Genomic DNA, 288,358 nt, shown 5'->3' with positions numbered 1-288,358 from the left:
GGACGATCTAATCTCCCACAGTGCCCGGGGGAAAGGCTACAAGTTATGAACTTTACCCATTGTTTACATATAGCCTAGCATTGGTTATTTGAAAGTATACAGACGTTTTCAGGGGGATTTTTCCTAGTGAGGGGGGGGGGAAGTTCATGGGGAGAAACTTACGTGGGAAGACCTTTCCATTGTGGCATTTTTGCCACAACAATGGGGAAAGAGAATTTCCATGAAGGGGCCACTGGATTCCCCAGCATTATCTAAAAACAATCAGAAATTAAATTAAAAAAAAACGAGTTTTTTCAACTGAAAGTAAGGAGCAACATTAGAACTTAAAACAAACAGAAATTATTAGGCATATGAGAGGGTTTATACCCTCGTCAATGCCACGCTCTTGACGCTAAAGTATTTTTAGTAATTTCAAAAGAGCTACTTATTCTAATTAAACAGCCTTTGTGATTCAGGGTTCATTCTTAAAGATTTGGAACAAAATTTGACCTTTAGCGTAAAGAATGAGGTATCGACGAGGAGGGGGGGACCCGTCATATTAAATATATGAGGAAGTTTGCCCCCTCGTTAATCCCTTCCTCTTTACGCATACCTTACAGAATTCGTTCGGCAAATATAGCTATACGTGGGAGAATCTTTCCATGGAGAAATCTGTAGTGGGGGAAGGGAATTTTCCATGGAGAGGGAGCTGGGTTGCCTCTCCTCAATAGCTCGCTCTTAAGCTAAAGTTTTTTTAACTTTTAAAAGAGGTTATTTTTCTAATTAAACAACCTTTGTGATTCAGGAGTCATTCTTAAACAACTAGAACAAAAATCTAACTTAGGTTATTATAAGGTTATTATTAGTAAAAAAAAAGAAGTGAAATTAAAATGCAAATTTTGTTTTAATTATTCATGTTCGGTGACCAAAAACCTGAAATAATTCAAAAACATTCAGAAATTAAATTGAAAAAACAAGTTTTTTTTAGCTGAAACTAAGGAACGACATCAAAACTTAAAACGAACAGAAATTATTTCGTATATGAAAGGGACTGTCCCCTCCTCAACGCCCCGCTCTTTAAGCTAAAGTTCTTTTATTGTTTTATAAAGTAGAGTTGTGAGGAAAAGTCAAATTTTAGTGTAGAGAGCGGGGCGTTGAGGAGGGGACAGCCCCTTTCATATACGGAAATAATTTCTGCTCAAAGAGCAATTTCTGTTGTAGTGGCGTGTTCAAAAACTTAGGGGAAGTAGTGAGGCCCCGCTTGTCCCAGTTAAAATTAGGAACTGGACCTCAGTTATCCATAAAGAAAGCATTAAAGAGATGGGCAGAACACCTTGAGAAAGGGTTAAATGGTGATAAACTTGTATTAAATAACGTGAACAATATATCCGACAATTTGGAAGCGAAAGATGATTTATTTTGGAAGAAAGGGCTAGAGATGTTACTGTATATACAACACAGATTGAAAAATAATAAAGTCTCAGGTGATGATCGCATGGTAAATGAGAGAAATTACTTAAGATTATGAATATCATTTTCGTCAAAGGGAAATACCTAGTGATTTTAGAAATTTTTAAATTGAATTCCTGAATAAGAACTAATATAAGAGTAACTGCAGTATCAGCAGAGACAATAGATTCATTTCTATAAGAAACAAATTACTACGCATTTTAGGTTTGTTTGTTAACGATATATATGCAACAACGAAAAAAACCAGGAATTGACATTCCTTTACAATGGACTCCACGTCCCGAAAAACAAGGAGCAAGGAAGAAAAAAGGAAAAGAAAAAAAAAAGCCCAACAATAAAAAAGAAAACAAGGAACAGGATTTAAACTCAAATCCGGCTGTAAGGGACTCCAGAGACCTGATAAACAACACAGATAAAAGAGAGAAAGGTAACACCATCCTCTTACCACCAAATTAAATTAAAACGTATAACACTACACTTTTACAATCAACTCAAAATTATACCTGATTTCGAAAGATCAACGTTTATAAATGTAAAGAAAAGAAAAGAATAATACTATAATAAGTAAAATTATCAATCGATATTTATATATTTAATTTATCCTTTAAAAAATTATAAACCACCAGACATTAGAAGGAGCCAAAGGAATGACAGCCCCATGCCACATCTGAAAGTGTATCCCATACTCTTGAAGATACCACCCGAAGGTTAAAGTCAGACTAAATGCAAGGTAAAGCAAGGTAATGCAAAGTAAATGCAAGGACCCTTATGTTGTAGGAAACCAGAAGGTAATACGACAAAGTGCCAGATACAAAAGCAGGAGACTAGAAGACAATTACAAGTTCCTCGTTCAGCCGTGCAAAAGTAAATAAGCACATCCAAGAACATAAACTAATCTTATATTTAAAAGGGTTTAACAGCAGATGAAATTGCAAAGCTGACGATTAATCTTGCCTTGTCATGAAGAGATACTATGCTTCGTAAGTTGACTCGAAAGTAGGAAACCACAGGGTAGAACAGTAACAAATATATGATCAGAGAAAAGGTAAAGAGAAAAAACCGCAACACAGATCCCAGGAATGTGTGCTTCAATTTACGCATGATGCCTATATTCCTAGCAATTTTAACTTTTATTAAGTTAACGTGAAATTTGTACGACCTGCATCTACAAGACAGGAGTGACATAAATGGCAAAAAAACTTCGGAATGTACATTTTACGGCATAAAAGAGACCATTAACATAATCAAAAGTGTTGGACCCAGGGTAAAACCTTAGGGAACTCCAAATTCAACTCAAAGTTATTTAGAGGTTTCTAGCCAACAAGAATCTCCCGACGCAAAAGATACTAATGGAAATAAGAGTGAGTAGTTACATGCACTCTGACGAGGTTAAAACGAGGTTCCACAAAGAATGTTGTGTTTGAATAAATCGAATCCCTTCTTTACATCTGAAACAAAACAGGTGGGATTAGCCTAAAATCTAAGACTAAATAACCGACGAATGTCCAGCTCGAAACCCAAACTGATTTTCATGAAGGAACATGACTGCATCATGAAAACATGTGAACCTTAATAGCACGAGATTTTGAAAAATTCGGTGATGGTAGCCTAATCAATAAACTAGGATATAATATCATAAACTCCCTGCTAAAACAGCAGCAGAAAAAAAAAACATTTGGTGAAATTTTCAAAAGATATATCAAGCATATACTGAATAAAACATTTTTTTCAGTCAGAAAAAAGACTTCTTAAAGAACCTGTGGGCAATCAGAGAATTTTGGGCATTTTACAGCGGATGACTGAAGAAACTTTGCTGAGGACTTGACTACTGTCTTTTAATCGCCAACCTTCTTACAATTTTAATTCATGTAATTACAGACCATTGTTCCGTAAACTCAATTTTTTTTTTAATATTTTCCAAGTCATATTGCGTTTCTTACAGCTTGTGCTAAAAGTTGGTTTAATCAATCAAAATGCCCTTTTTCAGTTTAATTGCTTGATAAATTCGTTCATTCATTCATTATTACAATATAACCAAATAAAACTATAGCCAACAGTATGTTCTATATAACGTTCCGCAGTTGTTTCTTCTATGGTTTGTTACTAATTTGGCAAATATATAAAAAAAAAATATTCTAAAAAATCTGAACATACCACTTCCCCAGCAGCAGCTGCAATCATATGGGAAAATGCTTGTGTCGTAATAAATCGATTCCCAGACATTGCACTCTTAACACCTTCATATGTGCAAAAAAATGCGCCAGCTAAAAAAAATAGACAATTTTTAATACTAATACTTTGTTTTTTCGTACTACAGTATTTTCAAAGATATTTGATTGAGCAAAGTTTAAAAATTATTCAAAGATTAACGATATCTATTAAGCTTCAGGCTTTTGGTTTTCTTTTTTAAGGTTTTTGAATTGCTGCAATCCCTTTTTAAAATGCATACAAATGTTTTACGATTACCAGCCGCAGGGCCCGTGCTCTCGGCACGCGGCAGGCTTCTATATATGGATTCTACCACATACAATTTGTGTCTTTTCAGTGATATTTAATTATTGAAGCAAGTCCGATTTTTCAATATATACAAATATTCCCGCAATTACCAGTTTTTTGATCCTTACGAAATTTAATGTATTTTCATACCGTGTCTTTCCAAAGATATCTGATTACTAAAGCAAGTCCAATTTCTACTAAGCTTCAAACTTTTGGTTTCATTTTTTAAGGTTTCTGAAAAGTTGTAATCCCTTGTAAAAATATATACAAATATTTTTGAAATTATCAGTTTTTCGCTCTTTCCGTAATTTAATGTCTTTTCATACTGCAAATAAAAAATAAACTATTTTTTTAATTTTCAGGCATTTTTCAAATTTGAATTAAAACATTAAAATTATTGCTGAGACACCGTAAATATTTTTGTAGTTTACATAATAACTTTAGCGATTCTGAACTGAACTTAAAAATTTCAACTTTTTCATGTCTTAAAAAGACATTGCTTATACTTAAAAGAAAAGAAATTTGGTAATGATACTTTTCATTTTTGACGCCTTTTGGGATTTCAATTACTTCAGACAATTTGGCATAGGATGTTTTCGCATTACTAAAATAGCCCTCAAAAATAGAAGGATCCGAAAAAGTAACAAAGAAAGATACAAGTCTAATTTAACTAAAAGCATAACTTGTTCAATCGATTCATGTCATAAGAGTAGGGCTGCCACATCAGTTTTGAGCAAAATAAATAAGCAGCTTTGGAAACTTATGATAAGAAAAAAAATAGCAAACAAAATTGACGACAGTGTTCGAAGAATCTGAAAGTTTCAAAAATTTGAAAGAAAAGAAGTGCTTATTAACGCATACGTTAAGTTCTATATGGAATTAATTCTAAGAAATTATTTTTGTTTCTATCCTACAAACTAGATTATCACTTTGAATCCTTGGACTATTTCTGTTAAAACAAGATACGACGTGCCTACCTTATTTCTAGAATTTTAACAGTGCGAGGGGGAAGGTGATATTTAAGGAGCCAGGGCTCACTTCGGTCCTCTAATCACATATTTTCAATTCGTGTATGATTCCAGTTCATAAAAGACGCAACACGCTCAGCTTTTCTAGGAACCTGGTAAAAAGAGGGGGGCGCGGCTAAGGGAAATCTTCAAAGAATTCTCATTCTTATATTACAGCTACTACTGCTAACAACTCATTGAAGTACCAAGACGCCGGGGGCCAACACAGCTGTGTACACTTCACCTCCACCCCATGAATCGACAAGCATCATTTTTTATCCTCCCTTCCTCCCATGAAATAGCGATTTCCCTTTATTTCTTTTATTATGAACTCTTCATCCCATTTGGGGCAACTTGGTTTTAGTTTAGCCCCAGACAGATGGCCAAAAAGCACAATTTTTGGCAATCTGCCGCAATTCATTCATGAAACCAGACCAAGCCAGACTAATTCTGTTTATCATTGTAGTGCTAGAAAGTGGGAGCTAACCATAATTTTTGTACAGTTTATCTAATACTTTTCTTCAGTAATTCCCCTTGAAATGTAAAAAATCTTTCTAGCCTTTTGAACCTCACGTTTTTCAAAATCACACTTGACCAGTCTTTTCCATGGCTTCCAACATTGTAGTCTTAGTTAATAGACTTACTTTTTACATCTTCATCGCATCCAACATCTTTACTAATAATTAATTATGAAACAACTTCCCGAAAAAGGCATTTTTCAAAAAAAAAAAAAAAACTAAAAAGCCAGAAAAATAAAGTCCTGCAATAGTTTAAACTCAAAACGACCAGAAATTAATATCAAAGAATAAACGTTCGTCAAAAAAAAAAAAAAACAGTGTGATTTAATTTTTCGAAATGATGGCAGAAAAACACAATTTTTGGCAATCTGCCGCCCTTCATCCATAAAATATTTTCATTGTAGTGCCAGAAGGTGGGAGCTATTCACAACTTTTGGACAGCTTATCTAAAACTTCCCTTCAAAAATCGCTCTTGAAGGCCTTTTGAAGTGCCTATTTCTCTAAAACATACTTGACCAGAGCCATTACCATGGCTTCCAATATTTCAATCTTAGTTCATAGACTTACTTTTCACAAAAACTTCCCAAATAAGAATTTGTCAAATAAAAGTTAAAAGCCATATTAAACTAAGACCATTAGAAATGAAGTACTACAATATTTCAAACTCAAAATGAACATAAATTACTATCAAAGAATACACGAAACCCAAAACGAAAAGAAATTAAAATAAATGATCATGTCAAACATGAAGAAAGCAGAGACTGTTACTGATGAATAGATAGAACTTAAAATGCGTAAAAATTAAATGAATAGTCGCTGTCACAAATAGTCACAGTTGTAGTCATAGTAGTAGTAATACTGGTCCTGAAAGTTTCAAGTTAATGCCCTTAGCCGCTCCTAACATATAACATATACATTCTTTTGACAGCTTGGGTGCACCTAGCGTCTTTTAATTTAGTTTAACGTCCTCTTCAACATTCCCTGAAGTTTCACCTTAACACCCTTAGAGTTTGCTGATAGCCTCAGGTTCAAACAATGCCCCCTTCCCGATGATAAGTAATGTATGTACAGAATGGGTAGATTGAATAATCTACCACTCGTCCACCAGTTGGTTTTAGGGGCATGGCAACCCAGAAGACATAGTTATTGGACCTTTTCACTAATTTGAACAAAGTTTTTATTTTGAACAAAGTTTTTAGGGCAGTCTTGATCAGTTTTTAGGCCAGGGGACATCTTAAAAGGACAAGGGAGCCCTTTGCCGTCCAAACACTTTTCAACATTTCCTGAAAGTTTCAACTTATCACCCTCGGCAATTCCTGAGATATTGCCGTTGCTGCCTTTTGACAACCAGCATGCACATAGTTTACTTCGATTTTGTTTTTATCATACCCTCAAAATTTTCTGAAATTAGTGGTTGTCACAGTCATAAGTTGTCGCAGTAGTAGTAGCAGCATTGAAAGATTGAAGTTAATACCCTTGGCCATTGCTAAGATTTTACAGATTCCACCTTTTGGTAGCCAGGATGCACACTGTGTCTTTTGATTTAGTTCAACATTGAAGTTGAACTTCACCTTAACACTCTTAGTTTTTTCAGGCACACCTAGGAGTATCACTATTTCCCAGTGACAAATCCTGTATGTGAATAATCGCGAACTGCATAATTTACAACCCTTGCCCTGATGGCTGTGGGGGGGGGGGCTTGACATCCCAGAGGCATAGTTATTAGACATTTTGAACGAAACACATTTCTTTAAATCCCGATCAGCGTTAGGGAAGGAAATCAAGACGTGGCAGGTGGAGGAGGGACTGGCTGCCCTCCAATCACATTCAAACATCACCTGAACATGTCCTGAGAGTTTCAACTTAATACCCTCAGCTCTCCCTGATATATGGCTGATGCGCCTTTTTGACCACCAGCATAAACAGAGCGTGTTATGATTTTGTCGAATATTCCCTACAAAATTTCCAGAAAGTAGTTGCACTTGTATATAATCACAGTCACAAGTAGTTGGAGTCATATTCTTAAGCAGTCACAGCTGCAAGTAATGTTTCTCTACTATAGGAGTATCCAGACTAAATATAATAAATTTGACATGAACCTTTTATAGGTATTAGTTTTCTATTTTATTATAAATTATACATTAAATAATATTAAACACACTAATAAGTCTCATTAAGCAATGTAAACTTTAAATAAATATATTTTCAATTTTTTGAATAATTTATATTTTATCCCATATTGTAAAAAACAATTTGCTTTAGATTAATTTATTTTCTTGTTAACTTTGATGGGCCCATTCGCTCAATCACCCTTTATCCAACACTGTTCAAAATGAATTGAGGATGCACATAGAGATATCAGAGCATGGATATTTGAAAATATCAAGGAAATAGGAGCAAATTCAGCCCAGAAAGTTTCTTTTTAATACCATCTTGTAAGTGCTCAGTAATTTCTTCTAAAATGTAGAGGTAAAACGAAGAAGTCTAGCATGAACTACAATGAAACAATGCGCTTAATCAATATTTTTTTTTTCAAATTGGTTGTTGTTGATTAGATGAATCTGTTATTAAACAGGTAAACATTTGCATTGGACTCAGGCACTTGTGTATAAACTAGGCCTATTTAAAATGATAGAAACAATAAGAAAAAGCTTATTTTTTTACCATGGAGACTAGAGTTTGTTGAATTAGGATTTACAATAATTTAGCAAATTACCTCCTGGTGCAGACCCTAAAAATGCAGGTCCAATACCAGAATAAATCCCTTTAAAACCACCTGACTTTGCGAAGCCTTCAGGGCTTTGGAGTCGTGTTTTTAATGTGTCCAAGGGGAATAAAACGACATCAACCGCAATTCCAGCCAAACCACCAGCCTTGAAAAAAAAACAAAAGAGAAAATTACAAAAGGACCCTTTGGGAAAAAAGCTCCCAAATAAAGACAGTTCTGAATGACCGAGACAAGCTTATTGTCGGGTGTTTTATGACACCAAATGAATGATCAGAAAAACTTCCACTCTTTTTTCTTAAATTTCTTAAATATGATTACATGACAAACTACTCTCTATTGCAGTGATGAGTCATGGCTCTTACCTAACCCTAGCTGTAGGCTATAATCACGAATAATCCTCAGTTTGCTTTTTGGTAGTTAATTGATTTTGCCCCATTTTTATTGGACAGCCCCCATTATTATGCTGCCATTGGTAACCTTGTTAGGGTACCTTAAAGTATCTGCCTGCAGAAAGATGAGGATTCACTTTTTGTTAACGCTGTTCTTGAATTTGAGCTAGAAGAAATTAGCAGTCCTTTTGTGTTTTCTGTGTACTTTTTACAACTTTTCCTTCTAGAGAGACAAATACTATGAAGCTTAGGGTTGATACATAGCTCAGGAAAGTCTAGTCCCTCGTTATAGTATTCTTTGGCAGGAAGGTTGTCAAGAGGTAGAAAACCAGGGTTCAGTAAATTTCATCTCCAGCAATAATTTCGGTTATACCCATGTTTTGTGCTTTACTGCTCCAGCCTGACTGCATAACGTATTTAGTCAAGGGTAGTTTTTATACCCAAACCCTGCAAGTTTTGAAGTTATACCAAAATGAAGCGTTAAATTGAAAGTGTTCAATTTGATTTTTTTTTCTCCTCTGGAAGAATATACTGCTTAGCAGTGGGGATTCCCCTGTTTCCTCAGACTAGAAAGTTTCAGGCTATATCTATTAGCCTATATTTCTTTACACTTGGAAGTGTAACAATTTGTCTCTTCAAGCATATACTTGAAAAACCCAGGTTACAAAACCTGAAGTAATGCAATCACAAGCAAAGTACAAGCAATGCATAACGGAAAGCATGAGCAAAAGCCTAAGCAATATATAACAGCACACATACACAAGATGCAAGTGGCCAAGTAAGGAATATTAATAATAATTTTTTCTTACCCACAAAGACTATAAAAGTATTAATATGTGGAACAAAAACAATTAAATACACACAGAAAATGCTAAACATACAAAAAACGAAAAATAAAACTATCGAATTTTTTTGCATTAAATAAATACAAAAAAATAAATAAACACACACACACACAAAATAACAAACTATAGAAAAAAAAATCAACATTAAATACACATATCTCCCTTCTTTTCAGAACAGTTTGTCAATTATTTATTCTTGACGGTGGATTGACTTGTCGAAAACTCTTTGTAGTAGCAGAACTTCTAAGACTGTTGTCGACTTTGGCCATGGAAGGCAGGGAGACCACATTGTTTTCCTGGGCCATAGCGACTGGCGATTCTGGCTTGGCGAAAGTGCACGTCCTCTATTTGGGGCAAGTTCGGAGAGAGATGCCATGAATCGTGTACCGACGAGCTACTGGCATTTGAATCAAAATTCTTTTCATCTACAGTCCCGACTTTCAAGTGCTTTTAAATCCAGCGATATTTTTTGTTTTCTTTCGTCTGTACTACATACGATCACGGCGTATCTGCTTCTCTGAGGAGGGTTGCAGGTTGCCAGGTTTGATCGTTGGAGTACACTCGAACCTGTTGACCCATCTGCAGTGGATTAAGGTTTTTGACATGTTGATCATAGTAGCATTTTTGTCTTTCCCTTTCTTTATTCCTTGCGGATATAAATTCCTGTATAGGTAGGCCTACAATTTTTGAAGACAAGTACTCAATGGTGCAGGGCACTAAGGATTTGGACTAGATTTGCTTTGTTGTATTCCCCACTGTCTCATGAAATCCTTGAACATTCCTGAAGTGAATTGTAGGCCATAATCAGATGTAATAATCAAGGGTATCTCAAATCCAGATCAGTGAGATTTTAGCTCTGGATTATAAGGTTCATGTAAGTTCTGCTCCCAGCTCGTTAGCTTCAAAAAATCGACTGTAATAATCCACTATAATCATGTAATATCTTCTGGATATGTAAAGCAGATCAATGCCATAGGCCCCCATGAGTACCAGGGATGATGCAAAGGTTCTCTTGCATTTGCTGTAGAATAAGTGGAGCATGCATCACACTTTTTCACAAAACCTTCTATTGCCTGACTCATCTCAGACCAGAAAATGACTGATCTGGCTCTGCTTTTCATCTTCTCAGTACCAAGGTGTGAAGCATCGATGCTTTTCTATGCAGCAATTTGCTTGCTGCATGGGATGACAAGACAGTCATCTTTTAAATGATGTCATCAACAACACTGAGACTACTTTTTACTAACCAGAATTCAGTCACGGATGACGGAACTATTGGTTTTTTTGGGCCAACCTTCTTCTACCATTTTTCACAGAACCCTCATTTGTGGATATTTGAGCGTTTCTTGTTTCAAGTCAGATAGCTTTTCTTGGCTGATTGGTAGTAGTATCATAACATAGTGTACATAGTGTTCAGTTCTCTGTGAAATGGTTCTTTGGTTTCTATGTGAGGAGGGAGAGAGTATCTGAGATCGATATTTCAGTGCCTCCTCGACATTTTATATTGAAATTGTAGGGTTCTAGATGTAACAGCATTCTTTGAAATCTTGACGACGACTAATTGATTGATAATTTCTGAAGGTCCAATGATACTTTTAAGAAAAGTCAAAGGGGTGAACAGACTAATTGGTTGTTCATATACCCTGTATAAAAAATTTTGGAACTGGAACTGATTGGGCGACTGAGGATTGTTTCCAGGGGTTTATGTTCACTGATAACTTGGAAATGACTGCCATATGGATACCGATCAAAATGGCGACATCCAAAACAATGGCATATAGATCCTTTTCGATTTGCAAGTATCTTTGCTCTGTTTCATTTAGTGATTTAGACGCTAATGAAATAATTTTATTCTCTTGAAGCAGAAGCACCAAGTCATGATTTAGAAGCATTGACTTGGGTCTTTATCTGACTTTTTTTAGGGTCAAAGATCATACTTGTTGTTATGGTCAACGCTTTAGTTTCCATGAGTATGGCTTCATGTTAACTCGCCCAGTTGAATTGCTTCTGTTTAGCTAAGGTCCAAAGAGGTTAATTTAGGCTTGACAAATTTGGGATATACCATGAAAGGTTTAATATGTCAAGGCCTGTTTGTAGTCCTTCCTGGGATTTGGGTGATAGCATTTCCTCTGTTACTTAGATTTTCCTGGGGCCTGGATGAATTCCGTTTTCGGAAATGTTGTGTCCAAAGCAAGGTATTGAAGTTGATTTGAAGATACGCTTGTCTTTGTCAAGCCTGACTTCTTTTTCTCTAGCTCTTAAATGGGTTTTTTGAAAGTTTCTGTCATGATCCTCTTCAGATACATCAGAAATGAAGATGTCATCCGATATTACTGAGAATCTCTTGAGGTTACTGAATACCTCGTCAATGTGGCGTTGGAACTCATCTTTTGCATGCTTGAGTCCAACGGGCATACGTCTAAATTTGCACTGCCTATGTGGATTTGAGAATGTAGTTAGTTTGGAAGATTTGTCATCAAGACATAAGTTCCAATATCCTGTCTAGGCATCTAGCTTGATGAAGTACTTAGCACCTAAATGCTTTTGCACAGCTTCCTCAAGAGTTGGCAAGGGATGGTGGGGTCTCTTTATGGCTTTGTTGAGATTCCAAAGATTTAAACAGACTCTCAAGGTTCCATCTGGTATCTCAAAACCACAGTTGAATTCAGCCAATCAGTTGGATGGGTCATATTCTCAATGACTCCTAGGTTCTTCATACAATCTAGTTTATTCTTGAATTTGGACTAAAGACTCAAGAGGATTCATCTTGTGGGCTAAATGGATGGCTTTGCATCTTCCTTAAGGATTGTTTTACATTCACCATCCAGTTTCTAATCTCCCTTAGATAGGGCACAAAATGTGGTGAGTATATTATTGGCGCTGAGCTGTCCAGACTGAAGCCTAAGTATCAGCTTTACCAGGTTCAGCTGACAACTCGAACTAAAGCCAAGGATAGGCGGATGTGCTGACTGTATTGCAAATAATAGGAGGATGTGTTGGCTATCATTTTCTTTGTAGACACAGCCAATCTTAAATATTGCCATGATAGGAATGTCCTGGCCACAAAACTTGTTAAAATGTGGTTTGTAGGGTGAATTGCAGGTTTTTGATTATGTCTTTCCACTGTCTGTCTGGCTATGATGCTGGCTTGTGCCCCTGCGTCAATCTTGGATTTCATACTGAACTGTTGGACATTCTTAGTTAGGCATATGGCTGGTCATCAGTTTTATCCATCATTACTTGATGGATGAATAGTTTGTCAGTTGGTTGAGCTCCAGAACTGATGATGTTCACAGTCTTTTTGGTACTGCAAAAGACAGGTGGAAAATGGTTGGGTTTTCCACAGTTACTCCAGATCTTCCCTTTTGCAGGGCACTGGTGATTCTGTGAATACTCTCCGCCACAGAAGTAACAAACATGGTTTTTCAATTCAGTCGCAATTAGGTTTCCACAGTCTATTTTCATTCTTCTTGATGTTATTAACTTCTTGTTTTCCATGACTAGTTGATTCTGTTGACATTGTCTTCTGGGTTTCTGTGTAAGTTATAACAACTCTAATAGCATCTGAGAAGGTCAATTCATATCCTGACAGCAGAAGTCTTTCATGAATCTTCTGGGAAGATGTTCTAAAGGCGAGGTAATCTTGGGCCATTCCATCAATAATTGCAGCTCTATATGAGCAGTCTTTAACTCTGATTTTCAGTTCAGTTGCATATTACTCTATAGGCTCAAGCTCCAATTGGTCACGTTTGTGAAATGTATATAAGGAGAATATGGAGTTTGATTGCGGACTAATGTAGTCATCAAATTTGGCAAGGTATGTGCTAATTTTGTCTTTTTCTATCAGCTGCTCAATCAATCAACTGCAGACAATCGGAGCATGTCTCTCGAAAATCAGATCAGTTCTTTCTCCCTCTTCTTTCTGGGTTGGGTCGATAATATCCCAGTTTTTGAATTATTCTTATTTTCTAACAATGAATAACTCCTTCTTCTTGGGACAACTCACTTGCAGCTGGATGAGATGTTGCATTAATATGTAGTTTCCCTAGTCGCAAAAACGCGGTACTATAATGGTAAACGGCGTTGTTGTAGACGCTGCTTATGAATATTCAAGATATGGATGAATATGTAAACAAGTGTCCAAGGGCTGGACACATCTTGTCCTTTTTCTCCAAGTCACATTAGCAGATATGCACACATGTTTTTCTCATTTTTTCCACTCAAAGGGCCATCAAACATTAGAGTAGCAAAACTTTTGAATCTGGTCCACACCTCTTTTAGACTGTCTGATTCCCAGTTCAGCTCAGGATATAGGACAGTTATATCCGTCTTCTATTCTGACACTTGAGAGACAAAACAGCATGGCTTCTGTCCATCTTACTCCTGCTCAGACCTTATATATGTCCTGTGCATGTTGATTGAGGAACACAAAGAATGGAGGCAAAAGATGTACCTTGTCTTTGTGGATTTCGAAAAAGTCTTTGACTCAATACACCAAGAGTTGCTGTGGAAAATCCTCCGCCACTATGGCCTTCCAGAAAAACTGGTATCCCTGATCATTGCACTCTACAAAAACACGGAGTGCTGCGTTCAGACCCATGAAGGAAATACATGATATTTCAGTATCATTTCTGGGGTCAAACAGGGATGTGTCCTCTCCCCCCTGCTTTTTGTCCTTGTTATTGATTATGCACTTCGAGATTGCACAAGGTTTGGGATCCAAATATGCGATAATAAACAACTGGCAGATATTGATTTTGCCAACAACATCCCCCAATTGAGGCAAACAAGGAAAGGCTCCAGGAGCTTCTCAATGTCATATGAGAGAAAGCAAGTCTTTTCGGACTGAAGATTAGTTTAGACAAGACAAAAAGCAAGGCAACGAGTGACTCACCACTTGGCATAAAGTGCAGGGACAATTCATTAGAGCAGGCAGTGGAATCCACTGCCAAAAAAATCATTTCAAAAAAAGTATCATTTTTTGCTTGCTGTGAAACTTGTGCCAAAAGCACAAATCCTATGGGATGATGAATTTACACTTTAAAATCTTTAGACGTTTAAAAGATTCTTATTTTAAAACTTTCTAAAGTGAACAAATGAGGAATTTGGTTCTGAGTTTTGTAGGGGGGAGGGGGGTTGGTGGTCCATATGTCACATATCCCCTTTCCTGCTGTAGATTGACGCCCTTGTCAATCAGATCATTGCCTTTCCTTAAATTTTACCTTTCTTAAAAAATGTTTTTATTGTCAAATAAATATTTTTATTTTAATTCTTTTACCTCAAAATGTTTATTTAAAGAAAATTTTGATTTATATATTATTTAAAGAAAATCTTGATTTATATATTCCTACACCTTGTATTGAACCTACACCTTACACTTAAATTACATTGATACATAACTTGACATAAACAAGGTTTACACGTGAATACCTGATTCCAATTGTTTGTTTTTTATTTGAATTTTTATCTATTGTATTTAGTTTTCAATTGATCCCAGGTATTCTAACATTAAGGCATACAAATACATTAAAATTATATTATAAAGATCACACTGACACAATTACTTGATTTAAATTTCAATTTAATATTGGGATTTTCTTGTATTGTTCATCACTAATTGTTAGAATGCTAGTTTCACACCTATTCACAATTCTTATATTTTTGCCCATTTCACTAGTTGAACTAATGTCTAAGGATAATGTCATTTTTCAGTCTTTCACCTCAAAGCATATTTATTGCTTGAGACTTTAGCATTGTTGAAGTTTATTTTAATTTTATGCATTCTGACAAAATGGGAAGTGCGGGACCCAGTGCAAGGGCATTGTGCCCCTGGTGCAAGGGCCCGGTGCATGGCAAAGCCATCTGGGACCAAACAAAAAGCAGGTTACATAGTCATCAAATGTGGCAGGAGGAAGTCATAAGAAAAGATTTAAGGCAAATTGGAACTTCTTGAGAGGATGTAAAGAGGAAGATGAATAGCATGTGTACTTGAGGTAGTGTTGGACAGCTTGGTTCTACAGTGAGTTGCTAGTATCAGTATTTCTCTGATTTTTCAGTGATATCTTAGCTGATAAGATTCTAGTTTAGTGGCTTGTTGCTATCTTTGAAAGTAGTCAACTAGGTGAACAAAACTTTCAGGAATAAGTTCAAAGACTGAAACATAACCTGGGAAGGTATTTATTTCAAAACTTTTTACTTTTAGTTTTGTCTGGTATCCCTCAAATTTGTTGCAGTTACTGGTTATTAGCTGAATTTACACATCAGAGAAAAACTAAGGCCTATACTGGATCTGTTTTGAGAACAGAGAAAATTTTGTTACTGTCTTAGTGTCTGGTGACATGCCATAACAGAAGTTTGCTGGAAAGATGAAATTTAAGCCAACTCAGTAATGGTGACCACAAGGTAGGTTTGGCCTAAGATGACCATTCTCAAATAGTTTCAAGACAATACCACCAAACAGAGTAAAATTAGGCATAGTGTGTGAGAGGGTTTGACATAAATAAGGAGCATCAGCTTCATAGAAAGATACTTATATGATGAAGTTTGGTATCAGTGGGAAGTTGAAAAGGACATACAGTCTTGCCTTTTACTCTATTCCTTGTCATGTCTAGACATGAAAGATGTAGCTGTGGGTGCAATCATCATTTCAGCTAGAACTTATTCTAATTGTTGACAATTTATAGGTAAAGAGGGGGCCAATTGTATATGCATTATACTAGTAGGTCAGTATCATATCACTTCAGAGGCATATAAAAACAGTCATTGGCAGCTGTAAGCACTCTTGTCTCTTGTTGTAAGGAAAATCTTGTAGGCCAGCTATACCACCTTGCAGCACATCTCTGAAGTCTTTGGATTAGGATAGTATCATTTTTATAGGAAAGGGAGCTAAAGAGCATGAATTTGTTGGCATAGAAGATCTGTTATGATTGTGTATCCTACTTCTTGAGAAGATAGGTTGTAACTAATCCCCCTAGCTGAAATCCATGCTGGTGAGGGGACAGTACATTATTGGCAAGGAGACATATTGGAATTTCAGCATTTAGAATCTGCTGAGGGGTTTTGGTACCACAGGTCTAATAGCCTATTGATGAGCCTGTTGCTTTTCACTTTGGTATGTTAACCTTTCCAGCTTGTTAGTCAATTTCCTTTGTAGGCTTTTTAAGTAGCCTAGGGCTAGTCTTGGATGTAAGTTATCTGGAGGGAGATACTTATTGATGTCTAGCACTTCAGTTTTCTTTTTGACAGCTGGAGAGGGAGATTTGAATATGTGATATCAAATGAGGGATGTTGCAGGATTGACTACAGTGAAGAGGACCAACTAGTTTACTGGTAAAAACCAATGCAAATTACTTAATGAGTTCAACAATATTCTTCAAGCTACATACTTCTCTTGCAACATCTGTATGGAGTGTTTTGCTGACCATCTCTGCAAATTGTAGAGGATAGAAAGGGGTCAATGTTGGTATTACTGGAACAATATTTTTGGGTCATGAAACTATTGTTAATAGATGTATCTTGACTTTTTGAACATCTTTTCTCTCTTGCAAAACTACTGCAAACTAACCATAATGGATTTATTCCAGCCAAAATATTCTTGTAGGCTATTTATACATATAGAATTTGCAATCATTTCTGTTTTTATTGATTGGAAATATGAAATTGGTAACGTTTTAAGACTGAAAATTACTCTGTGGCTTTTAGAGACAATTTTTTGTTAGGTTAGGTATGTGGTAGTTTTGCAAGAGAGAAAAGATATTAAAAAAGTCAAAATGCATCTATTAACAATAGTTTCATGACCCAAAAAAATTATTCTGGTAATACAAACATTGACCTAGAAAAGAACTAGAAGTATCCTGAAAATCCAGTAGGCTAGTATTATAGGCTAACAAAGTCCCTGAACCTAATGAGGGAAGAATTCTGTTAATAACATTCAGTTTAAATGAGGTTATAGCCTATATAATACTGTTCTTATTTACTTTAACATTTCTCTAGTCAAAATCCAAAGGTTAATAGACTAACCTACCCAAAGGCCTTAAAAATAGGCCTAATTAGCAAGCCTAGGCTACAAAATTAAACTTTCAGTGCTGTAATAAAGATTTGAAACTAAGAAATTCCAATTTTCAGATCTTTTTCTTTCAGGAATATGATTTTTTCAAGTCACGTAAAAGGCATAAAATAGACACTAACAAATAGGCTATTTAAGTGATCCATATACACAGAAAAACAACGTTTTCTTTATTTAAAATATTTGCTTAATTCTTTGCTTGGAATGCCTTAATTAAAATCGAAGGCTACCTTGAATCCTCTAAAAATTCAGATTAAAATTCTTCTTGATTCTAATAATACTTATAAACGTTCATAAAATTACAAGAGTCTTAAAGAAAGATGTTTTTCAATATATAATCTATAAATTTTCAGGGATAAAACTTATCGCTTTAAATTTAGTGCAACAGCAGCAACTTACAAGTCAAACTTATTGTTAATTATTGCTGTTAGGCTTCAGAATAGGGTACGTCTAATCAAGGTTACTTTGGTAAGCTCTAAATAAGTAGACTCATTCTGGATATTTTCCCTTACATTTGCCATTGTGGTGTTCTTAAATAGGAGACCTTATGGCTAGAGAATAGCCTATTAGAGGCAGGGCTGACTTAGAAATCATTAATTATGACATATTGTGCTTAGGCTACTATAATAATTTCTGATGTATGTAAAGTTGTATTCAAAAGGATTCTGTCATCTTAAAAAGTTGGCTGGTCTAGTTAGGCTGGCCTATAGGCTATAAAGCTTTCAAGAATGAATCCAGGGCCTTAAACATAGGCTATCCTGGGAAGGTATTAACAAGCTATTGTCTCTGCATTTCCATTATTTCTAGGGCTTAGAAGATTTTATTGAAGAGAGGTGGTTAAATATATACATCTTCACATAATTTGTAGCTTGGCCAGGAAGAAAAGTAAATAGCCTATTTAGGCCTACATTTTCATGTAGCCTAAAATAGCCAAGGAAATATAGGTTACCCTATGGATAATGTCCATAAAAAATTTCTGTAGAATATGAAAATAACATCTAACCATATTTAAGTTAGCATAGATTATCCAACTAGTTAGCTATTTGAGAAGCTCTATTAAGCTAACAAAACATTAGCCAACTATAAAAAAAAAAAGATCAAAATTTAGATTGATGGGCTGGATGGGATTTAGAGAGATGGGCCATTAAGTTTTAAAGTTTGACAGTGGATCACCAAACCAAGAAAATGTCACCTGTATGGGCACACAATCAAATTCCACAGAAGTGCTGATATAGTCTGTGGCAAATGCACATCAAAAGATCATGACTCTCTGAATTGCCAAAAAGATGAAATTAGATACAGAAACTGCTTCAGCAATGAACATTTTAGCAGAGACAAAAATGTCTAAAATTCCAGGAAATTTTTCAAATCAACAAAATTAGTTTAAAAAAAGAGATCCATGGAAAGTTGCAAAAGAAAGCTATCTGGAAATAGCCAAGAAAGTTCATCAAAAACCTTTAATTTTTGAAAATAAAACTTGACAACTGGAAATGAACAGAATTTCATCAAAGACAGAAACCCTGTCACCTGAAAAATTTCTCAAATTAATGATAAATGTGCTTGAATTAGCTTCAGAAAATACAAAAACACAAGAGGAGAAAATTGAAGTTATTAAATGTCTGATTGACAACATTTACTATTTAGAAAAAAAAGTGAGTAAGATAAATGAGATGCAATATGAAACTGAAAGTATTGTAGTTGATTTATTTGATGATGCAAATACATAATAACAATATGGTGATGATGATGACAGTACAAACACAATGAAAATAGCAAAACTTTGGCAACTTAACTGTAATAGCTTGAATCAAACAAAACTGAAACTGTTTTTAATCAAACAAAACTGGTGATGTTGAAGCTGTGATAGTAAAGTCCCTTAGAAAAGACTAGAAATATCATTCTTTTGTCAACATTTACAATAATAAAGGAAGTAATCCTATTAAAGATAATTTTGACCTTATCTACACTAAAATGAATAGACTGAAATTTTTTTGGGGGACCATACCTTTGGGAAACTAGTGCCACACTTAATAGAGCAGGTATAAACCAAACTGACATTCTAAATGATAATGTAGATATTTCAATATTAACCCCAGCAAATACCCAACCTATGGTAATATGATTGTAGCTTACTCAAGTGCAATTGATCTAACTTTTGTATCAAATCAGATATTCCAAGATTCAGATTACAATTTAAGAGATGATGTAGAAATCAGTACACCTCATAAATAAATTGGAATAAATTTTGGCTATACAAGGAGGCCACCTGAAAGCTCAAAAATAAAAGCAAGGGAGCCAAAACAAGCTGATCTAAAATTAATGAACAGATATATTGATAATAATACCCCAATGAGACAGGGGGCCCAGATTTGAATGCACTTTCAATTTTAGCTGTTTTTGAAAATGCATATGATAACATTAGTAAAAGTTGCTATCAAAGTAGGAAAAGAATTAGGCACTTATATGGTTGGAATGAACATGTAGAAGAGATGGTAAAAGATCAAGAGACTTAAAAGGAAACTTTTCAACAGAACTCTTAATTAGATACAGAAGTACTGAGGCCAAAGTCAAACATGCCATCCTGCAATTAAACAGAAAAACATGGAGATTACATTGTGAAAATAAGCTGAATAGGTTTACCCCTATCAAACTTGTTTAGAATACTTTAAGTGCAATCTCAGGTAAATTTAGAAAAAATAAAGACTACATACTGCAAGATGAAAATAATTATTTATTATGGGATCCTTTGGATAAAGCCAATCTATTTGCAAAGAAATGCTTGGCAAAAACAGAGAACTTGCCAGATCTCACTCCAGCAGAAAAAGAGATAATCCAATGTAAAATAACAAACTTAATGATGGAAAGAGATCCAAATTATACCAAATTCACTGAGGAAGAGTTAGAAAGGGCTATTCAATCATTACCATCCAATATATTACCTGAGATGGAGGGTGTTACTTATGACATAAGCAAGATCCTTGGACCAACATCCAGAGAGTTCCTCCTATGATTATACAATACTTGCTTGAATACTGGTAAAGTGCCCACTGCTTGGAGCACAAATGTAATAATCCAAATTTTAAAACAAGGAAAGCCTTCCCTAAATCCAGATAACTACCAACCAATATCACTAACCAGCAGCTTTATAAAAATAATGGAGCATATGATAAAAAATAAAATTGAATCAATGTTTGATAAAACTTTAATGAATGGAGAAGTTGGTGTCAGAAAAAGAAGATGTACATTGGATGTCACCTTGGAGAATGATATATAGACTGCAATTGGGAGCAAGAGCTGTGTGGCAGCCATATTCTTTTATCTTAGTTCAGCCTTTGATTCAATTACTTGGGATGGGATTATGACTAAAGTTTCTGATTCAGTTAAGGGAAACATGTTAAGACTTCTATATGCATCTCCAAGAACGGAAAAAGAATATGTCAAATCTTGTCATAAATTTTCAAAAAGCTTTCATTTCAATCAAGGTGTCTCACAAGGAGGTGTTCTGAGCCCAATACTATTTAATCTTTGCATTAGTTATTTCCCTTTAGATAATGTAAAGGGGAAAATATTTGCTGATGATGTTGCAGTTTGTGCCTCATGTAATCATTCATCAAAATAAAAAAAAAGCAGTTGCTGTAAAATGGTCTTCAGAAAAGAACTACAATTTTTAAGTAAAACAGTAGGTGTTATTTTTTCTCCATATAGAAGTCAACACCAAAGTGTTTTAACCATCCATGTAGACAATTTAATTGCATCATTTGTCAATCAAACAAAGTATTTAGATGGTCTACTAGATTCTTTGTTCAATTTGAATAACCACACAGAAAATATTATGAGATCAGCTAATCAAGCAATAAAAATTACGAAATGTCTGGCAGGTAAAGACTGGAGTGCTGATAGAAAGATTCTGAGATTATTCTATGCTGCAGCTGTCAGATTGAGAATTGAATATTTTTTCCTAGTCTTAATGGGAATTTCAGCAAAGAACTTTAAAAAACTTGAAGTTTTGCAAAATCAAGCCTTAAGAATAATGGCTGGAGCCATGAAATCTACCTGTATTCCTGCAATAAGAATTGAGACTGGAATTATGTCAATCAAGTCTAGAGTTCACCATTTAGCTCCTAAGTACATATTAAAGGTAATAAAAATTTCTAATCATCCAAATCAGCAATTAATAGAGATAAGTAAAGGTTATATAGAAAGAACAAGTAATTGGGAAAATGAACCTCCTATAATACCAAAACTGATAAATATGATTGAGGGCTTTGGACTGAATTTAATCTTCCTGGAAGCAAAAAAAGCAACCTCAAATCAGCAAGCTGAAAATTTAAGAATCAAACTCAAAATAGAACCAAAATGCTCCAGATCAGATTTAACTCCCCTTAAAAAACTGCGTTTATTACAAACTCTGGATTCCTGTTATAGTAACCATTTCTTTTATTATACTGATGGCTCAAAAATAGGAATAAAAGTTGGTTTTGCTATCTGGTCAGAGGAAACAAATGAAATATTACAAGAATGTCTTTATGAATTGGCATCTGTTTTTGCAGCTGAAATACTAGCCATCAAAAAAGCTCTGATGCAAATTGAATTAGAATATACCAATGGAGAAAATGCAGTGATTCTTTCAGACAGTAAATCAGCAATAACTGCCATCCATAGTAGAAAAATTTTAGATGTAAATTATTTATGAAAGTAGCATCCATAAAGGATGATAGTTGTGCCCTTTCATGCGATATGTGTGATGCATGGTTGTGCATTGAATGCATTGAAATGGGCAAGTCAGAGTATGATTTGTTTAACAAGATGACACGTTGTCTTGGGTCACTCTGGCATTGTCCTATTTGCAAGCAAAAGGGCTCTGGAACTCAAGGAATAACACCCAGTGAGATCAAAGACATAATAAAGAGTCAAATTGGGTGTTCATTTTCAACAATCGAAACTAAGCTTCAAGATAAATTTGAAAAACTACTGAAACCAATAAGTAATCGATTAACACAGATAGAAAAAGAGGTATCTGCCAAATGTTCTGTTGAGGATGTAAAGAAGCACGCCACTACATTGCTCAAAGTCAAATTTGATAACCTTAGTGAAAAATTGAAAAATGAAATAAAAAGCAAAGAAACAGCCAATGATATTGTAGAAGATTTAGTCATGAAGCAAAAAAATTTAGTTGTATTTGGACTTCAAGTGGATCCAAACTGTAGTACTAGGAAGAGTCAAAATGAGGTTGATTTAAAGCTCCTGAATCAAGTAATTTTGCAGAATTGCCCTGTCAAATGTTCATTTACTGTTTGTTTGGGAAGACTAAATAATGGAAAATGTCGTCTGATCAAACTGTTTTTCTGTAGCCCCATAGAACATGATGCTGCTGCTTCTTTCTTCTTGAGTGGTAACCTGAACACCATAAAATCCTCATACCCAACTTTTAACTTTTCTCATGATTGCACAAAACTGGAACTTGCTCAAAAGAAAAGGTATATCACTCTGAAAGATGAACTTAACCAAAAAGTGACAGCAGGAGAATCAGGTTGGAAAATTAAAAATGGAAATGGTGGTCTAGAACTTGTAAAGATAAGCTCTTTTCGAGGTGAAAATAGCTCGCAAATCCCTAGGGAAGCAGTTATGGAACAATAATTTCCTTGTGCTCTACACCAACACAGATACTTTATCAAATAAAGTTGAGGAATTACAGTCATTGATGTCAGTGCAAAAGCCTCATGTTGTTGTTATTACTGAATCTTTGCCTAAGAATTGTGCACATCCAGAAGCATATTTTCAACAGTTTGAAGGTTATATTTTATTAGTGAATACTAACTATAAATGTGGAATTTTCGTTTATGTTCATTTGTTGCTTAAGTACACAGAAGTAAATGATCATTTAGTACTGAGTATTAGTGAATGTTTGGTGGTTGATGTAAAATTTCCTAGGTCTACAAATAGTATTAGAATTGTTGCAGTGTATAGAAGTCCTAGTGTTAATGAGCTATCTCCAAATAATAAAGCAAATTTATTACAGTATCTTCACAATGTTTCAACAGTTAGTTCAAGGGTATTAGTGGTGGGTGACTTTAACCTATCTTCCATTGATTGGAAAAATCAAATACCCTCGCTTTCTAATCAACCATTTGAGCATCATTTCCTTCAAAAGTTGCAGGACACGTACCTATGCCAACACGTTCAGGAGCCTACACAATTTCGGGATGATTCGAATCCTTCTGTCCTTGACTTGGTAATAACAAAATCTCCTGACGATGTTAGAAATATTGAAATTCTACCTCCATTAGGAAAAAGTGACCACACCGTTCTTAAACTGTCATTAAAATCTTCAGGTGATGATTCTACTCCTCAAAAACAGACTCTTAAATATAATTACACTAAAGGTGATTATGAGTCTTTCCGAAATTTCATTTTCTCACTATGTATCACAGAACAGTTGAGGGAAAATAAATACAATGTTAATGAGGTATTTGAGCTGATTCATGAGGCTTTGGTAGTGGGTCAAAACAAATTTATTCCGACTATAGTTTATAGTCAGCTCTATAAAAATAGGCAAACTCTTCCTTGAGAAATTCTACAAGCTATTAACAAAATAAATTATCGGTGGCGTGAGTATATTAAAATAAGAAGCACTGAGTCATGGATAAGATATAAAAGAGCAAGAAATAGAGCAACTAGGCTTCTTCGGTCAAATCATGAGGCACTTGAATCATCTATCATTGCATCAGCTCAAAGTTGCCCAAAAAGGCTTTGGAAATATCTAAGAAAAAACCAAATTTCACAGTCCCCATCCTCAACTTCATTCACTGACCCTGAAACACAGACAAATATAGATGATGATAATGAAAAAGCTGAACATTTTAATAAACTTTTCTCATCTGTTTTTACACGACCTCAGAGTGAAACTCCTATTGATCCTAATTTTTCTACCAATTTCACAATAGATTTTGATGATTCTGACTTCGATGATCAACAAGTTTTTGAGGTCTTGAAGCATCTTGACACAAATAAATCACCAGACATTCATGAATTTTCAAACCATATGATCCAAGAGCTTGCAACAGTACTCACTGAACCACTGACACATTTGTATAATCTGTGTCTGGCATCTGGTACTTGCCCTTTGGCATGGAAAAAAGCAATAATTAAACCCCTGTATAAAAGTGGCACAAAAACGCAATTTAAAAACTATAGACCAATATCAAACACTTCAATTTTTTCCAGAGTTATGGAAAAACTAATTGTCAAGAGAATACAAAATTATTTTGAATCAAATCTTCTTTGGCATCCATCTCAACATGGATTCCGTAAAAAACATTCATGTAATACACAGCTTTTGGAAGTAATTACTGATTTCCCTAGGATGGCAGATGAAGGTCTCAGGTTTGATTGCATCTATATAGATTTTTCTAAGGTGTTTGATAAAATTTCCATTCCGCTTTTACTTCAAAAGTATGAGGTATATCACCTTGGTGCCAGAACATTGAATTGGATTGGTGATTATCTAACAGGCAGGACGCAGAAAGTGATTGTAGGTGATGCTTTGTCCTCTGCTGAGATAGTTTTAAGTGGCATTCTACAAGGTAGTTGCCTTGGTCCAGTACTTTTCTGCCTTTTCATCAATGACTTGCCTCTTGTTGTCCACCATTCCACAATTAAAATGTTTGCAGATGATGTAAAGCTCTACCGCTCCTTGACAAATTCAGATGAAGCTTTGTTGCTTCAAAAAGACTTGGATGCAGTGCACAATTGGTGTAATGCTAACTCCATGTTTGTCAACGAAAATAAGTTTAGGGTTGTCCATTACTTCGGCAAAGTAGAACAAAGTTGCCAATACCATCTTGCTGGACATTCAATCTTACCTGTTGAAAATGTCCGTGACCTTGGTGTTCATTTTGATTCTAGTCTTAGGTTTGCAAGCATGTCTTTGAAGTAAATCATAAGGCAAACTATCAGCTATTATGTCTTAGACGGAATTTCCGTAAGTTTAATCTCTGTTCATTCATTGCCATTTATAAATCAACAGTTTGACCAATACTTGAATACAATTCGTCAGTATGGTATCCATTGAATAAAAATGACAGAGCAAGGGTTGAAAAAATACAGCAAAGAGCAACTAAGCTTGTACCTTATTTGAAACATTTGCCATATGAAAATAGACTGCACAGGCTAGGATTGTCAAGTCTTCAATTCCGAAGGGATAGGGCAGACATTATTAACACATTCCGTATAATCAAAGGCATTGATAATATAAGTCTATCACAGTTCTTCACGTTTAATGACACTAACAGGACCCGTTATCACCCACATAAATTGTACCCCTCACTCTCAAAAAGGAAAATAGGACAACATTCATTTTACAGGAGGGTGTGGAAGCCATGGAATGACCTTCCACCTAAAACATTTCTAACAGATGACATAAACAGATTCAAAATAAGACTAGCAGAAACAAATTTTCAAAGTAAATCATTTTTAAATAATTTATAGTATTATTTGTCAGTGTTTGTTGTAGTCGTTATTTTCATTGATTTGTATGTGTGTATTATGTTGTCAGTATTGTCATAACTTCTATTTATTATGTTTATTGTGACAAGTTTGAAGCTTACCATATTTGGTATTAATAAATAAATAAAAATAAAACTCCAAGAATATAGGGGTGGCTATTCAATGGTACCTAAGCCATTGTGATATATGGGGTAATAACACAGTGGATTTGATGGCAAAGGTGCAGCTTTTTGGACCACTGAAAACAGAATACAGGTCTTATTTAAGTAACTTGAACAGTAAAGTGGGAAACTAAAAGAAGAGGAATAATATATAACAATGAGTATTCATCAATAGATATGTTCAATATTTTAAAGGTAAACCCCCGAATAAATCGTCAATACTTAAAAAAAGAATAGGTGCAAATATGCTATTCAGATTAAGGACTGGACATGCTATATCAAATAAACACCTCAAAAGATTGAATTTAGTGAGCAGTCAAAATTGTGATTGTTCTAATGAACCTTGCTCTATCAAACACTTACTGGAATGGTGCCAAAATATGATTGACCTGAGAAAATCCCTTAACCAATTTGACCAGGAGTAGGAGAGAAAGCAGTGGAGATTCCACTGGCAGTCATCAACCCAAGAGCACTACAGGTCTGGAAAACCTTCAAGCTCTTAGATAGATTAAGGTAAGGCGGTGTGATAATGACCTATAAGCTACTCAAGTTTGATGACTAAGATACGTTTAGACCTGCTTGGTTGTCAATTACCAGAGGTCATTCTGTAAAGCTGTTCTGCAAGCATGCCAAGACAAGAAAAAGAAGCAGTTTCTTCCATAATCCAATTGTAAGTCTGGGGCAACAGCATCAGCAAGAAGGCAGTAGGATCTACAACAATTAATGGTTTCAAACTAAATCTCAACAAGGACATGGTGACAAAACCATGGCTCACTAAATGGGATGCAGCAGATGTACTGCAGCTCAAGTATCACTAACTGGTGTAAACTGGATTTGTCCATATTGCTAGCAAGTGTGATTTAAGGTAGTTTAAGGTAATTACTTCTCTTAGCTGTTCTAGAATGTTTAATATTGCTTGCAGATTTTTCACTTTATACTCTATTCCCTGAAAGGAACCAAATAAATAAAAAACAAGTTTTATTTAAGTGAAAGTAAGGAGCAACATTAACACTCAAAACAAATAGATATCATCCTGTATATTAAGGGGGTTGCCCCACTCTTCAATACCTGGGTCTTTATGCTAAAGCTTTAAACACTTTAAAAAGCTCCATATTCTAATCAAATGGCCCTTGTGTTTCAGGAACTGTTCTTAAAAAAAATTGGGACAAACTTTAGTATAAACAGCAAGGTACTCAGGAGGGGGCAATCCCTGCATATACTGAATAATTTTTGTTTGTTTTGAATTATAATGTTGCTCCTTACTCTCAGTTAAAAAAAAATTGTTTTTGTTCATATTTAATTATGATTGTTGTTCAAATGATGCTGGCAGCCTAAATCTGGCTCACATGCCATGAAGAATACCTTCCCCTCTGGAGAAACTCCTCTATGGAAATTCTCTCATCCAAATACAGCCCAATAAAGTTCCCTTTAGACAATTCTATTCTTGCTGAAAATCCCCACCCCTTAAAATGTATTATAGACAATTCAGCCTGAAATGTTCTCCTTAGCCTACTTTCATTTGAAAAGACCTTAACCACTTCAATCAATCCAGAAATTCCCCCATCCATGGAATTTTTTTCCTAGAAATCCAAACTTGCTGAAAATAACCCCCAGATAATTCCCCCAGAACATCTCTACCTGCAAAATTGAGTTGACAATGAAAAAGTAAGACAAATAAAAATAATTTTGAATTGGAATTCTGTCATTTCCCCCAGTTTATAATTTTCCTTCGAAAGTTAATCCCCAAAATTTTCCTCCCTGTGAAAAAATCTCTTTGGAAACCCACCCCCCCCCCCCCTTCCAAAAAAAAATTATTTTCTTCCCAACAACAATTACTATACATAAACAGTGGGCAAATTTTATAACATGCATGCTTGGGGTCATGCTGCTCCTAAAGACATAGTTATTGGATCTTTTAACTATGCTGAACAAAATGACTATTCCAAATTTTTTTTTTCAGATAGCTTTGAGGCAAAAGGGACATAAGAAGGGACTAATTATTCTCTGAAAACTTTTTGCCACTTGAAAAGGGCACTAGAACTTATAATTTCCATTTGAATGCAACCTATCCTAATCTTCTAAGACTATTATTTTGATATGATCCCCCGTTGGAAAAAACAGCAAATAAACATACATCATCTGTGGTCTTTCTTCTGGCGAAAAATGCAAAATTCTACATTTTTGTACATAGCAGCTTGAAACTTCTTTAATAGCTCAGTTACAATGAATCTTGTGATGTGATTATAATTAAGATGCTGAGTTAGAAACAGCATAATAAGCTGATTCTTTTGATGTATCTATTGATATCAAAAGACTAATGGTTACTTTTGAGCTAACTTGCTCCTTACTTACAATTCATTACCATGAACAGTTTGGTAACCAGGTTCAGTCATTCCAAGTAAGTTAATTTGAAAGTTTTATGACAGTTTGTCCATAACTGTTAAAATAAGTCTGAACCAAATTTTTAAATTCAAATTTATCCATGGGTAAACCAAATTGAGATAATTTAATAGCTGTTTGTTTCACCAAGCTCTTTCTCTTCACTTAGCACTGTCATCCCTGAGGGCCTAAGAGGGCGAGACTAGGTTAGTTTTTTTTTTTTTTTTTTTTTTTTTTTTTTTTTTTTTTTTTTTTTTTTTTTTTTTTTTTTTAAGTACTTCTGGGTGGTTGAATGTTTTCTCTGCCTCACTTTCTGTCACTTGATCACTTCTGACAGCTAATAGAGCATCTTGTAATTTTATCTACTAACATCCCTGTGTCCTCAGGCTGTCTATGTATGTTTGTGGCATCTTCTCATTTGTTTGGCACTTGAATAATAAGCGAGTGTCCACAGATCATGGAAAACAGTAGTAAAATCTCCTTCTGGTCAAGATTGCCCCATATTCTCAATTGTTGGTCTAGTTTCTGGAAAATTAGATTTGGACCTGTTCTTTGGTAGCATTTGGAAACAGTTTGAAATGACATTATAATGTTTATTGATCACCCCATGTATCTTAAAAAAAACTTTGAATATTTTACCAAGCACTTATTACCCGAAAAATTTTCAGGGAGTTAAAAACTGCAGGAAAGTCCTATGTGTATATATTTATTTTTAAGAAGCTTCACTAGGCTATTATTCAATGTGTAAGCTTTTTTTGAAAAATGAGGGTATGATTTGTTGCCTGTGATGCATGATTATTCTGTAGGCTAAATCTTTTCCCATTTTTGGGCTCAAGTCACCCATGAGGAAGGTCACACAAGGCAAGGTTATCGCCAAAGTAACACAAGGCAATTGTTGTGAAGGAGGGGAATTTTGTTTAACTGGGCTTGGAAGTAAAGGTAGCTTTTGTTTAAGTTAAAATGTTGGAAAAAGAAAAAAAAATTCTAGGTTGTAGTCAGCCAGTCATGAATAGTCCAGTCTTAACAAATCATATAAACAAATACTTAATTTGTTTTAGATCCATCACCTGTGTATTGGTCACTTTATAGACACAAAGTATAATCAAACAGTTCATGGTAACAAACTGTATGTAAGAAGCAATAGGGTGCAATAGTACCCAAAACTCTAATAACAGTAGATACATCAAGAGAATCAAATTTTGATACTTATTCAAAATATGTAAAGTTCATCAAGTTACCATATAGAAGGGGAGTTGCCATCTCCTCAATGCCTCACTCTTTATGCTAAAGTTTTTTTTTGAAATTTTGAAAAAACTTATTATTCTAATTAACAGCCCTTGTGTTTCAGGAGTCATTCTTAAATAATTGAAACAAAAAGTTATCGCACTTTAGCATAAAGAGTGAGGTATTGAGGAGGGGGAAGCCCCCTTACATGTGTAAATAATGTCTGTTCATCTAAGTTTTAATGTTGCTCAACTTTCAGATGAAATTACTTTTTCTTTTATTCAATAAACTTCAAATACCTAATACCTGATTCAGTTTTATAGACATGAACAGGGTCAGATATAGGATTAACATGTAGGGTGGAGAAGCACCAATGAAACTTGGGCTCCCCCATTGGCATTTTGCCCTAGTAGCTTGTGGAACTTTCAACCTCCAAAGCGGGCATATGTCCCTAAACCCTTTCTGGATTTACTTCTGGCAGTAGACTTATGTTACAGAAAGAATTTGACATTTTTTTTTATATAAGAAATCTTAAATAATTAGGATTTGCAGAAGAGTTTTGCTAATTCAGAAAATTGCTATTGCTATACCAAGTGAATGAAGCTGTCTAGACTGCATATACAGCAAAAATGGCTAAGGTTGCTTATAGGAGAAAAACAGGTAGAAAATAAGAAATATACTATTAGATTTTCAATTCAATGTTCTATCCAAACATAGTAGCCATTGTAACTGCATCCCAGTACAATTTTTGCCTAACTTTGGTTTGAGACCTACAGCTTATTGACTTTTATTTTTAAAAATGTAATTCCAGTGATTTAGGTTGGATTTTAAGCTGTATTAGAATTATTATAATTTTTTTTTTTATTTGAAGCAGATACTTTTAAATTCTTTAAAACAAGGTAAATCAGGATTTAGTGAAGCTCCTAACTCAACTTAATCCCAGGGTAGCAACAAACCCTTCATTTGGAATCTCACCAATGATGGTAAACCCACAAAATCAGCAAACTTTTTTTTTATATAGATTAAGCCATATCTGGACTCATCAGGGGGGGGGGTGTAACCTTAGTAGCAGTGATCATTATTATTTAGAAAGAGCACTGAATGGAAAAATCTAATGGTGTATTTTTTTTTATCCAATCTAATTTCTGTCTTATAGGTAACCTTAACTGCAGACATTTTTTTAGGAAGATATTTTCAGGTTCTTAGGCCTGGATCACTGACCCTCTCAGACAAGCACTTTTCTGTATTGAAATGTATAGTCTTGTTGCAAGATCCCCTTCTAAACTAGCTACAATTACAATTAAATTCTTGCTCTATTCTTATCAGAGAATCCTTATTTTCATAGTTGCTTTCATTTTAATTGTACTTCCCCCACTCCCTCCTTTTTACCTGGACAAATCCCTTGGATAAACTCTAATTTTGCTGGCTTTGCAGGCTTGTGTCTTGACACAGAATCAGGTTGGCTACCACAACAGACATCATTTTAAAAAGAGATTGTTGTAAAAAATAACCTACTTTATAAATCTTGGGTGAGCTTCCTCAGGGTTATGGTGTCAAGGCTCCTTTGGTTTTTGTTTGCATTTTCTTGTCTAGTTTTTAATTATACTATTATTTTCATCACTTGCACTTAATTCTCATTCTCTTTTTCTGAGGATGGCCATTGGTTTTATAGCTGCAATATTGATATGTGTTAATCTGCAGCTAACTTAGGTAAAATGTAGTTATATTATATTAATATGTACACGATATATTAGTTATATTTTTGCCAGGTTATCCTGAAACATAATGGTCCTTATAGCAGCTTCACTGGTCACTAAAAATGGGAAAGTTTTGGTTTCCCGTCACTTTGTTGAGATATCCAAATCTAGAATAGAAGGCTTGTTGGCATCATTCCCTAAGTTGATTACATCAGGAAAAGCCTCACAACAGCAACATACACTAGTAGAAACTGATGCTGTAAGGTAAGTTCACCTTTTATTTTGGTAAATATGACAGTCATTTTGTCTTATAGTTCTCTTCTAATGCCGAAATTGAATCAAATCTGAGATTGTGAATTTTAATCTCAAAAATGGACTTACCCAAAATTTCAGTCTTACATCATTCATCTCTTCTTTTTTTAACAATTGTTTACCGGACTATATTTTAACTATATTTGTTTACTTATATTGTGATAATTATGGTTGCAAAGGGTACCAAAACTGCCATTGTCCCTGAACACAGAAAACCCTAGCTACACTTCTGGCCAATGGGAAAATTAGGCATGACATAATCCATTTTCTTGTTAACATTGTTCCAGAAGATCCTCTCCTTGGAAGTATTTCTGAAAACTTCTCTATATGATAGATAGCATGGGCATTCCATGATGGCTGCTATAACCTCGTAAAGTGCAACCCCTAGTATTCAAAATTGAAATAAATAAACGTGTAAAATGATATTTCCAATGTATAATAATTGCCATGTCATTTAGTCAAGAATGGGTAACTATTATCCATGTTGAGCTTCAAAATAAATTGTAGTGATGAAAAAAAAATTTAATGGGATTTCGAAGACGAGTCTGAAATCCCTCCTTAATAGTGGATTGAAATAAAATACCATTGGAATTGCCATCATCTAAAACCCTTAACCTGAGGTTCTTTTCCCTGCATCTCAAAAATGGAAGAAAGTCACATTTTAGCTTGGGTAGTTACAGTTAAGGACAGTGATGTATTCTTTTTTTTCTGTTTCTTTAGTGGTCATTGTTAGTGGAGCATTATAGATAACAGCTTATTTGAAAGCTATTGCTTATATCTAAAAACTTCTTGTTAATTTTTCTTCATAGTAGTGAACCAATTTTCGGAAAAATTAAAGCATAAAACCCATCTCCATAGGTCTTACCTTTTTATTGCCTTCCTGTCACTGGATATTTTTGTAAGGTTGAATTTATTAAATATTTTTGGAGAGATAATCATTAGCCATGGTAAGACATTTAAAACAGATGTTGAAACGGCATCAGCATATCCGAGATTTTAAATAAAAGATACTACACATTTAGATTCTGTAGTAGAAAATGTAGTAGATTTTGTTGCTTTTTTTCAAAAATATTCCAGTGTGAGGTCTAAGTCATTTGAATGTAAGTATGACTGATCCTATATATCTTTTCTTACATATAATAAAAAAGATAACTGGAGGCAGGGATAAGAATCACCTAGAATTTACATTGGGTTAGGATAACCTGTAACTGTAGGCTGAAAGAACTAAGCTACCTTCTTCATTTTTTTTTTTTTTTTTTTTGCCTCTTCTTAATTAACCACCTATTAGTAGGCTGCAATTTCCCTGCATTAAGGTTAATAGGTAACCTAAATATTGAGTGGTTGACCTTTTCTGAATCAATAAACCTAAAAAATAAATAAGAACCACTAGATTACGTATTTTACGCTCTTTTCAAACAACATGGTCATTTTTCTGACAGATCATCCCCTTTTCCCTGAGGGTCCTCGACAAAGCCCTAGTAGTAAATTTCTCTACTAATTGAAGCTCATGATTTGTAGTAGGCTCATTGTTAAAATAAATTTTTTCAGTCTTGACTGAATGAAATTTAGTTTCACCTATATTTGGTTCCAATTGTATTTGATAAAATATATATTATTTGATATGATTTAAAAAAGTGGATAACGATAGAATAAAAATGATTAAAAGGCATAATTTGAGCAGTAGATTTTACTCTTGGCCAAGTGTTGTAAAGATGTAATGGCCTCATGTGGTGAATGTCCTGAGGACGGGAATTTAAGAGTCCTGTCCTCCCACAAAGATCGAATCGTAGACAAACTTTCAAAGGGTTCAATTCAATACCTAGTTTTACTTCCTATCTAGTTCTTTGGACATGCGGCAAGAATCTGTTTTGAATATGTCCTAATGACAAAATTTAGGGACAGGTCCGATTTCGCGTGGATTCTAGAAGGCATAACTGGGACGCTCATTCTTACTTCTGAACAAGTTTGGCTGATGACTTGGTTGACCAATGAATCAGATTGCAACTGCGATTGTTTCAGTCTGCTTCTGAGCCCATGTCTGGTATGTGCATTAGAATACATAAAAATCAATCGAAATAAATAAAAACTGAAAAAATTTACAAAAATACACAAAAATTTGTCCCATATTTAATACGCTTATTGCCATTGATTTTTGTAAATTTTTTTCGTTGAATAGGCAACTGAAATTGTTTTGGCACCAAAATGTTCTAAAAATTCACTTAATAACGTATCCAAATTCGGCCGTGTAGAAATACCTCCTTTTTCCCCTAAAAGAGGGGGAATCTCGAACTTAAACTCCTGAAATGTGTTCTGGAATGAAAAACTGTTTCCTATGAATTTAATTCCAGAGAGGGTGAAAATGAAGTGAGGATGAGAAAATTACATAATTTATTGCCCAATTTCCATCCTAAGCGAGGTCAGAGGGGTATGAAAATTCAAATTTTAATTTGCGCAATACTTGGTGGATTGAAAAGTCGTTTCCTATCAATTCGAGTCTGGGAAGACCGAAAATAGCATCATAATTGAAAAATTCCATCACTTACCTCATTTCCACCCTTGGCGAGGTCAGGAGGGGTAAAAACATAATTTCTGGTATCATGATAATATAATATATAATTGAAAGGTCGTTTCCTATTAATTCAAGTCCGGGGGGGGGTCGAACATGACACTAGGGTTGGAAAATTCTATAATTTAGTACCCCATTTTCACCCTAAGCGTGATCAGAGGGGAATGAAAAATTGGCATCATAATTTGTGCAATATTTGATGGATTGAAAGATCGTCTCCTATTCATTCGAGTCTGGGTAGACCGAAAATGGCCTAAGAATTTAAAAACATCCGTCATTAGTGCACTATTTCCACCCTAAACGAGGTCAGGGGAGAGGTTGAGAAATTAGAATCGTAATTTATGCAGTATCCGTGCACTTACGAATTCCAAAATGTTCAGAACAAAATCTTAATAGCGAATTCCAAAACGCTCGAAACCGCCCTTGCAGAGATGTCCCTTTGTCAGGGAAAAGAGGTTGAAAGGAGGGGGATCTTTAATTTAAATCTTTGTAATATTTTCTGGATTGATCGTTTCCTTATTAATAAGTCCGTGGAGACCGAAAGTGACATAGAATCGAAGAGTTCTTTTATTTAGTACCTCATTTTAACCCTAAGCGGGGTCAGAGGTGGATACAAAATTCGGATTGTTAATTTGTGTAGTACCTGCACACAAATGCACACCAAAATGTTCAGAAATTCAATTAACAAAATATAAAGAATCGCTTGAAATCCGGACCTGGAAACGTGTCCGCCTGAAAGCTGGAATTTTCCAATTCTTGTGTCATTTTTAGTCCCGCTGGACTTGAGTTAATAGGAAACGATCTTTCAATCCAGAATTTGAGATTTGATCCTGTTGTCCCTGAAGTATGGGGTGTTCCTGCGCAGCCGATTTTGCATATGTCATTAAGCAAATTTTTCTGAACATTTTGAAAAAAATTCTGTTGCTCAAATGCTGGATCAAAACCGTATTTTAACTGGTCTGCATATGATATGCTAATGAAAGCAAAATTCACAAAAATTACTGAAAACTTTTTCTGTTTCACGATCCCCTTACTTGAAAATATCCTTGAATTTGCATGTATTATCTTTACCGTGCCAAGTTTTATACCACTGATCACCTTAAAACAAAACAAGAACTATAAAAGTAGTAGTATTTCTCCCAGCACAAAAAATAGCGATGTTACTCTGCAATACGAAAAACAGTTGTGTTATTCTGCAGGAAAGTTACTTTAAATTAGGAAATGCAACCTAAAACAAACAAAGTTTTAACGGAAAATAAAGCCAAACTTGCAATATTCAAAATACGACAATTAAGGTCAGAACTGCTGCATATGGAACCTTACTTTGGGTAAGGTTGGATGGCATGCACCGTACTTTGAACTACAGTTATCGCAATTTGGACTTCACTGAAAACACCAGTGCTAGTCCGAGGCCTCCTAGAAAATCCTCCCCCTTCGCGGAATGCTCCCCCACATGCAAAATTTAGCAGGCAACTAGAAAGTATGACATAAAAATAATGAAGAAAAGAAAAGTTTTTTAACATTCCGTCTATATTCCAAAATATATGCATTATGTATGGTGTAGAATATCTTACAGTATTTATTTTTACATTTTAATTTATTTCAATTATTTCTTCATGTTTTGGGGGTCTGTTTATCACAGCTGGGTAAGCTAAAGATTAAACAAAAGAATTTAAAATATAAAATTAGTGGCAGCTGTAGAAGACTGCCCTATAATGGAATGGCACAGGCTGGGATTTCGAAGTGCGATTAATTACTTCCCGTGGACTTACGTCACATATTTCCATCAGCTGATTTGCTACCCCCCCCCCAAAAAAAAATTGAGGTAATAAAATGCAGATGCTTCGCGCCACTATTTTACCAACTCAAATTGAAAAAAAATACATTGAGTATCGTCTACTAGGTGTACATCCCAAGGTTAGCTCGTCTGAAGTACCTTTACTTGTATGACCTACGTGGTATTTCAGGTAGAAATGGGCAACCGTGTGGGATTACATCCTCCGCAACTGGGAAGCTGGGTTTTTGATACTTATGAGTTAATTGGGTATCATCATTTTCATTGATGTCGACTTGGTCCTCCATGGGGTAAAATCGTAGTTTTGTGCCACAAAATGGCAGAAAACGCCACTTTCCCGCGGCACATTTTTTTTTTTATCAATTTGAAAGAGCTTTATAACCAATAAAGTTCAACATTTTTATGTATAAATTAGCTTGAAACCTCCGCAGTAGGGTTCTGTAATATGCTTAATAATGATGTGATTTTCATTAATATCACCTACGTTTTTCTGGGCGTTTCCCCCCTTTTTTGAAAATCGGGCAATTTTTCTAAGGCTCGTAGCATGTGAGGGGTAACCTTAAACTTAATAAATATGGTATATTTGGAACCAGCATAAAAAACCAACTGTTTTAATATATGGGTTGTTATTGATATTCCATATTTTTAGAATTTTGGTTACTATTAGCCCAATTTGTTCCTTACTTACAGTTAGTTACCACCAAGTGTTTGATACTACACTATATGTTCTGCATATATATTGGAATTTAGGTAGAATTTTCCAGAATCCTTTCTTTTTTTCATTATTTTTATTTGTCTTAATTTTACATTTGGGGAGAATATGCCGGTGGAGAATACGCATGACCCCGGAAACATCTTTTGTTGTATATAGAGTCTTTTTTTTCACTCCGACACTAAAACCTTAAACACTGCTTAGACTTGCAGAAAATAATTTTTCTCGAAATTGGCATGTCTAGAACCATCAATTTACTTATATTAGTGTAATATGTAATAAATCGTCATCGGTATTTCAGGGATCTCCCGCAGTCCTTTTTTTGACTTTTTGTCACTTTTTTAGGATGTGTCACTTTTTCATTGAATTTGTCACTAAAGTCGCTTCTTGTTCATATTTTGTGCTTTTTTTCAGCAATTTAGTGAACTAACGTAAGGTTGGACATTCAAATCCCTAGAAAAGGTAAGTTCACTCTTGATAAATAATCCTTACGTAGCTGCTTCACTGAGCATCCATCCATCCAATGACAGGCATCTATTCACTGAGCATCCATCCAAACTGGCTGCTTAGAAGATGGACATTTTGGCCCAGATTCTTAAGTTATGTTTCCAGTATCTCCTCCTGTTTTTGTATTTGACTGATTCCTTTAGAGGGTACAAATGAAGACCTATAAGATTAAGGGACGTTAAAACGTAAGAAGGAATAAGCGTGTTTCATTGGTTTAATGAGTTTATACTTGTTTGCATAAATATGTGGATTGGTGTAAAGGCTTTCTAAATCAATTCTAACACCTGTTATTTTTTCAGGTCACTCAGTGATGGGTAAGACGAAATTTTCGGAAAACTGGTTTGGTAGGAAAGACGGTACTGGACACATAGTCCAAGAGTGGTGTGCCTTGCCAAAAAGTGTTTCAAGCTCTTCTTCAATATGCCGTCAAAAAAGAACACAAGATGAACCTGTCTACTCTACTAAACCCATGTCAACTCAGACTCACTGGATCAACTTCAACCTAAAACAAGTCACAAGCTGGAAATGCTGTACCAGAGAAGAAGCTTGAGATGTTCTGTGTGAGAGATGCGGCTTCAAAGGCAGAAATAACATGGGTTTTAAAGGTCATAGCCAGTTTTTGCGGCATCTTCGTGTGATGGTGTTGCCGATGTCTTTTGAACTGTGTTCCCGGGTGCTGTCCCGGAAGGATTGTCATTAAATACCAAAAAAATGACCTACTTGTTGACAGAGGCAATTTATCCTTATTTTAGGAGAATTCTGGTTGAAGACATCCAGATGTTTGACTTTGTACTAGAATATGATGAGACCACAAATAATTCTGGGGTGAAAGCTTCAAGTAAGGGTCTGGTACTGGTTGAAGGAGCAAAAACGAGTTATAAATAACGACTGCTTGTTCGGACGATTTTAGCCAGCGGCAGCTAAAAGTTAATGCTCCGTGACTTAAGTTCGTAAAGCATGTCTCCACTAGGTGGCTTGCCATAGGAGAAGCTGTAGACCGCTTGACCGAGCAATGGTTTGCTCTAATATAATATTTTCTGGAATTTGTGCCAAAGAAAAAGAGCTTAAAGCACTGTTTCAGATTCGAAGCATCTGAAAATTGTCAGTTGACTAAGAAAACCAACAATGAAAGCTGAAATCGAGTTTCAGCGTTCATTTACTACTTTTACTGGAGTGTTTCAACGACAAGAGCCGTTCGATTCGTGCTCTGAATTTTGAGTTGTGTCGCTTATACACAGTTCTTCTCGAACAAATTGTACGTCCCGTGGTGTCAACCATCACCTCGCCGTTGGGTTTGAAAGCGTAGACAGGGACGAAGAAGTGTATTTAGAGCAACCTTTGTGTAACGAACGGATCCTGGCACCTACAGCTTCTTCGAAAGTGACTAAGAAAGACAGGAAGCTTTTTTCCTATGAGTTATGAAGCACATCAAAGCTGCTGTAAAGTATTTGCTGGTAAAATGCCCTATGATCAATGAGTATTTCCGAAGCTTCAACTGTCTCAGCCTTCTTAAGCCAAATTCCCGTCCGATGGGTTGCAGTGATGTTCTCTACGTCGCAAGAGAATTTTTGTTTGAGACGAACATAGAGAAAGTCAAGGGAGAATGGTTACTATTAGAGTCGGACACTGTGTCACCACCCACGAACAGTACAGGAATCGATACCTATTGTCAAAAGATCCTAGAACTGAAGGTACCAGGTGGTGATGTGAAATATCATGCCTTAGGTCGAGTAGTTAGACCAGCTCTTTTGCTCTGCCATGTAAATGCAGACGTGGAGCGAGAATTTTCTCGTCAGCTCAATTGGTGACTAACATCCAAGCCCATACAGAGGAGCAGACCTTAAACGCTAAAGCTTTCGTTGCTCATGCTCTGTGCAACTATGAGAACAATCCCTAGCTCGTGCTGATCACAAAAAAGCTGCTTAGTCTGGGCAGATCAGCTAGAGCTATGAACTTTACTTTATTGAACGAAAAAAAGATGAATAAAAGAAAGGCTTGAAGCTGAAAAAAAGATGCTGAATTGGAAGTCCAAGACCTGCTCAAGAGGAAGCAGAAAATAGCGGAGCTAGAGTCACGACATTTTACAGAAAAAAGAGATGGTTAAACACAAGTAAAACGAATCAGTGATACTTTTCTGAAAGAGGCAGGAAAACGTCTGAAGAAAGCAGTAGAAGAGAATGATTTTTTGAACATTGGTCTGGCATACTGGAAGGTCAATAATTGCTCGTTCCGAAGAAAGGGAAAGGCCAGAAGATGCTGAATCTGTGGAAGTATTTGGTTTGAAGAGGAAATCTGAACTGATCGATCGCTTTTCAAAAAAGCCTGGGAAGTGATGACGCTAATTACGTTATGTTTAATTCTACCAGAGATTTGTTACACTTACTTATGTTCATGAATCCTACGATTTATTCCTGTTCGCAAACATCCAAAAATTCTCTTTTGCTATTGTTATATGTTCCTTGTATCTTAATCGCAGTTGTGCTATCATTAAAGTTTTCTTTTTGTATGAGCAAATAAATTAATTAAAGATAAAACAAGAATTCCAGCCTTCTTTTTCGTAACCTCGCGGGCTTTCAGATGGATGTGATGATCATAAGTCGTTCCTCTGCCTGCTCTGAGTGACTCTTGGTAGTCCCTTTTTCTCACTTGTTTTTGTTGTAAAATAGTCACTTATTTCGGGAGGCTCGTTTCGACCGACCCCTTTTGCTTTCTTCTTTTAACAGTAAATCCATTCCTTCATAATATATTGATCTCCCACTAGCCTTTTGCATTTTTATGGCACTTGGCCGTCGGCCAACTGCCATATAGCGACCAATATTTCTGTCTGTCGGTCCCGGTTTCGCTAGCTCGGGCACTTCCAGATAAGCTAGGACGATGAAAGTTGGCAGGCGTATCAGGGACCAGATCAGATTAAATTAGAAATAGTCGCTCCCCCGATTCGACCATCTGGGGGGGGGTAGTAGAGGGACGGTTAATTAGGAAAAATTAGATTAAATGAGGTATTTTTAACTAACGAACAGATGATCGGCTTAATGAAATTTGATATTTAAAAAGACCTCATGTCTCAGAGCTCTTATTTTAAATCTTGGAAAACGCTTAGAGTGGAGAGATCGGGCTAAAACTTGGTGGGAAGAATAAACTTAAAGTCTAGATACGTGATTGACGTAACTGGACCGGATTCGCTTTCTTTGGGGGAGTTGGGGGGGGGGGGGGTTTCAGTGCTTTGGTGAATTCGGTGCTTCTGGACTTGCTAAGGCGATGAAAATTTGTAGGCGTGTCAGGGATCCGCACAAATTGACTTGATAACAATCGTTTCCCTGATTCGACCATATGGGGGGGGGCTGGAGGGAGGGGAAATCGTGAAAATTGAGGTATGTTTATCTTTCGAATGGGTGATTGGATCTTAATGAAACTTGATATATAGTAAGACCTTAGATGCTCGATTTTGAGTTCAGATCAGATCTGGGGACACTGGGGGGTGGAGGGGAGAACCGCAAATCTAGGAAACCGGAAATCTTGGGAAACCCTTCGAGTGGAGAGGTCGTGATAAAACTTGATGGGGAGAATAAACACAAGTTGTAGATACGTGATTGACATAACTGGACTGGATCTGATCTATTTGGGGGAGTTGGAGGGATTTCTAGTGCTTTGGCGAGTTCGAGAATAAGCACAAGTTCTAGATAGGTGATCGACATAACTGGACCGGATCCGATCTCTTTGGGGGAGTTGGAGGGATTTCTAGTGCTTTGGTGAGTTCGGTGCTTCTTGACGTCCTAGGACGATGAAAATTGGCAGGTGTGTCAGGGGCCTGCACAGATTGACGTGAAAACAGTCGTTGCCCCGATCTGACCATATGGGGGGCTGGAGGGAGAGAAATTCGTGAAAATTGATGTATATTTATTTTACAAATGAGTGATCGGATCTTACTGAAACTGTATGTACAGAAAGATTTCGTGTCTTAGACGCCCCATTTTCAATTCGGCTCTAATGATTATCACCTTACCTGTTTAAAAATGTTTTGTTTGTCTCTTAATTTAATCCCCCTCCCCCACTTCTAAATGTAGGCCACAAGATCTACGAACTCGACGTTACTCTTGAGCACCGAGTCTAATTTTAGGTTCCGACCTTGTTACAAGTGCCACATGAGCTCTTGTTCTTGTTTTTTAGTGCTATAGAACTACATTTACCTTTCTTGGATCGTGAGTTATTCAGGGACCTAAGTGATCAGACACCAGTCAGAAGTGCTACAGTTTACAAGAAAATTCTTAAAACTAGTTGAAAGAGTATATAAAACTAATAAAACTTCCTTATAGGTACGTTTATCAGCCGTTGGAAAAACTTTATGTTGTTTTGATCACCACAAAGGCGTCAAACATTTTAGAAGATTTGGAATCTTTAAGACTATTTGCAAAAATTGTTCAAGAGTATTGTTTAACGATTGATGAAGCATGTGTCCTGGATAATTCTTTTCAGCTAACATTTGCTTTTGATGAGGTAGTCGCTCTTGGATACCGAGAGAGTGTTAATCTGTCACAAATTAGAACGTTTACTGAAATGGATTCTCATGATGAAAAGGTAGGACTGAAGGAGTTAGTTTGAATTTTCAAAAAAAAAGTCACCAGGATGCCATATTAACATTATACTTGTACAAATGTTTAGAAAGTATAATTTAAGGCAGGTTATTAAAAAGAATATAGATAAAAAAAAATTATTCAAGTAAGTATTAGAGACCAAATTTAGATTATTGAGGAAATAAAAGTCGGGTTCTTATGAACAGAGAACAATATATATATATATATATATATATATATATATATATATATATATATATATATATATATATATATACTAGCTTGGTCCCGGCGGCTTCGCTGCCGAGCCCCAGCACGGCACGCGGCAGGCTTCTATATATGGATTCTCATTGGCCCTTGTGTTCTATTGCGGTATTTTCAAAGATATTTTAATTCCTCGACGCCAGGTTTCGCGTTGTTTTTGTAATACATCGAAACACTTTCTTTTGGTAATTTCTCTCTGAGCCGCAAGCCTAACCCCCCCCCTCCCTTAAAGCAACACGTATGCAAGGTGCTAATTTTTAACTGCGTAAAACTTGTGGATATACAACATTCTTCGCTATCCCATTGTCTGTGCATATAAATAGATTGTCCGGTTTACCGACCCTCGAACATGCAACATGTAATTGTTCATGGGAAAAACAATCTGTATCAAGATCTATACCGTATTTTTCTAATGATTGCCCTTGAGCTTTGTTGATGGTCATTGCAAATGTTAATCGAATTGGGAATTGCAATCTTTTAAATTGAAAAGGTAGATCCGTTGAAATCATGGGAATGCGAGGAATAAGAACATCCTCACCCTTGGAAGACCCTGTCAGGATTTTTGCCTCTATTACGTTTTCCTTTGTTTTGTTTTTTTACGGCAAGTCGTGTGCCATTGCAAAGTTTTGGTTGGGTTAATATTTTGCAACAGTATTATTGGTACACCTATTTTTAGTTGTAGCACGTGTGGTGGAAACCCTGGGAGATCCAGGGAATTTAAAAATTCTGATGGATAATTAACCGCTTCATTTGATTCCAGAACTGTGCCGACTGACTTGTAAATAACTTCCTGGTCTCGAATCTTGGTCAGAATAATATTGTTGATTTTGTGGACGTCTTTGTTCTTGGCTGCCAGAATCGCTCGTTCACTTAGCCATTTATGATTTTTATAATTGGTTAGAATATTCGGAAATACCTTTTCAACCAAATCATTTTTTGACGTCGCTAAATTACAGAATTCAGGAGTCAGTTGTATATGTCCTGAAATTGAGTCAACTGGGAATATTCTGTTTCCAATTGTTAGCAATTGATCTGAAAATGTTTCACCAGAGTGATCGTTTTGCAATCGGACGCTCATATTTATAGTTAATTTTAATGTATTTACGTGTGCCCACAAATAAGTATTTTTCAGGCAAGCATTTATTTCATCAGCAGGTGTAGATCTAGCAATAATAGATAATGTTTGCCTGAAATCTCCCGCAAGCAAATATTAATGTGCTGCCAAAGGGTTTAGAATTTCCTCGCAATGATCGCTCGAGAGTCTTGAGCGATTTTTTGTGCGCCATTATGCACTCGTCCCAAACAATAAGTTTGCATTGCTGCAATACTTTGCCCATCCCACATGATTTGGAAATATTGCACATGGGAGTTTCTGTGGATTCCATATTCAGAGGTAATCTCAAAACGGAATGAGCAGTTCTCCCACCAGGCAGCAACGTTGCGGCTATTCCGGACGACGCAAGGGCCAACGCTATCTCATTTTTGGATCGAATTGATGTCAGAAGCAGTCTAATTAGAAACGTTTTACCAGTACCTCCTGGCGCATCCAAGAAGAAGATTTTTCCAGCTTGGTTATCGACACAATACATTATCTGATCATAAATGCCTTTTTGTGCAGAAGTTAACGTAGAAATATGTTTTTGTACATACGACAATAGATCAATCCTTTTGTAACTTTGTTCACGATCCAATTCTACACATGTAGAAATAGCAGCAGTACGATTAGGTGAAGGCATTCCCAAATGCTTGAGAGGTTTGTTTGCCATAGATAAGCACAAATCTTCAATTATAACTAAAGTACAGTTAAACTTCTGTTGTAAAGTCCAAGGTCATATCTGACCTCTCTAGCCGTATTTGGTGGAGTATATTCTCGGCCATTTGCAATTTGTATTTCTCCCATAACTCTGTAGGAGATGAAGGAGAGCAAGTTGTCAATATGATTCCAAATAATGCACGAATTTGACTTGGGTTGACGTTTCACATGCGTCATTGATACAATTATCCCAGTGTTGATCGTTTTCCAATAAATTCAGAGCTTGGCATGCACTACGGTAGGTGTCATGTATAGTCCCGTTTACAGTTTCCAAAAGCTTTTGGAGTTGACGTTTGCTTTGAAATGCTTTTGACTTTGAGTTGCCGTTTCGCATGCGTCATTGATGTAATTATCCCAGTGTTGGTCGTTTTCCAATAAATTCAGAGCTTGACATGCACTACGGTAGGTGTCATGTATAATCCCGTTTGCAGTTCCCAAAATTCTCAAAAGACGTTGGGCCGGGTACATTAACCAAAAGCAGGCGGAGAAAGAAGCATTCATCTTGAATGGTGTAGATTCTTCCTATCGTGGTTTCTTTGAAGATGTTAGTTTGGCCGTCAACTGACTCACCCCGTTTTCGACGTTCAAATGATTTCTTATTAGCATTCCACGTGTAATACGTAGGCACTTCAAAATACAGCAGTTTTTTTGCAAAAGAATCATTTTGACATAACGAAAAGAAAGCAGTTAATGTTGTATCCGGTGGATTCAGGGCTCTTTGTTATATATTTATATATGCATATACCAACCTTCCTAGGTTGGAAAAATTATAAAACTTCAAACTTTGTCTTGGTAAAAAAAAAGGGGGGGGAACTAATCCTAAAACTAAAATTTGAAAAATTGACATGGAAGCGGTTTAGGCATGTAAGCTTGGGGAGGCCTCTGGAATCCCTAGAATAATTCTTATATACGTGCTTGATGTACATAAAAATTGAAAACGTGTTTAATCACAACAGTAATGATGAAACTTGATTTAAGAAGAGGTTTTATGCTGCGAATTTGATCTAAAAAGGTAAAGAAAAAGTATTTTTCTTCAGTTGGTCCACAAATTGAAACTAAGGATCTTCACGGTTCTGATAATTTGCTATTAATCCATATTCTAATTTTTTGTTTTTGTTAAACAAAATTATGCATAATCAATTGCTTGAAAGTGTCTTTGAACTAACTGCGACTCCTTACTCATGCAAGCTGGCGGTTCCGTATCCACTGGGCCCAGATCCCCTTCCCGACTGTGTAGTAGCTAATATATTATATTTTTTTTACGTACCGAGTGCTTCCACAAAGTAATGAGGACGAGAGAGCAGATACATCGCCGCATTCTACGTTCTTTTGGGCAAAATTGCTTCAAAAACTTATATCTTGACTAAGCAAGCCTAACGAAACAATGCCACGTTGAAAGCCCAGGTTTTTTGTTGGCATGAGGTCTTTTGTCGAGTTCTTCATATCAGAACGTGTCGAAAGCTAAAGAACTCTTGGATTTCAACCATTGGTTCAATCTGCAATTAGAGCGAAAAAATTAAATTTGTACAAGTCTTTGGTATACAACATTGTATCCGAGAACCTCAAGGTGCGAAAAGTTTGTTCAAATTTGTGCCATCATTGCCAAGTTGGAAATAAAATAACGATTTGACTTGTGCCATGAAATGGTAAAGTTTGTGGCAGGTAAAGCAGACTTTTCCGATGTCGTAGTAAGAGGTGACGGAGCATGGACTTCCAATAAGACTATGAAACCAAACGACAGAGTTCCAAGTCGCACACGAAGGGGCTCTGCACCTGAAGAAGGCAAGAACGGTGAAGTTCATGGTGAAGACCATGTTCATTGTGTTTATTATTATTATTTTGACCACAAGGAGGGGGGGGGGCGAAATACCGAAATTTTGTCTCAAGGATATTTCACAAACGCTACTTTTTACAAGTATGTCCATGAGTGACTGAACTGGCTCTTACAACAGAGTCGATCAGAGATTCCCGATCGATTATAATCTTTATATGTGTGTGAGGAAGTGTCTTGGACCTCGGCACTTTGATTATGATAAAGAATTGAAAAAATTGGTCACAAGCTAGGGCAAGGCAAAGGTAGAAGATATTTAGGATGGAAATTTCTAAATTAGTACAATATGAGACGTGTTTGAATATGCTAGTGCAGAGATATGACAAGGGGTTAAATGTGTATTGTAATTATGTTGAGAAGTAGTGTAAAGAATTAGTTTCCACGCGTTTATGATGTAGTGTTTTTATTTATTTTTGTGTTATTTTTTTTTATAACAAGAAATCAGACGTTACTTTCCAAACAGCCCTCGTATATATTAGTGATGGGACAATGCCGATATGTTTTCTAATCCTAATTTCATCTCGATCCTGATTCCAAGAATTCTTATCATTTTATTTGGTTTTTGTTTAGTTTTCTTTTTTTCTCTCTCTTTGCCATCAGTAACAATCTCTAGACTTTAGTTCATCATATTATAAAAATCAGGTTCCGTATTAGTTTTAATTGTCAAGAAATAAGCATTTTTGCCATTTAAGATAGGACATCGAAGCAAAGAGATTCAAGGTAAAGAATACGACATTGGATTTAACAATTCCCACCGGCGGTGCTGATCTCCGTTTCACGGCACTAACGGTCAGGAAGTTCAATGGGGGGCTGGGGGAAATGATTAAGTCTAGAAAAACAATTAAAGAATGCATTTATTATATTTTATTGCACTGGGAGGTACTTTTAATATTTCATTTCGTTAAAGTTTATATCGCACATCAAATTTTGACAGATTTATATATATTTATTTTCCATGGTTAGTACTTCACATTAAAACGTACAAAGGTATTTTGAAGAGAAACAATTAGAGTGAACATCTAAGCGACAAGATTTAAGGCTAGGGAAATATTTAAGGGATGAATTCATTATATTTACCGCACTGGGTAGCACTTTTTCAAGATTATTCTGTGACAGATACAAGTTTTGACACTTCGTTAGGTAATGTGCTAATCATTTTTTTCTTTTTTTTCGCTTAGAGTTTTGTATAATAATTTTAAAAATCATTTGTGATGGTATTTCTCGGTATTTTAGCTGTTTAGGAAATAATTATTGAAGAAACTTTGTGCTAAATTCCAAAATATATTATATTGTTTATAGTGTTCACAATTTTTGTGATTTTTTTTAATTAATTTTTATGGAATTCTTGCGATTCTAGTGTCAGTACCAACAATTTTTGTACATATTTTTGTCTTGGATGTAGAGCAAAATATGTACTAAAATTGTTGGTGTAAAAAAAAATTGACTGTATGTTTTTCTTGTATTTTTTTGATTGTATAATTTTCTTGAGAGTTACTACAATTTTGAAAAATCACCATGCCCAAAACCAAAGGGCATGTATACCTTGTTTTCTTGCTGTTATACAATTGTGAGTTATGTCAGATATGCTCTTTAACCTTGTGTACGACGAGAAATATTTGTTTCCTAGTTTCAACTATTATTGCTCATATTTAGATTCACAAGAGTATTATGGAGACCCAAATGAAAGAAGCCAAGAAGAAGGCACGAGATGTAGCACTTGAATTTAGGCGTGCCCAAGCGGAAGGGAGGAAAAAGTCCTACGGTAGACCCATTTCGTCTGTGTAAGTTTATTTTTCTCTGCACCTCTCGTCATCTACATTTATTAATTCTACTAAATAATTCGAACGCTCTCAACTGAAACCCAAATTTATGTAGGAATATGAACATGGAACGTTTTTGGTATCAAAGAAGACGCTAAATTATGAGGTTTTTATTGAGGAAAAAAGTCTTCTCGGTTGAAAAAAAAAAACATTCGAATAATGACCTATTCTCAATGAAATTCTACTAATTTTTTTTTTTTTTCGAAAATACCTCTACCTAAATCCCTGTATTAGTAAAATCTCAATGTGAATAAGTCTTAAGATAGGTTTATCTTCACCCAAGATTTGTTAAAATAATAGCAGGTAAGGCTTTTTTAATTGAGATATGTTGTTTTAATTATCTATTCAGTATTAACAAAGAAAGCCTAACAATGCCAAAGGAGACTTTTGTAGGAGTTCTACATATAAATGAATGCAAGAACGAGCAGGATCTACTAAATAAAATGTATATGTTTGATATATTTGTCAGGCATGTACGTCGTAAGAGGTTGTTTTGAGGGTTCGTTCAATAATAAAAAAAGATTATTGAAAATATAAACGCTCTTTAGATTTTCTGATTGCGTTGGGGGAATTATGAGCGCAAAGCTTACGTTCTCCCCGCCTATTTTGCTGTATTTCTTATCCGAAGCTACCTAAGGATTTATATCCAAAGCTATCTTTGATTATTACGTATTTTATTACTAACGTATGGTTCTTCCAACTCCATTCTTTTGATTTAATGATAAATTGTGATGAGTGAAAATTAATATTTTCTTCAGGAGGTTGATGATGCAACTAACATAGATTTGCTTGTCCTCTTAGTAACCGGCTTGAGCCTTGGTAAGCACCTCTTTTCAATATATATTGGACGATCTTGCAAAAAAAAAGCATTTTACTTTGTCGTTATGTTTTAATACTTTTAAAGGAACTAGATATAGCAGTTTCCTTTGAAATGAGCCTTTAAACATCTCTCTATGGTGTTTCAGCGCCCCATTAGTGGTGACAAAAAAAGCAGTTTAAAAAAGGAGTCACGTCACTGCTTCTCATGCGAAAAAGTGATTTTTCTTGTTGGTCAAGTGAGAGGACTGTAGTTCTGATTAATTGGGTTTTCGGCTATGATTATTCCAGAGTTGCAGTTTTCATTTTGATCGGGCATCTTTTTGTAGGGCTTAAGGCTATTTTTTTAATGTACTTCAAATTAGTTTTCGCAACGAATTTTTACCGTTAAGATTAATTGAAACAATAGCTACAGTTCGACCAGCAAATTGTGATTCTTCTCCACTTGACAGTTTTCTTTTTCAAAATGTGTTTTTAAATTTTCGGCTACTATGGGCTAGGGCTCGTTCTTTCCAAGGTTTCCTCCTCAGGGGTCAACCATGATCTATGATGATATAGTATAGAATACTTTTAGATAAACAAAAGCGCAATGGCGAGGTCACGGTAATAAGCGTAATGTAGTTTAACCAAACCATAGCTTTAAAACATACAAGAAATAGTATTTTTAACTTAAAACTTCCTTGCTTCACAAATAGTTTTATACCGAGACACCAAAGGTGATCTCGGTATATGATCACAAATGAGTGATGTCACTGTTCCCAGTGACATCAGCAAGTAATGGTGGTTGCAGTTGTTTGCCATCCTGCTGCCATATGCAAAATTGATTTTATGCTCTCGAATAGTTCAAAGTGGTTGCTTTTTTTTTTTTTTTTTTTTTTGAAGTCGCTAATTAGAATATTTTGTGAGTGGTCGATTACTGTATAAAGGAGTTTAGTTAGTGATGGACTGACTATTGGTGACCTTAGATGTTTTTTTATTATAATAAGTAAGGCTAAAGTTATTTTCCTCGTAGGAGCAGTATAGCACCTATTATTTCGGGAGAAACCACTTCATATCCGGTTTCTAGACCAGTAACGCAGACAAAAGCATTGCGTCTTCTAACTAAGTCTAAAGATGTCGATGCTTTCATAGACCAACTGAAATCTGAAGGTGAAACTGTTATTTCACCCACTATGAAGGCCAATTCTATTGCCGCAAATGTGCCCGTCGTACCTTCAGCGCCCGTTAGGATTCGCATCGAAGAAGAAATGATTCTCACTGCCAGAAGAGACGGTGGTCTTGAGGCAATGGAGGTGAACGGCTCTGTTAAGCTAGATATATTTGAAGAGCGTTATGGGAAGATCCGAATCCAGTTTGAAAATCTGGATACAAAGGGAATAAAGATGCAAGTATGTAATTTTTTCCTAAATATAATTTTTTCTTTTACTCACTTCATTAGGAGTCTCTCCCCTTTTTTGTTAATGGCATGAAAGATTTGATAAGGATTAACCATTGGTGGTAGTAATATTAATCTAAAGGATATTTTGCTCTGCTGAAAATTCTTATATTGTATACCAAATGGACGATTTTGCTTGAATTTGCACTAACACGAAGAAATAAGTTGTAAACTCTGAAAAATGTGCATTGTGAAATTAAACAAACACGGAAATTTAGAAATAAGAAATTGTAGGAAAACACACTTTGTGTAAGCTGTCGGCCATGGGGGGAGACCCTCTGGGGATCAAAGACTCGAAGAAGCTGAGGGAAGTGATAGTCATTCAAGCCCCGTGTATTGCTAGCTAAAGAGCCAACGAACAAGCTCAAGTACCGCCCAAGCCAAGCAAGGGCCTATTCTTGGAGACCAGAACCGCGAGCTGCTGACTAGGTAGTGTAGGAGGGCAACGTAAGTCTTTATTTAAAACTAAATACTTCCTTCTGATAAAAATACACCAGGCTTCGCTCTGAAGAGTATTTAAGTGCTGTTAGTGACTAAACAGAAGCCTTTGTGGGAGGGACTGGATGAGCAGCTTGAAAAACAATCAGTGGAATCAAACGCAATAAGAAGGTATAGTAAGGAGTATTAAATTTGTTATGCATTGTTTTATCTGTCAGTGGAATGAGAATACACTAAGTATAGAAATAAACAATTTTTATGGGCAATTTTTGTCTAGAAGTAAACAATTAGGCTATGTAGATTTTGTGAAAGGATTGGCGTTAGTCAGGTTTTAATCGGTGGCTGCACAGAAATGCCATTTAACTCCTAAACAAAGATAGCGCACTATGTGCTTTTAGAATTTTCTGAAAGAAAAAGGCGCAAATGTGTCGCCTTTTTCTGCATATCCTATTAAATCAGAAGACTCAGCTTAACTAAAGGGTCTTAGTTGAATGATTATTTATTTTCTTTTTTTTTGGGGGGGGGGGTGACGGCTCTGTGTTGCATGGCTGAAATATGCGTACATGTTATTTAGCCAAACACTCCACTAGTTGAAAAGAGCCCTCAATTTTATCTTTATTTTGTTCTTGTATGATAGAAAGGCAATGCGGTCTCATAGTTACTAGTATCTCTGGAATATTTATGTTCTATGCCGCGTTTATAAATGAATTGACAAGTCTTAAAGGCGATGCGATACCATAAAGAATCTGTCTATCTCGTCTGTTATAAACTTATTTAGTTTGTGTGGCCAAACTATTTAGAAGTGATTGGGCGGTCTTGCCATAACTTGATGGGCTTAGATATGCGACCTGAATAAACGGCGGAAAACTAAAAGCCTACATCTACTTTCCCTGAAATTTTAGTTAAACATTATAACTTCTTGTTTTGTTCCGGAGATTGAGATATTTAGTTTTACGGAAACTTACATCATTGGGAAGTGTAAATTCTGCTTTTTTGATCAAACGGAGTAGAATTTTTTTGAAAATCAACGAAAGGGTTGGCCCTAAAAACGTTCTGGTATACCTGCTACGAAAGTTAAAATTACCTCAAAAGAAATGTCATTTGATTAATTTTACATCTTTTCGAATTTTTTATAGTTCAATCCGCTCTGATTGAAAACTTTGCCGCCACAATTCCATTGTCTTTTTGCTCAAATTTCATAATCAAATCACAAATTCTCAACAGGTTTTAATGATAAGTAGTCCACTGGGAGAATTCGCTAATGGACCCTTTGCCTTTGAGATAGTTAGGCGACGTTGAGGCTCACAAATGATGGTTAAGGTATCGAATCCTCTTGAAGAAAAAGAACCATCTTGTAACATTTTTGAAATGTTGATTAATATATGAAGCCATAGTTTGGTCTGTTTGTTTTATCATTTCGGTTAAATAATTAATTCTTGGTAAAATTTGCTTTTTGATATTAATATAATTTGCGATATTCGTTAGTTTTGCTTGTTCAATTTAAAAATGAATTGAACCATATACTTTAGATTATTTAATCATGTTATATTTTAATATAGTATGATACTTAACATAAAATTATAATTTAAATCGTGATAGTTTAAGTGCTTCCTTAATTTTATGTCTATTCCTGTCAATTGTATATAGGAGCTGAATATCGACTAAATAAAACGTTCAGTTTAAGGAATCCATTTAATTTTTTTTAAGTTCCAGAAAAAACAATAATTCCACACTTATTATGGTAATTTCTGCTCATTTTAAGATTCAGCTCTTTATTTGGTGTAATATCTGGTAGTTGTTTTTTTAGGTCAATCCTTTGTTAATCGAAATTTTTACTAGCTATAAGATTAAATTGCTTTTGCAATTTGTTTTGTCCGTTTTCTGTCGATTATATCTTACTGTGACGAGAATAAGGTGTATTCATTTCCTATTTTTTGATTTCATATTATAATGAGAAAGTGATAAGGGTCTAACCCCGTGATTCGCACATGGGATGCAGGCCCCACCGGTGGGGCATGGCAATATTTGGATGGGTCATGGGCAGGACGTGTATGCTTCGGTTGACTATACTTTAGAGCCTTAATTTTGAAAAAATGCATGTGAATGGCGTCACACTCAAATGCCTTTAAAGAGCAAAAAAGATACATGTTTGTATTACAATGATCAGACAATATTTTTCATTAGTATAAGATATGCCTGGAGGACGACCCAAAAGAGATACCAAGTTAATTGTCTTTCAAGCTTCCTTAATGTGAATACATGTAAACATTTGAATAATAAAATTTAAATATCGTGAGGGGGGATCTTGATTTTAGAAATGTCTAGGTGGGGCATTGCCAAAAGTTGCTTGGAACCACTAGTCTAACCCCTTTAGCTTTTACGGAAACTGTTGACCTCAGGTCAGACCGATCATGACAGTGTATGAGCTAGATTAAATAGTCTCTCGAAGTTTTATTAGTATGTATTAGTTGATTTTTATTTTTAGACCAGTCCTAGAAGCGTAGATAAAGAGATGTTTAGATCTAGATGTCTAGTTGTTCCGAAGAACCCCGACACTGGATTTGCACACCAAGCAGACTCAGAAATCATTAGATGGAAATTTCAAGCAAAAGATGACTCCTTTATTCCGCTTACTATCAACTGCTGGCCCACTGAAAACGGTCGTGGAGGATGCGATGTCAACATTGAGTACGAACTGCAAGATACATCACTAGAGCTGGAAAATGTGTCCATTATCATTCCATTAGCCCCGGGATCCGGAACACCCGTTATTACTGGTGGGTTTATGCTTAATTTTCTACTTGATAAAGACTACAAACAAGATGTCCCAAAATTCCACACAGAAACTAAGGATGTGATGATTAACTGGGATTGAAAAATTGGGGAGGGTCTGACTAGGATTCGAACTAACAAAATATCCTGGATTCTGGAAATAATTAGATAGATAGATAGATAGATAGATTTTCCATATAACAATACACTACTAACACTACAATCTACAAATCCCCACAAAGGCTCCATGGCCTGTAAGAGGTGTATCATGAAACGAATCTTATAACATTAAACTATTAAATATTTAAACACTTAACATGTAAAGCATTTGCTTCATAAAAATGGAGAAATTAAAAAAAAAGTAAAATAAGGAAAGAGCTTTATATTAAACTTACACGACTTACATTACTTGAGCATAAAATAAGCTTTATCAAACTGTAATTAATTACAAAGTCTATAATTATGATAATAATAATAATATAAATGGATAACACTGTATACGTCAAGAAAAATTAATCATATGGAAACAAAAAATATATTTTACGTGTCTTTTGAAGGTGCCAAACGAGTGGCATTCTCGAGCCAAATGTGGAAGGGTGTTCCATATCAAATTACACGCAACGAAAGGACTAAAATTGGATATTATTGTTGGTGTTTGCGGAATTAGAATGTTTAGTGAATTACGGATCTGATAATTTGACCGATCAGACACAAAAGGAGACGTAAATCTTAAGGGGCATAGAAATATCACCATGAAGCTAAAAAAAAGCGAAAGACGCACAGGAGAGAATATAAAGTTTTTCAATACCAAGCAACGGCTTATTTGTCGAACGATTTACTTGCTGGATAAAATTTATAGCTTTATTGTAAGTGTTCGAAAGCGGTTTGAGAAACGAAGGAAATTAGACATCCATATGACTTGACAATAAGAAACATAATAATGATTTAAGCTGTAAAATGGGGTTCTTAAAATATTTTAAGTTTTCTTAGAATACCGAGGTTTCTGCATAATTTCATTTTTAATCAAGTCAATGTGGTATTTAAAAGATAAGTTTTATTTAGGAGGATACCTAGGAATCGGACATGGCCATCCTTTGGTCTACTTACAAAGCCTTTTGATATATGAATTTTAGACAGTTGAGAACAAGCTTGAGATATACGAGAAAAAAATTACTAAAGAACTAGATTTAGAAACATTGAGGGTAAGAGAGTTAGCATCACATTTAAACTCTCTCGAATAGGTCCATTAACTTTGTATGAACCTCATCCTTTGTTCTCCCAGAAGTAATAAGGGTGGTATCATCGGCAAAAGTAACAAGAGAATCCGAGGTATGCAAACAATGGTTATGGGTACGGAATTAGGTCATTTACACATTTTAAGAACAATACTGGCTCTAAAATTGACCCTTCAGGGACCCCCTTTGAATACATGATGGTGACCGAAACAGCGGATCTGCAGAATTATTCTACCAGACATGAAAGACTTGAACCAAAGAAATGCACTACCTCTTAAGCCAAAAAGAGAAAGTTTAGAAAGAAGAACACGATGGGTTAAAGAATCAAAAGCTTTATGGACATCGATAAACACGGCAACAGGAGTCAAAAGGGAGTTTAGGGCAAAACGAAGATAATTAAATAAAACTGCACAAACAGGCTCAGTTGAAAGATTTTCTCGAAAACCAAATCGAAAATTGTAAAAAAAAAATCTTTAGAAGTAAAAAAAATTATTAAGACGAGAAAGCATCACCTCAAATATTTTGGTTAAGACAGACAAGAAAGAAATTTGCCGCTAATTGGCTTGGATCGTTTTGTGTCCCCCCCCCCCTCTTATATAATATGACTCGAGTACACTTGAGACTATTAGGGAAAATACCGTGGGGAAAGGAAAGGTTGAAAAGTTTCGTTAAGGGAGGAATAATGGAAGGGCCAGACAACGAGGAATTTTTTAATCCCATAACAATTTTAGTAATTTCTATATCAGTCATTGGCTCTAAGAACGTTAATTTAATACATGGTTGTTGATTTAATACCAGGTGGCCCAAAATTATACCTGAAGTTGGATCGCGAAGGAGAAGAATTAACAGCAGAAGTGGTCCTTTTACCAATATTCGCAAAATATGAAGTAATGCATCTTGAACATTCAGTTCACCCTTGATAATTTTGCCATCGAGATAAAAAAAAGAGAAGGGGCTGATGAAGACTGAAAAAAGGGCCTAAGCACAAAATTTATAACCTGCCAAGTTTTTCTAATACCTTTACCGCAATCTGAAAAACAATTAAAATAATAATAGGACTTGGCCTTTCGACACGCAGAATTACAAATATTGTAAATTTTGTATTTGTAATTGTAAATTTTAGATCGCTGAAAGCGAATAGGTTTCATTGAGGGGCTAGCAGACTTACAAGCCCCTAAAGATTTTTTTTTCCACAACTCCTAAGGAGACCAGGGGTCGTCCAAGGATTTAGAGGAAAGGCTCTCTCAGATTTAGAATTTGACAGTGAAACAGAACAAATATCCAGAACAGTGTCTGTAGTAGATCCATAAAAAGTGTCAAATAAATTACACAAATCAGAATCACTCTCAAAATTACTCCGAGGAATTTCTATCAAGCTTGATCTAAGGAGTATTAATTCCACTTCAGCAAATCTAGAAGGCCTTTTGCCAGACTCACTAGTCCTCTTAATAGTCAGTTTATCAAAACAGTATCTAGAATAAACAGAGAAATGATCAGAAATGTCACTTACTAAAACATAATTTTGGATGAAGGTAGCCGTACAGAAAATATTTTCAGTGAGAGATGATGTACTCTCTGATGTGCGAGATAGGATACATACAGAAGGTAAAGTACCTGCAGCAAGCATTGACGAAAGAAAATCCAAAGATAATGAAGACCTTACATCCATCAAATTTATATTAAAATACCCCATAAAAATTAACTCAGTCGACTGTTTGAGGATGGCATCCAGCGATCTAAATTTTAGATCGCTGAAAGCGAATAGGTTTCATTGAGGGGCTAGCAGACTTACAAGCCCCTAAAGATTTTTTTTTTCACAACTCCACAGAAAATCCAATCAAATTTATATTAAAATACCCCATAAAAATTAACTCAGTCGACTGTTTGAGGATGGCATCCAGTAGATCATTAAGGATGCTTAGAAAGAGAGGAATAGAGCCACTAGGAGATCGATAGATAATACCAACAATGAATCCTTAATACCACATTTAATATCGATGAATAGTAGATTCGAAGACACCTTCGCTATTTCTGGGTAAATCCACTCTAAGAGAATATGGGAGATTAATAGGTCTATACAAGGCAAGACAACCCTTGGCCATCTTTCGACAATTTGGTTGCTCCATCTAGTATCCATGCAAACCCCAAAGCGTATCATTCTTAGAAAAAAAAAATAAAAGGGTTTCACAAACAGTAAAAACGTCACGTGAAGTGAAGCTAGTAAAAAACGAGTTCATTATGAGCACTTTGTAAACATTGAGCATTTAACTTTAGAATGCTTAGAGAAATTTTGCTGTGGCCAATATCACTGAGCAGCTACTAACCATTCGTAGAAAATCACTTGCGGCAAGTCTTTTACTCTAGATAGGTCACCTTCACTGCCAATTGTTCTCCTTAATATGGTATCTAGTTTCAACTTGGAATCTAGAAATCCTTGTAAACGTTCTATTTCAGATGCAAATTAGGACTATGTAACTAATCATTGTTCAAGAGGAAGGTCGGGTCTCTAAACTGCAAATTTCAGCAACATCAGTAATCGTTCTACAAGGTATATTGTGTGAACCATTTCTCGCATTTGTAACACGTCTAAGCGCCCGCACAATTTTCGCATCAAACTTCATTGACAAAATGATGGCCAAAAAGGCCATCATTGACAAAAATCTGGGAACCTTTCAGGTTCTTACAGTTTCGCAAATTTCAATCGACAAAGCTTCAAAAGTAAGGGCAAGTTCAATTGGAGCATTAGTTAGATCAGCAGATCCAGGACGTCTAGCTTTCTTAATTACACATCTGTCAAAACGCGAAGGCCTATAATAGTGTTTAAGCGATCAATAACTTTTTATCCACGGTTGGTTAAATTACAAGCAGAAGTGTCAATACCGGAAATAATTAAATAATAAAAAAAAACAAGTTTTTTTTAATGAAAGTAAGGAGCGGCAATAAAACTTAAAACGAACAGAAATTATTCCGTATATTAAATAAAAAAACAAGTTTTTTAAATGAAAGCAAGGAGCGACATTAAAACTTACTCCGAAATTACTCCGTATATGAAAAAGAATACGAACAGAAATTACTCCGTATATGAAAGGGGCTTTTCCTTCTCAACGCCCCGCTCTTTACGCTAAAGTTTGACTCTTTCTCTTAACTCTACATTTTAAAACAGTAAAAAACTTTAGTTGAAAGAGCGGGGCGTTGAGAAGGAAAAGACCCTTTCCTATACGGAGTAATTTCTGTTCGTTTTAAGTTTTAATGTCGCTCCTTACTTTCATCTAAAAAACTTGTTTTTTTAATTTAATTTCTGAACGTTTTGAATCAATGCATGTTTTGATTTTGGCTCTCCGCAGAGGAATAATTAAAACGAAATTTGTATATTTATTTTTTTTTTGGCTAAATGGCTTTCTCATAATTTTGATCGAATGATTTTGAGAAAAAAAGAGCGAGGGAGGAAGCCTAGTTGCCTTCCGATTTTCGGTTAATTAAAAAAGCAACTAGAACTTTCAATTTTTTACGAATCTTTTTATAAGTAAAAGATATACGTAACTTATAAATTAGCTTACGTAAAGAACTTTTGTATTCTCATGTTTTTATTACATATATGAGGGGGTTTGCCCCCTCGTCAGTACCTCGCTCTTTACACTAAAGCTTAAATTTTGTCCCAATTCATTAAGAATGACCCCTGAATCACAAAAGCCGCAGAATAAATAGTTGAAATTTCAAAAATACTTTAGCGTAAAGAGCGAGTTATTAGGAGGAGGTGAGCCCCTCATATGGGTAATAATTTCTGTTCGTTATAAGTTTTAATGCTGCTGCTTACTTCCAGCTGAAAAAAAAACTTTTTCATATTTATTTTTTCACTGTTTTTTTAAGTAATGCTAGTAAATCCTGCGCTCCCTTCATGGGAATTTTCTTCCCCCATGACCAATTCCTCGATGGAAAGTTTCCCCAGCATATCCCCCTCTTCTCAACCCCTGCCTCCGACCAAAAAATCCTCCTGAAAACGCCTGTACACTTCCCAATAACCATTACTATATGTAAGCGCTGGTCAAAGTTTTGAACTTGTAACCCCTCCCACGGGGACTGTGGGGGAGTAAGTTGTCCCCAAGGTTTTTCGACTACGCTGAATAAAATGGCTATCTCAGAATTTTGATCCGTTGACTTTGGGAAAATAATTAGCGTGGGAGGGGGCCTAGGTGCCCTCCAATTTTTTTGGTCACTTAAAAAGGGCACTGGAACTTTGAATTCCCGTTAGAATAAGCCCTTTCGCGACATTCTAGGACCAATGAGTCGATACGATCACCCCTGGGGATTCTGGATGTTTCTGGGTGTTTTTCCGCTAATCCAGGTTCGAATTTGTTCACCGTCCATGAAAAATTAGAACGAAATTTGTATATTAATTTTGACAGATCTATTCCATACATAAGGGGTTGCCTCCTCAATACCTTGCTCTTTATGTTAAAGCTGATTGTACTTTCAAATAAGCTTCCTATTCTAATTAAACGACCTCCGTGTTGAAGTAGACGCTCCTAAAAGATTGGGACAAATAGTCAACCTTTAGCGTAAAGAGTAAGGTATTGAGGAGGGGTGACCCTTCATATACGGAATAATTTTTGTTCGTTTTTCAAATAATGCCAGTAAATCTGGCTTACCCTCTACGAAAAATACCCCTCTCCTCATGGAAAACTCCTGCATGGAAATCCCATCCAACTTAAAGTAGACCCCCCCCCCTCAAATTCCCTCCAGACATTTCCATCCTCGCTGAGACCCCCTCCCTGTAAAATTGCTTGCGGACGATTCAGCCCGAATCGGTTTCTCTATCACTCCAGAAATGCCCGCTTCGGTGAAAATTATTTCTCGGAAATGAACCGTGCATGAAAAACTAAAGCAAAATTTGCAAATTAATTTTGGCAGACTTATTCCGTATATCAACGATTGCCCTCCTCAATACCTTGCTCTTTATGCAAGGACCTTCCTATTATTTCTAAAAAAAAGAAGCTTCCTATTCTAACTAAACGGCCCCCGTGTTTCAGTAAACGCTCTTAAAAAGTTTGGACAAACAGTTAGACTTTAGTGTAAATAGTCAAATAATGATGGTAAAGCCGGTTCACCCTCTGTAAAATATACCTAGTATATAAAATATACAGTTTTGAACTAACATTCATTCAGTGAACATCTGTATTTGCACTATACAATTTTCAGCCGGATTAACTCTGACAAGTAAATTCTTTGATATTTTTTCAATGAATTCGGAGTAAGAGCATCATTTTTGCGAGCGCTGTACAAAATTGGATGTGAATTATCTTGGGCGTTCGTTTATCTATTTTTTGAAAATTATAAACATTGTTGAATATAAATATGGTTAAGAAAAGCGGGAAGCGATCAAGACAAAGTGATTTAGAGGATTCAAGAGGATCCATGGAGTCGACTAATAATATTTCAAAGTTAGATAAAATCCTTGAAATAATTGAAGCAACAAAAAATGATGTCTTAGAAATAAAAATGGAAATCGTTGACATTAAATCTGGTTTAGAGTCCCTAAAATCTCGCGTGGAAGATGTAGAATTAGCAAGAACGCCCCAAGAAAATTAATTATCTAGTATCAAGCAGGAAATATCGGCATTACGAAACCAAATTGAAAAGGAGGCTGGTTTGGGTGAATTAGCATCTGTAGTCCTTGTGTTAGAAAACATGAATAGACGAAGGAATGTTATTATATGGAACATTAAAAGTGAATGTAAATCAAGGGCTAAAGACCATGTTGATACCTTACTTTCCCACCTTGGATTTAATATCCGATTTGAGCTACTTGAGATTACAAATAGAATTAGATAAGACTATTTTTATGTACCCTATCTAGTTCGTGGAATTTCAAAAAGCTGTTACTAGTTTGAAAGACGGATTTTCGATAGGATGTGGCGGTATGTCGACTTCTCTGTTTAAATAATTAGCAAAAGTACTTCTTAGTCAGCCGCTTTTATTTATTCTCAATTCTTGCATGAAAAATGTTTTTTTCCAGTTTGTCTTAAAGTAGCTAAGGTTTTACCTTTGTTTAAAAAAGGCGATAAAGATAATTCAAATAATTACAAGCCTATTGCTATTTTATCACCTGTTTCTAAAGTTTTTGAAAAAATAATAAAAAGTAGGTTTAATTCATTTCTGGTAAAGAATAATCTTAAGTTACTTTAATAAAAAAGTTCCTTTTTTTTAATATACATAAATGACCTTCCAAAATGCATTCCTTCGGACGATGAATTACCAATATTGTTTGCAGATGACACATATAATTTGCAGATTAGTTTGAAGGCTGGTAATGAAAAGGACCTACGAATGGCCCTCGAAACTGTTGCTTTTAATGTAAATTTTTGGTTTCATGCTAATCGACTAATACCTAACCTAGGGAAGTTGGAGTTTGTGGTTTTTGGGAGAAGTTTGAGAACAGTGAAGCGTGTGTCATTTAAAACTATTAGTATTGGAACTTCCTCTATAAAAAGAGTGGATTTATTTCGATATTTAGGTATCTACATTGACTCAACCCTGTCTTTCAAGGCGCATATTAATAAACTCGAGGCAACAGTGTCCAGGAATCTTTGCTGTTTTAGAGTAAAGTTCTTGTTTCCTTACAAAAGAATGAGAAAATTATATAATCATTAGTTGAATGCTATTTTCAATATTGCCCGACCGTTTGGATGTTGACATTCCATTCACATTTACGAAGACTCTATATTGTCCAAAACAAGGCAATAAGAGTCCTGGACCTTTTTTTAACACACCCTAGGAAGAAAAAGGAATTATCTGAAACTAAAACATCATTTTTATTTCTTGATATTCTTCATTTAGGCTACAACAAATTTTTCACCTTAATATTGGCATATGGTTTTAGAAATCCAACGTAGGGATAACTTTTTCAATAAAATGAAACTCTTGGTTGAAAATAAACATAGCAATTTATGAAGAGCACGAAATAAGTCTTTTTCCTTTTATTAAAAATGAGAGATCAAGACTAAGTTTAAGATATCAACTTCCTGAGATTGCCAATAAATATAAACTACTTGATTTAATAAGTGAGTCACCATCACTATACATATAAAAAGAAATTGAAAGAGATAGCTCTTTCTGCCTATAGTTGCGGGGTCTGAATGTAAAGTGATTTACTTATAAATTAGTTTATAAGTCTCATCCGTGTCTCCATGAGTCGATTTTTTTCTGCTTCTTCTTTCTTTATTTCTCTCTCTCTCTCTCTCTCTCTCTCTCTCTCTCTCTCTCTCTCTCTCTCTCTCTCTCTCTCTCTCTCTCTCTCTCTCTCTCTCTCTCTCTCTCTCTCTATGTACTCCGTGTGAGTTATTGAGGTGTAATTCCTTCTTCTTTTTTCTCTCTCTATTGTTAAAGGAGACAAAACGAGTTGCCTCCCTGTGTCCTTTGTATAAGATTTATGTATATCGTTTCATGTTTAATAAAGTCAAGTCCCCTTCATGGAAAACTCCTCCGTGGAAATTTCATCCAACATAAAGTGCACGCCTCTCTCGCCAAACCCCCTCCAGACAGTTCCATCCTCTCTGAGAACCCCCCTTCCCGTAAAATTGTTTGAGAACGATTCAGTCTGAAAAATCCTTCTCGCGCATTCATTCACTTGAATAAGACTTTAATCTCTAATCAGTTTCTCGATCACTCCAGAGATGCTCCCTTTGATGGAAATTATTACCCGGAAATCAAAAGACGCGGAAAAAAGCCCCTGGATAATTCCCCCGGAACATCTTCACATGACAAATTTGGCAAAGAGAATATAAGACAATTAAAAAGAATTTCGTATAGTAATTCAGTCAAATTCCCCCCAATGTAACATTTCCCCTGGAATATTCACCCTCCAGAAATTTCCCTCCCATCCCAGGAAAGATTGTTCATATAGAAATCCACTCTAAGTACGCCCCCTTGACCCCACAAAAAATTCTGTGTGCTTCCCAATAACAAATACAATATATAAATAATGGACGAATTCCATAATTTACAGGCATCTTCCCATGGACTGTGAGGGGTCATTTTACACCCAAAGACATAATTATTTGATGTTTCCACTATACTGAATAAAATGGCGCTCTTAAAATTTGGATCAGATAATTTTGGAGAAAAAATGTTCGCCTAAACAAGCTCGCTTCCAGGATCCCAATTATTATTGGTGTTATGTTTTTATTTTATTTTTGTAATTGAATGAATCTAATTGAATAGAGGGGGCTCAGTTGCCCTTCAATCCTTTTGTTCACCTAAAAAGGGCACTATAACTTTTATTTTCCGTTCGAGTGCACCCTCTGCCGATATTCTAGGACCATTATTTCGATGCAATTACCTTCGGAAAAAAATAAACACGTACCCGTGATCTGTCTTCTGGCAAAAATAGCAAAATTCTACATTTTTGCAGATAGGAGATTGAAACTTATGCAGTAGGGTTCTCTGGTACGTTGTTTGTGATGGTGTGACTTTCATTAAGATTCCTTTAATTTTAGAGAGTGTTTTTCCCCTTTTTCCAAAATCGGGCAAATTTTCTCAGGCTTCTAACCAATGATGGGTTAACTTCAGTGTGAACTAAACTTGATAAACCTTATATATTTGGAATCAGTATAGTAAGCTGATTTTTTAATATATCTATTAATATTAAAATTCCGTTTCTTAGAATTTCGGTTTCTAATGAGCTGAGTCGCTCCTTACTTGCAGTTCGTTACCACGAACTGTTTGATAAATTTATCCAGAAGAGTACCTTGATGCATATTTTCCAGTTTAGTATCAAGCTTCAACAATTTACAGCTATCCTGGATTATTTTTGATCATAGGTCGTTCAGACATTTCTCCGTCACATCGAAGCATGGCTGGAACTGCAAATCGATGGCTTCGTTCGGGGACCGAGTTATAGTGCCTAATAAATTATCTTTAAACTGTGTAGGAGATGCACTTGCGATTCGGGAATGCTTATCCTTAACCTTTTTCCTGATCTCATCCTCAATCCCACCTCGCAGGCTACTTAATTCACTCTATTCTGGTGTAATCGAAGCAGACAGATCAGGGAATCCGTCTATATCATCCACACATAATTTGACCGCCATCGGTACATTTTTCGTGCCATCCCCAAAGGCATCGATATGTTTTTCCGCATAAGGCCAAATATTTCTGTTGTCACGACCTTAATTTCATAAGTGCCGTAACAATGAAATTCAGAGGTATAATTACCAACCCTAATAGGTATCACTCTCATTATTTTGCAATGTTGCTCCTTACTTTCATTATAAAAACTTGCTTAATTGTTGAATTTCTGATCGTTTTTTCAAGTCATTCTCAGACTTAAACAAGGTATGATGTGGGCTACCTGCCCCATCCCCGTTTCCGCTGCTGTTTTAGTCATCTTTGAAACTAATTTGGACATTGTATTGGTAAAGTTGCTGCATTAACGATTGAGAAAAAGTTTTCCATGGCTGTCATGTCAGTGTTTTCATCTTCATAAATTGATTTTTTCCATTTACTGAATTTAGATAATAGCTGATAAAATACCGACCTTTCGATTTAACCAATTCGATTTTGGTACAGGCTCATCGACAATGCTACCTCTATCCCCGCTCATGCGCAGCTCCTCAAAATTAGCAGCATACATGTACGTGAGGTCTGGGTAGTGAGACAGTAAAAATTGAAAAAATTTGACGTAGAGTTTTTTTTTGTATTTTGTTTCTCTATTTTTTTAGGACGATAATCATCATGACCATGTTCAGTGATATTCAGAAACTGTTGTAATTTTATATGAAGTGAGATAATGTATTTGTTTTGATGGACTACTCAGAGAAATGTTTACTGAAAATGTTTCTTTTTCTTTTTTCAGAATGTGAGGGAGAATATACGATCGGTCACTCATCCCTTCAATGGGATATACCAGTTATCAATTCCAATGAGGACACTGGTTTATTGGGGTTCAGTGCCTCAGGAATTCCTGGCGACTTTTTTCCAATCAAAGTCTCGTTTTCTGCCGCACAATCCTTCGCGAATCTTCGAGTTTTAGATGTTGTCGATATGGAAACTAATGAATCAGTGAAGTTTACGGCTGAGTCGCTACTTTCTACAAAACAGTATGAAATTGTATAGATGTGAATGGGAACACTGGAGATAGGTGTCATAAATAGTTGCTTTTTTCCAATTTTTGAAGTACTTTATATCTTAAAAGTGGATAGGTCATGTAATGTAGTCAGCCGCCTTACTCTACATATTGGCATTTCAAATCAAAGCATATTATAAATAAATAACTAGAAACTGCTGTTACAAGTTACGTGGAAAATCATGGTACATGCTGAATTGAAGCAAATAGATAAGAGGTTTCTACCATTTTTCTACCAAAAAAGGGGTTTTTTACCATTCGATGTTGCAAGTTCCATGGCGCCAGATTATATAGTATATCCAAGTATAAGCTGCAAAAAGTGTATATAATGCATTTAATTTTGACTGCTAACATCTGTTGCGTTTGGTAAAAGTATTCAAGGCTAAATATTTTTCGTTAATAGAACAAAGAAATCAGCTGAGACTGCTTGAGGGTTTGGTAGACTCCTTCCCGCTAATAAAATTATTTAACAGCGTACAATTTGTCATTTAACATTCAGATAATTCTCTTTTTGTGGTTTGTATATTTTCTGTCCGAAAAGAAATAAAGAATAAGTTTAGACATTGATGCCTGCCATGAGATAAACGTGTCATGAAAGTTGGATTGATCTATGGGATTTAGGGATTTATGGGATTGTTTAAAAATCTGAAATAGTTAATGTTGAGATACAATTTTGTTCGAATTAGCTTTACAAATAAGCATAGGGTGAAAAGAGTCCAAATTTTAAGAAGTTAATTAAAATATTCTTTTTAGGGGGTGTGATGACTAGAATGAACAGTTTTTATATTTTCTGAAGGTCGACAATCTTGGTGAACATAAGATATATTGCAAAATGTAGGTAGGACTAAATGTAATACACCATTTAGGTCCTTGGTTTTTTTTTCTTTTTTTTACGCGAAAATATAACCTTTCGTAGAAAAAATTGAATTTGATTACTAATCTTATCAGTAAAGTTTGGTTTTAAGAAAATAGAATTTTCGCTTAACCTAGTCTTGGTATGTCTATTCGCGCATTCCACATTGATGTCGTTTTATTTGGCAGTTTAGCCATCGAATGATAGAGTTTGTAACTGATAGGATTCACGTCCATTTATAAGTTCTGTCTGTAGCTCAGTTCGTCTGTTTCCTTTATTTGACGTGTCTTTTTAATGATAATGAAGGTATGACAAGGGAAGCAAAGTTCTGTGAGTAGACTGGGACTGAAGGAAAAAACATGCTACAAACAAAAGAAGAACGGCGCACCAGTATGATTTTCACTAGCCTCGCACCCAGCTCCAAAAATAAGAAAGGGGATCACCCACAGATCCTTAGACTTGATCATTAACTCATAAACATACTGCAGTGCTGTTGCACATCTCAACTTTTTTGTCAAAACCATCAAACTAATGTTCATCTTTGGAAAGCCCTACTTTTTTTTTTTTTTTTGTCCGATCCCAAATCGGACTTTTTCTGGTCTAAACGATCTAAATGAGTAGACTAGAAATTTAATTAACAATAAAAACAGTACATCAGAAAATCGCAAAACAAATATCACCTGTAAAAATTCTAAAAAGCTCAAGGAAAATACGGTAAGGTACAACTCCCGATTTTAGCAAAATTGTTAGGATAATGCCATAGAACAGCTTTCTAGGACAACTGACTTTAAAAAAATGAAGACTGGAATGAAGAAATTTATTGCTCAACAATGAGCTTAATTGTTATTAAGTGTTCGACGATCTGTTCAATGTATTTTTTTACCATCTAGTAATTTAGCCGTTTGGAGAATAACTTACGGTGCATGGCATGTGGAAATTGTTTTTATAATGACATCTTGTAGCTCCTTGAAATATTTGACTTTTATGGAGAAAGTTTCCTATAACTTGTTATGAATTAAGGGGGTACTGTGTGTAACTAACTAACCTAAAAAGTAGAATATAATGATTATTAAGAATTATTTTAAATGCTATTTTACGATTATCTTTTGTTGCTGTTACAGCTTTAATGCTAGAAAGAGTTATAAAGCTATTTTCAAAACTTCCATCGATTTAGTAAGAAAAATTAGGTATATGTGGGATTGAGGCTTCTTTTTTACCTAAGTAGGATTTAAATAACGATGAACATATATTTCTAAATTAAAGAAAGAACAAAATAATCATTGTACTAATTGAATTTTTGAAATATACATTTACTTGGTCGTGGCTAGAATTGTATTTGCATGAACTCTTTTGTAGTAGCCGTGGTTTTTACTCAAATCAATGAGTATGTATCAATTTCAGAAAATTTTATGGTTTTTTTTACAACTTGATGTAACTTGATGTATCCTAAAATACCTCGTGAATAGCATTCTAGATGGTTAGCTGGGAATAAAAGGTAGTTTCGTAGTGCCTGGAGATCAGTTTATCCACTTTGATGACATCTGTTAATGCTAAGAAAAAACAACAACAAAATTTAACAAGTTAGAGTGTTTTTAAATCTGTATCCGCTCCATAACCACTGGTTCCCACTGCTGCGTCAATCTCGACACGATTTTTTTCTGGCGGAACAGACATACGACAGAATCGGATGGAGGTTCGCAAAGAAACGCAGTCTTTAGCATCATTGTGACAAACTCTAGAAGAATCCTAACAGCCAAAATTGGTTCTACTGAAGAATCCTAACAGGATTCTTTTTTTTTTTGAATTAGAACAAAGCATGCGATTTGTAGTAAGAGTTGAAATTATTCAACACATCCGACATTGCAGCAAAACGGACGGTTTTGCCTCGTTTGTCTCACGGTTTTGCGTCGTTTGTCGGATGTCACAGGATTTTTCGCGAAATCGCAGCAGTGGGAACCAGAGGTAAGAAGTAAAGTCAACTCAAGATGTCAGGAATGATGCCACTAGCCTGTGTTCTGTGAAGCCGCTTTTTCGCAACGTCCTTTGTCTGACTAAGTATAAAATTTTTGACCAGCTCCTTCATTTCTGAATTGACATCGCTGTCTTATATTTGGTGAGTTTTGTCCTAATAAATTGGTAAAGACACAAATCCGCTATGTATATTTAGGGAATTTTCCCTTGAGGCGACTTCATTCTTCGTTCCCAAAGAAATTCCTCTTAGCTGCTAAGAAAATTTTAATTTGTTGCATCCAAAAGAAAATGTCCATCTTTTTTTTTCATTGTGTTGTCGAAGGGCGGATTTACGAACTGTCCCAAGCCTAGAATAGTAATATCTCTATAAGTATAGTATATACGTCAATAATTTTGTCTTATTTGGCACATAGTACATAAAATTATGTTTCGTGGTCATTTTTTAGCTAGAGATGCTGTTCCATTTAGCATGGTTTTATCTACCCCCTGGAGGTTATATATACCTCTGCAAATGTGACTTGCTAATAAAACCCTCTAGACGAATCTCCCACGTTCCAGCTTATTTTGCGAAAATACTGTACGATATACTTTATTTAAGGTTATGTTTGGTTTTCTATATGCATTTCATTCTTTGCCATACTTTTGACATAATTGAAAAGTGCTGGTATCTTTTATACAAAACTGTCGCATTTGGTTCTTGACTCATTTTGGGTCACAACTATGCAGATAAAAAATGACAAAAGCCCCTGATGTGGGTCTGTCTGCTCACAATTTCCTTCTTGCTCTTTTAATCTTCTCCTTGTGTCTCACCTGACATAAGAATTTTACATAGGCACAGTTAAGATATCCAGGGACTTCACATTCCCCGTTGGTCGTAAAATAATTTAAATTGTATTTTAACTACTTCAGATATTTGTGAGTCTCGGTCTTTTCTTAAAATTAATTTTGTTTCTCTACCATTACTACACTATAGTTAGGATAATACCTTTCCCCCTTCTTCCTTAAATATGTCATTACTAACTGTGCCCATTCTATTATTGTTGGTTGTTTAAGTGCGTGTTACTGTCAAAATCTTATGCCGCTTTTTTCTTTGCCTTTTTTAAATATTTGCAAAAATTTCTATCTATTATTTTGGGGCTTGGAAATTTTCTGTCATCCCTTTATTCTCTAGTTTTAGAGATTGTTATTTTTTCAGTATGATTGTTTTAATGTTTGGAAGATATAAATAAATTTGTTAATGAATCATGTTGTTTTAGATTAGTAAGAATTTGAGTGTAGTCTCTGGATTGGATTAACCAATAAGTATAGTAAGTGTATGTCTAGGGTATCAAAGGAAGCTTCCTTAGAAACATCGAACAGTCTGATTTTTTAACAGCATATATAAGCTTGCTTATAAAAACAGTATATACGAAGCTTTTAAGTTGCATTGGATGGTAATAGTGAAAACTGATGTGCCATGGATTTGGCAATATCATCGCTTTAACTTGTGATAGAATTTATCTTTTTAGTTTGATGCTGATATTTTTATGCTTCTATACACTTTAAAAATATGTTAAAGTTTTTTAGTAGAATTTTGAAAATTTTTGAAATGGGAGGGGGGGGAATTCAAAAACATTCCCATGACATAATTTATTTCACCTGGAAATTTTGGACTTAAAACATAAATATAGCTACACATTAATCAAGCAAGGACTTCAACGATTCACATGTTAAAGTTACTACTGCCAAAATTATTTTGTTTTATTTTACTATGACCAGAGACTATCAGAATAAGTCGCATTAGAACATCCCATCCCGAAGGAAAATTTTGTTGCATTGTAAATGTATGTAACCATAGACAACATTTCATAGAAATAAAAAAAAATTCAAATAATTAGAATTGCACCCATAGAATATTTAACCAAGGGAAGATAATATCCATAAAAAAAACTTCAACCAGAACAGGCACCATTTAAGATTCGTAACAAAAACGAAAACTTTTTTGCAATTATGTAGGAATATGATTATTACTTTTATGTGCCATTATTTTCTCTTTCAGTGTAAATACGATTGCTATTTTTATACTATTACTCTTTCAATTGATGTCGTTCACTGTACCCCTCCCTCCTCTTTCGGGGGGTAGTGTTCATTACACCACAGCTTATTGTTGAAAGTATTTTTCTTAGAACACCCACCTTAATCAAATTGGATCTCTCCGCATACTGCTGCTTCATAACCTTTTATTGTTGATGGCGCAAGGTTTTGACTAGTTTCTAGATGCATAATGAATTCCGCTACTTTCCTGAATATTGACTTTGGGCTGATTAATCTTCCTTTCACTGCACCAACCCACGTGCACTTGCCACTTTCCATTATACAGTTCGATGGTAGATCATCACTGGGGCCAGGCAATTGCATGGGCTGATTCCTTAGAAAAGTCTTTGTTTTCGATTCCACGCACAATGTCTTCCATTTTAAGTGACCAAAAAGACTGGATGGTAACTAGGCCCCCACCTACGCTTTTTTTTCTCAAATTTATCCAGTCAAAATTTTGAGATAGCTATTTTGTTCAACATAGTCGAAAGACCGAATAACTATGCCTTTAGAGATAACATGACCCCCATAGCCCCCGGAGAAGGGTCTTTAAGTTGTAAAATGTGCCCATTGTTTGCGAATAGTATTTGTTATTGGGAAGTATGCATACATTTCTCGGTTGGGGAAGACGAATTTTCCGCTGGGGCAATTTTTCGGGAGAAGAAATTTCTATAAGGAAGGAATTTTCCAAAGGGTGAATTTTTCAGGGTAAATGTTGCATTGGGGAATTTCGCAAAATTACTGTACAAAATTTTTCTTATATATATTAATTTCTCTTTGCCGACGAAATTTTTAATCTTCATTAGGATTGAAGTGTCTTGAGGATATATCCGTGAGGAGGAGGTCTTTTTCCATGGACATGGAGCCAGATTTCCTGACATTATTTAAAAAACGATCAGAAATTATATTAAAAAAAAATTTTCAACTGAAAGTAAGGAGTAACATTAAAATTTAAAACGGACAGAAGATTTTACGTATATAAGAGGGGCTGCCCCTCTTCAGCACCTCGCTCTTTTCGCTACAGTTTGAATGTCGTCCCAATTCTTTAAGAACGACTTCTGAAAGACAAGGTTTGTTTAATTAGGTCAATAAGAAGCTTTTTAAAAAACTTTAGCGTAAAGCGCGAGGTGTTGAGAAGGGGGCGACCCCTTGCATATACGTAATGATTTCTCTTCGTTTTAAGTTTTAATGTTGCTCCTTTCTTTCAGCTAAATAAAACCGTGTTTTTCTATATAATTCACTAAATAAAAAGGAAGGTTTTTAAGGACAGTAATACAAAATAATGAATTTCTTAGTTTGTTGAATAGCTTAAAATTTCATGTTTGGTTTTATATTCATCCAAAATTCTCCTTTAATTCCCAGTTTTAACACTACTTTTAAAGAAATTAGACTGAACCCTATGGGCGCGAAACTCAATCCTATTCGGTTGAAATTTCCGTTGCACGAAAAGTATGTTTTGCTAACACATGTGAAACTTATGATTAGACTTACTTGCTTAGAACATCCCACGCCGTTCGGCGTATAAGGAGGCAACGATGACCTCTCCAATGAACATTCCTAGCGAATAATATAGAGCTGAATATTGCCGATCGTTGGCAATATTCGGTAAAAAAAAAGGGGGGAAAACTAAGTTTTTGTTATACTATTCACTGTCAAGCTACAACCGCAAGCAAAGAAGAATTCATAAAAAGAGCAAAAATGCACCAAAAGTTACAACTGAAATATTAATGATGTCTTTGACCATCAATCTGCCACTATAGACGACAACTGATGAAATAGAAGTGTATATGCAGTTTGTCTTACTCCTTTAGTAAACCTCCTGGTAACTTCAGTTTTAGAAATTCTGTGGGGATGATTGTGTAGCACCTTCAGTTGGGAGATAAACAATACCTTCCACTGTCTGTAATCCAACCATCAGATCATATTAAAGATTCTGGGAGATCAGTTTAAAGGAATCTTCATACCCTTTTCAGCAGGGGGTCGACAAGCGAAGTTAAGCCTACAGACAGCATTTGCAGAAGACTTCCACATCATTTGAGGCAGGGAGAAAGAAAAGTAAACGAATAAAAGATGTCTGGGACTAGTATTTGTGCTAAAAACTCCATCAATTGCACGTAATTTATATTAAATTGAAATTACGTTATTCAACTATGTAACTTAGTTCTTACAGCTTCTATTAGGACATTTCAGTGTACACAGACAATTGAGTGTATTTTAAAATCCAACTTTCACCTTAAAAAAATTTGAAAACATTAGGTCCTGATGACCTAAACACCTGCTTGCTATGATTAAATTACAAGTTTTACATCATTTGTGAAGAAGGTGCTAAGGGCCCAAACGGTGTGTTGAACATTAACTTTTTGAAAACTATTGTATATTATTTTTCTATCCTACTGAAAATTCTTGTATGTTTCAGAGTACAAGATTGTACATAGAACATATGTTTTACCATATAAGAGGGAAAAGAGTTTTTACCTCTTATATGCAGTAGCAACTAAAACACATATAATTAAAACTGCGATACTTAAATCTAAAATCAAACCAAGTTATATAGCCTGTATATTAAAATCAATCCTTTCATTTGCATCAAAATTGCTTTTTAAGCACTTAAACCTTGCTTGTTACATGTTTGATGGTAACGTACTAATATTGCTTTTTGAATTAAAAACAAAAAGGAGTACGTACCATACTTATTTCACAAAGTGAAAGATTTCTTCCAAAGTAGGTATTAGCTATTATTATTCACAAATGTTATCAGCCAGAAATAACATTATTAATAGATATAAAGCTGTGTCGTTGAAAAATGAAAAAAAGACAACAGACATCAATTAAAAATAAAAATTTTATGTAAAGTGATTAACAAACTTACACCTTAAAACAGACTCTGTTTTAAATCATAGAATATATTCTACTTATTAAAATATTTTATATTTATGTTATTAAGTATATTTTGATATAAATGCATTTGATGTAATAATAAAGAAGTTATAAAATAAAACAAAAACAGTTATAAAATGTAACATAAACAGTGAAGCAATAAGTTCCTAAATATTTCGCCTGTTTTTTATCTGCTACTACAGTCTTTTCAGCAGCTAAAGGCAGTTTATGTATCTAATCGGATTTCACTCAGCTTATTCTAGATTTACAAGGTCGTTACGCAAATCAATAGGGATATTAAATCGTCTACATATGCCTGGCTTTACCTGGATTGCTATTTTAAGAAATTTTACATGCTATTCATGACTAAGTTACACATGTATGGCAAACCTACATCCTTATCCCCTGAGGACATCCGATCTGAAAAGTTTTTGATTTCCTGATCCTTTTAGCTGTACGACTACTATTCACTTGCTGAGCATATGGGAATTTCTTTTCTGTACAAATTTGTCTAGTCATACTTCCTCTATGGCCAGTTCTATGGATTCAAAGGTGGAGCTAATAAACGTTACTTATATGTCAAGAAATAGGTCAAAGGCGTATTATTTGTATCCTACGACCTGCTGTACGCTTAAGATGAACAAAGGCAACATCCTACCCTTAGGATACTCCTCCATTTCCGATCTGTGTAAATCTTGAGTCTTTATAAATATAATTCTTGCTGTTTTAAATATAAACCTTACTTTTTGTTTTTTAACCTTTCTCCCTTTCTCCCAATGACTGACTGAGTTATATATGGTTATTCAAAAGACCAACCGTATCTCATGTCATATCTAAAATAATACGTGGAAGACACATTACTTCTTCACTAAACTGAGGCTACTACGTTTAGTCTACTAAGGTAGTTTACCTGGGATTACTCTGGGTTGCTCTTCATCGAGTAATCCGAGATTCAGAAGCGCTTTTACCTCATATAAAGCAAGGGAAACTAGCCATTATTGACACAAAACCGATTTAATGCGTCCACCTCAGAAATGTTTGACATAATTGGCAATATGGATGCAGAAGTAGCTTTCTAGAATGACGAATGACGTCATTTTTGGAGTAAATGTAACGCAATCCCTCATTTCATGTTAGTAGTTGAAAAAAGTTAATCAACACGACAATGATTGCTAAAAGTCTTTTCACTTTTACTTCTGTTGGGTTTGCTGGGATATCAATTTGGTGGGCTCTTAGAAAATACAGAAAATTCAGTACAGATCAAAAAGAAGATGGGAACTCTCCTTCTAACAGCGAAAATGAGCTCAAATCTGTTAATGATGATAATATTTCGACTGCTCTTGCCTCTAAAGACCATGTTCAAATTGAGCAAGATTTCAAACTTGCCATTGTTACTCCAATGCAGTCAGACATTGAAAAAAATCCACAAGCTGTAGAAAGTAGCGATATACACCCGAACCCACCTTACAATTGTGACAATGAATCTTCACTTATTCACACAGCAAAAGTAATCTCCAAATGGCTGGGAGAATCTCCTCTTGCTGATGTTCCCGCAAGCGTGGAGCATCCGTTAGGGCCAGTTGAGCCCGCTCCAGAACAGTCAATTCTTATAGAAGGTGTCAAAGAAGAACTAATGGTGCCAAAAAAGAAATTAAAAGAAAAATTAGTTCAAGACATCGAAACAGAAGAGGTCAGTCCGATGTATGTCACTATAACATCGCCTGTAGCAGAGAAGGAAGAAATTATTGAATTAGCTAAACTATCTTCTAGCCTACTATTAGACTCACAAACTCCGTATAATTCGGCTAAACCTGTCGATACCATCATTGGACCTATGCCTACTATTGTCGTTGAGCCTTTATGGGACGTTGAACCAGATGTAGGAGAAAAGGAAAAATCTAATTTCCTAGAAATGCCAAGTCTTGTAGCTGGTCCCATCATGGAACCGATGGTGCCAGAAAAGCAATTAGAAGAAACACCAGTTCCAGACAATGAAATAGAAGAGCCTAGTCAGGTATCTGTCACCGTTCTATCGCCTGTAGCAGAAAATGAAGAAAATATTAAAGTGGCTAAAAACTCTTCTAGCCCAGTATTACACTCAAAAATTCCGTATAAGCCGGTTACACCCGTTGATCCCATTGTCGGACCTGTACCTACTATTGTCATTGAGTCCCTTCAACACCCTGAAACATCTGTTGCTTCACCGGAGGCATCAAAAACCAAACAACAAATTACTAATGTTGAACCCTGTATAGAAGAAAAGGAAAAATCCAATGTCTTAGAGCAACTAAGTCTGGTAAATGATGTAACAGAAGAAATAATGGTGACAGAAAAGCAATTTGAAGAAAAACCAGTTCCACAGATTGAAATTGGAAATCTCAGTCCGGAATACATTGTTACATTGCCTATTGCAGGAAATGACGAAATTATTGAAGTGGCGGAAGTATCTTGTAGCCCAGTATTAGAACCAGAAATCCTGTCTAATACGGTTATGCCCGTCGATCCCACTGTTGTACCTCTTCCTACTATTGTCGTTGAGCCCCCTCCTGTCCCTGAAACATCTGTTGTTACACCAGATATGCCAACTACCAAACTACAAAGTGCTAACGTTGAACCAGATTTAGAAGAAAAGAAAAAATCTAATTTCCTAGAAGAGCCAAGTCTTGTAACTGGTCCCATAAAGGAACCAATGGTGCCAGAAAAGCAATTAGAGGAAAAATCAGTTCCAGACGTTGAAATAGAAGAGCCCAGTCTGGTGTCTGCCACCGTTTTATCATCTGTTGTGGAAAATGAAGAAATTATTATTAATATGGCTGAAGAATCTTCTAGCCAAGTATTAGACTCAGAATTTCTGTCGGATCCGGTTACCCCTATCGATCACATTGTGTTACCTCTTCCTACTGTTGTCGTTGACCCCACTCCAGTCCCTGAAACATCTGTTGCTGCACCAGAGGTTTCAAATGCCAAAATAAAAAGTACTTACGTTGAAGCAGATGTAGAAGAAAAGAACAAATCCACTAGCCCAGTATTAGACTCAGAAATTCGGTCTAATCCGATTATGCTCGCCAATTCCATTAATGTACCTCTGCCTACTATTGTCGTTGAGCCCCCTCCCTTCCCTGAAACATCTGTTGCTGCACCAGAGGTTTCAGTTACCAAAATTAAAAGTACTGACGTTGAAGCAGATGTAGAAGAAAAGAACAAATCCACTAGCCCAGTATTAGACTCAGAAATTCGGTCTAATCCAATAATGCTCACCGATTCCATTGTTGTACCTCTGCCTACTATTGTCGTTGAGCCCCCTCCCTTCCCTAAAATATCTGTTGCTGCACCAAAGATGTTAATTACCAAGCCACAAAGTACTAATGTTGAACCAGATTCGGAAGAAAAGAAAAAATCTAATTTCCTTGAAGAGCCAAGTCTTGTAACTGGTCCCATAAAGGATCCGATGGTGCCAGAAAAGCAATTAGAAGAAAAACCAGTTCCAGATGTTGAAATAGAAGAGCCCAGTCTGGTGTCTTCCCCTGATCTATCTGCTGTATTGGAAAATGAAGAAATTATTGAAGTGGCTGAAGAATCTTCTAGCCAAGTATTAGACTCAGAATTTCTGTCTGATCCAGTTTTCCCTGTCGATGACATTGTTGCACCTCTTCCTACTATCGTCGTTGAGCCCAGTCCAGTCCCTGAAACATATGTTGCTGCACCAGAGGCGTCAATTACCAAAATAAAAACTACTGACGTTGATGCAGATGTAGAAGAAAAGAAAAAATCCACTAGCCCAGTATTAGATTCAGAAATTCAGTCTAATGCGGTTATGCTCGCCGATTCCATTGCTGCACATCTGCCTACTATCGTTGCCGAGCCCTTTCTATCCCCTAAAACATCTATTGCTTCACCAGAAGTATCAAATCTGGGTGTCACAAAGGACGGGTCTGGAAGCTTGCTGCAAGCAATGTATTCTGGACAAAGAGGTGATGGTAGCAGAAAATTATCATCTGAGTCAAATTTGGAAGCCTGGAATCCACTTTATAGGATATTCACGGAATCAAATAAGGGGGAGGCAATCAGCTTCGGTGGACCAATTCTCAGATTTTTCGAGTCCCTTCCAGCCGTTGAGACCTTTCCGGTGCCTGAAACATCTGTTGCTCCACCAGAGGTATCAAGTTTGGCTAATGTTAGTAAAAAGAATTCTTCTAAATCAAATTTGGACACTTGGGATCTACTTTATAGGATGGTCAAGGAAGAAACAATTTGCTTTGGAGGACCTATGCTTCCATTTTTCGAGTCCGCTCTAAATGTCGAAACCTTTCCAGTGCCTGAAACATCTGTTGCTGTACCAAAGGTATCAAATCCAACACTACAAAGTGCTAACGTTGAACCAGATAAACAAGAAGATAAGTGCCAGATAAACCGGCAGACCTGGTTTGCAGTCCCTGAAACATCTGTTGCTGTACCGGAAGTACCAATTCCAACACCACAAAGTTCTAAGGTTCAACCAGATAAACCAGAAGACATGCACCAGAAGTACTGGCAGAACTTGCTTCCAGTCCCTAAAACATCTGTTGTTGCACCAGAGGTATCACATTTGGCTAATGCTACTAAAATAAATTCGTATAAATCAATTTTGTATCCCAAGAATAAACTTTATAGGATATTCACGGAATCAAATACGGAGAAGGCAATCTGCTTTGGAGGACCGATGCTTCGATTTTTTGAGTCTCTATCAGCTGTCGAGACCTTTCCTGTGACTGAAAAATCTGTTGCTGCACCGAAGGTATCAAATTTGTCTAATGTTAGTAAAAATAAATCTTCTAAATTAATTTTGGATGCCCAGAATCCACTTTATAGGGTGCTCACGGAGTCAAATAAGGCAATTTGCTTCGGAGGATCGACGCTTCGATTTTCTTATTCCCTTTCAGCCGTTGAGACCATTAAAGTGCCTGGAACATCTGTTGCTGCACCAGAGGTATCAAATTCGGCTAATGTTAGTAAACCACAAACTGCTAACATTGAACCAGATAAACAAGAATATAAGTGCCAGATAAACTGGGAGAACTGGTTTTCAGTCCCTGAAACATCTGTTGCTGTACCGGAAGCACCAATTCCAACACCAAAAAGTGCTAATGTTGAACCAGATAAACCACAAGATATGCACCTGATGTACAGGCAGAACTGGCTTCCAGTCCCCGAAACATCTCTTATTGCACCAGGGGTATCACATTTGGCTAATACTACTAAAATAAATTTGTATAAATAAATTTTGTATCCCAAGAATAAACTATATAGGATGTTCACGGAATCAAATATGGAGAAGGCAATCAGCTTTGGAGGACCGATGCTTCATTTTTTAAGTCTCTTCAATCTTAATCAATTTTGGATGCCTGGAATCCACTTTATAGGGTGCTCACGGAGTCAAATAAGGCAATTTGCTTCGGAGGACCGATGCTTCAATTTTTTGATACTCTTCCAGCCGTTGACACCTTTAAAGTGCCTGAAACATATGTTGCTGCACCAGAAGTATCAAATTTGGCCAATAGTAGTAAATAAATCTTCTACATCAATTTTGGATGCCTTGAATCTACTTTATAGGATGGTCATGGAATCAAATACGGAGGAGATAATCTCCTTTGGAGGAACGACGCTTCCATTTTTCAAGTCCCTTCTAACCGTTGAGACCTTTCTAGTACCTTAAACGTATGTTGCTGTACTAGAGGTATCAATTCCAAGACTACAAAGTATTAATATTGAGCCAGATAAACTAACAGAAGTGGTTTGCAGTCCCTAAAACATCTATTGTGCCAGAGGTATCTATTCCAACACCACAAAGTGCTAACAATGACGAATATAAAGACGAATATATAAAGACATATAAAGACGAATATATGCGCCAGATTTCTGACCTGAAGCTTCCATAAGCTTTGGAATAAAAAATTGTCGTTTCTTTTCGTTTCATTTATTCTTTAATAGTAATTTCTGATAGTTTTAATTTGAGTTATTGTATTTTCTGTTTCTTCTAATCTGAAACTTCCATAAGTTTTAAAATAAAATATCGTTAATAAGTTATTCTTTCAGAGGGGTTGGAGTTTGGACTTACTGTGAACTATTTTAAAAACTCTCATATAAAACCTCATACATCCTCAAGACATAATTTATAACACTTGCCCAAGGGCTCTCGGGGGTTGTATTGACCCTGGATTTTTTGTTATCTGCTTTTTGAACTTATTTTAACAAAATGGCTTTCTAAAAAACTCATTTGAACGGATTCGGGGAAAAGAGAGCAGGGGGTGGGTATTTGCCCTTCAGTCCCAGAACTATGGTTTCCAGCTCCCCAGAACTAGAACTTTCAATTTCCAACTGCTGGAGCCCCCCCCCCGAAGTTTATAGGATCGACACTTCCATGAGAATCCATATGTACTCCGACGACACAAGTTAAACCCTTTCTCCCAGGTTCTGGGGGGTTATGTTGACCCAGAAGTATTGTTATCTAATCGTTTTCACTTTGAAGAAAATGGCTATCTCAAAATTTTGGCCACATGTGTTTAGGAAAAATAGGGTGAGGGGGGTGTTAAATACCTCTGATCACTTCTGACTCCTAAAAAGGAACTAGAACTTTCAATTTCGAATAAAATGAGCCCGTCAACCCCAAAATTTTCATTATCTGATGTATGAACTATTTTTAACAAGATAGTTATCTAAAAATTTCCATCGGATATTTTGGGGGAAAAAAGATGTGGGGGTAGTTACCCTCTGATCTCTTTAGCTCTTAAAAAACTTATGAGCACCACTTCCATAAGAACGATATATATAGGGCATAACTTACAACCCCTGCCCCCGGGCTCTGGGGGGGGGTATGTTGACCTTTGAGTGTTTGTTTTCATATATTTGAACTATTTATAAAACAATAGCAAAAAAACCTCAAATGTCCATAGGGCATATAACACTTGCCCCGGGGCTCTTGGGGGTTGTGTTGTTCCTAGAGTTTTTGTTGTTTGATTTTTGAACTTATTTTAACAAAGCAACTTTCTAAGCAATTCGATCAGATTGATTTAAGGAAGAGAGCTAGGGGGTCTAGATGCTCACGAGTCCCTCTTGACTCTTAAAAAGGAAACTAGAACTTTTAATTTCTAACCAAAGGAGCCCCCTACGAAGTTTATACAACCAAGACTTCCATATAAACCTTAAATGAACCCAGAACATAAGTTACATTCTTCTCCTGGTTTCTGGGGGGGGGGTATTTGGACCCTCAAGCTTTTGTTATCTGATCTTTGAACTACTTTGAACAAAATGGCTATCACAAATCTCTGATCGGATTTCTTTGGGGGTAAAGCGGGTAGGTGGAGGGGTATATGCCTTCCGATCTCTTTTGACCCCTAGATGAACTAGAACTTTTAATTTCCAATCAAATGAGCCCCCTCTATAGTTTATATGACCACTCTTACATAAAAACCTTATCCCCCGGGGTATACCGGCTCCACCACCTACCCCTAGGATCTTGGGGTTTCTATTGACCCCGAAGTTTTTGTTACCTGGTATATGAACTATTTTTAACAAAAAGTTTTTCCAAATTTTTGATCGGGTGTGTTTGGGGACAAAGGGCGTGGGGGGCTAATTGCCATTTGATCTCTTTCGACTCTTAAGAATTTAATTAGAAGCTTCAATTTCCAATCAAATGAGCCCCCTCTGAAGCTTATACGAGCAGTGCCTCCATGAGAAAAATATATGACCCCAGGGCAAAACTTAAAACGCCTGCACCCAGGCTCAGGGGGGTTCTGTCGACCTCGGAGTTTTTGGTACCTATTATTTGAACTTTTTCAAAATCCTCACGTAAAACCTTGTATGCCCTTAGGGCATAACTTGTAACACTTGCGCCGGGGCTCTTTGGAGCTCTGTTGAACCGGAGTTATCGTTATCTAATTTCTTTAACTTATCGTAACAAAACAATAGTCTAAAAAATTCAATCAGATGGATTTGAAAAAAAAGAGATCAGGGGGGTCTAGCTGCCCTCCAATCCCTTTTGACTCTTAAAAAGAGAACTAGAACTTTCAATTTCCGATCGTAATAGCCCTCCCCCTCCAAGTTTATACGACCAACACCTCTGTAAAAACCTTATATATCTCCTGGAAATAAGTTAAAACCCTTTGTCGGGCTCTTAGGGTTCGTATTGACCCCTAAGTTTTTGTTATCTCATCCTTGGACTACTTTGAAAACATTGCTATCTCAAAATTTTGATCGGATGTTTTTAGGGAAAATAGGGTGGGTGGAGTATAGATGCCCTCCGATTCCTTTTAACTTTTAAAAAGGAACTAGAACTTTTAATTTCTAATTGATCGTACCCTACTACTTCTTCCATAAAAACCTCACATGCCCTCGGGGTATAGCTTATAACACCTGCTCCTAAAACCTGGGAGGTTGTGTCAACCCGGGAATTGTTGTTATCTGATACATGAGCTATGTTTAACAAAATGGCTATATCAAAATTTTGATCGAATTTTTTTGGAGGAAAAGGTTGTGGGAGGGGGGGCTAGTTGCCTTATAATCTCTTTTGACCCTTAAAAAATTAACTACAACTTTCAATTTCCATTAAAATGACCACCCTCTGAAGTTTTTATGACCACCACTTCCATTCGAGCAATATATGCCCCCAGAGTATAAGTTACAACACCTGCCCCCAGGCTCTGAGGGGTTGTGTCAATCCTGAATGTCTTGGTATATGATCTTTGCACCATTTTAAAAACCCTCGCATAAAACCCTTTAGTCATCTGTGCATACACCTGCCCCAGGGCTCTTATGGATTGTATTGACCCCAGAGTTTTTGTTATCTGGTTTTTGAACTTATTTAACAAAATGTCTATCTAAAAAATTCGATCGAATGGATTTGGGGAAAAGAGGGCAGGGGGCTAGTTACCCTCCAGTCCTATTTGACTCTTAAAGATGGAGCTGGAATTTTCAATTTCCAACTAAAGAAGCCCCTCTGAAGTTTAAACGACCAACACTTCCATAAAAACCTTATATGCCTCCCCTGGACATAAGTTACAACCCCTCATCGGGTTTTTGGGGCTATGTTGACCATGATTTTTTTGTTATCTTACGTTGGACTATTATGAACAAATGGCTACCTCAAAATTCTTATCAGATGTATTTGGGGAAAAGAAGATGGGAGGCGGGAGGGGGTACATTCCTACTGATCACATTTGACTCTTAAAAAAGGAATTAGAACTACAATTTCCAGTCAAAGGAACCCCCTCTGAAGTTTATATGACAAGCCCTTCCATAAAAGCCATACATGCCCTCGGGGTAGACCTTACAACACCTGCCCCTGGGATCTAGTGGGTTGTGTCAACTCCAGAATTTTCGTTTTTTGATATATAATCAATTTTTACCAAATTACTATCTCAAAATTTTAATCTGATGCCATTGCGGAAAAAGGGTGTAAGGCACTAGTTGACCTTTTATCCACTTTGACTCTTAAAAAGTTAACTAGAAGTTTTAATTTACAATCAAATGAGCCCTTTCTGAAGTTTTCACGAGTGCCGCTTCCATAAGAACAGTATATGCCTCCAGGGCAGAACGTCCAATACCTGCGCCAGCCCCAGGGGGGTTGTGTTGACCTCAGAGGTTTTGGTATATGACCTTTGACCTATTTTAAAAACCATCACATAAAATCTTATATGCTCTTGGTGAATAACTTATAACACTCTCCCCCAGATTCTTGAGATTTGTGTTGACCCCAGGGTTTTTTTAAATCTGATTTATCAAATTGTTTTAACAAAATGGCTATCTAAGAAATTCGATTGGATGGAATGGATGGATCCCCTCCAGTCCCTTTCAACTCTTAAAAAGGGAGCAGATATTCCTACGAAACTTTAGGAAGAAAGCAGATCAAAGAGTGTCAACCCAGGCTATGGCATTCCTGGCAAGCTATGCGTTGAATTATTTAACGGCGTCTCCTTCGATAAATGGGCGAGCTGGACACCTCTTGAAACGAAGACAATCCCTTACAATAGGGTGCTGGAACATTTGTTCGATGAAATGTTTGGCGACCCAGACTTTCATAGCTGGTGAAATACATTTTCTAGGCCTCGAAATCCTCTGACAAGAATAAATCAGAGACAAGAATAAATGACTTTATATATTTAAAAAAAAGTAACATTTTTGAATTCATGCATGTTTTGATTTTGGCTCTCCGCACATGAATACTTAGAACAAAATTTGTATTTTTTTTTTTTTTTTTGTTTTTTTTGGCTAAATCTGCTTTTTCTTAGTTTTGATCGAACAATTTTGAGAAAGAAGGAGTGGGGGAAGAGGCTTAGTTGCCCTTCAATCTTTTGTTTACTTAAAAAGGCAACTAGAACTTTTTAATTTTTTACGAAAGTTTTTATTAATAACAAATATACGTAACTTTCGTAACGAATTTTTATATTCGTATATTTTTATTACATATATGAGGGGCTTCGTCCACTCTTTATTACCTTGCTCTTTACACTAAAGCTTAAATTTTGTCCCAATTCTTTAAGAATGACCCCTGAATCAGAAAGACCGTAAAATGAATAGTTGAAATTACTAAAAATACTTTAGCATAAAGAGTGAGGTATTCAGGAGGAGAAGAACCCCTCATATGTGTAATAATCTCTGCTCGTTTTAAGTTTTAATGCTACTCCTTACTTTCAATTGAAAAAACTTTTTCATGTTTATTTTTTCATTGTTTTTTTGTATAGTAATGCTAGAAAATATGGCGCCCTTTTCATTGAATTTCTCTTCCCCCATGACAAATTCCTTCAAGGAAAGATCCCCCCACATATCCCCCTCCCTTCAACCCCCTCCCCCCAAACCAAAAAAAATACCCCTGAAAACGTCTGTACACTTCCCAATAACCATTATTGTATGCAAACACTGGTCAAAGTTTTTAACTTGCAGCCCCTCCCCCAGGAACTTTGGGGGAGTAAGTTATCCCCAAAGACATAGTTATTATGGCTTTTGACAATGTTGAATAAAATGGATATCTCAAAATTTTGATCTGTTGACTTTTGGAAAAAAATAGCGTGGGAGGGGGCCTAGGTGCCCTCCAACTTTTTTAGTCACTTAAAAGGGCACTAGAACTTTTTGATTGCGTTAGAATGAGCCTTCTTACGACATTCTAGGACCACCTGGCGGATACAATGACCCCTGGGGAAAAGAAAAAAAAATAATAAACACGCACCCGTGATCTGTCTTCTGGCAAAAAGTACGAAATTCCACATTTTTGTAGATAGGAGCTTGAAATTTTTACTGTAGTCTCTGATACGCTGAATACAATGGTGTGATTTTCGTTAAGATTCTATGACTTTTAGGGGATGTTTCCCCCTATTTCCCAAAATGAGGCAAATTTTCTCAGGCTCGTAACTTTTGATGACACAGACTAAATTTTATGAAACTTATATATTTAAAATCAGCATGAAAATCCAATTCTTTTTATGTATCTTTTAGCATCAAAACTCCGTTTTTTAGAGTTGTGTTTACTATTGAGCCGGGTCACTCCTTTCTACAGTTCGTTACCGGGTTACTCCACGTTCGTTACCACGAACTGTTTGCTGGACTATTTTTTTAATACAAGGACGCATCGCGAACCATACAAAACCATCGGGAACGGGGCAAATTCAATCGTAAATATGACATTTTCTCAGCTATAAAACCTGGAACTATTGATGGCCTGGAGATATTGTCTGTAATTTATAATTTTAAAATGTAATGATAAGCTATAACTCTGAATTTAAATCTGCTGAAAGCTTGCGAGAGTTATAGTATGAAAAAGACCTTGAGTTTGCATGTTAGAGTGTACATAGGTGCACGCTCGTCCAACTGTTAGGTTGTAGTGGATCGAAAAGAATTTTCTAGAGAGGGAGAGGGGTTGAGATGCGAAAAGGAGTATTTTTAGACTACTTTTTTGTGACATTCATGGTGTGGGGGAATCAGAGGGCTTGAGACTTTGAACCATTGCTACGCGGAGGGATCCTTCCTCCCCTTTTGTGTTCCATGCTTTTTTTTTCTGGTCCTAAAATGAGGGAAAGTAGCTTTAGGAGAAACTTATCGGCAAAATGGGCATTTCTTGCTAGGTTGTAAACACTTGGTGATGTATTTCACAGACAATTATGAGCTGAGGAATGTGGATATTAAGGATGTTCATAGGTTTTTTTTTTTCTCACACTTATATTCTATATGAATATGAGCTTATATTCTTAGCTTAGCTGGTGGTTCTTCTTCATCATGTGGTATATAAGCCGAACAAAACACTACACGTCTATGACTCATTAGGTTTTTCAAAATTATTGTGACTACATTTATTGAACATTACTTGTATAATTTTTAAGTGTTAGTCCGGGCACCAAGTGTTGAAATCGGAAACATACCACGACGGAATGGGGTAAGTACGAGAATTAGCCCCCTTCCCCTGTTAAAGCGACTATGCTGACTTGAAAAATGTCAACGTCACTTGCTTGTGATGGGTGGAACACTCCAAAACTTGACTTTTATATTTTTTTTGGTGTTTAATGCAAGAAAATACATTTTCCACAAGGTTTGAGGTTCAGTTTTCCACTCAAATACGAGATAGAAATGCGTAGAGGTCATAGAATGTCTTCATAGCAAACTAACATGATTAGTTAGAAAAAATGACGGCAATGACGCTGGTAAAGAAATTAAACAAAGTCAGAACTAACACTATTTATTTAATGCTATCTTTCCCAAAATCATTATGTTTTATCCTAGTATCCCCCCATTTCAAGTCAAGCACATTTATTACTTGTCTGAATCAGCCTCGGCCTCGCAGCACTTCCCGCATCTAGAGCATAAAATATCGCAGCTTCTATCTGTACATGGATATTTTTGTCCACAAGGTTTACGCCTGCCAAATGGTGAAGTTTTCTGAATAGTGGATGGCCAAGTAGGAAGAGTTAATTTAGTTGGTGCTATCCATCTTTCCCTCATCTTCCATCCAAAATTAAGCAGAGAAAGATACGAGGGACGAGGCATAAGGACCTGCAGCATAATGGACCACTGGTAAATTCACCTTTTCGCATGTAAGGCAAAGGAGTCGATTGATTTGAAGTAGGCTCTTCAGCATTTTTTGGTGAGGGAACAAGCGAAAGTGGAGGTCACTCAAACACGAAAATCCCTTTGGTTTTCTGTATGAAGCGATCAAAATCTCACAACGCAGCTTCATAATATCTTCCTCAAGCTCACTTAATCGGTTGATTTTTTTCCAAAACATGTTAAGCAAGGGCAGATATTTGAGGTAACCGCGGTACAGCTGCTTTAAGGATCGTCTTCCTTTCTTTGGAGAAAATGAAGCTCACCATATTACAACCGCTGAAACAGTACAATAACGCAATTGAATTCACTAGAGACGGTGGGAGACTATTTGCAAGTTTCGTGATCGAAATGACTTTGTCCTGCACGGCTTTATTTTTCAATCGTCTTAAAGGATCCGTCCTGGCACCGAAACCCATGTGAAGAGCGACACAGATGTCCGATTCTTCGTGTATACTACTCTATTCATTGGCAAATCTCTCGTAGTTTACAGTTTGGTTACCTAGAAGCAGCTGAACTAATTCAGTTCTATCTGCAAATCCTCCTGATAGGTACACTGAAAAACCAAGGACTTTGCGGTCAGTACCGGTCCAAAGGTCAAATATGCGTTCTATAATTTTTGGTTTAGTTTGATTAATTTACCTTAACTTTAATTTCAACTTTACTTTTAATTAATTTTCAATTTGAATTTTAATTCAGTTTTAACTTTACTTACTTTAATTTTTAGTTACTATAATTACTTTAATTTTACATTACTGTAACTACTTTGTTTTACTTTAAACCTTTGCTTCAATTACCCATAATTGCATTTGTCAATAATATGTCTGCTCGCAATTTTATAAATTTGAAATTTAGGACACTCATGAGATAGCTAAGAAATAAATATATCATTCCATTCAGAATTCAATACTGTATCTAAATATAACAGTTATTTCCTTTTGAAATTCCTTGAAGAAATTTAGGATAAAGTTAGAGATTATTAGTTGTCCCTGTAGTAAAATATGCGAGGCCGTACTAATACAGTCCGAAGATACAGTAAAAGTATCTTATAATCTACTAGACAGTATCTGATTTTTGGCTGAATGATTATTGCCCAATTGAAGGAATAATATACAATTAAAATAATTTGTTTTTATCAGGGAGAACTAAGCTTAACCTGTACCAAATTTAGAAGATATTTCACTGGTTAGACTCTATACATCCTGTAGATTCTATTAATCAGGATTTTTGGGGAGATGAAGTGATTTGGGACCAGGCTACTGGGCTGTGGATGGGGCGGCTTATATCTCAAATTCCGAGAAAATTGAAAATTTGAACGAAATCAGGCTTTCCAAATTCTGGTAACTGAAATTCTAAAATTTTCTAAATAATGTGAAACAATTCAGATAGATAATTAAATTATGAATCACATGGTCTGTTTATTTCATATCTCTCTCATTATGGCCTGACTGGATGTAATCCATGCAGCGGATAGGCAAATCTTTTCCACAAAGATTCATGGCCAACTTTGTGTCAGATCCGATGCCTGGTAAGCAAGTGCCAAAAATACAGCTATTAGTTTGCCAATCAAAATGGTTTGGACATGGATCAAGAGAGCAAAAGCAAACAGACACGATATGGGCCTTAAACATCGAGAATTCAAATATAAGCTTCTGAGGAATACTCTTTCATTCAAGACTTTTTGGTTAATCTGAAGTTCAGATTTAAATTTAATAGACTCACTCCCTTGCTATATAGGAAAGTTTTTTATTTTAGATATCAGCGTTTTTGGCTTGCCAATATTCCAATCTTTCGGCATGTATACTGGCATTATTATAAAATATGGTTTGTTTTTGAATGTCTCACTTTGTTCTTCCCGGAGGGTGAGTGGTATTTCGAAGTCCCCTCAAAGATGTTTTAACATTGTCAAAACCTCATTCCAACTGGGAGACGGTAGTCCCGCTCCTGTATTTTCCCAGTTAGATCTTCATCAGTTGCCATATATTGTTTGAATTGTTGTCCTTCTTTAATATGAGTCTTTCTTAGGCCAAATATCTCTTTGAGAAATGAAACTGATTTCAAGCCACCAACAGCCTAAATAGCTTCTCCAGTAATCTCACCTTTTCATATTGAATGGAGAATTTTTTCCGTAAGGTTCTGTATCCTAGGGCTAGAGCTAAGCATCTCACTCTTGGGCTATTCACCACCTCCTTGACCCACAATGCCATCTTTGAATCTTTCCTGTGTTATGCTGCCCTCTATTTACACCAAGACAGTACCAGGAGAACAATTCAGATTGTCTTCCATTATTTTTGGCTCCATAAGAAGAACAATATCTTCATCCATGGGGGCTGGTCAACCACTTTAGCTTACCCATATGGTGATCAATTTTACGAAATCAGTAATATATCACTTTCTATTTGGTGCTCTAAGAGGCTTTTTTCAATGTCTACTATAAATCACTGCTTTGCTGAAGCACTCTTTAGGGTTACTTTTTATACGTAGTTAGCACTATCGCTTTTTTCCCTTTTAGCTGAGTCAGGTTGTCAGTGGCTGATCCTTGCCTGCAAGTCGCCCCTGGGATCCCCTCTCCCAGGAGTATCAGTATGAGCTTGCCCCCTTCCGGCCTCTCTTCTTCTATGACCTCAATGGCTCTGCATAACGTTCAATAAAATCAGATAAAGACAAGGAAGAAATAATTATAAATAATTCTGAGTGCTGAGGATTTCCTTTACGAAACATTGACTCTGTCAATTCGGCTAAAAATCGCCAGTGTTTAGTTTTGTTAATTGTTTCGCTTTTTTCCCTTTTACCTGAGTCAGGTTGTCAGTGGCTGATCCTTGCCTGCAAGTCGCCCCTGGGATCCCCTCTCCCAGGAGTATCAGTATGAGCTTGCCCCCTTCCGGCCTCTCTTCTTCTATGACCTCAATGGCTCTGCATAACGTTCAATAAAATCAGATAAAGACAAGGAAGAAATAATTATAAATAATTCTGAGTGCTGAGGATTTCCTTTTTGAAACATTGACTCTGTCAATTTGGCTAAAAATCGCCAGTGTTTAGTTTTGTTAATTGTTTTTATATTTTCTTTTTTTGTTTTTATCCATTTTGCTGAATGTTCAAATTGACTTCTTCACAAAACGTAGTTATTGAAAAGATGTAACAATTCAAGGTGAAAGAATTTTAGTTGAAAGGACTTCTTCACAAAACGTAGTTATTGAAAAGATGTAACAATTCAAGGTGAAAGAATTTTAGTTGAAAGGAAACTATGGCATGATTTTGGATTTCAAGAAATCAAATGGCATGTTTAATAAGTGTCGGTTTCTTTTGTAATGTATGTTTTGTGACATAACAAGGTCTGAAGTCTTTATTAATAGATTGATCAAATGCATTACTCAGATGGGCTGGAAATAAAGCCCTGCGTTCTTATTTGCCCTGGGATCATTCTAATTAGGGTCCAACTGTGAGATGCTCAGGTATGAGAGCCACCTCAAAAGGACTCTGTAAAGCTGATGTTCAACCCTCTGCCCCCAAAAACAACAATATTAAAAGGGCTCTGTAAATTAGTAAACATTTTCTATCGGTATGTTCAAATTTTATGAAGTCTGGATGATAAGGATCAATTCGGGCCCATTTACTGGGATTCTTTTTTCTGGATAGGGTAGGGGGGGCTACCCTTAGTAGAGCAAAAACTATAGAACTATATGTAAATTATTTCCATATTGTAATGTCTTCAAATCCCATGTTGGAATGTATAAGTTAAACTGCATCTTATGCAATATCTTAGACCAATTACTTGCATTAGAGTGAATCAGGGGGAAGGAAGTCAAGTAAGAAAAATTTTTAAATAGTGCAGTTAAAGGCGAAATGTTCGAAATAATGGTACCAACTATTTCAATTTCGGCTGGGATGGACCTGGATCCTCTTCCCGCATTTTCTGCGTACATATTTACCAGGGATAATGACTGGAAAACACGAAATTAATTATTCTAAATTTTACTGTATCCTCACTTCTTCTGCGCTCTTTTCATGGTCCTGTGTATGTTTAGCACTATAAATGGGTATACGTATGAGACAAAGAATGGAGGAAATAAGAATTTTTATTCTTTTTTTCCAGTAGGGATCCCAGAGAAGTGAATTATTGTGTATTTTTTTCAAATGCTTAGGAATAGAAAATTTTCTCTACCCCTCTAAATGTTTTCGAGAAACATTTTAAAACCGAAACCACCAGAGATAAATGCGTATTATAATTCAAACATAAGATAAACAGAAATTAACCCAAATAAGAGAAGGGCCACTGCATCCGTAAATGCTCTTAAGGTTAGATCGTTATTTGTGCTGTACTAAAAACGACTTTCATTTCTATCTGTGTGTTTTTATTTGTTAGTGCATCATAACAACAGCAAAAAACTATACCACAAGGCTAATTAATAAGATTTACACCCAGCCTTTCCGAACCATTTACTTATATTTCCCAAGTACTACAATAAAAAGCCAAACTAATTTTGAAGAACTTTATCGCCATTTAAGTAACTTTAACCTCCATTAGCTTTTGCTTCATAAAATGGTACCTAGAATTTTCCATTTTTATTCAAATGACCCACTTTCGAAGTTTTTACGACCTTCCTCTCCGTAAAAACCCCATACTTCTCCAGAAAATAGCTCAAAACACTTGTCCCCGGGCTCTGGGGGATTGTATCGAGCCCGGAGTTTTTAATATCTGATATTTGAACCGTTTTAAAAATTTCTATCTCAAAATTTGTATCGGATGAATTCGGGGGGAAAAGGGATAGAGGGGCAAGTTGCACTCGGATGTCTTTTAACTCTTAAAAAGTGGATTAGAACTTTCAATTTCTATTAAATGAGCCACCTTCGAAGGTTATATGACCACCCCTTACATGAAACCTTATACGTCTCTTGGGCGTTGTTCGTGTGGGCTTGGGGAGAAAAGGGCTAGGGGGTAGCTGCCCTCGGATCACTTTTTCTATTCTATAAAAGTAGACGAGGACTTTCAATTTGCAATCAAATGAGCCCTCTTCGCAGTTTATACAAGCATCCTTTCCATAAGATCCATATATGCCCCCAGAGCATAACTTACCACGCCTGTTCCCAGGCCCCTGGCCCTCGTGATTCCTTTTCTTGTGGGCTTTGTCAATAGAAATAAAGTGAATAAGTCCTGTGTACATAAGGCGTTTCTCTTTCTTTCTAATATCTCACGAGCATGAAGAGCAAAGAATTCTGTAGACACCATAAATATTAACTTTAAGGACGGGATCTTTACTCTGACAAATTTGCGATCAAACAGTTAATTCGGGTATATAGTAAGTGAGACAATTATGTGAGTTTAATATATGCTGTAGCTTCGTCTAAAACCCTACTATGTAAGGGACACTGAAATAAATTGATTTTTCCTATAGATCTGTGTTATCTGTATCTTTTTTTGTTACCTTTTTATGTGCTTTTCAATTATTGAATTTATTAAGATGATCGGATACACTGTTTCCCAAGAAAATATCTCTCAAGAGGTCAAGCTCCGGGTCAAAGACACGTGGTGAACATACACATATTGCTTTATCGACGGGAGAAGTAATTATCCCTCTGTTTACATCAAGAGAATGATTAAAAGAATAATTCAAGTGCCTGTGACTATGTATGTGTTTTCTATAACCCTTCAAACACGAAATATGCATCATTCCGGTGTACCAGGACATCTAAAAATGGCATGCACCTGTTCTACACCAATCGTTCACTAATTTTACTTTCATTTCCATGGGGTAAACAAACCAAAAAATGATTTTAAAGATTCTCCTTCTATGTTCCCGCAAATAAAACTGTCATCTTCGAAACAGCCCCAGAATTTAGGCTAATCAAAACTGCCAAAAAACTGTTTTTCAAGGTTTACTTTTACGAGATCAGTCTCTGTTGTTGAACAAAAGCACCCATTGAACGCCATTATTTTTTTTTCAAAGAAACTACCACTATAATAAAATGAAAAGAAGTTTGTTTCAGAATTACAAAATTCTGTAACAAAGAATTTTGAGTGAAAGAAAAGTCACTCAAAAGTTTGAATGAAAGAATTTTGAGAGAAAAAAGTTGAGTGAAAGAGTGTGTAGATTTTTTGCAGACAAATTGGTTAGCAGTAGACTTCTACCCCAGAATGATTTTGGCCTTTTGGGGTGATTATTACAATCGTTAATAGTCTGACTCAAAACATTAAAACAGATAGGTTATTTAAACTGACATTCATTATGTCATATGTCAAACTAACAGGGAATAATACTTGTATTATACCCTTTTGAAAATCCGCATACACATAAAATGTTTTGACTTAGTTCATCACTTCCTTCAATGTTCTCTGAAGCGCTCAGTTAAGTGCCTTTTGTCGTTTTGGAAAGTCAAGTTCAAACTTACATACCTTTCTCAATAACAAATACTATTGGTAAATAATGAACAAATTGCCTAACTTACAGCCTTTTGTTCCGAGGACTGTTAGGATGTTGACATCCTCAAAGATATAGTTAATGGACGCTTCAACTCTGTGGAACAAAAAAGCTCTCTTAAAATTGTAATCGGATGTGTTTTGAAGAACGATAAGATTAGGGGGGTTGATTGCCCTCCGTCCAATTTTGACTCTTAAAAAGGATACTAAAACTTTCGACTTCCAATCAAATGAGCCCCATCTGATCCGAAGATTATATGATACCCGTTCCATAAGATTGTTTTATGCCCCAGGGCATAACTTACAGCCCTTGCTCATGAGCTCTGACGGATTGTGTCCATCCTAAAGACATTGTTATATGATTTTTGGGCTATTGATAACAAAATGGCTATCTCGCAATTTCATTGAATGCGTTTCGGAAAAAAAGAAGTCAGGAAGGGGGGGAGGTTAATTGCTCTCTATTATTTTGACTCTTAAAAGGGAACTAGAAGTATTTATTTCCGATCAAGGGAGCATCTTCTAGAATACACAAGACAACCCCTTTCATAAAAACATTATGACCCTGGGGCATAACTTACAATCTTTGCTAATGGGCTCTGGGGGATTGTGTCCACCTTAAAATGTTAAAAATAACATTGTTATATAATTTTTGGACTATTGGTAATAAAATGACTATCTCACAACTTCAATTGAATGCGTTTTGGAAAAAGAGGGTGCCAGGGGACGGGGGTAGTTGCTCTATAGTATCTTCATCTCCTAAAAGGGATCTAAAATTATTCATTTACAATCAAATGAGCCTCTTCTAAATTTTCACGACCACCCCTTCCCAAAATAACTTATATACCCCTGGAGCATAACATACAACCTTTTCCCCTAGACTCTGGGGGATTATGTCAAACCCATGGGCCACGTTATATAACCTGTGAACTATTTTTGAACAGATAGCTGTCTCAAAGTTGCTATCGGATACATTTGGGAAAAAAACGATAGGGGGGGGGGGGTCCCGTCGATCATTTTGACTCTCAGAAAGGGCACTAGAACATCTGATCTCCAGTTCAATGAGTCCACATAGAATTCCTACAACCACCCTTTTTTATATAAACCTTGTGCGCTCTTTGGGTATAACTTACAACCCTTGCGCTGAGGAATGTAGGGAGGGGGGCGTCATCCTAAAAAAACATAATTTTCAGACATTTCAACTGGGCTAAACAAAATAGCAAAATTGAAATTTTTATTAGATGTGTTAAGGGAATTGATGGGCCTAGGGTGGGCTTGTTTCCCTCCAGTCATTTTCGACTATTAAAAATTGGCACTAGCCTTTCGATTCCCTATTGAATGAGCTCTTTTCGAAGTTACTATGAAAACAAATAGCAATCTCAAATTTTCCATCTGATACATTTTGGAAAAATACGACGTGTGTGTGGAGGGGGGATATCCACCCTCCGATCACTTAGGATCTTAAAAAGGGCACTAGAATTTCTGATTACCAATCCCATGTTCTTCCTCCAAAGTTCATACGGCCATCCTTCCTATAAAAGCCTTATATGTCAGGAAGATATAACTTACAACCCTTTTCCTAAGGGCTAAGGGGGGGAGCTTTCATCCTCAAATACATAATTTTCTGACCTTTTAGCTACGCTGAATAAAATGGGTATCTCAAATTTTTTATATGATGTTTATGGGAAAATGGTGGGCGTTGGAGGGGTTTGGCTGCCCAGCAATCACTTTCAACTATTAAAAAAAGCACTAGCCCTTTCAATTTCCAATCGAATGAGTCCTACTTGAGATTTCTACAAAAAAAAATGACCAATGAAAAATTTATATCAAATACATTTCGGGAAAATCCAAGGTGTGGGGTGGGTCATCCGTCCTCTGATTACTTTGAATCTTAAGAAGGGCACTAGAACTTCTGATTACCAATTCAGTGGGCCCCCTCCTAAGTTTCTGTGACCACCATTTGTATTTAAACCTTAAATGCTCCCAAGGCATAACTGACAACCTTTGCCTTGAGGGTTCTTGGAGGGGGGGTGTCAACCTCAAAGAAATTATTCCAGGCCTTTCAAATACACTGAACAAAATAGTTATCTCAAAATTTGGATTGGAGGTGTTTAGGAAAACGGTGGGCGTGGGAGGGGGGCTAGTTGCCCTCCAGTCACTTTCGACTATTAAAAAGGAAACTAGCCCTGTCAATTTCCAATCCAATTAATCCTTTTCCAAGTTCTTACGACAACTCTTTCAATACGAAGCGCCCTGGTCTAAGACAAAACAAAAAATAAACAAAAGTATATGAAAAAAAAAACACATTTTGCCTAGATTGCTCTCTATTTAGGCAGTGCTAATGCACTGTCTATGATTCTGTCACCGAAAAGCGTGGCAGACTTTACCTTACCAGATCAGTTAAATTAAAGATTATAATACCTCCTGGCTCAAACATTACTTAATTAGTCAAGTGTCTTCTAGTAGAGATTATAAATGTCTCTAAAATTTATCAAAACCCTTCAGCGGTGACAATCAACCGTGACAGGAACAATCTCCTTGCATAATTGTTATGCACACACATATACATCAATTGATTCTGATGGAAACTATTGGGTTGAAATTTATTCAATACCAGGAAATTGAGCATTCCTTTCTTTTTTTTATCTATTTATGAAATTCAACATTAAAACCAAGTTTTCACCGGATTAGAGCATAGATTCAAGCCTCACCACCTCAGTTACAAGCTCTACCATTATTTGATTGTCTCCTCAAGAACCGTTGGTAATCAATTTTATGAATAGAAATCGGTATGTAATCGTTTTAGTAATGCAGGCTACCCAAAGTCTACTTAAGGCAGCAACCAGACTCACATTCTGGTCCTGAAAAGAGAGCAACCATAAAACTGGTGGCAGCGGTCACTGAGCGTTATGGATCCTGGAACTCGAAAAAAAGGGAATTTCTACAATAGTCAACACTGTCAAAATTACTATTGAACTCAAATCAAACTATTTCAAACCTTTTCGACACTGTTACGCCTGAGACAACCACAAGACAACTTGAACACGTATATTTCTAGGAGAGAAAGAACTAAATTTAAGCGAAAATAAAATAATTATTCATCCTCCCCCACTGAAATGGAAGCTCAGTGAATTTCGATTTGATTTCGATTGCCTCAATCGAAATCAAAAGAAACTTAAATAATAATACATCCCTAAATAGAGACTTGGGTGAATACACACTCAACCCTATGTACACAAAATTAATTATAGAAAATAATCTAATTCAAAATAAAACAAAAATAGGAATGAACAAAAACAAGCCCAATATCAAAAGAACTATCAGATTAGCTGCAGAGAAGGCAAATATCGCAATAAGAAATCATTCCAATTTTTAATAAATACAGTTAGTGAAATGAATGAACCTTTTTATCTTGTAAAATGTTAGCTTTTATCAGACAGTCTTGGCTGAACTTTTCGTTAAGAAGTAATGATGCCAAGGCTATTTTAAAATAAAAAATGGATTTTTAACTGAGAACTTTTATTGTGAGTGTTTTATTGTTTTTTATTTTTTCTTTGCTGAAGACGGCCCTTAGATATAGGGCCGAAATATTCAAATAAGTTTTGTTGGTTCACTGTCTTGGGAAAAAAAAGTCCTCATTATTCTGGCTTTGACTTTGGAAAAATGTACTGCCAGGTTGAAGAGGCAGTAAAGAATTATGACTTTTTTTTTATAAGGAATAAAGTTAGTGCTATTTACCCTGCTCTTCGAGAAAATATTTTCCTTTGTAACTTTGAAAATTGCAACTTTGCGTGAATGATGACCAATATATCATTGTTGCTGTTGATCATTTAAGTAAATATACAGAAGTAGCAATATCTAACGACCCTTTTTGAGATTAAGAGTGCATTACGCATAGGATTTAGAATTTCTGTCAACAACACGCGAAACGGGTTACTGGAATTATATGAAGCAACTCCTTGTAGTGTGGCCGAACAACAACTCAAACTAGTAGTTATATGTGAGTTTTCCGTCCCAAACAAACAAGATGATTTCAGAACGTTCAAAATTTTCAACATTCTGCTTTCGGTACTCTGTACCTCGTATTTTTTTCAAATAGAAAATGAGCCCAAATTTTTCGGACTCATGAAAGATCAAACTAAATATTTCCTAGGAGACTACACTTTAGACAAAGAACGTAACTTGGAAAGTATACCAATACTATGCAATCCACAATTTCTTACAAGAAGTACATAAATGACTTTATTTAGCCAAGCAAACCTCATGTGAAATGGTGCCTTAGTAAATAAATTAAAGCATACGGCGAAAACATTCTAATGGAGATTACGTCTTCTAATATTTCGATAACAGGTTTAAAGGGGAATCTTTCCCTTGCAGGAATAACTGATGATCGGGAAGAAGAGCTTGAAAACCTGGTAAGATGGCCTAGAAGTACGGTTCATTCAGCCCATAAGGCATGGCACACGAGTCCGGTGATCTGGAATTCAGTAATTATTATTATCACATTTTTCTATTGTTATTTATGTGTATTTATTTGAGTGATCATTTCGTTAGTTGTATAATCTAGTAAATGTGTAATGGTTGTGTTTTTCAACCATATTTCTGCTTTGTATGTAACTGGTCGTCAAGCCGGCTCGAATTATTTTTGGTAAAGTATCCCTTAAATCCCCTTTTTGGATACACTAGGAGAAATGATTGGCGTAGGGGGGAGGTGTTGCCCTCCAATCACTTTTGAGTGTTAGAAATGACACTAGACGTTGCAACTCCCAATTGAATTAGCCCCTTTCTAAGTTTCTACGACAACTTCTTCTATACGAAGTGCCTTTGTCTAAAACCAAAAAAGACAAAGGGCGGGCAGTTGCCCTTCGATCACTTTTATCTCTTCAAGAGAGCACTTGCTATTTCAATTTCAAATGAGCCCCTTCTGAAGTTTCTAAGAAAATTCCATCTATACGAAGTGCCTTGGTCAGAAGATGCAAAAAAAAGAAAGAAATAATTCATTGTGCCAACTTCGTTATTTGTTAAGGCAATGATATTGCACTGCTTTTGATATTACTCTTCTTTTCTTTGACTTTTTCTGAGAAATTCGTTAGTACCCCGATTTTAGGTTATTCCTAGAAAGTGGTAAGGGTCTAACCTCTGAGGTTTTACGGAAAGTGTGGACCTTAGGCCAGATTGATGAATATGACTTTGCATTTTGGAAAGCTTGGTAGAGCCCTAGGGCCAAAATGATGGTTTTTGCTTTTCCTTGAGCCAGAGCCTATAGTGTATGAAGTAACTTGGAGTTTTATAGCCTATGTCAGAGAGAACTATCTGAACTTATGCAGTCAAGCTTTCGTTTCATCAAACATTGTGTCTGCTTTCGAGTGGAAAGCTCCGTTCTAGCAAGCAAGCAGGCAGGGATCAGTTTTAAATTGAAGATGGACTAAAATCTATAAGTGTTAAATATATGCAGCAGTTGCCCGGTCCCACAGCCAATGTATCTTCTTTGAGTTATAAATAGAAAAAATTACAGAAATAAAAAAGTGGGGAGCGAAAGTACTACCATCTATTGTTTCTAGCCATTTTTGTTCGTGATTTCAGCTGAATTTATCATTCGGTTTTTTGCAATTGGGATTGCAACAGAGAAATGGTATCAGATGTACCTCTTAAACCTTAAAAATTCTCACATTGGTAAAGAAATAGGAGTTTATCCTTTGCTCCTTTCTAAGTGATAACGTTAAAAACTTGGCCTACGGCAAAAAAGTCAACATTTGAACTAAGACAGATGGATTTTTTTCGACGGCACTCGATATCTCTCGATGAGCTGATCAAAGTATATATCATCCATTCTTTGGTCTTTCATTAGATATACCAGTTTGAAAGTTTAAACGGGTTGACAACTTCAATAGTAAGGCACAAATTAAAACCAAAAACAGACCGGTACAGAAATAGCATTAAATGTGCCTTTTAAACTTTAAAATGTTTCCCATTGCTAAGGAAATTAGAGTTTATCATTTGCTCGTTTCTAGGTGATGACGTTAGAGACTTTGCCTACGGCAAAAAAGTCAATTTTTAAAGACAGATAGTTTTTTTTCGACTGCAGTCGATAGCTCTTGATGAGCTTATTAAAGTATGTCATCCATTTTTTGGTAGAAAAATTCCTTTATGAGATATACCAGTTTCAAAGTTTAAAGGGGTTGACAACTTCAGCAGCAAGGTACACACTGAAACCAAAAATAGGCCGATACCAATTGTGAGGCATATAGGGGAGTTTTAAGCAACAGCTGGCTGTTAGCTTACAATCATCTTCCAAAATGAGGGGCTCGCAACTTTTGCTAGTTAGTGTACCTAATATTTGTTTCCGGTGTATTTGATGGTTAAACCAATTTGGTTCCAGCAGTAATACATGCAGGGAACTTGTAAGTAATAATCGGTTGTTAGGCTACAATCATCTTCAGCGATGAGGGGTTTACAACTTTTGCAAGTCGGTGTACCTAGTATTTATTTTAAGATCCTTTCGGATTAACCACTTCAGCATTTAATCTAAGCGAGGAAACAAAACCAAAGTGTTGCTCTCGCAACACTCTACTCGGTGAAGCCGGAAAAAGGTTGCTGCACCACCTCACGTTGCATATGCAACGTAGATCTAGTTAACTTTCATAAGAAAGACCTACCATGGGTATTCCAACAAACATTAATTAAAGGTATCTTGTAACCAACTCCCTGTTCTCTGGCCCTTTCATTAAAATATTTCTATCTATCGATGTTTAATTTCCAATGGTTATCTGAAACCCGATAAAAGCAAAGGGAATTTATGCTCAGCTTGGTAATACAGGGCCTGGAGATTTATCCCCGTTGACGGAAAGTTGGAAGCCAGACTTCCAACCAATTTCCGTAAAAAAGACTTCACAACTCAAATGACTCTTTCATTCCCAACGTGCCATCAACAGATCTAGAGGATGCTTTGTCCTTTATCCTAGCAAAAAATCCGCTGCAAACTAAGTTGGTAATCACTTCTTTGGTTTCTCAGTCTTCCATCTCATTGACTAAACACTCAGGTGACCATTCTTCAAAGAAATTTGGATTTGGTAAGTACTTAATTAGAACAATCCTTGCAAATAGCATTGAAGAGAAGCTCCACCACATTCTCAGACATGTTGGGATTAAGGAGAATATTACTCCTGGCGAAACAGGCAAAAAATATTTAACCCTTTGCTTCTATCCTCTGAACTAATCTTTAAACTTCAAAGATGATTGAAGAACTCCGCTTGTTTTCAGCCTGTGGGTTCCGAAACAAGACTCCACCCAGCCCCACATTACTCGTTTTCAGAACACCAAGTTTAACACGAATATATTACAAACAGTTTTCAGCTACTGTTTTTTTTTTGTGTTTAACCCAACCTCATATAATCTATAGCCCACTGATATACTGAATTGAAATTTACGGTTCCAAAGTTATTTGTGGCAACATTGAAAAATTAATAAAAAGGATGAGAAAATGATAAAAACTAAAATTAATGAAGCCTGAAGTTTCATATACTAACAGATGTGTGCAGGATTTAGTCCAGTTTTCATAGTCTTATAACAGAGCCTGCAGTATAGTCTAGTTCTTTTATTTCTTTAGAAACAAAAAAGCTTCAATTTTTCAATTCTAAAATTTGTATTCTCCTAATAAACCTGGAATAAGGAGTTTTTGACAAAAATCCCGTTTTTTGGAGATTATGTTTTCCTGTTTTATCCTGTGAAAAGTTTTGTTGCGCAGAACAATACCAATTTCAAACTCATTGTTTCAGTTGGTACCAGATTGATTAAATCTTGGTTGAACGCATAAGAGAACATGGTTACTGAAAATGGTTTGCAGCATATTTGTGTTTGAGCATGGAGCTCTGAAAACTCGTAAAGCAAAGTGCTTGTCAACGCATAACAACTCAATGCATATGGCTTCTTGTGGTGTCAAACTACCAAATCGGCACCGATTTGCAAAATAAATGACGTTTATTTAAACTTAAAATGTTTTTTTAGTTTTAGGTGCTGACAAAAACAACGCCAAATTTTATCGTGACCATAAAAAATATCATCAAGTGTGTCCTTCTCTTCAGCAGGAAAATCAAAAGAACAAAATAATAATAAGATAAATAAATATTTAATAATAAAAGACTTTTATAGTTTAATAACGATAGAATTTAAAATTTATTTGAATTTATGAGTCTAATAGAAATCTAAAAAGATGAAAATTTAATTATAAATGAACTTAATAGAAATAATTAAAGAATTAAATAATAAGTTGAGATCAATCATGCAACTATTTAAAACATGCAGTTGAATACTGTTGTTACGATGGCTTTCCGACTGAGTTGCTGAAATCGGTCCCGAAAAAGCCTTTTCGTTTCAGGGCCTATACTAGAATCTGATACCTGAAAAGTAGGGGGATGAATAGAGAGAGCAGTTAAACTGTTTGACAATCTCAAGCAAAGAGTATTATCATATTACCACTATCGTTTGCCCGCTCAGCTGCTGAAGTCAGTACCCAAAAAAAGCTATGTGTGTCGGACCCCAAAATATGGCACTCCAACCGAAAAAGAAAAATTCTGTATGAATTGGTAAACCTCAAAATTTGGTCGAAGAAAAGTAAGATTCACAACATTTCAACTAAAAATTTTACAAGTTAATGCTTTTAAACAGCCCTGATTGGTCAACATGATAACTCTTTAGGCTAGTCAGAGACAGCACTCTAGAATGCAGGGTTAGTGGTTTACCCCCTCAGAAGAAAGAAAACTTCATAATATGCAGAAAAATCAGTAACTTAGTAGCCAACGAGGTGTACACTTAGGCTCCTTGCTATATATAAGGGAACAATACATACTTCAGAACCAGCTTTTCTATCACATCATTTGTGTCCAAACTCTAAGTCTCAAAAAATATTTAGGCCTATAAACAAATACCATCCAACCTAACCTAATTTATCACTATTTTTCTATTGGCATATTTCTTTGAGAAATAATTAGATGACACTGGTGGTGTTTAGTTAGATATGTAGAGTATTTAAAAACAGAAAAAGGCATTCAAGAAATTTATTAAAGATTTTCTAGGCCTACAACAATGAAAGAAGTGAAGACAAAGTTTCTCCTCCTTCAAAATGTGTTAATTAGGATTACTCTGCGTATTATGAAGTAAGTAGGCCTACTACTTTCTTAGCATGTTTTCGTATGTATAGCTAGGGTCCTAGGCTTATAGCCTACTGCCAACAACATAACCTAGCTAGGATGAATACTTCACTTGATGCCTCTTTTATGCTCTTTCAATGGCCTAATTCAACAAATATGTAATGTGGAAATTATATTTTGAGCCCTTGAAGGGCTAAAAAGGTTCAAAACAACCTATTGGCTTAATTACTAATATTTTAAAAATGTTTTTGAAAAAATGGATATTAAGAAAAATTAAAATTTGTAGATGATTCAGAAAAGGTAAATAGGCCTCCACTAGTCTCAATAGTCAGTAAATGTTTAGTTTCATCACATGGTGTCTAAACTTGAAACTGTGCTGGGTAAATGTTTACTTTTGTTCCAAGTGCTCTAAATTGTGTAGGCTATTACTGTATATAGCAAGATTCTGATGATCACATATTGTTTCTTTGTCATTATTAGAGAAGCACATTGATTTTTTAGATTTCTAAAATCCCTCTCTAATAAGACTAAAAATGCATAAAGTAGGCTTGCTACAGATAACATTACCTACAGAGCAAAGTTTATTAGTCCATGATCCCTGTGGGCAGCAGGGTAAGGTCTGTATTCTATATTTATTCAACAAAGACTAATAAAACGAAAAAAAAAAAAATCAAACAAGGTTTACCAAGTAAATATAGAATACAGACCTGGTCCTGCTGTCTGGAGGGCTCATGGACCAATATGCTTTGCTCTATAGGTAATGTTACCTGTAAGCAAGCCTACTTTATGCATTTTCAGTTTGCCCTGTGGAAGAAGAGGGTCAACCAGAAATGGATGGGCTTTTCTAACAGTGACAAAGAAACACTATGCTATCATTAGAATCTTTCTATATGTAGTAATACACACTTTAAAGCACTTGGAACAAAATTAAATGTTTACCCTATGCTGCAAAGCAGCTTGGTTTCAAGTTTAGAGTACTTTAAAATGCTAATTCTAGAAGTGCATCCATTTTTTAGCTTTCTAATATCCCTCTTCAACAAACTAAAAATGTGTAAAATGGGCAGAGTTTTGAAGCCAAGGGAAATGTTGGGGTTTTACTATATGAATGAAATTATATTTTAAATACTATTTCCAGTTGTCACTGGTAATTTTTCTGTAGTAGTAAGTCAAAAGATAATTAAAAAACATATGTATCCATTAATGCATCAATGGGTTTTTTCTATCTTTAAGAAATGTATTTGCAGATCTTTGAAATCTCATCAATTGGGATTGAGTATACTTGTGAAGCTAAAAACACTACTTCATTTAAGCTTGATCTGTTTTGCAAGGATTCACTTTCATCGCACAGATTTTGAAAGGTCATCAAAAGTCACTGTATTCTAGAGGGAGAAGGATTAGAGGTAGGTGCTTCTGTTATGGGGGGGGGGTATTAATAATGATAATATGGGGGGGGGTTGTTAATATAAATATGGTCATACTAAATATTATAGGGGGTTTGACTTAAAGTGATAATGTTATGGGAGCTAAATGGGTGAAAGATTTTGATAGGGGTATATGATTGATAATGTCCAATATTGTCTGCAATAGAATCATCTTAGGGGTGGATGGGTCTTACTTTATGACATAAAGTCCCTAGAGAGCATTCCTAAGACAACAAGAATACTACCTGGTGTCTGGATTCATATGCAAAGATGGTTAATAGACAATATTTTTATTTCAGTACTTACATACAAATTGTCCAGTAAAAGCACTTGTACAAATTGGGTATTAAAACTCACATAAACTTAGGTTTAGGGACAAGTCAGTATTGCTTCAAAATTCTCTTAAAATTATCTCTTGACTAACACTCTTCTAAAACTCCATTGTCCATCCTAGAACTTGACTGAGTTACAAAAGGTTTTTATCCTGCCCTTTTGCAATGTTTGACCTCTCCCCAATATGATATCATGCCTTTGCAGTAATTGAATCTTGATAAGATGCTAATCCTTTATAGAATTAAGAAGCTAACTCCATTTGCTATTTTTTACTCCAAGTCATGACTTTGCCCTTCATTGTGATAAGAGGTTTTTTTCTTATGAAATGTTGAAGTGATAGCCATGAGAGAAAAATTTTCAAGTAAGTCAACCTGCATGTGTTCCCCAGCGAGAACCTCCAACAGGTACGACTCTAGTTCGGCATTTGTGAAGGGACACACATGCACGGAAAGGTGTAGCATAAATGGGAGACAGTAACAACAGCAATCAAAGGGATAAAATTAACCCTTGACTGGGCTGCCCACTTAATTCAACAATCTGTCTTGGCTTTTTTCTACAATTGGCCATGACTTTGACTTTTCCCACAACTATCCCCTCTTTTTTAAATTCAAAAATCAACGGAATTTTGAATTTAAAAAAGAGGGAATAGTTGTGGGAAAAGTCAAAGTCATGGCCAATTGTAGAAAAAAGCCAAGACAGATTGTTGAATTAAGTGGGCAGCCCAGTCAAGGGTTAATTTTATCCCTTTGATTGCTGTTGTTACTGTCTCCCATTTATGCTAAAAAGTCACAAAAAGCTGATTTACTCTATAAGACTAGGTTTTTGTATCAAATTCATTGGCTAGTGTATTGAATACTTCAAGAAAAAATGTTTTTCTACTATTTTGAAATCAGATTGCAAAAGTGATATAATTCAAAACTTCAGATTTTATATGGGAAATTATATGGCTGTATTTGACACATCAAAATACCTTCTTGGGATATACTTTTGTCTGTCAACCCACCCCTCAAAGTTTCATTCTCCTAACCTATCCTCTTTCCAAGATAGCAAAAAGTAGCTAAACTTAGATTTCACCAGAAATTTTTTAAAGAGCTAAAAACCCCTCAAAAATGATGTCAATTTTCTGTGATGTCATTTTTGAACTTAAGACTGTTTTTGAAAATTCCTGAAAATTTGTTTTCAAAATAACATTTTACTATATTAAAGTAATAATTATCATCCCTGAATCAGCTACAAATGGCAATTTTTCCTCACCAGCCAGTTTTTTTTTTAGATTGTCATTTTCCCTAGAAGCAATTATTGACTTATGAAAGAGTATAAAAAAAAGGTATGAAGTAATGTATTCAGTTTTGTCTTAGCTAATTGATGTTTTAAGATAAAAGTTTACCAACAAATTTTAGTCAACACATTTTCCAGCTTTTTCACCTTTTATGGACTTGTTTTCAGAGATGTCCTTGTTTCTAAGATTGCATGCCTTTGGATCTGAAAATCTCAGGATAAGAATAGCATTGGTGTTTGAGAATTCCTGAATATTTTCATTGAAACAAAATGCCATTTGTAACATGCTTATAGTATGCAGGTAAATTATGGCTAGGCTATAGCATACTAAGAATAGATTTGGAAATTAAACATTAGTATAATTTCAAATTAAATTGGGTTTGGGCCTAGGCTACTTAATTATTTAAATATGCTAATGAATAAAGATTAGTTAGATATTGAGTAAAGCTAAATAATAAAATGAAATAGGATACATTACAGTTTAAAACAGAATCCTTTAAATACCACTATGATTATTTGTTTTTATGGCACTTGGTATTAACCAAGTGACATATAGCAATGGCAAATTCTGTTGGTCTGTCTGTCTGTTGGTCCTGGTTTTGCTACTTTAGGCACTTCCAGGTAAGCTTGGACAATGAAATTTGGCAGGCGTATCAGGGACTGGACCAGATTAAATTAAAAATAGTCATTTTCCCGACTTGACCATCTGGGGGGGGGAGTGGGGGCCCATTAATTTGGAAAAAATAGAAAAATAGAAGTATTTTTAACTTATAAACAGTTGATCAGATCTTAATGAAATTTGATGTTTGGAAGGATATCGTGTCTCAGAGCTGTTATTTTAAATCCTGACCGGATCTGTTGACATTGGGGGGGGGGAGTTGGGAGGGGGAAACCTAAAATCTTGGAAAACACTTAGAGTGGAGGGATTGGGATGAAACTTAATGGGAAAAATAATCACAAGTCCTAGATACATGATTAACATAACCGGAATGGATCTGCTCTCTTTGGGGTAGTTGGGGGGGGGGGGGTAATTCTGAAAAATTAGAAAAATGTGGTATTTTAACTTACAAACGGGTGATTTGATCTCAATGAAATTTGATATTTAGAAGGATATCGTGCCTCAAAGCTCTAATTTTAAATCCCGACCGGATCTGGTGACATTGGGGGGAGTTTGCAGTAGGGGAACCTAAAATCACAGAAAACGCTTAGATTGGAGGGATCGAGATGAAACTTAGTGGGAAAAATAAGCAGAAGTCTTAGATACGTGATTTACATAATTGGAACGGATCTGCTCTATTGGGGGGGGGGGGGTTAATTCTGAAAAATTAGAAAAAATGACGTTTTTTAACTTATGAAGGAGTGATTGGATCTTCATGAAACTTCATATTTAGAAGGACCTCTAACTCGGATCTCTTATTTCAAATCTCAACCGGATCCAGCGTCATTGGGGGGAGGGGGCATTTGGGGGGGGTGTGTGGAAATCTTAGAAAATACTTAAAGTGGAGAGATCAGGATGAAACTGGATGGGAAGAATAAAAACCTGTCTAAGATACATGACTGACATAACCGAACCGGACCTGCCCTCTTTGGTGGAGTTGGGGGGGGGGGTAATTTTGAAAATTGAGGTATTTGTAACTTAGAAAGGGTGACCAGATCTTAATGAAATTTGATATTTAGAAGGATCTTGTGCTTTAAAGCTCTAATTTTAAATTCCGACCAGATCCTTTGACATTGGGGGGAGTTGGAGGGGGAAACTGGAATTCTTGGAAAACGTGAAAATTGGGGTATTTTTATCTTACGAATAGGTGATTGGATCTTAATGAAATTTGACATTTAGAAGGAATTTGTGTCTCAGAGCTCTTATTTCAAATCCCGATCAGATCTTTTGACATTGAGGGGAGTTTGAGGGGGAAATCTTGGGAAACACTTGGAGTGGAGGAAATTGGAATGAAGCTTGGTGGATAGAATAAGCAAATGTCCTTGATACGTGATTGACGTAACCGTATTGGATTCACTCTCTTTGGGGGAGTTGGGGGGAGGGGTTCAGTGATGTGGCGAGTTTGGTGCTTCTGGACCTGCTAGGATGATGAAAATTGGTAGGCGTGTCAGGGAGCTGCACAAATTGACTTGATAAAGTCGTTTTCCCAGTTTCGACCATCTGGGGGGCTAAAGAGAGAGGGAAAATTAGAAAAAAAATTAGGTATTTATAACTTACGAGTGGGTGACCGGATCTTAATGAATTTTGATATTTAGAAGGACATTGTGACTCAGAGCTCTTATTTTAAATCCTGACCGGCATTAAGCTTCTGATTTTCTTTTTAAATCAATCTATTGATTCTTAGAATTTTGTTAGAGCTCATACCATATGAGCTCTTGGCTCTTAGCTCTTCTTGCCTTGTCACAAGTGCCATATGAGCTCTTAGCTCTTGTTATGTTATAAGAATGCTATAAATATTATTTTGTTTCAAAGAAAATCTTTAGAATTCTAAAATAAAACAGGCATTCTTACTGCAAATTTTTCAATTCCAATGGCATGCAATTTTATGATAAAGGAAAATCAATACCTTTGTAAGAAAAAAGTAGATTAAAAGTGAATAAAATTGAAAGTGCCTAAAATATATTTTTTATGTAGGCTATATAGCCTAACCATAATTTTTTTTATATTTTGAAGTAAGAATTCTTTTCTTACTTTTTTTCCTTCTGAGGGACCACTGAATAATAACCCACTGTAGTTCTGCTTAAGTAATGCCTTCCATGTATTTTTTTTTTATGTTTTTTAATTGCTCTAATGCATGACCAATTCTAAAGAAAGTCCTTTAAATTTCAGAAAACTACTTTAAAGAATTTTAGAATATTTAAGTAGGGTGTATATCATTCCTAAAGGTAAACTACCTTAAAGCATTTTAGAATACTTAAGTAGTGCATATATCATTCCTAAAGGTTGCTTTTGATTCGTGTAGTCAACACCTTGGTCACTACACTGAAGATTTTAGTGAATAAAATAGCTTGTTATTAAAATTGATTTGTGTTTCAGCAGTTGTTCTTATTTAAGAAAAAAATATTGTTTGTACAAATTGAAATTTTGAGTGACTTTTCATCTTCCATGTGGTTGAAGCCATTACAACCTCTATAATGGGTTCTGTTATGCCTAAATACTTTATATATGTATTTTTGAACATATTGAATCACTGTATTTAAATACCAAAAGAGAAATATTAATATTTAAGATAGCTGAAAACAAAACGCCTGGTAGAATTTGTCACTCCCCAGGAAGTTTTCTGACAAGGCTCTTGATACCCTGTCTTGCTTGTTCCATTATTGTTATGATAATGGAACATTGCTCATAGAAAAAGACTGTTGTAATAGGGGGAGCACTATAACCTCTTCCCTTCCTAGAACTAATAATAAAGGCACAGGATAAAGGTACTGATGATTCAACAGTTTTTGTAAAACACCTCTTTTTCTATATCAGGAGCTTAATTTAAAGACATTTGGTTTAAAAAGGGTTCCAGTATGTAAAAGAAACATCTACTGATCTAACTGTTTGATTAGAAGTTCGAAGTCTTATCAGAAAAGAGTACAAAACTTCGATTTTCTTAAGTTTGAGCATTTTCATGTATAAATTTGACAGAACAAAAAGTTACCCAATTTTGACATAAGTTGGAACCCAATTGGACATGTGTTGAAATACTTGTGGGCAGATCCTGGTTCTTGTGACATGCCTATTCTTTTTACTTTATTTCTTTGTTTCTCTCCAACCTTTGTTAATGTGTAAATGTATAAAACTTTCAAGATAGTAGAAGCAAAAAAGTTGAACATCTTGAGGTCAATAACATCCTCTCCGCATCACAACATGGATTCAGATCTGGTAGATCTGTGGACACTAACCTCATCCAAACATACGAATTAGTTACTACACTGCTTGACAAGGGTCTTCCTGTCGAAAAGATTCTTCTTGATCTGTCCAAAGCATTCCACAAGGTTTGTTATGAATTGTTCGTAATCAAACTGAAGGCTGCAGGTGTCAATGAAAGTGTTGCACAGTCGATTATGGACTTCCTTTCTGAAAGATCACAGACTGTCAGAGTTTTTGATTCACAAGGAAAAATGTGACCATATTATGGGGCCTCAGATGATGGAAAAATCTAGCATCAAATCAGTAAAACTACAATTAAAAAAAAAAGTTTTTTTATGTGAAACATTATTACAAATAATAATCATTAAAATCTCATGTTGCTGAGGAATTGCCTATAAATTCGACAACTATGTTTTTGTCAGAGGACCCTTGAATTTTGACACCAATTGTTCTCATCTGTTTTACATGTTCAGTGAAGTTTCAACAGAGTCAAATTTTTCGACAGGGCCTGTTGCTGTCCTTCAAAAATCTCAACAAGGTCACTACAATATATTCTCAAAAGAAATGAATCTCATAATAGAAGCCAATATCTACATTTGAATTTGGCTGAAGGAACATTTTTAGTTGTCTGGTATTCCACTATATTAGACAAGAATTTTCAATAATTGGAATATATTTATGTCAACATAAAATTAGCTGTCATTTCAATTTAATTTTATCAAGAAAAAGTCAATATGGCTATATTTTACAGAAAATAATATGTATCTTGATGTATTGGTGCTGATCCCAACTCTTTTTTACAAAAAATAATCAAGTGATGACAGTTTGAACATTATACAGCTAGAAAATTGTCAGTAGCTCATTTTTGCTGAAAACAGGAAACTTATTTGATTGAATATTTTTCTTATCTGGGTATATCAGATATAGTGCCCACATTTCACATTGCTTTGAAGAAAAATTTCAACAGAGGTTCAAAAATTGCTCTGTCAAATCGTTGGTGCCCTTACCCTAGACAAGAAATATTTCTCGAAACTAAGAGGGACTAGATATTAATTTCTATCACCCTTCCTTCCCTAAAACTCATTCCATATAAATATTATGAGAGTTAGGCAGTTGTCTTGTTTTTTCCAATATTTTTGTTGGCTTTATAAAAACCACAATCTTAATTTTCTCTTATATTTTTAATTTATTTGTTGTCATTTTTTCCACATTGTTAGATATTTTAATTCGTTCAATTGGTGATTTTGTTTCTCTTTGCTTTCTACGCTGTCTCTTTTTGTTGTTTTATTTTTAGCCAGATTGTTTTGTTTGCATTTTCTTACTCATAGAGTTTGCACAGTTATCCTTTAGACTTTTTCCTATAGTGTTGAAGAATTGAAGTAGTATTCCTATCCAAATATTTAACTTGTTCTGTCAAGTATTTTCTTTGAACTTATAAAAACCCATACTCAATCTTGTTTTCTTTGGTTATTTATTCTTTGTCTACTTAAACAATTTCTTGCTTATTTGGAATTAAGAGTTCTGTCAATTTTAAATTTGCTTGGTCCTGACTTAAAATTTGACTCCAGTTAATCAAATTAAATTAAAATATAGTAGTATGGCGTAGTTAGGTTTTACAAATAGCAGTGTTTCCCCCTTCTTATTTTCATGATATCCCAATCAGCTTACAGGAAATGGTAGACATACATAGTGTCTTTTAACTTACTCAGCTACATATGTCTTTTTTGAGAACAGACTTAGCAAAATAGCATAAAATGGTAGTTTAAAAGGCATGGCAGATAAGCCAGCTTGACTCAAATTTGAATCAAGACAAGATTTCTAGAACTTTCAATTTCTAGTTGAATCAGCCCCCTCCCAAGCTTCTATGACTAATCCTTCCTTCAAAGTGTCTGGAAGAAAAAATAGGAAGGAAAGAAGAAATAACAGTTGGATGGCACATTGCTCTTTACTATGATAAAACAAGATCATTGCTTCAGATGTGATAGAATGTGTTCTGAATTATTTGCATATGTAAAAATAATTTTTTTTTCAAGGTGGTTCTTAGATCAGTGTCACCTTTCTTCTTTCTTTTTTTTCTTTTTTTTTGTCTATGTGATACTCCATGTTGATTGATTTGAGCCAAATGATGACAGTAAGTGGGATTGAATTTTCCTCTTCTTCTTTTTGATTGTTTACTTTAAATTGCAACTTGGAGTAATCTAAGGATTTTTCGCTATTAAGCTCTAGAGCTGAAGATTGAAGATGTTTTCTTCGTTGTTTAGTGACCAGGTGCAGTTGGATGATCAATAGCTTCCCAGTCGAGATTACACTCCCTTGAGGACCAATCAGCATCCAGCCTTCATTTGAAAATTTGAATGGTTTCAGCAGGAACTGTGTCTTCATAGAGTTTATTCCAATCGTTGACAGTTCTTGAGGAAAGAATTGAGTGTAGACTCTGGTTAGGGCAGACTGTCTTAACAAGTTTCAACCAATGACCTGTGGTTCTTAAATTAGGACCAACAATAGGAAATAATGTTGGGAGCGTGTTGGCCTTCATTAACTTGTAGGTTATAATAGAATAATCTCTATTTCTTCTGTATAGAATATTCTATATTATGTATAGAAATAGTCTTACAGGGTAAGGAAGTTCATGAATCAAGATATTATTTTGGTGGCACATCTCTTCACGTCTTCCAAAACTTCTATATCTTTTGTAAAATATGTGGAGGCTAGATACATTCAAATGAGCTTGGGTCGAACTAGTTGTCTTTACAGACTAATGATTTTGGGGGAGCAAGTGGAAAGGGTATGCTTGACCTGTCCCAGATTTGAACTAGCATCAGTTGCAGACTTCTTAGTATCAGTACTGAATTTTAATTTGTTATCAATGGTGACTCCAAGATCTTGCTCATCATTTACAGAGGAGATTGTTTGCTATGAGAGAAAACAAGAGGAACAAGATTTTTTTTGTTGAAGTGAATAATATGACTCTTGCCAACACTGAATTCAAGAACTTAGGCCTCAGCACATTGACCATGTAGTTCAAGATCATCTTGTTGAAGGGTATGATCTTCACAAGACAATCTTGGTCTGAGAAGCTTCGAGTCATCAGCTTAGTGTTATTTCCTGCTGATAGTAGAAGGAGCATCATTAATAAAGATGTTAAATTGTGTAGGACCCTACGGAACACCACTCAAAACTTCTTTAGAAGAAAGAATACGGCTACTAGTGCCATCAATCAGCCGAAACACTAAAATCACTGGTGAAGAGAAGCAAGGATCCAGAGCAGGTAATTCTCTTTGAGCTTGTCTGCACATAGCTTGATTGCAAGGTACTTGTGAGAAATTTTGTCCAAAGCTGTAGAAGTCACGCAGGATCAGGTCAGCAGGTACCTCAGTATCAAGTAACTTAGTGAAGTGACCATATGATTCAAGGAGATTGGAATCAACAGATCTTCCAGTACAAAAGCTCTGCTAGAGATTACTTGCTTTAAGGTGCCAGATAACTGCAGAATTCACTTATTTTTTTAAGAACCTTGACAACCACTGATCATGTGCTTACAGGTAAATTATTTTGAGCAATTCCTTTCTACCTTTCTTAAGTATTGGAATAATATGGGCAGTGTTCCAGTCTAATGGTAGTTTGTAAGACCCAATGATAAGCTAAATAGTAAGGAAAGTGGTTGAGACAAGACTGTTTGACATTCATGCATGATATGAGGATGAACATAGTCAGGACCAGTAGACTTATTAGTTTTAAGTGACTTTAAAACTATTGTATCAGTAATTAAAATTGTTCCCATCTCAATAAATCATATATGGGAAGAGAGGGGGAAACGGTACTAGAACTAGGGGAAAAACATATGTGAATTCTTGGTTGAAAATTTTAACTTTCAGCTCAGGTTCTGCAACTGGTTGACTATTAGGCATGTTAATAGGGACTGTATGTCTACTGCGACATTTTTGAGAAGCAAAGCACCAGCAAATCTTCTTGAAAACTCCTTGATTTGGTTAGTTATGGTACCTGGTAACTAAAAGTTTTGAAGACTTGGTGATTTTCCAAGGTTTTATTTTTTCTATAATGATTCTATGCTTTATGCTTTCTGTTAATTATCATACTAATCTCAATAGTTAAAAAGCAGTTTTTGACTACAATTTCAGTAGTTGTTTGATTTTTTTTTAATTTTCTTTCCTATTACTCAGGCCATGGGGCCTATTAGGGGGGTGAGGTGTCTCTTATTGTGCTGAAAGTTGTGGTGAACTGAAAGGACGCTGTTTCTCTGCACATGGATTTAATCCATTCTGGCTGAATTCTTTATTGAGTGGTTATGATGTTTGTTTTTTTTAAGTACGGGGGAGTTTCTTAAGTTAAGGGGGATGAGGAGATAGAACAGGTTAATGATTTTGTGTCTTTTACATCCAGTTAGGTTCTGAATATTTAAAATATTTTTTTTTTGAGGGGGGCATGAACATGTGTCTCTTTAATTAAATTAACAGAGCTGATAAAATAGGATAACTGAGTCAAAACGGAGTCATAGACTAGCCATGTCCAAAGAAGCGAATAGAATCCATACCCAATCAAGTCTTTGAATGGTTATGTTCATATAAATGTTTTTTTGTTTTGTTTTTTTTTTCAGTCACCATTTGGCTTTCAATTTATAAAATACCTTGTTTTTCCTCTGTTTTTTCTTGTTCTAAGTTTTATGTGCCTTTATTTATTGACTTCTTTTGGGTGGTTAGCTGTTTCTATTATTATCACCAACAATATCTTGATGGAGACCCTTGCTGAAATATGTGTTTCTTATTTTGCTGTATTGCTGCACTGGCTGAACATCTTGCTTGTTTGAATCTTGTTTTGTTCTCCCGGCTTTTCATCTAGTATATTTAATACAGTTACCCATGCATTTTGTTTTGTGAAACGTATGTAACTGCTATAACAAAATTCTTTTCTTTTAAGTTATGGCTCAAGACTCTGTAGAAACAGATCAAGCAACTATTACTGAAACTTTCGACAAAAACAGTAGTGACTTAGAAAATAAAACAGATTTAAAAGAAGATATACAAGAGGAATCAGGACCAGCCAAGGATTGCACAGATGAAGCTTCTGATATTGAATCTGTAAACAAAGAAATGGATGAAATATTATCTGTACCTGACCCTGGAATAGTTGAAAGTAATGTGGAAAAAGCAAGCGGTGATCAAACCGTCAATGAAGTTGAAACTGAAGGAAGCATGATAGAAGGAGCATGGGCTGATATACTTGGTAGTGGACAACTCAAGAAAAAGGTATTAGTCTACCTTTTTAGTTAAAAATAGTGGAAAATGCAATGCCTTACAATTCTTAATAGAGAGCGGGAATTGTGAATGCTTAATTGCTGTAGTCTTGCCAGAATCTTGGTCAAAATATTAAATTGTCTACAACTCCCCGTATGTGTAAAAACCAAATACCACGAAACCAAGCTCTGGTAATGACAAGCTTATGAAGCCATCTACCACATTCACTTTTGATATAATGCTCATCTGATTAGCATCCATAGCTGTTTTCTAAATGACGTGTTACTCAATGATAAGGAATAAGGATATATGACTGTCTAGTGCTTCCTAGATATAAATTAAAGCTTAGGTACTCCCTTTTGTCTTAGTATTGCAGCTCACATTTAGAGAAACATACTCATAAGCTTGTTTTTTTCAAAGGGTAGTGGTATTTTTACAGAGTATTTGGATGCAAGGATATATAGGGGCAAACTCCTGGGCTGGGAGGTTCAGCTGCATCATGATATTCTTCTTTTTGTTGGGGGGGGGGAGTGAGCTTCATATGAAAAGTTTGAAAGTGCTCTTGAGATTCATAAATATTAGTTCAGTGTATCTGCTTTGGGTCGAATTTGACATCGCAAGGCCTTTCTCATAGAAAAAGTAATATTGGTCCAGTGAGGTTGCACCTGAAACTTGCAATTTGCAATGCTGTCACTGCGGCTACTTCTGCTGTAAATATAGTCCATGTTAAAGTAACGCTGAGTGTCAGATTTTTTTTTCCTTTGAATTAGGCATTGTCAGCTGTTCAGTGTACTTGTCATAATTTTAAATGAAAGCAAACATGAAAGGTCTGCCTAAGCTCTTGCGGTATTTTTATATATTTATGTTGGCATTGTTGGGTTGAAACAAAAAAAAAACATAAATTGTAGCTAAGTAGCTTGAGTTCAATTTCATGCATAGTAGATGTTATTATGTTCAAAAGTCATTTAAGATGGGGGTTCTGAATATTTTTTTTTTCTATTTTTCTTGCACATCTTGTTTTTTTTTATTAAGTATTAAATAAAAAAAAACTATTTTTTTTAAACTGGAAATAAGGAGCCACATTAAAACTAACAGAAATTATTCCAATATGAAAGGGGCTGTATTTTTGAATTTTTCATCATTCACAAAGAGTGACTTGTTAGCAATAATTGTAAAGTTAGTTCATCTTCAGGAACGCGGTTTAAGGTTGTTTATTAGTTTACCTTTTTTATTGCCGTTGGTACGTTTTAGTGCAGGAAAATTTGTCCTCATGAAAATGGTTACGTGACGATTGTAAATGATAATTTAACGCAGCGGTTTAGTTTGAAAAATTACTAGTAAGGTGTTTATGGGGCGTCACTTGGTGATAGAAATAAAATCACGTTGTTTTCACCATAATTTGTATTTATTTTTGTCCCGTTTTTTTTTAGACTCTAAGAAAAGGCAAGTCAAAGCAACGTCCCAGCAGTGGAGATGTGTGCAAAATAAGATATACAGGAAAGCTATCGGATGGATTGATGATTGATACTAACGACGATTTTGAATTTGTCCTTGGGGATTCTGAGGTATTGTAATCTCTTGTGCGTTTCATTAAATTTCCTGTAATACTGCAGACGGACCTTCACTCTAAACTTAAAACTGATTTGATGATCTACCCAAGAATTTTCCGAAAGACACAAAAAAATGTGTATACGCAACGTTTCCCTTTCATCTGGGGACTTAATCTGATCCCACATCCAATATTGCACTTGTTGCATCAATCAGGTAACAAAGCTGGACTTCTATTTGGGATGAGAGTAGATAATTTGTTCGAAACGATTAAAGGATTGTGATAAATATGGAACTATAAAGAAGTTGTCGGAATAACCTTAAAACTAAGAGATATCTGCAGGCGGGTGAAGAGAAGCATCTTGATGGGCACGTGTCTAGCACCTAAGACCTGTGTCATAGCTTTAAATCAACCCATATACCATTCATTCAGTTGTGCAAAGTTGCAAAAGTACTGAAAAAAGCAAAAAGAACGAAAGTTAAGAAAGAAAGTACTCTAAGATAGAGAAGAAAAAATAATTCACGAATAGGTGAGTAATAAATGTAAAAAAAAAGAAAAAGTAGATTTTGGAAATAAAATGGCAATAATAAAACCTAAACGAGCATAAATCCTTTGGTAAACCCGTTTTTAAGACAGTTGATCGTATCTCATATCTAGGCCTCCTTATCGGCACCTCTATTCCTCATGTTTGGAATTTTTTGATCGCTTGCATTTCTCGCCGAATATCTGCTTTCTATGCTCCAATTTTTTCCGAGAAAGTTTATTTAAGCCGTTACAACTCGCCAACTTTTACAAAGCTTTTGTGCTACCTTGTGTTCTGCATTTTCATGATCCATGTGTATTATATGTATCGTCTTGTGGCTAAACAAACTATAGTTTTGACGAAAATCATGATTTGTTTTAGTGGTTTCAAGACAAATTTATAAAAGTTCGTATTATTTAACAATCGTTTGAGGTTTCTCTACTACCTTGGGCTAGCCTTCTAACTTCGTCGGTCAAATAAAAGAAAATTGGGGCAGATCTCTGCTAAACAAGACCTCGAATTGATAGGTTTTTTTTTTTACCATGGTGATTCTAATGATACATTTTGATTTTGAGTCGCTGCTATTTTGGGGAGCTTCAAGTTTTTGTCAAATTCTCGAAAATTGTTTTTGTAGTAAAATGGAAAAAAAAATATCTCATTTGAAAGCGTTTTTTTTTTTTTCAAAGCACGTTTTTAAATCTTCAGGAACTGTGCGCTGTAGATCAACTCACAATGATTAAAGCTTTGTGCAAGATTTTCTTTAAGACTGAATAAGAAAAAAAAAAATCGATCCGCCTTTTTCTTTCTCGTTAAATACTTGCTCTACATGCCACCATGGATACAAATCAAGATTGTTTATTAGATATAGCATAAAAGACTCAGACATCGCAGTTTCAAAACTTTGTGAAAGCACAAAAAGAAAATAGCTGGTCATCCATATTTTAGCGGTCTTTTTTTATTATATTTGAGTTAGTTTTTTTGGCTCGTATTAGGCTACACTAACATACTGTTTTCCTTTTGTTTTTTCTTTTTTCAATTAATGCTCTGTCCTTTTGAAATTTTTATTGACGGGTTTTCAAATAGATTAAATTAAACGAAAGGATTGCTATGATACTTAGCCAGCTTCTCGAATTCTCTATGTTTGCTTGTCATTTTTCTTCGATTTTGTTTTCCTTTATATTTTTTCTATAACTCTCATAAATAGCCTGTTTATAACAAAACTGGCTATTTATGTATTGGGTTTTCAGACAGGAGAAATCTACTTGTATGATTTACCGAGATAGATCAGAATACTTTCTGAGTACTACTGTTATTTAGAATACTTTTCGTGGGAGCTACCAGCTTTGGCTATAGATGTACATTAACTATTAACAGAAAAGTTGCATATGTTTAAAACATTACTCTAGTTTCTTTTTTCTCTCTATTTTCTCCTCTTTCATGTAAGAGGCGCGAGTTTCAGTTAAGTGCATTGGCTTGCTTTGAATAACCCCAACAACATCCAACTTATTGCTTGAAAGACAAGAAAATGAAAAGGCTTGCGGAAAAAGGTATAAACTATACCCAACTTAAAGCTAAATTTTTAAAGAATAATAAAAAGGGCAAAAACAAAAAGGTATAAACTATACCCAACTTAAAGCTAGGTTTTTAAAGAATAATAAAAAGGGCATTATGGTACTTTTTCCTCAGAGGGTTTGACTGGGTGGTAATCTTGGAGCCACGCCATGCTTTTTGGGCAACAACCGCCGGAAGATTAAAAAAAATGTTAAAAATTGAATCTTTTCAAAAAGAATGGTAGCTTAAAAGTCAGTGCAATATTGCTTCATTAAGCTGAAAGAGTGTATCTACATGTATTAAATGTTAGTATATGTATTGTCTTAAAGGTAATCCATGCCTTTGATCTAATCGTTGCTTTGATGGAATTGGGCGAAATATGTCAAGTTGAAACATCTCCTCGATTTGCCTATGGTGAAATAGGAGTACCACCAAAGATTCCCCCGAATGCTACGATAGTTTATGAAATTGAGCTGATTGATTCTAAACCAGAAAAAGCACCTGATGAGCTTTCACTGGGAGAAAGGCGCAAAACCGGGTAAGTGCCTATGCAAAAAATAAACCTCTCTTGTTTTCCTTTCTTCTTGTATACTACATGACTTAATTAGTATTTTTATTCTAACAACACTAAGAATACTTCAAGTAATTATAAAGTATTAGTTTACCAAGTAAAAACAAAAAATATTGTGGGAACTCCGAATGTGAAATTCAAATTTTAATGAAAAAATTCTCAAATATTGATAGGAATATATTAATCAAGCATACTTTTCGCAATGATACTGTCAAGCAAAAAATTTACCAGACTCTTCCCCAGAAATTAGCCCAAAAGCTATCCCTCGTCCCAAGAGTTAAATTATTGCAGTTAAAGCTTTTGTTATTGGTTAGAGTTTCTTGAGTTCATTAAATGAGATAGACTCCTGCTATTTTAAAATTATCTTGCTCTATCTAGTCTTTTTTTTAATAAATTTTGCTATTTCTATCAAATTAAAATAAAAACGTAAAAATAGTTGAAATATCGTGTCTCAAAAATATAAAAACAATCATAAAAGTTAAGATTCTTGGGGTTGCTATTTTTGACAGTGTTTTGTCTGTTCGTTTTGCACTTGCATCCTCTGCTGAGCTTAATAATTTTTCAATAATTGTTGTCGACAATTGTGAGAGATTCATAGATGGTATTGTGTAAACCTGCGTCACGGCTATGCTTCAAAATATTTATAAGAATAATCTGCAATAATAATTTACAATTATTGATACCAAGATCTCTTTTTGGTGCTATGAAAGCCAACGTTGAGTCTGTGCTCTCGCCAAATTCATGGATGATCCGTACTGTTCAAAATGCGTTTTAAAGTGTAGAATTTAGAAAATCTTTTTCTTGCAGTTTAAAAAAAATTGAAGTGAGTAAAAAATTCAGTATGCTACTTTTGGACAATTTTTTTTTTGTTTGTGTGTTATGAGACATATTTTTTTCTTTTTATGGCACTTGGTATTTACCAATTTGGAAAAATTAGAAAAACTGAGGTATTTTTAACTTACGAACGGTCGATCAGATCTTAATGAAATTTAATATTTAGAAGGATATCGTGTCTCAGAGCTCTTATTATAAATTCCGACCGGATCTGGTGACATTGGGGGGAGTTGGAGGGGGAAACCTAAAATCTTAGATAACGCTTAGAGTGGAGGGATCGGGATGAAACTTGGTGGGAAAAATAAGCACAAGTCCTAGATACGTGATTGACATAACCGGAACGGATCCGCTCTCTTTGGGGGAGTTGTGCGGGGGGGGGGGGTTAATTCTGAAAAATTAGAAAAATGAGGTATTTTTAACTTACGAACGGGCGATCAGATCTTAATGAAATTTGATATTTAGAAGGACATCGTAACTCAGATCTCTTATTTTAAATCTCGACCGGATCCAATGTTATTGGGATAGTTGGGGGGACCGGAAATCTTGGAAAACGCTTAGAGTGGAGAGATCAGGATGAAACTTGGTGGGAAATATAAGCACCAGCCCAAGATACGTGACTGACATAACCAGCCCGGATCAGCTCTCCTTGGGGGATTTGGGTGGGGGAACTCGGAAAAATCAGGAAAAATGAGGTATTTGTAGCTTACGAACAGGTAATCAGATCTTAATGAAATATGATATATAGAAGGGTCTTGCGCTTCAGACCTCTTATTTAAAATCCAACCAGATTTGGTGACTTCGGGGGGAGTTAGTGGAGGAAACCGGAAATCTTGGAAAACGTGAAAATTCAGGTGTTTTTATCTTAAGAATGGGTGATCGGATCTTAATGAAACTTGATATATAGAGAGATCATATGTCTCAGGAGCTCCGTTTTCAATTCGAATCGGATCCGGGGACATAGGGGCTGAGGGAGGAAACAGGAATCTTGGAAACCGAAAATCTTAGAAAACACTTATAGTGGAGAGATCGGGATGAAACTTGATGGGAAGAATAAGCACAAGTTCTAGATACGTGATTGACGTAATTTGAATGGATCCACTCTCTTTGGGGGTGTTGGGGGGGGGGATAATTCGGAAAAAATAGAAAAATTAAGGTATTTTTAACTTAAGAACGGGTGACCGGATCTTAATGAAATTTAATGTTTAGAAGGAACTCATGTCTCAGAGCTCTTATTTTAAACCACGACCAGATCTGGTGACACTGGGGGGAGTTAGAAGGGGAAACTGGAAATCTTGGAAAACACTTAGAGTGGAGAGATCGGGATGAAACTTGTTGGGTAGCATAAGCAAATGTTGTAGATACGTGATTGACGTAACCGGACTGGATCTGATCTCTTTGGGGGAGTTAGGGGGGGGGGGTCCAGTGCTTTGGCGAGTTTGGTGCTTCTGGACGTGCTAGGACGATGAAAATTGGTAGGCGTATCAGGGACCTGCACAGATTGACTTGATAAAGTCGTTTTCCCTGATTTGACCATCTGGGGGGCTGAAGGGAGAGGAAAAATTAGAAAAAATGAGGTATTTTTAACTTACGAGTGGGTGATCGGATCTTACTGAATTTTGATATTTAGAAGGACCTCGTGTCTCAGAGCTTTTATTTTAAATCCCAACCGGCATTAAGCCTCTGATTTTCCTTTTAAATCAATCTATTGAGTCTTAGAATTTTGCTAGAGCTCATGCCATATGATCTCTTGGCTCTTCCGACCTCGTCACAAGTGCCATATGAGCTCTTTGCTCTTGTTTAAGAATCGTGAAGGCATTTTAAAGTTTATGCTAGTGAAGTAGATGAGGAGATAAGATAAGATAATATTTATTTGCAAAAGACTATCACAAGCTCTATAGAGCCGAATTCGCTTTATATGTCAAGTAAAAGCTAAAAAAAAAAAAAAAAAAAAAAAAAAATCAAAACAGTACATTAAGTACTGTTCACAGTACTGCAAGTACAGCAAGACTCTTCACAGAAATAGAAAATAAATTGCCAAAATACAGCATCTAAAGCAATAAAACTGATAATGATAGGAAACGGCCCTTTATATCAAGGGTTGGTCGCCACTACCCCCTATTTTTAAATAGATTTAAATGTGTATATTTGTCATTCTCCATTGTCTTCTTGTTTACATAAGGGAAGGGGGTTGTCCCTATTCCTGCCCTTCTCCTTCTGCTGGCTTCCATGATCTAACATCAGAGGGATTATATTAAATTTGCTAAGAGAATAGTTTTTTTGTCTTTATAAATTTTTTCATATGTGCACCAAACTTCAAATAGAAGCAGGAAAAGAACCACGTGCGTACAAGACGTATGCAGCGTTTGTTCCACTTTTTTTTCTTTTTTTTTTAATGGCTATTTTCGCAGTTACTCTTCTTGATATTGTTTACGTTAATCTATTAAATAGCAAGGGATCTGTAGACAACAGGCAAAAATCGTCTGACTGAACGCTCGTCCTGTGTATATTTGTCATTTTTTTTTGCGGTATCTGTTGTTGCCTTTCTACAATAGGAAAGGCAGCAATACAAGGCTCCTCTTAGAAGTAGAAGTGATGCCTAAAACAACGTCTAAAACCAAAGAAGCAAAATCAAATAATAGAAACGATGTAGAGCAAGGATGACAAAATTCTTGAAGTTTTTAAAGGAACACTGAAGAAATGCATCCAAAATTAAGTCTACCAAATGGGAATTGATGCGAGAGGGATAAAAGGATCCAAAATAGAAATCAAAATGTTACCGCAAAAACTCTACAGCTAACTCCATGATCTCTTTTTTGTTTCCTTAGAATGGGCTTGGTTTAAATCCTCCCAAATAGAAGCTATATATATATATATATATATATATATATATATATATATATATATATATATATATATATATATATATATATATATATATATATATATATATATATATATATATATATATATATATATATATATATATATATATATATATATATATATATATATATATATATATATATATATATATATATATATATATATATATATATATATATATATATATATATATATATATATATATATATATATATATATATATATATATCACAGGTGGGACATAGGGACACAACCACAATGGCGCGTAACTAATATGGCGCGTAACGACTTACGCGCGCGGGGGGGCTTGGGGGGGGAGGGGGCGCGAAGCGCCCCCACCAACTAGGTTTTGAGGTGTCGCGAAGCGCCACCCCAACAGCTAGTATATATATATATATATATATATATATATATATATATATATATATATATATCTATATATATAAAAATAAGTTGTCTGTCTGTGGATCTGTGGATCAGGTGACGTCATGTTTCTGTGTCGGCTGACGTCATGAAATTAGTTGTCAGGTGACGTCATGTTTCTGTGTCGGCTGACGTCATGAAATTAGTTGTCGTCATTTTGCTTTGACGGTGACGTCATTCAAGTTATATAAGACATATGTTCACGTAGAAATCTATTAATGTTTAAGTTTACAATGACTGATGAAGATGCTCAAAGAGTCTATGCCAAAAAACTTGCTGCTGATAGTTCCTCGGCACGCTTTCTTTTCTGACTTTCTCTATCCTTAATTTGACCTGAATGAATTCTACATATTTTGTATTTAGGGAAAAGCCGTAATAAGTCGATTGTTTTGAGGTATGCGTCATAGTTGCAGCGATATAGTAAAGAGTGAAGCCCATAGTGACCAAAAACTTAAAAAATGAATTTTTAAATAAGTTTTTAAGTGTGAAGGAATTACTCGATGATGCTGATTTAGCATTGCTAACTATTATATTATGCTTTAAAGTTTAACAAAAATTAATGATAACAGCAATATTATGAGACAGTGACAATTTGTCTCCCTTCTCTAGATTTTGAAGAATGTATATGACAACCTGCATACATTACTATATAACTTAAAACAAGTCTACATCATCCTTTACATTTTTTTTTTATCAAAAGTATGTGAACAGTCTATTCTAAAAATCAACATATAAGGTACCTTGTGATAGCGCTGTGGGTTAGGCCACGGCTCCAAATGATGGGGTTAAGGTTCAATCCTGCCTGTCGCAAGGACCAATGTATGTAAGAGCCAATTCTATGTAAGAACCAATAATTTTTTTCTTATGTTTGAATCAATTTGTTATATCGTTTCCATCTAACTTGAGACAATTTTTATCATGTGAATAAATAAAATACATATTTTTGTCTTCTAAATTTTTAACTTGTCAATTTTATTTTCTTCACATTTGGCCAAAGATATAAGACGTAAATTGGCCCAAAAGACACAAGAGCTTTGTTTCACAAAGAAAGTGAGACATCTTTTCAAATACCGAGATTGGCGTTATTATGTATCTGTTTTAAAAGGAATATGGTTGTGTACTTTTAAATTCTAATAAGTTTCTTCACTTTCTATTTTGTTTTATCAAACAGTTCGTGTTAACGAACTGTAGTAAGGAGCAACCCGGCTCAATAGTAATCAAACCTCTAAGAAAAGGAATTATGATATCAATAGCTACATCGAAAGTATTGTATTTTAATGCTGATTCTAAATATATAAGTTTCATCAAATTTAGTCTTATCCATCAAAAGTTACGAGCCTGAGAAAATTTGCCTTATTTAAGAACAGAGGGGGAAACACCCCCTACAAGGCATAGAAGCTTAACGAAAATCACACCATCAGATTCAACGCATCAGAGAACCCTACTGTAGAAGTTTCAAGCTCTTATCTACAAAAATGTGGAATTTTGTATTTTTTGCCAGAAGGCAGATCAAGGATGCGTGTTTATTTGTTTGTTTGTTTTTTTGTTTTTAGTTTTTTTTCCCCATGGGTGATCGTATCGACCCAGTTGTCCTAGAATGTTGCAAGAGGGCTCATTCTAACGGAAATAAAGTGTTCTAGTGCCCTTTTTAAGTGACTAAAAAAATTAAAGGGCACCTAGGCCCCCTCCCACGCTAATTATTTTCCCAAAGTCAGCGGATCAAAATACTGAGATAACTATTTTGTTCAGCGTAGTCGAAAAACCTTATAACTATGTCTTTAGTGACGACTTACTCCCCCACTGTCCCCGTGGGAGGAGCTACAAGTTACAAACTAGTGCTTACATATAGTAATGGTTATTTGGAAGTGTACAGACGTTTTCAGGGGGATTTGTTGGTTGGGAGAGTGGTTGAGAAGAGGGGATATGTTGGGGGAACTTTCCTTGGAGGAATTTGTCATGGGGGAAGAAAATTTCCATGAACGAAGCTCAGGATTTCCTAGCATTATTAAAAAGAAACAATGAAAGAATAAATATGAAAAAGTTTTTTTTTCAACTGGAAGTAAGGAGCAGCATTAAAACTTAAAACGAACAGGAATTATTACGCATATGAGGTTCTCACCTCCTCCTAGTACCTCGCTCTTTACGCTGAAGTATTTTTACTAATTTCAACTATTTATTCTACGTCTTTAGTGATTCAGGGGTCATTCTTAATGCATTGGGACAATATTTAAACTTTAGTGTAAAGAGCGAGGTACTAACGAGGGGTTCAACCCCCTCATATCTATCTATATGAAAATAAGTTGCATGTATATCTGTTACACTATCTTCTATAAAAAAGGAAAAAAAACTGAAAAAAATAAGAGAAATAAAAGAAAACTAAAACAAGAAATAAACTAAAAAAAACTAAAGAAAAAAAAACGAAGAAAACAAAAAAAATAAAAGAAAACTAACAAAAAGGACAAAAACTAAAAAAAAAAAAACAAGAAAAAAATAAAAAAATAAGAAAATCTAAAGGAAAACTAAAAAAGAACTAAAGAGAAAAAAAAACTAAAAAAGAACTAAAAAGAAAAAAGAAAGACTAAAAACAACTAAAAAAATAAAAAAATACAAAAAATCAAAGAAAGAAAAAGACGAAACTAAAAAAAGAAAAAATTAAAAATGGAAAAAAACTAAAAACAAAAAAAAATGAAAAAACGAAAAACTAAAAAAGAAAGGACTAAAAAAAGAAAAAAAAGACGAAAACTAAAGAAAATAAAAAATCAAAAGAAAAAAAGAAAAAAAAAGTAAAAAAACTGAAAAAGAAAAATTAAAAAAGAAAAACTAAAAAACGAAAAAATTGAAAAAAGGAAAAAAATAAAAATGAGGAAAAAAAAGAAAAACTAAGCTCAATGACAATTGAGCTTAGGCAATTCAATGGCAATTGCCTCAATGGCGAACTGTTTGATTCCATCTTTATAAATAAATGAAAAAAAAGAAAAAACTAAAAAAAAGAAAAAAATATAAACCAAAAGAAAAAAAAAGAAAAACTAAATCTATTAACAAAAGAAAAAAAGAAAAAAACTAACAAAAAAGAAATGTAGAAAAATAAAAAAGAAAAAAAGGAAAAAACTAAAAAAGGAAAAAAAATAGAAGAAGAAAAGAAAAACTAAATCTACTAACCAAAAAAAATATATCCATCTATCTATCTATATATAAAAAAAAAATGTAGTGTCGGTCCGGCCGTCTGTTACACTATCTTTACCGTTACACCGTTACCCCTTATTATTGTTATAAAAGAAAAAAACACTAAAAAAACTAAAAAAGGTAAAAAACTAAAAAAAAAAAACTAAAAAGAAAAACAAAAAAAACTGAAAATCTTAAAAAAAAGTATAAAGAAGAAAAAAACTAAAAAAGAAAAAATAACCAAAAAAGAAAAGTAAAAAGATAAGAAACTAAAAAAAGAAAAAAACTAAAAACTAAAAAAGAAAAAAAGAAAAAGAAAGGAGAGAAAAACTAAAAAATAAAGAAGAAAAGAAAACTAAACTGGGAAAAATTGAAAAAAAAAATCTACACAAAACAAGCGAAAAATGTATAGCAATAAAACGTGAAAAAACACAAAAACTGATTATTTAAGAAAATCATCACGATGGTTCATACCTGCCCGGAGGACTTTTCCGATATTATTTACATTTAAGTAGCACCAGATTTTTAAAATTTAAAGAATATATTTAATTTAATATTATAAAATTTAATTTTATAACACCTACTTTTCATAGATAAGGAATCCATGACACATGTCTCTTATAATAATCTAAGAAATTGTTTGATTTTCCAGAAATCCCTTCACTGATGTGCTTTCGTAGTAGGCTGTGCTTATTAAATTAACAACTTTAAATTAAATTAAATTAATATTAACAACAATTAGGCGCACCCTGATTTAAATTTGTCACATGGCCGCAAAGCATCATTCTCCTCAGTTTTTACCAAAGCCAGGTTTCAGGTTGTTTATATAAGCTATAAAAAACGATATTTTTTCCAAGCTTATAGTTTTTTTTTTCAAATTTTCATCCAATTGCTATACTCTTTTTGTTAACATAATTTTTGTTTCTGTTACCAAACTTTTTAAATAATTTACAAACTTAATGATTTTGTCGCCAACACTTCTGTTAGCGACAAAATCATTTGTCGCCTGACAGGAAAATGTCAGCAAGTATCCTTAAACACTTTTTGGGAAAAAATCTAGTAATAACGTTGTAGTCAAAAGAATAATAAACTATTGACAACAAAATATGGTGAAAAGTGGAGCAATTGCGGCTTTGACAAAAAATTAGTCTTTGATGCAAATCAGAAATTCTGACTTCCAAGCTTGAGAGTTTCTTTTTTCAACTTTTTATCCAATTATTATGCTTTTTTTTAATTTGTTAACACAATTTTTGTTTCTATCACCATTTTTTTTTAATATTTTACGAATATAATTATTTTTGTTGCCAAAACTTTTGTTTTTACGAACTAACAGGAAAATGTCAGCAAGTATCCTTAGTAAACATTTTTTGGGGAAAAATCTAGTAATAAACTTGTAGTCAAAAGAATAACAAACCCTTAACTACAAATTATGGTGAAAAGTGGAGCCATTGCGGCTTTGACAAAAAATTAGACTTTGATGCAAATGAGAATTTCTAACTGCTGCGGAGTTGTGGGTGGCGATGGAAGAATTGTGGGGCTAAAGAGTTTAGGGCTAAGGAGTTGTGGGTGCAGATTTGCGTATGTTAAAATTTGTTTGGTAAAGAGTAATGTGGTCACCGTCATAATTTTAGTTCCTCCAAATCTACGTTTATAGGTGACTCTAGTGAACAAAAAGTAGTGCTAAAGAATTGATAGAAAATGTTCATTTTGTTTACTAAAAAGTAGAGAAGCTGAAAAGTCAATTCAGCACTATAAAAATACCATCAAACTGTAAAAATCTAATTTGAAATAAATCTTCATCGCCTACATATACTTTCGCGGTTTGGCTTCCTTTGGCACTAGGACCCTTTTTTCTGTTTTTGGTCTGTGATGGTTTATTTTTCTTATTTTTAATATCTTAATTCTACTTTAATTTTTTCCCCTATTTTTGAATCTCTCGTTTTGCTGATTGCTCAATGTATCACATATGTACAATATTTATGTACAATACTATGTACAATATTTATGTATTCAATATTTATGTATGTTTAATCACTATGCACAATATTTAACAGATTTTTCTTTTAAATTCTCTATTTTATAGTTGAACTTCAAATTCCTTTGTTTTTTCATGCTCAGTCACTTTGTCATTAAATCTTTCCTAAGAATAATCCAAAAACAAAGTTTCAATAATGAAGGTGATCACAGAGGCCAAAATAAACTTAAAAACATTCAGTGGAAAAGACTTGCTAATTTATATTCTAATAAACAGTGAAAAATTCGTAAATATGATAACCAGCCGAAAAATAGAGGCTGTTAAAATAGTAGCCCTCAATTAGCATTGAGGGCTCAATTAGTAAAATCTGCCTAAACATTCCTGCCTAAACAGTCTGTGATTTCTCTTTGAGTGTCCCGGGCTTCATTTATATTCCTTGTGTCCCGGTGTCCTGGTCGTCATTTATATCCCCTTGTGCCCCCCGGCGTCCCCGTTGTAGTTGTGTCCCTGTGTCCCGGTCGCCATTTATATTCCCTGTGTCCCGGTCGTCATTTGTATCCCGGTGTCCCGGTCTGTATATACATTCGTTTTTGAAATGGTATATGATGAAATAAATTTTTGTATTTTTCCCCTTTTTTTCTTTTTATTTTTTTTTTTTTGGTTTTTACTTTTTTTTAGTTTTTTTAGTTTTTTTAGTTTTTTTTCTTTTTAGTTTTTTTTTATTTTTATTTTTTTTTAGTTTTGTTTTTCTCCTTTATTTTTCATTTTTTTTCCCTTTTTTCTTTTTTTTTCTTTTCTAGTTTTTTTAGTTTTTTAGCTTTTTTAGTTTTTTTTTATTAGTTTTTAGTTTTTTTTTCTTTTTAGTTTTTTTGTAGTTTTTACCTTTGTTTTAGATTTTTTAGTTTTTTTTACTTATGTCCTGGTCGTCATTTATACTCCCTGTGTCCCGGTCGTCATTTGTGTCCCGGTGCTTTGTTGATGGTGATTGCTAATCGAACATTCCTTGTGTCCCGGTCACTTTCTCTTTGAGTGTCCCGGTCGTCATTTATATTACCTACTAGCTGTTGGGGTGGCGCTTCGCGCCACCCCAACACCTAGTTGGTGGGGGCGCTTCGCGCCCCCTAAGCCCCCCCGCGCGCGTAAGTCGTTACGCGCCATATTAGTTACGCGCCATTGTTGTTGTGTCCCTATGTCCCACCTGTGAATATAGATATATATATATATATATATATATATATATATATATATATATATATATATATATATATATATATGTTTTTAACTACGTAAAACTTGCCAATATACAACATTCTTTGCTGTCCCATTGTCTGTGCATATAAATAGATTGTCAGGTTTACCGACTCTTGAACATGCAACATATAATGGTCCATGGGAAAACAATCCGTATTCAGATCTATACCTCATGATTCTAATGATTGCCCTTGAGCTTTGTTGATGGTGATTGCTAACCGACCATTCCCTGAGTCGCCATCGTCATTTATATATCCCCCTGTGCACCCCGGCGTCCCCTTTGTAGTTATGTCCCTGTGTCCCGGTCGTCGTCATTTATACTCCCTGTGCCCCGGTGCTTTGTTGATTGCTAATCGAACATTCCTTTTGTCCCGGTCGCTTTCTCTTTGAGTGTCGTCATTTATTTAGATTGTCAGGTCTACCGACTCTTGAACATGCAACATATAATTGTCCATGGGAAAAACAATCCATATTCAGATCTATACCTCATGATTCTAATGATTGCCCTTGAGCTTTGTTGATGGTGATTGCTAATTAAACATTCCCTGTGTCCCGGTCGTCATTTATATTCCCAGTATCCCGGTGGTCATTTGTGTCCCAGTGTTCCCCCTTTAGTTTTTTTTATTGGTTTTGACCTTTTTTTAGGTTTTGTAGTTTTTTTCTTTTTTCTTTTTAGTTTTTTTTGAAGTTTTTATCTTTTTCGTTTTTTTATTTTTATTTATATTTTTTTAGTTTTCTTTTTCTCCTTTATTTTTCAGTTTTCTTCCTTTTTTTAGTTTTTTTTTTTCTTTTTTAGTTCTTTTAGTTTTTACCTTTTTTAGTTTTTTTTAGTTTTTTAGATGAAATTTTTTTTTAGTTTTTTTCTTTTTAGTTTTTTATTGGTTTTTACCTTTTTTTTTAGCTTTTTTAGTTTTTTTTCGTTTTTTCTTTTTACTTTTTTTTTAGTTTTTATCTTTTTTATTTTTTTATTTTTATTCTTAATTTTATTAGTTTTCTTTTTCTCTTCTATTTTTCAGTTTTTCCCTTTTTTTTAAGTTTTTTTTTAGTTTATAGTTTCAGGCTTGAGGCTGATAGAGAAAGAAAGAACAGAAAGCGTGCCGAGGAACTACCAGAGCAACGCGGAAGCAGACTTGCTGCTAAAAGAGAAAGTGAAAAAAGAAGGCGTGCCGAGGAATTACAAGAACAGCAAGAAATCAGGCTTGCTGCTGATAGAGAAAGTAAGAAAAGAAAGCGTGCCGAGGAATCACAAGAACAGCAAGAAATCAGGCTTGCTGCTGATAGAGAAAGTAAGAAAAGAAAGCGTGCCGAGGAATCAGAGCAACCTGAAAGTTATCGCCTGGCATTCAGGTACAACCCAGTCGATGATTATAGCTTGAGTAGATGTGTTCAAATCGGGACAATGTCTAAAATTTGTCCCTATTGCAAGGCCTTGAAATTCAATGGTGAAACAATGGGAATGTGTTGCGCCTCAGGAAAAGTTAAACTTCCTCTATTGGCTGCACCACCAGAGCCATTGAAGACTTTCCTTACTGGAACTACGTCAGAATCTGGATCCGGTCAAGTTATGTCAGTCACATATCTTAGACAGTTTTCTATTCTTCCCATCCAGTTTCATCCTGATCTCACCGCTTTAAGTATTTTCTAAGATTTCCGGTCCCCCCCCCCCAACTGCCCCCCCCCCAATTACGCATGATCCGGTTGAGATTTAAAATAAGATATCGGAGTTACGAGGTCCTTCTAAATATGAAGTTTCATGAAGATCCGATCACTCCTTCGTAAGTTAAAAATACGTCATTTTTCTAATTTTTCAGAATTCCCCCCCCCCCGCAATTGAGCGGATCCGTTCCAATTATGTAAATTACGTATGCAAGACTTCTGCTTATTTTTCCAACCAAGTTTCATCCCAATCCCTCCAATCTAAGCGTTTCCCATCATTTTAGGTCACCCCACTCCAAACTTCCCCCAATGTCACCAGATCCGGTCAGGATTTAAAATAAGAGCTTTGAGACACGATATCCTTCTAAAAATCAAATTTCATGGAGATCCAATCACCCGTTCGTAAGTTAAAAATACCTCATTTTTCCTAATTTTTCAGAATTAACCCCCCCCCCCCCAACTACCCCAAAGAGAGCGGATCCGTTCTGGTTATGTCAATCATGTATCTAGGACTCGTTTTTTTTTCCACCAAGTTTCATCCCGATCCCTCCACTCTAAGTGTTTTCCAATTTTTAGGTTTCTCCCTCTCAACTCCCCCCCCCCCTAATGTCACCAGATCCGGTCGGATTTAAAATAAGAGCTCTGAGCCACGATATCCATCTAAATATCAAATTTCATTGAGATCCGATCACCCGTTCGTAAGTTAAAAAAACCTTTTTTTTCAGAAATACCCCCCCCCCAACTACCCAAAAGAGAGCGGATCCGTTCCGTTTATGTCAATCATCTATCTAGGACTTGTGTTTATTTTTCCCACCATGTTTCATCCCGATCCCTCCTCTCTAAGTGTTTTCCAAGTTTTAGGTTTCCCCCTCCCAACTCCCCGCCCCCATCACCAGATCCGGTCGGGATTTAAAATAAGAGCTCTAAGACACGATATCCTTCTAAACATCAAATTTCATTGAGATCCGATCACCCGTTCGTAAGTTGAAAATACCTCATTTTTCTAATTTTTAAGACTTACTCCCCCCCCCCCCCCCAACTACCCCAAAGAGAGCAAGTCAGTTCCAATTATGTCAATCATGTATCTGGGACTTGCGCTTATTTTGTCCATCAAGTTTCATCCCGATCCCTCTACTCTAAGTGTTTTCCAAGATTTTAGGTTTCCCCCCTCCAACTCCCCCCAATGTCATCAGACCCAGTCGGGATTTAAAACAAGAGCTCTGAGACACAATATCATTCCAAACATCAAATTTCATTAAGATCCAATCACTCACTCATAAGTTAAAAATACTTCATTTTTTCTATTTTTCCGAATTAACCGACCCCCCCCCCAGATGGTCAAATCGGGAAAACAACTATTTCTAATTTAATCTGATCCGGTCCCTGATACGCTTGCCAAATTTCATCGTCCTAGCTTACCTGGAAGTGCCTAAAGTAGAAAAACCGGGACTTTAGATTTTCCCCCTCCAACTCCCCCCAATGTCATCAGATCCGGTCGGGATTTAAAATAAGAGCTCTGAGACACAATATCATTCCAAACATCAAATTTCATTAAGATCCAATCACCCGCTGATAAGTTAAAAATACTTCATTTTTTCTATTTTTTGCGAATTAACCGGGCCCCCACTCCCCCCCCCCAGATGGTCAAATCGGGAAAACGACTATTTCTAATTTAATCTGGTCCGGTCCCTGATACGCTTGCCAAATTTCATCGTCCTAGCTTACCTGGAAGTGCCTAAAGTAGCAAAACCAGGACCGACAGACCGACAGAATTGGCGACTGCTATATGTCACTTGGTTAATACCAAGTGCCATAAAAAAGGTAAAAAACTAAAAACTAAACAAAAGACCAATTCAAAAACGAATGTATATACAGACCGGGACACCGGGACACAAATGACGACCGGGACACCGGGACACAAGGAATAAAAATGACGCCGGGAACACTCAAAGAGAAATCACAGACTGGGACACCGGGACACAAATGACGACCGGGACACAGGGAATATAAATGACGACCGGGACACAGGGACACAACTACAATGGGGACGCCGGGGGGCACAGGGGGACATATAAATGACGACGGCAACAAAGGGAATGGTCGATTAGCAATCACCATCAACAAAGCTCAAGGGCAATCATTAGAATCATGAGGTATAGATCTGAATACGGATTGTTTTCCCATGGACCATTATATATTGCATGTTCAAGAGTCGGTAAACCTGACAGTCTATTTATATGCACAGACAATGGGACTGCAAAGAATGTTGTATATTCGCAAGTTTTACGTACTTAAAAACATATATATATATATATATATATATATATATATATATATATATATATATATATATATATATATAAATATATATATATATATATATATATATATATATATATATATATATATATATATAAAAATAAAATAAGAGGTACCTGTCATCAAGGGTAAATAATATATTCTGTTAATTTATCTCTAAACGAGATAGGATGTTCAGATTTTTAAATTTATTATTGAATTTTAGTTTATTTTCTGTTTATTATTGACTGATAAAAAGAAGCTATTACAAATTTTTAAACTAATTCTATTTTCCTGGAATTAATAACAATCAATTAAAATTAATTAAGTTATGAATGTGTCTACTACTTAATTAATTAATAACTAATTAAAATTATTTATGGTGTTCAGAATAACATTATTTTTTTTTTTTACCAACAAACATGCTTGTTCTTCTTCCTCGAAGACCTTCTCCCTCGAGGAGTGGCGAGCCTTCTTGTAAAAAATAAATAATACATGGGGTACACAATGATCCCTTACTAAGTCAACGCTACTTCGCTCATTATTAACTTTTTGGTATGGCTTCAGCCATTTTATTTATGTTTTTTTTTTTAATACGGATGGATAAATACAATTTGGAGCTCGAAGTCTGTTTAAGACTCAAACTGACAATTTTCAAGTCAAACATCGTTGATCTTGCCAACATTCATCAATCACATCCTTTTCTTTTTTTTTGGGGGGGGGGGGTTACGGTTTTGTAAAAAAAAAATAATCGAAGAGACGCTAGCGATTTTTCGTTTACTAAACATCATTCAACATTAAAACTCAAAATAAACAAAAACTGTACTTTATCTTAAGAGGGTGTTGCCCCGTAGCCCCCTTTGAAAATATATATAAATATCCACATTGAAATGTGGATATTTCTCTATTCTTATAGTCCTTTTTAAATGTCTCCTTCTTTCCCAGGGGAGCGTCCCCTATTCCTTCTCCCCTCCCCCTCCTTGCGTCCAGAATTTGAGATGATTAACTCTATTACGTATGCTAAGGTAGTCCATATAATTTTTTCATCATATGTGTAAAAAGGAGCAGGAAAAGAACCGCGTATGTACAAGACTTATTTGAGTGTTTTGTTCCTCAGTTTTTTTCTTTTAAATATTTATTTCCACAGTTACTGTTTTTGGTATAGTTTACGGTAATCTATCAAATAGCAAAGGATTTTTACACCAAAGACAACAGTCGTCTGACTGCACGCGCGTCTTGTGTATCTGTTATGTCTTAGTGCTCTGCGTCTTAGTCGTTTCTATTCACCAAAAAAATTTGGTGTGTAAAACCCCATTAAATGAGAGCTTATTAATTGGAAGTTGAGGCTGGAATTCCAGTCCTATCTGGCTGGGATTAGAACGTCTCTTATGTTTTTATCTTATATGTTGTGGATTTTTAATTTAGGAAACTTTGGCTTTAAAGGATTAGGTCTGCCTGAATTTCCTGTTGAATTGTTTTTCTTTCTGTTGCTTAGGAACAAGAAAAGGGAGCGAGGAAATTGGTGGTATGCCAGAAGTGAATACTCGAAGGCCATCATATGCTACCGAAGAGCATTAGATTTTCTGGACTCCGAAAATGAAGGCGTTTCAGTAAGTAGCTAGATAGTACAACTTGGAACGTTGTTATGTTTATGTATTTCGATGGCTAAAATTTTGAGCTATCAACTGTAGCATGTACATACCACTCGAGTGGTATGTACATCAACTATACATACCACTCGAGACCTTTTTTATGCTCTTTTAAAATATAACCGTCATTATAGTCAGAAATTAAATGGACCGTTAAGATGATACATTATTCTCTTATTTTCTGCAATTTAGCGTGAGTGATTTTCTTTTACTCTAGGTTTTGAGCATAATATGATAATCTTAAATACATACTTATTGAATGCATGATAGATTAAATGGTACTCATGTATTATACCGCCGTTACCCTTTTTGCCCGGCATCTTCGCCATTTAAAAATATGGTGAACTTTGCTTTTAAAAATTAAATATTAATCTAAAAATTAAGTACTTTTCTTTTTTCCTTGATAATTTTGTTATGCATATAACCTTTTATCTTCAAATGTATTCCACTCCTCCTCTTCTACATACTATTGCTATTCTGGTGCCCTCCACCCTGCAATATTTTGACGGGCGTCCATGCTTTATTAAGTGGTTCAACTGCAGTTTAAGATCTTTTTATACGGTCTAGGAAAGTTGTTAAGTAAGTGAATGAAATTTTACGGAATAGATATTCTGCTAAAATTAGGGCAATCTAAATTTGTTTAAATACCTAGGCTTACCTTCACAACTTCTAATGCTTGGGCAACTATTAACCCTCTATGAAGGCTAATCCTGAGATAATTAAATAAAAAAAAAAACTAGTTTTTTTAACTGAAAGTAAGGAGCGACATTAAAACTTGAAACGAACAGAAATTACTCCGTATATGAAATGGGTTGTTCCCTCCGCAATCCCTCGCTCTTTATGCTAAAGTTTTTAATTGTTTAAAAAAGTAGAATTGTGGCAAAGAGTCAACTAACCTAGCGTTAGTTATAAGCATGATAAAAGCTTCAGAGCGAAGGAATATCATCATTAAGCTCTGTATTAGAAAATATCAAACCTAGTGGTTGTAATGGTTCCAAAGCTTTGGTGATATTGACACATAGTACCAAACGAGGACAAGATTTCAGACTTGTAGACAAGCAGTTTAAGTTTCTAAATTTTGATGAAGAGACTTAGCTTTGGACACAGTGTTTTACCTGAACCAACATTAATCCAATCACTTACAGTTTTTCACTTGGAACTAAAATTACCGACTCAAATCAGCCTAGGGAGTTCTGAAATCTCAAGACGAAAATAGTCCAGCATCTAGAATCGTCAGCTCATTAGCAAAGTTTTCTAGATGGCGCTGCTAAAAAGTCCAAAGTGGATCAACCTTTGTGTAGCAACAATAGAACGGGGTTGATCTGTAGTCTGAATGCTTATCGACAGCTTAAAGGGGTCATGGTTTCCAGCTTCAATACAAAGGCAATATAACTTTGATAGTTTGAAAGGCCTTCCTATAGGTGAAATGAACCACAGTTGCATGTTTGTCGTAAATCTTCCTCCAATTGTTGCCAAAATTATTGACTCCTAACTGCAAAGATACCTTAGTACAAATCTAACCGTTACTAAATAACCACCACCATAAACTATTATTACCGACAAAATGACACCTAATAGGTGAACTTTCCAGATTGTTGGCATTGCTTCTTTTTTTACTGGACGCCCTGATTCTGTCGTTGTGGACTTGCAAGTCGTTAGTGGGTGTTGAGGATTATACATCACACACGCTCTGCTTGAAGTTTTGAAGTGTCACTCTCTGACGGTAGAAGATATCAAGCAGCAGCTTCTAGGTGGTGCAATAGATGGACCCTATTTTATGGAACATATGTGCCCACTCATCTATTGACGCTTATTGGTCTCTGTGATTCTCCCTGGTATAAATTTAACTGGGATCTAGCACATCACGTTGAATTGGCTGAAGGAGATCCCCGAAACTCGTCAGAGTTGTTTTCAGGTCTTTTTGATTTTGTATCCACCGCTAACAAAAAAGTAAAAGTTTAGGGTATAGAAAAAGTTTTGAAGCAATGATAACCCTTGCCGAGATACAAGGTGTCCATTTCAAGAACCAATCGTGCTTTTCCTCCGCTAGGTTTGCCACATACTCAGCACGAATTATCAAAACTTTCAAGGACAACTATCCGCTGGTGTTGTCCTTACTCAGCGGCAATCAAGATGATTATTTGAATGAGATCTCACATGCCTATTTCGTACTTAGTTTAGATGGGATTATTGATATCTATCCTTTCCTTTTCACTCTAAAAAGTGGAGGTCCTACCATGGAAAATTACGAATATACCGAACACATACCTCGCCAAAATAATGTTGCAACTGTCAACAGATGATCCAGTTGATTCTCAGCTACTTCCTTGCTTCCCGAAAGTGGCGTCTTCCTTAGTGACAGATTTTTTATATGATGAGGTTCCCGTAGTTTTAACCAGAAACCCTTGTGTCACGAGGGACATGTTCGGAGATTGATAACGATGTGTTTTCTGAGTTGGCAGATTCTGCAGGAATGACTAGAGAGGCGGTAGCTGCAACTTCCCTGAAAATTTGTAGCTTCCTAGACAAACTATTGAATGACCTCAATTCACCTTTTTCGTTGCCACTAATAGGTACAACCCAGTTGACAAATGAACTTTCATTACGGGCACATATTTGATATCAGTTCGGTTAAATTGACGATCGGGAAATCTGGTCAACTTGGACACTTGGTTGGTCTTGCAAATTCAAAGGGTTTCATAATTTGCCACGAATTGCAGTTCTGGACCAGCACAAAACATGGCTAGATTGTGCTTCTAGCGTAAATCCAGATCCTAAGCATTCCTCTCATAGTTTCTACAAACGTTTCACTTATTTTTGAACAGCCAGCACTGTATGATGTTATTCCCGAATTTCTTCACCTCTTATTATTCTGTATGTGCAAGACGTCATGCGAATCTGTTGTCGAGAGTATGGGCAGTATTGTGGACGCATATACTTATGGCCATAGTGTTAGTTCTGAAACTCTTCGCAGTGAGGTAGTTATCCAGTGGCAGGGCCCCCCTATTAATGAAAGATGTAAACCATTCACTGAAGCGGCCTTGGGGGTTCTCTTCGGTGCACAGAAGACGTGGCATTTCTTCCCCACAACCGATCGTGCTGAAAAACCGAAATTTTATTCCATTACTCAAGTAGTTGACTGAATTGGCTCCGAAAAGGCCGTGTTCCACTTGATTTGTCAATACCGTTATTTCCAATATTCTCATTAAAACTATTATGCAATCTTGATCCTTAATTATATTGGTTTTAATCCTGATATTGGTAGTCCTAAAGATTAGTATCAAATTCAATATTACGTAGGAATGACTTTAGCACGCATTGACAGAAGTAACGTACTATTTCGCTTTGTGAGTGAGCTCTGACGCTGCTGGTTTTCAAAACTTGCTCAAACTAAAAGCTCATTGAGTTTTAATGTCGCTATGTGAAAATTTACTTTTAAATCGTTGTTATCCTTTGTCCTTGTGAACAAGTTTTATTCTTGCTCCACTTCTCTTCAACTGAAAGTAAATATTTGTCCAAGTCTAAAAATTTGTCAAAAGAAATGGTACATATAAAATTATGGAGTATGATATTTTGGTCAGTATATGGCTTCCCATAGAATTAGTTAACATTGTTAATTGTGATTGAGAAAGATATTGATGTTTCTAAATGCAAGCTATACTAAGTTACATTTGTTACTTTTCTGCAATTTTTACGTGTAAAAACACTTTGCTCAAAGCCAAGCTGTCAAAATACAAGTTGCATGCTGCTAAAGTGACGTCACCTTTTGGAATTCAGCTACTGGCAGCTTTGAAACATTTACACACCTGGGTGCCTTGATTAGTGATGAAGAATTGTTGATTAAGAGAGTTGATTAAAGCATCTAGAATAGGATGTGTTAAGCCTTGATATATTTGTAGAAAATGAATAGAAAGGAATAAAAAAAATTTGACAATTTGGAAGTGAAGAAATATTTATATTGTGAGGGTGAGTTAGAGACAGAACTAAAAACACTGGGAAAAAAGCAAGTTCTCTGGTGCTGATAGCGTGGTAAATGAGTTTTTGAAATATGGTTATTGCGAAGTAATGGATAAATAGCTGAAGATTACGAATAGGAATTTTGAAAGAAAAAAAGTACATAGTGATTTTAGGAAAACTTTAAATAAACCCTTTATCAAAAAGGGATAAGAGTGAGTAAGGTAATTATAGACGCATGATTTAACTAAGAAGCCACTTGTTTTGCACGATCATACTTGTTACACTAAGCGATACAGTAGATAATGTTTAAAAAAAGAACAGTGTGGTTTTAGAAACAAGAGTGAATGTGTTGACCAACTTTTCGCTCTTACGTCAATAGCTCAGAAGCGTCTGAATCACCAGACTCCTTTAGTCCTCAGTTTTATAAATTATGAAGATGCATTAAATTCCGCTGATGTAATAGCTTCAGGTCCTGTCTTCGTATGACATACCAGATAAGTTTTTAACTTTGTTATATCCAAGATTCGTGTTGCTGTGATTAAGCTAGGAATCGAAGCTAATAGTTGGTTCGATATGGAATCGGGAGTTGGTGGTGTCTCCGTCCCTGCTTAGAAGGCATATTTTGTTTCACTTTGTACTAAAGAGCACAACAAAGGGTATGAGAGAACATGGTGTTAAATCGGAAGATAAAGCTCTCATACGCAATGGATTTCAGTTCTCTAGATAGAAATTATTGAGAAATGAATTTCACTAGGTTTTTAGAGTTCAGGGTGAAAGAAATGTTAGAAAATTAATGTTAAGTTTAACAAGCGGCTTGTATAAATAAGGGCGATGACGTGATGTTCGGTAACGAGAAAATGGATCAAGTGCATAGCATTACTTATCTGGTTGGCATTATCAGAAAAGAGGGTGGATGCACTGAAGACGCAAAAAGCAGATTAGGCGTGGAACTGGGTACTTTTTTGCAGTAGAAAAAACTTTGGAAGAATAGGAAGATAAGTCTGCATATTAGAATCAGAATATTTTAGCCATGGAAGTGACAGGGGTCAACCATGGCTCTAAAAAGTGGGTGCTAAAAATAAGGCTGAAGAAGATTTGTTAAATATTTTCCAGAGAAATCATCGAAGAATACTCTTTAATATTCGTTTGACTGACCTTATGCTAATCAATAAGCCATTTGAGAAATGTATTTTGATCCCGCTTTCTTGGGCTACTGTGAAAGAAACGTTATGGTGGCTACTCCATGTTTGCGGATGAAGGATGACAAATTGCCAAAAATTATGCTTTTTGGCAATCCATCAGGAACCAAGAAAAATTAGGTCATTTCCAAACAGGGTGGGAGGAGGTCTTGACTTAAGATTTAAATGGAATTACAACTTCATGGGATGGGTAAAGAGGGAAACTTATAATATATTAGGGGGAAGGAGGAGCGTGTGTAGCTGTATTGGCCGCAGGTCACTTTTTCTTCTAGTGAATTTTTAGTAGTAGTATTAGTTGTTGTATTTAAATACGTGTGTCGCTGTAGGTATGCGTGTTCTTGTACATTTGATATGTATGCTCAGTTTCGAGAAGTAAGCGGGCAGTAGCTTAAGCTCATTAAAGCTAATCTCTTATTACAAGAAAAAGAACAAATCGCCTGCTTAATAATGAATATAAGTGTTAAGGTCACATGTTCTAATCGAAATCACATTTGCAGGAGCCACCCGAAAAACTACAAGAGATACTTGAAGACCGGTTGAAAGTCTACAATAATATGGCAGCTGCCCAGATCAAGTCAGAAGCCCTAGATGCCGCCATTAAGTCATTGGATGTCGTTCTCAAGTGCCAGCCAAACAACGTTAAGGCTTTATATAGAAAAGGGAAAGTAAGCATCTGAAGTCTGGTGTTCTATTGCTACTATCTAAACTTTCAAACCCCTATGTGGACTCCCCTGCCAAGTCAAGCTTGTTTTTTACAACATTCCGAATCTGTGGTCCTTCCGTTAATAAAAAATAGTATTTGAGGAAGGAGAAAAAGGAGCTGATTTTGCTCCTTGCTCCTTGCTGATTTGCTCCTTTTGATTTTGCTGATTTGATTATGGCCATAAACTGTACTGAGTCATCTACAAATTACCACACTTGGTCTATGCTCAACAAAAAGAAAATTTACAAAAGAAAAAAGGACTAGATTTCACCTTTTTAATTGAATATCCTCCTTCCAGAAGTGTGTAGTATATTATTTTCTTTGGTAAAGGGAGGGGGGTGGGGCTGCTCATTATATGTTATTAATAATTTTCAATGCATCTTCCCCATAAAGAAGTCATAGCTACGACTCAATGAAATACAAGTAATACTGAGGTGTAAAAGACGGTCAACAGCATGTTGGGAACTTAAATACCTGTGAACATGCCTTGTGAGCATACCTGCACTGAGTGTGTGGATGATAGAACGAAATTCCTGCACTTTAAGATAGTTTTTAAGATCCTCCTCTCTAGTCTTCTTAGTACAAATTGTTATTATTATTGGATATAAAATGATACTCGCTCGAATAATACCATCTTCCCTTCCCCTCATCTAACGGCAATATCTCTGTGCATATATGATTTTGATCATGTAGTAATCTTCTGTCCAAATCCTACGCGATTGTGAAGTTTACGTGCCTAAACTAGGTGCATATGTAGGCCCCTATACCTAAAATCGCATGATTTTTATGGTGTTGTCGCTTATGCTCTCTTTAAACAGTGAAACTATGTTTTATGGTTATCTTTACCTGTTTTTGACTTGGCTGAATAAACCCGTCACATCCTAAATAGCATAATCTATGTAGCGATGTTTTACTATAATCTACATGATTGTTCCGTTTTGACGAATTTGTGTCGTACTGCTTATATTTGGACGTCCCTGACACAAACTCCTGCGTTTTCTCCTTAGTAACGAACTCAAAATTTTAGTTATTTTTCAATTAGCTAAAACAGTTTTCGTTTTTTAAATGTAAATAAGTGTTGAGATAGTTAGAGTTATGAATCAGAGTAGTTTTCAGACTGAAGAACTGCTAGATTAAAAAAAAATTAGGTAATAGCAAAGATAAAGTAAAAGTGTTCCCGCAAAACTCAACCCACGCATATTTCAATGTAGCACAATACCATTTATTTTTATCCCTTTTTTCTCTCATGCATTTTTGAGTCAATGAATCACGTTGTGATTTAGCTTCCTTACTTTTTATCCATTCCATAAAATATATTATATATACTTTTGCAACACAAAACCGTTCAAAAAAAAGAACTAAACTCTCTATTCCCATTTGCAACAAAATAGGTATCAAAATCCCTTAGAAAAAAACACATTTTTTTTATATGAGGAAAAACACATGTCGGAAAAACATGTTCCTGTCTATATCCTATCCTTCCAACGAATTTTTACATTCCTTATTCCCTAGTTTCATGTTTCGTATTCTTAATTAATGAGTCTCGAGAATTTCTAGCAAAACTAGTTCACAACATCTTAAATTTATCCGTCAAAATATCAGTAAGATAGTTTTCTTGAATGCCGTAACGCTCTTTGTCACTATTTGCGTATTATTGAAATCATTGAAATTGTTATGGCCTCCTGGAAATTGTTATCGTCATATATTCATGTCTGCAAATATTATAGTACGCTGGGGACGCGGCCCTTCCTAGCTGCCTCCCCGTAGTAGCATAATATTTGTAGGCATGAATATATAATGAGTCGGAGGTAATAGGCTTGGGACTGTCTGTGCAGGATTTCGACTCTTGTTGATAGAAGAGCATCGCCAAGTGCTGAAAACCATGTTGTGACCAAGATGGGCCCAGGATTGCACAAAGCCTCCAACTTACTGGAGGTCCCAGGGACTTCTTGCTGTCCGGTTCTAAGCCGGCTTAAGCGCTTCGGTGTAGACTTGAGAAGATATGTTGGTCCCCATCCTGCACTGGTATCCGGGATCACTGCTTTTCTTGAGGCCAAAATAATTTCAAAGATTTAAAGAACATGAAAATTGGAACTTGGAATGTTACGACGTTAAAAAATGACTATCGCATCGACATTTTGACTGACGAATTCAGACGGTTTGAACTGGATTTATTAGGAGTTTCAGAAACTCATATCCCAGGGGTAGGAAGCATGAAATTAGGTGACATAGAATTTGTTTACTCAGGAAGGAAGGATGGGGTACATAGACAGGGAGTAGGGCTCATGATGAATAAGGAAGCTGCTAAGTCTTGTTTAGGCTGGGAAGGTATTAATAATAGAATACTAATTGCTCATTTTATGACTAAAAAGTTTAGGGTATCAGTTATAGTAGTATATCCCCCCATTGAACCAACTGATGGAGATACTAGTGACTCAGATGAATTTTACTTACAGTTACAGGAGCAAATAGACAGGGTACCAGGTAGAAATATGGTGTTTTTGCTAGGAGATTTTAATGCCCAGGTTGGTAGAAATAGGGATAGATGGTATCCTAGCCTAGGTAATTTTGGTGTAGGAAAAGAAAACAGTAATGGCTATAGGCTTTTGCAATTTTGTAGGTATAACAACCTAGTTATAACCAATACGGTGTTTGGTCACAAAATGGCCCATAAGTTGACATGGTATTCACGTGATGGTAAGACAGCAAACCTTATTGATTATGTTATTGTAAACAGAAGACTAGCAGGATCAATACAAGATACTAGGGTGTATAGGAGTGCCGTTATTGATGTTAAAAGTAAAGATCACCATCTAGTAGTGTCTAAGGTTAATTTAAAGCTGAAATTTCGGAAGAGTAACTCCCTCCCGGAAAGTTATGATGTTGGTAGACTTCAGGATGAAAATTTAAGAAAAAAATTCCAGGAACAGCTGAGTACTAAACTTGAGGGTTTAAAATTTGACAATGTGGAAGATGGATGGAATAATTTCAGAAAAGCAATTTGTGAAGTTGCTGATGGTGTCCTAGGGAAGAGTGCTAAGACAGCAACTAGGAATATTAGTGAAAAAGCTTTAGGTTTAATAGAGAGTAGAAGGGGTTTGTATAAGAATTATCTGAGCGATAGGTCGTATGAAAACAAAAGGAATGTAAAGAAAGTGGAGAAAGCATTAAAATATGAACTAAGGAGATGTGAAATGGAGGCGATGGATAAAATTGCTGAGGATCTGGAAGATGCGGCTAGACGGCATAATAGTAAAATATTATACTGGCATGTTAATAAATTGAAAGGGAGTAGCCGATCCGGACTAGTCCCAGTTAAAGATAGAAATGGGGTCACAATTAGTGATAAGGAAAAAGTTAAAGAAAGATGGGTGGAACATTTTGAAAATGTGCTAAACCGAGATACAGTTGCAGGAAAAGATATAGATGAAAATGAAAAAGTTTGTGATACCTTGGATGTGAAGGAAGATTTGTTTAGTGAGGAAGAATTAGCGACAGTACTAGAAGGATTAAAAAATAATAAGGCCCCAGGTGCTGATAGTATGATTAATGAGTTCCTTAAATTTGGTGGCTCTGACGTTAGGAATAAGCTGCTGAAGATTATGAACATGATTTTTGAAAAAGGGGAAGTACCCAATGATTTTAGGAAAACCTTAATTAAACCACTGTATAAGAAAGGTGACAAGAGTGAATGTCGGAATTATCGAGGCATTAGTCTGGTCTCTGTAGGTAGCAAATTACTGAGTAATATGATACTTTTTAGACTGAGACATGCGGTAGACAAAGTTTTAAGCGAAGAACAATGCGGTTTTAGAAAAGGTAGAGGATGTGTCGACCATGTTTTCACTCTTAGGTTAATAATTGAGAAGTCCCTTCGTTGTCAAACACCTTTGGTCCTTAGTTTTATCGATTATGAGCAAGCTTTCGATTCTGTTGATAGAACAGCGTTAACAAAGGTCTTATCGTTATATGGTATACCAGAAAAATACATTAAAGTGATTTGCGCTATGTACGAGAATAATACTGCTGCGGTTAAGGTAGGAAATGAGGTTAGCAACTGGTTTTGTATTAAATCAGGAGTTAAGCAGGGTTGTGTTCTATCCCCCTTTATATGGATCATTTTGATGGACTTCGTCTTAAGGAGCACAGGAAAGGCAATTGGAGACCATGGAATCAAATGGGGAGGAAGAACGCTCCTGGACTTAGATTATGCTGATGATTTAAGCATATTAGATGAAAGTGTGAGCAAAATGAATGAATTTTTAGAGGTTTTACGAGTTCAGGGTGCTAAAATAGGCTTGAAAATTAATGTTAAGAAGACTAAGTCACTAAGGTTAGGAATAAGTGAAGATGAACAGGTGACCTTAGGTAACGAAAAGATTGATCAGGTTGGGAGCTTCAGTTACCTTGGTAGTATTATTAGTAAAGATGGTGGGAGCAGTGAAGATGTTAAAAGTAGAATAGCTAAAGCTCAGGGTGTTTTTTCACAGTTAAAAAAAGTTTGGAAGAATAGAAAGATAAGCCTACAAACCAAGATTAGAATATTGGAAGCTACAGTGATGACAGTGGTCAAATATGGCTCTGAAGCATGGACACTCCGAAAAGCAGATGAAAATTTACTAGATGTTTTCCAGAGAAATTGCCTACGGATTGTTCTGGGTACCCGGCTGACTGACCGTATTTCAAACAGTAGGTTGTACGAAAAGTGTGGTTCAATCCCGCTTTCTGGGGCTATAATGAAAGAAAGGTTGAGATGGCTAGGCCACGTTCTACGGATGAAGGATGACAGATTACCGAAGATTGTCCTTTTTGGCCAACCGTCTGGGGCTACACGGAAAGCAGGTCGTCCTTGTCTGGGTTGGGAGGATGTCATAAATAAGGATTTAAAGGAAATGGGAACTTCCTGGGAGGGTGTAAAGAGGGAGGCTTTAAATAGATTAGGTTGGAGGAGGAGCGTGCGTAGCTGTGTTGGCCTCAGGCGGCTTGGTGCTGCAGTGAGTTATTAGTAGTAGTAGTATTTTTTCGCTCTCCTTCGGTTTTAATATATCAACGAGCAACCATAATTTTGCTGCCATTCTATAGTTGAAACCTGGAAATGTGCCGACTAACATTTGTGAAATTTGGTGACTGTATTTTTTTTTGGTTGAAAATACGCTGAATATTACTTGAAAACTGTGAACTTTAATTGAAATTGTTGATAAAAGAACAATTTTCCTATTTTTTGAGCAAGTTTAGATCCTTGTCCGAGAAAAAGTACAATTAAATTCGTTATTCTGACTCGGTGAATGGATAAAGCTGAGACTGTTAAATCCAATTACATAAATATTTTATCCATTTGATCCAAGTCATGGCTGCAGTCTTGCTGCAAAATCGCCTGTTTCAGAAGAAACATGTTCGTTTAAAGGCTATAATTTTTTCGAGGGCCACCTTGCAGTGCTGTTTGTGGTTATGTTTTTAGCTAGACATACTCGTGAACGGTCCACCACCACTATGACGCTCCGCTGGTAGGTTTCCCATACCGGGGGGCAGGGACGGAGGAACGAATTTTAGACAGAGTAGAGACCCCTGACCATCTCTTAATAGTTGAACAGTTTTAGCCTTTTACACCCTGCCTATCCGCATTAAGGTAATTGACAGGTTGGAAAAAGACTGTATCGTGATCTACTAAAAAGTAATTCAACACGTCAAGGGAAAAAAGGTGACATTTCACTATGCTTGAAAACTACTGGATCCGTAATCGAAAAATAAAATAAAGGACAAGGTCTAGAGGAAGTAGCGACACTTTAATAAAACATGTTGAAATATTACAAAAATACAGAACTTGGATGGTATTGTCGATAGCTCCGAGATCCTGCTTTGGTATTGATTGAGAGATAAAAAAAAAGCTTTTGGATGATCCGTGCACATGCCAGAAATTACTCTTTTAAAAGGAGGATTTAAATATGCTGCTTCCAGATATTCTTTAACCTACGAATACTATTTAATTGAACAAACAGGGCTCCACTTAGTGCTTTTATATATGAATTTTTTGTGTATTTCTTATCAGTTTTATTTTTGTGTTCTAGCATTTTGGCTTTGGAAGGACTTATCTATCTTATCTATCCATTTAATTATAATCTCGAATTTAGTGGTGCTTTTAATAATTTATTCTTGCTAATATTTGTGCTTTACATCCCAGGTTTTGGCCGAGCAAGGTAGCACATCAGATGCAATTATTTTATTTAAAAAAGCTCTAAGCACTGAACCCGAAGAAAAATCCATTAAATCCGACTTACTACGCCTTGAAACAAAGCAAAAAAATGACTTGAAGAAAGAATCGTCGCTCTATAAGAAAATGCTTGGAAATGTGCCGAAGAAACCTGTTGAAAAATCTGGGTATGAAAAAGTTAGATTACCGGTAAGTAGTGGTGGTTGGAATTCTCTTAATCCCTTTTAGATGTATTATTAAAAAAAAAAAACGGTCAATTTTCACCTTAATATGGGGAGAAAGGAAGTAGGTTCAACGAAACCAACTGTAAAAAAAAACGAATATATAAGCTGCCATACTTTTTGTCAAAAACCATTGATGGACCCTGACTAATTGCAATCTTAAGAGGCCAGGTCTTAAATTGTAACTACCCTTTTACTTCATCTATTCAGTTTTCCAATATTGTATGTTCAAGTTCTGTAAGAGAATGGTGAAAAATAAACTTGATAGTCAATACTCCTAAACTATGATACACAACAGGCTTATATGTACTTGGTAAACAGTAGCAACGAGTGTACTATGTAAATATTTCGTTCATTTATACACATAAGCCTGGATAGTAGTAAAAGGTTTAATACCATAAAAATAAGGTGAATATTAGGCGAGATTTTGGCAGCCAGCATATATTTTTTTCAGCAGTAAATTTTTAGTATATGTTTAATATTTTAATAAAACAATGAAACTGACATATATATATATATATATATATATATATATATATATATATATATATATATATATATATATATATATATATATATATATATATATATATATATACTACTGCTACTAATAACTACTAATAATAAATCCTCCTTCGTTTTTTGGAGTGTCCATGCTTCAGAACCATGCTTGAGCACTGTCACCACTTTAGCTTCCAATATTCTAATCTCGATTCGCAGATTTATCTTCCTATTCTTTCAGATTTTTTTCTAGTGTTGTCACTAATTCTTCCTTAGAAAATGAATTTTCATTCACATCCAAAGTATCACAAACTTTTCCATTCTCCTCTATATCTTTTCTTGTAACTATATCCCAGTTTAACGCACTCTCAATATCTTCTATCCCTCTCTCTTCAACTCTTTCCTTATCAGTAGTTGTGGCCTCTTTCCTATCTTTAACTAGGACAAGTTTAGAGTGACCACTCCCTCTTAATCTAGGACATGCCAGTATAATATTATTCTCTTATGCGTCAAGCTGCATCTTCTAGATCTTCGACAATTTTATCCATGGCCTCCACTTCACATATATTTTTAGAAATATCAATGAATTCCTAACAATTTAAAAGCAAAATATCATCTAAATATCTTTGATATTTGACAAAACATGTTTTAAATTATTTGGATTATTCTTATCCATCATATAATTTTATTCGATTGACTTAAAAACAAGTCAGCTATAAATGGGCTGGCATTCCCCCCCCCCCCCATGAGAATTCCCACGATTTGCTTGTACAAATTACCATTAAATCTTATATAAGTATTATTAAAACAAATTCTAATAAATCAAAAATCATATCTAAGCTGTAACATCTCAAGTTAACTGTAGTCTTAAAGCAGTTTGTCCATATAGCTTTTTTTATTATAAGTGTCTATTTTTAAGAACCTCTTACTAGATAAGAGGAAAGATTTCTTGATAACCGTTTTTATATTATCTAACACTACATTAAGTGATAAATTAGTATTCATTGTCGCAAAATCGAAAGACTCAATTCTTTTAGCTGAAACCATTGTTAAAGAATCTATCACCTGCAGTGAATTATTAACACTCCAATATGGATTAAAATTCGAAAATTTTGTAATACCAGAGCAAAAGTTTTAAGTTTACTTATAATTTCCTTTAAAATTAAAGAGAGGTCAGTAACAGCAATGCGGGTTTGACATTTAGCTGCTCCAGCAATAAACCGTGGTTTAGGGGGATTCCATTTCAATTTGTACTATCCAGCTACTTACTTAAACGACTTCATTTTCAGAATCCAGAAAACGTAATGCTCTTCGGTACCATATGGTGGCCTTCCAGTATTCACTTCTGGCATACCACCAATTTCCTCGCTCCCTTTTCTTGTTCCTAAGCAACAAAAAGAAAAAGAATAATTCAATATGAAATGCGGGATAAATACATAAAAGACGTTCTAATCACAGCGAAACAGGACTTGAATTCCAGTCCAAACTTCCAATTAATAAGCTCTCATTTAATGGAGTTATACACACTAATTTTTTTGGTGAATAAAGACACAAAGCACTATGAAATGAAATATACACAACACAAGTGTGCAGTTAGACGATTGTTGTTTGTGGTGTACAAATCCCTTACTATTGTGATCGATCAACGTGAACTATATCAAGAAGAGCAACTATGGAAACAAACTTTTTTAAAAACGAGGAATAAAACGCTGAAAAGGTCTTGTAGATACGCTTTTCTTTTCCTGCTCCTATTTGCGGTTCGGTACGCTTATGATGAAAAACTATAAAGATTGAAAAACGAAAATAAAGACTGGAAAAGACAGGAATAGTAGAAGCTCCCCTAGGAAAGAAGGAAATGGGGTTAAAAAAAAAATAAGTAACATCTGAAAGTGAAAATCATTAAGGAAAAAAGGACATGCTCATAGCAAGTTCTGTGGGTCGGGCTTCATCTTCTATAACCACGTCTATTTTATTTGTTTACTAGCTGTTGGGGTGGTGCTTCGCGCCACCCCAACACCTAGTTGGTGGGGGCGCTTCGTGCCCCCCCCCCCAAGCCCCCCGTGCGCGTAAGTCGTTACGCGCCATTGTAGTTGTGTCCCTATTTCCCACCTGTGAATATAGATATATATATATATATATATATATATATATATATATATGTTTTTAACTACGTAAAACTTGCGAATATACAACATTCTTTGCTGTCCCATTGTCTGTGCATATAAATAGATTGTCAGGTTTACCGACTCTTGAACATGCAACATATAATGGTCCATGGGAAAACAATCCGTATTCAGATCTATACCTCATGATTCTAATGATTGCCCTTGAGCTTTGTTGATGGTGATTGCTAATCGACCATTCCCTGTGTTGCCGTCGTCATTTATATATCCCCCTGTGCCCCCCCCCCGCGTCCCCTTTGTAGTTGTGTCCCTGTGTCCCGGGCGTCATTTGTATTCCTTGTGTCCTGGTGTCCCGGTCGTTATTTGTGTCCCGGTGTCCCGGTCTGTATATGCATTCGTTTTTGAATTGGTCTTTTTTTAGTTTTTAGTTTTTTACCTTTTTTTAGTTTTTTTAGTTATACCTCATGATTCTAATGATTGCCCTTGAGCTTTGTTGATGGTGATTGCTAATCGAACATTCCATGTGTCCCCGTCGTCATTTATACATCCCCCTGTGCCCCCCGGCGTCCCCGTTGTAGTTGTGTTCCTGTGTCCTGGTCGTCATTTATATTCCCTGTGTCCCGGTCGTCATTTGTATCCCAGTGTCCCGGTCTGTATATACATTCGTTTTTTTAGTTTTGTTTTTCTCCTTTATTTTTAATTTTTTTTTCCTTTTTTCTTTTTTTTTTCTTTTTTAGTTTTTTTAGTTTTTTAGCTTTTTTAGTTTTTTTATTAGTTTTTAGTTTTTTCTTCCTTTTTTATTTTTTTGTAGTTTTTACCTTTTTTTTTAGTTTTTATAGTTTTTTTTACTTATGTCCTGGTCGTCATTTATACTCCCTGTGTCCCGGTCGTCATTTGTGTCCCGGTGCTTTGTTGATGGTGGTTGCTAATCGAACATTCCTTGTGTTCCAGTCGCTTTCTCTTTGAGTGTCGTCATTTATATTCCCTATGTGCCGGTGTCCTAGTCGTCATTTGTGTCCCGATGTCCCGGTCTGTAATTTCGTCAGTCAAAAACATGACGTCAGTCGACACACAAACATGACGTCACTCGACAGACACACACACACAGACAACTTATTTTTATATATATAGATATCGTAGTGTAATTCTGTTTTTTATTTCTATTTCACTTTTGTATGTTATTAATTTGAATAATTAATTGTTTACAAAACCTCTATAATGCTTCAGAATAGTGTATTGAAAAATTAGTTTGAAATAGACAAAATTCATTTTTGATGTCTACGAAGTATTAGTAACCATGCCCAAATAGCTAATACTGGATACATTTTTATATTTATTCATTAATGAATTAAATTACTATCCATACATTAGCCAAGATATTTCAGAGTTGCAAACATGCTCTTAAAGTATTTAATAACAAAATATTATTAAAGTGTTTAATAATTTCTTGCTTGTCGAATAACCTTTCTAAAACTATCTATTTTTGACTTTGTCTTGTGAAAAATTTCAGTTGAATATAAACTAGAGGGTTTTAAAAAATATTTATATGTGAATGTGCAGGGTAACTTGGCTCACATAAAGAGATACGTATGGGACGTCTAGATTTCAAAAGTAGCAAATATTGCAATATATTTTCAGCGCTGTATATTCATCTTTAAAATATTATAATGCTATATGCTGGCATATGTTATAATGTTATTGGTCATAAAACATTAGTGAAAAACCATCATTGGTGTTGGCGATATATTGTTTTTAATTTTCAGTGATTCCTTACTTATTCTGGGTTCGTCTATAACTTTCACATTTAAATTTGTCAAATTTTAATCCTCGAAAATCATCAGGTTATGCATATAAAATCTCTATACTCAGAAGGGGTTAGTGTTTGGTGCATATTTTTGGTCAACGGTATTCTTGTTTCTTCTTTTTTTTCTATGTTGGAAATGGTGTAATGGCAATGGTGAGTATACCAATAATTTTGACTGACTTCTATGGCAAGACTAATGAATGTATTTGACGTCCCACAACTGATTGAAAACTATTGTCTTGGCGATTTAAGTCTCATTAGTAAACTTAAACAAAATGGAGATCTTTCTTGGCCTAAAATATTTGAAGTTTCATTGATAAACCAAATTCAATCCAATTATTTTGATTTGACAACTTGGAACATTCGACGAATTACTTTTGTATTCTTTCGAAAAAAAAAATAGATTGATTTTAATATTGATTAATACATCACAGTATTGTTGTTGCACTGTCCGCGTAGTTTTGAAAAGTCAAACTTACTTATTAGTTGTAGATTTCTTGATTCCTTTGTGTCTCAAAATATTAGTCGTCTTGTGTGAAAATTTTGAAGGTTTTTATTCTAAGATGGAAATTTAGGATTAGTACCATAGGTTACACTCGTTTCACAAATTCTCTATCTTGGTTTGGCAAATAACTACACAGCTGTTAGTTACTGTGCATCTATCTGGAGAAAAAGAATTAGCATTCTTAAGTTCTGTTAGAAATAAAAAAAAAGAGTTCTTTTTGCCGTCTCTAAGTCATTTTTCTAACACCTTAGGAATGACATTGTAGGGCTTAGCTTTGTAATGATGAAGCAAATAGAGCTTCTTTTTTTTTTCTTTGTTTATTGATGCACACACAGTCTGTGAATACTTACTTGGTGTGCTTATATACTTACTTGACAAATAAAAAAAAATACTCGTAAAGCCATTGTAAATCACGAAGCCAATACTAAATTTTCATCCTCTAAAAGCATAGATTTTCGGCTTCCTAAATATAGTACTTGACCAAAATTTTCTAAAAAAAAAAAAAAAAAAAAAAAAAAAAAAAAAAAAAAAAAAAAAAAAAAAAACAACTACTTGGTTATTTACGATGTCACAGTTTTTTCCAATCCATATTATGAATGGTCAAACAACATTTAATGAATGGTCGAACTTATAATACTAACTACGCTACACGGGGATGGAAAAAGGAAACCTTGAGGAGACCAACAGGACACTTTATACATCCAATAATATAGGACGGAAATTCTTGCGTGATTTTGCTTCTGACAAGGTTTAGCCTTCCTGCCTCTGCAAAATTTGGCATGGGATCGGGATAGGAAGGGGGAGGTTCAAGGACTCCCCTTATGTTCCAAATCATACAAGTCGAACATTCTTTTATGATTCCGGTTCAAACAAGATACAATGGTTCCATCTTTCTACTAAAAATCTGTGGGTGGCACAGGGGGGAGGGGGTTGCTGGCTTATCTTATCCTCGAATCTTTTATATTGAAAATTTTTGCATAAATCACGGTTCATACAAGGTACTCCTTTTCTATTGTGTAAAAATCTGCAGTTAGAGGAGTGGATTGACATTGAATGGTTGTTCTTCCTTTTTTCTCTAGTCATATCTGTCGAAAAGCCTTGATAATTCCGCTTCAAACAATGCACAAGATACATGCTTTTCTATAAAAGAAAAAAAAAATTAAAGAGTGGCGAGAGAGGGCCACAGGTCTAATTGGTGCCTTTAAGAATGTTGACTGAAAATACAAGGTACAACTTTCCTACCATTTTTCCAAATATTTAGTGTTGGAAGGAGTGAGGGGGGGGGGGGTTAAGGTTTATGCAGTAAAGGCTGCTGGCCAACTTTGGTTCTCCAGTACTATAAATTAAAAATCCTTATGCTTTTCTGACTTAATAGGGTGCAGTATGCCTATTTTTCTGTTAAAAAGTTGAAGGGGGTGTTTGGGGAATCACGGGCTCACTCCCTGTTTCCAGCTTGTTTTTGCACGGATTCGTGACTTGGTTCGTTTTTGCACCGAACCTGCACTATGTTTGTTTCTACATAAAGTCAATATACGATTTTTTTTAATTTTTTTTTTTTTAATGCATTGGAAGGGGTGAGTGAGGAATATAAATCTTTGTGTTATTCTGGTTTATATAGTGGGCAACGTGTCTATTTTTCTGTTAAAAGTTGAAGATGGAGGGTATTTAGGGGTTGAGGGGTCACCGTGCCTTCAGCTTGTTTTTGCACCAATTCATGACTTCTTTCGTTTTTGCACTGAATGTAGACTAAGTTTATTCATTGCATAAAGTCATAGTATATTTTTTTCTTTTAAATTTATACCACAACAAAGAAATTTTCAGCTCCTGAAAATTTTCAAAAGGGTGTCAGGTCTTTAAGGGGCGAACGGTGTCCACGCACAACAAGCATACAATACGGCTTTGATAATAGTTGGACTCGGAAATGAACGGGTTTTAAAAGGAATGACGAACATCTATTGAGGCAGCGTTTTCATGTCTCCTTGTTATGGGTCGCTACTTCGCTGATTAATTTCTGAGCTACCGATTCTGAATTTTTTTTTTCCCAGAAAATTCAAAGCATAGAGATTACATAATCTAGTGGTAAGAACCTGTAACATTTTAGCAGGAAACTAACAATTAGCAGACTCTTACAAGTGACTAGTTGTCATGAAGAATTTGTGGTTTGATTAGTAAGAAGGGAGTAAGAATTGGTTGAAGGTATCAAATGAATGTATTGGAGCAAATTTTTCTATGCGACATGCCTTGTACCTTGACGGAGGAAAACAAAAAGAATGATTCAGAGGTTAATTTAAATAAACCGGTAATTTTGCACAATGATGTTATTTTGATCGAGAAAAATTTTATACACGGGGAGTATTTTTATGAGGGGGATCAGTCTGAGGAGGGAACTTACTGACAAATTAAATACTTGAGCAGCTAAAACAAACTTTTGTTAAAACCTAATTCGAAACTTTATTTTTCATTGGATTTACCCTTCTCGTTCAAAAATGAAATATGACTGAAAACGAATTGAAGAGGGGTGGGGGCAGAAATCAACTGAAATTTATTTACATAAACAACTAAAATAAATTTAAATTTTTGGGAAAGTTTGAAGAAAACTATAAATCTATAAATTCATTCAGGTTAGACAGTTTATACTTTTACATGCGTGGAATATATAAATATTAATGTTGAAATGCATTTTCTTAGAAGCAAGGTCATATCCAGAGGTGGTTTAATCTCCCTGAAATTTTTGTCAGACTCGTAAAAACACAATAAAAATGTATATAAACAAAATTTTGATGGGTGTTTTTTGTAACCCCTCCACCCCCAAAAGAAACAGACACTTCCTTGCTTAGCAGTCATGCAAACAATTTATTTGCCCCTCGATCAGTTAAAAAATTGCTCGCAGATTGTTATAATATGTGGTACTTGTAATCACCACAATGGCTTTCATAGCCTTGACTAAGTCCGGGGCTGTATTTTCTTCTTTCATGACAGAAGTAATTATACTCCTTACGAAATCGTGCTTCTTTTTTATGCATTAAGGGCTTAGAAATTTTATACACATGAGACTCTCCTTTTCGGTCCATACTGACCTTTAAAATAAAAGGGAATTTTTGTTAATTTTGAAGAAAATTCTACCATGGTTTTAGCATAATCTAGACGTTAAAATATCAATGACAAAGACTGCTAAAAAACGTAAATTTATATCCAATACATAGTAATAACATGCATGTGTATAAATGCATTTGTTTTCAGCATTTTTACTTTTTTCAGACTTTTTTTTAGTGCATGCTTACCTTATATAAACACTAATGCTGAAATACATTATTTATGTAATGAATGTAAAGCATTTTTATTTACCCGTCTACTCGTTTAGAAACGGCTCACAGATTGCCACATTGTGTGGTCTTTTTCCGTCCAGAATTTAGGGTGATAAATATTCCATATATAATTTTGATATAACTCCTATACTACCATTGATGAAACATAAAACACAAAATTCGTATTCAAGAAGTCGTCAAACCGCAAATAAATAAAAAAAAAAAATTCATTTGCCTGCCTCCATGGTAGGCCCACTCTATTTCCGTGGGTAAATTCTTAGACCTTGTAATATCTAACATTTAAATTTTCTTGATATGGAAATAAACAAATTTTTAATTGATGGCAAAAGAGGGGAGGGGCTTGGTCAAGATAAAAAATCATACTTTTTGTGTGATCGCACAAAAGAAGTGAATCCTTATCATCAACAATTCTGTTTAAACTTTGGATCAAATGTATTGCAGTTTGGGAGTCAGTTAAAGAGAGAATACTTTCAGACTCTAAACAACAATCTATTAAACATCTTGGGCAAGATGTATGGTACACAATTCAATAGACAAAACAGAGGATCCCAATGGAAAGAGAGAATAAAGATTAAGGTCCAGGGATGGAATACATGTACCTGCTCCCTCTTACCATGGACAGATTAATCTGCATAAATTTGTTTCTGATTAGGGTAATTTTTCGAAATTTGTTTTGCAAAAATAATTTTCGCTACAAGATAATATGGAATCAGGTTTTTATTGATAGGAATAAGATCAGATTGACAAAATGGCCAGCCCATCTCCTCTTCAGGGGGTAGCAGCACATAAGGCTAATTAATAAATACTTTACCAGTTTATCTTGAAGAAACTCATTCAAATAGCTCAACCGATTAAAAAAGGCTTATTATTCAGGTCTTCCGAACTGGAAAAAAGTCATGAAGAAATATTGTTTCAAAATATTACAATTTATTGCATGAAAAAAAAAATCTTCTTGAACACAAAAATCAATGATTAAAAATACAAATAAAAACAAGTGCAGAATCTAGAAAAGTGAGTCTTTGTCCAAAAAAAAAACGCACACAAAAATCAAGCAATTGCATAAAAATTTGGAGCGATATTGATAGCACAATATTGCAACCACCTAAGGGAATATTCAGTTTACCTGTCCAGTAGGAGTCTGATGGATATCTTGTGTCACGACTTTAAAAAGACATACTAAAAAACTACTATTTAAAAAAAGGTCAAAACACTATTTTTTCTCATTAAAAGGAACGGATCTAATTATGAAATAATACAAATTATACTAGCACATTAGATTGATTAATACAAATCGTAACAGCTTTCTGTGAAACATCCCATTATGAAGCACAACTCATTTTTACATTTTTGCCATAAAACGATTTTACTTATTTATGACATACGATTCGTTACGCATATACATCAGATTTACTAATACAAATTGCAACAGTTTTTCATAAAGCGTATAATTATTAAGCTGTTGTTCACCTAACATAAACGATGAAAAAAGGCTAATTGTTCAAGCCTCGTGAACCGAAATAAGTCATTTAAAAATGTTGTTCCATAATATAAAAAGTTCTTACGGATCTTCTACGAACACAAAAATGTAGCTTGCATTGGACGTAAAATACAGCTAAAAAGGATTGTACGAACTTCAACAATTCGTCTGTATTACCAAAAAAGACAATGACCCCGAATGACCCTTGCATAAGAAAGATGCAATTAAGTTAATACTCAGTCTAGCCTCTACCCAACAAAATTTAGTTTTATTAAATCAACGATCAAATCGGAATCCGAAGAAATTTTTTTTGGAATTCTCTTTGAAATGTCATAGAAAAAAGGTTAAAACACCATGAATTCCGCCACAAATTAACTACACAAACTTATTTTGTAAGATTTTAATGCTAGATAGAAATTTCAAAGCTTATTTATAAATTTTTCTCTAATTTAAGCTTGAATCAAATAGTTCGTGGTAGCGAACTGTAAGTTAGGAACGACGAGGCTCAATAGTAACTAAAACCCTAAAAAACGGAATTTTTTTGTCAAAAGTTATACCAAAAGAATCAGCTTATTATACTGATAGTCAGTGTTACCCCTCTGCCACGCCCCTTTTTCCCTAAATCGTTCGATCAAAATTTTGAGATATAATGCGTTAACCATGGAGAGAATATGACCCCCCCACAGCCCCTGGGGATACGTTTTTAAGTTATAAAATTTGCCCATTGTTTATTTATAGTATTTATTATTGCGAAGTTTGCGTAGATTTTTTGGGTGAGGGAGGGGTGGTGAATTTTCCGGGGAGGGAGGACTTTTCAGAGGAAATTTTAATTGATTTTTGGATTAATTGAATTAAAATCGAATAGTTGTAGCCATCAAGCCATGGCCAATTGTAGAAAAAGCCAAGACAGATAGTCCGAGAGGGTGAGAGGCAAATCTAGCATTGACCCCCTAATAAGGGTTATATCAAAATGATGTTAGCTCATTTGTTAATGGATAAGTATATCTGTTATCCGTCCATGCTTCATTCCTAGGGTAGAAGAACTAAGGTAGATTGTCATAGAGCTAAGATAGTTATAGAACCTATAGTTTTCCAAGCGTAAACGGTGGGAGTAAGTATGCCTAACTTATCGTGCAAATACTTGTTTGTTATCTTTTAGCAAATCATGCCCGCCTAGAGTTTCGGGCAGGTTGACCAAGAATTTAAAATTGACATAGGACCATTAAATTTCGTGGAATGAGAAGTAAGCAAGACACGCTTACCTATGGTCTTAGGCAGACTGAACAAAGAATTAAGAATTGATACAGGACCGTTAATGTGCATGGAATGAGAGGCAAACAAGTTTCTAAACTCAAATTGGGCCCATCTGTAATGAGTGTCAGGTCTTATTTATATCAAATATTATTTCTGCTGATGACGGTCACTGTACATGTAACAGAAATATCCAGTTCTTTTTTGGATTATCATTGTCTATTGAAAGGATTTATTCCTATTTGAACTTTTATTTATCGTTATGGAAAGGCAAAGTAGTCTTTGAAATTATCTACTAGTTTTGTTTTTTTTAAATTTAATTCGTATAGTAACTATTATGTTTCTGTCTTGAGTCTCGATACTGTTCAAACTCTTATATAAAAACGGCTCTCGTATTTCCATATTTCTTGGTAATCTTACGTCGACTATTTCTGGTAATATTACTTCAAGATAAAACTTTTGTAAGTTTGGTAGCATTTTATTCTGCCAGAATTATTTGTCACGATTGATTCTCTGAATGAATGGATCGCCTTTGCCGAAAAAAAAATAACAAAACAGACAGAATCTATGCTACAATACTAATTGCATTTGCATTTGGTAAAAATAATATGTGGTCTTTTAAGCTGTAATGGGCCATTCAAGACAATTTCAATTTCAAGACAATTTTTTTTTGGATATAGCCTCCATTTTTCTATATTTAAATTTTTGGCCCTTAAAGGACATTTTACTTCCAAAACCGCCATCTCAGCAGATAAAAAAGTGGTGACTCCATCAAGTTTGGCCTCAAAATATCCGTATTTAATATCAATAAAAAGTCCTGGAGGATTCGCATTGCAGTCCATCTTTTTCTCAAAAGCTGGCATAGCGATTTGTTCGTACATTTGCCCAGGTTTCATTGCTTTAGTCTGGCAATTTTCGGGATAAAGCAGTTGGCACACTAACGGTGCAACAGTCTTTATCCGTCCTTTACAAATTGTTCCAACTATTGACGCAGTTGTCCTATTTTTTCTGTATTCTTGCCATCTGTCAATACAATTTCCCTGTAGTTGCGTTGCTTCTTCTATTTGGTGAATCTCAAAGCCAGTACACTGTACATGGTTCAAAAAATCACTTTTTGTGTCTTCAAGAGAATCAGGATCTAAATTTGGAACACATGCGTTCGGGCCGTAGTTTTTGTCGGGTTTCGAAACTTGCTTCGTAGATTGTTTTCCAAACAGACGTCTTTTAGCTTTCCACGTCTACTTGTTTATGGCACTTCTGGCCCGCTGCTCAGCAAGTCGCTTCAACAAACTGCTTGGTGTAGATTTTAAGCTTCTGTGAATACATGCAAATGGGCAGAATGTCCCTTGGAATATTTTATGGCCGTAGCGGTAATACGCGTTGTGTATCGGGCTCTTTTTGCCGCCATTATGTTTTTCCCCGATAAGTTTAGTAACTATGCTCATAAAATACTCTGCAAGGTTACTAGCACTGTTTCCGATGAAAAATCGAGTTCTTCTGGCTAAAGTGTCAAAGGCTGAATACACATTACTAAGTAAAATATTGCTTAGGGCACCTTCTTCGCTGAATTCAACAATTTTTCCTGCAAATTTACAGCATTCTCGGAATTGTTTATGATCACCGCGGAAGAAATATAATGGTATCGTTTGCAGCTTATTTACAAGGCCTTTGACACTTTTCCCTTCTTTGGTTGTAGGTGCAATTGCGCTTCATGCAAGTTTGCACATTTTCTTTGGTCCCTGTCAGTTTATAAAACACATATGGCTGCGAAGCAAAATATTTTCACTCCTGCGATGCTTCATACAAATGCAGCAGTATTTATTTCTAATCCCAACATGTAGAAGCTTTTTTGAATGACTACCAATAACGACGGCAATCAGACAACGCAGAATACTTATTGCCATAGCTTTTAGTGCACCCGCCACCATCAACTATATAACACAAGTAACCTGAAAGAAGTCATTGGATAACAATTTGGCATTGGGGGGGGGGGTTAAGTAACACCAGCCATAATCTTTCTCCCTATACTGTTTTTATGGCACTTAGTATTTACCAAGTGACATATAGCGATCGCAAATTATGTCGGTCTGTCAGTCTGTCTGTCCCGGCTTTGCTAGTTTAGGCACTTCCAGATGAGCTAGGACGATGAAATTTGGCAGGCGTATCAGGGATCAGACCAGATTAAATTAGAAATAGTCGTTTACTTCCCCGATTCGACCATCTGGGCGGGAGTAGGGGGACGGTTAATTCGAAAAAATTAGGTATTCTTAACTTACGAACGGGTGATTGGATCTTAATAAAATTTGATATTTAGAAGGATATCGTGTCTCAGAGCTCTTATTTTAAATCCCAACCGAATCCGGTGACTTGGGGAGGAGTTGGAGGGGGAAACCTAGAGTCTTGGAAAACGCTTAGAGTGGAGGGATCGGGACGAAACTTGGTGGGAAAAATAAACACAAGTCCTAGATACGTGACGGACATAACTGGAACGGATCCTCTCTCTTTGGGGGAGTTGGGGGGAGGGTTAGTTCTGAAAAATAGAAAAATTGAGGTATTTTTAACTTACGAAGGAGTGATCGGATCCTAATAAAATTTCATATTTAGAAGGACCTCGTTACTCAGATCTCATATTTTAAATCCCGACCGGATTCAGTTTCATTGGACGGAGTTGGTGGAAGGAGGAATCGGAAATCTTGGAAGAAAACGCTTAGAGTGGAGGGATCAGGATGAAACTTGGTGGGAAAATAAGCACAAGTCAAAGATGCGTGACTTACATAACCAGATGCGCTCTCTTTGGGGGAGTTGGGGGGGGGGGTAATTTGAAAAATTGGAAAAAATGAGGTATTTGTAACTTACGAACGGTTGATTAGATCTTAATGAAATTCAATATTTAGAAGGATCTGTTGCTTCAGAACTTTATTTTAAATCCCGACCAGATCCGGTGACATTGGGGGGAGTTGGAGGGGGAAACCGGAAATCCTGGAAAACGTGAAAATTGAGGTATCTTTATCTTACGAGTGGTTGATCGGATCTTGATGAAACTTGATATTTAAAAATATCTTATGTTTTAGATGTTCTATTTTCAATTCGAATCGGATCCGGGGACAAAGGGGATGTAGGGGGGAAACAGAAATCTTAGAAAACTCTTAGAGTGGAGAGATCGGGATGAAACTTGATGCTAAGAATAAACACACGTTCTAGATGCCTGATTGACATAATTGGAACGGATCCGCTCTCTTTGGGGGGGGGGGGGCAGAAACCAAGAAGTATTACGTGAATCCTTTGGTTTCGTATGGATAACTATCCCTTTGTCAAGATTCATCTTGGTCACCCTTAGTTCAAATACGTGAATATCCCAAATGTTTACTTCTAATCCATGTTACATATTGGGATTTCACCTAAAAATCAATCAAATTTACTGCCGCAAATCAAAGCATCCGTGATTGCATGTCTTTATTTCTGTATTTTACTCCAATCCACATCAAACTTAAATCCAACAATGAATAAATAGATAAAAACAAATTGCACTCAAATGCAGGGCTACCAATTTTTGAAAACTTTGAAAAGGCCGAGAACTCCTTGTTTAATAAAAAAAATTAATATACCCGCAGTCATTTTTTTTTCAAGATTTAAGAGAATTTTGGTACTTGTAATATATAGCCCCGACCACTCAAGTTGTTCATCCATTGACGCTTAGCGTGAGACAAGAAAGAGAGAAGTGACAGAATAGATGGGAGATGTATATTCTGGGCTATATATTTGCACATTAAGGGGGGTGGGTGGGGTAAAGTATTTGGACAGTGTGAAGTTAGAAAACAATTCATACTTCATAATATGCTGAATAATTGTACCTAACACATTAGGCATTCACACCCGCTATTGTGCAAATATATAGCCCAAATTTGTTCTAAAGTATTATATTTCTATCACACTTAGAATATTTTATTAGGATTGAGCGTCAGAGAAACAGGTTCTACTTAGATGAAGAATCTTAGGTCGAGACTATATCATACAAGTACGATTTTTTTTTTCTCAGTAAAAAATACTTAAAAAACAGTAGTTTCAAATCTAGGAAGGGAAATTCTCCCAAAATGTTTAATCCAGGTTTAGTGGTATCAAGTGCAAGACACAATGCCTTGTAATTGAAATACTAACCCGAAAATTAAATAACCCATGTTCAGCTTGAGGGTTCTGTAACTCCAAATCGATTGCAGCGAAAAAAAAACAAAGAATAAAAAAGGCCTTTAATTGAGTAAAATCAACATGGTGTCAAAACAAATAGTTCGGCTTAAAAACATTTAAAATCTAGTATGAATTTTATTAAAGTTGTTAATATAGTTTTCTTGAACAAGGCCAAGAGAATTTTTGTATAAAAAAAACATTTAAAAATAGAGAGAGCATAACAAAAAAAAGTGAATCTAACTAAATGAGAGCCATTAGTCTCCCGAACCGAGTGAACCACAATTTAAGTTTTATAATATTCCTGTTACTTTAAACAAAGAAGATTTCTTTAATATTGACGAGATAATCAAGTGACTTAGACAGCGTTCACCCCTTAAGGATCGTTGATCACCTCTCTAAGTTCAAAAGTTGATTTTCTTGCCGTGTGTCACCTTCCAAATATCTCTACTAAGGAAGTAGCAAAAAGAAACGTGACATGTAGGATGAATACATTATAACCGTCCTTTGTCTTGTTCCACAAGTAATTGCAGGATATCATGTAACAAAGTCAAGAAAATTCACCAACAGAAACTTGTTGGAAAAGTAAGGAACAACCCTTGACAACCTACCAGATTTTTTTTTTATTATTATTTTAAGAAAACCTGTAGGCAATGAGGCCAGGGAAGCCGTTGCATATTTTGGTACTCGATTTTTAGCAAATTATCGTAGAAGTAAGCTGAAAAGGACAAAGGAGAAATGTGTCACTAAATTTATGAAATCGTTTACTATCCCTTTTTATTCTTACACATCGAAAAATGGAAGTTCTACCTTAGGTTTGTTGTATGTTTGTTTTACATGGCCTTTGTTTAAAGAAATTTTTGGTGACATTAAGCAGCGAAAAATTTATATGCATGGAACTATGTACACTATCTAGCTATAGCATGAAATATTTTAATGCTTATATACATTTTTAAGCCTGATTACAATCTATTTTTCAGGTGCCCTGGACATTGATTGCTGGTAGTATTTTCGCTTTTGGTGCTAGCTACTTGGCCTACAAATATCGTTTTGCATAGTTGCTGTAGTTGTTTTCATTGGATTTTTTTTTTTTTCGATAACTAAAATTAAGGGCTTTTGAAGACCTTTTTTACCTTGAGTTGGAATTTGATTAGACTTTCTTTTATCTCCGTTAATTTTTGCTTAATAATTTTGTTTTTGAAACTTTGATGTTTTGGATTTGAAGAACAAGAGTGTTTTATTGTTACATTAAGTTTATCCATTATCCAGTTCATTTTCTAACGTTCTTAGTCTTTGCAATAATTATTTATTTTGTTTTTTGGCAAATAGCAAAACTTCAGCTATAAAAAAACTTAAAAATAATTATCAAAACTAAGACCCTAGAAAAACTCCAAGTACAGTCTTGAATTATACATTAAGACCATCATTAGGAAACTTTAAAATCCAAAACGCTTTTTTTCCATTAAAAAAAAATGCCCCTAAAAGCTATTCGCAAAAATTATTGGTGATTAGAGAATTGTAATTACCTGTTTGGATTCAGTGTAAAAATTATGCACGAGAAAAAAAATGATTTGTTTCAACAAAATACATGGTCCCCATTGTAAATACTTCCTTCGGGTATATCATAAGTTTGGTGATTGTCTTTTGTACTTTTTTGCTAGTCGATTGTTTTGTTGTTATGCTGAAGATTGCAATACATTCAATGTTTCGAATGTGCTTTGTTCTCGTCTATAATAAGAATAAATTATGTAGTCTAGCTTAGAATAGAAGGAGGAAAGGTGGCATGACAACGAAATCTCTTTTGTTCATAATCGTTCTTAAATCATTGTATGCTTGAAAGGATGCACCCCTACTTCTTGCAATTCAACATTTTTATTTTAAGAGTCTCTGATACTGAATTATCACAATGTATACTTCCCTCTTACCATTATTAGTTTTCATGGTGATTATATTTTAATAGAAACATCATGAATAATATTATAAGATATTATTTTCATCGAATACTCCGTTGAAGAAGTGTGAAGTGATCACTCACCTTGGTGGCAACCAAAATTAAAACACGCGACACGTATTTTTTGTCAGTGCATGAAGGAGTAAGACGGCCAGTTGAAAACGAAGAAAGGAGCTATTTCTTTTGTGAACACCATTGGAGAAGTAGAGCAAGGTAGGAAAGAAATGAAGGGGCTGCATGTATGTGTTTAGCGCAAACGGGATCTATATCTCTTGAGTGAGGCTTCTTGATTTTGCGGTTTATATTATAAACGACAGATGCGGTGAACATTGATCTGACCTCTTTCGAAAGTATCTGTTCAAGTGTGACTTTGAAAGGACTTTCTGTTACTGGGTCAGGCTTTTACAGCTCTCTCGAGAAGTGTTGTTACCATAATTCTAGAGGGATGTGAGATGACCCATTGAGTTTTTTTGTTAATTTGTTAAATTTTTTTCACAAAAGTTCTGGGTTAATAATAATCTTTTCAGAAAAATTGAAACTATTATTAGCTTTATGTTTCTCCAGATCTTTTGAGAAACGGCGTTTTGTGGACAAACAGAGCGGATTTACAACATCAGTTTTGGGACAACCACAGCCTATCCAGATACTTAGCGTAAATTTGGCCTTATTATAATTCTCAATAATTCCAACCCGTACTTCAGTGCGAGGGACAAACTGTTTTTCTGCTTGTAATAAGGCTTGTGAAATAAGTGACAGATAAATATTCAATTTAAGACAAGTTTCATCAATTGGAGACGGAACTAAATTCTGGAATAGCTCAAATGGTATCCCTATTTTTGGGAGAAGATTATGAATACCTTATTGGAACTAGAGTACATCAACCTTATTCCATTCCATAATAGAACGCTACTTAAATTCTTGGACTACCCGTGCACGGTTAAATGGAGCCGCAGCACTAAAAGACAAAGGCAAATGATCAGATACTACAAAATCATTAAGTATGGTTGCACTTACTGCATGACTGGCAATACTACCCGGAAACAAGCACATGATCAAGGTTAGATACTTATCCCAAGGTGTGTATATAGGTAAAAGGAGCATATTTGGGTAGAGAAGCACTTTCATTTGGAATCAGGGTAAGAAGCAGAGCTGTACGTGGATTATCACTTTTCAACAAGTCGCAGTTAAAGTCCCCCAAACAGAACCCAATGGAGGTAAATTTATTGAAACATTTACCCAATTTTCTACATGCTCAAGCACACTTCGATTCAGAGCTATCGTTACTCTAGTCTTTTGGTAGGTAGGCCTGTACATTCGCAATAACAGTATCACCCACTCTCATTGCAAGGAATGATCAGATTTGATAAACAGTTCGGAGTTACTATGCCTAATTTTTATTATAGCAAGTCCACCTTAGGGACGTCCCCTCTTTCTGGGCTTTTTTTGCAGCTACAAAGTGGAGCACATGTGATGGCACTATATCGAGCAGTTTCTTATTGTCGACTAACGAGAAAATGTTCTCCAGTAAGGCAAAATTGTTCTATCACGGCGGATTTTGCCGTGAAATTATCCTATGCCCCCAGGGCTGACAAAACCCCCCAGAGCCCAGTGACAAGGGTTATAAGCTATATACCGGGGGTATGTAAGGTTTTTATGAAACGGGTGTTCGTACAAACTTCGGAGGGGTTAATTCGATTGAAAATTAAAAGATCTACTGCCCTTTTTAAGAGTAAAAAGTATTGGAGGGTAACTAGCCCCCTCTCATGCAATCTTCTCCCTAAAAACGTCCGACCGAAAGTTTTAGACAACCATTTTGTTTAAAATACTCCTAACATCATATAGCAAGGCCTTCGGGGTTGAGACTCCTCCCCACTCACAGAACCTTGGGGGAAGGGTTTTAGGTTATGCCTCGGGGGCATACAAGGTTTTCATGGAATGGTGGTTGTTTGAGCTTCGGAAGAGATTCACCTGATTGGAAATTAAAATTATACCACCCTTATAAGATTCAAAAGTAATCGGAGGACAACTTGGCTCCCCACGCCCTCTTTTCCCAAAATGCAGCCAATCGAAATTTTGATATAGTAATTTGGTTCAAAATAGTCCAAAGGTCAAATAACCATGCGTTCTGGGTTGGCAAAACCCACTCACCTCCACCAGGGTCATGGCTGTAAGCTATGCAAGTTGCCCATTGTAAGCCTATAAGGTTTTTATGGAAGGAGTGGTCGTGTAAACTTGGGAAGGGGCTCATTCGACTATGAATCGAAAGTTCTAGTGCCCGTTTTACGAGTCAAAAGTGATCGGAGGATATCCAATCCCCCGCCCCCTCCCCCCCCCCCCCCCCTATTTCACCGTGTGAATTTGGCCAAAATTTTTGGTAGACAGCCATTTCATTCAAATTAGTCCGAAAATCAAATAATTATAACTCGGGGGTTGACAAATCCTCACAGCCGCTGGAGCAAGTTCTGTGACTTGTGCAAGTTGCATAATATTTACATATTGGAGAGTTTTTGTGGAGGGATTGATCGTATAAACTTTGGAGAGGTTTCATTTGATTGGAAATTTTAAGTTCTAGTTCCTTTTTTAAGGGTCAAAAGTGATTGGAGGGCAACCATCCCCATCCTTCCCTTGCCAATCAGTTTTCCAGACATTCCAATCAAAATTTTGAGATAGCTATTGTGTTCAGCGTAGTTGGAAGGCTCAGCAAATTTTGTCTTTTGGGTTATCCACCCCCACAGCCTTTGGGCTCTGAGTTATGCAATTCGCCCCTTGTTTATTCATAGAATTTCCTATTGAGAAAAGTCAGCATGTTTGAAATATAGTATCCAAAAAGACAAAGGGTATTCAGGCCATCATTGCAGAGAATATTGCGTGGAGTGTTGAACTAACTCAAAACGTCTTATGTATGTATGGGCTGACGAAAGGGTGTAACTCGGGAATGATTGAGTGTATTAATTTAGGACTTTCAAGAAATGGTAAGGGGGATAATCAATTGACCAAAATGGAATTATTTGCACAATAATACCACTACTACTGCTATTACTACTAAAACTACCACTGCTGCTACCACTACAATTATTGCTTTTGCAGCAAATACCATCAAGGCTGAGGGTAGTGAAGCGAAAATGTGAAGAAATTTTGAGGGGAACGTTAAACTGAATCAAAACGCACTAGTACATACAGATTGTGAAAAAGACGTATCAGCAATGTCGTAAGAACAGCTAATCGTATGAAACAGAAACTTCCAGAGAATAGTTGAATTAAATTTTTTTATGACCCGTTGTAAACACAATAACAAACGGAGTGTAGGAGAAGAAACAACGAAAAGAGAAAGACAGAAATTGAAAAATAAAATCAAAATTCACAAAATAAGCACAGAAGCACAATTATCACTCAAAAAATTACACAACCATAATACACATAGTAAACACAATAATTACACGTACAGAAAAAAGCGATACGTTTACTGTTTTAAAAGGTAACACCATGGGTGTCCACTGATTACTTTAATATAAGCTTCAATGCATCTGTCGATAACAGCATTAGGGTCTGTAATGCCGTATCTGCTATTGGCCCAAGAAATACTTGCCCAGGGTCAGAGGCGAAAGAGATATTTAGTAATCGGTAATAACTTTGCTGGAGTTGTTTTATTTCCATTGCCGAGAAGGTACGCCAAAAAGATACAATGTACAAGAAAAATTGGAAGCGTTATGACTTATTCAATTTAGCTAGCAGATGGAGATTAAAACGAAATTTCATAGATACTATTTTATCAATCAATCAGCCTGTGTGGACAGAGTGTGTTTCGATTTAGTTTCATTTAGTTACTATACATCCCAAAATTTTCACCTTAATATCCTTAGCTTTAATATAAGTAGAAGTAAAACGAAATTTAATAGATACTATGCTGCCGCAGGCCCTGGACGGACCTTTAATATAAGTAGAAGTAGTATTAGCAGTATAATTTATTGTAGTTGCCTAAGCTTTAATGGCAGTAGTAGCAATAAAAGTAGTAATAATAGTAACAGTAGTAGTAGTATGAGTAGAAGCCCTGTTAACAAGAAGCCAACAAGCCCTGTTAGTTTAAGTTCACACACCAAACTGTTCCTAAGATAATTGCTGGTACACCCATTTGCGACCTGCATACAAACGACATTTTGTGATTCAGTTCACCTCTCCACTCAAAATTTATTTAAAATTTCACCTTCATGCCTATAAGCATAGTTTTAATAGTAGTCCTACTATTATCACAATTTCAATTGAATGTGTTTTGAGAAAAGAAAATGTCAGGGAGGGGGATTAGTTGCTCTCCACCATGCATGACTCTTAAAAGGGAACTATAACTATATATTTCAAATTAAATGAGCCTCTTCTAAAGTTCACAGACCACTCCTTTCGTAAAAACCTGACATGCCCCTGGGGCATAAATTTACAACCCTTACCCCGAGACTCCGGAGGATTATATCCACCCCAAAAGACTTATTATACGATCTTGGCGATTTTTAAACAAATGGCTATTTAAAATATTTTATTGGATGCTTTTATCGAAAAGAAGACGTAGGTGGAGGGGCGGCTGCCTCCAATCACTTTGACTCATAAAAAAGGAACTTGAAAATCTGATTTTCACTCCAATTAGCACTGTCAGGAGTTTAAACGACCACCCTTTTAATAAACACCTTCTATGCCATCGGGGCAAAACGTGCAACCCTTGTGCTGTGGGTTTTGAAGAGGGGGGCGTCATTCCGAAAGACGTAATTTTCTGACATTTCAACTACGCAAACAAAATGGCTATCTAAGTCTTAGATTATATGTGTTCTGGGAATTGAAAGGCGTTGGGGGAGGCGCTTGCTGCCCTCCAATCACTCTTGAATAACAAAAAAAGGAACTAGTCCTTTCAATTTTCATTCGAATTTGCCTTCTTTGAAGTTTTTACGACAACTCCTTCAATAAAAGTACCGTGGTAAAAAAAAAAAAAAAAATAATACATTGTGCCCACATCGCTCTTTACTTAGGCAGCGTTACTGAGCTGCTTATTATTAAACTTAAAAAATGAGTTGTTTCAATTGAAATTAAGAAGGAATATCAAAACTTAAAACGGACAGAAATTATTTCGTACATGCCAGGTGATTCCCCATCCTCAATCGTTTTAAGTTTTTATATTGCTCCTTATTTTCAGTTGAATTCTTTTAACTCAATTTCTGATCATTTTTAAATAAAATCAAGAAATCCAGCTCCCCCTTTATGAAAATGTTTCCCTACACCACGGAAAATAACTCCATGGGAAGTTCTTTCCATTTAAAATACGCCCCCCGTAACTAAAATTTGATTTAATTTCAAAACGAATTTTGGTATAAGCCAGGACCGCTTTATTGCCATGTCCGTTTCAAAGATTGGCTTTAAGTTTGAAAGAACCGGGCATAAAAAAACTAAACAAGTGACCTAAAACTAGTCCAATTACACTTAGCAGGCCATGCGCATTTCCCGGTGCAAGCCGTCAGGTACACAATTTTTTTTTTGACTGTAGCACTGAAATTTTTTTTTGAAAAAGACAATTCTTGCAACTTTAGCAATTTAGGAACTGACTATATTGGCGAAATTGGTTTTCAAAGGCTGTGGCGAATTTTCGGTGTGCTTTTCAAAGAGTCTGGCGTATTTTAATAATGGCAGCATTGGAATAATCTATAATTCTCAGAGAAGAAGCGGTAATAAATTAAGGGTAACTTTGAATTTGAAGTGGCAGTGGCAGCTCAACTCCCAATAGTTGGCATCATAGGATTTATTTTTGGCAGGAGACTGAGGGACCTATAGCATAAAAAAGTATAAAACTATTATATCTGTAACCTGTATATTTTGAGGAAATGTAGGCTAGTTTATTGTTGTGTAGCCAAGAATCTCATGGTAGGATTAGCCCTGCATTCAACAGAGCTAGGCTTATTTGGAATAGCTTGCTTAATAAGTGTAATTTTTAAACTTGCTTAGCTAAACTCATTCTAAAGGATACATGCTAAGAAAAGTAGTACAATTAGGTTCCTTATTTTACATCCTTTCAAAATATTCTGGTTGCTTTTCTTACAATGCACCCAACTCAGTAAAACTGGTGCAAATAGTATTACTGGCTTTCAAAGTAAATATACCACTCGATGCCTTTTTTATGCTCTTTACAAATATAATAATCGCTTCTAGCCTACCGCAAATTCAGATTTAAGTACTTTTTGACCTCTTAAAGCACATTTTGCCCTCTTAAAAATGACCTATGTATGGGGTCATTACAAATCTGTAATAGTTTAGAAACAAATTTGGGCTATATATTTGCAAATCAGGGGGGTGGGGGTAAAGCATAGTATATATTAAATATGTAAACTAACCATGGCTGTTTTTTTTTTTTTTTAATGTGTTTGTGCACATCAAATTTTAATGAGAACAGAAATCACCAGTGCAACAGCACAAACACATAAAAAAAAATACAGCAATGGTTACTTTATGTATTTAATATATACTATGCTTTACCCCCACCCCCTGATGTACAAATATATAGCCCAAATTTGTTTCTAAACTATTAAAAATTTGTAATGACCCCATATATAGGTCATTTTTAACAGGTCAAAAAGTGCTTAAGTCTGAATTTGCTGTAGAAGCAATTATTATATTGCACCAGTTTTACCCCCAGCTCTTCTCCTGATGGTCTGAGATTGATAAATATTTACATAGGCCTATTCACTTATTTTAAGTAGATAGTAGAATTAGAATTATTTAATTTATTTAAATTAAATAATTAAAATTAATTTTTAGTAATAAAATTAATAAGATTCATTAAATTATTAAGATATAATTATTAATTTAATTAGATAATTATTTATTATAATAAGATTAAATTATTACTTACAATTATTTTAAGTAAGTAAAATTAGAAAATAATTAAGCTTTATGTGTTTCAATAAGCACTTTTGAATGTAGTTCAATAATTGCAATTGTCTACTGAATGGCAAAAAATGACAAAATCAATTGCAATACATATATTGAAAAAAATGGAAGGGTACCCTTCTAAACTAGTTACAATGATTAAAAAACACTTACTTTATTTTGCAATATACAGGATAGGGGTCTTTTAGCTATCTTGGAAAATAGTTGGGATAGGTGAATGAAACTTTTAGGAATGAATTCAGTGTTCAAATTATGACCTGGGAAGGTCTTTTAACCTAAAAAAAGCATACTTTTGAATATAGTCTATGATTATGCCTAGGTATTGGAGAGGAAACAAGAGTGGTGGTTACTAGGATGCAATTTAGCTAGAAGGAATTTTGATAATCATGCATAGAAAATTTCTGGATATAGTGAAGCTCAAATTTTGTTATTGTGTTGTTTGTTTTAGAATAGGGATAAAATAGGATGCCACCTTTTTTGTATTTATTTCTCATGAATATCAAATCATAGCCTAGGCTAGGCCTAACACCAGTTTGAAAAAATAAACATAACATAACCAGAAATATTGGATTTATAGCCTGTGGTTATATTCTGGCAGTATATGGGGGGTGGAGGGTACAGTGGGAAAGTAGATAAACAGAAACAATCTCAAAAATCTAGTAGAACTTCTAAAACTATCCAAAGGTACTTGGTTAAAAAATATTTGATTTATAGCCTGTGGTTATATTCCAGCAGTATATGTGGGGGGGGGGGGGTAAAGCTGGAAAGTAAGGAAAGCTGGAGGTCTCCAGGTGGTGCTGGAGGTCTCTGAAAGGGCACAAACTTTTGGTGGACTTGTAAAACATGGGGTTATAAAAATGAGGTATTTAGGAATAGATCTCCAGCACACATAAGGCTCAAGGAAACTCTTTTGAGGCACATGTCATCTCTAAATCCTGAATTGTAAGTTTTTAAAGAACTGGCAAGATTGTGCCTCAAATTTGAAAAGAAAGACCCTATTGGGGCTTGAAATCCTAGCTAAATTATCAGAATTATGGATTATGTGCTGACTTAAACCAAAATTAAGGTTGATGTTAGATTTTTGTTGTAGTGATTTGTATGCTACATACAATAGTAACTTCAAGCTACAAAGAGTGCCATAAGTGGTAGATGTTGATACCCTACAAACAATATTAACTTCAAGCTACAAAGGATGCCATAAATTCTACCAAAAAACCACACTGTTTTATCATTTTGATTACTTACTTAGCTTTCTGGAAAAAAAAATCCTCCAAAATTGATAATCATTTTCAAATTCATATTTGTGTACTTGTCTCTAGATGAAACAAGCCTTACTTGCAAATCTGCATATTTGACTTGATTGGATCTATTCATATAACTTAACAGGACTGATTTCCAATTAATAGAAAATCCATTTTCGCTACTTTAACTCAAAAAGTTTCTAATTTTGTAAAAATCATGAGGTTTTTTTTTAGGAAGCCCAAATATGGATTATTAGATTACTTTGGACTGTCTTCTGTGCAATTTTTTTAGTCTCAGAAATAGAAAGAGTAGATGTAGGAGCTTGAAAACTTTCTTAGGGTATGATTTAGGTTCTGAATTCATTGCTGAAAATTTCATTCTCCTAATGCAACTATTTTCCAAGACAGCAAAAAGCTCCTCATCTAGAATTTTATTAAAAAGTCATCTTGTTGATATACTGTTTAGTTCAGAAAAGAGAATGAACTTCCTTGCTATCACATTCACTGGTGAATGTCCAAAACACTTTTTTTTTCTCCTCTGATTTAGTCAGTGTTGCCAGTCAACTTTTTTAGTTTAATGCAAGGTTTGATGATGACACAAGGTTTGTTTGCATGCTGGAGGAGAATAGCGCATCCAGTGGCTAGTATTTCTGAAGAAGAAGTCAAAGAGGTGAAATGACTTGTTGTTAGTTCATATACCTCCCTACAATTTTTGGAACTGGTTGACAGGTTAGGTTTGGTGAGGCTGGGTTAGCTCAGGTTTATAACCCATTTCTGATATTTAGAACCTAATCCAACCTAAACTCACAGAATCTAACCTAACTCAGCTTTACCTTTTACCATTATGGCTTGCATAACACTGAAAAAGCTGACTTGCAAAGCTAATTGAATCCAAATAGAAGAAGAGGAATTTTGGACATCCACCAGTGAATGTTGACACTAACCAGATTTTGGACATTCACAGTAACAGATACACTTAATGTCTTTGCCCTTTCAGTATGACTTGGGTTATATTTATTTTACGTTTTTTGTTCAACTGTGTTATAGTTAAATTATAACATATTTTCAACTTTTATTTTGTGTTATAGAATCCATGTCTGGAGCAATTGTTGAAAATTTAAGTGGCCGAAAACTTGCTGTATTAACAGGATTCCTATTAGCATGCCTGATTAGTTGTTTTCTACTGGGCGGACTTGTAGGTAAGTATGATTTCCTAGTGGAATAGAATATGCAATGTATAGAGAGGTTAGGATTAAGTTTCTTTTCAGCCCATGAGCAACAAAATTACAGGATTCTCCTATATTAAACCAAATTTTTATGGGTAAGAGTCTTCTGAGGGGAATTAAGCTCATCTGATGATTTCTTCAGACAAAGGTTCATTAATTTTATGTACACCACAAGAGTAAATTAGGAAAAAATGGTAGTATATCAATCATTGTGCATGTGCCTGGCACTGCAAATTATGTAGCTAAAAAGTGTGACAAGCTTGAATAAAAATTGTAGAGAAAATCTGTTAAGGAGTGATTACAACTTGTTTTTATATATTTCTTTATTCATTTCTCTGTTTGAAATTAATTCCCATAATTTAGAAAAGTTCCTTGTACCTTGGAAAAACATTTCTTATATGATTGTAGGGGGCCGGGGGCATCAGAAAAGTATCTTTGCTTGAGGGTTGGCACAGTAGTGCAACCAAAACTAAAAACTTTAGGCTAAGTTCTTTTATTTGATATTGCATGACATTTCTTCTGTACTTAAGGGTACATTTTTAAGGAACCCTATAGCTAAGCAGGCCCACTGCTTGTGAAGACAATTATAATGCCCTTTTATTTACTTTCAATCCAGTAACTAATATTGTCTGACAGGGCTAAATACTAAATAGCACAGGGATATTCGAAAATTGGATGACTAAAGGATGTAATTTTTGGGGGAGTAGTTGGGTGGATTAAACTTTGAAAGTTGTTGGGTAATAAAACATTCGATCGTCTATTTCAATCAGCTATTGCATTGAATAGTAAATAGCAATATGCAAGGGTTGGTATTTTTTTAACCTCCAATAGGCGTAAATGAAAGACAAGCTCACGTAAAAAAATAATTTTGTTACCAGAAGACTGGGACAGTTACAGTTACTTTTCGATGTAATTACCAAAAAGATTGAGTCATTTTTCATATCTGTGGACAAGCCTTTCAACTCCCTCTTCAAGGAATATTGCTGCCAACAAATTCAAATGATTCTTGACATTGGGTTGAATGTCCTCATTGGTTTGAAAGTGCTTCCTAGCTATGTTTGCAGTTCAGGAAAAAGATAAAGTTGTGGGGTGCTAAGTCAGGACTATACAGCAGCTGATGCAAAATCTTCCATTGGAATTCTTCAAGAAGCCATTGAGTTGCACCAGCAGTGTGTGGACGAGCATTGTCACAGATCAGAATAATTTCAGCAGTCAGCTTTTCTGTTCATTTGTTTCTAATGGCTCATCACAAAGGACGCAAAGTTTCACAATCAGCAGCTAGAGTGATTGCTGCACAATTGTTTGCTGTACAACTCCACGGTCATTGCGGTATTAAAATGAGCATTAAAGTCTCTACCTTAAGTCAGTTTGTTACCTGAGAGTGTTTGTTTCTACCTCTGTCATTTTCCTTTTTAAATTTCAAAATATATTATTGTTCTTTGATTGCTTCTTATTTAAATTCCCATATAATTCTAATATCGAAATAATTTTTGACTCATATAAAGTGACGTTTATTGGGGGAAGGGCTTTGCCACGCCTAAACTTTGCCTTTCCTAGATTCTACCTTTTTTGATATTTTCATTGAAAAAAAAAACTGGAAAAAACAAAAAGTTTTTTTTCCACAGAAATTGAAAAATAAATCACCTTCCTAAATTTTCTTGAATTGACGCCATGGATAAAACCACCATACGTCTGTCAAAATAAGCAGAAACAATAAATGGTGATCTTTAATCAACCATCAAACCTTAAAAATGCATCAGAAACTGAAGCTAATATGTTGATTTCGAAATGTATTAACTTGAAAACTAATAAAAAAGTATAAACTATGATTATTATTATTATTTTATTTATAAGCCACTGAACAAAAATGTAAATTGCTGAGTAAAACATATATCCAAAAAAGAAAACAGAAAAAGCACTAACTATGAATACATATATATATATATATATATATATATATATATATATATATATATATATATATATATATATAGAAAAATAAGTTGTCTGTGTGTGTGTGTGTCTGCCGAGTGACGTCATGTTTGTGTGTTGACTGACGTCATGTTTTCGACTGACAAAATTACAGACCGGGACATCGGGACACAAATGACGACCGGGACACCAGCACATCTTCTATCTATCTATATATATAAAAATAAGTTGTCTGTGTGTGTGTGTGTGTGTGTGTGTCAAGTGACGTCATGTTTGTGTGTCGACTGACGTCATGTTTTCGACTGACGAAATTACAGACCGGGACATCGGGACACAAATGACGACCGGGACACCGGCACATAGGGAATATAAATGACGACCAGGACACTCAAAGAGAAAGCGACCGGGACACAAGGAATGTTCGATTAGCAATCACCATCAACAAAGCACCGGGACACAAATGACGACCGGGACACAGGGAGTAAAGTGACGACCAGAACATCAGTAAAAAAAAACTAAAAAAACTAAAAAAAAGGTAAAAACTTCAAAAAAACTAAAAAGAAAAAAAAGAACTAAAAACTAATAAAAAAACTAAAAAAGCTAAAAAACTAAAAAAGAAAAAAAATAAAAAAAAGGAAAAAAAATGAAAAATAAAGGAGAAAAACAAAACTAAAAAAAATAAAAATAAAAAAAACTAAAAAGAAAAAAAGGGGAAAAATACAAAAATTTATTTCATCATAGACACAGGGAATATAAATGACGACCGGGACACAGGGACACAACTACAACGGGGACGCCGGGGGGCACAGGGACACCGGGACACAAGGAATATAAATGACGCCCGGGACACTCAAAGATAAATCACAGACTGGGACACCGGGACACAAATGACGACCGGGACATTGGGAATATAAATGACGACCGGGACACAGGGAATATAAATGACGACCGGGACACAACTACAACGGGGACGCCGGGGGGCACAGGGGGATATATAAATGACGACGGCGACACAGGGAATGGTCGATTAGCAATCACCATCAACAAAGCTCAAGGACAATCATTAGAATCATGAGGTATAGATCTGAATACGAATTGTTTTCCCATGGACCATTATATGTTGCATGTTCAAGAGTCGGTAAACCTGACAATCTATTTATATGCACAGAAAACGGGACAGCAAAGAATGTTGTATATTCGCAAGTTTTACGTAGTTAAAAACATATATATATATATATATATATATATATATATATATATATATATATATATATATATATATATATATATATATATATATATATATATATTCACAGGTGGGACATAGGGACACAACTACAATGGCGCGTAACGACTTACGCGCGCGGGGGCTTGGGGGGGGGGGTGGGCGCGAAGCGCCACCCCAACAGCTAGTATATACATATATATATATATATATATATATATATATATATATATATATATATATATTTATATATATATATATAACCTATAAAACTATATATATATATATATAATACATGTATATATATATATATATATATATATATATATATATATATATATATATATAAATATATATATATATATAATATATATATATATATATATATATATATATATATAATATATATATATATATATATTATATTATATATATGTATATATATATATATATCTTGTATTATGAACACAAATCTTGGTACCACTTTTATGAAAGTCTCTGTAGAGTTTGTGGCCGCCTTTTGGTTTTCTGGCCTTCTAGAGGAACTTCCATCTGTTAAGTCTAAAAATCTTGGTTTTCAATCAATTATTAAATATTGATAATTTCAAATAAATATAGGGTTAGTAGATAGTATCACAGTTGAGTCATCTTGGAATTCTGAGTTTTATTTACGGAAGTGAATATTAAAAATTATTTTTTGACCTTTATTGGTAGGACATTAGATTGTTGTTTTTGTCGTTAGTTTGTGCTTGCTTCCTGATGATGAGGCACTATTCTGTCCCTCACTTGCCCAGCATTTTTTTTTTAGTGTTTTGTTATTCTTCGTTTCTCTCTTTTTTTGATTTGAAGTTTTGATTAGGCAAAAATTTGTTCCTTTACTCCCAAGTATACGAGATCAACTTGGGGCTTATTATTTTGCTGGATACGGTTAATTAAAGCAAATTTATGAAAATGTAAAGGGTCGCAGCCAGTGCATATTTCTTCAGGTTTTTGTTTAAATCTGTCATGTTTCAAAGAAGTTTACCAGTGAGAATTTAGTATACAAATGAATGAGGTCTATACAGTTTACATTTCAAATTTCCGAAGTTCAATAACCAAAATTGAATTCTCATCTTTTGGTTGTTTTTTATAGGACTTTCTACATTTTCCTTATTATAGCCCCTGCACCATCCAATGTACAAGTTGCGCTTGGTGTCAAGTGTCTTGATCCAACATTTAACAAGTCCGGTTGGTTTTACTCTAGAGGAAAAGGAGCATGCCAGAGTATTGAAGATTTTACTGACCCGCTTGTATTGCAGCGATCACTGACTGCTAATAACATCGTTTTTAGTTTCCAGGTAATTCCTAGTTCTTTCCTAGAATATAAATGCCAGGTATGGTGAACACAGATACATAATTTTTTTTTCTGTGGACTGTCAGTGATGTATGGGGAAATTATGAGCCACCTAAATTACATAGATGTTCACTGTTGGATGTAGAGTACGAGGGAATTTTTAGGGGTAACCCGTTTTAAAAAAGAACCAGAATTCATCATTTAATGGGCACTATTTATTCAATCATTACCGTTTGTGTCGGAGTATGGTTTTTAAGATATAATTTATATATTTTAGCTTTTTTTGTGACGAAAAGATAGTTTTCTTATTTTTTTTGTTCTGTGAAGAATTTACATTTCTTCTTGAAGGTCCTAAAGTGGAGAATTCTCTTCATTTAACAATGAACTACAAAACAAAATCTATCCTTTAAATTTGGCTATAGACTCATATGTGTCACACTGTCAGAGCTATAAATCTAGAAAAAAGGTAATAATGGTGACTGCGATGGTGCTTTCAGCTCACAAACTAAAACATCTCCCATTTCCTTGTAAAGATACCTTGATGCAATGTTTATAGAACTCCTCATGAATGGATTCCAAAGCGAAAATTTTAGTATTATAGTACAGAATATTCTCCAAATATTAGAACGGGTTAATCTAACTATTGCTGTGCCCATCCAATGTTCAAGGTCTGCCTATTAAGAGATTCTGAAACCGAACATTGGTACCAAGGTCTCAAACGTTTATTATTTAGGTCAATGGTTTGCATTTCAAGCGAAAAATGATACTCCTTTCCAGAGTAAAAATGGGAATTTTTTGAAGCTCGTAGAACACGTTGCAAAGTTCTATGGTTTTATGGCCGGACATGTCAGAAAGATTTCTTCTAAAGAAACGAATATTCACTACATGAGCAAAAATGTACAGAATGAATATGTTTATATCCTTTCGAAAAAGATCCAAGACCATATTTTAGAGCTTCTGCGGCATGCAAATTACTATTCTATATAATTTTAGCCTGCACTCCCGATATCAGCTACACAGAGCAAGTGACATTGGTGGTAAGATTTGTCAAAATTGTGGCGGATGTGTTCATTAGGGAACATTTTTTAGGCTTTGTTCCTATTGCCAATTCTTCTGGCAAAGGCCTCACAGAAGTATTACTTAAAGAGTGGCAAACACGAGGCATTCCTTTAAATAGCATGAGAGGTCAGGGATATGATAATGGTTCTGCAATGACAGGAAAGTATGTTGGAGTTCAGAAGATGATTTGTGATTTAAATCCTCCTCCTTTTAACTTACCGTGTGGAAACCACGCACTGAACCTTGTAATTAACGACCCTGCTCTCTCTTGCAATGCTGCAGTAGACTGTTTCAGCACAGTTCAAGAAATTCTTTTTTTTCAAGTTCTACTCACAGATGGAGTATTTTGCTTAAGAACGTTTCAGATCTTAAAGTAAAACCGCTCTGTAACACACGATGGGAGAGTAGGATTGAGACCTTGTTGCCTTTGTGATACCACATTGAAGAAGCATATGATCCCCTATATGAAGCTTCTCAAGACCAGAAACTATGCATTTGGTAGGAACTCCGCCTTGGGACTTGCTAAGAAACTACAAAGCTCCAAGTTTCTGTATTGTTTAGTAACATAGCACGAGATCCTACACAAAACAAATATGGTGAGTAAGTCGTTGCAAAAAGTCACAAACGATTTGCAAAGTTCAATGGATATAATAAAAAGCGTGTAATTATTTCTAATCAAAATGAGATCTGATGAAGGAGTAAACAACGTGATCACCGATGCCAGGGAACTTGCAGAAAAAATCGTTATTGTTCCTGAGTTTGAAAAGAAACCACAGTCCGCCGAAAGTAAAAAAACAACAATTTCTTATGAGGGTTAATATAAAACTGTAAATTCTGGAGAACAATCATTTAAGTTCAGTTCCTTCTTTGTCATGCTAGACACTGCAATATCCTCACTAAAGGAGAGTTTTGAGATGATGGAAAACCATGGTGAAAGTTATAAGTTTCTTTATGACATTCAAAGCTTGCAGAATTTCGCGGATAAAGAGGAATTGAAGAAAGCCTGTAAACATCTTCAAATCGTTTTGAGGGAAGGAAAAGACTGCGATGTGAACGGCGACGAGTGGTTTGAGGAGATACGAATTTTCACAGAAATGCTGCCTTCTAAGAGGCCTCCAGTTCAAGCTTTGTCGTATATAACAAAACATGGTTATATGGGCACATTCCCAGAAGTTTTTATTGTACTGAGAAATCTATTAAAGTTTCCAGCATTAGTTGTAAGTGGCGAAATTATTTAAAGTATATAAAAAATTGCTTAAGTCTACGTCGAGTCAAGTTTGACTGAGTGAGCTTGCATCCATGGCCATTGAAAATGACGTGCTAAGTGATTTTAATACGGACAGACTGCTCAATGAGTTTTCAAACATGAAAGCTAGGAAAATTTGTTTTTCATTATAAAAAGTTGTTTGTTGAGTTTTTCATAAGTAATGTATTTAACTGATAAATTGTGAATCGTATTTTAATTCCCCATGTTTAATAAATCACCTTGTTGTTTATTGACATATTCCATTTTAACATTTAAGTTAAAATTATACTACACAATAAAAGTTCGTCTATATTTATTGTTACACTTTTTACTAGAAAACCCTGCACACCTTACTTTAAGGGCAAATAATTATATTTCGGTCTACCAGGGGGAGGGTGAAGAATAGTCCGCTTACCCCAAAAAACGTCTATGGCCGCCCCTGGGTGGAGATGTTCCGGGGGAATTATCCATCGCTTATTTTTCGCGTGTTTTGATATCCGGGAAATAATATCCACGGAAGGAAGTGATCGAGAAACCGATTAGAGATTAAAGTCTTATTCAGATGAAATAATGCTAAGGAGAATTTTTCAGACTGACTTGTCCACAAGCATTTTTAATGGGAGGGGAATTTTCAGTGAGGGTGGAACTGTCTGAAGGGAATTTGACAGGGGGGGCTGTACTTTCCGTTCGATGACATTTCCACGGAGGAGTTTCCCGTGAGGGAGGTGTGTATAGAGGGTGAGTCAGATTTACTGGCATTGTTTGAAAAACGGTCAGAAATTAAATAAAAATAATTAACTGAGAGTAAGGAGCAGCATTAAAACTTAAAACAAATAGAAGTTTTTCCGTATGTGAAGGGTTGCCCCGTCCTCAATACAACATATAACACAACACGCTAATAGCCTACAGAGCAAGGTATTGAGGGGGTGACAACCCTTCATATACGGAATAAATCTGCCAAAATTAATATACACATTTTCTTTTAATTTTTATGAATGTGTGCCAAATTCGAACCTGCATTAGTTGAAAAACGTTCTGAAATTAAATAAAAAAACGAGTTTTTTTTTACTGAATGAAAGGAGCGAAATTAAAATTTAAAACGAGCAGAAATTATTTCGTATGTTAAAGAGGCTTTCCCCTCCACATCGCCTTGCTCTTAACGCTAAAGTTTGGCTCTTTCTCACAACTCTATTAATAAAAAAAAACAGCACAAATAGCTGGGCGTTGAGGAGGGGAAAGCCCCTTTCGTATACGGAATAATTTCTGTTCGTTTTAAGTTTTAATGTCGCTCCTTACTTTCAGTTAAAAAAAAAAGATATTTAATTTTGTATAAGACACACTCCGTACTAACCAACTGCTTTTAGTCTGTAATTACCTAGTAAGAAAAACTTTAGCAAATACATTGACTGTTCCATTGGAGAAGTTTTTTCTTTAGGTGGGGGAGGGTACTTTTCAAAGACATTTATTATTATTATAAAGGAAATAATTTCAGTTAAGTATCCAAGTGGTCATGGCATGTAAAATGCAAGAAAAAGGTCTAAATACAAACACAGCATAATGCCCGGAAGGAGAGAAGGAGATAGGTTGATAAAAAAGGAATATTAGGAAGTAGACATTTCTTTAAACAATTTGAAAAGATAACAAATAAGTTTTGGTAGACTATTTTATTTTAGAATTTCAGAATTATATCATGAAAAGAGAAATCACCAATGCAACAGCACAAACACACACACACAAAAAAAAAAAAAAAAAAAAAAAAAAAAAAAAAAAAAAAAAAAAAAAAAAAAGAGACAGAAGGAGAAAAGGAAGACTGTTTTCCTAAATTAGTGATTAATATAGACCAGTACTTGAATGAGGCCTTAACCCTACTCATCCATACAATCACATAGGTCAAACAGCATAGCCACACACAATCAACCATAAAGAATAATCCATGGACAGGCAGTCATGTCGTCAATAAGTATAAGTCGTCATTTACCAAACAATAGAAAAAATAATATAGACAAATAATTCAGAGGCAACACCCAACATAAGGGCTCATCAGGAGAATACACTGGCCTATATAGGGTTTCGCCACTTTAAATTCTCTACCCAGCACAGTGTTGTGGCTACCACAGAATATCCATGGCATCCCCAAGTCAGGTATCACCCCCAAAATACATGCCTATGAAAAAAAAAAACAGCAAATGTAAAACAACCAAGTAAAACCAAAACAAGCTTATCCTGTTAATATATCCCTCCCTTTAGCAACAATAGGTAAACTAAACATTATAAATTTTACCAAATCACAAATATTAACACATTGCAAAAAACCTGAATGAACTAAACAATTATAGAATTCATCTTTACCATGTGGCTAATTTTTAAGAAAATCCGCTCAATTAGTGCTTAACTAATTTGAAACCAGTGTCCAAACAAGGCTGATTTTCTTTCCTTAAATTTGGGCTATTGTTAGTATTCCTAGGTTCCTCAGACACTCGATGAAACTGTTTATCTCTAAGTCCTTTTGAGCTAAAAACGTTAGTTCTGGTATTATATTACGATCCCTCCCCTCTGCTTTGTGTTTAATTTTTTTAATTTTTGCACGCATTTTGGACATTCATTATGTTACCATTAGATTCTATTTTTTGTTTAAGTAAAATAAGTTAAGCAGTTTGGTTGTCGGAGTTGTTTTAAAATAGGCTCGATCCTACTTTATTAACAGCTTCTTTCTGCGTAATTTTATAGGAAATCTGCATTTTTCACACTGGAAATTCAGTTTGGTAACGTGGCTGTGATGGTAAATATAGACCTTACCAAGAGCTGGTGTCGCGGTGCTTTTTGAACTTACTTCTATGGTGAAAAGCTATCGTTTCTTATTCTAATCTTTGAATTCGATCGACAATTTTTAATGCGTGAATTTTAAAGTTATCAAGTTTTACTGCTCTCTAAGTTTGAATTAGATGAATGCACTAACCCTTGGTAAAAATTGCCTCTCTTTTTTTCTACTGAAAGCCACCTTCTATAGAGGGTCGAGTTTTATACAACATGGGGCGATTCTAATCCTCTGTCTTTTCAGAACGTGAGAAGGAGACTTCAAGTGTCATTGTACAAGCGCTTTTGAAGTTAGGGCTTCTGAAATATTATTGATAGCTAAATAAATTATCCGAAAAGAACATAAAAAAAATGGATGGTAGACGATTGAAATCAGGATAGGTGTTAGCGATTGTTTGTTTAAAGAAAGAAACGGTACATCACATTTTAAATGAAAGTACGGATATCAGATAAATACCAGCGGGGTAGGTATACCTTGGCTGAACCATGAATAATGCAATTGTTTGATGCTGAAAAAATGCTTGGCTCTCTGAAAGTTTAGATGGCAATGATCTAGTGATGGTTTGATTTGGTAGACCAGACAAGTATCCCGTAACGAAATCTATTCATCGAATCGAAGGATTTTTTGGCAGAATCATTGCCCAAAAAAAAAGGATAAACACGAATGAACACATATCGTGCTGATTATAATGAAAGTACCTACTAAGAAGGAATTGAAACATTGATACTGCTAATGCATTAGTTGATCAGGAGCTTTTATGGAGAAACAGCATGAATTTGTCCCCTTATTATTAATACTGTCGTATGAGGCTGGACAATTACCATCCATATTTTTACTTTGCTAATGGGGAAAATGCTGCAAATGTCTTTAAAAGATATTTTATTTAAATGTCTCTAATTATTTGTATTCTTTCCTAGTATCCCTTGTTTTAGAGTTGTTTTTTTCTTGAGTTTAATTTATGACTTTTCTGCTTGTATCATCAAGGGTCGTTTGTTAGAAAATAAGGCACATTATGGCAATTTTCCATAGTTTATAGCAATATGTACCGGTATATACCTACCCCAACGAATCGTTACCACCTTTTCTACTTGTTTCCATTCAAACTGAGTATGAACCATTGTTTCCATTTAACCTCATAATTCTAAACTAATTGACAGAAACTTGTTTGTGTGTGTGTGTGTGCGTGTGTATTTTGTTTTATTTTGAAACACCACACTGTTGAACCTACCAAAGCGAATCTTCAGACATTAAAACGAAAAATAATATTAATGGCTGCACTGAGGGTATTTTGCTGGATTGAACTTTCTACTTGGAAGATTTTCAATGTCAATAAAAAATTTCAACAGTATGTTATATACATAAAAAAAGAAAATGAATCATGGAAATAAATTAGGCTAGGGGGGAAGTGGTCGCGGCTAGTGGGCTCATAAACAGGACAGGTAGACCAGGGTACATCTAGAAGTTTCTGAGACATCACCAATAAATCCAGTCGGAAGGGTATTACCGCCCTAAATCTCTCTTTTGTGTGTGTGTGTGTGTGTGTCTGTGTTTAGTTGTAATATGAAAGGTCTTAAGGAATCAATCGACCTCTTTCTCAAATATAAAAGCCGTATTTAACTTAGAAGTTATCTCCGGCTTCTAAAAATAAGACATGTCTTAAGTAGATGCGATAGATCTCTTTAATAAAATTCTCATTGCTTGAAGTTCAAGACCCTGGGCATATATCTTTTATATTTAGCAGACAGTATAAGCTGGAATATGTAACTCAACATGTTCCAAAATATATCGGATTTGTTCCGATTCTGGGGACAAAGTTTCTCTTAAACAAACCTTGAAATCTTGTTTAAAAAGATAATATAAAAATTAAGGCCATAACTTGCCATGAAACTTCTCTGCTCTTTCCAGGTAATGAAATATTTTTCATTTTTACGGGTTTTAAAAACATCTAAAAAAGAAATATTACTATGTTTGCCATTCATGAGAGAGAAACAACTAAAATTGGCGAACTGTCTAGAAAGGACAAGCTGTTCTTTGACATTAGACACCTTGATTTGTTGGAAAATGCTATTTGTTAACAAATTATATTTGATATTAAAAACAATTTTTTTCTAGCTACCACTTCCAAGAGAAGGTGTTAGTTTAGATTATTCAAGGTGGATGCAGAATTTAATTGGAGTACTTCAAGTAGATATCGCTTACAGAAGTGATGATGAAATGGGTGAGTAAAATAGATAATTCATTTAATTTCAACGCTAGACGTCAAATGAACAGAGAAGGCTTTACAGTGGAGGTTTTGAACTTATTCATATCAGTTTCGAACTCAGACACAACGAAAACCCGGTCTTTTTCCTTCTTTTCTTTTTTTTACTAGGTTTCGCGGTAACATCACTATTAACTACCGCTAGCTCTTTTTAAATGTATATTATACCTCCTCTAAAAACAACAACTGAAAGGTTCTTTTGCGATAAGAAGGTAATTCCACGTGACAACAGTACTCCGGAAAATCCCATCTTTAAACATTTTTGACTCTCTGCTATAGGCAGTCGTGAAAAATAGCCCCATGGTGAGTATATGCCATTGCCTTTACTCTGCCAGTTATAAATTTTGACTGCTCCCCCGGTAGATGGCAGTGTATATACTTGTAAAACACTGGTATAGATACCATGATAAAGCGCTTCAGTGATAAAAGAGGGGAGCTGATAGGATATATACGAAATGCTGCTCCCCTGATTGCTCAGTTATGCATTCGGTGAACAGTAGTAATAAGGCTCTATAGGAAAGGGTAAAAAGACGACAAGTATGTTCAATGCCAGGCAAAATGGAAAATATGAAAAGTAGACGGATAGATTAATTGAGGTGAAAGTTTTCGCATTTACTTATGTCCCCGAACTTCTGGGAGCAAGATAATTTCCTATAATCCATTTCTGATCACTTTTTTTGTTTGTTTTTTAGCTTTAAAATTGTTTACTCAGTTCAGTTCAGATTACTACTGCTACTAATCACAACACACCGCAGCACCAAGCCACCTGAGGCCAACACAGCTACGCCCACTCCTCCATCCCAATCTATTCAAAGCCTCCCTCTTTACACCCTCCAGGAATAGGAAGTCCCATTTCCCTTAATTTTTTTTGATGATATCCTCCCACCCGAACTGCGGAAGAGTTGCTTTTTGCTTAGCCCTAGACGGTTGACCGAAAAGGACAATCTTCGGCAATCCTTCATCCATAGAACGTGCCCCAGCCATCTATACCTTTCTCTCATTACAGCCCTACAAAGCGGGATCGAACCACAATTTTCGTACAGCCTACTATTTGAAATACAGTCAGACAACCGGGTACCCAGAAAAATCTATAGGCAATTCCTCTGGAAAACATCTAGCAAATCTTCATCCACTTTTCAGAGCGCTCATGCTTCAGGACCATATTTGACCACTGTCTTCAATGTAGCTTCTAATATTCTAATCTTGGTTTGTAAACTTATCTTTCTATTCTTCCGAACTTTTCATTAACCGTGAAAAAACACCTCGAGTCTTGGCTATTCTACTTTTGATATCTTCATTGCTCCCACCGTCTTTACTAATAATACTACCAAAGGACTATCCTAGCCTTAGCGACTTAGTCTTCTTAACTTTAATTTTCAGACCTATTCTAGCACACTGAATTATCGAAACCTCTCAAGGCTCATTCATTTTGCTCACACTTTCATCTAGTGAGGAAATCATCAGAATAATCCAAGTCTAGGAGAGTTTTTCCTCCCCATTTGATTCCGTGTTCTCCCATTGCCCATCCTGTGCTTCTAAAGACAAAGTCCATCAAAATGATCCATATAAAGGGGGATAGAACACAACCCTGTATAACTCCTGATTTAATACGAAACCAGCTGCTAACCTCATTTCCTGTGAAACCAGCTGCTAACCTCATTTCCTGTGAAACCAGCTGCTACTCATTACCACAGTAGTGGTGGTATTATCGTACATACCACTAATCACTTTAATCTATTTGTCTGGTATACTATACAAGGATAAGACCGTCGCTAAGGGTCTTCTATCAACAGAATCAAACGCTTGCTCATAACCTATAAAACTAAGGACCAAAGATACTTCTCAATTTTTAACCTACGAGTGAAAATTTTGTCGACACATCCTCTACCCTTTCTAAAACCATACTGTACTTCTTTTATAACTATGTCTGCAGCATCTGTCAGTCTAAAAAGTATCACAATATTAAGTAATTGCTACCTACAGACTAGGCCAGTACCTCACTCTTATCACACAGTGATTTAAATAGGGTTTTCCTTAACTCGCTAAGTACCTTTTTCAAAAATCATATTCATAATCTTCAGTCTAACCTTTTAGCCATCATATTTAAGAAACTAATTCACCAAAATATAATTTCTTAGAGTCTTGTTATTTGTTATTCTTTTCACTACTGTTGCTAATTCTTCTTCACAAAATAAATCTTCCTATACATCCAAGGTATCACAAACTTTTTCCTCCATATCTTTTCCTGTTACTCTATTCCGGTTTAGCACATTCTCAAAATGTTCTGCCCATCTCTCTTTTACTCTTCCCAGTACAATATTTTACTGTTATGACGTCTAGCTGCATCTTCCAGATCCCGGCAATTTTATCCATGGCCTTCACTTCACACCCCCTAGTTCATATTTTAATGCTTTCTCCATTTTCGTTACATTTCTTTTGTTTTTATATAATCTATCACTCATCTCTCTATTAAACATATAGCTTTTTCACTAATATTCTTAGCTACGCTCCTAACTTTCTTCCTTAAGACACTGTCGGCAGCTTAAATTATTTTCCTAAAGTTATTCCATCCATCTTCTACATTGTCAAATTTTAAACTTTGCAGTTTAGTATTCAACTGTTTTTGTAAAGTTTCTCTCAAATTCTCATCCTGAAGTCTACTAATATCATAGCTTCCTGGGAGGTAGTTACCCTTCTGAAAATTTAGTTTAAATTAACCCTAAACACTATTAGATGCTGATCTTTACTTTTAACATCGGTAACTGTGAGAAAAACAGCACTCCTATATGCCGTAATATCTTATATTGATCCTGCTAGTCTTCGGTTAATCAGCAAGGTTTGCTGTCTTACCATCACATGAACACCACGTTAACTTATGGGTTATTTTATGACCCAACATCGTATTGACTATAACTAGATACCTACATTTTATGTATAACAAGATACTGGTTATAACAATATGACACACATATTGGTTATAATAATATACCTGCAAAATTGCAGCAGTCTGTAGCCATTACTGTTTTCTTTTCCTACACCAAATTTATCTAGGCTAGAATAACATCTATCCTAATTTCCACCGATCATAGAATCTCCTAATAAAAACACCAATATTTCTACCTGGCACCCTGGCTATTTGCTCCTGTAACTGTAGGTAAAATCAATCTGAGTCACTAATATTTCTGTCACTCAGTTTTACAGGGACACACTATAACTTATACCCTGAATTTTTTAGTCATAAACTGAGCGATTAGTATTCTATTATTATTACCTCCCAGCCTAAACAAGACTTAGCAGCTTCCTTATTAATCATGAGCCCTAATTCCTGTCTGTGTACCCCATCCCTCCTGCCTGAGTAAATAAATTCTATACCACCTTATTTCATTCTTCCTACCCCTAAGATCTGAGTTTCTGAAATAAGTCCATTTTGAATCGTCTGAATTCGTCTGCTTTTTTGCTTAGTTCATCAACAACAGCTCTATTTGTCTTAAAGCCTTGACATTATCATTAAGCAGTGCCGTGTGTGGATCGAATAATGAGAAAATACCAAGGCCAAAGAATTTTAATAGAAAAGCAGTGCTTCAGTTTTTCAATATTCCATAGTTTCTTGAAACTTTCAAACCAATCAGTGCAGCATTACGTTTAAATGATAAATGTTTATGCACATTAACACCCAAATGTTTTGCAAATCCATTTTCTGGTCTTAGTACAATACCCCTCGATGTTGCTATACTAATATATATATATATATATATATATATATATATATATATATATATATATATATATATATATATATATATATATATATACGAGGCTTCTGCAGCCTCGTGGATTATATTGCGCATGATCAGTCTCTTCATCCAAGCTTTGGGTTTGCTCATCAGTTGCTTGCTCTTGAAGAGCTTCAAAGCGATTAGACATCTCGTAGCTGAATGGCTGTCGTATATTAGGACCATTGGAGTGATTGGTGTGAAATCTTTGTGGAGGTTTCCTCTTGGGGCGTGGTGCTAGTCGCAACTTTAGATCTGACTTGACTAGAAGGTGATCCGACCAATTTTTTGAGTCAGTATCCAATCCAATGTACGGTCTACTATTTGTAGCCATTGATTTCCAACGGCGGGACATGAGGATGTCATCAATCTGGCTTTTTGCTCTACCATCTCTTGAATGCTATTTGACTCTAAAGCTGGGCCTGTGTTTGAATAAGGTATTGGTGAAGAACAAATTATTTGCCATGGCAAAACGAAGAAGCCTTGATCCCCTGCTACATCTAGCTCCAGGACCGAAATGGCCAATGGCAGACCCATTATTGGATACTCTTCCCCTGTTTCTGGCGTTTCCAATAAAGTCGGCTCCAATAAAGATGAGGTCTAGTTTTGGGACCCTCTTAAGTGTACAAGCTACGAGTTTGTAAACTATGGAAGCACTGAAAATGAAAAATAACAAAAAGATGCTGACAGCTTGTAGGGCTCAAGTATTTTGGAAGAAAAAAATCGTCAGAGAAAGTAATTAATAAAGAATATAAGGAAAAACGAATTAAACCTTTTGTATATATTTCATTAAATTTATCCATTAAAATTTAGTACATATGGCACAGAGCACAACTTTCATGAATTCCAAATAAAAATTTATCTGTATACTCTGGACTTTGGACAGCTGAGGATTAGCTTAAAGGCATTGAGAGATTTGCATTGCACTATGTGGATCTTTCTGATTCTTTAATGCGCGAAAAATGAAACTTAGATTCTTTCTAATCTATGCAGCTGGAGGGTCTTCTTGACCGACTCTGCTGCTCAGTCTATCTTAGTCAGTATAGACACATATATTTTGATTAAATAAAGAAAATATGGTAAATGTAATAAGATGTAATAGGTATTAGTAATTGTTAAAAATACCTCGATAAATACTAAAAATAGTTGAATGTGCAAAGTAATTCTTATAAGAATTAAATAGAATAGTGGTAAACACCTTCAGAATGTCTCTAACGAGACAGATTTTTAACTATCCAAAGGAATATTTATTTTAGCGCATAATTGAAGAAACAAATATTTAAATGGCTAGATAATTCCAATTCAAATTTTTGTGTTAAAAATTAGTTTAGATAAGGTTAAATAATAATTATTTTGAAGCCCTTTTATCTGTTGTCATTTTCCCATTAAAGTAAAAAGTTTAATTCACAGCCAGTCTAGTAGAAGAAAGCATGTATGCTTCCTTATGAAACTACTCCAAGCCCCTCTCCTAAATATATTGTTTGGGGCCAGTATTTTAAACTTGGAAGAACCATAATTTTATTTTTCTTAATTGTTTCCCTAAACTATGAATCTTTTTTCTCTTTATAGGTGTTTCGTCCGGATTAAACAAAACTGGAATTGGTAAGAATCAGTTCTGTATTATTTTCCAAACAAAAGTTTCGTCTGTACTTACAACTAATTTTTAAAAACTTGAACAAAACAAGTTTTTCAAAGAAAAGTAAAGAGCTCCATTAAACCAAAAGTCAGCACAAATAAAGTCAAATAATCTTCCAAGCATAAAGCTACTACAAATTAGAACTCGATACGAACAGGAATTACAATAATTAACCGAGTCAAACATCAAAACGAGAAAAAATTACCATGAGTAGGGCTATAAACCCCCATTCCTTCTCAAGGCCAGAACATAAGTTGCCCTTTACTAAAAACAAAACACATGGTAAATGTGTTCACTTTTTTGACTTTGATAAATAAAAGGTTATTACTTATGGGTTAAATAAAAGTATATATATATATATATATATATATATATATATATATATATATATATATATATATATATATATATATATATATATATATATATATATATATATATATATATATATGACGAAAAGAGAAATCATCCATGCGACAGCACAAATACATTAAAAAAAAAGAAAAAAAAGAAAGGAGATAGAAGGGGAAAGGGAAAACTGTTTTCCTAAATTAGTGATTAATACAGACCAGCACTTGAATGAGGCCTTAACCCTACTCATCCATACAACCACATAGGTCAAACAGCATAGCCATACACAATCAACCATAAAGAATAATCCATGGACAGGCAGTCATGTCATCAATAAGTATAAGTCGTCATTTACCAAACAATAGAAACAATAAAGACAAATAATTCAGAGGCAACAACCCAACACAAGGGCTCATCAGGAGAATACACTTGCCTATGGGGTTTTGGCACTTTAAATTCTCTACCCAGTCAAGTGTTGTGCCTACCACAGAATATCCACGGCATCCCCGTGTCAGGTATCACCCCCAAAATACATGCCTATGAAAAAAAACCAGCAAATGTAGAACAACCTAGTAGCACCAAAACAAACATATCCTGTTAATATAATCCTCTTTTTAACAACAATAGGTAAACTAAATGTGATAAATTTTACCAAATCACAAATATTAACACTTTTCAAAAAACCTGAATGAACTAAACAATTATAGAATTCATCTTTACCATGTGGCTATTTTTTTAAAAATCCGCTCTATTAGAAACACAATTCAAAATAAATGGCGCTGCATCATCTTTTCGCGAACCTCCGAAGTTAGCCGAAAATTTCCTTTAGTATTTCCAGATAATTCTTTTGGTATTTATTTAAAAGTTCGTTGTAATGAAAACTAAATTTTTGAAATTGCCAGGTTAATTTATTTGTAGAAAAACCTCTTAATATCAATTTTTGGCTTAAGATTTTACATCTATTTTTAAAATCAATATAATTACTACAAATCCTTGCATAATGAAGTAACTGTGAGAAAAACGCCGAATATGTGATATTTGAGTGTATATTACTTTCAGGGAATGGGAAACTAATCACTTCAAAATCAAAATCATTCGTTTTATTATACATTTTAAAACTTAATTTATTATTATCAGAAATATTAATATTTAAATCTAAGAAATAATCTTCATGACCAGCGCCATGACTAGGTTCAAGAGTAAGCTCTGATGGATATATATTTTTAGAAATATCAATGAAATCCTTACAATTTAAGACCAAAATATCATCTAGATATCTTTTATTATTTGACAAAACATGTTTTAAATTATTTGGATTATTCTTATCCATCATATATTTATATTCTAGTTGACTTAAAAACAAGTCAGCTATAAATGGGCTGGCATTCCCCCCCCCATGGGAATTCCCACGATTTGCTTGTACATATCACCACCAAATCTTATATAAGTATTGTATAAAACAAATTCTAATAACTCAAAAATCATATCCAAGCTGTAACATCTCAAGTTAACTGTAGTCTTAAAGCAATTTGTCCATATAGCTTTTTTATTATAAGTGTCTATTTTTAAGAACCTTTTACTAGATAAGAGGAAAGATTTCTTGATAACAGTTTTTAAATTATCTAACACTACATTAAGTGATAAATTAGTATACATTGTCGCAAAATCGAAAGACCCAATTCTTTTAGCTGAAACCATTGTTAAAGAATCTATCACCTGCAGTGAATTATTAACACTCCAATATGGATTAAAATTCGAAAAATTTTTAATACCAGAACAATAGGTTTTAAGTTTATTTATAATTTCCTTTAAAATAAAAGAGAGGTCAGTAGCAACAATGTGGGTTGGACATTTAGCTGCTCCAGCAATAAACCGTGGTTTAGGGGGATTCTTATGAAATTTTACAGTCCAATATAGGAAAGGGAACTTTTTATCATTGTCATTTATTTTAATATTGAAATTTTTAAAAAGTATTTCTTCAATCTTTTCAATTAAATTCTCATCCTCTAAATTTACCTTTTCGTAAACATTACTTGTGCATAACTCCCTTTTTAAAATATCACAGTACAGCTTCTGACAAATTATGGCAAAATTATTATTAGCTTTATCCACTGGCACAATTACAAATTCATTCTGTAGATTAGCAATTGCTTGTTTAATCTTAGTGTTACTATTTTTTAAGTTAGAATATATTTTATTTCGTATTCTACTAATAATTAAATTCTTCCAACTTTGAAAACTCTCTTTATTTTTATTCTTTTTTACACCACTTATCAATAAATAAATCAAAATCATTTTCCAAGCCATCAAGAACACTCGATGGTTTCAGATGATGAGAAAGACGGAAATTAGCCCCTTTATTCATTATAATTTGAAGATCATCTTGCTTTATTATTGACAAGTCCCCTGTTATAACATGTTTGTAAGTGGGATTTACAAATGGGCCAAGTTGCTTACAGTTACAAACCGGTTTCCAATTTATATCACTATCTAATTTTTTAAGTATTAAATTATAATTAAAAATAATTTGCCCAATAGTTTTTGAAAATTTATAAGTTAAAACTGGACTATCATTGTAATTCAAATTACTAGGAAGGGCCTGTTTCACATCCCGCTGATTTAAAATTTCCGGTAAATTAATATCTTCAATCTCCTTACAAGTAAAATTAATAGGTAAATATAATCTGTTATCCTTATTACCAATTTTATCAAACTTTTTCTTTTTTGAAATAAATTTCGTTTTAGTTAGAATGCAAATTGTATTACATATTACTTTAAAATTATATTCAAGAGTTGTATTATTCTTAACAATCCAGAAAAGTTTGATTAAATTTCTCTTGGATAAATTAAGCTTTGAGGAATAAATATTAGCATAATAAGGCTTCCTTATTTATTAAAGTAAAAAAAGTAAAAAACCACTTATTTATGAAAGTTCTTAATCCAAACTGGTCAGCCATAACAAAAAAAAACACAACAAAGAGAGGTAAAAGAACAAACACTAAACTAAAAACATATAAAACCACCACCAATATTAATAAATACAATTGTCGCAATTGATCCACGTGGAACAGTTCTTTTCCCTACGTGGATCAATTGTGACAATTGTATTTATTAATATTAGTGGTGGTTTTATTTGTTTTTAGTTTAGTGTTTTTTGTGTTTTTTTTTTATTATCTGTGTTTCTCTTGTGCTGAGGACGCCTAGTTTGCATACAGGCGAAACATCCGCGTTGTTTTTAGTCTTTCATCTTTTCTCTCTACTGGCTGCAGTCCCATTGAGTTTCACCTCTGTTGTTTTTTTGCCAGTTATTTATTAAAGTCAAAAAGGTGTTTAGTTCCCATACAATTTAGTTTGATACAGTTTGAATTTTTCCCAAGTTTTTTGCCTTAATACCCTTGGTTTTAATAGCAGCATAGTAGTAGTAGAAGTAAAATTGATAGTGGTAGTCTTAGCTTTAGCGACAGTAGTAGAAATAGTACTAGCAGTAGTAGTATGAGTAGAAGCAGAGAATTAAGATGCAAATATTTTCTTTTGGTTAGTTCAACGTCCTCCACAACAAGCCCTGTTAGTTTCAACTTCAGGCACAAAACTGTTACTAAGATACTGCTGTTACGCCCTTTTGAAAACCTGCATACAGACGGCTTGTTTGTGATTAAGATCACCTTCCTCTCCCCACAGTTCTTGAAAATTTCACCCCCACATCCTTAGGCATAGTTGTAATATTGGTCACAGTAGTAGTATTTGTATTACTAGTTGTAGTATTAATAGTAATAGCGGTAGTACTAGTATCAGGAGTAGTGTTAATATTTTGCCTTTACAAGTAGTTACAATAGAAGTAGTAGTAGTAGTAGTAGCAGTGATAAGAGTATTAGTAGTAGTGTGCACAATATTGCCATTTGGTCAGAGGATTTTCCCCTTTTAACATTATCTGAAGGTTCCAACACCCAAATCAATTCTTGAGATACACTCTTTTGACAATATACATTCACTTAGCGTCTTTTGATTTAGTTCAAAATTTCCCTCAATATTGCAAATGGAGTAGTGTGGTAGTAGTAGTAGTAGTAGTAGTAGCAGTGTTGGTAGCTGTTGTAGTAGCATGCGAATATTCCCTTTTTAGTCTTCTCCCTTATCATTTCCTGAAAGTTCCAAATTAATACACCCGGTTCTTCGTTAGTCACACCTTTTTCTCAATATGTACATAACGTTATTTTATTTTTGGTCAACAACAACCGACATTCTCTGAAAGGCCCACCTGAATGCCCTTCGTCTTTCTGGAAAGTAAAGTTCAACAATGCATTCCTTTCTCAACAACATACGCTACACGTAAATAATGAACGAATTGCCTAACTTGCAGCCTTTGATCTAAGGACTGTGGGAGGTTGAAATCCCCAAAGACTTAATTACTGGATCTTTCAACAATGCTGAACAAAATAGTTCTTTTAAAACTTTGATCGGATATCTTTCTGGGAATGATAGGCTTATGAGGGAGGGGCTGGTTGCCCTCCATTTACTTTTGACTCGTAAAAACGGCACTAGATCTTCCGACTTCCAGTCAAATGAACCCCATCTGATCCGAAGTTAATACGACCACCCGCTGCGTAACAACCTTATATGCCTCGGGCATAACTTATAACCCTTGCCCCTGGGCTCTGAAGGGTAGTGTTCAATCTAAAGGCGTTTTAATATGCTCTTTGGACTATTATGAACAAAATGACTATAACACAATTTTTATCAGATGGGTTTGGGGGAAAATGGGTTTCAGGAAGGGGGAAGGGGACTTTATGCCTCCCATCACTTTTGACTCTTAAAAGGGAACTGTAACTTCAAACTTCCAATCAAATGAGCCTCCTCTAAAGTTCACACAACCATCTCTTCCGTAAAACCGAATATGCCCTGGCCCATTACTTATAACCCTTGTCCCCAGACTCTCGGGTGTTGTTTCGACCCCAAAGGCCTTTTTATGTGATCTTTGGACTGTTTTTGGGCAAATGGATATCTCAAAATTACTATTAGACGTATATGGGGAAAATAGGCCGTGAGAGGGGGGGGGGGGCTGGACCTTTCAACTACACTGAACGAAATGGCTATCTCAAAATTTTGATTGGATGTATTAAGTGAAAAGACTGGCATGGGGAAAGGGGCTGGTTGCCCTCCAATCACTTTCGGCTATTAAAAAAGGCAGTAGACGTTGCGGTTTCCAACAAATGAGTACCTTTGGAAGTTTTTGCGACAACTCCCTCTATGCAAAATGCCCTGGTTTAATACAAAAAATAATAATAGTAATACATTGTACCCACATCGCTCTTTACCTAGTCAGCGCTATTGCGCTGTCTATGTGATAAAATAGATAGTAGATTTTATAGCTGAAACCATTTTAAGAGTATAATTGGATTCAAAGCAAACCAATTAGTAGATATGAAAGTTGCACAAAAAAATGTTTAATCTGATCTATGTTAAGGTCATATCTACATCTCGTGAATTTACCGTTGGCATCTGTCCAGGATCTGTTTCCGCAATAAAAGAGAGGAAAATTATTAACCTTTGGTTATCTACGTTTTTTTTTAAAACTATCCCGCCCCTAAACAATCTGTTGTGTTAATCATTGACTGAGTTTCAGGTAAAAAGTCAGCATTGGTAGGCCCTGGAATCACTGTTAGTCAAAATTAAGAAGAAAGATGAAAACAAGATTTTCTGAGGATTTACATGCCTCCTGAAGGAAAGGAAAGATTCGAAATTTCAAATGGCATCTATCATACATTGTTGCGTATTGAATATTTGCACGATAAAAGAAGTTAATAGAAATCAAAATACAAATCATGACCATTCAAGAGGCTAAGTAAATTAGTATGGGAAATCAACGAACAAGCTGAGCAAACCAGAAAGGGTTCGAAAGTGATCACTGAGTAAACACTGAAAATATGACGAAATTATAACAAGTCAAAAATTGTCAAGTTTTGACTGTTTAAGCTCCTCCCCTTCTCAGTGATTACCGGGGACAAATTTAAATTTGACATAAAACCTTTCCAAATAATGATGTATATCTAAATCAAAGAAAGGAAGTTTATTTTTTTCAAATCTTTTTCGAAAGAAAAGCGCAATCGAGATTTTACTTATGTAGGGGTCAAAATATCAGTTTTTACATTTTAAGCATTTGAGCCTTAGGACAGAAATGTAGCAGCTATTTCAGAAGGTTCTTAAACAAATCCCATTTCTTTTTTCTTACGGATTCCAAATACATAATAGGACTAAGTCACAACTGATAAATCCATACTAATGACAAATACAGTAATATCCCTTAAGTTTTTCTTGCCTTCTGGAAGCAGTCTTTTCGAGTTGTCTTACTTTTGAAAAAAAAAGTGCAAAATGTCAAAATACCTCAAGCACTGAAATTTTAAATGTAATTATCAGAGTTTAACTGCATATTTTAGAGCAACGACCGACGATGACAATCGAAGCCAAGCTTGGATATAGTAATCAAGGCGATGCTGCTGGAGACTGGAAGTTCTATGCTGGCTCCACTGAACAACGAATCTTAGACTGTACTATTGATCAGGTAATCATGCTTCTTAATACTTTTTGGTGACTGAAATTCGACATCCCTTAACGAAAAAACTCGACAGTTTCTTTCGTTCACATTCTTAACATATTCTGGATATTAATTATCCAACAACGCTTGACGAATAACATAATAATAATCCTAACGTAATTTTCAAGGTCTTAATTAGATCCTAACAAGGTCTTAGTTCTTAAATTTAGAAATGGGTTATTATTGTACATATGGGGAAAATTTTTTAGGGAGGGTAGATGGGAGGAGTGGAATTTTTAATTTAATAAAAACACGATGGTTTTTAACAGGTGGGAGTATTTTCTGTGTGGAGAATTTTCCGCGGAGGAGGAGTTTCTGCAGGGGGAAATTTTTCGGGAGGAGTTATCTGCGGGGGAAATTTTTCAGGAGGAGTTTTCTGGGGGGGGGAAATTTCTTGTTTTGTTTTCTTAAATTTCCTTTCTTTTGAATGACAACGACGCATGATATATATATATATATATATATATATATATATATATATATATATATATATATATATATATATATATATATATATATATATATATATATATATATATATATATATATATATATATATATATATATATATATATATATATATATGTATGTATGTATGTATGTATATATATCCTGTTTTTGTTGTCTGAGGTAACATAAGTTTTCTCTAATTCCTCTTTTTTTCTGGGGGTTTTGACGGTTCTACTTCTCACCTTGATGCCAATTTACGAAAATATGTGTTTTGAGAAGGGAAGGAGAGGATTTTTGTCAATTTTATTATGAAAGTACGACAAAAAGGTATATTTCAAATTATAGGAAGGCCATTTTTGTTTATACTGGTTTTTTAAATTAAAAAAAAATTAATAAAAAAAATATTAATAAAAAATAAATAAATTTAAATTATAAAAAATTAAAAATTTTTTTTTATAAATTTAAAATAAAAAAAATAAATTAAAAAATAACACGATATTTTCAAAATCTAGAAGGCAATTGCATCACCCTACTCTCCCCGCTTTTTACCTCTGCTTACTTTCTTTTTTTCTGTTTCACTCTCTTATTTTCTCTCTCTCACTCTCTTGGTGTTGATTGCTCTTGCCTACTCCAAGTGCTTAGAAGGAGCGATTCTAGATTTCTCACTCTCCTCTATCCATCTTTCTATTATCTAAATTGTGTTCTGTGTAGTATATTTAAAGTCGCATTTACACGCCGACTAGTTTTGCAACGGACGGGTTTTTTAGACGACCAAAGGTAGTTCTGAGCCTCCTCTGTACTTTTCTAGCGTTTCATAGGCACGTGTTTGCCAATCAAAACATAATCTAGCGATGTTAGAATCGTTTTTTCTCTCTTTTTTAGAAAATTGAAGACTATTATTACAAGTGTGATCTCCTTCCTTTATTTGAACTGGGTTCACTTCATCACGACTTTTATTTGTTAAACCTTCGTTTGCCTGTGTATGAAGATAGAGACACGAACAAAAATTTGGGTGCTATTAAAGATTTGTGGCTCGTGGTAAGTAAACAACATTTTCCAGTTCATGTTTATGATTTGTGTTTTTTTTTTTTGGTGATTTGCGCAAGAGTGTTTCTAATTTTATTTTTTGGCAAAATTTTAGTGGTTTCAAAATTGTTCAGTTTAAAAAATAGGAAAATAACATCAAACTAACGTTTGTTTGTTCTATTGCAATCCCAATCAATGCATTTTTACATCTTGTGAAGCTGATTTGCAAGCTACTAGTCACCTTCCTTTTTTTTAATATTTTAAGTCGATTTGGATGGCATAATGATTTTCAACCGAAAACACCCAGTGATGCGCAGAAACATGTAGAAGTGTAATATGCTAAAAGATCGAGTTCCCTGATTTGGAATTTTTCAAAAGTTTTGAGAAATCAAAATGTGCTTTTCATTAATTTTCAAAGTTTTTGGAATTGATGGAGCTTATTTAATGATTTACACGTCCTACGTTATTTCAGGATCATGTTGGTTTAGATTGTGTTGTAACTATAAATTTAGAATGGGGCAAAGAACATGTTCAACCGCTCCATTGTCGTGTTCCAAGGCTTTATTTAAGACTATTTTTGGCAGCAACGAAGAAAATCACATTCCAGAACGGACAGTAGCACTTTAAGACAGTTGAATGAACAGGAGCTGTCTGTCCGACAGGATTTTAGAGCTGAAACGTGTATGGGCGCCTATCTAGTCTTGCAAACAAAGTTAAATCTCTCCAATGTTCCTTTCTCAGATTGAGTTAACTATCTTTCGGCTACTGCTACAACGATCGTCCATCTTGAATTTTGGACGTTGTATTACTCTTACTAATTTTCCACAGTTCATTGGTAGGACAAAATCTTGTAATTATGGGTTTTGTCTTTCAGAATAGATAGAAAGGCTATGAATCTATCCGTTCTTTAAACCAGTTAATCAAGGAATACTGAAATTTTTCTTTCTTTCGGGAGGGGGTAATCTTGACGTGTGAGTCAGAAACAAAAACATAATCTATTTCTTCAAATTAAACCCTATTCTGTGCATATTTCACGGTTTTAAGCACGGTACACCTTATGTTGTTAAATTAAACTGCCTATTATTTCCCTGAAGTAATTTACAAGAAGTGGGTGTTCTTTATTCGATATTTACATTGATTTATAAAACAGCTTATATTTCTCTTGATCGCATCAAAACTGAAATGTGTATTTCATGTAAGGACTCTTTTATTTACTTCGTTTGAATACTTTCAGGGAATGTCAGTAATTTTCAAAGCTGCCTTCCAAAAAAGAAAAAAAAAGGTTCTACTGATCTCAGCTCAATCCATTTTTTTTGCAGATGCTCATTCATCTTTTTCTCCCCATTTCGTAATAAACAAGAGTATGCAATCCAAGTTAAGTTCGTCTCCCTCTTTTTGCTTACAAGTGTTGAAAATATTCTGATAGAAGAGTCAAGCGTTTTAGCTATGACATTAAAATTATAGTACAAACCTTTTACGTATGAATAAAGGAAGGGAAGTTGAATCGCATCAAAATCTAATTTGTTGAAACAAGTATTTGGGCATCTCTTATATCTTGGCAATATATCGATAATACTGATGGAGATGATCTATGCCTGTCTGTATCCCTAATTCCTTGTTGTTGGAAAACCCCAACCCTTCATCAGTTGATGGACTCGAAATGAGTTTTTTTTTTCTTAGTCCTAGCCTAAAATCATGTCCATCTTTGCAGCTGTACGTTGCAATGTTCACTCTGTACATGTCATTGCATTTTCTTTCGATTCACTTTCTTATTCAATTGGAAAGTTAGTATCTTAATCTATCCAGCTTATTTTTCTTGCAAAACTACTGCGATTTAATAATCAGAATTGATGATTCAGTTTGATGAGCATACTAGATAATTTTGTTTGTACTTGTTTGTTTGTAATTTTGTTTGTACTCAGTTTAATGAGCATACTAGATAATTTTGTTTGGGCTTGTTTTTCAAGTTGAAGTTATTACTATAATCAAAGGGGTCAACAACCATTTTTATTCTTCTATAACATAATTGCAAATAGTCCCGAGCTTTAGGTGTATGTGAGAGAGGGGGGGGGGCAGAGAATTCTGTAGGGTGCATTAGGGTCAAAATATAAAAAAGTTCGGGCTGTGGTTTTCAATTTAAGAGTGATTTCCTTGGATCTATGCGAGGGAGATTTCTCCCTCTCCTGTGTTCAGGTATGGTCCCATAACACCTAGGGGAATCATTTTCGCTGAATTAACAAACAATATCCTTCGAGTTTCCTGCGGATGATCTGAAAGGAATGCATGCAATTTGTATTTTACAGGAGGAAGGCAAGTCTTTTTTTTTTGCTGAATTATAATTCTGTAAGCCTATAATTATAATAGTAATATCATATAATTCTGTAAGCCGTCCTCCTCCCCCCTCCTGAAAGTAAGTATTGTGAAGTAGGTTGTGACCAAATTGTAACCAGTATTTTCGAAACATCTCTGCGACATTGCGCATTTCTTACCGGATATGCAAGGAAGTCCCATGAGCTTCTACAATCAAAGAATATTATTAAAGTTCCATTTTTCTACGTTTTGGTATTTTAAAGCTAAGTTATGTTGATTGGCTAAGAATCTGCTGAGGAATCTCGGGCATCCAACCACAGAAATTCTGAGTCCACTCCCTGTCAAATTTCTAAGTGTTTGATATTTTCCCATCGTGTTGTTTGAAAAGTTTTCTGTTTACCCAGCGAGAAAAAAGCTTTTCTTTAAGGTTTTGTTGTTTAAAAATATTTTTAAATTAGCATGTTTGTAATGTAACATTCAGTGGAAATGAAAAAAAGTCAAATCAATCTCTGAAGCTAGGATGACAAAGTAACGTCTGAAGCGAATAATTCATTTCAATCATGTGAGGTCAAACGAACTAATAAAGATGTAGAACTATCCTGTATAAATGATAAAGGAAACCCTAGTCTTCAGATGAATACAGAGGCCAGCTTCGATTCTAGAAAATGCCTCCGATTTTTAAGAAATGTCCAAATTGTCTCCATATCCACAAGTAAAATTTCGGAACCAAATACCTTTGTTGAATCTACTACCCATTTAGAAATTCAAATTCTTTGAAATTAGCGACAACCAGTTAAAGTATTTCTTAAATTCTTATTCTTAGATTCTATTTCTAAAAATTAGCTATTTCTTAAATTCTTCCAGTGCTCAAAAAGAATCCAAGTTTACCTTGGAAGAGCATCAAACAAGCTTTTGAGAGGGCAGTCGTGACTACCTTAGAAATATATGTTCCAGGAGATAGAGCTTTGACGTTTTACTTCTTATTCGCTATCAATATTTTTTTTTTTTTTTGTCAAAAGTATGAAGCAGTTTTAACAAGCTTGAGAAGCAACTACGAACACTGACATTAATTCTTTCTGGTTTAAGATGTCTCAAGACTGGAATCAAAACTTGAAACTGTTTCTAGTTCATTTCCCAAAACTGAACCTGCTACGAATGGATCTTCCAAAAGCCAGGTCTGTTGCGAATACAAAAGTCAGTTGCAAAATTCCTTTGCTTTCGTTGAGACAGCATCTCTTTACAGGCTATTAATCAGAATGGTGGTTTCACAAAAGTGTGGATATCTTTGAAGACGTTTTTCTTCCCGCTGTCGGTTGGTGTGACGGTTTGGTATTGGAGACGGGTTCTCATGCTATCTCGGGAATCAGCCTTATTAGAAAGGATGCTGCTAGCTGTCGGCATTGCTCTCTCTTTTTTAAACCGTATGTAGTATTGATGTTGTTTTGTTTTTTTACATTTTTAATTTCTGGCCAAACCACAAAGAGAGCAGAAGTTATGAATTGGTTTGTCGTGACCAATTTGAATATGCTTTAAGCGAAATGCAACTATTGTGCCACTAACACCACTATAACCAATCGCAAATTAGCTTATGTCCTATTAAATAACAGGTTTTTTTGCGCGATTTTTGTCTCATGCATTCTTAATGCATTCAGTTTCACGTGCTTATTGCTTAAAGCTTTTTGTTAAGGGTCATACCAGAGCCATGTGCCGGATACGCCTAAAATACTACCTAGCTAAACTTGAGAGACAGCCAATCGTGTAAAACTACAAAAAAACTGTTCATAAAACCTTCCGGTTCCAGAGGCCACACTGCAGCACAATAGCACATTTCTCCTTAAGCATGCGCAGTCCATACAAGTTGAAGAGTTTTTACAGTTCTAGATGGTCATAAACCGTCATTTTAAGGTTTTATTGGACTTTGTGGATAAATTTGAGGCTTTGGTTTCTGATATGCAATTTTGCATAATTGTGCACCAGATATTAGGGGTATGTCAGTATATTTGTCTTAAGAGGAGGGAATTAAAAAGTGTATTTTCGACCAAAATTACACAACTTCCCATATGTTACTCAGATCAAGATAGAGGGCTAGGGTTGAATTTACCCCCTTCCTTCCCCTCACTGGAGGAATCAATTCTACTAGTCGTGCTACATGGGTGTGTAGGCTGTAATAGCTCTCTTATCGTGGAAATGTTTAGATGTAAAACGGAGGATTACGCTACCTACGTACGCTTACTTGCACAGATGTGAGAAGAGTCGGGAAGTGTCTTAAAACTTTCAGAAGTGCCCCCTCCTCCTAAAAATTTGGAATTCCTTGGTTTCATATTCCGTTAATATCTCCTGAAAGGCAATGGCAAAATAAAATCATTTTTGTTTTCTGCTGGTTATATATTTTGCTTTACAAATGCTTTTATAGAAGAATTACTTTAACTTAAAAAGGGGCAGAGGAACAGTAATTGCCCCATTTAAGTTTGTTTTAGTAATCTAAGTTTTTTTGAATTATTAAATATTTATTTTTTTAATTATTATTTTTTTTTTATAATAATTCAAGTTTGTTTTAAGTTTTATCGTTGCTCTTTGTTATTATTTTAAATATCATTGTTTTTTAATTTATTGATTACGAGACAGATAATCAAGTTTGAAAGTTTAGCTCTAATAAAAAGGGACGAATTGTTTAGGGTAGGCCACAAAGGCCGGTGTCATTCATTCTTACACCAGGGTCTGTAGACACATTTTTCCATGTGTCCCTATAATTTTCAAAGGAACCAACATTTTTTACCACTTTGATTAACATGCACCCCATCCTAAAAAAAACTCTTGTGTGCTTGTCTGTTTGAATTGGCTTAATTTGACTTGAGGAGTGAAGGTGGTGAAATTTTACCTGAAAGGCTCTGCTCACTATAAAATCATCTCTTGTGTAAGCTAAAATCATAATGAGAGGGAGACGAAATCATATTTGAAGGTGGAGGGAGGTTCACATTGACCTCCTACTCCAAACCTAAAAAGGGGGAACCAGATTATATCAGCTCATATAATGGTAAAAAGGAACTTATAGACGGAAAACTGTTCAAACAGGAAATGGTAAGCAATCGAAAGAACGAGGGAGTCTGATTCCTGCGCTTCAGAAAGGAGCAGAGGATTAGTGAGACAGTTAGGCCAACAGTGTCCAGATAGTAGAATGCGTAGCATTAGAAGTACTGAGTCAAACAGATTATGGACGGCTAAAGGATGAACAAGCTATTAAAACAATTCAGACAAAAAAGATCGCGCGAAAAGGTCGACAAGGAGGCAGACAGGTCGAATATCTAGCACGCTTTTTGCTAGGCAGAGAGCCGGCGCGGCTAGTAAGAGAACTGTTGAAATTTTTTTTATAAAGGTCCTAAATTCTTTGTGAATTATAGTAAGTGTAGTAAGCTTGGCTTTTCATCAAAATTTTTTCAAGCCGGCTTATATTTTAGTTTGTTATATCTGCTTCTAGGTAAAGTAAAAAAAATGAACCAAACTCGTTCAAATTTGTCGCTTTGACTAATTTATCACGGAGTTAAAATATAAATAAGCTCATTCCTAGACCATTCTTTCTCGGGGTAGGTCGATGGACCAATCTGATAGGAGGGAGAATAGAGGTAACATTTGTTATACTACTAGTAAGTCTGCATTCATTTTTGTATTAATACTCTACTTTTTCCATAAAAATCTTCTCAAATTTCAAACAGAGGCTAAATTCACATCAGCATCTAGCTTCTTTTTTTATGCACTCTAAACTTAAATTTTCTTCGTGTTTTCGTGCTTCAACAGCTGGTTTGTTTATTTCAGTGCCATTGGAATACTTCACACTAGCTTTTGACATGCCATATATGCTTCTAATTGGAGATATTAGACAAGGAATTTTTTATGTCATACTTCTTTCATTTTGGCTGGTATTCGCTGGTGAACATCTGATGGTGAGTGTTATACTCTTTTTTGTTACTTTTAAGATTTAACTCGTTCATGGCAAAGTAAGGTAAGTAAAACAATTAAAAAGAATTCTCGCAGTTCTTATTATGTTCGTCTTTTGCTAGGTTGCAGCTACCGCTGCAACCACTATGGAAAAAATACAGCTCAAGATTCCTTTTGGGTGGTATAAAAAAGTAAATACATTTCTATAATCCCTTTTGAAGAGGAATTGTAATAATGGTTGTGTGAAGGAAGATTGTGCCGAAAGATATAGTTTGTTTCTCTTATACTTTTCACTAAGAATTTTTAATATGTTAACGTTTTCTATCTCAAATTATTTGCTTTATGCAACAATCATCCTATAGTATTACTTTTTTCAATTTCTTTCTTTTTCTTGAATAGTCTCTTTTCTCTTATAAGGGAATTCTGTATTAACTATTGCATTTTAAAGGGAATTTTTTTTAGGCAACTTTTCAGAAACTCTCTTGACTTTACCTCCTCCTTTTGCTCATTGACGTTCTTCAATGTAACAACTTCCTTCTATCAATTGTGAACGTGATATTTGTTCAATTACTTTTTATATCAGTTAATTTGAAATAAGTGTAGGCTGAAGGATAGACTTCAGACGGAGATATTTGGGTATTCTCAAACTAATTTGCAAAAGTAAAACAGTTCAAAATAGGGATGATACCTTTTTATTGACAGTGAATAGATATAAAATTATTTAACTGGATATTTCGAACACATATACATTGTTCATCATCAGCAGTAAAACTAAAAGACATGAATAAAAATAAACAAAATTTATATCTAATAAACTAATTACATATAGTTTATTGCTCTTATTTTTTTCAATGCAACAGCGGAGGCAAATCCCTTTGACCTTTTCGGTTCTGGTTCATTAGAATTATCTGACATATTACGTGGACAGAGGTCATAGCTCTTAGTGTGAGGTGATATTTACTTTATTTGACCTCAGTAAATTAGCATAAATTGAGTTCAATCCAAATTCACCTGTATCTCTGTTTATGGAATTATTCTTGAATAGAATTTTTTTAATTTCGATTGTTTCCCTGAAAATTTGCTTTAAACCTTGGTCCCTAGAAATCAAAGAAACATTTTCAAACAAAATAAAATGATTTGGAAAATTAAAGATATGTTCCGAGAGGGCCGACGTGAAATCTTCAGGTTTGGTATTTTGCTTTAAAGACGATGAAATAGAATTATGATGTTGTAGCAATCTCGTTTTTAAATTCTGGTTAGTACGTCCCATATAAAAGCTTCCACAAGTACATGGGATTTCATAAACCCCACTTTGTTGCTCTACGGAAGTCCGATCCTTTCCAGAATTTAAAAAACTAGCCAAAGTATTACTACCTCTTAAATCTACCTTTTAGCCATAATTTTGTAAAATTCTTTTAAGTTTTTCACTCAAACCTGGAATGGTGGAGAACAAAAAATATCTTTCTTTTCTGTTGTTTCCAGAATATCGTCAGAACATTCTAGAAATTTTTTTTCTTCTTTTCGAAAAAGTCTCGTCAATTAACCAACCCGGATAATGGTTACTTATTAAAATCTCTTAATAACAATAATTCCTCCTCAATGAATTTTGGAGAACAAATTCTAAAAATGCGGTCAGTTAAGGATATGATTAAACCAATTTTTACTTGGCGAGCATGACCGGAGAAAAACGACAAAAATCTTTTATTGTTAGTAGGTTTTCTGTAAATCTTATTTTTTTTTCTGTATTTATCTATTTATCCACATAGCCTTCATGAGGGGGGGGGGTATTTTCTTTTTTATTGCTTTAGTATAGAACTTCTCAAAGTATCATTGCTTTACACCCAGAAGTATTATTGTTGATTGCATTATTTTACAGTATTATTATTACACCCAGTAACACTGTATTATTTTACACCCAACTTTATGAGCCCTACTGTGTATTGGACGTTTATCGTTTTCTTGCATTAAATGTATTCAAACACTTAATCTAGTTAATATCACTTTATAGGGAGAGAGAGAGAGAGAGAGAGAGAGAGAGAGAGAGAGAGAGAGAGAGAGAGAGAGAGAGAGAGAGAGAGAGAGAGAGAGAGAGAGAGAGAGAGAGAGAGAGAGAGAGAGAGAGAGAGAGAGAGAGAGTGGAATTACTTCTGTTTATCATTTTCCTCGTTGATATTTTGTATCCTCGTAAAGACACTCTGAAGTACCTTTTCGTTGTTATATCAATAGAGGAAATCGGCTCTCTTTCTTTTTCTTCCTCTCTTTCTTTTTTAGATTATTCTCTTTTCACTATTATCACTTTCAAATTTGTTAAATGTTTGGTTTAACACCTGTAACTCTTATTTCTTTCATTTCATGGTTGGTGTTGCCAATTATTCGTCATAGATCCAGGTATGTGATTTTAATTTAAACTTACTTGTTTATCAGTGAGGATTTTGTTGAGTTGTTTTGAACTGAATTTTATTCATTAGTCCTGAGGTTGCAGACATACGCTCTGGACAGTTCAACCCTGCCTGTCTTATTTGTTTTTCTCTCGTAAAAAAAATCGTCAATTGTGCTCATGTAAAATCATTGACTCTATGGTCGACGTCGAAAAAGAAAGGATCTTCCATTTTGCAGAAACGTACATTAAAAAGGTGCGTTGCTTCTTTCGATTTTAATACGTCGTTCAGTTCAAAATAGCTCAAAGATTTTCTGGTGCTTAATAACATCTTAATGAGATAAATCATATTAGCTTTTTTTGATTATTTTGTATTCGATAGCAGATTTTTTTGTCACTTTTTTTGCATTATTCTGATTTTTATGAAATACGATTATTAATGTAAAAAATAAGTGCTGGATTTGGTGAACGTATGTAACTAGTGGATTTTGAATCTGAAAGGGGCGAGTGTGGCTAACAGTTCTTGTTCAAAGGAGCGAAAAAATACGATGGTAATGAAGATCCTAAATTTGCTCTGTCCAAAATTACTCCGACTGTGTAATGATAGGTTTAAACCGGGAACGTGTTTTGAAGCTAGTGACACATGTTTATTGGCAAATGTCTTCCAGCTGTATATCTCGTTTGCGCTTTTTCCATGCCTTTGCTTTAGCTGTTCGAATTCATTTAGAATCATGTGTGATTCCGCATGACGTCATAGATCCCAAAAAGTTATTTTTTAAGTTTCTAAATTAAGTAATAGTATAAATATCGTGTAATTCTTCAGTTTTAAGCCAGATTTTCGTTTACAATTCAATGCGATTTTTGCTGTTTTTATTCCTAGCCTTTCTCTTTAGCTGTTCAGCGTCATTTGTAACCGTGCGTAGTTTTGCACGTGTCATTGATACTAAAAACCAGTTCCCCTTCCTGTTCATCGTTCAAATACTCAGACACGTAAAATAATAAGTTCCATCATTCTATTGAAATTTTAATTTGTTTTCTAACTACAGATTTCGTTGTGCAATGTTTTCGTATACAATTCAACGTGATTTCTGCTGATTCTTGTTCCATGCCTTTTTCCTTAGCTGTTTGGAGGCATGTCATCTTTTGTAATTTTACATGCGATAGGCCACTCCTGGTGGGAAATGACGTAATTTATGCTCCTAAAATATATACAAATATGATGTCACTCAAATGAATTTTTTTGCCAAATTAAGGCTCTTAACGAATTTTCTCAAACTCGTGACCTCCCTAGATCGTTTCTTAGGCCAAAAAAAACCTATCTTGCCAATTTTCCAAAAACAAAAAAGACCCGTTTTCGAGAAAAAAAATACATAAATATATATTTATCACTCGTTTAGAGACATAAGAGTACCGGAAGTCTGACGGCTGTGGCGCCGAGCCCCGGCGTGGCTACGTGGCAGGCTTCTATATGTGGATTCTCATTGTCGCTTGTCTTATAACCGTAGACAATGTTAGCCTCCTTCTTGATATCATTGCGTCATCATGGGTTCGATACAACCGCCCGGTAAAAGATACGAATTCTAACTGAAAATTGTAACCTATTTAGATCGTTTTATGTCCAGGAATGTCAATGTACCAGTTTTACGAACGAAAAAAAGCAACTATTTAGCCGATTTCGAGGTCTGGCCTTGGCTTGGCTATGCTGAAGGCTTGTATATATATTGATTGTCATTGTCGCCTATTTTCTTGCCGCTAACAATGTAACAAAGTGACGGACTCTTAATGTGCTTTGAAGGCTTCGTTCTCTTCTATTCTTTGATGTACATGTCGCCAATCGTCTAATCCAGCACAAAAACCTGAACTAACTGTGCTATAGAACAGGGAGTGCTCGTCTGCTGAATTGTTAACAAAACGGAAAATGTGAAGTTGTAACAGTGGCGGCCGAACCCATTTAGAGGGAGCGACAACCGCGTTGTTTCTCCACACAGATTACTTGAGAATCCCGAGCCCATAATAATTAACGCAAGTCAACATTTTGACAGCAGAGCCTACCAGGCTGCCAACCTGCCATTAAAATAATAGTTAATTCCGTTTGTTTTCCTGTTAAGGCAAGGAATATAAATAACGAATACTTCAAATTTCATGTACATTACATCCACCCATAGGCGAGCTCTCTTAAAATTAATTTATTAGACATTGAAAATTAAAATACTGAAGTATATATTTGTATAATTGTGGTTTTTTGGAGTAAAGGGCGTTATTACTTTAGAAAAGCATGGGGGCACCGAGACTTTGTCTGGTGTCCCGCCGGGCCTGCACGGGCCTACCTGGACTAACGAACGCGACAAGACCAATCCTATCAGCTAAAGCAAAGGGCATGGGAAAAAGATTTAAAGTAATGATGAACGAAAATGAAGCACAAAGAAATATGAGGTTAGAAGACATGTAACAACTAGTCTCACGATAAATCACAGGAATCTTTTGTTAGAAGACAACCGAAGTCGAGAATCGCAACGAATCAGAGTAAAATAGCAAAAAAATTCTTGAAATCTTTATTATATGTAAGCTGCAGTTACTATATATATATATATATATATATATATATATATGATCATATATATATATATATATATATATATATATATATATATATATATATATATATATATATATATATGATCATGAAAAAAGAAATCACCAATGCAACAGCACAAACACATAAAAAAAAAAAAAAAGAGACAGAAGGAGAAAAGGAAGACTGTTTTCCTAAATTAGGGATTAATATAGACCAGCACTTGAATGAGGCCTTAGCCCTACTCATCCATACAATCACATAGGTCAAACAGCATAGCCAAACACAATCAACCATAAAGAATAATCCATGGACAGGCAGTCATGTCGTCAATAAGTATAAGTCGTCATTTACCAAACAATAGAAAAAATAATAAAGACAAATAATTCAGAGGCAACAACCCAACACAAGGGCTCATCAGGAGAATACACTGGCCTATAGGGTTTCGCCACTTTAAATTCTCTACCCCGCCTAGTGTTGTGGCTACCACAGAATATCCATGGCATCCCCGTGTCAGGTATCACCCCCAAAATACATGCCTATGAAAAAAAAAAAAACAGCAAATGTAAAACAACCAAGTAACACCAAAACAAGCTTATCCTGTTAATATATCCCTCTTTTTAGCAACAATAGGTAAACTAAATATGATAAAATTTACCAAATCACAAATATTAACTCATTGCAAAAAAAAAAAAAATTAATGAACTAAACAATTATAGAATTCATCTTTACCATGTGGCTATTTTTTAAAAAATCCGCTCTATTAGAAACACAATTCAAAATAAATGGCGCTGCATCATCATTTGTCGAACCTCCGAAATTAGTTGAAAATTTCTTTAAGTATTTCCAGATAATTCTTTTGATATTTATTTAAAAGTTCGTTATAATGAAAACTAAATTTTTTAAATTGCCAAGTTAATTTATTTGCAGAAAAACTTCTTGATATCAATTTTTGGCTTAAGATTTTACGTCTATTTTTAAAATCAATATAATTACTACAAATCCTTGCATAACGAAGTAACTGTGAGAAAAACGCAGAATATGTGATATTTGAGTGTATATTACTTTCAGGGAATGGGAAACTAATCACTTCAAAATCAAAATCATCCGTTTTATTATACATTTTAAAACTTAATTTATTATTATCACAAATATTAACATTTAAATCTAAGAAATGATCTTCATGACCAGCGCCATGACTAGATTCAAGAGCAAGCTCTGATGGATATATATTTTTAGAAATATCAATGAAATCCTTACAATTTAAGACCAAAATATCATCCAAATATCTTTTATTATTTGACAAAACATGTTTTAAATTATTTGGATTATTCTTATCCATCATATATTTATATTCTAGTTGACTTAAAAACAATATATTCTAGTTGACGTATATATATATATATATATATATATATATTACTTATCTGTGGCTGAATAAGAAGGAATGAAAAATGAGGGCTAAAATGCCCGAAATATAATAATTAAGAGAAGTCATCAAGAATAGTATGCCGCCATTTGTTTTACGCTGGATTTACTATTGTTGTCGTTTACTGTTTTCTTTTGTTAGAATAATGTTTAGTTTTCCTCTTTCTTAAATACTGTCATGATTCATTTTAACTTGGGGCTTCATAAAAAGCCATTAGAAAATCATAATCATGAGATTCATATCATGAGGTATGAATCTTGGAAGGATGATAGTTCTTTTTTTTGTTTTAGAGCTCTAAATTCTAAAGTCTTGAAATCTAAGGCTTTGTGCACTGGAAATTAATGCATTTTTTATGTTTAAAAGAAATGTTTATGCTTGAGAAAACAAATCGAACCGTTTTTATTAAAAAGAAAAAGTTCGACGATTACAATTATTGTCTACGTTTTCTTCTTTCCTAAGGATGATCCTGATCGGAATCGTCTGTGGAAGTATCGAAAACATCTGTCCTCTGTAGGTGTTGGCTGTCTATGCATGTTTTTGTTCGACATGTGTGAAAGAGGTGTTCAGCTTTCAAATCCATTCTATTCAATCTGGTCCAAAGAATCCGAGGCCAAAATAGCTGTAAGTGTTTTCCTGTTTACAAGTATAAACAAACTTTTAGAGCCACTCGGTTCTGATCATATATATATAATTTTTTTGACAAAAGAAGCATCTGGTTTTGTAATGCTTGCATTCTCTGAGTATTTTGTTGGAAACAACTTTAATTTGTGCATACTGCACGCGAAAGAGACAAGGGAAAATGTAATCTTTTATGTTTTTGTGGTTGGTTTAATATAATGAGATTTCTGTCATTTCATTAAGTAGCTGAAATATAATTGTAGCCTACTTGAAATATTGTTAGTATATTTGAGGATATTAGGAAGAAGAAATTTATCTTCCCGAAAAGCGGTTCGTTGCCCCCAAAGTTTCTTTCCGGTCCTTGGTTATTATTTGGTCTTGCTTCGAATTTATAGCAAGAATTTAGGGAAAGTGCCTTACCTGTTAATTGTTACGTTAATAAACTTCAAGATGAGAGTTATAGAAAAGTGTCCTAACAGTTGGATGTGAATTTGGAGGGTTTAGAATTTGATGATGTAGAAAATGAATTTAATGATTTGTGGAAAATAGTTTTGTGAAGTAGTAGGTAGCTACTTTACGAAAAGGCTTGAAGTTTGTTAGAAAACATATAGGTTTTATAATAGAAGTTATCGCGTTTCGAAAACAATAGGAAAGTATAGGAAGTGAAGAAGGCATTAAAGAAGAAGGCATTAAAAGTGAAGAAGGCGTAAAACGGAGGCATCAGATAAAATTGCTGAGGATCTGGAAGATGTAGTGGGATGGGACGACATTTTGTGAATATACCATTGGCATGTTTAGCATTTGAGAGGAAATTATCAGTCAAGATTTTTCCCAGTTAAAAACAGGAAGGGGTCTCAATGAGTGATAAACAAAATGCTAAGGAGGGATGGATGAACATTTTGTAATTGTGTTAAGATCATGAAAGGGTTGTAGGAAGTGATATAGGGAATTGTGAGATGATTTGGTGAATTAGAAGAGAATTAAAATTTATTTAGTAAGGAGGAGATGAAGATGACGTTAAAAGATTGAAAAATATCAGGGCTGAGGTACTGAAAGTACGGTAAATTAATTTTTGAAATATAGCGCTTTCGAGATTAAAGATAACAATAACGGATATGATTGAATATTATTCTTTACATAAGAAGTACGTAGAGATTTTAGAAAAAAAACAACTTTGGTTAAGCTCCTTTATAATGAAGGTGATGATAATAATATAGTAACTATAAAGTCGGTAGCTTTATTTTGGTAGGAAGTAGAGATAATGCTGTTAAAGTTTTAATGTAAGAATCGACCAAATGTTCATTTTTAGATTAATAGTTGAGAAATGTCGGAGTCATCAGATCTCTTCACTCCTCAGATATATCTATTGTGAACAGGCATTTGATCCAGCTGACAGATAAGCTTTAATGAAGGTCTGATCTTTGTACGGTATACCAGATGTACACTAAACTTGATTTGTGCTATGTACGAGAAAATGTTTCTCGAGTTAAGGTAGAGAATAAAGTCAATATTTTGTTCAGTGTAGAATGAGAAGTCAAGCAGAGTTATATCCTAGCCCTGTATTTATGGTTTCTTTGATGGTCTGTTTTATAAGGAACGCGGCAAAGCGTATAGGAGAATATGATATCAAATGGGAAGGTATAGCTACCTTTTAGGTTTGTTGATGATTCGAATGTCCTAGATAGCTATCACTAAAATCGAGTCTTCGGCATCTAGGTCGGTATTTTTTGGAATTTCAAATCAGGGTAGCAATTTTGTTCTTTTGCTAGTTCCGAATAGAAAAAAAAGAAAAAGAAATTTTCCACAATTTGGAAGTAAGAAAAGATTAAGAAAGGATTTAAAAATGGATCACTAAAAGGATCAAAAAATAATAATGTGTCAGGTGCTAACTGCACGATAAATAAGTTTTTGAACTATGGATTTTAAAGTTAGATATAACTTATTTAAGATTATGATTATTTTTCTCTGAGGGGAAGTACTTGGTAATTTTAAGAAAGCTTCTATTAAATACCTTTGTAAGAAAGATTATAAGAGTGACTATTTTAAACAAAGAGACATTAGGTTGATTCCTATAGCAAGCAAAATACTTAGCATGAGGATACTTATTAGACTAAATGGTAAAATTTAGGTAAGTGTAGGTAGAGTTCAAAGAGAAGAAAAGGACGAGAAACCGTTAACCATATTTTCGCCGTTAGATCTGTTGTCTTGAAATGTCTGAATAATCAAACCGCTTCAGTTCTTGGATTTATAGATTTAGAACAGGCGTTTGATTCAGTATATAGACAAACATTAATGGAGGTTTTCCTCCACCAAATTAACAAGTTGTATTGCATATAAAAGAAAATCGAGACAAAAGTTTTCTTATGTAATCTTAATTTTCCAGTTTGTAGCTTAGTTATAATATGTGACCCCGTATTTTATCTCAAATGACACCCTACCACAGATTTCTCCTCTCCTCCCGCGTGGAGCACTTCTACTGCACTGTTTATTGTAAACGACGTTTTTCTCTTTCTTCTTTTCAAATATACTAATGAGTCAATTAACCTAGTAATCTAAATGTTAAGGTTTATCAAGAAAAACCATTTTATTTAGCACGGTTTAGTTTATTTAGGATTTTATCTTTTCTTTCTTGTATATTTAGAGGGTGTTCCAGCATCACATTTCTTACTTATCCGATTAGTCTTAACTTACCTGGATTTCATCTGCCGTGGCTAAAATCATTTTCCTGACTCTGTTTTTTAAACGTTGACACCTTTCAAACTCAAAAGGGCTAATTTGGACGGAAGTCAATTAAAACCAACGTGGTATCAGTTATCCTTGCTGGCCATCATTTTTTTATGCTTCGGATTACGGTGTATAGGTAATCTTGGCATCTGGGAGTTGGCAGTGCGATCTCTAAGGCCCAAGCATACTGAAACGTACTTTTTGTAATTTCTTACTGAAACGTACTTTTTGTAATTTCTTACTGAAATGTACTTTTTGTAATTTCTTCCTTTTGTAATAGCTTATTGTTTTGTTTTGCAGCTGGCCTTCGTCATTATTGCTGGTGTTTGTGCTGGCCTTTATTTTGTTTTCCTGTGCTATATGGTATTTCGCGTGTTCCGAAACATTGGTGCAAAGCGCAACGCTCTTCCGACTATGTCAATGGCTCGACGACTTTTTTACGAAGGCGTTATGTACAGATTCAAAGTGTTGATGTTGGCAACCATCGTTTGCTCTGGAATGACTATTGCGGGATTTATCCTTGGACAGGTATGATTGTAGCTTATAATATTCAAGGCGACAGCCGTGAGTAATCACTGGCATAGATCGACGAGTTTACCTTTCTCTATTAAAAGAAATTCTAAATGAAAGCTACGCAAACCAAACCTTGGTGAGGTGTGAGTTCTCAAAATTGAAATCTCTTTGATTGTACAATGGAGCAGAGGATATTTTAAAATTAGAAATCACACATTTTTCTTATTCTATAGATGCTGGCTGGTGTACTTCAGAAAAATTCTCAAACAAAGCTATACAAACCAAAATTTGAAGCTGTATGGTCTCTCAAAGTAGAAAGACCTATGGGAACATTTGACATTTGAATATTGTTATGAATTATATAATTTATATATGCATTAACATTGTCAATTATTCAAAAATTAATTCCATACGTATTACGAATATTGCTGTGATGATAATTTATTGAGAAAGCTTATTCTTGGCAGATATAGAACAATCTGGAAACTGAGGATGTTTCAAGGTACGATAACTTGAAATCCCTTTCTTGAAAAAAAATCCTATTATTTTGAACTAAAAATTTTTGTTTTACTAAAAACCTGGACCATTATTTTTATTCTAAAATTATCCAAAGCCTAGCTGCTCCTTTTTTATTTGAACTTCAAATTGTTTTCAACTTTTATAGTGATCGGAAAGGGGAAATCTTGGAGCACAATTAAATGCTGGACCATTGGCTATTTGTTTAGTTTTTCGTAACTATCCTGTAATTACCTTTTCTTGTCAAGTGAGGTCTTCCAAGTACTTTTTTTAGTTGAGGGCCCAGAACAGTATTGACTTGGGGATGTGATGCTAAACGAGTTTTGGTTGTAGCTCAAGAAAATCAAAAAAAAAGTATGATGTTTCTAGAAAAAAAAAGTTTGTTAGTTATTGGGAACATTTGATTTAAGAAAAAAAAGTGTTATGTCCCATTCAATTGTAGTTGCTTTGCTGATCCATGGATGTTTTAATGCACAAATGAAAATTATTAATTTTTATTCATCATTTATTCCTGTTTAACCTATTGTTCCTTACATGCTTTAATTTTAAGTGCAAATTTTATCCAAAAATAAATTGAACAGGGTCTTTTTTCCAATTTTTGTTAAAGTAAATTTAATGTATCGAAGGCCGAATGACCAAGCACTTTATTTGCAAGGGCTCATGACCTGAGCTTCCGTTCGTAGTAAGCAGAGGGAGATGATGTGAAACTATATTGGTGAGGCCAAGGCCAAAGTCATGGGCTATCTGAGGAGGCTACATGTTCTAAAAGGAACAACTCAGTGTTTGTTCTAATAATTTATTTCTATTAGAGGAGTATCCAATAGCTGTGACCTTTTGTGCTGTTCCCAAAGAAGAAGAACATAAAAATGTTCTTGTGTCCTTACGACATGGATTGGAAGATATGATCACATTTTCAGAATCAATAACTTGTTGAGCAGTGTTATGCAATGGTTTGCATTTGTCAAATAGTCCGTTTCTCTTTACTTTAGGTATCAGAAGGCAAATGGAAATGGGACGAAAATATAGAACTGGAATATACATCGGCCTTCTTTACTGGCGTCTACGGAATGTGCAATGTTTACATTATTGCGCTTCTTTGTTTATATGCGCCATCACACAAGAGGTGGCCCTCTGAATCTGGTATGTAGACTTTCATGTACATAAATGTAGCATAAATATGTGTAAGATTTTTTCCTAGTAAATTGTATTGCTAGTGAGATCAAAATTTTCCTCGGGAAGTGCAAATTTTTAATTCAAAATTCCATCAATTGGCCCAATGTCAATTAAGCACTTGTATATGCAGATATAGCTATTTTTAAAGTATAAATGCGTAACCGTAAATTTAAAATCCGAAGAGTGACACATCTGAAATTTTACTAGAGTTCTAGAAGTAAAAATAAAACACTTTTAGAAACAGAAAAGTTCGAAGAATATAACTAAATGCTTTCAATTCTGGCTTCCATCGAATTTCCTCAGTACAGGATAAAATATGTTTTAATTAGTTGGAAAACCCAGAACAATCATTGCCTGTCAGCACAACTTCCTACTCAATGTGACTACTTGTTCAGTTAGGCTTTTCAGAATATTTCGATGCTTATCTAAAAAAAATTAGAAATACCCCTGTTGCATGAACCTGAGTCGGAGTAAAAGTTCCAGAGAGTTTTTTCTTTTCAGTTTCTTTTCAGCTGTTGCAAAAGAAAATCAACTCGGTATATTTTATTTTTGGCTTTTAACACAAAGTTGAAAAAGGAAGCGATCTCAATACTATTATTGAAACTGAACATGAGCAGAAACTAACATGAGTAGGGCTGACAACCCCCATGCCTTCTCAAGACCAAAACATAATTTGCAGTTTACCGAAAAGCTATCTGCACTCTATCCTTGTCAATCGTTTCGGATCAAAATTCACCCTATGATCTTATAAAACCTAATTAGTACTATAAATCTTTTCCTAACTTTCCGGAATGATATTATTGCAGCTACTATTTACTAGAATACTTAAGAAGCCACTCCATTCTGACAGAGTTTTATTTGTAGTCGCTGCGTAACTGCACAGAGACAAATTTCCTTACCCTCAAATGAACCGGAAACAAAAGATGTAGACAAATTCCTTGTATTAGAGTAAAAAAATATCAAAAACGAATGATAGGTATTCCGACTAGGAAAAAGCACAAGCCCCTCGTCAATAAAGATGACCACGGTTTAACATCCGAACAGAATTTTTAGCCTCTAAATTGTCTCAGACTTTCAATCCGAATTCTTTTCTTGAGTACTTACATTAAAATTAAAGCTTTGAACTCCTCGAAGTCTTTATAATGGTGTATCTCTTGGAAAATTTCATAAGTTGCATTATAGCCTTATCGAACCTTAACTAAAATTTATCTATTCAGAAAGCTGCCCTAATTATTTACGCTCTGCGTGATTTATAACTTTAGATTGTAATGATCCCACTTCATATTATAAGTTCAGATACTGAAAGACTGGGTCGCAGCCTGAATATTTCCCTTTTTTTGAAGAAAATAAATCGAACAAACTCAACAACAACTATAACGGGAGCCACTGACACCCAAGGGTATTAAAACGTATCACCGGTACAAAGTCTACCTGACTCTATGACACGTCCCATTCTAATTTCAAATATCTTATAATGTTTAAGCCTCTATCAGACTTTTAATTAGAATTCTTTCTTTGAGTGTTTACGTCAAAATTAAAGCTTTTAACTCGTCAAGACCTTTTTTTATTTTCTTTTTTCTATGGGGGGAAGGGGGAGTAAAAAAAATTACAAACTTATCAAAAGAGTCAGGACATTTTTTTTTGTGTCAACACTTCCCTATTGTTGCCTACCACGTGACTGTTTTACCAGTGGGTTTAAACTTATCATATGCCTGTAAAAAAAAAAGAAGAAAAAAATTAAACTATTTTTCTAGGTACAGATGGTTTCACAGGGGAAGAAATCGAATTTTCGCCATTACCAACAGAACCCAGCGAGTTGTCAACACTGACTGATCTAGTGAGAAAAACAGCTACTGACTAAATATTTCTCTGCCATTTTATTTTTAATTTTCGTGGCACATTTTTAAATACGCAGTACATTTTTTGTGCCCTCTTTTGAATTTTATCCATTTTAATTTATTTATCCGTGTTATCTGTTATATGACTTCCATTAGTTCCTCTACTCTGATTCATATCCTCATCACACAATTGAGTTGGCAGCTATGCTTGTTTTATGAATGTGTCCCTCATCATCATGATCTGATTTAGTTAATTTTGTATGTATTGAAATAAAAGATTTTTTTATACTGACCCATTTTATTTTATAAAAAGTTTTTAGTTAAAGTATTATATTTCATGAGAAATTCATTTATTTATTTAAAAGTTATTTTATTTTATGAAAAGTTTCAATTAAAGTATCATGGAAGGATGCTAAGTTTAAGTGAGAGGTTTAATTTCTTTGCTATTAAAGGTGACTTAGGAATTTTCTCTTTAAGGAGCAGAAGGCTAGTAAAAACGGTGAAGTATTGGGAAAGAGGGGTAAGCATTGGTGGATTCTGGTAAACAGAAGATGTTCGCAGGTTGGGCAGATTAAGACAATTTTGGATTCGTAGGGAATGTCTGATGAATAGAATGGGGTTATGGTAGGGAAGAAAAAGAATAGTCTCAATAGGTATACTCAATTTAACCTGATCAGGAAGTTCAGATCTTGCGTGCCAGATCAAGAAGTTTGACTCTTTTTTGTTTTGTATTCAAGGGTAAAAAAGACATAAGGTGAGATGTATTTTAGAGCTGGGTTGTCTAGGAATGACCTGGAATGGGTTATTTCATGTATGCCTCTCGGGGGAAGAAGAAGATATTTGGGAAGGGCGGTCCTTGAGAGTAGTCCTTACAGTTGTCTCATGTGTGGTAAGTGGGAGGTAAACTTGTTGCATTTCCCTGGGAGGTTTTCTATGGTAGCAAATTGAATTGACGCTCTGTTTGGCAATAAGGGGCCCAGGGTTCGATTCCACTGCGGCATGGTTGGGTGACAAGTTTGCTACCTGTCCCTATAAAAAGACCCAGCTACTAGAACGTCGATTCGACGACATGTATGCTGTCAGTGGCACAAAGGACGTAAAGGCCTGTAAAAAGGACGCATCTACATAATTGTAAATTTTCAGAAGAGCAGAAAAAAAGCCTCACAAACTTGTTAATTTTCTGTCTGATAACCATAAAACAAAAATGGATTGATGTGACTGATCTTACATATCTATCCATTTTTGTTTTACGGTTATCGAAAAAAAACTTGTGAGGTTTTATTTCTATTCTTCTGCAAGTTTAAAATTATGGAGATACATCCTTTTGACTGACGATATGTTTTGTTTGGGATCAGAGAGGTAGGACGTAAAATGTATATTCAGTGCTCGACTTTAACAAAAATGATGTTGGTCCTTTTCGAATCATCACCTAGATTTGACTAAGACCTTTTTATCACGTATATTTGTGTATTAAAATAATTAAACGACAAAATTTACTTTTAAAAAACACAGTTTTTAATGAGTGTAAAGAATGAAACTTAAAAAGAACAGAAATTATTGCTTCGTAGCATATGTAACGTACACCTGCAAAATTATGCTCAAATGAACAGACTCACGATATTTCCCGAAACTTGTAGAATCGTTGTTTTAGGAACGTTGTTTTAGGAGCATGCAAATACTTCAGTAGCCTGCAGAAAATAAAAAAAGCTTGTTTATAAGACCCTCGCCATGATATTGATGACTTTTAGAATTTACTTTAAATTGTCGAAAGAAAAAAAAATCAAACAAAAGACTTAATCTTCGAAAATGAAGTGATTAGACCATACAAAAATGACAGGCTTATTTATAAGGTGTATATAAGACTTATTTATTAGTTTTCTTGATATACGTCGCTATGGAGCAATAATTTTTATTCGTTTGAACTTTCAACTTTGCTCTTTACTTACTGAAAAAACTGTTTTTTACAGTTAATTATTAAGGGCGACTTTTTGGTGGATGTGTTTTTTAAGTCAATTGCCTCCCTGATAATTTGCGCTAAATCTTTGAGAGGGGCAATAGTTGAGGTATTATAAAAAAAAAATGAAGTGATCTGAGATGTCATAGACGTGTTGGACCAAGACAGAGTTAGAACTATCGGGCCTCAGGGTTAACTTATTGGCTTTATTAATTGAAAATTCATATTCTAATAGCTTCTTAATTATTGGTGGGTTTTTCTAGTATAGGGATAGCCGTAAAAAATTTTCGTTTCTTTATGTCTAGGCAAAATTCAAGTATAAGGAATTCAGTTCACTCTTTGCAAAAATTAAAAGATCTTGAAAAAAAACAAAAACTCGGTTTTGGCTAATTCCAATGCTGTCTATGTATACCTTGTGTGATACTAGAAAATGCGAACTTGCTATGACTTTTCCTCATATTTCTAATGCAAAAGTCATTTTTTTAGGACTTTTTTGCTATGGAATTTATCGAGACATCTTCTTTGAACAATTTTTCTTATGAAATACCGTCTTTGGTCTAGGTTTGTGTATGGCCTTATTTCTGTTTGGGACCATGGAGAGACATCGCTTGAGACTTTCTTTACATATTTTCACGTTATAATTTCTAATCTTCAATTTATTTTAGAACTAGAAGATAATCATAAACTGCCGTTTCAAGATGTTTTAATTTCCAAAATGTCTCTCAGTTTTGAGTTTTCAATTCGTAGAAAACCTGCACACTGCGATAGGTATTTGCATTTCGCTTCTAACGAATCTCCTTGGGAAAAAAAGGATTAGTAACATACTTGGTGAATCGGGTTATAAGAGTTATTCTGAACTTTATATATTCCCAGAACTGAATTATCTCAGTTAATTTTATTTTGATACGGATATCCCATTAAATTTCTGAAACCTACTTAACTGTATTAAACTACTAACGTGCGTTAGATATTTCAAAAGCTTTTGACTCGGTTTGTCATAGTCAATTGGGGCATTGTCTTACCCAGCTTGGAGTGGATTCAGCTGTTATATTTGTACTTCGTTTTTGGTATACAAATTCATATGTTCGACTCCAGTCAGGAAATACCTTTTTTTGGTAATATCTCTGTTCGTTCTGGGCTTAGACGGGAGAGGGGGTGTGGTCACCATATACTTTTAATGCTTGTAATATTTTAATGGTTTAGCCCTGTGCTAACAGATATTTATCCGCCGTTTTTTACGGGTACAGCTAACTTATCTGATATTGCACAGGTTACTTAGCCGTTCAAAGTTTAGCCTAGTCAAGTCTATCCATTTTTTTATAAGGTGTTTGAAAAATTGGCCTTATGTTTAACGCTGAAAGGTCTGAATATTTAGTTTTTAAGGCTAAACACAGAATTAGTGATCTGCGTTTTTTTTTTTTTTTTTTTTCAGCTAAGCTAGGTTCCTGAGTTGCGTTGGTCGGGATTAGTGTTTGCTCATCTGTGTCATTTATCCGTTATGGTGCACTTTTATACATTAAGAATAAACTTGAAGCAGGTTGTGCAAAAATTGTCCCAAATCGTGGCCGACATTCTTGTAAGGCCTTGGCTAGACTTTACTCAACATATTGTGACCATTCCATTCTTTTTCTGTCCAGTTTACGCTCATTTTTTAATACTATAGATATGCAGGACGTTAGAGCATTGTATTTCCGTCACTGTAAATACATTTTATATCTGCCTCTCTGGTATAGGAATAGAAAGATTATTCGAACGTTTAGTGTTACTGATATACTGACATCATATATTAGGTTGGATACCAAGTTAAAAGAAGAGGCATGTCTGCAGTTAGGTCCTTTTATCCTCTCGTGTGATTATTTGCTTTGCATTATTGTTTTTTACATTTAATACTGCCCTAGGAAAGTTTCTTGTGTGTGTGTTTTCCTTTTTATTATTTTTCCTCCGCTTTATTACTATGTTAGTGGGGCCAAAAAATGATAATTATAGATAAAAGAATAAAAACACATAAAAAGATTCATTAATATCACAACTTCCAACTGACAGTGCCAGCCCATTGTAGGTAGCGTTGCTTATAGAATCCCCTGTTCTTGTGATTGTTTGTATATTGTCTTTTTGTTTGCGGTTTGCCCTCACCCATTTATAGGATAATTTCTGCTCGCTTTCAATTTTAACGCTACTCTTTACAGTAGTTGAAACGAAATATTTTTTTTTATATTTAGTCTCACGTAAAATCTTACTTGTAATTGATGATACGTTTTATTTTTCTTTTAATTAGGTACTTTGGAACCAGAACGAAAAATTGGTGATCAAAAGGTCATCTTATAGGTCTTGCCGAGGACTTAAGCGTATCAAATACCCGAACAGCTTTGTCAGGTTCTGAGAGCTTCTGCTATAGTACAGCAAGACTCGTATGAAAACAATTTATCTTAAGTTGGTGCTGTAGAGGCTTCATTAAAATCCCCCCCCCCCCGCCAAATTAAGTCTTAAGTACGCTCTTAAGGCTGACTAGGCAATTAAAAAAGTTACTTAATATTATATTTTATTCCTAAGCATTGATTAAGCTTCATTCTTAAATTTGGAAACTATAAAAATTTTGGTTGTACAAAATCTAAAAAGTCGAATTTATCATTACATTCTTTGGGAAAATTAATTTAGATAACAATTACTGATATTTAAGAAGACAGTGGGCGAAGATGCATTTCAGAATTTACTTATCCTCAAGAAAAATTTATCTTAAATGCCGAAGATTTAACAATTCCCCTAAACCTACACTCAGAGATGTCCCTTCTAAATTGGTTCTGAGGACTTTCTCATTCAAAAAAATAAAACATGAAAATTTAAGTTTTTTGAGTTGTAATCTCCCTCCCTCTCAAGGAAAATGCCCTTTATCCATATTTTTGGCAAAGAATGATAGATAAGGCTCATGACAACTGGCAAAGTATATACTAGAATTTTAAATGAAGGCCTCAAGACTGCTCCAAGGCCTTGAAATCTAAAAAAAGTGGTTTTTCACAAGTAAGTTGCTAATACGAAATTGTCGAATATGGTCTTTTCTCTAGTTGTATTTTAATCCACCCTCTTCATTTTTTAGTATTTAGGTGAAATTACAAGCAAGCTGAATACATATCCATAAAATAATCTGAATACATGTAAAATACATGAATATCTGAATACATGTAAAAAAAATAGGATACATGTCCATATGTTCGGTTAGGGGGGGGGTCGATTTTTCCTTGAAATGGTAAGGCGATAGGTTTCATGTTTTAAAAGAGAACAACTATTGAAAATTAATAAGTCCGCGGCCGTTCCTAACTGAAAATATTTTTTTTTTTCAACGGAAAGTGAGGAGCAACATTAAAGTTTAAGACGAATAGAATACATTCTGTACATTAGGGGCTATCCTCAACTCTTGTTATATACATTAGAGTCTTAAAATTTCTTACAAATGCTTCTCATTCAAAATCAGCAGCCCCTGTATTTACGTAGTCTTTCTTATAGAATCAGGACAAAAAGCCATACCTTAGCGTAAAAAGCAAGTGTTGAGGATGGGGCAGGCCCCCACATATAAAGAACAATTTTGGTCTGTTTTAAATTTTAATACTTATTTATACTCCTTACTTTCAGTTAAAAAAAATTGTTTTTCATATTTAATTCCTGACCGTTTTTATTTTTATCATACCAGGAAATCCCTTCCCCTTCACCGTGTAAATTTCTACTGAAAAATCCACCCGGAACTTTCCTCCTCACAGAAAATCTCTCGCATAAAATTCCACCCTCATCCCTTAAAAAATTCCGTATATTTTTCAAACAAATACTATATGCGAACAATATGCAAATTGCGTAAGTTACAGCCCTTTCCCTTGGGACAAAGTAGGGTCATCATATCACCAAAGAAATGTTTATTGGACTTTCAACTACGCTGAATCAAAGGGCCATCTTAAAATTTTGATTGGATGTCTCTGAGGGAAAATGGGCGTGAAAAGGGGACTGGAGAAAATTTGTACACAATCGATTTTATACTGTCCTAAAAAATAATGAATTATTAAGGTATTTAATTCCTCTTGCACAAGACTAACAAATTCCGCTAGGAAGTGCTGATCAAACTTTTTAAAATTTCTGGTCAAAATTAAAATGTAAGGCGGGTCTAAATCAACCAATGAAATTCATTCTTAGCTAAAGACATAACAAGAGAATTTTATATTTTTACCGACGGGAAAACAACCCGACGGGTTAATCTGATCAGAATTCATGATAAAAAGAATTCGTAAAAAAACTTAAGTTACTTTTTTTCATTGTTGTCAGTGGTCTTTAGATAGATAACGGTAAGAGAATTTTTTTCTCTTAAACTTACAATTTCCTCTCGGAAATTTACATATGTTCCAATACTCCCCCCCCTTCCAGTACTCATAGGCAGATTTTTCTTGCCTACTATATGGCCAATGGAAAGTAACAAAAACAGATTCTACTTTTGTTTCTCAAATTTTAGAATAATATTAATTATATTTTCAAGTAAAAAACTACAAATATTATCAACACAACATAATTCACTAATCCATAAAGGCTTTACGTCCTGAAAAGGGGGAAGAATACGAATACTCGTAAAACACAAATAAGAATTAAGTAAAAGATTATAATAATTCAATAAGAGAAAGAGAAGGGAGGATAGGTATTGTTGAAAATGTTCGTTTCCCGATAGCTTTTGATAAGACAAACATCAAAAGGCTGTTAGAATTGGAACCGATGACTATTGGGAGACAAGTTAAAAAGATACAAATTTTCTTCTGAAGTTTATATAAAGTGTATAATATTCCTGCTCCCTCTCATGGAATATTTTTCATGTCTATTAAATAGCAGCGGGAGCAGTAAAGATGTTAAAAGTAGAATAGCTAAGGCTCAGGGTGTTTTTTCACAGTTAAAAAAAAGTTTGGAAGAATAGAAAGATAAGTCTGCAAACCAAGATTAGAATATTGGAAGCTACGGTGATGACAGTGGTCAAATATGGCACTGAAGCATGGGCGCTCCGAAAAGCAGATGAAAATTTACTCAGTTTGGCTTCCATAAAGGGCATTCAACAACGCATGCTTTGCAACACCTTGTTGATTTTGTGAATAATTGGTTTTGAGAGAGGTGATATACCAATGTCTATTTTTATTTATGTCCGTAAAGCGTTTGATACTGTAGATTTTATAGTCTTGATTAAAAGGTTGGAATTGCTAGGTATTCATGGAAATTGTTTAGAATGGCTTAAAAGCTACCTAACAGGGAGATTGCTTAGAGTTATAATTAATAATGTTATGTCTTTAATAATGTTATGTCTTTGGTGTTTTCAGTTAGGTGCGGAGTACCTCAAGGGTCAGTGCTCGGTCTATTATTATATATAATGTATGTTGATTCCATCGTTTTACCTGAAGGAAGCCTGCACTATATCGTTTGCTTATGACACTACTTTGAATTTATTTGGAAGGTCTATAGACGAGTTGGTAAGTAAAGCGAATCGTGTACTGGAGAGACTCGAAGTTTTCATGAGTGTAAGCTTTCTATGTGTTAATGTAAGACATTTTTGATGACTTACAGTAGAGTGGGTTCTCCTGTTGATTTAAATGATCTGGTTACACTTTACGGAAAGCCTGTTCAGCAAGTTGGTAAACTGCATTACCTAGAATTCATAGTGAATTGCCATCTGTCGTGGAGAAATCACAGTGAAGCTATTTCTGCTAAGATTGCCCGTGGTGTAGGCATACTTTGACGTTTTAAACATATCCTGCCACAGACGATTCTTCTTAAACTTTATTATTCATTAATTTACCCGTATATAGCCTATGGTTGCTTTATCTGGAGTATCAATTTTTTACTAATAAGCAAGAGCAATTTCTTCTGAATAAAGCGATTAGGATTATTGGCATATATGTTAAAGAGGTCCATGAAACTAGTGTTTGTTATAGATCCTCGAATCTGTTAAATGTTGGACAAATTCGAGATTTTCAAACCTCTATATTTTTTTTTTCAGTGTATGAATGATCTAGTCCCTGCAGTTTTTAAGAAGTTTTATTGTTTGAATAGCCAAGTGCATGACTATGAAACGAGAAATAATGATGATGTAGCAATTGAGTCAACAGGTACAGTTAGATCAGCACTTACGGTAAGATAAATGGGTCCGCTTATTTGGAATAAGTTGCCAGTGAGTATTAGGACGGCTGAAAACCTTTCTTTTAAGAAAAAAATTAAAAGATCATTGGTTAAAAAGTAATTTTTTTTTTTGGGGGGGGAGAGGACAGGGAAGCGAGCTGTGGAGGGTGGTATAGGGCGATTTTTCTTTTTTTTTTGGGGGGGGTGAAGATTGATCAATTTTTTTGTTGGGAGGGAGGAGGGGTTGAATAATGTGTTGATTGTTTAAATGATGAGATTGATTTGAAGTTTTAGTTGATTATGTTTATGTTGTGATTTATAATGATATATAAATTATTGCTTGTTACTGCCGTGCGTTTAAAAAACTGTAAAGTTTTCTTAGCATGGCAGAATTTTGTAGATGTGTTTTGGTTTTGTATGTGAAGAAAAAATAACAACAAAAAAGTTGCCCTCCAATTTTTTGGTCACTTAAAAGGGCACTATATCTTTTGGTTTACGTTCGAATTAGATCTCTCCCGATCTTCAAGGACCTTTGGTTCGGTATGATCGCCCCTGGGGAAAAAACATTTTTCTTCTGCAAAAACAAAGAAAAGAAAAAATCGAAATTCCACATTTTTGTAGATAGGAAAAGTAGGATTTTCTGATATATTGAATCTGATGGTGTGATTTTCATTAAGATCTTTTTACTTTTTGGGAATATTTTCCCCTTTTCAAAAAACAGGCCAAGTTTCTGAGCTCGTAGCTTTTGATTGGTAACATTAAACTTAATAAATTTTATATATCTGAATCACCATAAAAGTCAATTCTTGATGTATCTATTGTTTTCAAAATTCTGTTTTTTAAAGTATCGATCGCTATTGGGCCAAGTCGCTCCTTACCAATTTGTTACCATGAACTGTTATATTATATTTCTATATTACATCTCTGAGTTCCCATGTCCTTTTGTCCCATGTTTTTTTTTTTTTTTTTTTTTTTTTTTTTTTTTTTTTTTTTTTTTTTTTTTTTTTGTTAAAAGCATTGTTTTGTTTGTGTCCTTTGGATGCGTATAAACATTCAAGCTTTGTAATTAAATCCTTCTAGGATTTATTTAAACATAAATGAGCAAAATATCGGAACATTCTGTACTATTTAGAAAATATTACTACAGAGTACATCTCTGGGGAGGTGCTGTTTGTTAGAGGTACCTGGCCCTTTTCCTCCCAGGATACTCTCTTGAATCCACCTATAATGCAGGAAAATGTAGTTCGTTTGTTTTTTTTTCGCTTTTTAAGAGTGAATTTTATTAAAACATCGAGTTTAAACAAAATACTTCTAAATTTACAGCTGTACACAATGTGAAATTTGAAAAAGGGAATACGACAATGCAAAGGTTACTGAAAAGTGATAGGCTCTAAAGAAGACACCTCAGCAAGTCCTAGTGGTGTCCACCTTATCCCAATGTTATAATATCCATATTCACCCAGACTGACGCACAACTTTGTATCAACTCCTTGCTTCAACTGACCAATGGAAATTGCCTCTTGAATTATACTTGTTAAGTCAACTTGAACAGACCGTGCCTGTAATTCTTTTGGTTCCTCCTCTATCGTATTTAATATTGCTTGGCTTAAAATATCCTGAGATTTTAATGGTATTTTGTTGACGACTTCGGTCGATTTTATAACGGATTGTCCATTAGGGAGTTGAACACATTTAGATGACGTTGTGTTTTGTTGTGCAAGCTGCCCATTTTCTCGAGCATCCTGGGAATAGTAAGCCTCTTCGTTTTTTGTCGAAAGAGGATTCTGTTGCAGAGAAGTATAAGTTAAAGGTTGAGCAATAATACCACCAAAGGTTTGAGAGTTTGCTCTATTTTGTTGCTGAATATTGACAGAGCCTGGAAGCAGAGAAGTTGACGCAGTTGTAGCAATATGAACAGGCTGAACCTGTTTCGTGTGCACTGACTGAGTAACACAATGGTGCTGATCCATTTGATTCACATCGGGTGGTACTTGTGTCTGTAAGATATTGTTAGCTATCAGTCCATTACTCCGAATTGTAATGGCTGACGAAGGCTGTGTAGCTAGGCTCTGGGTCGTAAGCGCTCCACTCTTAATGCCAGCCAGTTGTTTGAGAATAAATTCTGCCTCCCTCCCAACAAATTTTTTATTGACAACTCGACCGTCACTATATTTCACAGGCAAAGTGATTTCAGCAACCGAATTTAGATTGAGTGTAGGTGATTTTAGTTTTTGGAGGAACCTTGGTTCAGGTGGAAGTTCTGGCTTGTACTTCAGCTCTTTATTCAGATAAGCATTGTTACTCACAAATTTCTGACCACCAGATAATTGAGATTGAACTGGGCGGGGTTTTTCTTGTACTGGCACTGCTCTCTTCAAAGGTCCTAGACTCCTTTCAAAGGTTACAGTGCCACTTGGTTCTATTCGGACTCTAACTTCGGTACCAGGAGGAAGAGCCCTTTGAGGTAGTGTATTTGTCTGCAAAGGTGACGTTTGATTGACACATCCGTTAATTTGCTCAATTTTATTCTGACTAGTACTTGCCATCTGGGGCACTTTTGAAAAGTTAGCCAGCGAGACGGCAGTAGCTACTGAATTAGGGGAAGAGGTTGTCATTATTTCTTGCTTCATCTGAATCGCTGGTTTCCTAATTATAGTAGAAGACATCCGCTGCTGATTGTGTTCAGTAGCTTCAACCTCAGAGTGAGAAATACGGTTAATTACTCTTTTTATTACGCTTGGAGACTCTGATTGCCTATTGCCGTAAAAATTAACGCTTCCTGCAAAAGGCGAACTTGACGGCGAGCTGGCAAAATTAGCTGATGAATTAGGAGGTGTGTTATAAACATTATTCAAAAATTTAGAAAACGTATTAGCAGTAGAATGCACTGGGGCAGGACTCAAAGCAGGCAATCTTTTGATAGCACTTGGAAATCTCTTCAACACCTCCTGCGATTCTTTTACAGCGATTTTGGCCTTGTAAACCATTTCTTTAATGTCCTTTGTTTCTAGTAAGGATTCATGGCTTGTAGCTGTTTTTACAACAGAGGGGGGTGTATTTTTGGCAGTGGGTTGTTGTGGATCTGCTGCTTCAATACTTGAGGCTGAAAGTGCTGAGGTATTGTCTACACATTTTTCAACAACTGGATTTTTCTTAGCTGACAAACCACTGTTCCCCTTTCTCTCATATTCAAGATTTTCTATTTTGTCAGGACTTTCGTCCTCAGATTCTTCAGATAAAATGTCCGCAATTTTTTTTATGTCCATTGTACCGGTGGCAATTCGCGTTGAATATCTCATCTGATGAGTGTAAGGTCCTTCCGAATCACTGCTACTACAGCTACGGTTCGAATCAAAATCTTCCCCTTCTTCGTGTCGTCGTTTACGGAGTCGATACGTACCAACCTCGGTCGCTAGAACGAACGAAAAGTAATGTAATAATAGACATGTAAAATTGTGTTGCAGGAATGATTGCACTAACTGTACTCTTTTTTTAAGAAGAAAATCACACTTCAAGTCAACATAAAACGAAAAAACTTATTGATATAGCGATATTAGGGCTGTTTAGACTTATTTTATAGTTATAACAGATCATCAAAAGTTTCTTTTCATACAGCTATTCAGTATTAACTGCTAAGATTAGTGATTTCCGTTAGAGCAAACTGCATATGGGGAAATAATGAAACAGAACTAGTACCGAGAAGGATAGAGAAATTCACGCCGAAGCTATGGAAACCGTTCGTTTCTTGTTGTTTGTTAACTGCAAGTCAAGCTTGATTCATAGCAACTTACGATCCATTTTCAGATTAAGTTCAAAATACAAGTTTTTTCTAGCGAACGTGAGGAGCAACATTAAAATTAGAGAAATTATTCAGTATATGGGGGATTGCCCCTCCTCAATATCCCTCTCTTCACGCTAAAGTTCTTTAGTACTTTTAAAAAAGCTTCCGATTCTAATTAAATAGCCCATGTGTTTCAGGAGTCTTTCTTTAAGAATTTGGACTAAAGGTCTGACTTTAGCGTAAGGAGCAGGGTATTAAGGAGGGGACATCCCCCTTCATATACGGAATAATTTCTGTTCGTTTTAAGTTTTAACGTTGCTCCTTACTTTCAGTAGAAGAAACGTATTTTCTTTATTTAATTTCTATCGTTTTGTCAAATAATCCCATGAAATCCTTCCCCCTGGGAGATTACCCCCGGAAAATTCCATCATCGCTACGAATTCCTTTTAGAAAGTTTCTTGCGGGCGATTCCGCCAGAAAAATTCTCCTTAGCACACTTTCGCTTGAAAAAAGATTCGTTTTATTTCTGATTGTTTTTCAGGTCATGGCAGAATTTCCCCTATATGAAATTTCTTCTCGGATATCCCTCCTCCTAATTTTTTTTCTCGGAAATCCCTCCCCCTTAATGGAAAGTTCTTCCGAAATCTAAAAAGGGGGGTTGTCATAAGTAAGTTGCTAACACGAAATTGATACAAGCGTTAAATGTGTTTTTTTTTCTTTAGTTGTACTTTAATCCACCCGCCTCGTTTTGTTAGTATTTAGGTCAGATTACGAGCAAACTGCTTATTACTAATAATGTGCCCTCCCCATAAAAAAACATAGGATACATGTCCCCTTGTTCGGTTGGTGGGGGGGATGTCCAAGTCGATTTTTCCATGAAATGGTAAGGTGATAGATTTCATGTTTTAAAAGAGAATAACTATTGAAAATTATTAAATCCACGATCATTTCTAACTGATTTTTTTTTCAACGGAAAGCAAGGAGCAACATTAAAGTTTAAGACGAATAGAAGTCATTCTGTACATTAGGGGCTGTCCCATCCTCAACTCTCGCTATATATGTTATAATCTTAAAGTTCCTTACAAATACTTCTCATTCAAAATCAACAGCCCCTGTGTTTGCGCAGTCTTTCTTAAGGAATCAGGACAAAAAGTCATACCTTAGTGTAAAGAGCAAGGGTTGAGGATGGGGCAGCCCCCCTCATATAAAGAATAACTTCTGTTTTTTTAAGTATTAATACTTACTTTTACTCTTTACTTTCAGTCGAAAATAACTTATTTTTCTATTTAATTTCTGACCGTTATTGTATCATACCAGGAAATCCCTTCTCCTCCCCGTGTAAATTTCTATCGAAAAACCTCTCGGAACTTTGCTTCCCACAGAAAATTCTTGGTACAGAATTCCACCTCACTCATTAAAAAAAAAATCCGCAATTTTCCAACAAATATTATATGCGAACAATGGGCAAATTGAGTAACTTACAGCCCTTTCCCCATGGACTATGTAGGGCCAACATATCACCAATGGTATATTTATTGGAATATCAACTACGTTGAATCAAATGCCATCTTAAAATTTTGATCGGATCTTTCTGGGGGAAATGGGCGTGACAGGGGGACTAGTTGCCCTCCAATCTTTTTGGTCACTTAAAAAGGGCACTAGAACTGTGGGTTTATGTTCGGATCAGATCTCTCCCGATCCTCAAGGACCTTTGGTTCTATACGATCACCCCTAGGGAAAAAACATCTTTCTTCTGAAAAAAAACTCCTAGAAAAAGACAAAAATTATTATTTTTCAAGATTTCAGAAACACATCAATCCAAGTTTTGACCATTATCTAATAGTCCATCAAGTCACAAACTGTTTTCAAACAGTTCGTGATAACGAGTTGCAAATAAGGAGCGATGCTGTTCAATAGTAACTGAAACTTTAAGAAACTGAGCCTTGATAACAATTATCAAAAGAATCAAGTTTTTATGCTTACTCAGAATATTGGAGATTCATCAAGTTCCATGTTACCCATAAAAAGTAACGAACCTGAGAGAAGTTGTTCAGTTTTTGAAAACGGGGGGAAACACCCCAAAAACATAAAGAAATCTTAATGACAATCACATCATCAGATTCAGCATAGCAGAGAATCTTCTTATAGAGGTTTCAAGAATCTATATACAAAAATGTGAAACTTTGCAGTTTTTGCGAGAAGTAAGATTACGGATGCGTGTTTGTTTGTTTTTTGCTGGGGTGATCGTATCGAACCAGTTATCCTAGAAGATCGGGAGATGGCTCATTTGATCGGAAATAAAGATTCTAGTGCCCTTTTTAAGGGACCAATAATATTGGAGGGTAGCTAGCCCTCTCCAACGCCCATATTTCTCCAAAGTCTTCTGACCAAAACTTTGAAATATCTGTTTTGTTCAATATAGTCGAAAGATCAAATAGCTATTCCTTTGAGGATGACTTGACCCCCCTAGCCCCAGGAGGAAGAACTACAAGCTATGAGCTTCGTCCATTGTTTACATAAAGCAATGGCTATCTTGAAGTTTAGAGATACTTTTCAGAGGAGGGAGGGATTATCAGGCAGGGGGAGAGAATTATTTGGGAAGATCTTTTCATGGAGGAACTTTTCGTGGGAAAAATTATTATAATTTATGGCAAGCCTACGCGTAAGAGGATAAACAGAAATGAGTCTTTTATTAGTATCCAATAGAAATTTTGTACATCACTAGGCTTGAAATCTTTGTTCGTGAGGACAGGGGTTCCAGTCCTTGCTGGCTATTTAGTTTGGAACAGGGGTCAGTTCCATGACCCTGTAGGCTCAGCCAGAGTCAACCCACCTCTAAATGAGTACCTGGATAAATCTGGGAAAGGTAAACAAAAAGGGTGTTCGCAAGCAGAGGATGGCTGGCCCCCAGCTCAATATTGCACTACCTGGCTGAATCGCCACAAAACCAAAGATCAGCACCACCGGTAGCGACTGTAAAGTCCAGCACCGTAATTTTTTTCTCTTTTTTACTAGTGATAGCTAAAGAATACCCACTCAATAGTTTATTCTTACATCTAATTTATTTAAATCAATCAAACATACACAATAAAACAAGCAGAAAATGGATCGGAAAAATTTGGTACAGTTGAATAAAAGATGTATAGTAAGGAAGCAGCAATAAAGTGATAATATATATATATATATATATATATATATATATATATATATATATATATATATATATATATATATATATATATATATTATAAATTAAAAATAACCCTATAATAAGTATTGCACTTCAAGATGTAGCTTTCTTAACAGAGACTAAAACTTCTTATAACCTATTGAAGTGAAATCACTGCATACACCAAAACTGTTATCAGTAAGATTTGAATCTTCAGCACTTTCTATCAAATTTATTTCAAAAAAAAAAGCTGAGAGGCAACCACCAGGTATGGAAAAAGCTGCAAGAAGCAGAATTAGAAAAAATTCCAAAAGTTGCCGACATTTTAGCAGCACAACTTGTGTTTTGACAGTTTTTCTTTAAGCAAAAAGTGTTTTTATATGTAAAAATGGTATTTTCAGGCAAAATCTGCCAACAAATTTGAAAACTGTCAAGTAGCATTGCATAATTCAATTAACCACCTAAAATCATTTGTCCCTGATTGCATTTATGCGACATATGTGCTATGAGGAGGACAGGGTGGTTCACCTTTATGATAGTTTAATGGAAAGATAAGTTAAGATGGAGGAGTGGGATTAAAAAAACAACATTATTTTAGGTCCAAATATGTCGATAAAGCTCCCATCATTTATTTCAGTACTAACAGACAAACTAAAAACTAACTTTCTTATGAAGGGAAGGGGAAAACTGGCCTCACAAGTATCATCTTTTGTAATCTAAATTTTCTTTTAAGGGTATTTATTGAGAGGGGAGAGACTCGACTTCAGACAATATCTCACAGTCTTTACATGACACTGGAAAGCTCAGTTTTTTCCTCAAGAAAGTTAATTTGTAACTTTGTTTTTGCAACTGTTTATGTTGAATGGAACTACGGTATGCAATCAAAATTTTGTCACCCCCATGTGTAAGTACTGGTTATTAAAAATAAGTGTTTAACAAAAATGAGCCCAATTTTATTACCTTCTTCTATGGGATTATCGACGTCGAAAAACATCTCCTTTTTCTTAGATTCGACCACAGGCGTACTAACTTCTGACTCATCCTTCCCATACCAAACTCCCTCAGCATCCTCTTGGTCACTTTCCCTTAAAGGTGAAAAAACATTAATTAAAACAGATTAAAAGATCAAGAAGATTCTAAGTCATGCTACGACTCACTTAGATTTGTCCTAAATCACCTCGGCCGTACAAAATCAAGCCTGATTATGTGAAAAAAAAAACAACAACAGAAATTCTGAGAATTGCAGTTTGAAATTATCAACAGGTTATAATATTTACTTGTCCAAAACAAAAGTGCACACCTCCCGCTTTTTCAAAAATGCGTCAAAAATTGAGACCTATTTTTCTTGCGAATTTATAGCATTAAGCACAATATGAATAAGCATATTTAGTTCATAAGAGGCAGAGAATACCACCATGATCGGGAAAAACGATATTTCAAGTTATCTCTAAATTACACACCATCAAACTTGATTCACACACTCATATTCGATTTATACACTCCAGTCTATTTACTCTATATTTACGTACCATGATCTATCTAAGTTTATTGTCTTACTAAAGTTTTAATAGTAAGTCAATACTTTCACTTAATTTTAATTACTGTATATTGTAATTTTCACCTTCTTCTCTTAATTAAATCATCGAAAAAAAAAAACCACTGCGTGAAAAAGCTTTGAACGAGGACATAAAAAACGACAATCAATTTTCTCCTAAAAAAGGGACAGAATGTCATCAGAAAAAAAAACGTAAGATATCCATCCATCCAGCTTAAAGAACAGGTTAGGATTTGTCAATAGGCTCACTAGAGCCGGGCCTAGGGCCGCACTAGTGACGAGGCTGGAAGGGCCAAGAGCTCATAATGGCATGAGCTCTAGCAAAATTCTAAGAATCAATGGATTGATTTAAAAAGAAAATCAGAGGCTTCATACCGGTCGGGATCTAAAATAAGAGCTCTGAGATACGAGGTCCTTCTAAATATCAAAATTCATTAAAATCCGATCACCCACTCGTAAGTTAAAAATACCTCATTTTTTCTTTTTTTTTCATCTCCCTTCAGCCCCCTAGATGGTCGAATTGGGTAAAACAACTTATCAAATCAATTTGTGCAGGTCCCTTACACGCCTACCAATTTTCATCGTCCTAGCACGCCCAGAAGCACTAAACTCCCAAAAGTACTGGACCCCCCTAACTCCCCCAAAGAGAGCAAATCCGTTCCAATTATGTCAATCCGTATCGAAAACTTGTGCTTATTCTTCCCGTCAAGTTTCATCCCGATCTTTCCACTCTAACCGTTTTCCAAGATTTCCAATTTCCAAGATTTCTGTTTTCCCCCTCCAGCCCCCTATGTCCCCGGATCCGATTCAAATTGAAAATGGAACATCTGAGACATAAAATCTTTCTATATATCAAGTTTCATTAAGATCCGATCACCCATTCGTAAGATAAAGATACCTAAATTTGTACGTTTTCCAAGACTTCCGGTTTCCCTCTCCAACTCCCCCAAATGTCACCGGATCTGATCTGAATTTAGAATAAGAGCTCTGAAGCACAAGATCCTTCTAAATACCAAATATATTAAGATCTGATCACCCGTTCGTAATATACAAATACCTCATTTTTTCTATTTTTTTCAAATTACCCCCTTCTCCCAGCTCCCACAAAGAGAGTGGATCCGGTCCAGTTATTTCAGCCACGTATCTTGGACTTGTGCTTATTCTTCCCACCAAGTTTCATCCTGACCTCTCTACTCTAATCCTTTTCCAGGATTTCCGGTTCTTCCCGCCCCAACTCCCCCCAATGACACTGGATCGGGTCGAAATAAGAGATCTGAGTTACGAGGTCCTCAAAAGAAGCGTCAAAAATTCAAATCCGTCCCTGTTAAAAAATCAAAAAGTCTATAAAATTTACAAGCTCCCAAGGATGCACTTCCACGGTAGTATATTTTTTTTTTCAAGTACTTTTTTAGGGGGAAGAGGGCTCTCCCAAGCACACGCATATGCGTTGGGATGTGAAAAAGTAACCAGTATTGATAAGAGGTTCAGGATAAAATCGTTCATTAAAGTTTCTATGTCATTGTCTACATTATTGTGATTTGCTTCTATTATCTTTATTTCTTTTTTTACTGGACGCAAACGCTCTGCTCCATAAACACATAAATTGTTCCGTGGTGGTTGTTTTTGAAACGACAAGGCATCTTTTCCCATCATTGCAGACAGAGCCAAGGTATTAGTTTCATAAAAACATCACTTTTTCCTTTTCATTTATTTTCCCATAACTTTTTTCAAACAAGAGCTTCCTGGTGAAGAATTTGCACGCCTTCTTTTGTGAATACCCTTATTTATCCCAGTTTAAGTGTCGGTTGGCTATGTAAATACATCAAGGAGTAATAGTGATACAATTCTTGTGGTGCCCCTGAGAATCGATTCACAAATATCTGCTTATTACTGACAAATTCAATAACCGCCTAGCCACTGGCCGTCTTGCCCAGTGTCTGAACTCGAAACATGGCATTTTGTGGACTGCGCTGTCAATCCCCCTAGGCACATGAAGCACCAAACATGGCGCAAGAAAAGATCCCTTGAGGAACAATTCGAGTTGCGAGAAAGAAGTTCTTTCCTAGCACCGGTTCTGAGGTTCAAGGGCCGCTTATCAGCGATGGCTGGCGAGAGCTGGACGACTCTCCTCTCTTTTCGAAGGACAGGCAGTGCCTGCGGAAGGCGGTCTGAAGCTGGTGGCTGCGGTTCTTAGAGATGGCGGAAAACAATGCAGGTCCCCTTGATGCTACCAAGGAAGTTTCTTCTAAAAAAGTAAAAAAGAGACAGACAGCTAATATTTCAAAATACCGAGTTTGAGGGGGCACAAATATCCCAGCAGCTGTTGGTGTTATTTTTTCTGTTGGGAGTGGAAGCAACAGGCCTTGGTGGCCTGAGACTCAAGTCACTTTTATAAGTACAACACCGTACTAATAATAAGGTACTAAGTCAGCAAAATTCAGGAGAGTTAAGGATTTTTCAAAATGGGAGTGGATCTGTTAAAACAATAATGTATTTTATGACCCCAATATTCCAATTTCAGTAAAATTAAGTTTTTTTATATTGTTAGACGGGTCCATCAAATCAATCCCAAAGGAGGGGGGGGGGTGTAAGAATGGCCCAAATCCCCCTGGTGTAAAGGCAGCAGATATACGTTACATAACTGAATCAAATGTAGAAGCATTCACATTCACATATTTTCTCACTAAATCCAGATACATAAAGTAATTTAGATACATGGTCCTATACACATCCTACCTCAAATAAAATTACAAGAACAATAATCCTTAGAATTACAGAAGAAATCTTTATTGTAGAGAACAATTTCTAGCCTTAGCATTACTAATGTTATTCCTTTAATCCCATCAGTTTTCAACTCTAACATATAAAACGGTGCAATCTACTTATTAAAAAACTTAAAGATGTCCTTCTCAGATAACTTCTCCTCAGAACCTATTCCACGTGGCAATCGACCACTTGACGACACTAATCAAATAATCATACCTCAAGTTTCCTGCCCGAATTAAACAGTATAAGAGAAGTGTCGATAAATATTTGTCCTCTGTTGAACTCATTAAGGGGTTATGGGGCAAATATCCTCAGAGGAAGGATACAGGATACTCTTGTAGTGTGTTGACTAGTTTCAAAGTCATAGCGTACACAAGCAGTTTTGCAAGACAGTTTCCCAGAAGCTGGCTCACTTACAGCTAAATTTTTTTGACTATGGAAGGGAGATTTAGAGTCAATAGCGTCCCAGGAAAGAGGATAAACATACTCAACGGTGGAAGCTCATCCTCTTTTGCAACCATTAAAATAGACTTTGTCGGTAGTGCTTATTGCCAATGCCCCTAAAAGCGATTTTCATTACAAATATACTAATTAAGGCTTTAAATAAAGGACTCTTACCGCAAAATGTATTCTCTATATTCTTTATAGAGTTTTTCTTTGGTTTGGGTGATTTCTTCTTCAACTTCTTCCAGATGGGGCTCAATTTCCTTCATTAAACTCTGCAACTTATTCAGTAATCTTCCTGTTTTTGTCTGTAATTAAAAAAAAATAAACACGTAAAAACACATAAACTACAAAGTCGTCTCAGTATTGAGCTACAGATCTACTACAAACTTGTCTCAGTAGTGAACTACCTATCATTAGTTTTGCTACATTATTACTCCATCCTCCTGGTTCAAGGCTTCTGCAATTACCCCCACCCCTTGAAGCCCCCAGAGATCCTTATTTTTTCATAATCTCATCCGGTGTCCAGCCCTTCTCATAGTAAGGGATTATTTAGCAAATCCATTTTATGCACGTAATATTTGTCAATCCAGAGAAGAAACAGCGAATAATCACAAAAATTCGCACAAGAACATTTTTACGATCCAGCACTTGGTAATGACCCTTTAGCACAAAACTGAATTTTTTCTGAAAAAGTTACTTTTTCAGGCTAAAAAAAAATTTACCTTTTTTTTTTAATACTCCAACAATGATCAGGAATAATCATAATTTTTACTAAAATTAATATATTAATAATGAAGATAAAAATTGTTTTTGAAAGAGACGCAACTTCGGTATTGGTCTTCCATCATACAAAAAGAAGTCCAAACTTTAATGTCCATTAACTAAAAATTAAAAAGTTAAAAAAAAAGATATGTGGACACAATTTTTAGAGAAAGAAACAAGCCTTACCAGTTACCATCCAACACTGAGACCCTAAGTGTCAAAAGTTCATTTGTTGTTATTGTTGTTGTTTATGATTGTATACGAAATGATTCAAAACGATAAGTGCATATTCACTTATTTCCATTAATTAAATGGAATAGTAAGATGTCCGTCAAAGAGTTTTTGAATTCCTTCGATTAGAATATAAAGTGTTTTCGAAGTTACTTTTTACAAATATTAGCCTCTACTTCGGATGTGAACGTCTTGAAACAAACAAACTATCAAGCCCACATTTCCCACAAATGGCTTCCCATTTTCACTGCAGTTGTTACATATTCAAGGATTTCTGTACAAGCTGATTACAACGGGTGTCCAATATCAGAACATTATAAGTACATATTTACACAAGCGCTTAATATTCACCTTAGTTGTTATTTAAGCACTTTGAATATTTTAATTGTAAAGATGAGGCTAAAATTGCAATTTAAGCATTTTGAAACAAACAAGCATAGTATCCACCCTACATTGCTTCACAGATGGCTTGCAATTTCTACGACAATCTGTGTCAAAGGCTTTCTAAGATTCTTGAATATAAATTTGAGAGAATATTACAATATATAGATAGTTCAAAAGCAAAACGAAACAGTATATATCTCCTAAATAGCATTTCATTCCGCAAAATTGGTGTTTAAGGATTTTCAATGTCTTTGATTAGTCAACTCTGTGCATAGACTCAATAAGGAGCGATGTGTCTCACCTGTTCAATTTTTTTCCTGCCCTCACTATATAGGGCGGATGACCGTAAAAGATCAGGAGAGGGCTCATTGAATTGAAAATTCTGAGATCTAGCGTCCTTTTTATAAGAAGAAACTTACAGGAAGGTATTGTATCTCACTTTGTGCCCCCACGCGCCCCTGATGTCAGATCGAAATTTCAAAGTAACTTCTTTAACTAAAATAGTGGACAAGATAAATTCAGGGAAGACTTGATCCAAGAAGTCCCAATGTCAAGGACGCTAAACTATCCAAATAGATCAATTCAAGATAGACGCTCTGGAGGCCCATTATGAGTCAGTTATTCGGTGAGAGTAATCCTGTATGATGCAGCAGTTTTGAGCTTTGACGAGTAGGCTGAAGCATTCTACCTCTGTCCCAATTGTACCTGAAAATACTAAGAGCATCTGGTAGAAAAGGGGATTTATGTTGAACTACAAAGCCCATTTCGAGACTGCTAACGCACCAGAGTAATCAATGACCTGGGAAACCTTTGGGCCACACAAATCCCAAGTGGCAACATGAAAATGCAAGACCAAGCAAAGAACATATGCTATGGCGTCGCATGAGAACATGCCTTTGCTACCGACAGAGCCTGCTCCTACCCCCTAGATTTTAAAAACTACTCTTTTTGTATCTTCGTTGAAAAATCAAGGAAATCCTCCTCACTTTCCCCATAAATTTAGGTGAATTTGCTCCGCCGAATACTAGCGACCTTGACGACCAGAAGGCACATCGTTATATCATTGACATCATCAATGAACCTGTTAAAAGAAGAATTTAAGAATTGCAACTTGGAATGTGAATTTCTTAAAATGTGACATAACGCATGCTTTTACAGCCCAGAAATGTCACCATATCGATCAGATCAAATGGATATCCTTTCAACATCACAACCACAGCAGCTAACATACCTACATACAAGTCTTTGGACCATCCCAAAGGCCATTTCTGATGAACTGCGGGCAGGCCGAGACAGACGTAAAAGTCAGAATCTTTTAGCAATAGGAGACTGCGATACAATGATATAACTCTACTCTAAATCAGAAGAGCAGAGAAATGTTGGACCACAAGGGCACAAAACATCGTCTAAATGAAACTAGATCGCTTAAGCTTGGAACATAGAATAACCTATTTCTTGTGAATCCTTCCGGATCAAATATGTATATACTTTCCCGTGGAGATCAAGAGACGGCAGAACACTTGAATAACGTCCCCTCCTGCATTTAAAGAGGCAACAAAAGTGCAGAAGTGACTTGAGCCAAAAATCTGCATGAAGATATGGTACCACGAGAGCTCTATAAAGCAAGCGCATCTTTGACCAGCATATTAAACTACCTTCTGCAGATGATGTAGAAGAACAATTATGTCCCAAAGGAATTGGAGGACGCAAAAACCTCTCCGTGCTTAAGATGGACGACAACAGCAACTGTTAAAATTATTAAGACATCTCATGCATGAAGACTACCAGAAATACTCTATCGTTATCATCGTAAACATACTTAAATCAGAAAAAAAACTAAACACCAGAAAAACAAGTTGACTGCCACAAAGAAACAGAAAGGGTTGATCACAACTTTTCTCTGATGAAAAAGTGTTTGATCTATGATCAAGAAATCATGCCTTTTTTGAGGCTTAATGTTGGCATTTGACTCAACCCTTAACCTGGTGTTCAGGGAGATTATGCTTCGAGATGGAATCTCACCAAAGTTACTGAATTTGAACAAACTTTATTGTAAGAACACATGTAGCAACACCATAGTTACGGAGAGGTTACAAAGCTCTTTGAAATCACCTATACTGTGCAGCAAGGTTGTTCATTATCTTTGATCCTTTTCAACTATACAATTCGCTGAACATTCAAAAATTTCAAATAGATTGAGAACAGATCCAAGCAGTACAACACTGATAAACTGGTGGATCAATTATACAGACGATGAAACAATCTTCGCTAAATTGGCCTCCTTTGCTGATGAAATATTGAAAAAAGTGCAAAACAGTGTTAGCCTTGTAAGCCTATACTTCAGTGCTCCCAAGTTTAAGCCCAATTAAACAAATACATCCGTATTAATTAATGAACAATATCTTGAATTTCAAGCCAGACTTCTGTACCAGCAGTCACTTATCAAAACCAAACGCACTGCCATAAATGAAAACTGGGCAGAAGTAAATGAAAGTCGGAGGATTTTCGGTTAATTTGGAAAATAGTTTCAGTAATGAATTTCCTAGGAGGGTGTAAGAGGGAGGGTTTGACTAGATTGGGATGGAGGAGGGGGAACCGTAGCTCGTGTACCTCACTTCAAGTAAAATTAAGACTCATCTCAAGTTCATTAAGCAATACAAGAGTTCACTGCCATTTCTCTCTTCTTACAAGCATGATAGTTCTACACATACGCAGATTTGATTACACATTTCTATATACTTATAGTTCTAAAAATGTAATAAACTAAGACTAGACTCTGGAATAGCTTTAAAATTAGCTCTTCAACTATTTTGTACTACCCATATGCTCTGTAAGTTAAAACAGTCTCTTTTCTCCTAGGTTGCATGTCATACTAAAAATTAAACTCATAATAACACTGCTACCCCTAATGCACATCAATATTTCCAAATATGTATTCAATTTGATTATATGTTCAGTAATAATATACCATTTTGGCTAAGTATGACAAAAAGAGACAACATGTGACAATGAAGAAAAACGAGGTAAATTCACAGCAAGTGGAAAAAAAAACGTAAAATGTTTCAGCAAAATTTCTGGGAATGAATCACTGAAACCCATAACAAATATAAATTGGTCTAGACAAGCTTAGAACATGAAAAATTACCACAAATAAGAGTTGAGCTACTACCCCCTACAACCCTCAAAGCCACAGATGACGTTTTTGTTATTGCTGAAATCAATAGGTATTTTGTACAAATATATCTCGTCATCAAATATCGTATGCATCATAACTCTGCTTTGCAGTAGAATATAGTTTGAATGCATCCAACTACTTACACGCACACACGCTAACGCACACGCACACGAACACATGCACAAAAAGACCGCTAGTTTCCCTCTTTTATTATTTACAGCCAACAAAATTTTGTATTTCGTTCGCTTGTTTTGCCTCCCCCTCTCCCTTTTTATATGTCCCTTAGGATTTATTTTTTATATGTATATAATATCTAATTCTTTAGTCTTCCAAGCTTTTTACCTTTTTTAATATTATGTGACACTGTATTTTAATTACTTTGACTAAGGAATGATTTTTTATGCTCTTATTATTGTTTTGACATTGTTTGCCAATTTTTTAGTTTTCTTATTTTTATTATTTTTTTACTTGTTTTGTTTTTTTATGACTCCGACATTCAAATTTGGTCCTTGAGAGCTTGTGATAGAAATGTTTCGAAATAAATATCTTATCCAAAAAAATGATGACGGCTTAGTGGAAGTCCCGGCCAAAATGTTTGTATTTTTATTCTTTTGTCGTTATTTGTGTTTTGCCTTGTTTTTCTATGCTGTCCTTTGTTTTCTAGTTTAAAAATCAAATCAGTAGTTTTCGAAACAGTCAAATTAATTAAATTGTTATACAAGAAGACAAAATAAGTTTAATGAAGAGTTAGAGAACAACAAAGAAATAATTTCTCATTCATGTCTGTATTTCTAAATTGCTTAAGCAAATGATAGCTAAATTATTGAACTGAGACTCGGTCATATTGCAAAAACCAAAAGACTGGAAGTTAAGTAAGTTACAGAGCTTAAAAGAAGCTTCTTTTTTGTACTAACCTTTTCACTGGTCCTTATTTGTTTTTCCATTTTTTCAACTAGCTGCTGAAGTTCTTCATAACCAGAAGCCACTAATTCAAACTCACATTGATCTGGTTTTCGAGGATATACTTGTAAATAATTTTTTTCAACGCACTTATCACTTTGCTCTATGTCTTTATCCATATCATCTTCTTTTTTGACAGATGTTATCGTTCTTTCACAATTTTCATTCTTAACAATCAAATTTTCTGGTTCAGAAGTCAGTTCACACTCATTAACAAGAGTGACCTCATCTTTTTTGTCTAAAATTTCCTTTTTATCTACAGTGTTTTCATTAGCAGAATCAGTCAAGGTATTTGGACTAGCATCATTGTTATGAACTTTTTCATCTTGAACTTTATTAGAAACTAAACTAACAATTGAGCTTCTCTCATTATTTGATTTTTTCATAATTATATCTTTATCTGAGTTTACAGATATTGAAGTGTTTTGTGTTGACAAGGAAGATTCCTCTTGTTTAATCTCCACTTGAGATGCATATATCTCAGCTGAAGAACCTGATTCAACAGCAAGGTTCTTTTCACCATTCAGTTTTAAAGAATGATCTACTTCATTCAAGGTCAATTCAGTTTGTGTCTCGTTTTCATTATCACCTATTTCTTCATTTGTTAAAGGCAACACTTCCTCTTCAACTTGAAAATCGGTTTTGAAATTTGAATGAGCAGATTTCATGAGTAGCCTACTTCTACCTTCACGCTGTGTCTGAAAATAACCATTTTCATTCACCCCATTGTTCTGCTTATTTTTAGAAGATTCTAGTTCAGAGGTAAGTCGTTGAGCTTCAGAACCTTCAGCATTCTGCTTTAACTCAAAACTGCTCTTAGAGGTAGAAGGTTCTGCATAGTAATCGTTAGATTTAAGGGATGATTCTTCGGGTATGCATTCACTATTGATTCTTTCAGTTTCTAATCTAGTGTGACAAGAATATTCAATCCCTTTCTCAACAGACGTTAAGGAACTTTCTGGAACATTTCCGCATTTATCGTTGTCAGCAATATTTTTTGTTTTTGGATCACAATTTTCCTTTTCTTTTGGAGAAGCAAAAGATCCATCAGCAGAATCCTTGGAAGATTCAACATCTTCAGAGGTTTTACCTTCACATATTACAGTTTCAGCCGTACAACTTTTACGAATACTGTCTTCTTTCTTATAGGCTAGGTCACTTAAGTCTTTGTTTTCCTGCACAGAAATAGCACTTCCATCTTTTTGACTGAATCCACCTGAGCCTGACTTATGTTTGTAACAGTCAGTAGCATTACTTTGAGAGGCAATATCACGAATGTTTTCTACACAGCCCTCACTATTTTCTCCAATAGCGTCGGAAAGGATTTCTCCATTTCTTGTTTTGTTTTTATTTTCTTCCTTTGTTTCCTTCTCACTTGTAGTGTCTATATTTCTGGAAGTGGCTAAGCAGCTACCGTTTTCAGGAACATGTATATCACTGTAAGTCTCAGATTTATTGGTATTCCCATGACTTGTACTAAGTGTAGCACTCAAGGTTCTACAGCTATCTTGTAATTTTAGATTGCATTTACGGCTGTCGCCTATAATTTCTTTTTTCTCAATAACTTGTATTTTCTTAGTCGATTGTAAATGCTCTTTTTTTCTAGGTCTTCCTCTCCTACGAGGTGTCGCAGTTTCGGTGCTTTTAATTAAGTTTCTTGAGTTGACAGGACGCACAGAGTCAGTAATTTCAGGTGAATCTGCAAGGGGAGCTTTAGAAGTGATTTCTGCAGTAGTTTTGACAGCACTACTTATTACACTACAAATTCTTCCAACTTTAGTAGGTTCACCATCACCTCCTGCAGGAGAAGCATTTCTTAGAAATCTACCTTTTCTTCTCTTTGCACTGAGAGACAATGCTTTAGATTCCTTGTTAGTCTGAAAAGAAAGGCATAAATATGATCAAGATTTAAATAATAAACCGCAAGAATACGATTGACAGCAGATACATCACACTTTATAGTTGGACTAAATGCAATGATACCAAGAGCTAAGAGCTCATATGGCACTTGTGACGAGGTCGGAAGAGCCAAGAGCCAAGGGCTCATATGGTATGAGCTCTAGAAAAATTCTAAAAATCAATATATTGATTTAAAAGGAAAATCAGAGGCTTAATGCCGGTGAGGATTTAAAATAAGAGCTCTGAGTCACGAGGGCCTTCTAAATATCAAAATTAATTTAGATCCGATCACCGACTCGTAAGTTAAAAATGCCTTAATTTTTCTAACTTTGTCTCTCCCTTCAGCCCCCCAGATGGTCAAATCGGGAAAAACGACTTTATCAAGTCAATTTGCGCAGCTCCCTGACACGCCTACCAATTTTCATCGTCCTAGCACGTCCAGAAGCACCAAACTCGCCAAAGCACTGAACCCCACACCCTAACTCCCCCAAAGAGAGCGGATCCAGTCCGGTTACATCAATCACGTATGTACGACATTTGCTTATTCTACCCACCAAGTTTAATCCCGATCTCTCCACTCTAAGCGTTTTCCAAGATTTCCAATTTCCCCTTCTAACTCCCCCCAATATCAACAGATCTGGTCGGAATTTAAAATAAGAGCTTTGAGACATGGGTTCCTTCTAAATATCAAATTTTATTAAGATCCAGTCTCCCATTCTTAAGTTAAAAATGCCTCAATTTTTCTAATTTTTCCAAATTAACAACCCCCAGCTCCCCCAAAGAGAACGGATTCGTCCTAATTATGCCATGACGTATCTATAGCTTGTGCTTATTCTTCCCATCAAGTTTCATCTCGATCTCTCCACTCTAAGCGGTTTGCAAGATTTCTGGTTTCCAAGATTTCTGATTGCCCCCTCCAACCCTCTCTGTCCCCAGATCAGATTCGAAGTGAAAATGGAACATCTGAGAAATAAGATTCTTCTGTATACCGAGTTTCATTAAGATCTGATCACTCCTTCGTAAATTACCTCGATTTTTTCGTTTTCCAAGAATTCCGGTTTCCTCCTCCAACTCTCCCCAGTGTCACCGGATCTGGTCAGGATTTAAAATAACAATTCTAAAGCACAAGATCCTTCTAAATATCAAATTTCATTAAGATCCGATCAATCCTTCGTAAGTTAAAAATACCTCATTTTTTTCTAATTTTTCAGAATTAACCCTCCCCCCCCCCCAACTTCCCCAAAGAGAGCGGCTCCGTTCCGGTTATGTCAATCTCGTATCTAAGACTTGTGCTTATTCTTCCCACCAAGTTTCATCCCGATCCATCCACTCTAAGTGTTTTCCCAGATTTTAGACTCCCCCCAATGTCACTGGATCCAGTCGGGATTTAAAATAAGACTCTGAGACACGATATCCTTCCAAACATCAAATTTCATTAAGATCCGATCACCCGTTCCTAACTTAAAAATACTTCATTTTTTTCAATTTTTCCGATAATTTATAACAATTTAGATTAACTAAAACATGTGATTTTTCAAATCAAGCATCTTTTTTTGTGTGGATTCAATCAAGAAGAAAGAAGCAACTGCGGGTGACATGTGTGCACCGTTGTGTAAAATAGTTCGAAATCAACAAAAATTCATTGCATAAGAAAAGTTACGGCTTATCCCCCACCCTCCCCCAGATCGGTTGGTAAGTATATTTTTTTCAAAGTACTGCTTATGACTGTTCTAAAACTGATCCTTTTCTTCGAAACTAGCATTTTCTAGGAAGGCTGATCCCACTTCAGAATGCGGGCAGCTATCCTCTCCACTACCCATCAATCCAGAACACACCAATGGTGGGACGACTTTTTTAATACGAGCATATTGCTTACTCGACACTACTTTTACAATATTTCAGGACCTTCAGCAAGTTACATTTGGGGGGGGGGGGGATTTAAGAGCGCCAACATAAAGTGTCAAAGTGCCGAACGGTATTTAGCACTGGGAAACTTTCCCAGTAACATTAATTTTTAATCCAAACTTAACAGCAATATTCCAACAGGTGGTAAGTTTTGAGTTTTTGTGAACAGGAATGGTTATATTAAAGCTAATCGATAGAGGGGACTTCAAAAATGGGTTTCCTGCCGATATTTACTAATCAACTCAACACATGATGCTGTCCACTATAAATACGCCATATCTACTCTTTTTAAATGAGCAACTGTGTATGTATATATGTCTATATATTAAAAAAAAAAATCTTGAAAACAGCTCCATATATATATTTTTTTTTTTTTTGGAAAGTGGAACCCTGGGATTTTCTGCTCGAAAAAAAAATGATGTAGATAGGTCACAAGTTTGAAAAAAAATTCGTATAGAGCCTTATTTTCTTGGGGGGGGGGTGAATCATATGAATGACGTCACATTATATACATTTCCAGAGCAAGGATTACGTCATTTCCCTCCTGGAGTGGTCGTATCGTTTTTAGTATCTATGGCGCATGCAAAATTACACCGGATGCCAGATACGAGGCATGGGACCAAATCACATTTAATTGCAAAGGAAAATGTTGCCTAACGACATCTGCTGTTAGAAGACAAAGTAAAATTACAATGGTATGGAGGAATGTGTTAGTTTAGCTTGCATGAGTCTGTGAAAGAACTGTATTCGCGCCAGAATTACTTAATTCAATTGGCATTGCTGATTTATGAATTAATGCCGGAATTTCGCAACCACCCTGGAGTGACGTCACTATTATATAAATTCAAAGAGTAGAAATTACCTAACTTTTTCCCAAGGGGTGGTCGTATCGTTTTTAGTATCTATGACGCATACGCAATTACACAGAAATATAAAAATAACTCCAAACAGCTAAAGAAAAAGGCATGAAACAAGAAACAGCAAACATCACATTGAATTGCAAACAAAAATGTTGCACAACAAAATCTGTGGTTAGAAAATAAGGTAAAGTTACAATAGAATGAAGGAACGTGTTAGTTCTGCGTATATGAGTCTGTAGAAGTTGTCGTTTCCCCGATTCAGCCACCTGGGTGGGGAGTGGGGGGACGGTTAAATCGGAAAAATTAGAAAAAATGAGGTATTTTTAACTTACGAACGGGTAATGGTATCTCAATGAAACTTGATGTTTGGAAGGATATCGTGCCTCGGAGCTCATATTTTAAATCCCGACCAGATCCGGTGTGAGGGGAGTTGGGGAGGGGGGAGAACCTAAAATCTTGGAAAACGCTTAGAGTGGAGAGATCGGGATGAAACTTGGTGGGAAAACTAAGCACAAGTCCTAGATACGTCATTGACATAAACAGAATGGATCCATTCTCTTTGGGGGAGTTGGGGGAGGGAGGGTTAGTTCTGAAAAATTAGAAAAAATAAGGTATTTTTAACTTACGAAGGAGTGATCAGATATTAATGAAATTTGATGTTTGGAAGGATATCGTGTCTCAGAGCTCTTATTTTAAATGCCGACCGGATCCGGTGACATCGGGGGGAGTTGCGGGGGGGGGGGCCTAAAATCTTAAAAAACACTTAGAGTGGGAGGATGGGGATGCAACTTGGTGGGAAAAATGAGCACAAGTCCTAGGTACGTGATTGACATAACATGAATGGATCCGCTATCTTTGAGGGAGTTGGGGGGGGGGGGGGGTTAATTCCGAAAAATTAGATAAATGAAGTATTTTTAACTTACGAAGGAAAAAACGGACCTTAATAAAATTTCATATTTAGAAGGACCTCGTAACACATATCTCTTATCTTAAATCCCGACCGAATCCAGTGTCATTGGGGGGGGGGGGCCGAAAATCTTGGAAAACGCTTAAAAGGGAGAGATCAGGATGAAAATTGGTGGGACGGTCCAAGATACGTGACTGATATAACCGGGCCAGATCTGCTCTTTGGTGGAGGTGGGGGGGGGAGTAATACGGAAAAATTAGAAAAAATGAGGTATTTGTAACTTACGAACGGGTGATCAGATCTTAATGAAATTTGATATTTAGAAGGGTCTCGTGATTTAGAGCTCTCATTTTAAATCTCGACTAGATCTGGTGACATTGCGGGGAGTAGGAGGGGGAAACCAGAATTCTTGGAAAACGTGAAAATTGAGGTATCTTTATCTTACGAATGGGTGATCGGATCTTAACGAAACTTGATATAATGAAGGATCTTATGGCTCAGATGCTCCATTTTCAATTCGAATCCGATCCAAGGACATAGAGGGTTGGAAGGGGGAATCAGAGATATTGAAAACTGGAAATCTTGGAAAACACTTAGAGTGGAGAGATCGGGATGAAACTTGATGGGAAGAATAAGCACAAGTTACGGATACGTGATTGACGTAATTGGAACGGATCCGTTCTCTTTGGGTGAGCTGGGGGGTGTTAATTCGGAAAAATTAGAAAAATTTAGGTATTTTTAACTTAAGAACGGGTGACCGGATCTTAATGAAATTTGATATTTAGAAGGAACTTATGTCACAGATCTCTTATTTCAAATCTCGACCAGATCTGTTGACATTGAGGGGAGTTGGAGGGGAAATCCATAAATCTTGGAAAACGCTTAGAGTGGAGAAATTGGGATGAAACTTGGTGGGTAGAATAAGCAAATGTCGCAGATACTTGATTGACGTAACCGGACTGGATCCGCCCTCTTTAGGAGAGTTAGGGGGTGGGGTTCAGTGCTTTGGCAAGTTTGGTGCTTCTGGACGTGCTAGGACGATGAAAATTGGTAAGGCGTGTCAGGGAGCTGCACAAATTGACTTGATAAATTCGTTTTCCCCGATTCGACCATCTGGAGGCTGAAGGGAGAGGAAAATTAGAAAAATGAGGTATTTATAACTTACGAGTGGGTGATCAGATCTTAATAAATTTTGATATTTAGAAAGACCCCGTGACTCAGAGCTTTTATTTTAAATCCCGACCGGCATTAAGCCTCTGATTTTCTTTTTAATTCAATCTATTGATTCTTAGAATTTTGCTAGAGCTCATACCATATGAGCTCTTAGCTCTTGTTTATCTACTGAAACTATTATATTTCTCCAGGATCTTCAAACAATAGCTGCATTTTTCCAAGGCTTTACCTAGATTTTTTTTCTACGATGAAACTACTATTTAACATTTGGCTTTAACAGATTTTATTAATGGCAAAAATCAGTGTTCACTACAGTTGCATAACCTTCAAATAATGATTAATATTTGCACTTTACCTATATTAAGAATTTACCCAACATAAACCCTCCCTGCTTTCTACTACTCTGGTGAGGAAAAGAAACTGTATCATCAGAAATATTACACAAACATTAAGTGGCACCAACCCACGAAGACTTTAAGGCATTTTGCTTTGTTTTTATTTTTTATAATAAAATACAAAAAAGGCATTTTCCAAAATCTAGCGGACTAGTGGAAACCCTCCCCTTCCTCCCCCCACATTGATACCCTTGCATACAAATCAAATTAGAAGAATACTTACTCCTTGGATACCATTGTCCTTAATAACAGATTCCCGCACCACAGATAAAGGAAGGGCGTCATCATCTTCTTCCTCAAAACCGTAGAAACTTCGCTTTTTTCCGCCTTTGTCTCTGATTCGCATCGAAACTCTTGGAGAGACCATTGTTGCTTCTTTATGAGGTAACGCATTTGAAACTGGGGAATTTGATTTGGTAGAGCGCGTGGACCTCGCTTGCCTAGAGATCCTATTTGATTTTCTGCTAGCTTCTGCATGTGAAGTCTCTACTTTTGGCCGCTTAGTGGGTGGTTCAACTATTCGGTTTTGTCTCTTCTTCTTGCTCCTTTGGAGCTCTTCGAGACTTTTCTCTTCTGCTAAATGAAAAATATTGATAATACCAACAGTTAAAGCAGGCAATAGATCAGATTTGTGTTAACGGTAGAAAAAATCGATTCATTTCTCAATTCATAGTTAAACGTTACATCAACACTTATAGTGGTTTCCCACTCGCTAAATCGACATGTCCTACTGGTTTCATAGGATGAAGTGGATAATCTAAACTAAGTCTACTATCTGAATTAGCTTCTGCAAGAAAAAAGTGCACATTGACGACTTGACCAGTCAAAAGTTACATTTGAGAACTTGCTTAGTCAAGTTCAATGTTTACAATTGATTGAATGTCGTAGTTGCCAACCCACTAAAAAAAAAAAATTAGAAATAGTAGGCAATATAACAAAATAATTTTCTCTTTAAAAAACAAAAAGAAGCTCTACTTAAATTCGACGACGAGACGTAATCTTGGAGGGCCCATTGGCCTGCTTTGTGGTCATAGTGTCTGCATAGTGTTTGTAGCTTGTATGTCATTTAGATGAATTGCTAATATGTATTACTTCATTGGTAGCCTGTGGTGTATTTGCTTAGTTTCTATCATTTTTTTTCTTGATGTAATTAGCTTCTTGATATTTTTGCTTTCTTTTTCATTTTCTCTTGTTATCACATTTTCACAAACTGTTTTTCCTTCCCTATGGTTTGATATTTTTCCGTGTTTTTGTGTGATTTTAATTTAGAATACAGCTAATGATTCTTGTTTAATCAAGTGTATTGACCCACTAAGACTGGTCAACTTAATGACCACCGCTTATTAATCTGAAGCCTCTCAGGATAAGCTCGTGTATTCTGCCGGCCCAGATTCCACTAAGTCAATCATTATGTCCATGGTCATGAAAGTGTCACCTAACTACAGGTTTTCTTGATATTTTGCTGTTTCTTGATGAATAGGGTAGTTGTTTGCTCTGTCGTGATCCCCGTCATAGTTTGCTTTTTCAGGTTGAAAGTTGGAGGGTCAGAATACGAATTGTGGTGGTCTCAGATTTTTGGTAAAAAGAATTTAAATTATTTGATTAGAAACGGTTTAATAGTCCAGAATGAAAATAAATTTAAAAGCATTTGACTCAAAACAGAAGTCAGAAAGTAAAACATTAATCATCATTATTGTGTTTCATTATTGTGCATCATTATTGTTGATCAAGTCTTGTGCTCCTGAGGATTCGTTTTTGGGTCCGGCCTTGTTTTTAAGTTGTGTAGATACGATGAAGTTTTATCTCCTGGCACTTACTTAACATCGTTAGTGTATGACAATGCAAGATAATTTGCCTTCATGTGTTGATGATGACCTTGTTTATACAGTTAATTATGTTTAAGTAAATTCCACTTATTCTCAAGTCTGAGGAAATTAAACATCAACATGAAAGAGAATACGACAAGAAAACTAGCTGATCTTAGTGGTATTATCTGATATCTCCGTACAACAGGTTTATCTTTTAAGGATATATAGTTTTACCTTGATCAAAATTTCTCTTGGAAACACGATTGTGATATAGTTGCTTCCGGAGTTACTAGAGGCTTTGGCATTATATAAAGACTCAAACTGTGTTTGCCAAACCAAGTTATATTTCTTTTTTTAATATGCAATCATTAATAATTATATATCTTATGGTTATGTTTTATGGGCTAGCAGTTTTATATAGATTTTAAAGATGTGCAAATTCAACAAAATAAGGTTATTCGCTTGATTTGTGATTATGTTACAAAGGAAAAAAAACACAGTCTTCATGCTTTAGGACGATAAAAGCGCGGGATAGCAGCTTTTATCTTCCGGGATAGCGGGATAAAAGCAGATCCATTTCAGGCTACCGTGTTTACTTACCAATGTCTAAACGAGTTGTCACCTTCAGTGTTTTTAAGCAAAATAAGCAAAAATCTTCCTTTTTTGGCCTCAGGTGAGATTATGCACAACATTCCAAAATGTCATATCATTAATCCAGCTGTAGGCTTACAGTTTCCATAAAAACTGCAAAAGTTAAACCCATACCACTTTTTTTGCTATAAAATGAAAATTTTTAGGTTATAATTGGCTTTGTAAAACCGAATTCATATTTCTAAATGTTATTCTTCTTTATTCACCTACTTAATCCATATGTTTATATATTTCTTTGTTGCAGTGTTTTTACCAGTTGAAAAAAAATAATAGCTTAAAACAAGTCTGATACAAATCAACAGTGCAAAAAGTAGTCTAGCATTTGTGTACACATGGCAAAAACACCTACTAGTGTATTTACTTCTAAATGCCTGTTTAGTAATTGGATGCATCTCTGGTAATCGAACGCCTCTTTAGGCACAGTCTAGCAAAGAACTAAAAAAAAAGAGCGAATATACCCCTACCTCTAACATGTGCTGCTTCTATCCTTGCTTCAAATTCTACCATCTCAAGACGGCGATCATGTAACAGGCGAAACCAGAGTGGGTCATCTTCTGGATAATACACATTCTGCTTCTGTCGGTATATTCGAACATCCCAGCCTGTAACTTGAGGAAAGTAGAAATATTCAAACCCTTTTTCATCTTCACCAAGTATATGGGGTTTTGACAAATCTGTGTCTCCGAGCATTATGACTTCCTGGACACTTTTATGGGCATGCACTACATAGTCACATATCCCTTTTAGTATAACCCAACGATGTTTCAAAGGGAGTTCATGAAACTCTTTTTTTTCCAGAGGGTTCTCAAAATCAAGTTCCTCCCACAAGGATTTATCCAAACCATAGTCCAGTACCATTTTCAAAGCATTTTGTTTTTCTTTTGTGAATATTCGAAACCAATCTGATAATCTACTAGATAATTTCATTGACCAATAAGAGTAGGGCATTGGCGGTTTTTCGGTAAGCTTTCCTCTTGCAACAGGGTTAGATAGTAACGTAGTCATTAACAACCTTAAAGTGCGAGATGATTGGGGTAAAATTAGCATATGTTCTAGTTCAAATATTGAAGTGGGAGCAAAATTCAAAACTCCACTGGCTAGCAATAAAAACTGTCCTATTTGGGGTACCTCCCAAGAAGTTCTTAAGAATTCTTTAATCTTTATGTAACTAATACAGTCTTCCCACTGACAACGCCTGTTATTTTCTACCTGCTTTCTAAGTTCTTCTTCTTTTTCTTCGAGAAGCCTTTTCTCTGCATCTGCACGACTTCTTTCACTTACAGCGTATTTTAATAAGTAGGATCCAGCCACTTTTTCATCAGTCTCATCTACTTTAGTACAAAAATCGTTTCCATAACAGGCATCCAAAGTGCACGTTTGCCTTAAATCTTCCGACAAGGTTTGTAGCTGCTCTTCCAGCATATTTTCAAGTTTAAGAGCACGCCTACTAACTAGATTAGTAGGTCCGTTATAGAAATAAGCGTTCTTAAACACAAGACGAATATCCATCACTATCTCTTTAAGGCTAGTATATTTTCTAGCGTAGATATTTTCCCTGATTTTCTTGAACCACATTGGCTTTTTGATGACTTCATAGTAGTCCTGTGCACCATCTCCTACTGGGTCAACACAGTTCATAAAGTTCCAGCTGATATTCTTATTTCTTGTTAATACGTCTAAAATCCTAAAAGAAAACAAAGCAAAATTTAACAAGTGGTCTTAGTGCATTCTGCTTAAACTATACCAGCCCCATTCACACACATATGGTCAAGTTCCTGCATGAGCTTAAGTCCTTTTATTTTAGTCTATTATTTCTATGGGCTTAATTTCTTACATAACTTAATAATTTACAAACCCCGTTTAAAATCACCCCTTAATGTCTCACCAAGTCTTGGTAAATTAGATAATCCTGGTAACTACTAAACACTCGAGTAAGGGCCATTTTATTATGAATTACAACATCTCGAAATCCCCCTTCCCTCTCACAGTATCAATTGAATCCAAATTTTATGCCTTTTAAGAGGAAGCCAAATATTTTTAAATCCACAATCTTGACTCTAAGAAAATCATTTTAGATAAAAAAAAATAATAAATAAATAAATAAAAACAGCCTCTTAACAATATTCACTTTATAAAAGTTTTTTGTCCTGAAAGCTTCTTCCTTCCCTCTCACCACGTGTTCAATTATTTTGAGCTTGCTCAGCCAATGCTAGAAATTCCCAATACATGCACATAAAGCCAATTTAATTTAGTTTCCATCACACAGCTACTGCTGATGTTTCATCTTCACACCAGCCAAAAATGGAAGTTGTATATATCTATTACATGCCAAAACCACAAAAGTAAAAATACAGTTTAGCCATACATTCCCAGATAGACAGATTTAAAAAAAAAAAATTAATTCAAATACATCTTAATTGTATCTTTTAATACATTCCAATTCCCTGTTCCCCACACTGTCCCCTCAAGTTAGATACAAATGGCTAGCTTAAAAATATGTTTTAAGGTTTCCCCTAAAAATATTTTTATCAAATGGTGCCTCCCTTTCATTTTCTAGAATAACACAGACACGAAATTTTTAATAATACAAAATATATCTTTTAGACATGTACTAGCTAGCACAAAGTTTGTTAAATGTTGACGTCAACGATGAGATGACTATATGAAGCTCCTTTTCTGCAACAAACAATCACATATTCAATGAAATTTTGCGAACTGCAGGAATGCAAAGCTTTATTAGACCAAATATTATATTCACTCTTAATACCTAGCCAAGATTGAATGAAAATTGTATTCTGAAGATTTTATTCTATAGAATTATCACAAGCTAATTTAATCAAGTTTTGTTTCTCATTACTTGCGATTAAAACTTCTAATCTCCTCTGTCAATAAATGAATTCTGTATCCACACATATTTTGTAAAATTGAGATCATTAAAATAATTCGAGAAATGAATTTATAAAAAATATCCAAGTGTTCAACAAATGGATTTTTGTTCGCTTCTATGTTATCTTGGGCGATAAATTTAAAAGTGGATACATGTCAAACTTATTTTTCCCAAATTCCCCTTCTATAGCTCCATTTTTTATGAATACTTTCACAACATCTTTTTGAATCAACAGATGTATTTTTAGCCCTTACGTCAATTTGTTCAAAAAGCTTAATTTTTCTAAAATATTCACCAAACAAGTATGTTTAATAATTAGATTACAATCCCTAAACATATTTGCGTCCTCAATTTCATTTTCTTTGATAAAAATTAAAATTCCCACTTTAAGTTCATACATCCTCTGAATCATTTTGCCACAAGCTAGTCAGCAATCTTGACTTTAGTCCAAAAGGGAGGTGTAAGTAGCTCACATATTGTCACACAGCTTTGTAAGTAATCTAACTTATAATAAACTGTTTTTTATGTAGTTTACACTTTTTGTTACTTTTGTATAAATGTCTAAGTTCTTCACTCGTTTTTTGTGTTGCGAAAGCAACACTTTGGCTTTATCGTGTTTTTTGTGGGTTTTTTTTTAGCGCCTCGATTTCAGCTTATTCCTAGAAAGTTGTAAAGGGTCCAACCTCTGAGTTAGACGTGATTCACGAAATGGGTTCGTGAAATCACGAACCCATTTCTGTTCGTGATTTCAGCTGAGCCTATCATTCGGTTTTTGGCACTTGGGATTGCGGTAGAGAAATGGTATCAGACGTGCCTTTTAAACTTTAAAAGTTCTCTCATTGCTAAAGAAATTAGAGTTTATCCTTTGCTACTTTCTAAGTGATGACGTTAGAAACTTGGCCTACGGCAAAACAGTCAACTTTTGAACTAAGACCGATAGATTTTTTTTCGACTACAGTCGAAAGCTCTTGATGAGCTGATCAAAATATATGTCATCTATTTTTTGGTAGAAAAATTCCTTCATGAGATGTATCAGTTTGAAAGTTTAAAGGGGTTGACAACTTCAGTAGTAAGGTACACACTGCAACCAAAAATAGGCTGATACAGAAATGGTATCAGATGTGCCTCCTAAACTTTAAAAGTTCTCTCATTGCTAAAGAAATTGGAGTTTATCCTTTGCTACTTTCTAAGTGATGACGTTAGAAAATTGGCTTACGGCAAAAAAGTCAACTTTTGAACTAAGACAGATATATTTTTTCCGACGGCAGCCGATAGCTCTTGATGAGCTGATCAAAGAATATGCCATCCATTTTTTGGTAGAAAAATTCCTTCATGAGATTTTCCAGTTTGAAGGTTTAAAGGGTAAATAATTTCTTAGACCACACTGCTTTTCCATTTACGAAGAATTAAGCAAAGAGAAAACGGGTTTTAATTTCGACAAAGCAGTGAACAAAAAATAAAATATAAAAACAAAACTGCACTTTAACTAAAAAAATAACAATATTCTGAACATTTCGGCCCCACGTCTGGGAGCCGTTCTCAACAGAAAAAAAAAATTACAAACGACAAAAAAGAAGAAACAATTTTTTTTTTTAAACAACACAAAAAACGCGATAACTAAACACACGAAAAAAAGATAAACAATAAATAAATAAGAACAACTCAAATTATAAACAAAACTCCCAAAATTGATGGCAATAACTTAGACAAAACCAAAGCGAAAAGTGAAAATTATATTTACATGAACAAAACAAAAGAAGGTTACCAAAAGAAGGTTACCTTCTTTTGTTTTGTTCATGTAAATATAATTTTCACTTTTAATAGATTCCCATTTATATACCGATTATTGCAGAGGAAAGGAATCCATGGTTCCATTACAAGCATTTGCTTTGGTTTTGTCTTAAGCTATTATCATCAGTGCTGGGAGTTTTGTTTATAATCAGAAACGCCAAGTCATTTAAATATGAGCTCCAACGGCCTATAGTGGAGTAATTTGCAATTTCTACCTTGCAGTGCATCACTAAGGGTGATAGATACAGAGGGTTGGACGATTTCAGAATACCTCTGGATTTCTTGGTTTGCCAGTTTGTCAACCTCCTCATTAACACGTTTCCCTGTTGGCTAGGGACATGTTGGAGAGCTAGTTCTACCCCCTAATTGGCAAGGGCTTTTATCAATTGCAACCGATGGATAACGCTGTCAGTAAATGGATTTTCTTAACAATTTGTAGAGATGATTAGGAGTCTGATAATACAACTGCCTTTTTCATGGGAGGAGGAGGAGAGTTTGCGTGGACCACCTTCAGAGCCTCGTATATTGCAGCTATTTCAGCCGTGAGGGCGGAGGAACCATCGGGGAGCGGTTTCGAAATGTGGAGGTTTAGCTGGAGGATGGCTGCAGCAGCAGCTGCTTTACCTGCTTGTACGAGGTCATCTGTGTAAATTTCCAGGAACTCATGGAACTTTATCATTCTAATTTTTGGGAATTCCACTTGAATTACTGCTGGAGGGATATTTTGATTCTTTTCCGTAATTACTCGGAAGGTTACAATAAGAGGAGTTACCCTCCATGCTGGAGAAAAAGGCAGACAAGGGAAAAATAAATGGCAAAGTTGGGCATTTGGAAATAAAAGTATCCCATACCCCAATTCTTTATGAAGATGGGTAGTCATTTTCCCGAATGTTAACAGATACAGTGGGTGATCTTCAAATCATACAGAGATACAGGGGTTATACTTCAAATCAGAGGAGCATCCTCTGAAGTTTATACAACCATCCCTTCCATGAAAACAATAGATTCACCCGGGGTATAATTTACAATCCTTTCCCCCAGGCCCTGGGGGTTTCTTTGAACCCCCAGAGCTTGTTATACAGTGTTTGGACTATCTTTAATAAATTCCCTATCTCAAAATTTCTATTAGATACATTTCTGGACAATACGAAGTGTGTATAGGGGGGGGGGGTGCTACCCTCCGATCAGTTTGACTTAAAAAGGGCACTAGAGCTTTTGATTACCAATACAATAACCCCCTCCAAAGTTTATATAACCACGCTTTCTATACAAACCATATATGCCCCCAGGCCATAACTTACAATCGCTACCCTGAGGGCTGTGGTGGGTTGTCATCCTCAAAGACAGAATTTCTGGACCTTTCAGCTACGTTGAACAAATTGGCTATCTCAAAATTTTGATAAGAAGTGTTTGGGGAAATGATGGACAGCGGGCTGTTTGCCTTCCTATATCACTCCAATGACCCTCTCCGAAATTTATATGACCACGCTTTCTATAGAAACCTTATATGTCCCCAGGAAATAACTTGCAACCCTTGCCCCGAGGGCTGTGGGGGGGAAGGTAGTCATCCTCAAAGACATGATTTCCAGACCTTTCAACTAAGTTGAACCAAATGGTTCTATCAAAATTTGGTCAAAAGTGCTTGGGGAAATGATTGGCGTGAGGGGGGGGGGATTTGCCCTTCGATCACTTTTGACTATTCAAAGGGCGCTAGTCCTCTCAATTTCCAATCGAATGAGCCCTTTTGGAAGTTCCTAGGACAATACTTTCTATAAAAACCTTATATGCCCCCAGGGTATAACTTACAACACTTGCTCTGAGGGCTGTGGGGGGTTTGCCACCACATAATTTTCAAACCTTTAAACTATGTTGAACAAAATGGCCATCTCAAAATTTTGATTGGATGTGTTTGGGGATATGGTGGGAGGGGGGTTGGTTACCCTCCAATCACTTTTGACTATTATAAAGGGCGTTGGCCCTTTTAATTTCCAATTGAATGGGCCCTTTTCGAAGTTTCTACGGCAACTCCTTCAATACCAAGTACCCTGGTCTAAGACCAAAAAAAAATATATATTGTACCAATATTGTTCTTAACTTGGGCAGCGCTACTGCAAGTGAGGCTGTCCATTTGATAGATCTCGCTAACCAACATCACCTTTTCATCTTCACTTATTCCTAGACATAGCGACTTCTTAACATCAGTTATCAAACCTGTTCTAGCACCATGAACTCACAAAACATCTGAAAGTTCCATCATTTTGCTCACGTTTTCATATAGGATACTTAAATCATCAGCATAATCTAAATTCAGGAAAAGTTTCCTTCCCCATTTGATTCCGTGTTCTCCTATTGCCTTTCCTGTACTTTTTAAGACCACATCCATCAAAATGATCCATATAAATGTAGATAGAACACAATCTTGTTTAGCTCCTGATCTAATACAAAAGCAGCTACTAACCTCGTTTCCTACCTTAACCACAGCGGTGTTATTCTCATATATAGCACAGATCACTTTAATGTATTTAGCTGGTATACCATACAAGGATAACACCTTTGCTAGAGCTCTTCTATCACCTAGATCAAACGCTTGCTCATAATCTACAAAACTGAAGACTAAAGGTGTTTGATGACTTGGGCAATTCTCAATTATTAACCTAAGAGTAAAATTGGGTCGACACATCCTCTAATCTTCCCAGAACAACACTGTTCTTCTTCTAAAATTTTGTCTACAGTATATCTCAATCTAGAAAGTATTATCATACCAAGTAATTTAATACAGGGTTCGGACAGGTCAGTCCGTTTCAAATTATAGGCTCTGTCCTATTTTTATAGGATTTCCCGGGCCCAAATATAGGCAAAATATAGGATTCGGAGAAATCCTTGGGATCAGATCTGTGGTAGATGGCGTGGGATGCCTGGTCAAATAAATTACCAAGTTTCATCCTGATCCCTCCAATCTAAGCGTTTTCCTTGATTTTAGGTCCCCCCCCCCAATGTCACCAGATCCGGTCGGGATTTAATATAAGAGCTTTGAGACCCGATATCCTTCTAAATATCAAATTTCATTGAGATCCGATCACCCGTTCGTAAGTTAAAAATACCTCATTTTTTCTAATTTTTCAGAATCAACCAACCCCCCCCCCCCCCCAAAAAAAAAAAACTACCCCAAAGAGAGCGGATCCGTTCTGGTTATGTCAATCATGTATCTAGGACTTGTGCTTATTTTTCCCACCAAGTTTCAGCCCAATCCCTCCAATCTAAGCGTTTTCCATGATTTTAGGTAACCCCAAACTCCCCCCAATGTCACCAGATCCGTTCGGGATTTAAAATAAGAGCTTTGAGACACAATATCCTTCTAAATATCAAATTTCATTGAGATCCGATCACCTGTTTGTAAGTCAAAAATACCTCATTTTTTCTAATTTTTCAGAATCACCCCCCCCCCCCTCCCAACTACCCCAAAGAGAGCGAATCCGTTCTGGTTATGTCAATCATGTATCTAGGACTTCTGCTTATTTTAAAGTGTTTTCCAAGATTTTAGGTTTCCCCCTCCAAGCTCCCCCAATGTCACGAGATCCAGTCGGGATTTAAAATAACAGCTCTGAGACACGGTATCCTTCCAAACATCAAATTTCATTAAGACCTGATCAACCGTTCGTAAGTTAAAAGTACTTCATTTTTCTATTTTTCTGAATTAACGGGCCCTAACCCCCCCCCCCCCAGATGGTCAAATCGGGAAAACGACTATGTCTAATTTAATCTGGTCCAGTTCCTGATATGCCTGCCAAATTTCATCGTCCTAGCTTACCTGGAAGTGCCTAAAGTAGCAAAACCAGGACCGACAGAATTTGCGATTGCTATATGTTGCTTGGTTAATACCAAGTGCCATAAAAAAAAACTATGCTACAATGAGATTAACCGAACAGACGGACCAAAGGATGATGAGGCGATAACCGATAAAAAGCTGATTCCGACAATCTTCCATGCAGGAGGGCCAACTTTGCACTTATATCAGGGACATCAAACTTACGAATTATCTTACCATTGCTATACCAAGGGGGGAGATAAAGTAAAAATTTACAATATCTGAAATAAAAAGTCCGAATCTGATTAAAATCATTTTTCTTTAGAAGGGGATAAAGACCAGATAGATAAAGGACAGATTGATCACAGAATGTAGCATATAGCCTACCCAGTGCACGTCTATTATACTTCCCTCGATTAGCAACTATCTTAGAATAGCCCATTTGAATAACTGGGCCGTATTCACATCAGCCAGCCAACGTTCAGCCAGGAAACACATAAGTCGCAAGAACTCCAGTCTCATTAAGCAGAGACTGCTAGCCTATATACTGATCTTTGCTCATTTCGGACAGACCCAACATGACAAAAACAAAACATAGGCTACTAAGTCAACACAACAGCGTAGCCCAGGCAGAAGCAGCTTACTAAGCCCAACATAAAGCATTAGTTAAGTTCAAAAAGCTCAACAGTTGTAATTAATTATCAATCTACACCAAAGGACAGAAAATTGCAAATCATGAGCAATGTTCTTAGTGCTCTTCAGCCGAATAATAGGAATAATAGGATTTTAGCCAAAATATAGGCATTTTATGGGAGTGCATTAAAATATAGGAATTTATTGGAATTTATAGGCGAGTCCGAACACTGTTTAATACCTAAATGGACCAGGTTAATGCCTGCATAATTACCACTCTCACTCTTATCCCCTTTCTTATACAGGGGTTTAAACTAGGGTTTTCCTGAAATCGCTAGGTATTTCTCCCTTTTCAAAAATCATATTCATAATCTTCAGTAACTTATTTCTAACCTCATAGCCACCATATTTAAGAAACTCATTTACCACAGTATCAGCACCTGGTGCCTTATTATTTTTTAGCCTTTTACTACTGCCACTAATTCTTCCTAACAAAATAAATTTTCCTTCACATCCAAGGTGTCACAAACTTTTTCATTTCCCTGAATATTTTTTCCTGTGACTCGATATTTTTTCCTGTGCCCTGGTTTAGCACATTCTCAAAACGTTCTGCCTATCTCTCTTTAACTCTTCCCAATACACTATTTTACTGTTATGCCATCTAGCTGCATCATCTAGATCCTTGGCAATTTTATCCAGGGCCTCCACTTCACACCTCCTTAGTTATATTTTAAGGCCTTCTCCATTTTCTTTACATTCTTCTTATTTTCATATGATCTATAACTTAGATAATTCTTGTGCATACCACTTCTCCTCTCATTTAAACATAAAGCATTTTCACTAATATTCCTAGCTGCATTTGTAACTTGTCAAAGACACTATCAGCAAATTCACAAGTTATTTTCCTTAAATTATTCCATCCATCTTTTACATTGTCAATTTCAGACTGACCAGATTAGTAATCAACTATTCCTGGAGTTTCTTTAAAATTCCCCTCCTGGAGTTTACCAACGTCACAGCTTCCTACAAGGTAGTTACACTTTCTAAATTTCATCTTTAAATTTAGTCTAGACAATACTAGACATACATCTTCACTTTTGAGATCAATAACAGCACTCCTATATACCCTAGTATCTAGTATTGATCCTACCAGTCTTCAATTTACAATAATATAATCGACAAGGCTATATGTTTTAACATAACATGACTAACATGTTAACTTATGGGTCATTTTATAACCAAATACTGTATTAGTTATAACTCGATTGTTATATCAAAAAAAATGCAGTAATCTGTAGCTATTACTGTTTTCTTTTCCTCCACCAAATTTACTCAGTCTAGGATACCATCTCTATTTCTACCAACCTGGGAATTAAAATTTCCAAATAAAAACACCATATTTCCACCTGGGACCCTGTCTATTTGTTCCTGCAGCTGTATGAAAAATTCACCTGAGTCACTACTATCTCTGTCAGTCGGTTCTATAGGGGCACAAAATAGGCAATTAGGATCCTATTACCAATACCCTCCCAGCCTAAACAGGACTTTGCAGCTTCCTTATTCATCATGAGCCCTAATCCCTATTGATGTACCCCATCCTTCCTGCCTGAGTAAATAAATTCGATATCAACTAGTTTCATGTTTCCTACCCCTGCGATAAAAATTTCTGAAATTTCTAATAAGTTCAGCTCAAAGCGTCTGAAGTCATAAGTCAAAATGTCAATACAATAGTAATTTTTTAATGTTGTAACATTAATCGTTAGCCTAAGTTGCAATTTTCCTATTTTTTAAATCATTGAAATTATTTTGACTTCAGAAAAAGCAATGATCCCAGAACCATTGCAGGATGAGGACAAACACATTTTCTCAGTTCTACACAGAAGCGCTGAAACCAGCTTAGAACTGGACAGCAAGAAGTCCCTGGGACCTCTGGCTGAATGGAGGCTTCAGCGGGAATAAAGTTGACTACAGGGTCCCAAATCTTCCAGGCACCCCATCAGGGCCAAGGCAGTCCTTTGCAGAGGCCATTATTCATAGACTTGAATCTTACGCCTGCTGCAGTTGTCCTCTTATAGAAGATCCTCCCATGATGGTGTTCTGCTTCATCCTGCAATTTAACCCATTACTGGGGGAATGTTTGTAACTCATGAGATGGTGCATGCACAGAAGTATTTCAAAAATTACATTACTTTTCAGTTTAAAAAAACATAGAAGTTAATATCATTGTCTTAATTGTAATGGTATCAACACAGCTTTTAACGTCTAAAGAAAGTTTTTTTAGATCTTTGAATAAGAGAGAAAAAAGAACATCAATTGGGATAGTGCTTTTTAACACGGGTGCTACACACATGTGTGTACTAATGCTTACTTGCAAGCCTTTCTTACTAAAGATCCTTTAAAGTTGTAGATGAACAAATGTATAAGTCTCTAAGACGTTTTCAGCAAAAAAAAAAAAAAAAAAAAAAAAAAAAAAAAAAAAAAAAAAAAAAAAAAAAAAAAAAAAAAAAAAAAAAAAAAAAAAGAACCATAGCAAAACATCAAAGAAACAAAAATTACTAGCAAGCTTATGTAAAAACTTACAGAAGTCCTTTTTGAACGTCAGGTGGAGCATCAGAAGGAAGTTTTAATGTTTTCCTCTGCTTTAGCTGCTTGTGGGACTGCTTGTGGGACACTTCTTTATCTTGTATATAGTCAGTGTCCATTAAATACCTGAAAATATGAAACATACTTTATTTTGGCCTCTCTCCCTTATTTATGAAAATATTTTAAAGCTCAAGTAAGAAAATAATACAGATTTTGGACACTAAAAAACACAGAAATGAGTAGTTCTAATCATAGCGACGAAGACCACACTGCCTTTCCATAACAAACAAATACAACGTAGAAACAATAGGGAAAGTTTTTTCAAGACAATGGAAATTATTTATGTAGATATTTCGGCCCTATGTCCAAGGGCCGTCTTCAGCACAATACAATACTATATATATATATAAAAGAACTTACATCAAATTGTGAGAATTAAAACTGAATATAAAAACACTTATTAAAACAATTTTTTTTAAAAATATAGCCCTAGCATCCTTACTTCAGCGAAGTTCAACCAGGACTGGCGAAAAGAATGAAATGAAGAAATATAAACTCATTCAAACTAAAGAGAATAAAATGATTAGATGCAATTTCTTAAAGCTAATCTTGCTTGTTTAGCAGCCTGTCTCAAAGGCCTTTTCGTAGTTGGTTCAGTACTATTATAAATTGGTTTAGTAAAATATTTTGTTAGATCATTTTTAATTAAATTTGAGTATAAAGAATTTAGTGAGTATTCCCCCAAGTCCCTGTTCAAAGAAATATTTTTATTTATTTTGAGATTAATTTCAATTGATTCTCGAACCACCTGTTTTATTCCCAAATCATTACTAATGAGTGAAGAGTTTTCAAAAAGTATCATGTGGGACGGATTATTAAATATATGCCAACCTAGAGCAGAATCAAAGGAATTGTTGGAACCATTTGAAATTAAGGCCTTGTCTATGTCATTTTTATGCTGTTGTAACCTTTTGTCTAGATTCTGATGGGTCCTGCCGACATAGTATTTTCCGCAATCACAGGGTATTTGATAGACCCCTCTTTGGCGAGTAACTGGGGTCTTATCTTTACCCGAATTTAAGAAATTGATGATTTTAAAATTATTAGTAAAAACTACGTACAGATTATTTTTTGTGCAAATATTTTTTAATTTTGTTGTAATCTTTGGGATATACGGAAGATAGACAATATTTGAGGGCTTATCAATAGCCTCACATTGTGAAGTATCTTCTTCGATTTTACAAGAATGTCTTTTTATTCTACGGCTAATTATTTTATTTACAAAAGGAATGGGGTATCCATTACCAAAAAGAATATCTCTGATAAAATTTATTTCTGCATTTATATATGAATGGGAGCAAATATTTAGGGCACGATCAATGAGGGAAATTACAACTGCTCTTTTAACTTGTGGGGGGTGATTTGAATTAAAGTGAAGATATCTATTGTTTTGTGTTGGCTTTCGATATATAGTAAAATCCAGTTCATCAGCATTACGAATAATTAATACATCTAAAAACGGTAGTTTATTTTCAATTTCAACTTCAAGGGTGAACTGCAAATTTCGGTCATAAGTGTTAAGATGATCTAAGAAGCCCCGAAGTTCAGCTTCCCCATAATTCCAAAGTGAAATTACGTTATCCATATAACGACCCCAATAGACATGTTTTAGAAAATAAGAATTCAATGCCCAATTCTCAAGATTCTCGACGTAAATATTTGCTAGTAGCCCAGATAAAGGTGCCCCCATGGGTAACCCATTTTTTGCTGATAAAAAGAATCGCGAAATTGAAAATACATAGAAAACTTATTACAAATTTTAACAAGAGTCATTAAAACTTCACAATCAATTCCTGTCGCTGAAGTCTCGATCAAGTGGTAATTTTCTTCTATTTTGTTTTTTAATAATTCCTCTGAAATAGTTACATCTATATTTGTATACATGGAAACAATGTCGAAACTACTAACTATTGTGTTTTCTGAAATACTTGTGTTGCTAAGTTTTTTAATCAAATCTGCCGAGTTATGAATATAGGAATTTTGAGAATACAATAAAGGTTTGAAAGCTGCACAAAGCCATTTTCCAATATTGGCAGCGGGAGCTTTAGTACAAGCTACAATAGGTCTTAAGGGAATACCCTGTTTATGTATTTTTGGTAAACCGTAGAGTTTAGGACAGAAACTACCACGGGGAAAAAATTTATTGTATAGTTGTGGGGTGATTTTACCATTTTGTTTTAGCTGCTTTAATTCATTTATAATATTATTAGTGAACTGATCAGTAGGATCATGAGTTATTGTTTGATATGTAATTGTGTCATTTAAAAGCGAAAAAATTTTGTTGTCATAGTCTGTTGTATTCATGACAACAAGTGAATTGCTTTTGTCTGCTTTAGTTATTATAATAGAAGGATCTTTTCGGAGATTAGATAGTATTTTTATGTCATGCAAATTTTCCGGTGTGGAATTAGTAGGAGGCTTAAACTTTTTTTGGCTATTATAGAGGATATTTATTAGACCAGATCTAACTTCATCCGGGTTAGAGACAGAAGGATAGTGTTTATGCAAAGCGGACTCAAGAGAGGAAACTATATCTGCCACAGGAACCTGTTTCGGTAGAAAAAAAAATTTCGGACCTTTTTCTAGTGTTTCGATTTCCTGGGGTTCCAATGTTTTAGAAGAGAGGTTAACGATAGCAGGCCCAGGAGTGAATCTTGGAGAATAAATACGGTTTCTCATCGAAGATTCATTTCGTAAGCCCTCTAATTTTTTATAGAGGCGTTCCTTGGACAAGCGAAAATCGTGGCTAAACAAATTCCTTTCTAATCTAACAACTTGAACAAAATCAACGGTGGACAGGTTTTCGAGAATCAATTGAAATTAATCTCAAAATAAATAAAAATATTTCTTTGAACAGGGACTTGGGGGAATACTCACTAAATTCTTTATACTCAAATTTAATTAAAAATGATCTAACAAAATATTTTACTAAACCAATTTATAATAGTACTGAACCAACTACGAAAAGGCCTTTGAGACAGGCTGCTAAACAACCAAGATTAGCTTTAAGAAATTGCATCTAATCATTTTATTCTCTTTAGTTTGAATGAGTTTATATTTCTTCATTTCATTCTTTTCGCCAGTCCTGGTTGAACTTCGCTGAAGTAAGGATGCGAGGGCTATATTTAAAAAAAAAAATTGTTTTAATAAGTGTTTTTATATTCAGTTTTAATTCTCACAATTTGATGTAAGTTCTTTTATATATATATAGTATTGTATTGTGCTGAAGACGGCCCTTGGACATAGGGCCGAAATATCTACATAAATAATTTCCATTGTCTTGAAAAAACTTTCCCTATTGTTTCTACGTTGTATTTGTTTAGTTCTAATCATAGTATTATCTCAAATGAACAGAAGCCGAATATATTGCCATTTTGAGAAAAAAAAAGAACATTCGTGATACATCATGTAATACACATGTATATTATCCACCTACCCTCTTTAAACAAGCAATAATTGTTTATTTATTTATATATGTATTTTTTCTCAAAAACAGCTCACTTCTTTTCTTTCTTTGAAAATTGACTCTTTTAAGATTTAAGATTTTAGGATTTTAAGATCTTGATAAGTCATGATTTCGAAAAAAAATTCGTTTAGAACTTAAATTTTGAAAAAAAATCATTTGAGTGATGTCATATAAAAAAAGAAACAGCAAAAATGACACTGAATTGCCAATAAAAATGTCAAATCATGAAACTTGGGGTTATAAGACAAAGCAATATTACAACGGATTGAAGGGGCGCGTTAGTTTAGTGCATGCGTGGGGATAGAAGACAAAGCAGAATTACAATGGAACAAATGAACGTGTCAGTTTAGCATGTGTGGGTCTGTGATTGAAAAACAGGAAGGAGGAAATTTTATTTAGATTTCATGATATATACAGAATTACACAAGATGACAAATGACCCTGAACAGCTGTATAAAAAGGCACGGAACTTGCCTTTTTGTTTGTGGGCCTTTAAAAAGGCACGCAAAATAAATCACATTGAACTGCAAGCAAAAATGTGACTTAAAACTAAAGAATATCAGAATAATTATGCTCTTCTGGAATTTAAATATTTCAGAAGCCTCAACTGAATGAGAAACGTGTTATTTAGCGTCAGTAAAGGATAAGCAGGAAAAAGGAATGGAATTCACAACACAATTTCTTAATTTAACTGAAATTGCTGATTTGCCATCCTATGATTTGAAACTAAAGAATAAAACTATGATTATGCCAATCCATGTTTTAGATATTTCAGAGTACATAGGCAATGGAAAATTACATAATCGGAAGTAATGATATGCGAAAATGAAGCTCAAAAAGATCTGCATCACAACAAATACATCAAATTGTAAATGAAATCCGTGGTTAGAAGAGAAGCAACAGTGAGAATCAAAACGAGTCCCAGAGGAAAACAAATCCTGTAAAATGGATGATTCTTTGACGTATTAACAAGGAGGAGGAATTGAATTCATGCCACAACTCTATCAAAATTAACTCTTAACTATATTGAAATTACTCATTTGATACCTCTTGACTTAAAACTAAAAATGAATATATATACTCCCTTTAAACAAGCAACTATCTATTTATTTATGTAGGTATATTTGTATAGTTTTTTCTTGGAAACGATTTTGAATGGATCTGAACAGCTAAAGCAAAGGGTATGGCAAAATTTCAGATATAATCATGCATGAAATTGAAGTACAGACAAGATATGCAGCTAGGAGACATGGGACACCAAGCATCACACCAAATCTCAAATGAAAATACTGGACAACAAAACCTGCAGTTAAGAGAAAAGCAACAAGGATGATCACACTGAATTGTAAATAAAAACTGTGATTTAAAGAGAAGAAATAGTGAGAATAAACATGAACCCAAGAAGAAAACAAATCCTATAAAATTGATAATTCTTTGATGCATTAACATGAAGCAGGAATTAAAGTCTCACCAGAATTTCTAATTAGAAAATCAAAAATGTGCAAGTGTGCCAAGAGCTGGGGCCCTGGCAAAACCCAGACTCCAAGTATTTTATAAATCATATATGAAAAGCAGAAAAGGTATAGGTCAAAGACATCTTCCATCTGGGGGTAACTCAAAACAGTCCACAATTAATGATTCAATTCATTGATTCAAATACATAAAACCTGCATTCTTCCACTAAAGTAGTCTGCAGTCCAAAATAAAGCAAACTTGCTTATATTAAATGGTCTAGATTTGGTCAGGAGTAGCTTGATTTGAGTTTTAATTAATAATTTTGTAATTTCAACACAGTGAAATTTCAAGTTATTGTTTGCTATCCTTTACAAATTGTTGACTTTGTCAAAAAGCTTATCAAACAGTTTGTGGTGACAAACTGTAAGTAAGGAGAGATGCAGCTCAATAGTAACCACAACTCCAAAAATGGAATTTTTATATCGACAGATATACAAGAAAATCGGCATATTATGCTATTTCCAAAAATATAGCATTGACTAAGTTTAGTGTTACCCATCAAAGACTACAAGCAGGCCAGGATACACATACACCCACTAAGCTTGGCCCTAGAGGCACACAATGGCAAGGGGTGCAAAAAACTATTTTTTCTTAACAAAACAGGACTGATGTGATTCATTTTCGAAGTGTCATGTGCACTTTGCTGCTGTGCTGCTTATTCACAGAAAAGTGATTTTAAAACAACACAGGAATTCCATAGCTGCTAATAAGTTGTCAGATGTCTCCCAAAAATTACAGCTGAGAGCTTGGTATCACATATCTCTTGCATTACTTTTGGCTCATCACTCATCAGTTGTCTTCTGTTCAGGGCTTCCACTATCCCCAAATTTTTGTGGATTTCCCCAGAAAAATCTGTCTCCTCAAAAAAATTGCTTGGGCCTAGGGGCGCCAAAGATTTAAATCTGGTCCTGGCTACTAGCCTGAGAAAATTTCCTGGAATTTCAAAAGAGGGGGGAAACACTCCCTAAAAGTCAGAGAAGCTAAATGAAAATCACACCATCAGAGTAAGCATATTAGAAAAAACTCTACCATGGAGGCTCTAAGCCCCTATCTTTAAAAATACGGAATTTATTACTTTTTGCCAGAGAAAAGATTACAGATGCATGTTTATTTTTCTCAGGGGTGATTGTATAAAACCAATAATCCTAGAATATTGCAAAAGAGCTCATTCAAATGGAAATTAAAAGTTCTAGTGTCCTTTGTAAGCAACCAAAAATATTGGAGGACAACTAGCTGCCCTCCAACCCCCTGTTTCTCTCAAAATCATCAGATCAAAATTTCGAGATAGCAATTTTGTTCAGCATAGTTGAAAGGTCAAATAACAATGCCTTTGGATATAACAAGACCCCTCAAAGCCCCTGGAAAAAGGACTTTAAGTAATAAATAATGTCTATTGTTTACCTATAGTATTGGTTATTGGGAAGTGTGGATACATTTTTGGGTAGGGTGGTGGTGAATTTTCTGCAGGGGGGGTATTTGACAAGGAGTATTTTTCATAGGAAGTGAAGTTTTTTTTTTTTGGGGGGGAGGGGGTGAATTGGAGTATTTGCCAGAATTCCTATTCAATTTTTTCTTTATTTGTCTCACTTTCTCCCTGCCAAATCAATTTTATGTGTGAAGATTACATTAGGGATAATTAATTAGGGTGAATTTTTCAGACTGAATTGTCTAGAGGATCTTTTGTAGGGGAGGGGTAGGGATTTTTCCAAGGAAGTGAAGCTGTATTTGGAGACCGGACTGGTTGGTCTCCAATCCCTTTTGACTTGAACTCTCTATTCCTGATCAAATAAGCATCCTCCAAGGTTTCTACAGCCATGAGGTGGAAATAGAGATGAAAAGAATAGAGACAAGGTGGAGGTGGAGGTAGAGATGAAAATCATTCCATATATCCCACATAGAATAAATTCTGTTCATTTTGGGATCTAATGTTATTCTTTACTTTCATTATAACAGCATAGACCAGAAATGCTCCCAGAAATCAAGAGCAATTAAATATCAATTTGTACCTCCAACTCCTGCTGCTCCTTTCTTAGAACGGTTTCTATATTTACAAGAAGGTTCAATAAGAGTTAGGATGTTTTGGCATTAAAATACACCCTTGAGGCATCTGCCTTGCTCCCTAACAGCCAAACAATCAGAGAATGTACTGTAGAGGTTTAAAGCTTTTGTCTACAAATGTTTGGAATTATTGATTTTTTACCAAAGAAAGATCATTACCTTAAATCGCAGCTTGGAGCGATATAAGGATTATCCATCCTTGTGATGCTCCATGAGAAAAAAAAAAGAATTCATTTGGTGTAGATTGTGGCTGTTAGATTAGACTCCTGTGGAGGACTCTGCAGCTTCCCAATTGTAAAGGAACTCCTGGCAGAGCCATTCCCTATCAAGGTGGGACTTGAACATGTCAATTGAAGTAGCAGAAACTGTTTCCTCAGAGAGCTGGTTCCACATATTGATGATTCTTTGGCTGAAGAAGTGGCTTCTATGTCTACTCGTGGAACGCTGCATGGAGAGCTTCAAAGAATGTCCTCTAGTACCAGAATGCAAGGGCTGTGCAAAGAGACCGGGAAGGGTATTTTTAGAGAGGATTTTTTTGGTTAAAATAATGCCACCCCTTTTCCATCGGTATGTCAGCGTTGGCAGCTTCAAACGACGTAGTCTATCTTCGTATGGAAATTTATTCATGTTGGCAACCATCTTAGTGGCACGACGCTGGACATCCTCAAGCAACTTCCTATCTTTTTTGAAGAAAGGGGCTGCCAATGACATTCCAACCTCCAGGCGTGGACGTACAAACGCCTTATATAACTTCATAAGAACTCTAGGGTGTCGGCTGGAGATGGTTCTTTTTATGATACCGAGGGTTTTATTTGCAGAAGATGAAACAGACTTAGCATGGCTGCTAAACTTTAATTGGTGATCTACAATAACCCCAAGATCTCTTTCATCAGAAAAGAAGTTGTCTTGAAGGAAATACTTATGATACTTGTAGTGTTTGCCAAAAAAGTCAGAAGCCACATGTTAGCCCATCTTCCTAGACTGTCAAGATCTGTTTGAATTGATTGTTGGTCAGAGGGAGTAGACGCTTTTCCAACTAGTTTTGAGTCATCAGCGTAAAGGGTAATAAGATTTGAAAGAAAGGTGGGTAATTCGTTAATATAGAAGTTGAAAAGTGTTGGTCCAAGAATAGTACCCTGGGGCACGCCACTTAATACAGTTGTGGGAGAAGAGAAATGAGGAGTTCCTTGCAAATCAAAAACTCTGACACTCTGTGATCTTTCAGAAAGGAAGCCCCTAATCCACTGTACAACACCTTCGTTGACACCTGCAGCCCTCAATTTGATTATGAGGAATTCATGACAAACTTTGTCGAATGCTTTGGACAGATCAAGAAGAATCATGTCGACAGGAAAACCCTCATCAAGCAGTGTAGTCACTAATTCATATGTTTGGATAAGGCTAGTGTCCACAGATCTACCAGATCTGAAACCATGTTGTGATGTGGAAAGGATATTATTGACCTCAAGATGTTCAATTAGAGCTTTATTAACAAATCTCTCAAGCACCTTAGCGACTGCAGAGGTGATGATTATGGGACGGTAATTCTCTGCCGAGTCTCTTCGTCCCTTTTTATGGATCGGGGTTATATAAGATGTTTTCCAATCATGCGGTAGGTCCCCATTTTGAAGAGATAACTGGAACAGCATGCACAGGGGGTAGCTGAGAGCTTTTCGACACTCCCTAAGAAGACGTGGATGAACACCGTCTGGTCCCTTTGACTTATTTACATCAAGCTTCTCAAGGCTATTGAAAACCATTAATTCACCTACTGATAAATCAGGCATAGGGAAAAGCACTTCATACAATGGAGGATCTGGTGAGGAGGTGCCTGAATTTTGGGTAAAGGCAGAAGCAAATTGTGCATTTAGAATGTCAGCCTTATCTATTGGAGATGAGTGTAATACACTGTGGTCAACAAGGTCAGGAATAGTATGATGATTTGGGTTTTTAGAAGAGACATGTCTCCAAAAAGATTTTGGGTTTAACTTGATCTCAGAAGCCAAATTTTCTTTGTAGGCAGATTTCAGTTTTTTTACAGAATCTGTTACACGATTCCGTACTGCCTTATAAAATGACAGGGTCTCCTGGTTCCTCTTCTTCACATACCGTTTCCAAGCTCTAGATTTCTGGTTAATCAGCTTCTTAACTTCCTTAGTGAGGAAGGGAAGTGTTTTGGACTGTTTCCTAAAAATAACCCTGAAATGTTTCTTTTCAAGAGCAAGAAGAGTTTTTTTGAAATTTAGCCATGACTCATTGATGTCACTGGTGATAAGCATTGACCAGTTTGCAGATGAAAGTTCCTGCTGTATTGCCTCATAGTCGGTGAAAGTCTGAGGACGAAATTTAGGTTGAGGACGACTATTTAGGGACAACACAGACAGAATAACTAGGTGGTCACTACTAGCAATTGGCGGTAAATAATCATTACGAATGAGGGAATCAGTATCACGCAAAATAACAAGGTCTAACAGCGAGGGATTCTGATCAGCTCTATAGCGTGTAGGCTTATCGATAGTCTGATGAAGAAAATTATTTGATAGGCAAGATAAAAAAGGTGAGTCTCTACTATTAGATGAAATATGTCCAGTTCCTTCAACCCACTCAATTGCAGGAAAATTAAAATCTCCAGTGATTATTAACTCAAATGAGCTAGGAAGGGAAATTGAAGATGTCATTTCATCAATGATAGTTTTGAGGGCCAATTCACTATCTTCAGGGGAAGGAGCACTTGGACTTCGATAAACGCACCCAAGACGCAAATTTTTATTAGCAATGGAGATATCAAGCCAAACACTTTCTATCAAAGATATATCAAGCATAGTAGGATTTACAACATTAACCTGGATACCATCTCTTACATAAACACCAACTCCTCTTTGACAATTTGAATGCTCCAAGTTGCTAAAAAGTTGATATCCCGAGATCTGTAGGGATGTTTCAGTAACCGCCAAAAAACTATGTTTCGGTAACAATTCAACAAAGCTCGCAATATCTGCTGCTTCCTCCCTAAGGATCATGGATATGTGATCCATTTCCAAATATCAAAAAGGAAGATATATCAAAATGGCTCTAGGACAGGGATTTGTTGGTGTCCAATCACTTTGATATTAAAAAAAAAAGAACCAGAACCCTCAATTTCCAATCAAATGAGCAGCCTCCAAAGTTTCTACAACCAACAGGGACAGGTTGGGGATTGAGAAGGGGCAGTCCCCTCCTATACAGAATAAATTCTGCTTATTTTGGGGTTTAGTGTTACTATTTACTTTCATGATAACAGCTTAGACCAGAAATATTCCTAGAAATCAAGAGGGACTACCAAGATGGCATTCAGGAGAGGGCATAGGAGGTTCAACCCCCCCCCCAAAAAAAAATGTTTATCCAACTTTTAAAAATGTAAAAAAAAATGCATGAAAACACGTTTTTGATTTTTTTTTTCAAATTTTTTACTCTCTCCCCCAGAAAATGCCCCCCAAACCAAAGTCCTGGATGCAGCCCAAGGGATTATACATCAATTTCTAACCCGACCTCCTCCTCACATCTCTGCCTTAGAACTAATTCTGTATTTATATGAAGGCTCAATGAGAGCTTCCAGCTGAAGAGGAAGTAGTGCTAAATGGCAGTGTATTTTTCACTGAAAAATCATGCAGTCTGTAGAAGACATATTGTTAAAGTGAACATTTATCTTAATGCTAGATTTAACTCATTTGATTCAAATGATTTTTCATAAAATTATATTTGGTTATGCATAATTGTACATCAAGTAATACAAAGGAGGGATGATGGGTTATTGCATTGGCTGTGAGGGGGGCAGATGTCTAGAAGAGCACATTTTAATGCCAAAATTGTCTAATTATCCACAAGCCTTCAGATAAATATAGAAAAGGGTCTAGGGAGTGAAAATGAGTTAATATATCATCTCCCTTCATTTAGACTAAGCCTGGGCAAGGATGCTGCACAGAGATGCCTCCCTTTTTATTACACAAAACGTTTCTAATATTTATTTTAAAGCTTCACATAACTAAGCTGATTTGCTTCATGTTTCTTAAAAATTATATGTAGTGATACATAAGTACATATCAGCTATATGAAGGAGCTGCAAGGGACAGGTGCCTCAAATGGTGTATTTTAGTGCCCAAATGTTCTATTCTCATTGAACCTTCATATAAATATAACATGAGTTTTAGGAAAGGGGATGAGGTAGAAATTGATATTGAATCTCTCTTGATTCCTAGGAATATTTTTGGTCTATACCTTTATTATTAGTAATAGTTTGACCCTCATTGCTACTGTCTTTTTTCTATTTACATGTCTAATGGCACAGACGGAGAATAGACAAGACAAGCAATCATGGGCCTTAGCCAATAAAGTAACTGCTGAAACAAATGGACCATTGAAGAGGAACAAGAAACTTTTCTAAAACACTGTAGCTTATATGAGCTACAAGTTTATAGTTTATATGATCACCCTTCTCATAAAAACTTTATATCTTAACAATGAGCCACTTGCATAGTTTACAGCCCTTGCCCTGGGGGCTGGAAGGTTTTTTTTCAAAACTAGAGGCATGGTTATTTGACCTTTGACTGTTTTGAACATGACAGTTTTCTCTAAATTTTGATTGACACATTTAGAGATAAAATGGTGTGATGGTGGCTTGTTGCCCTCCAATCACTTTTGACTCTTAGAAAGAGAACTAGAAAGTTTAATTTCCAATCAAATGAGCTCCCTCTGAAATTTATACAACCATCCTTCCATGTAAAGTGCCTCTGGGAAAAATACATAAATATTATTACATTTAACCCATACGTCTCTTTACTATATGCAATGCTATAGCATTGCCTCTGACTTAAACAAGTGAGTAGAACTTTTAATTTCTCTTCTAATGAACATCCAAAATTAACTAAAGGAAGAGGCAATTTTCAGGGGGGGTCAAAATGCAGAGACCTGATAATTTAAGCTAAAATGACCAAAAATTACTATTAAAGAACAAATAAAAAAGAAATAGAAATTAAAATAAACCATGATAGGAAATATAGAGATAAAAGGGTCTAATGTATATGAATAAAAAAAAAATCCTAAAGCAAGTGAAAATTAAGTTCAATGTTAAAATCAAACTTAAAACAAACAAAATTCATATAAACAGGAGTTTAGCTATTGCCCTTATCCCCTTTCCTAACTTTAAAAGCCTAAAGTTTATAAAACTACCCTTCTGAACAAAGTGCCTCTAAGGAAATCAATAATTCATTGAAACTGCTTTGCTCTTTATCATAGTCAATACTACAGTGTTGCCTCTTATATCCAGGATGTTTCTATTAATAAAGTTATCATGTCTTTCTTCATTATTATTCCCTTTTCAAAATCATTTCAAATAATAAGCTTTTGGTGAATTATGTGCTAATCACATAGAGATAATTTACAGATTGAGAAAATACCACCATTGATTTAATATAGGAGCTCTAATGTAGCCTATGACTAGATCAATGGAATGGAAAAATAAATTCTTAAGGCTACACATAGGACCATCAGGAGCAGGTAGTGCATTTTCAAGTGAATTAATTAATATATTTGGAAAGATTACTAAAAAAACAGAATCAAGTAGTGAGTTCATCTTGTCTCTATGTCAGATATGGAATCTTGTAGGCTAGGCTATTTATTTAGGTGTACCAAACTTCCTGCATATTATGGTCTTAAATCGCATTTACAGCAAGATAAGGTGGACTGCAACCTCCTGTAGAACATCTTGCTGTTGAATTGATGAGGTGACACAATTAGTGGGTGTGATGGGGTGTTGCATCCCACTGGTACTTCCATTCTGCATTACTCCACTCCAAATCAACTGCATTTTGAAAGAATTAATCAATTCACTAGTGACAGTCTCATTGGAAAGACTATTCCAAGTTGAGACAGCACATACAGAGAAAAAGTTTGTCCTCTCTCTGCATCTGGAGTGCTCCTGTTACACCTTCATTGAGTGGCCTCATGTCATAATGGCAAGGGAGGGAGTAAAAATGGAGTTAGCCATGTTGTTTTGGTGCATTTTCTTGACAAAAATGACATCTCTCTCTGTCTTGCTGGTAAACCAATGTGGGTATCTTCAGGCAATGCAGACATTCAGGGTAGGGAAGCTGTTGGTGTGGGGCACAAAGCTTAGTTGCTCTTCTCTGTATGCTCTCTAGGGCTGCCACATCTCCCTTATATTGAGGATTTGTAACAGGGCAGCCAAACTCCAAATGTGGTCTTACAAGAGCATTATATAATTTTCTTATTATCATGGGATGGCATGATGATATGGTTTGTTTAATTAGTCCCAGGGCTCTGTTGGCCTTAGCAACTTGTTGCATAGTGTGCTCATAGAACTTAAACTTCCTGTCAACAATCACCCCTAAGTCTTGTTCACTCTCAACAGCCTCAACTTGGATGCATGTGCCAGATTTATCCAGCATAAAATATGAAATCTGATTGTTGTGGGGACCCATATAAAGGACTTTGCATTTTGATGGGTTGAACTCCATCATCCAGGTGGAAGCCCATAAGGAGAGACTCAGCAATTCCAATTAGTTTGCTGTCATCAGCATAGAGAGTGATGGGATTTTGTAGAGCATCCTCACAATCATTAATATATATAGAGAAGAGGGTGGGGCCAAGGATGCTTCCCTGGGGTACCCTGTTTATAACTGGTGCAGGCTCTTATAAAGTGAAACTTTCATTATTTCATTATTATGGTTTTGTACATGTCCAAGGGCTATATATGGGATCATCAATGGAGTGGTACATTATCAGAAATACAGATATAATAGGGTAGGCTTTTGAGAAGGTCATAAAATAATAAAAAATTTAAGGGTACTGCTTTATGATATTTCCTTCTAAAGGGCCCCTAATCTAGAACAGTACCTGTTTCTTATCTTTGTTCTAAAATGAAATACATAGGCTAAAGATCAATCTGTCACCAAAAGTTATCATTTGAAACAACATGAACTAGAATTTTACTGCCTAGAAGCAATTATTATATTAATAAAGAGCAAAAAAAAGGCATTGAGTGGTATGTTTGGTAAAATTCTAGTTAATTGACTTCTTGTTATCTCAGAAAGGGTTTAGGTTAGCAAAATGAAACTTTTAGGGATTGGTCTACAGGCTAAAGTATGTCCTGGGAAGGTATTTTAAAGTACCCACCTCTACTCCTTCTCCATCTAGAGGGCCCTAAAATTTTAGTGGTAAAATTTTTAGAGAGGTATGTTTGGTAAAATTCTAGTTAATTGACTTCTTGTTATCTCAGAAAGGGTTTAGGTTAGCAAAATGAAACTTTTAGGGATTGGTCTACAGGCTAAAGTATGTCCTGGGAAGGTATTTTAAAGTACCCACCTCACTCCTTCTCCCTCTAGAGGGCCCTAAAATTTCCCTACATGACAGGTCTATACCTATTGAAATTTTGACAAAACAACATTTCACCTTAATTTTCAGTTACTAGTTGCTTTTTCTCTTTGTTTAGTTCTGAAAATGCAGTTCCTGTTATTTGAGTAGAATTTTGAGCCATATCAATGTTTGTTTTTTTCAAAATTTAGGAAATGTAGCCTATTTGCATATCTTTAAAACCTTACAAAATGGAATTGAGCAAAGTTATGAAGCTGAAAACAATTCTGTTGTACTTCAATTAAGCAGAAGGTCTATTTTGTGAGGTTTCACTTTTATAACACACATATTTTTAAAGGTCATCAAAGGTCAGGGCCCTCTAGAGGGAGAAGGATTGGAGGTAGCTGCTTCAAAATACCTTCCTGGGACATACTTTAATCTATAGATTCATCCCTGAAAGTTTCATTTTCCTAACCTAAATCCTTTCTGAGATAAGAAGAAGTCAATTAACTAGAATTTTACTGTATGTTCCCTTTACTGGTAAGTCAATAGTACCTATTATGAACTGTGATACATTACTGGCCTATGTTCACTTTATTTGTAAGTCAATAATATGAACAACAAAAAATTCACCAAGTTTATTTCTTAGCTACCTGAATATTCTGTTAATAAACCTTACCCAACAGGCTAGGGTATAGGCCTACCTATTGGAATTCAGATAAAAAATCATTATACCTTAATTTTTGTCTCTTTTTCTCTGGTTTTAGTTCTCAAAAAAGTAAGTCTTGTTATTTGGTAGATCTATGAAACCTCATAAATTGGAATTGAGCAAAGTTCTTAAGCTGAAAATACTTTTTTTTTGTGGGCCTAGACTTCTTAATTTAAGCAGAATATCTATTTTAAAGGTTTCAATTTAATAGCAGAAATATTTTTAAAGGTCAGTGCCTTCTAAAGAGAGAAGTAGCAGAGGTAGGTAGCATACTTCAAAATGTATTTCTGGGACATAGGCCTACTTTAGTCTATAGGTCCATCCCTTAAAGTTTCATTTTCCTAATCTAACCCATTCTCAAGATATTAAAAGTAATTTGTCTAGAATTTTACCTAATTTTTAGCTACTGAATTAATTAATAGAAATTAAATTAACAATCTTAAGCAGCCTTACTGTGATCAAAAGTAGGCTAAAAAAATAGTAGTGTAACTGATAAAACTTTTCTGAAATTTTACTCATCCTACACCTAAATATTACAGGCTACCAAATATATATATTCTACTTTTTAGGCGCTGCCATTAAATAATACTCCAGAGACAAATCTCAGCAATTTATTTTGTTTGTATTTCATTTAAGCACTTTGATGTTTATATTCAATGATAAAGACGATGCTATTTAAGAGTCATCTAATTAACAGCCAAATTTAAGTGGATGATGGCGTGAGTACATCTTATGGAAGGCTCAGACGGCGTTCGTAAAGTCGTTCGCAAAGTGTGTTTCCGTAAAGTTTTCACCGCTCATATGAGCCTTGTACTTTACGTGCGTTTTGAGCAGCAAACTATTCAAATTTTTGAAACATTTCATTTTTCGGAGGAAAAGTCTTGAAGAAATAAGGAGCTTGGGGTGTGAGCATAGTTTAATGAGGCATAAGGACATGTTACATATTCTGTTTTTCAGGATGAAATATATCAAGATTCCTTGGTGTTTCCTATTTTCTTGTTATGTTGACAGTGGTGCCAAAAATCCTGGCAAGAATTCAGTCCCATAGCACCCAAGATATTTAGTGCAAAATATTGAAACTAAATTCCAAACAAGGACTAGAGAAATCGGCATATCTTTAGTTTCCTGTTTCCACATTTCCAAATCTGTTTAAAAGTTTCGCTCAGGAACTCTTTCCCTATTGGTCTACTTTATGAACTTTACGAAAAAAGTTAACTAAAGTTTAACTTTAATGCATGCTCACGTAAAAGTTTACGGAAGGTTAACGAAGCAACTTTACGAACTTTGCGAACGCCGTCCTTTAGTCTAAGGACAAATGAATCTTACTTTAGGGTGGTTTCTGCGACTTGGAACCCAGATCCAGAATAATTTGACACAGAATCCATGTCTTTCCGTTTAATGAAGGACAGGATTAACTTTCCATTCAGTTTTTGGGACTTTAGCCTCGTTTTCAGACCACCCATATCCAACACGGAGTTTACACGGGTTGTGCAAACTATAGATTTTAGTGCTTTGTTAAACACCTGTAAATGTCTTCTCAGAACCCGTGTTCAACCATGCTATTCTGGCGCATTAAAATTTTGAGAAACCCGTGTCAAACACGATTAGAACCCGTGAGATGAAAACGGTTTATAGTTATGCTGAGTTGAACACGATGGCCGTGAAAACCATTTTTGTCGAACCCGCTCAAAACACGCTTCAAACCTGACGCCTCAAAGCACAACTTTTGAAACACTTTTCTCTTTTTAGGATAGGCAATCTGGGCATGTCATGGAAAGTGGGGCAGTTAAACCTCATTTCTAGCGTAATTTTCAAACAGGCCAGAGTAGGGAGAAGATCATGGCTATTATTTTAGGTTTTGAGACGTGCGACAGAGCAATAAAGTACTTCCGGGAATCTCACAAGAACATCCTTTTTTATTCTGACTGATTGACTTCAAGTATGTTAATAAAAAAGACTTTAGCTGAGCTAGTCAACTTCAAGCGTTTTACCCTTCATCATCAAAGTCAATCTGACTTTTTTAACCTCAAAAACTCTAGTTGATTTCTGGTAATTCCTTTAACTGAGTGTTAGGTAAGGATATCATGATTAAGAATATTAAGTTAAGTCTCATAAAAATGTTCAGAATTTTAGAATTTTCGATAGAGGCACATAAAAATGTTGTATAGGAATTTGAAGGGAACATGGCGCTAATTCAATTCAAACGCAAACCTTTGTCTAGTAATGGGAAACGGTCATTAAAAAAGTTCATATATCTAATAAGCATTTTAAATTACTACTGAAAAACTTCAATTAAGGAGCTCAGGTATATAAAATGATCTATGACTGATCATCTATGAATAACTATTTAATTGTATATTGAACTAACTAACATGTGCTATTTTTCTATTGAAGATGATAGGCTTCCAATCGTATTTACTTAGTCTTGTTTTATTTCTTGTTTTGCTGCACCTTGTGTAAACCAGTGTCTTCTTCTGTTAGCAGTTATGGGCTTAGCTGCTACAACCATTTACTTCCTTTCTTATTTCAATATGCTTGCTTAGGTATGCTTCAATGAATCAGTTATTGCTACAACTGCAATATGTTTTGAAGCTTTTTTTAAATCTTGGTGTACAAACTAAAAATTTCCAGCTCATACCTTCGTAAGGATGTGAACTACCAGTCTTTTCATTTAAACTGAGAGCTTGGTACACTTAGGTTTTTTAGCAGCTTCTTTTGAGGCGATTTTTGCTGTTGAAATACTGCATTATATTCAAATAGACAGTTACAAATAGTTTTATTCTTCATACATAATACAAAATTTGTGGTGCGAGGAGGAACGGGAAAACCGCAAGGACATTGTGGTTTAGAAGAAGAGCTCGAAAGCTTAACTAGGAACATTTGTGTTTCTACTTAGATATTACTTAGCCATATAGTGTTTTTGACATTGTATGTTCTTACTTGAAACTATTTGTACATTCATGCACATTTCTACTACTTGGATATTATCCAATTCTATTAACCAATGTGTGCACTTTTAAGATGGCAGTATATATGGAACAAAATTATCGCCCAAAAGCTTGACAGCTATGTTATTTTTTAAATACAAAAATTTTAAAGCATACCCCGTAGATGCAGCATTAAATATCGTTTTGCTATGATAAGTGCCTAAAAACCTTTTATGAGCCTTTAGGGAAATACTCTACAGCTGAGTTCAAATATGCAGTAATTAAATTATGGTATAATTATGAAGATAATATGTTCAGAGTTCAGGATAAATGAAAAACCAAAATGATTGCATCCAAAACAAGTTCAAGAAACCTTACACTATTACATACCACACAAAAATACAGTTGAAGGAGAAAAATAAGGGTAGCTTACTTGGATTTATTTGCTTAATCTGCTACAACCTGCTAACTAATTTTACATTAGTATTGCAAAAAAACTAAAAAAAAAGTTGTTAGGGTGGGATATGAACAAATTAGTCGCAGGAATCCAGCATTGGCTCGTCAAATCTTTTGAAGAAAAGACAGAGGCTAACATTTGCGAAAACCGATAGCAACGATATTTAACAAGAAAATTAAACATCAATGAGAAGTTTTGTTGCGGGATTACCACTTTTTCTGGTACTGTCTTTTTCCATGTGCCTCCAATTTTAGTAGATTGCGGGAAAGGTGTAGGTGAACAATATTTACGTTTTCTACGGACAGTGTGGTACACCAGCCGAACTGATGAACACATTACCCCAGCAATCAATATATAGCTAGCTGCAACTACTTAGTGACCAAGCGCATTTATTATGCTCTATTGAACAGCAAACTTATATTTATACCGGTAATTTAAGGATTGGAAGAAATGTTTGTTCAAGTTTAGTGGTCTAACTTTTCCCTTTCTAAATATTTTGTGTTCATATTGTACTAAAAACCGCAGTTGAAATGAAAAAAAAAAGAGTTAAAAATCTTGCAGCTCCATAGCATTTTCTAAGAATGGTCCAAACAGAAAGACAATTAGTTATTTATCTAGGAAAGAACGAATCACAGCTTATTGTGCTCTGAGATCCAATGAACATATAGTTAATTTTGCAAGTTTCAAAAGGTGCAATTAAACGCAATGTAATAATTGCAATTGCCAATTGAACGCCGAAAAATAAAAAAAAATTGCATCAAGCTTACTGAACACTGGATATATTTTGGAAAGGTGTGTATAATTTTTGCATGGAGCCTTAGAGGATGGTTTTAGTTTGTCCTTGAGCCAGCGCTGACAGTATTTATAAGCTGTCTAAATGATACTGATTTATTTATAGGATTTATAGATACACTATTATTTTTAGGAAGAAAACGGATGCTTACAAACATTATATTTGATAATTATATTGCTTTGGCAGTGACGTATCTAAAGCTTTATCTTTTCTTCAATTAGCGTCATTTCTCTATTTAAGAGGTTTAGAGCCTTTCAGATATTTCGAAGTTTTTTAGACTTATGTCTAAACCAGATCCACCAGAACCCTATTTAGAGGGGAGCCATGCTAAGCCTAAAAGTAACTAGACCTACGTTGTCTGAGCAACGTGAAGTGTTGCGGCAACCTTTGTCCGGCTTCGCCGGCTAAAGTGTTGCGAGAACAACAATTTGGTTTTGTTTCTTCGCTATTGATCAGTAATCACGTGATCAAAGGCTATTCCTCAGCGTTGAAAAACAACAACAACATAGTATCGAAAGAAGGGACTAAATTGACTTTGCAGCCAGTTGAACTTTATCCTTTTCAATCGTAAGCATTGTGACGGATGAAAACTTGGAACAATATCTTATATAATCTAGTTGGTATTATAAAGCTATCCGTAACTTTTCAGGATCAAAATACCATAGATGACACTCTATTAATTATTACGAAACTGCCTCGTTGTTTTACGCTATCGTTTGTACCCGTTACGCAAACACTTAATTATAGGTTACAGTGAGTATGGGTAGGCTACACCAATTAGCAAAAGTTACAAACCCCTCTTCACTAAAGATGGTTGTAGCCTAACAGACAATTGTTACTTACAAGTCCCCTACATGTCTTACCACTGGAACCAACTCGGTCTTACCATCAAATACACTGGAAACAAATAATAGGTACACCAAACAGCAAAATTTGCAAACCCCTCACTGCCGAAGATGATTATGAGCTAACAGTCGACCTTTCCTCACAAGTCCCCTACATGTCTCACAATTGGTATCGGCTTATTTTTGGTTTCAGTATGTACCCCACTACTGAAGCTATCAACCCCTTGAAACTTTCAAACTAGTATATCTCAGGAAGGAATTTTTGTACCAATAAATGGATGACATGTACTTTGATCAGCTGATCAAGAGCTATCGATTGCTGTCGAAAAAAATTCTATCTGTCTTAGTTCAAAAGTTGATTTTTTTTGCCGTAGGCCAACTTTCTAACGTCACCACTTAGAAAGGAGCAAAGGATAAGCTCCAATTTCTTTAGCAATGATAGAACTTTTAAAGTTTACGAGGTACATCTGATAACATTTCTCTGCCTCAATCCCAAGTTCGAAAAAACAAATGATAAACCCAGCCAAAATCACGGCAGCACTTTCGGACCCGTGGGAAAATGCCGTTTTTTGCTTCTGTAAATTTTTCTATTTATCACTCAAAGAAGATATATCGGCTTTGGGGCCGGGTAAATGCCGCATATATTTAACACTTATAGATTTTAGTCCATCTTCAATTTGAAAGTGGTGCCTGCCTGCTTGCCTGCTAGAACGGAGCTTTCCACTCGAAAGCAGAAACATGGTTTGATGAAACGAAAGCTTGGCTGCACAAATTCAGATACTTCTCTCTGACATAGGCTACATAACTCCACTTCAGTTCGCACACCATAGGCTCTGGCTCGTGGACAAGCAAAAACCATCCTTTTTGGCCCCAGGCAAGAGTTCTGCGGAGCTTTCCAAAATGTGATGCCATATTCATCAATCCGGCCTGAGGTCCACACTTTCCGTAAAAACCGCACAGTTTAGACCCTTACCAGTTTCCACGAATAAGCCAACATCGGCGGCATAAAAAAAAAGAAAAGGACAAAACCAAAGTGTTGCTCTCGCAACACAATAAGGCCATGTCTCCTTCTCAAGTCACTAACCCTGCAAATAATGATAACGATAAAACCGAAAAGACCACGGCTAGACATTCATCAAGACTATCTACATCTAGTGATGCGACAATGATTTCCGTTGGTTCACCTCAGTGGAGTGAACCAAACTGTCAATTGCCAGATAATGAGAACCATCTAGCATGGAATGACTTCCAAGTAGTTCAAAAACTCAAGAAAAAGAATGGCAAAAAGAGAAAGGTTGACGGCCCAAATCTTTCTGTACTAACAGATGAGCTCCAACACCCAGTCATGAATTATCCATTCCAATGTTCGCTGTTGTAATCTCACCCGTCCAGAAGAATACCAGTACTAAACCCCTAAAATTTGAACCAAAAAAACATATTGATTTTCCGAGAATCAACATTTTCAAGAAGTTAAGAAAGGAATTCGACCTATTCATTAACAGAAATGGAGAAGCTGAAGCATCTGCCAATGATGCAGCCTGTATGACCTCTACGCTGGACTTGACACATATTGGTAATATGGAAGTAACTTGTAAACCAAAAGAACAACTAATTCAAAAAGAAACTAGATTGGTCATTTATAAAATACACAGTTTATATACAGACAATGACATCCAAGAAGGTGTTAGTGATAGTTCCCTTTTATCTTACCCTCTGAAGTCAATAACAAGACTAAAAAAAAAGAAATGAAAACAATGAGTTAGTAGTAAGTAACTCCGTTCTTTGTGCATTTGAAGGAGAATATTTAGCAGAAAAGTTATTCTTGTTTGGTGGAAGAGTTGCCTTTAGACTCCATAATGAAAAACCTATACAATGCAAACACTGCTTGAAAGTAGGGCACACACAAAAATTCTGTCCATTTGCCACTGCTGTTGTTTGTAAAAACTGTACATCAATGGGTCACTCTGAAAGCAACGGCCATATCCCAACAAAATGTATGAACTGTGGAGTTTCACATCTTTCTGATAACAGAAATGCTTGTACAAACGAAGAAGTCAGATTGCAAAAATAGCTCAGGAGAAAGAATACCAGTATCCATAATTGCTGTTGCTATGAGGAAAGAACCTAGTCAGCATCATATAAACTTTGTCAATACACCTTCCAGGAGATCAACTCCAGTCCAAGAGCTGAGAAGACAACCACAGCAGGTGTGGAAAAAAATTCCTGCTACCAACTTCAATGAGACCTACTCCCTATCAACTAGAGAGTTACCCATAAGTATAGCTAGCCCTTCTTTCCCAAGACTTGATCACAAAGTAGGAAGAATTCCAGCAGGTGTATCCCCATCTCAATCCAAAAGACCTACATTCTTATCTATTAGGGGTAATAGACCTCAAAAAAGGAACATCGAACCTCCAAAACCCACAATGTTAGCTGGTAATCAAATAAGAAACTTGACAAAATTGATTATTACCCAGGAGGTTATTCGATCATCAAATTATGACACACAAATCAAAAACAAACTATGTGAGAAAACACTAGAAAAACACTTTCCAGAGTCATTGCTGGAAGAAGTTACAATGAATTTAAGGGACTAATTGCTATTGTTGCAGCCAAAAATATTCAATTTCCCCAATGATTAGAAAACATATCCTCCAACTAATTAACAATGTTAAAGATATAAATAAACTGAAAGTATTACAGTGGAACACATTTTCACATAATAATACAAAAATGGTGGAATTTTGCTCGTATATTAATAAAGAAAAAGTGGATGTAATTTGTTTCCAAGAAACACATTAAATAATCTGAAAAAAGTGTCCATATCAAAAATATCAGTCTTTCATTCGTGTTCGTGGTGTGAAGACCACTTAGTCTAAAAAGGATAAAACTAATTGGACTGGTTTGACTGGATTTTATTCAATCTAGGTCGCATTGCAAAGTGAAATAGCTAACCGGTTTTTGGCTCGCCCGGAGATTTACTGTTTACCTGTGCTTGGTTACATGCTGCATTAAATCAATAAGGAAGTGGCTTTATTGCAATCATTATGGCAGTATCACAAAAGAACTTTGATGAAGCAGTGAAGATTTTAACGGAAAAAATTGATGCTGTAATCCGCTCAAAAAGACATCAACAAGTCCATTCAGTCCCTTACGGGGGAAATAGCTACGCTAAAAAAGGATGCCTCCGATCGAGATATAACAATTGGGCAACTGGAAAAGGAGTTGGAGGATCAAAAATTAAGGTGTGATCAACTGGAGAATCAGGTACTGGAAAGTGATGTCAAGGACCGCAAATTGAATTTGTTAATTCATGGTATGCCTACTGAGCGGCTGTCTCAAACAGTTGAAGAAAATGTGAAATTTTTTTTATCTGTTACAATGGAGATAAGCGACCCCATTCAGCTTACGAAGTGCTACCGCATGCTCGGTGGTTCCAATGCTCCGTCTCGTCTGTCAGGCCACGTTAACGTTACTAATCGAAGGCCTCGTCCGGCACCTGTATTTATCTCGGCTGTAGACGAACAGAACATTCAGAGGATTTTCAACTCAGTTCGTAAATTGAAGGGGAGTGGCATTCATGTGTGCACGGATCTTCCCCCCAAGCTAAACGCTACTCTAAATGAACTTCTTGCGAAAGCAAAGGATTTACGTGAATCAGATTCCGCAAGGTTTACGCGTGTTAAACAGAAGGGCTCGAAGCTTTGGCTTGAATCCAAATTCACGGCCTCGTCACCCTGGGAAAGGGTCACCCTTTGTG

The 288,358-nt window shown here is 35.3% G+C and overlaps 6 protein-coding genes across 15 annotated transcripts in view; 4 read left to right on the top strand and 2 right to left on the bottom strand.

Annotated features, from left to right (window-relative positions):
- The window catches only part of LOC136033018 (mitochondrial S-adenosylmethionine carrier protein-like), a 23,634-nt gene extending 5,956 nt beyond the window's left edge, over positions 1–17,678 (bottom strand). The window contains exons 1-3 of the mRNA XM_065713558.1: positions 17,620–17,678; positions 8,187–8,343; positions 3,604–3,713 (exon numbers count right to left, since the gene is read on the bottom strand). Coding sequence (XP_065569630.1) covers positions 3,604–3,713; positions 8,187–8,343; positions 17,620–17,643 — 291 coding nt within the window. The 5' untranslated portion in view covers positions 17,644–17,678. The remainder of the gene's footprint in view (positions 1–3,603; positions 3,714–8,186; positions 8,344–17,619) is intronic.
- Positions 17,679–17,803: 125 nt separating this feature from the next.
- On the top strand, positions 17,804–68,539 carry LOC136033014 (coatomer subunit delta-like). 3 transcript variants are annotated; one of them, XM_065713554.1, is made up of 7 exons: positions 17,804–17,941; positions 31,536–31,727; positions 41,669–41,930; positions 47,488–47,615; positions 49,483–49,858; positions 52,829–53,120; positions 64,201–68,539. In XM_065713554.1, exons 2-7 carry the CDS (start codon positions 31,552–31,554, stop codon positions 64,458–64,460), a joined length of 1,494 nt encoding a protein of 497 aa, XP_065569626.1. In that variant the 5' UTR covers positions 17,804–17,941; positions 31,536–31,551; the 3' UTR covers positions 64,461–68,539. The 3 variants fall into 3 exon arrangements, with proteins under 3 accessions (XP_065569626.1, XP_065569627.1, XP_065569625.1); XM_065713555.1 differs by having other exon boundaries at positions 17,850–17,965; positions 49,489–49,858; XM_065713553.1 differs by having other exon boundaries at positions 17,850–17,965.
- A 4,854-nt stretch (positions 68,540–73,393) lies between these two features.
- LOC136033012 (titin homolog) lies at positions 73,394–78,292 on the top strand. The gene has a single exon (XM_065713551.1). It carries the CDS (start codon positions 73,410–73,412, stop codon positions 77,499–77,501), a length of 4,092 nt encoding a protein of 1,363 aa, XP_065569623.1. The 5' UTR covers positions 73,394–73,409; the 3' UTR covers positions 77,502–78,292.
- Positions 78,293–100,264: 21,972 nt separating this feature from the next.
- LOC136033011 (peptidyl-prolyl cis-trans isomerase FKBP8-like) lies at positions 100,265–162,495 on the top strand. Of its 6 annotated transcripts, none has more exons than XM_065713547.1 (9): positions 100,265–100,328; positions 102,109–102,264; positions 112,688–113,016; positions 114,435–114,569; positions 116,957–117,165; positions 133,176–133,290; positions 138,983–139,150; positions 145,367–145,585; positions 161,764–162,495. In XM_065713547.1, the coding sequence occupies exons 3-9, from the start codon at positions 112,690–112,692 to the stop codon at positions 161,839–161,841; spliced, it is 1,251 nt and encodes a 416-aa protein (XP_065569619.1). In that variant the 5' UTR covers positions 100,265–100,328; positions 102,109–102,264; positions 112,688–112,689; the 3' UTR covers positions 161,842–162,495. The 6 variants fall into 6 exon arrangements, with proteins under 6 accessions (XP_065569619.1, XP_065569618.1, XP_065569622.1 ...); XM_065713546.1 differs by having other exon boundaries at positions 100,318–100,443; XM_065713550.1 differs by lacking the exon at positions 102,109–102,264 and having other exon boundaries at positions 100,320–100,443; positions 145,367–145,563.
- A 5,919-nt stretch (positions 162,496–168,414) lies between these two features.
- LOC136033019 (protein wntless-like) lies at positions 168,415–218,106 on the top strand. The gene is made up of 13 exons (XM_065713559.1): positions 168,415–168,548; positions 171,982–172,092; positions 176,435–176,613; positions 183,842–183,947; positions 189,332–189,364; positions 196,178–196,302; positions 197,668–197,823; positions 201,365–201,542; positions 203,932–204,065; positions 210,892–211,053; positions 214,075–214,302; positions 215,793–215,943; positions 217,731–218,106. Exons 2-13 carry the CDS (start codon positions 171,987–171,989, stop codon positions 217,835–217,837), a joined length of 1,665 nt encoding a protein of 554 aa, XP_065569631.1. The 5' UTR covers positions 168,415–168,548; positions 171,982–171,986; the 3' UTR covers positions 217,838–218,106.
- Positions 218,107–227,145: 9,039 nt separating this feature from the next.
- LOC136033010 (uncharacterized) lies at positions 227,146–280,241 on the bottom strand. 3 transcript variants are annotated; one of them, XM_065713542.1, is made up of 8 exons: positions 280,139–280,241; positions 264,419–264,547; positions 253,187–254,406; positions 250,487–250,839; positions 243,079–245,001; positions 237,784–237,917; positions 233,805–233,929; positions 227,146–229,306 (listed from the first exon to the last, which is right to left on the bottom strand). In XM_065713542.1, exons 1-8 carry the CDS (start codon positions 280,153–280,155, stop codon positions 227,265–227,267), a joined length of 5,943 nt encoding a protein of 1,980 aa, XP_065569614.1. In that variant the 5' UTR covers positions 280,156–280,241; the 3' UTR covers positions 227,146–227,264. The 3 variants fall into 3 exon arrangements, with proteins under 3 accessions (XP_065569614.1, XP_065569615.1, XP_065569616.1); XM_065713543.1 differs by having other exon boundaries at positions 250,487–250,836; XM_065713544.1 differs by lacking the exon at positions 280,139–280,241 and adding an exon at positions 278,691–278,709.
- Between the last annotated feature and the right edge of the window lie 8,117 nt (positions 280,242–288,358).

This window comes from Artemia franciscana, chromosome 11 (assembly GCF_032884065.1).
Source record: "Artemia franciscana chromosome 11, ASM3288406v1, whole genome shotgun sequence".
Classification (NCBI taxonomy): Eukaryota; Metazoa; Arthropoda; class Branchiopoda; order Anostraca; family Artemiidae; genus Artemia; species Artemia franciscana.
The sequence above is the reverse complement of the archived record's forward strand: the minus strand, read 5'-3'. Positions and strand labels throughout refer to the sequence as shown.

Coding starts and splice junctions, on each gene's coding strand:
- LOC136033014 (XM_065713554.1), top strand. CDS start 31,552: ATGGTCCTTATAGCAGCTTCACTGGTCACTAAAAATGGGAAAGTTTTG. Junction 49,859..52,828: donor CAAAGGGAATAAAGATGCAA/GTATGTAATTTT, acceptor TTTTATTTTTAG/ACCAGTCCTAGAAGCGTAGA. Junction 53,121..64,200: donor CGGAACACCCGTTATTACTG/GTGGGTTTATGC, acceptor TTCTTTTTTCAG/AATGTGAGGGAGAATATACG.
- LOC136033012 (XM_065713551.1), top strand. CDS start 73,410: ATGATTGCTAAAAGTCTTTTCACTTTTACTTCTGTTGGGTTTGCTGGG.
- LOC136033011 (XM_065713545.1), top strand. Junction 113,017..114,434: donor GTGGACAACTCAAGAAAAAG/GTATTAGTCTAC, acceptor GTTTTTTTTTAG/ACTCTAAGAAAAGGCAAGTC. Junction 139,151..145,366: donor CTTTATATAGAAAAGGGAAA/GTAAGCATCTGA, acceptor TTTACATCCCAG/GTTTTGGCCGAGCAAGGTAG.
- LOC136033019 (XM_065713559.1), top strand. CDS start 171,987: ATGTCTGGAGCAATTGTTGAAAATTTAAGTGGCCGAAAACTTGCTGTA. Junction 196,303..197,667: donor TAGACTGTACTATTGATCAG/GTAATCATGCTT, acceptor TCTCTTTTTTAG/AAAATTGAAGACTATTATTA. Junction 201,543..203,931: donor TGCTCTCTCTTTTTTAAACC/GTATGTAGTATT, acceptor TGTTTATTTCAG/TGCCATTGGAATACTTCACA.
- LOC136033010 (XM_065713542.1), bottom strand. Junction 245,002..250,486: donor AGGACAATGGTATCCAAGGA/GTAAGTATTCTT, acceptor CTTTCTTTTCAG/ACTAACAAGGAATCTAAAGC. Junction 237,918..243,078: donor AAATAAGGACCAGTGAAAAG/GTTAGTACAAAA, acceptor TTTTAATTACAG/ACAAAAACAGGAAGATTACT.